This window comes from Malaclemys terrapin, chromosome 11 (genome assembly GCF_027887155.1).
Source record: "Malaclemys terrapin pileata isolate rMalTer1 chromosome 11, rMalTer1.hap1, whole genome shotgun sequence".
Classification (NCBI taxonomy): Eukaryota; Metazoa; Chordata; order Testudines; family Emydidae; genus Malaclemys; species Malaclemys terrapin.
Window position 1 is genome coordinate 3,057,285 of NC_071515.1, and position 288,358 is coordinate 3,345,642.

At 47.8% G+C, this 288,358-nt stretch overlaps 1 protein-coding gene across 1 annotated transcript; it reads right to left on the reverse strand.

Moving 5' to 3' along the window:
• Positions 1-74,377: 74,377 nt before the first annotated feature.
• On the reverse strand, positions 74,378-185,625 carry PCBP3 (poly(rC) binding protein 3). The gene is made up of 14 exons (XM_054044196.1): positions 185,550-185,625; positions 142,086-142,232; positions 138,584-138,607; positions 137,344-137,376; positions 136,604-136,720; positions 123,103-123,234; positions 122,433-122,561; positions 119,570-119,713; positions 110,762-110,803; positions 95,976-96,054; positions 95,002-95,061; positions 89,923-89,975; positions 77,723-77,892; positions 74,378-74,541 (listed from the first exon to the last, which is right to left on the reverse strand). Exons 2-14 carry the CDS (start codon positions 142,152-142,154, stop codon positions 74,505-74,507), a joined length of 1,089 nt encoding a protein of 362 aa, XP_053900171.1. The 5' UTR covers positions 142,155-142,232; positions 185,550-185,625; the 3' UTR covers positions 74,378-74,504.
• Between the last annotated feature and the right edge of the window lie 102,733 nt (positions 185,626-288,358).

Below are 288,358 nucleotides of genomic sequence, written 5' to 3' on the forward strand. Positions count from 1 at the left end.
GCCAGCACACTGTGAAGGGTTCATGGTAATGGTCCATCGGCGAAAACAATGGGCCATGGGAAAAGGTCATCCTCACCTGATGGGCTCTCCTGTGGAGACTTCAGCCAGTGATAAGTGAGGGCTGCTATGACTCATCAAAGGATGCAAGGGCGTGAGACTAGATCATGTGATACTGGACTCCATCTTGTGCCTGTACTTTTCCACAAACTGTGCTGGGGGCTTTGCCTGAAACAAAAGTTCCTTCCACATGGAAGAAGCTATAAAATGGGGAAGTGACATCACCAATTGGCCTCACTCTCCCTACAACACAACACCCGGAAACACCTTAGAAAAAAGACTGAAGTGGGGAAGGGGGTCCCAGGCAGGAAAGAAGGAATCCCAGCCTGTGTATGAAAGATCTGTAAACTGCTGTACCATCAGGTTGAGACACTGCTTGATTCAAATCCTCTCTAGTGTATACAACTTAGATTGTGATTTTGTTTATTTCTTAGGTAACCAACTTAGATTTTAAGTAGGGCTGTCAATTAATCACAGTTAACTCACGCGATTAACTGAAAAAACTTAATCACGATTAAAAAAATTAATTGCGATTAATCACACTTATAACAATAGAATACCAATTGTGACAAAGTTCCTCCTCTATCTTGGTGGGTCCTGCGCTTATTGGCGGATTTTCTTGCCTCAGAGATTCTCCATGTGGGTGGGGGAACAGCCCAGAGACCTTCCCCTCTGGAAGAACCCACAGTCCAGGTCAGTTGGGAGGTTTGGGGGGAACCCGGGCCCACCCTCTACTCCGAGTTCCAGCCCAGGGCCCTGTGGACTGCAGCTGTCTATAGTGCCTCCTGTAACAGCTGCATGACAGCTACAACTCCCTGGGCTACTTCCCCATGGCCTCCTCCAAACACCTTCCTTATTCTCACCACAGGACCTTCCTCCTGGTGTCTGATAACGCTTGTGCTCCTCAGTCCTCCAGCAGCACACCCTCTCCCTCTCAGCTCCTTGCGCCTCTTGCTCCCAGCTCCTCACACTCTCGCCACAAACTGAAGTGAGCTCCTTTTAAAACCCAGGTGCCCTGATTAGCCTGCCTTAACTGATTCTAGCAACTTCTTCTTAATTGGCTCCAGGTGTCCTAATTAGCCTGCCTGCCTTAACTGGTTCTAGCAGGTTCCTGATTACTCTAGTGCAGCCCCTGCTCTGGTCACTCAGGGAACAGAAAACTACTCATCCAGTGACCAGTATATTTGCCCTCTACCAGACTCCTGTACCCCACTGGTCTGGATCTGTCACACAATTGAAATGTATTAAATATTTTTAGATTTTTTCTATATTTTCCATATTGATTTCAATTACAAGACAGAATACAAAGTGCACAGAGCTCACTTTACATTATTATTTTTATTACAAATATATGCCCTTTAAAAATAATAAACAAAATGCAATAGTATTTTTCAATTCACTTCATACAAGTACTGTAGAGCAATCTCTTTATCATGAAAGTGCAACTTACAAATGCAAGGTTTTTTTGGTTACATAACTGCACTCAAAACCAGAACAGTGTAAAACCTTAGAGCCTACAAGTCCACTCAGTCCTAATTCTTGTTCAGCTAATCGCTAAGAGAAACAAGTTTGTTTACATTGATGGGAGATACTGCTGCCTGCTTCTTATTTACAATGGCACCTGAAAGTGCGTACTGGTGTTCGCATGGCAAGGTATTTACATGCCAGTGTTGCAAGGTATTTACATGCCAGACATGCTAAACATTCATATACTCCTTCCATGCTTCGGCCACCATTCCAGAGGAGATGCTTCCATGCTGATGATGCTCGTTAAAAAAAGAATGTGTCAATTACATTTCTGACAGTACTTCTTGGGGGGGAGAATTGTATGTCCCTGCTCTATTTTACCCGCATTCTGCATATATTTCATGTTATAGCAGTCTCGGATGATGACCCAGCACATGTTCATTTTAAGAACACTTTCACAGCAGATTTGACAAAACGCAAAGAAGGTGAGATTTCTAAAAATAGCTACAGCTTACAGGTTTAAGAATCTGAAGTGCTGTCCAAAATCTGAGAGGGACGAGGTGTGGAGCGTGCTTTCAGAAGTCTTAAAAGAACAACAATCTGAGCAGAAACTACAAAACCCAAACCACCAAAAAAGAAAATCAGCCTTCTGCTGGTGGCATCTGACTCAGATGATAAAAATGAACATGCGTCAGTCCGCACTGCTTTGGATCGTTATCAAGCAGAACCCATCATCAGCATGGCAGCATGTCCTGTGGAATGGAGGTTGAAGCGTGACATATGAATCTTTAGTGCATCTGGCACGTTAATATCTGGCAACGCTATCTACAGCAGTACCATGCGAATGCCTGTTCTCACTTTCAGGTGACATTGTAAACAAGAAGCGGGCAGCAGTATCTCCTGCAAATTGTAACCAACCTTGTTTGTCTGAGTGATTGGCTGACCAAGAAGTAGGACTGAGTGGACTTGTAGGCTCTAAAGTTTTATATTGTTTTATTTTTGAATGCAGTATTTTTTACATAATTCTACATTTCTAAGTTCAACTTTCATGATAAAGAGATTGCACTAGAATACTTCTATGAGGTGAATTGAAAAATACATCTTTGTTTTGTTTTTTACAGTGCAAATATTTATAATAAAAAGTGAGCACTGTACACTTCGTATTCTGTGTTGTAATTGAAATTAATATATTTGAAAATGTAGTAAACATCCAAAAATATTTAAAATAAATGGTATTTTAATCGCTAGACAGCCCTAATTTTAAGTGATTATAAATGATAGCATACAGATCAATCTTTCTGTAGTTAATAAATCTGTTTTATATTTTTTTACCTAAAAGTGTGTGGTGTTTCAAGTGCAAAGGGAAATCTACTCAGGCACAGGGACTGGTGCATTGTTCTCTCCCCACTGAGAGTGGGGCGGACTGGGAAATAACTTACATTGTGAGGCTTTGACCAGGGCAGGACAGAGAGAGACTGGCTGAAGCCTCTCTATTGTTAGTTAATGAATGGCTGAGAAGCATTCACGTAACTGCAGCTGGGTATGTCTCTGCCAGTGTAAATGTTTTTGTGAGTGCAGAACCAGGAGAGGTCTGCAGCTTGTCACAGCCCAGGCTGGTGAGACAGAGGGCTCAGCGATACCCCAGTTCCAGGTTGCACCCCAGGGAAAGCTGTCACACTTGGTCCCATTTATTCTCTGCCTGTGGCACATGACAGTCTAGTCTCCTGGGCGCTGTAATACTTTGGTTTAATTTCAATTGTTGGATTTGGTGTGAGGGTGCTGGGTGGTGTTGGAGGCCTGTGATATGCAGGAGGGTAGACTAGTGATTTGGTGGTATCTTCTGGCCTGCAACTCTATGACAACTTTGAGATATGGAGCAGAAACATGGCCGAGGAGCGCTGAGAGGAAACTAAACAGTTTTCAGTGTCAAAACTCACGGTGTATTTTTAATCTCCACTGGTTTGATTTCATCACAGAAAAGGAGTTACTCGGACGACCCTGGCAATTTGCAGTCCTGCAGTGGTGGGGTCATACCCAACGTGCAGAAGAAGGTATGCTTCTATATGTTTATAGAGCTGAGGTCAAAGGAAGCAGACTATGAGGCTGACCATGAATGAAGTTGGAAAATGCAATTTTAAGGGTTTTAAAAAGCCTGCATCTTCCCACACTGACTGTTGCCAAAGGTAGAAGACTTGCAAGGAATCATTCATGATGGAAGTCCATTCTGTGCACCACCATCATAGCCATATGAATCCACTGCTGCACTCTATCTGTGTACAGCACCTAGCATAACCGGGCTGTATTTTGGTGCTACTGAGACATAAATAAAGAGAAAACTAACCAGCCAGAAATCACCCAAATCTGACAGACTGCTGTAAACACCTCCCTTGTGCTACAGCCCTCAGAACTCCCCAGCCATATGGGCCACCTCCAGTGCTGACGTCCTTCCCACCCAGACATTGTGTGCCCTTTTATTTATAACAATGGTAAATGACCATTGTTGTTCGTGTGGGGAGAAGGTGAAGGGAGCTATACTTTCTGCAAGAGATGAGGAAAGCAGGGGGCTGGTATTGAGGTCTATGGCTAAGTGGAGTGACAGCAGAGGGTGCTGGGTGCAGAGATGGCCATGTTTTTTGTGGGTCGCTCGCTGGCATGTTCTAAGAGCAGTAGACAGAGAAAGTGGTTTGCAGCTGAACAGAATGCAGGAGTGAGAGGATGGAGAGGTTACTCAGCATGATCCTAATAACTGAGGGGCCTTCCTCTTTATAAGGCAATAGCCAGACCCAGGGCCTTTGGCACCAGGGCGTGACTATAGGAGGAAGGGACTTTCCAAAGGGGTGTAACCGAGCAGACAGAGGTAACTCGGAAGGAGTGTATCGGCGAAGAGAGAGCTGTTTCGATAAACAGCCATCTTTGGGAGCTTTTGAAAATTTGATTAGCAGCCCTCCATAAGCAATGCAAGTTCAAGGGCTCAGGGGGAGTTTGGTTTGGCTCGAAATTTTTAGATAAATCTCAGCCATCCTTGTTTCCTCCTACCAGGGTCATCTGGAGTGGCCTGTCAATCATGCTGCAGCAGGGGGCTCTCATCCGCTGCAAGGCGGTCCTGGTTTGCAGACACGCTGGCCCAGACAGCACAGTGGTGGGAAGACATGACAGTTTCACTCCTTCACTTTCCCATTCGGTACAGAGCATCCATGCAGCAGGGAGGCCACGACATGCCGTGCAGCCAGCGCATTCATCTGACTAAGCTGTGGGCTGCGGGTGAACTCTAACACACTATTGGTTTTGGATGGGTTAATATTTTTCCAGTTACCTCATGTTGGCCCCTGGTTCTATGGAAAAACAAACATCTGGTACTAATATTTCTTATAGCTGTCTGAGTCGGTGGGAAAGTTTGGCTTAAGTTCTTAAAAAATACGAACAGATTTCCTTTGAAAAGGCATGTTAGAGGCAGAGCAGGAGGCTCCGAACCCTGGGAGTGTTGTAGCGAGGAGCAGGAGGATAGCAGATGTAATGATCTCGATATTCCTTCTTCTAGATTTGTTCTTAAAGGGCAAGGACCACGCAACTCAGGCAGGCTCCTTTCTCTGCAGCGCACCAGGGGGCCCTGCTCTGTCTCCGCACTAAGGGGGCCTGTGCACAGACTCGTCAGCTGTACCGTGGTTCAGCCCGTCTAGACGCAGACCGACTTGAAATGCCTTTAATGTGGGGAAGGGGGGCAAGTGTCCCCCAGGGAGCCCTGGGTTCAAATCCCAGGGTAGGCCGTGTGTTGGACTGCAGCTGGGGGCTCACCGCTAGTTGCAAATCCACCCGATATTCACTCAGAAGCCACCAACGTGTAGTACAGCAGGAGAGGTTTAAAATCCGCTCCCTGAAGCCGAAGTGAGGTGAAGCCCCAACCCGGCTCTAGGCAGCAGATCTCCAGCGGGGGGGATGGCCAGGGCCGCAGCAGTTACGCTCCAAATCCTCTGCACCATCAGCTGGCCGGCCGGCATCCTCTCACACACCCAAAACCCCTGCTGGGCAGGAAGTGCTGCAGCCCACGACAAGGGAGAAGCACCCGCCCTGGTTCTAACTAAACTAAGAGCTCAGGGAGACATAGGGATCCCTGGGGTCTTGGGAGCTGCCCTAGGGACTAGACAGACTGTAATGGCGCAGATGAGAGGCACCACCCTGTGCTCAGTTCTGGGAGTGCCAGGGTGGAGAGGGAGAGGTGACAGTTTAGGGGTCACCCAGACCAGCAGAGGGTTCTCTCCTCACCTGCCTTGTAACCTTGAGCGCCTCACAGCTGTACTGCCATAGCTCCAAGCCCTGTGACCAGCAGCCAGCCCACCAGCACAAAGCTCTCAAACCAGCCCCCCCCCCCGCCTACTTACTCCTTGTAGGGTGATCCCAACAATCCCTCCATCCCGGGCCTCCCAAATGCATCTCCCTGAGTTCCTAGCTACCAGCAGCTGGGAGAAGCCTTTGCCCCTCCTTGTCTCGGCCCACTCCCTTAGGGAGGCTAGCACTGCAGAGGCCAAGAGCTGTCATTGCAGCTAGACCCTTGGCAGGGGCAAATCTGTGTGTGTGTTTGGGGGAGGAGCGGGAGCGTGGCTCTATGTCCCTCCCCCCTCCTCCCCACCCCCCTACACACACACATACCCCATGCACGGCCTGGTGGAGCAGACACGTGCCAGCCCCATGCTGGGAGGAAGCTCCAGGCTGGATTACAGATTGAACCTCTCCTTCAGCAGGAGAGCAGGGCGTGTGCTGCTCCCCACATGGGCTGCTCCTCAGAACTGGACGGAACTTGCAACTTCCATCCCATGGGAACTGCCGACATTTTGCAAACGTTTTCATTCCAATGCCGAATCAAAATGAGAAATGGCCAAGGAAAGGAGATTCTCAGGACTTTTCATTTAGGTAAAATCAAAACATTTCCACTCGGTTTTCCAAAATGAAACAGAATAGCCAGGTGCTGGAGAGTCTGGGGGCTCCTTGCACCACCCCAAGAGCTGGGGGGGTTGGGGGGGGCTCCCTTCTCCACAGTCTGCCCACAGCCTCTCTCACAGCCTCAGAAGCCGTAGCATCCTCTTTGTGGCTCGGCCCAGCGGCCAGATCACGGTCCGTGTTCTCCCCTTCCAAGGCAGGTTTAGCTCCTCAGCAGTCCGGCCACTTCCCCACCGGCGACTGCAGACAATTGTCCTGCCATTTCCTCAGTTGCAAGTGGGGGGACCCAGGCCTACCCACTACTCTGGGTCCCAGCCCAGAGATCCTCCAAAGCACAGTCACTTACTGCGTTCCTTTGCCTCTACCATCGCTGCATATCCCTGGGCCACTTCCCCATGGCCACAGCACCCTGATCAATCTCAGCAGCCCGGCCAGAGCTCCTCCTTTTCTCCCCGGGTTCCTGCCTGCACTGGTCTGTTCAAGGTGCTACAGGGTTGCAGCCCACTCCAGACACAGTACTCCCTCCTCAAGCTCCAGGCAGGTACTGACTGCTCTGCCCTAAGGCTCCTTTTATATGGGCCTGCTGGGCCCCGGTTGGCCACTCCTCACAGCCCCTCTTATTGGCTGCTTTTCACGCAGCCTCCCTAGGGCTCTCTTAACCCCTCACTGACCAGTGCCCAAAGGGGCTGGATGGAACCAATCCATCCCATGGAGCACAGCCAGGAGCTCCTCTTCTGAGCACCTCCCCTGCCTGTGTCTGTCAAGGCTCTGTTAGCAAATGCTCCGGGCAGCTGGCTGTGCATCAGTGCTGCTCCTAAGACCCTTCTGGGACATCCCCTGTAGTTCTAGCTGCTCTGCGGGGGTGTACAAAGTTAGGACTGGTCCCTCGCTTATCACTTCCTTTACTCTTTCCAGTGACTGCTCTTGGGTCTCTGACCGTTCCCACGCTGCCTTGTTGTGTTGTTTCCCACTTCTGACCTGAGAAGATAGCTGAAGTTCAGTTTCCTATTTGTTTCCACTAGAAGAAGAAATTGATGCTAGAGTCAGGTATTTTCTCTGGTGCAATCTTGTTCATTTATGAAGACAGTACCTAAAGTCCTGTTTCCCTAAACATAGTAGGAATCAACCAGCAGGAGACGGTTCCTTTGCTCACTGTTCCACACCTGCCTTTTCAGCCAGCATGCTGCCCCAAATCTCTCTTAGCATTCCCTCAAAGCCCCATTACCAGTGCTTCTGTTACCGCTTGCTTGGCTTTCTGGCCTCTTCTGTCTCTCTCAGTCCCTCCTCTCTCCCACAGATGGACAGAAACAGTTCCACCAACCCAAGTCCCAGCCCCTGCATTTGAAACTCCTTGGGCCACGTGTTTCAGTTTCTACTCGGCTTTTCCATGTGCCTGTCTTTTGGATGCTATTGTTTCAGCCGCTTCTGTACGTTTACCCTGAATGAAAGCGACAGTTGTGGGGACGGGATCCTGGTGTGCTGGTTGAGCTGGTGCCATTGTCGCGGGCATAGTGTACCTGTTACCATTGAACAGAGGCACTAGTACCCTGCTTCATCGACAGTAACCCTGCCCGAACGCCTTCGTCCCCAAACCAACCCAGTGGCCTCTCTTCATGAAGAGCACTGAGGTCTGCAGAATCAGCAACCTGCACTCCCTGCTAGTGCAGAGAACCCTGGAGCGCCAAGAACCGCAGCACTGACAACTCTGCAGTGCCAGCACCACTAAAAACACAAGTGACCCAACCGCTGATTTGGTAAATGGTGAGCTGCTCGCTCTAGGGTTCACAACCTGAGATGGCAGAAAGCTCCAAGCTAGCCAATCCTCCCATCCCCCAGCTACAGATCCCCCCAGAGCGTGATCAGGTTGGGGCATTTGTTCAGCACAACGGCTGCTGTCACGTTTTCGGGAGCTGTATTTCCTGCAGAGCCCTGGCGATGATTGCAGGGACAATGCCTACGGGGCTGGTGTCATTTAAAATGGGAGCACACTGCGGTTCTCAGAGTAGGTTTCACAGTCAGACCCACCCCTGCTCAGTTCAGTGTGTTTATAGCCACCTGGTTTCCCAGCAGGGGCAAACCGTTCTCTACATTTGGTCTATATCCTTTTTGGGTAACGATGTGAAAACCTGCTTTACATGGACAAAAAAACTAATCTGCAGCGTGACAGTCCAGTGGGCTATCAAAAGCTAAATTTGGACAGTGCATTTTTAAACGTTGATGCCAGCTGCTTGCCCTCTGTAGGGCCTGGGCCTGCATTTTTTGTACCCCAAGAACCAAAGAACTTGGTGTTTTGGATGCACGGGGAATGAAGGCTCTGGCCCTGTAGCCATCACTGCTGGGACATGGAGTGAAGCACGAATAGTTTCCTTGATGCCATAATCAAACGGTTAAGCCTGATTCTCCCATGTGACTGGCCTCTCTTGGGGGCTTTTCAGCAACTACAGGATGAAAACCGCTTGGAAAAATGAACTGTTGAGCAGTTGGACAGAGACAATTTCCCAGGTCTCTGCACTAACAGTTGACACTTGGGCGATTCCCATCCAGTGGCAGGTGCTCCCTTGCGGCAGGCACGCCTTCCGTGGGGGGCAGGGTCGGGGGGAGAAGAATGAGACATTCTAGGAGCAGGGAAAGGCCATCCAGCCCCAATATCATCCTTTAAAATCCAGCTCCTCCATCCGGCGCTCCTCCTCGCGCTCTCCTCTGAAAATCAGTGGAGGTGTGACTGCCCTGAGAACTTTCCTCCTGGGCCAGCGTGGCTCTCAGTGCTGGAGCCCAGCTTTGGAAAGGTACCAGATTCTCTCCGTTCTGTGAACCAACGCTCCAGGAAGGGACGATTTCCTCCCGTGTTGGATCTTGGACACACAAACCCATCGGTGTGGGAATTTGGAAGAACAATGGGAACTTGGGGTTACAAATGGAAGGGCACCACCGTGGTGACTCCGAGTGGATGGTGTTTCACATTGCAGTAGAGATCCGCAATCAGGCAGAGGTGCAGAGATCTCGATTAGTCTATGACAAACATTAAAGAATATATCCTCTCTCCCTGGGGGGGGGGGCAGCAGCTCAGCAGGGAACTGTGGCACAGAGAGACCAGTGACTTGCCCAAGGTCACATGGAAAGTCAGTGGTAGAGTCCAGGTATTGAACTAAGAACAGAACTAACCTTTTGTGTCTTAGTCCAGGGCCATAGTCATGAGACCACACAGTCCCACCAGGCTGAGGTACATACAGCCAGGTCCTAGATCCTCCTGCCACCAGCAATTCATATAAACCTTGCCAGCCCCCAACAGCTCCATCAACTCTCGTTCCCTGGGGACCAATCTCTGTTTGGTGACCACTGACTGAGAGGTCAGAGTTCATATTTGTTCCCCTCCCCCCCACACTCCGTACACTTTCCTGTCCCTGTTTCCCAACTGTCCATCCACCATGGAACCATCCGGCTTATTCCCTCCGCCTGTGGGTGCTGCAAGAAGAGGGAGAGCTGGGAGCCTCTCCCAGCACACGTGTGAAACAAACCTCCCAGGTGGTGCTGGAAAGGGCTCTGGAAAGACAGATGGATGCCCTTTGGTGCCCTCAGGCAGCAAGGTCAAGGTCAACTGCAGGGCTGGAGATGCTCTGAAGGGTGAGATGGTGGCAGCCACTTGTGACTCATTCATTGAATCACTCACCCTGTTAGGAGTGTCTATCCGGGGATCCATACTTATCCGGTATGAAGAGCAGCTCAGGCTCCGTAGTGTAGTAGTTAAAAAAGAAGTGGCTGAACTAACCTAACCTCTATCTTCCCCACCTGAGAAGTGGGGAAGCGCCATTTACCCTCGCCTCCAGTACTGACGCCTGATGCCCCTGGAGGGTCTGCTTGTCCAGCCATTCAGTCTCACCCCTAGATTTTTCACCCTCTATCGATTTTCCTCTGTCAACCTCTTTCATCCCTCTGAAAACGTTTGTCTCCTGACAGTCCCCGTGTGGCCCATGTGAATGAGCCCAGGGGAACCACCTTCACAATGCAGGTGCCTCAGACCCGCTGGACCCTATTAGACAATAGTTGCCTCCCTCCAATGGCCTGTCCGCACACACTGTTATAGGTGCAAGGGAACGATTCCCTCTGAAGTGACAGCCTTGGCTCTGCTGTACTAGGTGCTGTCGCTGTATGAAGACAGCCTGATTCCAATTGCTTGAGTGCAGCTGCTCACTGGGTGGATGAGTTCAATAATTTCCATTCCGTGCCCCTGCCTGGCCTCCGGAATAGCTTACTTCCTTCTATACTGAACGTCATTGTCCTTCTGCGGGCCCAGTCATATAAGGAATCCCAATCCTTGTCCATATGCCTTCCTGATGGCTGTCCAGTTTAAGTACCCACTGAAACCAGTTTGGCAGTGATCTTTCAGTTACAGGCCGTGTCTCCTGCCCCAGCTTTGTCCAATGGAGCTGGGTTGTGTCGGAGACCGCCGCCATCTTGGCTGCCTGCAGGGACCACTTGACCCAGAAGCATGAGTCTGTATAGCTTGAGCTAAAGGAGCCAGCCTCTGTAACAGACTCACATCCTCTGTGGATCGAGCACAGGATGGGGGACATGGAACATGCTGACCAGCGGGTTTCACATGGTCTATGAACAATAGGGGGCCTGTTTGTACAGCGCCCAGGGCTGATGAAAGGGGGGGAAGCCGGTACAAATTACTGGGGCCCGGCTTCCCCCCTCTCTCGTCACCTTACCGGGGCCCAGCGGTCCGGAAGGGGGCCCGGGTTCCGGCTTCCCCGCCCCTCTTCGGCCCTGTTTAGCCAGTCCGCCCTTGCTGGGGGGCCCGAAAAAATTTTTCACCAGGGCCCGAACCCGCTCTCGGCGGTCCTGACAGCACCCAGTGGAGTGCAGTCCTGGTTCATGACTAGGGCTCTTAGATGCTACTGTAATGCAAACAATAATCAAGAGCAATCTGTTTTCCTATACTTGATATGTCTTACATTTATCTTTCTGGGCACTTTTCTATTTGTGTCACAGCCTTAACATTTCTGTAACTTGCCTCTGTGTGTGCGTGTTCCCAGGAATACACACTGTTTGCAGCTGATCTTTCATTCCATTCTTTAGCGCCTTCCTAGAAGTGGTAAGTGAGTTAACACCCCTCTCTGGAAATGGGACATTCCCAACCCAGTCTGAGCAATGCTTGTCCTTGGCTCTGGGACAGACCCTGGTGCAGCTGGGGTAAGTTCTTCCATGTCACTGCCCTGCTGCTGGAAAACACGACCGAGCTGTCGCCCCCGGAGTTGGTATGCCTTTGGAAAGAGCAGCAGCAAGTGGAGCGTGAGGTAAGCAGGCAGCACGTCCAGCACTGGGGGATGCTCCTGAGAAGTTGTGTGTAGGCAGCTCGTTTCTGTGGCCAGCGTCCATCAGATGCCTGCCAGCACAAGGGCTCTCCAGGCAGAGGCGCTGGAACAATTTGTACAGTGTGGGGGTTGAGAGCCACTGAACCAAACTGTAAACCCTGGACATGGGGGAAACCAGGCTCCCCCCCCCCCCCAGTCCTCCTCGTTCCAGCACTTCTGTCTCCATGCAGAGATATATAACTTGTTATTGAAACAGTTTAGAAGGTTGGCTCTCCTCCCTGCCATGGCCTTGTTGTCTAAGTGAGCAACAAGATCACATTCCTGCAGTTCAGGGGCGCTATAAATAACAGCGGAAATGTGGAAAGAATAAAGTGTTCGCAGAACTCCGGAGTGGCACCGAGTGACCATCTCTTGTGTTAGTACGAGAGCTCCTCCTAGAGGCGGTCCTGTGGCATTGCAAGTTGTTTAACGAGCACCGCCTTATAAAGCAAGTTTCAGAGTAACAGCCGTGTTAGTCTGTATCCGCAAAAAGAAGAACAGGAGTACTTGTGGCACCTTAGAGACTAACACATTTATTAGAGCATAAGCTTTCGTGGACTACAGCCCACTTCTATATGCATCCGAAGAAGTGGGCTGTAGTCCACGAAAGCTTATGCTCTAATAAATGTGTTAGTCTCTAAGGTGCCACAAGTACTCCTGTTCTTCTTATTATAAAGCAAGGCTCCAGCAAGACTTTCCTCACATCTCTCAGGGTACGTCTATACTTACCCGCTGGTTCGGTGGCCAGCAATCGATCTTCTGGGATCGATTTATCGCGTCTTGTCTAGACGTGATAAATCGATCCCGGAAGTGCTCACCGTCGACGCCGGTACTCCTGCTCTGCGAGAGGAGTAGGCGGAGTCGACGGGGGAGCCTGCCTGCTGCGTGTGGACCCGCGGTAAGTACCTTTAAGTTCGAACTAAGATACGTTGACTGAATAACGTAGCTGAAGTTGCGTATCTTAGTTCGAACTGGGGGCTTAGTGTGGACCAGCCCTCAGGGTACATCTTCACTACCCACCATAACGGCGGGTAGCAATCGATTTATCCGGGATTGATATATCGCGTCTCGTTAAGATGCGATATTTTGATTCCTGAAAGCGCTCACCGTCGACTCCGGAACTCCACCGGAGTGAGCGGCCGTAGCGCAGTCGATGGGGGAGCCGGGGCCATCGATCCCGCGCCGTCTGGACCCCACGCAATTGGATCCAAGAAACTTTGACTTCAGCTACGCTATTCGCATATTCGCGTAGCTGAAGTTGCGTATCTTGGATTGATCCCCCCTCCCCAGTGTAGACCAGCCCTTAGGCTGTCTGTTACGCCCAGGACAGCCTTCCTGTCCTGAGCTGCCATCCACAGGCCTCTGTCCTCAAGCCCTTCCTTCAGCCACCTTCCTTCCTTCCCTCTTCCCATCATAAATACCCACCCCTGCAGCCTGCATTTGATTAGTTCAGTGGCTCTCAAACTTTTGTACTGGTGACCCCTTTCACATAGCAAGCCTCTGAGTATGACCCCCCCTTATACATTAAAAACACTTTTTTATATATTTAACACCATTATAAATGCTGGAGGCAAAGCAGGGTTTGGGTGGAGGCTGACAGCTCGTGACCCCCTCATGTAAAAACCTCGCAACTCCTTGAGGGGTCCCGACCCCTAGTTTGAGAACCCCTGGATTAGTTGGACTAGCAGCCGTTTGGGGGCAGGGGCTGTGTCTTTGTTCACTGAGCTCCTTGTGTCGTTCTTTTGGGGGTTAATGCATCGCATTTACAGCACCGCCGGAAGAGAGAGATGGGTCAGAATATTGAAGTCTCTGATGACATTAAATCAACAGTGTGTTGGCGTGTGTCCAAACGCCCACACTGTTCAAGGGAAGAGTTTAGTGTTCCAACAAAACCCAACAAAAAAACTGCCTTCATGGTTTGTTTGTTTCCTGCATGCAAAGCAGTGAAGAGCTATGACCGTGATCTCTCTGAGAGCCAAGCATGGCGCATTTCATTTGCATATGTCCCACAGATCCAGCTCTCCCAGGGCTCTCACACACAGACCGTGTTGTATGAATATCGCAATCTGCTCTTGTACATAAAGCTAAATATCTCCATGCTGCAGGACAATATTGCACATCTTAACCTCTTTTTGATGAAAAGTGTCTTCTTCAAAACCAGAAACTTTTACAAAAAGCTTTTCAGTTTTTTTCTGTTTGTTTTGTTTTGGACAAAGCCTGGGACTTCCAATTTGACTAGTTAAAATGTCAGTTTCTGCCACAGTGCAATAGAATGAGCGTTGTCTGGGGCAGGAAGGGGGTTCTTTCACTTTTTCATTCTTCTTCCTTTTTTTTTTAATGTTTCCTTTGCTACTCTGCAACTTTTCAAAACTATCTCAGCATTAGGAAAATGACAGAGTGACAAAGGGATAATTGGGAAAAATCCCCTAATGAAAAAGTGGAAAACACCAAAGCCAACCGCCAAGCCTCATTCATTCTAGTGCTTTTCGTGACGAGAGAAGAGAACTGAAAAAAAATGAAATTTCAAAATGGTGAAATCTCAGTTCTGACTGGTTTTATTTGTGCCATTTCAGAATGAGAATTGCTCTGAATTAATCACCAAACTGTCCCCGTCCCTTGAACCACTCTCTCCAGCAGGGCCCTGGAAATTTTTAGGCCTGGTTTAATCGCAGATTGCTCCCACCAGCATCTTTCTGAAGCTCGATTCCAAGCAAGAGGAGTAGCATGGAGCTGGCCAAGGAGCACGGGGATCCTACTGAGGACAGCAGTGGTGTTACTTTCTGTCAGTGTCCTCAAAATGCCCATCGAGGAGCAGGGGATCCTGAGAAACAAGAGTCCCTATCTGCTGTTAGATGAGTTACCGGGTCAGACTCCTGCAATCCAGGCACGGATGGGACCCTCCATGCACAGATTTTTCCCTGCTTCTGGACGAAAGGGCTGGAGGCGGGGGGGGGGGACACGATCGTTCCCCTTCCCCTCAGACCCCACCCAGGGCATTCCCTGCATCTGGGCTTTGTGGGGTGGAGTCTAGCAGGCTGGGGACCGGAGCTGGGAGCTCTATGGAGATTCTCTGAGAAAGGTAACAGTTCTGTCTTTTACAAGTGGCTTGGCCAGGGACAGCCTCTAGTAGCGTGGCTCCAACACAGCTAGACTGCAGGGGGCAGAGGCAGTGCCAAGCACACAGCTTCCATGCAGACGGCCATAGGTCCCAGGGGCCCACCAGTTTTGTGGCCAGGCCCCACATCTTTTCTGAATGGGGGCAAACTCCCCTCCAATCCCCCTGTGCAACATGGGAAATTCTTGGCCATTTCCACTTGTAAGCAGAATCAGGATGAGCTCTACCCTGACATCTGGTGGTGAATTATGGTGAGTGTGGAAAAGAACTCCAGGGGCTGATCTTGTTTGCATAGGCACACCCACCCGCCTGGCATGAAACAACAGCAACTCAAAGTGGTTACTTTGGCTGGTGTGGGATCCCCCGTTTTCTCTGTTATTGGGGCAGGAAGAATAAAGTTTGTTACCCTGATTCTGTGAATCAAGGCCAGTGGAACTGTTGTATGACAGAAGGACTGAGGGAGTCCTTCACCATTACCTAAGTAGCACTTGCTTGACAAGGGGCATGGGTTACAACGCCCAGTGAATGGAGAGAGGATGGGGATAGGTATTTGTACCTGATGTTTAGAGCCCACTCTCTTCTCTCTCCCTCCAAGGGCTTGAAACACCAATTACACCCCTTCCTGTCTCCACTGTTGGATGTTAGAGCTAACTTTGATTCTATTAGGAGTCTATTTACAGGCTGCTGAGCTGAATTCACTTTGGGCCAATGGTGCACGAGCACTGGGGCTCCCCTACTATGAGCTGAAATCACAAAAGAGCTAAAGTTATTAAGAGCTGAGATCACTGAGGCTGTGTTAACTAGTGGGGGAGCCTGAAGCTATATTGCTAAGCAGATGGCGGAGCAATTTGTGGGGACGACTGGAGGAGCAGCGAGCGGCATGGAGTCTTGCGGGGATGGTCGGAGAGGCCCAAGGAACGGTGAGCGGAGCTGTTTGCGGGGATGGCTGGAGTGGCTCGCAGGTCAGTGAGCGGAGCAGTTCGTGGGACAGCAGGAATTGGACTGGCTTGTGGTGAAGGCTGCGGCGGAACCTCACGGAGAGATGGCCGGCCAGCCTTGGATCACGTAAGGTGCCCCTTAACACCCTGCGTGCCCCCCTTTTACTCTGGGGCTGCACTGACCAGGGACAGAGACTTTGGGGGGTTGCTGGACCCAAGAGACTTTGGGGATGTTGGACTTTGGGGACTCTGGGTGATTTTTGGGTTGCTGGATTCAAGAACCAAAGGGAAAGGACACAGCCCAATTTGCTGGGGTGGGTCTTTTGCTCATGGTTTGTGTTAGGAATCCTGTTTGTGGTGTTTTTTCCAATTTAATGCTGATGTCGTTTACCTCATGTTATTAAACATTTTCTGCTACACTCAGACTCCGTGCTTGCGAGAGGGGAAGTATTGCCTCCTAGAGGCGCCCGGGGGGGTGGTATGTAATTGTCCCAGGTCACTGGGTGGGGGCTCGAGCCGGTTTTGCATTGCGTTATTGAAACGGAACCCCTAGATACAGAACCCGGCCCTTGTTGCTGCCAAATTAGATGGGCAGAAGGATTACACACGTGTCACAAAGAAAGGAAGGGATCAGCTGGCTGCCACCTGACCTCGCTCGCCCGCTCCATGGGTGGGTGGTTTGCGGGGGAGAGGGCAGGAATTAAACAGTGGGGAGGGAAGCCTGCCCGGTGCAGTGTTTCAGGCATTCTGTCCTGTCCGCACTGGTACATGCCTGTTACCCTCGCAAAGCCGCTCCAGAATGGCCAGACCGACCGGGCTCTTCTCTTCTCAGGGCTTTGTGTTTGTGCCTCAAACAACCGGGTTTGGCTTGTTGAGCTGTGCATGTCCCGTGGCACTAGCGAGGCTGCTGGGCAGATGTGATGGATCAGTGCCTGCCTTAGACTAGCCCAGGAAAGTGCAGCCCCCTGCAGGACTTCCATCGGAGCCGCGCAGGATCCTAGGGCCAGAGGGACATTTCTTAGGAGCTGTCACCAGATATATCCTGGTTGCGATCTCACCAGGGAACAGGCTCGGGGGAACAGTTATGCTGCAAGTACCCTGGTTTTACCCAGTGCGTTCTCGCATGCAGGGTTGCTCTGTACACAGCCATCAGACCTGAAGGATCCCATGGGAGCAACAGGGTTTAAAGAGCCATGCTTACTGACTCTGCACAGTACAGAACACCTAGCTCCACACATGGCTGCTTGGGCTGAGTGCCACTAGAGGGCTCACAGACTCTTTAAAGGGAGGCTACCCATGTCCTGTACAGCTACTCTTGTAGCAAAACCTCAGACTTTAGCCCCCACGTGAGTTATTTACATTGCTAGCGACTGCAGGGGCTGTGCAAGGCTCATCTTTCCCCGGGTGTTTGGAAATGGGGGCTCACTAGAGGGGCAGAGGAATTTGATTGTTTGTTCTCCTGCCCTGCAGTTGTACTTTTCAGGGGTATCACGGATGCCTAGAGCATATGGATAGAGGAGCAATTGGAAAGTCATGTCTACCACAGGGTGACAGACAACCTTGATTCTAGAAGTTGAGTTAGGCTGTGTCTAAGGCAGGGGTCGGCAACCTATGGCACGCGAGATGATTTTCCGTGGCACTCGCACTGCCCGGGTCCTGGCTACCGGTCCGGGGGACTTTGTATTTTAATTTAATTTTAAATAAAGCTTCTTAAACATTTTAAAAACCTTATTTACTTTATATACAACAATAGTTTAGTTATATCTTATAGTCTTATAGAAAGAGACCTTCTAAAAACATTAAAATGTATGACTGGCACGCGAAACCTTAAATCAGAGTGAATAAATGAAGACTTGGCACACTACTTCTGAAAGGTTGCCGACCCCTGGTCTAAGGGCTTGTCTACACCACAATCTTGCCCACACAGGTTGTGTCAGCATACAGCCACCGCCGTTAGTACATCACTTGTGCGGGTGCGTACTTGGCACCTTGTGTTGGCGCTGTGCATACTCACCAGGAGTGCTTGAGTCGATGCACAGGGTGGTGCACCATGGGCAGGTATCCTAGTGTGGGTCCCGCACACGGTCTTTGGGGAAGTTTTGGCAATGCATGGTGGGGCAGAAACGAGTCCCACAGGGGTGACTGGGAGCAAGGGGTTAAATTCCCATCATGCAACTTTCTCCACTCCTACAATGCCATCTCTATCTCATCATTTTCACACCTATTTTGAAAATCCCTCGCACAGGACTTGCCACTGCCCACATCTGTGACAGAAGCACAGCCCTGCACTATTTTCATGAGTCTTGCAAGCACAGGATGCACAATCCTCCAGTATTTGCAGAGACTTGCTTTCTCAACCAGTGGATTACCATGGGCGATGCTGAAATGCCATTCGTGATCCTGGGGGTCCTGCCCTTCCTCCCCTGGTTCCTGAAGCCACACACTGGCCACCTCGAGAGCACCAAGGAGAGATTCAGCTCCAGGCGCAGCAGGGCAGAATGACAGGTGAATGTGCTTTTGGTAGATTGAAAGGGCCCTGGCCTTGTTTACTCACCAGATTGGATCTCAGTGTGAAAAATATCCCAACGGTTATAGCTGCCTGTTGTGTCCTGCGTGAGATCTGTGAAGCAAAGGGGAGAGGACAGAGGTCTGCTGAGTTGGAACTGCCAGACACAAGGGCTATCAGAGGAGCTCAGTGAGGAGCTACGGCTTAGGGAGGTTTTGAAAGAGCACTTCCACGGCGAGCCACAGGAATGTGCCGTGGTGCACTATGCTCAGCCCGGCGCTGCCGTTTGGGGGCCTGTCAGGAACTGTGTGGTGCTTGCTGCACATGTCTGACCAGAGCACTGACATCACACCTATGGCTTGTGTGCTGCTTGTTACACTCTTTGTCACTGACCCTGCGAGTCGTGTCGCAGTACACAACAACAGTAAGTGGGCGCCTTCCACACCACCAGCCATTCTGCAGCATAGGCAGGAAGTAATAAAGCAGAATTATTATCCAAACAATAGAGTTTTATTGAGTAACAAAAACACTTATCATAAATTCTCTGCAAATTAAAAGCAAATATATCAAAACCTTAATAAATTACTGGACTAGACCTTAAAAAGGGGACAGAACATTCATGTCCATTTTAGCTACACATGCATTGACCGTGTAGGGTCTCGCGGAACATGTCATCCCAAGTTCTCTTCTTCCTTACCTGGCTCGGCGTTCCGCGGTTGTGGGGGAGCCCTCAAGGCTGCAAGGGCAGCAGCTACAGGTTAAATCCACGGAGGTACCGTAGGCACCATAGTCACAGCAGAAAGTGAAAGTTAAGATTCAAAACTCCCCTTTCCCTTGCTCCCCTAGAGTGTTAAACAAGACCTGCTGATTGCCACGCCTGCTCTGGAGTGCCAGCGCTGGTGAGTGTGGCCCGCCAGGGGTGAGGGAAATGAGGAGGGAATCGCTTGGTTGCATGAAACCATGAGTGTAGGGCACTGGCCCTGAATACTGGGGGTTTCTTGTGTACCGTGGTCTGCAGGGTTCCATTGTCGAAACTGAGTGTGGAGTCCAGGAAGCTGCCGCTGGTCCGGGAGTGTTCCTGAGAGAGTCTGATGATGGGTGGTGATGGTGGGTTTCAGCCGTCTGTCCCGAGGATGAAAATTTTGTTGATGTATCTCAGGTATGTCACTGGTTTACTGGTGCATTTGTCCAGAAATCCTTCCTCAAGGTAGTCCATGCTGCAGTGAGGTGATACTGTGACCTCCTGGAGGGGCCTCTTTGTTGCCAGGATGCTCATGGGGGATAGATACAGAGCTGGCAGTGGCAGTGCTGTGTCAGCTCTAAACTACCAGAGGACCTGTCTGTACTCACGTGGGTGTGCTGGACACATCTGATCTAACCTCAGAGCAACTCATGGAAAAACTCTGCGTCTCAGCTGTGTAAGAAATGATGGCAGACAAAGCAGCCCCGCACACTAGGGTAGCTCCGGGACCCCTCAGAAGTCTTGGGATATATTGCATAACAGCCTTTTACTGCAGGTGCAAAGAGTTTCTGGAGCACAATACAGTGACACCAAATGCCTGTCCCTTGGTGGCCAGTGTGGTACTAAGCAGCTGTCCCAGCTGGGTACTGCAGTGAGCATGGCTTCCTCCTCCTTCTGGCATGGCGCATTTCTCCCATATACTATCATAGATGCTGGCATGGATCTGCTCGCTGTCCTGGATGACTGCCCGCAGTGCTATGATCTCTCCGGATAGGGCATATATGGGGTCCCATCCCAGAACCATGTGGTCCTTGCACTTATCATAGTCCGGAACAAAGAATGATAAAGAGAGGAGTAACAGGAGATGCAGATAGGCTGTGAGGACAAGGTCTGTTGTCTTCTCAATGGCAGCAAAGGTATTTGTATCCTGGGCCTCTCCAAGAAATATCATGGGCATTCCCCTGTGCCAGGGGAACCTGCCACCAAGATCCAGGAAGAGGTCACTTTGTCTTATCTCCCAGCCCTGTATGCAAAACAGGCTTGTGTTTCTTTTACCTTTTCCTCCAGGTACCACCTTGGTCTGCTTCATACCCTGTTGTACCTTCTAGGCCTAGGCTGAGATCCCGTGCAGTGCCTGGTGGAGGCGCCGCAGCCCAGGGGCAGCGGGCTATGGTTACTTTAAGCCACAGCTCCATGCTCCCAACCCTGGAAAGCTCTGGGGGTTGGACGGGCCCCTAGTGTAACTTAGGCTGGCCCCCAGGAGTGTCTTAGTTTGAGGAGCCTCTCCTGGCTGCCCCATGGAATCTCTGCAGTGCTGCATTCTGCAGCCCCACCCCAGCACGTCCCTTTGGCTGCAACTTGCAGGAGGTCCTTGGAGGGCAGGCTTATGGCTGTCTCTGCAGTGCCGACACTCAGGGAATTCTCCCCCGGCTGGATGAGGGCTTGAAGGGCCCCTTTCTGTAGCTCTCACCCCCTCACCTGGGATAGCGATTGGAGCAGAAGTGTTGATCTCACCCTAGCCTGGGCTGTCTGGTGCCGGGCGACAGTGCCCTGCACAATGGGGTCAGGCGCCCTGCCTGTGGCCCCTGGGCATCGCCAGCATACAAACAAGAGCCAGCAACGTGACAGAGTGTGTCTTGCAATGGCTCCTTTGCTCGACTCAGCACACTGTGTTCTCAGTCCCCACTGACGAGGAGTTGACACACGCAGCTGCGGCTGCTGCTTGCCAGCTGTTTTCACCATTTCCTCTTGGCTCCCCGGCTCTCTGGCCCTAGGAGACTCTGACCACGCAACAGCCATCTGAAGCACTGACTTCTTTGGAAAGCGGCTTGCACTGTGCCTCGCCCTGCCTCAGGCTGTGCAGGGGGCGAATCCCCGCTGGGATCCTGGCTGTGGCCATGGCTGCACCCTTCTCCTCTCCAGACCAGCAGGTCAGTCCCTGTGCTCTCCAGTCAGCTGTGGCTGGCGACTGGCGGCAGACTGCAAGAGCTGGGTGTGTTAGCTGCTGCTTTCCCATAATGCACCTTGGGAGAGTGAGTGATGAAGTGCAGGAGCAACGGAAGGTCCCTCAAAGTGAGGGGGGGGCACAGGTGCCCAAACCATGGCCCCACCCCCCATGCTGTACCTTTCCCTCACGGCCCCATTCGCACGCCACCCCTTCCGCCCAAGACCCCAGCCCTCCCTCGTCACAAACCCTTTCACCCAGTAAAAAACGGGGGGCATGCCCCCTGGCCCCCCTCTTTTGGCCCCCCTGATGAGGTGCCAGTGAAACGCCAAAGCCACAGACACCCCAGAGAGCTGGCCAGACCCCATGCCAGTGTGAGCGGGCACCGTTATCCTGGCTTCAAGGGAGCAATGCTCATTGATACAAGCTGAGGGCATGACTCTGTGCCCCTGGATGAGTGCTGAAGGATGGGGGCTCGCGTTAAATGGTGGGTACATTAGGAAACCCTCAGGCCTCTGGGAGGGTCACGAGGCCTGCTGCCAGCCTGGGGAGCGCAGTCAGCTCTGCACCCAGGGAGGGCGGGCCTAGAGACCAGGGCAGAAGCCTGATTGGCTCTGGTTTTACAATGGGGGAGCGGGGGGACCAGCAGGTATTGTCCGTGTGACTCTGGGGTAGGCGACAAAGCTGTGGATGGTGCAGGGCTGATGAGCTCGTTAGGGACAAGCTGCTCCTCCCGCATGGCTCCTGCATGGCTGTCACAGGAGGTGCATGGGTACACGCTGACAGCACAGGCACGCGCGCTGGGGGCAGGACTCACCGACGCTGCCCTACCTGACCCCTCCATTCCCCAGCCTGCCCCCTAGGGTTGCCAACTTATTAATTGCACAAAAATGAATACCACTGCTCCACCCCTTTCCCCGAGGCTCCATCCCTTCTCTGAGGCCCCACCCCCACTCACTCCATCCCCCCCCTTCATTGCTTGCTCTCCCCCACCCTCATTCACTTTCACTGGGCTGGGCAAGGGGTTGGGGTGCAGGAGGGGTGAGGTCTCCAGCTGGGGCTGTGGGCTCTGGGGTAGCTCCAGAAATGAGGGGTTCAGGTTGTTCAGCTCTGGGCTGGGGCTGGGGGTTGAGGTGCGGGACAGGATGCAGGCTCCGGCTGGTTGTGTGGGCTTTCGGTAGGGTTGCCAGGTGTCCAGTTTTCTACCAGAACACCTGGTCGAAAAGGGACCCTGGCGGCTCCGGTCGGCAACACCAACCAGGCCGTTAAAAGTCAGATTGGCGCCGCAGCGGGAGCCCAGAGCTAAACAGGAGTGGCGCCAGGGTTTTTGCCGCCCTAGGCAGCAGCGCTCCTCCTCTGAGCATTCGGCGATGGGGGTCCTTCCGCTCCATGTCTTTGGGGCACTTTGGCGGCGGGTCCCAGAGCAAGTGAAGGATCCGCCGCCAAATTTCCGCCAAAGACCCGGAACGGAAGGACCCCCCCGCCACCAAATTTGCACTGAGGACGGCAAAAAGCCGCCCCCCAAATCCTGCCTGCCCTAGCTCCATGTGGCTCCTGGAAGCGGCCGCCAGGTCCTGGCGGCCCCTAGGCACATGGGTAGCCAGGGAGGCTCCGTGTGTTGCCCCCGCCCCTAGTGCTGGCTCTGCAGCTCCCATTGGCCAGGAACCGTGACCAATGGGAGCTGCGGGAGCGGTGCCTGTGGAAACGAGGGCAGCACACAAGCCTCACTGGCTGCCCATGCACCTAGGGGTTGCACTGCGGGGACCTGGTGGCAACTTCCTGGGAGCCGCTGCCTGAACCACACACACCGATCCCTCTCCCACGCCCCAGCCCCCTGCCCCAGCCCAGAGTCCCCTCCCGCACCCAAACTCCTTCCTGGAGCCCGCACCCCCACAAACCCCCACCACCCCAATGCCCGGCTGCAGCCCTGAGCCCCCTCCTGCTCCCCAAACCCTTCATCCCAGGCCCACCCCAGAGCCCACACCCCCAGCCAGAGCCCACACACACTCCCGTACTCCGAACCCCTCCGGGGTGAGGACTCAGGCTGGGGATGCAGCTCTGGGATGGTGCTGGGTATGAGGAATTTGGGGTGCAGGAGGGGGCTCCAGTCGTGGGGCAAGGGGTTTGGAGTGCAGGAGGGGGCTCAGGGCTGGGGTAGGTTATTGGGGTGCAGGAGGGGATGTGGGCTCTGGGAGGAAGTTTGGGTGCGGGAGGGTGTTCCGACCTGTGGCAGGGGGTTGCAGTGCAGGCTCTGGCCATATGGCACTTACCTCGGGCAGCTCCCGGCCAGTGGTGCAGTGGGGCTAAGGCACACGCCCTGCCTGCCCTGGCTCCGCACTGCTCCCAGAAGTGGGAGCTATGCCTGGCCTCTAGGCGGAGGCACAGCCAGGCACCCACAGACACTGCCCCCAGAACTCCCATTGGCCGGGGCTCCCGGCCAATGGGAACTGCGGAGCCAGCGCCGGGGGTGGGGGCAGCGCGCCACATTTCCCTGATTGCCCCCGCGCCTAAGGGCCGCAGGGACATGCTGGCTGCTTCCGGGAAGCTGCGCAGAGTCAGGGCAGGCAGGGAGCCTGCCTTAGCCCCACTGACTGGACTTTTAATGGCCCAGTCAGCAGTGCTGACCGGAGCCACCAGGGTCCCTTTTCGACCAGGCGTTGTGGTTGAAAACCGGACGCCTGGCAACCCTGCTGCCCCTCGGTCTCTGACACCGGCTGCCTCAGTGTTTGCCAGGGAGGGAGCGGGCGGGGGGGGGGGGGCAGTCTGAGTTACAGTGTGGTAGGGTGCCCTCCAGCAAGGGGTGCCGAGGTGCTGCATGGAATCGGCTCAGGTGCCTTGTCTACACCATTTCCTCGTGCAGCACCAGCCGCTGCTTTCTGCACCATGGCCTTCTCCCCAGTAGGGTCCAGTGCCAGGGCCAATCCTGACTGACGCTGGCCCATGCAGTGTGAGGAGGCTGTCCAGGCACCTTCCCCCTCATAGCCGAGATGGATACTCGCTCCGGAAAATACCGGCCCACGCCTGTCTTCCCAGCCGGACCAGCTTGATCAAGGTGTTGTGGTCGCAGGTCTTCACTAGAGGTACAGCTCTGGGCGGGTCGCCCAGGCTAATGCCTTTCACACTCCGAGCTCCATCCTGCAGATGGAACATGAGTCAATGCAGCACATTCATTATGTCCCTTTTCTTTAACTGTACCCAGCTAGCCTGTGAGCAAAGCCTGCTTCACTTCGCACATGAGGGCCCATAGGCGGTGCGTGAACTGCAGACTCGGGGAAGCTAGCCCCCAGCCCTGCCCCTTCTGCCCGAGACCCCACCCCTTCCATGCACCCCCTCCCTGCTGGAGCCCAGAGCCCCTCCCCACCACAGCCACCGTCCCCTGCCCCAGGATAGCCCCCCAGCTCCGGAGCCGGGCCGCCACACGGGGACTGGAACTACACACCGCAGTGCAGGCAGGAAGGGGGGAGCCTGGGGGCGGAGCATGGGTGGGGCCACGCCCGGCTGTTTAAGGAGGCACAGCCTCCCCCAGCCTATGGTACCCGCCGCTAATGTTAGGGCCCCACCAATAAACGCCAATGGACGCCTGAAAGGATAGGGCCTCCCTTTCCCCTTCATTCGCCTCTCTCCTTCCTGCTCTCACACGCTGTGCTTCCCCACTCTCAGAGCCGTTTGCTTATGGTAATAGGGCTAATCCCCTTGCAACAGAGCCAGTCTGTTCTGGGCTACACACCACACTGCCTGCCGCAGGCCAGGGGGCAGCTTGGGAAGAAATTCCTGGTTCTTGTTTGGCCAGCACTCAGCACAGGGGGCCCCCGATCCCTGACTGGGGCCCCGGGTGCTGCTGTAAGGGAAATAATCCAGCATTATTCAGAACTGCATCCCTTCCTCTTTATTGTCTATGGTATCTTCGCAAGTCGTTCAGTCACGTTATTGTGAGAAGACTGAAGCAAAGTAGGCATTAAGCTAGGGTTACCATTCGTCCGGATTTTCCCAGACATGTCTGGCTTTTTGGGTTAAAAATAGCGTCCGGGGGGAATTTGTAAATAGCTACAAATGTCCGGGATTTCCCCCCCATGCAGAGCGCGGCAGGGCTGCAGGAAATTCAGCCGCTCGCATGGGGCTTCCCCCACCACTTCAGATCAGCTGCCGGAGTCCAGCCCGGCCAATGTAGAGCTACTCCCTTCCCCTCCCTCCCTGAATTCTCAGATCGCCAGTCGGCCGGGCCATTCGCATCGGGCCTCGGCAGCTCCTCCTCCCCCCCTTCTCCTCCTCCCCTGCTCCCCGTCCCCTGCTGCCCAGCGCCCCGCTCCGGCAGCACTGTGCGGGGGCAGGGACCAGGTTGTGTGTTGTGCTGGGGAGCGCAGCCACGTGTCGGGCTCTGTGCGGAGCCCGACATGCTGTTCTGAGTGGCAGGATAAGGAGGCCAGGAGGCTGGAGAAGGGGCAGGGGGTTCTGGAGGGGGCAGTCAAGGGACAGAGAGTAGGGGGGATCGGATGGGTCAGGGGTTCTGGGGGTCCTGTCAGGGGGCAGGGAACAGTTGGATAGGGCGTGGGAGTCCCGGGGGTCTGTCTGGGGGCGGGGGTGTGGATATGGGGTGGGGCAGTCAGGGGACAGGTAGGGTCCTGGGGGGCAGTTAGGGTGGGGGGTTCTCAGGAGGGGGCACTCAGGGGACAAGAAGAAGGGAGGCTTAGCTAGGGGGTGGGATCCTAGGGGGCAGTTAGTGGCAGGGGTCCCAGGATGGGGCAGTCAGGGGACAAGGAGCAGGGGGAGGTTGGGGGTTCTGAGGGGGGCAGTCAGGGGATGGGAAGTGGGAGGGAGTGGATGGGGGCGGGGTGGGGTGGGGGTGGGGCTAGAGCAGGGCTCCCCCCCAGTGTCCTCTTTTTTGATTGTCGAAATACGGTAACCCTAATAAAGCAGCTCTGCCTTGGTATCATCTTCCATTATCAGCTCACCTTCTCCACTGAGCAGCACACATACCATCCCTGATCTTCCTTTTTTGTCTGACATATCTGAAGAACCCCTCCGAATTGTCTCCAACATTTTCTACCAGCTGTCACTCATTCTTTGCCTTGGCTTGCCTGATTTTGTCCTACACTCTCATGCTGTATACTTCCTTTTCATTTCCTGTAGCACAGGCACCAGCTTTCCAATGTGCCAGGGGGGTGATCGACCCCCCGCTCTGCTCCAGGCCCCATCCCCACCCTACCCCTTCCCCCAAGGCCCCGCCCCTGCTCTGCCTCTTCCCACCCCACCCCTGCTCCCAAGCCCCCGCCCATCCCACCTCTTCCCGACCTTGCTCCACCCCCATTCCGCCTCTTCCCACTTCGTTCCACCCCCTCCCCCGAGCATGCCACACCCTCGCTCCTCCCTCCTCCCCCCCCTCATAGACTTCTGCACATGGTGAAACAGCTGATAGCAGCAGGCAGGAGGCGCTGGGGGGAAGAGGGGAGCTGATAGGGGGATTGCCAGTGGGTGCTCAGCACCCACCACTTTTTCCCTGTGGGTGCTCCAGGCCCGGAGCACCCATGGAGTCAGCACCTGTGTCCTGTATGGATCCCTTTGGGGTTTTAGATCGCTAAAAAGCTCCGTGTGCAGCCACATTAACCTCTTGTGGCTCTTCTTATCTTTCCTTGGCATTGGAATAGCTTGATGTTGAGCCTCTAGTATTACATCTTTTAAGAACTGCCAGTCCCCTTTACTCCTTTTCTTCCTAACTGTTTTTACCACGGGAGCTTGCCTACCATTTCTCTTAGTCAACTGAAATCTCCCTTGCTGAAGTCCAGTATCCGTGTTTTGCTGTTCTCATGTCCTCCTTCCCTTAGGGTCTTAAATTCTGTCAGATCATAGAATCATAGCCTCATAGATTCATACGACTGGAGGGGACCTCGAGAGGTCATCTAGTCCAGTCCCCTGCACTCATGGCAGGACTAAGTATTATCTAGACCATCCCTGATAGGTGTTTGTCTAACCTGCTCTTAAAAATCTCCAATGATGGAGATTCCACAACCTCCCTAGGCAATTTATTCCAGTGCTTAACCATCCTGACAGTTAGGAAATTTTTCCTAATGTCCAGTCTAAACTGCCCTTGCTGCAATTTAAGCCCATTGCTTCTTGTCCTATCCTCAGAGGTTCACAAGAACGATTTTTCTCCGTCCTTCTTGTAACAATCTTTTATGTACTTGAAAACTGTTATCATATCCCCTCTTAGTCTTCTCTTTCCAGACTAAACAAACCCATTTTTTTCAACATTCCCTCACAGGTCATGTTTTCTATACATTTTATCATTTTTGTTGCCCTTCTCTGGACTTTCTCCAGTTTGTCCACATCTTTCCTGAAATGTGACACCAGAACTGAACACAGTACTACAGTTGGGGCCTAATCAGCGAGGAGTAGAGCCACCATGGTAGCATTTAATTTCAGAAAGAGCACCTGCACAAAAATGAGAAAGTTAAACAGAAATTAAAGGGGACAGCGCCAAAAGTGAAATCCCTGCAAGGGGCATGGAAACTTTTTAAAGACATCATAATAGAGGCTCAATTTAAATGTACACCCCAAATTTAAAAAACAAGTAAGAGAACCAAAAATGTACCGCTGTGGCTAAACAACAAAGTAAAAGAAGCAGTGAGAGGCAAAAAGGCATCCTTTAAAAAGTGGAAGTTAAATCCCATTGAGGAAAATAGAAAGGAGCATAAACTCTGGCAAGTGAAGTGTAATGTGACATTGCAGTCTATATGATTCTATAAAAATATGCTAATCGGTGAATATAATGTAACTGGAATATGCTTCATGCAAAAGGTCTCTTGTAAGGTATCATTACAAAGCTTATAATCTACTGAGTGTGATCATCCTATTTGTATAAATGTACCACTCTTGTATCTAAAACTAGAAATATGAAATATAAGTCTGAGGGCCTATTGTAATTATGCAAAGTGTGGGCCATTAATGGTGGTTTGGAATCTTGATGACTCCCATTAACCAGGACCATTGTCTGCAGATGGCTTTGTTTACCTGTGAGTCTTTCTGTATACGTGTGTGCTGGCAAGTGGGCAATAAAGTCTTGCAGTGACATGTGATCATGTCACCTGAACTGGAATCCATCTTTAACCTGGTGTCTTTCCATTGAGAAGGAGGGGGTGGGAACCAGAGAGGGACAAAGGGTTCCCGCCTTATGCAAAAGAGATATAAATGGGTGGAACAGAACAAAGGGCAGCCATCATGAGGAATCCCCTAGCTACCACCTGAGCTGGATCAAGGGCTCTACCAGGGGAAAGAATTGTGCCCAGGCCTGGAAGGTGTCCAGTCTGAGAAAAAAAAACTTACTGAAGCATCTCTGAGGGTGAGATTATCTGTATTCAGTTTGATTAGACATAGATTTGCGTGTTTTATTTTATTTTGCTTGGTGACTTACTTTGTTCTGTCTGTTACTACTTGAAACCACTTAACTCCTACTTTCTGTATTTAATAAAATCACTTTTTACTTATTAATTAACTCAGAGTATGTGTTAATACTTGGGTGGGCAAACAGCTGTGCATATCACTCTATCGGTGTTATAGAGGGTGAAAAATTTATGAGTTTACCCTGCATAAGCTTTATACAGGGTAAAATGGATTTATTTGGGTTTAGACCCCATTGGGAGTTGAGCATCTGAGTGTTAAAGACAAGAACACTTCTGTTAGCTGCTTTCAGTCAAGCCTACAGCAGTTAGGGGACGTGATCCAGACCTGGGTCTGGGTTTGCAGCAGGCTAGCAAGTCTGGCTCAAACAAGGCAGGGCACTGAAGTCCTAAGCTGACAGGGCAGGAAAGCAAGGGCAGAAGTAGTCTGGGCACATCAGGTGGCAGCTCCCAGGGGGTTTCTGTCATCCAACCCGTCACAAAATCCCATTGAGGAAAATAGAAAGGAGCATAAACTCTGGCAACTGAAGTGTAAAAATATAATTAGGAAGGCCAAAAAAGAATTTGAAGAACAGCTAGCCAAAGACTCAAAAGCAAAAGCTTTTTTAAGTACATCAGGAGCAGAAAGCCTGCTAAACAACCAGTAGGGCCACTGGACAATTGAGATGCTAAAGGAGCACTCAAGGACGATAAGGCCATTGCAGAGAAAATAAATGAATTTTTTGCATTGGTCTTCATGGTTGAGGATGTGAGGGAGCCATTCTTTTTAGGTGACAAGTCTAAGGAACTGTCCCAGACTGAGGTGTCATTAGAGGAGGTTTTGGAACAAATTAATAAACTGAACAGTAATAAGTCACCAGGAGCATATGGTATTCACCCAAGAGTTCTGAAGAAACTCAAATGTGAAATTGCAGAACTACTAACTGTGGTATGTAACCTATCACTTAAATCAGCCTCTGTACCAGATAACTGGAGGATAACTAATGAGACATTTTTTTAGAAAGGCTCCAGAGATGATCCTGGCACTTACAGGCTGGTAAGCCTAACTTCAGTACCCTGCTAATTGGTTGAAACTATAGTAAAGAACATAATTATCAGACACATAGATGAACACAATTTGTTGAGGAAGAGTCAACATGGCTTTTGTAAAGGGAAATCATGCCTCACCAATCTACTAGAATTCTTTGAGGGGGTCATCAAGCATGTGGACAACGGTGATCCAGTGGATATAGTGTACTTAGATTTTCAGAAAGCATTTGACATGGTCTCTCACCAAAGGCTCTTAAACAAAGAAAGCTGTCATGGGATAAGAGGGAAGGTCCTCTCATGGATCAGTAACGGGTTAAAAGATAGGAAGATAGGAAGTAACGGGTTAAAATATATTCTTATCGTAAGAATAAATGGTCCGTTTTCAGAATGGAGAGAGGTAAATAGTGGTGTCCCCCTGGGTCTGTATTGGGACCAGTCCTATTCAACATGTTAATAAATGATCTGGACAAAGGGGAAAACAGTGAAGTGGCAAAATTTGCAAATGATATAAAGCTACTCAAGATAGTTAAGTACAAACCAGACTGCAAAGAGTTACAAAGGGATCTCACAAAACTGGGTGACGGGGCAATAAATGCGGATTAAATTCAATGTTGATAAATGCAAAGTAATGTACATTGGAAAACATAATCCCAACTATACATATAAAATAATTGGGTTTAAATTAGCTGACTCAAGAAAGAGATCTTGGAGTCATTGTGGGTAGTTCTCTGAAAACATCCACTCAATGTCCCGAGGCAGTCAAAAAAGCTAACAGAATGCTGGGAATCATTAAGAAAGGGATAAGTAATAAGACAGAAAATATCATATTGTCTCTATATAAATCCATGGTACGCCCACATCTTGAATCCTGCGTGCGGATGTGGTCACCACATCTCAAAAAAGATATATTGGGATTGGAAAAGCTTCAGAAAAGGGCAACAAAAATGAGTATGGGTATGGAACAGCTTCCATATGAGGAGAGATTAATAAGACTGAGACTTTTCAGCTTGGAAAAGAGACAACTAAGATAGAAGTCTATAAAATCATGACTGATGTGGAGAAAGTAAATAAGGAAGTGTTATTTACTCCTTCTCATAACACAAGAACTAGGGGTCACCAAATAAAATTAATAAGCAACAGGCTTAAAACAAACTAATGGAAGTATTTCTTTACACAATGCCCAGTTAATCTGTGGAATTCTTTGCAAGAGGATGTTGTGAAGGCCAAGACTATAACAGTGTTCAAAAAAGAACTAGATAAGTTTCTGGAGAATAAGTCCATCAATGGCTATTAGCCAGGATGGGCAGGGATGGTGTCCCTAGCCTCTGTTTGCCAGAAGCTGGGAATGGGCGATAGGGGATGGATCACTGAATGATTATCTGTCTGTTCATTCCCTCTGAAGCACCAGGCCCTGATCACTGTCGGAAGACGGGATACTGAGCTAGATGGACCTTTGGTCTCACCCAGTATGGCTGGCCATATGTTCTTAGGAATTACTTCTGGTACTGTATCTTGCTTACAACATGTAAATAATTAACAGTAATTCAGATTACTCACAGTTTAATCACGTCCTCCCAAGTTCCTGACCACCTTCACATTCACAACTAATTCATCCCTGTTGGTCAAAACCAGGTCCAAAATGGATGACTTCCAAGTTTTGCTGCAACGTTCTTCCAAAAGATATCAGAGAAGTTAAAATCCTCCATTAAGGCCTGGTCTACACCATGAGTTTAGGTCGAATTTAGCAGCGTTAAATCGAATTAACTCTGCACCCAATCACACAAGGAAGCCATTTACTTCGATATAAAGGGCTCTTAAAATCGATTTCTGTACTCCTCCCCGACGAGGGGAGTAACGCTGACATCTACATTGCCGGTTTGAATTAGGGTTAGTGTGGACGCAATTCAACGGTATTGGCCTCCGGGAGCTATCCCACAGTGTACCATTGTGACCTCTCTGGACAGCAATCTGAACTCGGATGCACTGGCCAGGTAGACAGGAAAAGTCCCGCGAACTTTTGAATTTCATTTTCTGTTTGCCCAGCATGGAGCGCTGATCAGCACAGGTGACCATGCAGAGCTCATCAGCACAGGTAACCATGCAGGCCGAGAATCGAAAAAGAGCTCCAGCATGGACCATGCGGGAGGTACTGGATTTGATCGCTGTATGGGGAGAGGATTCCGTGCTAGCAGAACTACGTTCCAAAAGACGAAATCCCAAAACATTTGAAAAAAACTCCAAGGGCATGATGGAGAGAGGCCACAATAGGGATTCACTACAGTGCCACGTGAAAGTTAAGGAGCTCAGACAAGCATACCAGAACACCAAAGAAGCAAACTTATGCTCTGGGGCAGAGCTGCAGACATGCCGCTCCTACGCTGAGCTGCATACAATTCTAGGGCCCGCGCTTTGAGAGAATTCTGTGTCCATGTCCTCATCACTCTTGTCGCCGCACTGAGGCGCCGCCTCCTCCTCGCCCGGTTTTGCAGGTTCTGGTTCAGCATAAACTGCATGATAATGCGCGAGGTGTTTATAATGTTCATGACTGCTGCGTTGGGCTGAGCAGGCTCCATGCTTGCCGTGGTATGGCGTCTGCAGTGTTCACCCAGGAAAAAAGGCGCGAAACGGTTGTCTGCCGTTGCTTTCACGGGGGGGGGGGGAGAGGGGGGCCTGAAGACATGTACCCAGAACCACCTGCGACAATATTTTTTGCCCCACCAGGCATTGGGATCTCAACCCAGAATTCCAATGGGCAGGGGAGACTGCAGGAACTATGGGTTAGCTATGGGATAGCTACCCACAGTGCAATGCTCCGGAAGTTGACGCTAGCCTCGGTACTATGGACGCACACCGCCGAATTAATGTGCTTAATGCACTCGACTTTATACAATCTGTTGCCAAAAATCAAATTCTGTAAAATCGGAGTAATCCCATAGTGTAGACATACCCTAAGAGTAGCTCATGTGTGTTAACTGATTTTGTTACCTGCTTGTCGAATGACTACGAATGACTAAATGACTAAATGCTTGGAGAATGACTTTCTCTTCTTGATTTAGTGTCTATAATAGATCCCCAACACAACATCGCTACTGTTCTTTTCCCTTGTTATGCTCACCCAGAGACTCTCAGTAGGTCTGTTGCTCACTTCCTCTTGGACCTCGGAGCAAGTGTATACATTCTTGATGTATATCGCAACACCTTCTCCTTTTTTCCCATACCTATCCTTTCAGAACAAGCTGTGTCCCTCGGTGCTGGTACTGCAATCATGGGAGTTGTCCCACCAAGTCTCTGATGCCAGTTAAGTCACAATTTTCTTCATATACCATCACTTTGTGTGTGTGTGTGTGTGTGTGCGCGCGTGACAGAGTACAAAATGTTTGTTCAGTAAACAGATTTCAGTTTATAATTTCCAGAAGAAGATGAACAAAATGAGTAAAATATCTTTAAACGCTAACAACTGTCGCAAGCAGGCAGGATTTAACATTCCTTCACATAGCCACTGTTCCTATGACAACCAATTGACTCCAGATTCTCCTAGCAGCCAGTAGCGCTGCCTGCGCTTGCAAAAATACAACTTTCAAACTGACTTTTACTTTGCCCTGAGTTCCAGGAGAATCCAGCCTGACTGCTTTAGCAACAATCAAAACAGACACCCAAATTCTCATTTACAAAAAGCCTCAAAGCCAAATTGGCATAGCCGCCACTACGATGGTTTACAGGGAAAATAGGGCAGGCTTTCAGCTCCAGGCCTGAATGGATCAGACTGGGTCAATATTCTGGAGAGAGAATGGGGGAAAGTGTCAGTGTGTATGCTCTCAATGTAAGGCTTGATTCTCCTCAATAGAGTAATCTGCCATGTAAAGAAATTGCCAAAGAAAATGCCCAAACTGACACACTGCCATCATCACCCTATAAAACAAAAGTCTTCAGTGTGCTGGGTATGCTGGGTTCTTTAACGACCTCACTGCGTGGCATGAGACCCCCCAGCTGGGCCTGTGCAAAAACACACTCGCTGTCCCCCACCCTCACTCACTTTCACCAGGCTGGGGCAGGGGGTTGGGGTGTGGGAGGGGGTGAGGGGTGCAGGCTCCGGGAGGGAGTTTGGGTGCGGGAGGGGGCTCAGGGGTGGGGCAGGTGGTTGGGGTGTGGGAGGGGGCTCAGGGCTGGGGCAGAGGGGTGGGGTGCGGAAGGGGATGTGGGGTGTGGGCTCTGGGAGGGTGTTTGGGTGCAGGAGGGGCTCAGGGATGGGGCAGGGGTTGGGGTGTGGGAGATGGTGTGGGGTGCAGACTCCTGGAGGGAGTTTGGGTGCGGGAGGGGGCTCAGATCTGAGGAAGGAGGAGGAGGTGTGGGTGGGGCTCCAAAAGGGAGTTTGGGTACGGGAGGGGGCTCAGGGCTTGGGCAGAGGGTTAGGGTGTGGGAGGGGGCTCAGGGCTGGGGCAGAGGGGTGGGGTGCGAAAGGGGGCATGGCGTGTGGGCTCTGGGAGGGTGTTTGGGTGTAGGAGGGGGATCAGGGCTGGGGCAGGGGCTGGGGTGTGGAAGGAGGTTCAGGGTGAAAGCTCCGGCCGGGCAGCGTTTACCTCAGGCAGCTCCCAGAAGTGGTGGCATGTCCAGCAGTGGCCCCTAGGCTCAGTGGTGGCGAGGCAGCTCTGCGCACTGCCCCTGCCTGCAGGCACCGCCCCTGCAGCTCCCATTGACCGCGGTTCCCAGCTAAGGGGAGCTGCGGAGCTGGCGCTCAGGGCGGGGGCAGCACGCAGAGACCCCCTGGACACCCCTCAGCCTAGGAGCCGCTGTTGGACATGCCGGCCACTTCCAGGAGCAGCGTGGAGCCAGGACAGGCAGGGAGCCTGCCTTAGCCTCGCTGCACCGCTGGATTTTTAGTGGCCAAAAATCTCCCGGATTGGCTTCAGTAGCCTCTGGGAGATCAAGCCCAGTTCCGGGAGACTCCCAGCCAAATCGGGAGGGTTGGCAACCCTAGTTGTGATTAGGTATGGCTGGATTGTGAGGTGTGGCAGGGCTGTGAAGTGTGATTGGGTATGGCTGGATTGTGAGGTGTGGCAGGGCTGTGAGGTGTGATTGGGTATGGCTGGACTGTGAGGTGTGGCAGGGCTGTGAGATGTATTTGGGTATGGCTGGATTGTGAAGTGCGGCAGGGCTGTGAGGTGTGATTGGGTATGGCTGGATTGTGAGGTGCGGCAGAGCTGTGAGGTGTGATTGGGTATGGCTGGATTGTGAGGTGTGGCAGGGCTGTGAGGTGTATTTGGGTATGGCTGGATTGTGAGGTGTGGCAGGGCTGTGAGGTGTGTTTGGGTATGGCTGGATTGTGAGGTGCGGCAGAGCTGTGAGGTGTGATTGGGTATGGCTGGATTGTGAGGTGTGGCAGGGCTGTGAGGTGTATTTGGGTATGGCTGGATTGTGAGGTGTGGCAGGGCTGTGAGGTGTGTTTGGGTATGGCTGGATTGTGAGGTGTGGCAGCAGGGCTGTGAGGTGTATTTGGGTATGGCTGGATTGTGAGGTGTGGCAGGGCTGTAAGGTGTATTTGGGTATGGCTGGATTGTGAGGCGTGGCAGGGCTGTGAGGTGTATTTGGGTATGGCTGGATTGTGAGGTGTGGCAGGGCTGTGAGGTGTGATTGGGTATGGCGGGATTGTGAGGTGTGGCAGCAGGGCTCTGAGGTGTATTTGGGTATGGCTGGATTGTGAGGTGTGGCAGGGCTGTGAGATGTATTTGGGTATGGCTGGATTGTGAGGTGTGGCAGCAGGGCTCTGAGGTGTATTTGGGTATGGCTGGATTGTGAAGTGTGGCAGGGCTGTGAGGTGTGATTGGCTATGGCTGGATTGTGAGGTGTGGCAGGGCTGTGAGATGTATTTGGGTATGGCTGGATTGTGAGGTGTGGCAGGGCTGTGAGGTGTGTTTGGGTATGGCTGGATTGTGAGGTGTGGCAGGGCTGTGAGATGTATTTGGGTATGGCTGGATTGTGAGGTGTGGCAGGGCTGTGAGATGTATTTGGGTATGGCTGGATTGTGAGGTGTGGCAGGGCTGTGAGGTGTGTTTGGGTATGGCTGGATTGTGAAGTGTGGCAGGGCTGTGAGGTGTGATTGGCTATGGCTGGATTGTGAGGTGTGGCAGGGCTGTGAGATGTATTTGGGTATGGCTGGATTGTGAGGTGTGGCAGGGCTGTGAGGTGTGTTTGGGTATGGCTGGATTGTGAGGTGTGGCAGGGCTGTGAGATGTATTTGGGTATGGCTGGATTGTGAGGTGTGGCAGGGCTGTGAGGTGTATTTGGGTATGGCTGGATTGTGAGGTGTGGCAGGGCTGTGAGGTGTGTTTGGGTATGGCTGGATTGTGTGGTGTGGCAGGGCTGTGAGATGTATTTGGCTATGCAGGGCCGGCTTTAGGCCGATTCCCCCGATTCCCCCAAATCGGGCCTCACGCTTAAGAGGGCCCCGCACCTAAGAGAGCCCCGCGCCCAGTGGCCTTTTTAATTTTTACTCACCCGGCGGCACTCCAGGTCTTTGGCAGCACTTCGGCGGCAGGTCCTTCACTCGCTCCAGGTCTGTGAAGGACCTGCCGCCAAAGTGCCGCCGAAGACTCAGAGCACTGCCTGGTGAGTACAAGCCCCACGAATCGGGCCCTGCACTTCCTAAAGCTGGCCCTGGGGTATGGTTGGATTTTGAGGTGTCGTTGGGTGTGGCTAGGTTGTGAGGTGTGGTTCGATGTGGTGGGGTTGTGAGGCGTGTTTGGGTGTGGCTGGATTGTGAGGTGTGGCAAGGTTGTGAGGCATGTTTGGTATAGCTGTATTGTGAGGAGTGATTCAGTGAGGCGGGACTGTGAGGTGTGACTGTATGTGGCGGGATTGTGAGGTGCGTTTGTGCGCTGAGCAGCTCTGATGTGCATTTGGGTTGGTAGCACCGTTTTTTAGCAGTAATTCAGATTACTCACCATTTAATTCCCGTCACATATATTGCTGTGTAGAGTAGGGCACAGTCCCAGCAGGAGAGGGCCTCCCATCCCAGCTCCTCTGGCTCTGAAGGGTGGTTTCAGTGCACTGAGTCACATCTCTACGTGGACTCATTTTGCTCAGTAAAAAGAGAGTTTCCTGGGTGAAATGCATTCTACAACAGATTGGTTACTTAGACGGCAATAGCCTATAGCTCCTGGGGGCTGTCCTCGGCACTGGGGAACGGAGCTGCAGGAGAAGGGTACATTGACTGGGTCTTTTTGAGAGCTACCGTTGTATCACACAGTTCGGGCTGAGTTGGGGACTGGAGTGACTTGTCTCTTGCCCGCCTCCTGGAGCTGCCTGTGTCCCAGTTGTGGGGTGGCTGGAGGGCGTTCTACCCTGTGGCCCGGCTGGGACTCCCAGTGCTATAAACACAGCCTCCTGTTGGATAATGAATCCAGGCCCTGCCAGCTGGGCTGCCATGTGGAAAACCTTTTGATTTGCTTTTGATGCTTTCCCCCTCCCTCTTTGCCTTCTGGCGGCTCCGCTCCTGCATTCTATCATTTCCTGACACAAACCAGAGCCAGGAAGCTGAGGTCCTTTTTCCAACAGGCCATTTATAGGCTCCAGTTTATTCCAAGGCGCTCATAGGCCAAGTTTCAATGTTAACCCTTCTCGGGTCATTTGCACACATGTAAAGTCAGTGGGATGTTATTTTTCCCAGCCTCGGGAATACCCTGCAGCATTAGCTCCTGCTGGGACTTTATGAGCACAGCTTCCCATTTTCAATGGTTATTTGAGATTTCTCCTCCACCTCCCCACAAAATCCATGGCTTGGGGAGGATGGGATGGCATGGCTCGTTGCTGGATGCACAAAGCCGTGTTTTCTAGGCTAGTTTTACTCGTTCCGTAACATCACTCCCTTTATCTCGGCAGGATCGACACAGGACTGACATGATGCGGGAGCATGAGGCTCAGTGCTAGCAGCATCCAACGTCGGACCCTCTGCACCCGGCCCAGGAACTGGCAGCTTTTCCTCGGCAGCCCTCCCGGTTTCCGCTCCGTCCCCCAGAGAGCTGCTGAGACACCCGTGCTTGGAGTCAGCCCAGGATAAGGCCTCTGCCCTCCAATGAGCAGAGCCAGCTGGCGAAAGGTTCACTACTCTGTGTCAGCACCTCCTCCGAGGCCTGACAAACTCAGTACACCTAGCACGCCGCTTTCCGAGTATTTATCCATAGCGAATATGATGGAAGGTGTCTAACAGCAACTTACGTCATATTGCTTGTCATAATCACTGCAAAGGGTCTGTACAGCTGGGAGTTAAGAATGGCCTGAGTGTAAGTACTGGTAAGGTACGGTGGACAGACAGGTTTTGCCAGACAAAGGGCTGTATAGTCACCAGTCTGCCTAGGGTCAGATGGAGATTAAGCATTGTAAGATGAACAATGGAAGCTCCATTCACATACAGGAGGGTGGGAAGGCAGCAGGAAGAGAACAGCAGGGCAGCTTTGCCTAGCGGGGCACTTCAAAGGGTTATTGGACTGTTAACTGAGGACAGGGACTGTGATCGACCACTGAGGGAGCAAAATGAAAAGCACTTTTTGCATCCATGAAGGGTGGGTCCCAGCCATGTGGTTTGGTGACTCTGGGAGTTTGCTTCAAGTGAAAAATCACTTTAGACAAGGATTTGAGCCTGTTAAAGTTAAGTTTAGGCTCTAAGAAGTGTGTTATACTTTTTGTTTTATACGTGTGACCTTTCTGTTTCCACTTGTTAGCCTCCCTCACAAGCTCTTAAACTTCACTTTGATAATAAACTTTGATTGTTTCACTGTGACTAGATCTGTGCTGTGTTGTTCTGAAGGCCTGATCCTGAGCTGTGCCAGTCAAGCTGTGCGCACACTGTCTCTTCGGGGACAGCTCACCTGGTCATTTCTGAGCGTGGCAGTGACGGGCTGCATGCTGCAGGGAGCGCACTGAGGACTCAGGGCTTGCTGTGTGTCTGTCACTAGCCGCAACAGAGGGGGTGAGTCTGCAGAGACCTGGAAGTCAGTGCTGAGGGGTCCAGAGGCTGTTGGTTTCAGGGAGCAGAGCTACACAGGCACAGACAAGACTGTTGTAGGAAACCCTACAACAGATGCTCTACACTGGCATCTCTAGCAGACCTTGCCTCCAGCCCTCCCTCTCCCCGCCCTTCACCCCACAGGCGGTATGTGGGAATTCTAGCCTCAGTCCCCATCCTCTCACCTCTTCTAAATAGGATTTTTAAAGCTGGGCCCAATCCTGAGCCCCCTCCCTAAAATCTGACTTGATGCAGTCACTGAATATATCCTGTAACCGGGCACCTTCCATACACAGCGCCATTGCTACAGTAGATCCAGGGACAATGGCCATCGAACTGACTTCTTATCATCTTAGCTTGAGAGAGATTGCCCTGTGCACAGTAAGAGGCAGCATCTTGTCAGCAGGGCCACAGGAAAGCTACCCCACGCTCGCTAGGGAAACAGACAGCTGCATACTTAGTCCTCCCACATAAGGAGACCCCCTGACACATCAGGCAGTCCTTGGGGTTTCTGTTTCAAGGAGAAGGTGAATGCAGCCCCCATGTGTAACTAAATCTCACTTTTGCCTTTCTGGACTGTGCGGAAAGGGCTTTTTAAATAATTAATACTTTAGTGTATTTCCACAAATAAACAGACATAGCCATTAAAATACAATAGAAAGCCTAAGTACAGCGAGGAGTGTAATGCTAATAAAATGGAGCCCATGGCACAAAAGGGCAATGACCCCTCTCCTTACAGACCCCTGTGCACTAGGAAGAGATGCCCCGTTTGCTAGGGTAAGGACGAAATGCTACACCAGAGCTCCAGCTCTAGCTCCAGGCAAAGACACTAGAATCCGCATCTGCAAAAGCTGTCACTGCTGACCACAAATGACTACATATGAGCAGGGGTGAAAGTAATATTAAATTCTTACTGGTATGGGGGCCCGGCTCTGGGCCCCCGGAAGGGGTGGGGCCTCAGGTGGAAGGGGCGGGGCCTCGGGCAGAAGGGGCGGGGCTGGGGGGGTCAGCCTCCTCCAGACTGCCCATCCATGCTCCTGGCCCTTGCCGCCTGGGGCTCCGGCGGCAATTTAAATGGGCCTGGGCCTGCCGACGGGTCGGGGGGAGGGGCAGCGACATTAAAGTGCTGCCAGCTGCATACTGGCCGGTACCAGCTTCTTACCGTTACGCCGTACCAGCTTGTACCAGCCCACTTCCATCCCTGCATATGAGTCACTTGAAGAGTTCCCTCCCCCCTCAAAATTTCAGTCCCACAGGAGTCCATCCAGGCATCTCGAAGGGAGTCTGCTTACACTAGAAAACGATAAGCAAAGCTTTAACCTGTAGATCTAGGCAAACGAAAGAATGGTTTCGTCCTGGTTCCAGTTCTGCAGTGTGAAAGCTCGTTTGTACTGACCGGAGTTATACTAGTTATACTCCATTTGCATCTTCAGAAGACGCTCCGATTTACTCAGCCAGTACCATGTGTTTGCGGCGAAGCTCCAGGTATGCAGGGAATGTTTTGCTCACATGGGGCCCTGGATCCAGAGAACTGAAAGGAGAGGAAACAATTTCAAGCGACAGGGGTAACCTCAGCCACCTGGCCAGCACTGCTTTTCAGCGAACCAGCTTCCATACTTGTGCCAGAACCCTCCTGGCTGGTCCCAGAGTCCTCTCCAGGCAGTGGACGGTCAAGTCGTCTCACGAGCTCTAGTGAGCCCAGAATGGCAGCTGTATCTACCAGCACACTGTGGCTGACATGTCCAAATACAGATACCTGATGTTAGGTGGCTAGATCCAGACTCCAGCCTTGCTACACTGGCATTTTCCTGGCATGGCTGGTGCAGCGAAACTCTCCTAGCGTTGACGCAGTTACTCCAGCATAAAGGGTGCTTTGGTTGCTCTAGCTGCTACTGGTTCGGTGTGCAAAATCATCTCTGCCGCACAAGCCCTGCTTTGCAGCTACACTAGGGCTTGGCCTGCGCAGCTATCTAGTCACTGCTCCCCCGTCCCACACAGAGAGCATCGCCTAATAGTGGGAGTCCCAGGGCACACCCAGGGGAAGGAAATAGGAATTGCCAGACTGGATCAGACATCTAATCCAGCCTCCGACAGCGGCAGAACCAGATGCTGCAGATAGGGGCTCTCCTGGAGATTGGCCCACTCTCTGCTTCTATATCAACTCTGACCAAAGGGCTCCACCTTCCAAAGCTCTGAATTACATTTTTAATATTTACTATTATAACACTAGAATGTCTTGCTCATATCAGAGTCTACTACTGCTAAGTGTTGGGCCTCAATGACATCCGGTGGCAATGAGTTCCACAGGTTCTGTTCTCTCTGTCTCCTAACACAAGAACAAAGGGAGGTTCTGTGAAATTCAGAATTGACCAAAGGAAATATTTTTGTGGAGAGAACATAAAAATATTTCCTTTGGTCAATTCTGAATTTCACAGAACCTCCCTTTGTTCTTGTGTTAGGAGACAGGAAGAACAGAAACTCCACCTTATCTTCTTATCTGAAGATGCAAGTGTGATTTGGCCTTCCTGATTTCACTCCTGCATGCCTGAGCAATATTTTTATACTCCCCCCTGGTCATTTGTCCAATCTTCCACTTCTGGTAAGCTTCTTTTTTGCGTTTAAGATCAGCAAGGATTTCACTGTTTAGCCAACCTGGTCGCCTGCCATATTTACTATTCTTTCTACACATCGGGATGGTTTGTTCCTGCAACCGCAATAAGGATTCTTTAAAATACAGCCAGCTCTCCTGGACTTCGTTCCCCCTCATGTTATTCTCCCAGGGCATCCTGCCCATCAGTTCCCTGAGGGAGTCAAAGTCTGCTTTTCTGAAGTCCAGGGTCTGTATTTTCCTGCTCTCCTTTCTTCCTTGTGTCAGGATCCTGAACTCGACCATCTCATGGTCACTGCCTCCCAAGTTCCCATCCACTTTTGCTTCCCCTACTAATTCTTCCCTGTTTGTGAGCAGCAGGTCTAGAAGAGCTCTGCCCCTAGTTGGTTCCTCCAGCACTTGCACCAGGAAATTGTCCCCTACACTTTCCAAAAACTTCCTGGATTGTCTGTGCACCGCTGTATTGCTCTCCCAGCAGATATCAGGGTGATTGACGTTTCCCATGAGAACCAGGCCCTGTGATCTAGTAATTTCTGTTAGTTGCCGGAAGAAAGTCTCATCCACCTCATCCCCCTGGTCTGGTGGTCTATAGTAGACTCCCACCACAACATCACCCTGGTTGCTCACACTTCTTAACTTAATCCAGAGACTCTCAGGTTTTTCTGCAGTTTCATAGGAGCTCTGAGCAGTCACACTGCTCTCTTACATACAATGCAACTCCCCCACCTTTTCTGCCCTGCCTGTCCTTCCTGAACAGTTTATATCCATCCATGACAGTACTCCAGTCATGTGAGTTATCCCACCAAGTCTCTGTTATTCCAATCACATCATAGTTCCTTGACTGTGCCAGGACTTCCAGTTCTCCCTGCTTGTTTCCCAGGCTTCTTGCATTTGGGTATAGGCACTTAAGATAACTCGCTGATCACCCTGCTTTCTCAGTATGAGGCAGGAGTCCTCCCCACCTGCACTCTCCTGCTTGTGCTTCCTCCCAGCATCCCACTTTCCCACTTACCTCAGGGCTTTGGTCTCCTTCCCCCGGTAAACCTAGTTTAAAGCCCTCCTCACTAGGTTAGCCAGCCTGTTTGCGAAGATGTGCTTCCCTCTCTTCGTTAGGTGGAGCCCGTCTCTGCCTAGCACTCCTTCTTGGAACACCATCCCATGGTCAAAAAATCCAAAGCCTTCTCTCCGACACCACCTGCATAGCCATTCGTTGACTTCCACGATTTGACGGTAATCTGGATCACCTGGTAAACTGGGTGCAAGCAAACATCATGCATTTTAATTTGGCTCAATGTAAATGTACACATCTAGGAACAAAGAATGTGGGCCATACTTACAGGACGGAGGACTCCATCCTGGGAAGCAGGGACTCTGAAAAAGATTTGGGGGTCATGGTGGATAACCAGCTGAACATGGAGACTCGCTCACAACACAGGAATCATCACTCCCTCTGTAGGTTTGGAAAAGGTCCAGGGAATCGTAATGGCCACAGATAGATAAAAATATTCTCAAAATAATCTCATCCCAAAGGCAGCACTTCCAGTGCCTCATATAAACGTGCTGAGGTACTGGGTGAATGTAGGCTCCAAGCAAAGAGTGCCTGAAATACCTGGCTTTTCTTTGGAGGTCTCTTATGCAAGTAATGGTCAGAACCAACCCTGCTTAGCTAATAGATTCACAGATTCAATAGACTCCAAGGCCAGAAGGGACCACTGTGATCATATAGGGTGACCACCTGGTACAGCACAGGCCATAAAACCCCACCAAAGTAATTCCTAGAGCAGGTCTTTTAGAAAGACATCCAAAGTTGATTTAAAAATGGTCAGTGATGGAGAATCCCCCATGACCCTTGAGGAAATTGTTCCAGTGGTTAATTACTGTCACTTTTTAAAACATACACATTTTTTCCTGTCTGAATTTGTCTGGCTTCAACTTCCAGCCATTGGAACATGTGAGACCTTTCTCTGCTAGACTGAAGAGCCCATAGTAAATACTTGTTCCCCCTAAGGCAGGTTTTCCAATCCTTTCATCATTCTTGTGGCTCCTCTCTGACCCCTCTCCACTTTATCAACATCCTTCTTGAATTGTGGGCACCAGCACTGGACACAGGATTCCAGTAGCAGTCACACCAGTGCTAAATAACAAAAGTAAAATAATCTCTCTGCTCTTGAGATTCCCCTGTTTATGCATCCCAGGGTCGCATTAGCCCTTTCGGCCACAGCGTCTCACAGGAAGTTCATGTTCAGCTGATTATCCACCATGACCCCCAAAGTGTTTTCAGAGTCACTGCTTTCCAGAATAGAGTCCTGTAAGTATGGCCGACATTCTTTGTTCTTAGATCCATACGTTTATATTTAGCCATATTAAAATGTATATTGTTTGCTTATTCGCTGCTTGCCACGTGATCCAGATCGCTCTGAATTGGTGACCAGTCCTCATCATTATTTACCACTCCCCAATTTTTGTGCCATCTGCAAACTTCATCAGTGATAATTTTAGGTTTACTTTCAGGTCGTTGATAAAAATGTTAAATAGCATAGAGCCAAGAACCGATCCCTGCGGTACTCCATTGGAAATAGACCCACTCGATGATGATTCCCGATTTATAGTTACATTTTTTAGACCCATCAGGTAGTCAGCTTTTAATCCATGTAATGTGTTCCATGTTAATTTGATATCATTCTACTTTTTTAATCAAACTATTGTGCGGTAGCAAATCAAATGCCTTAGGGAAGTTTAAGTATATGATATCTTATTTGATATATATATATATATATATATATTATGGTCTCCCAATGGTGAGAAGCCAGATGAATTCGAGTCTGGTATTTCCCAGGTTCTCCTGGAGTTGGAGATGAACTCTGACTGAAAAGCTCAGCTGAGAGAGTTGAACATCACAGCAGCTAAGGAAATTGAAGTAGGGGGTGGTAGAAAAGCAATCATAATCTTTGTACCAGTTCCTCAGCTGAAATCTTTCCAGAAGCTCCAGGTCCGACTAGTTCGTGAGCTGGAGAAAAAAATTCAGCGGCAAGCATGTGGTGTTCATTGCTTAGAGCAGGATTTTGCCCAAACCAACAAGGAAAAGCCGTACAAAAAACAAGCAAAAATGTCCCAGTACACTTACTGCAGTGCATGATGCCATTCTCGAAGATCTGGTCTTCCCTAGTGAAATTGTGGGCAAGAGAATCCGCATGAAACTAGACTATATCAACACTATTACCTTTGTCAACCAAACTCAGAAAAAGATATCAAGTTAGTTAGTTAGACACTGGATTTATGGCTCATTACAACAATCTATAACCCACTAACAACCCCCTACCCACTGCCTTCCTCCTTCCATTTCCCCCCTATGACTGGAGGGGTGTTAATGGGCCACTTCACCTTGAATGGTCCTTTGAAATGTGTGTTAACTGCTTATGCTAACAATCAGTTATACCTTATGTTTAGCTGTGATGCACTGAGTACATTGCCCAGACCCGAAGAAGAGCTCTGTGTCAGCTTGCAAGCTTCTCTCTCTCCCCAACAGAAGTTGGTCCAATAAAAGACAAGGTGGGTGAGGTAATATCTATCCAGTTAGTTTGACAAGATTTATTTTCCATTAGCCCATGTAGAGTTGCCTTAATTCCGTGACCTTCCTTTAGTTCTTTATTAATCGAGTTCCGTATCAGTCTCTCCATTACCTTGGCCATGGTCAATGTCAGGCTGACAGGCCTGTTATTACTCAGGTCATCCCGTTTACTCGTTTTAAATATTGGCACAACGTTAGCTTTCTTCCAGTCTCCTGGAACTTCCCCAGAGCTCAGCGACTTATTGAAAATCCACTCTAACGGTCCAGCGAGCTCCTCAGCCAACTCAGAGAGTCCCTGTGAGGATGTCTATGCAACAGCTTCTGCTAGCACTGCGTTCTGTGCTTGGACTTTGTTCCGCACCCAGCCCGCACTTCCAGCAACACGGGAGCCCACGGAGCCGTTCTGGGAGGGACACCGCAGGAGTCCTGGCTCAGCAGGGAAAGTGACATGCACTGAATTAACAGCACCACTGCCTGAAACTCCTGGTTCCCCTTTGGAGTGTTCCTTTCCAGCAAATGCTCAGAGTCGGGCGGGCTGCTTAGCTTGGGAGCTCCCAAGCGCTCAGGTGAAGGAGTGTGACTTGGTAGAAAGGGACATTCCTTCCTGTTCCCTGCAGGGATTGCACCTCCTTACCCACCTGCCCCTCTCCCTGACAGCGTTACTTCCCGAGGACGCTGGGGGAGATTGGCAAGGGCAGTTGAGCAGCCAGCTCCCTTGGACAGTCAATGACATTTAGCTGCGTTTGGTGCCTTTGAAAATCTCCCTCAGGCTTTAGCAGGAGCAATTGTGGTGATTGGGGTCTCATGGCTCTTTTATAACCTTAGCTCCACAGGTGCAGGGCCAGTAGAGGGTGCTCATGTGCATCCTCTGAAGTGCCACCATACTGAGGGATCTGCAGAGGCAAGACACTTGCCGAGCTACAGTGACTGGTGACTTTCAAACCCTTTCACTGCTTGGTCCCTATCCCTGTGTCACTGCAGGAGTGACACACCTGGAAAACAGGTGACTCCCCTCCCCTCCCCGGGCTTGGGTCTGAAAGTGAAAGTCACCTGTGCTCAGTGAGGGGCTTGCTGTGGTGCTGGGAAACTCTGGATGAGCCTTGGGATGTTTGGGGTCTAGCTAGGATCCGTCCTCCCCACATGCACTGTCACCCCATTGCAGGAGGGTGAGGAGTAGAGCAGAGCAAAATGTGGAATTTCCTTCCCGCGGGAAACTGACATTTCAACATTTGTTTTCGTTGTGAAACAGGACAAAAGCTTGACAAAGCCCTGGCTGGGATGATTTAGTTGGGGATTGGTCCTGCTTTGAGCCGGGGGTCGGACTAGGTGACCTTCTGAGGTCCCTTCCAACCCTGATATTCTATGATTCTATGATTCTACTCTGTATTAGTGACTGGTCCTTATCATTTTTACCACTCCCCCAATTTGTGTGTCAGCTGTAGACTTTATCAGTGATGATTGTATGTTCTTTTCCAGCTCATTGATAAAAATGTTAAATAGTGTAGGCTCAAGAACTGATCTCGGTGGGAACCCACTAGAGACACACCTGCTGGCGGGAGTGGAAAGTGGACAGTGACTGTGACTTGCCAGTGCTGTCTTGTGTGGGCATAATAGCTCTCTTCCAATATGCAGAAGAGAGGGGAATATAAAATAGTTCCTGCACTGTCCTTTACCCAAAAGAATCCCTAAGCCCTTGACACACACACACATTACAGTTACCTGTTGAAATCCATCAGCCAGCTTTTCATCCATTTAATGTGTGTGTATTGGGGTGAACTCACCATGTACTGGACGGGGAAGGGTTAACTCCTCACTTGGGGGGAGGAAGCTACGCCCCCACATCTTACTGGGCATGCTCCAGGTGTAGCACCAGTATAAGAGGGAGGAGCCCAGGTCAGTATGGGCTGACTGCCGGAGAGGAAGGACACTCCTTGCCGGCTCCTGCCCAGAAACAACTGAAGCCCCAGACCATGGAAGCCAGAGGCCCTGAGACCCAAGCAGATGCCTGGCTACCTGCGGATGCCTCAGGGAGATCTGAGCTACAGGGAGTTGCACTGGCCGAGGAACCCAGAGACTACAAAGATGCACAGACCGCCACCATGAGTCTCACAGTAGAAAGTAGCCCGGGGGGGAACTAGCCATTGTCCCGATGATGGTCAGCGTGTTGTGGACGGATCCCCACTGACCCAGTGGTGGACACACATGCCACTGACAGGGCCCTGGGTTGGGACCCAGTGGAGCAGAGCTGGCCCAGGTCCCCCTACCCTGGCAGCCACCCGCCCCCTCGGTTGGTGGTCCACACACCCCAACCGGCCAGTAGACCATACAACCCCACCCTGAAGGGCTATACTATTGACTCTGGCCACTAGGCCACACTGCTCTGCGAACCTGGACATCTCTATTGACCCAGGCCACCAAGCCTTATTGCCCTGCGAACCCAGGGTATCTCTATTTACTCTGGCTGCAAGGCCACAGTGCTCTGTGAGCCCAGAGTAACTCTAGTAACACTGGACACCAGGCCTCGCTGCCCTGTAAACCAGGGTAAATCTATGGACTCCAACTGTTAGGCCCCGCTGCCTGCGGAGAAGGGCTACCTCACTGACTTGAGCCACCAGGCCCTACTTCCCTGTGGATCAGGGTGACTATATAGACTCCAGCCACTAGACCTTACAGCCCTGCAGATCAGGGCAACTTAATTGACTTTAACCCTTAGGTCTCACTGCCTCGGGACTGATGACAACTCAAAGGATGGGGTGAACTCACCCCGCACTGGACAGGGTCCCCGACCCCGTCACAGTGTGCCATGTCATGATAGTGTGCTAGCTTTTTTAATCAAAATGTTGTGTGGTACCAAGTCAAATGCCAACCCACTTCAATACAGAACCATCGACCACACAGTGACTCTAGGCACGCTACACACTAATACACTCATAACTGTAGAAAATATTCCTTGTAAGCTATTATAGGGAAGCTAATAACACATGGGTTAATAAAATAATTGTAAAACACGTGTTAACGGCACATGTGAAGTTATGAATTTCCTCTGTATGATGTGACTAGAACATGTTTAAGAGCGGACAACCTCGCCCAAGGAAAAGTATAAACAAATCTGTTCCACACAAAGGAATGTGGGTTTATCTCAATTTACATATTAGCCATAAACAAATCCATTGAGCTAAACCAAGAGGGGGGGGAGGGGTATCCTGAGCCTCAACACAAGAGACAGAGAATTCACATGGTTCCTGTAGCCCAGAGAGACACAGACGACTGAATCCCTGGGCGGTCTTCCTGACTTGTAAGACAAACACAGTCCCTTTGGGAATATAAGAAACAGAGAGACTCCATCTTTATCCTTCACCGGGGAAGAGAAAGGAACCAAGTGATTTGATTTCTGTGATGGTCCTGGCCAGGCCAGCCAGTGAAAAGCTAGAAAGGGGGCTTTGGGTGAGAGAAACCATCTTGAACAAAGACTGTATCTTGCTAGATGAAGTTGTAGTCTTTTAGATGCATCTTTTCACTTTTATTTGCTTGTAGCCATCTCTGTTTTTATCCTTTTACTTGGTGTCACTTAATCCTGGCTCGTTTGTTCCTAAACTTGTTTTACTCTAACCCAAGTCAATGTTGTGCTGGAAGGGAAGGGTGTATTTATCCCAGATAAATCAATCAGCTGTGATGTATTGACTCTTCATCAGAGCAGTGAATGTAACCTCCTCTGTGAATGGACAGGGGTAGTGGCTGTGCACCGCAGAAAAACATCTCTGAGGGGGTTGGGGGCTGGAGTTCGCTGTTACCTGCTTGGCGAGGTTTGGGCCGGGAGAGCCTTGAGGAGGTTGCTGGTGAGGAAGACAGACGGGGCTGACAGGGAGCTGACATAGGGTCTAGTCTCTCACAAAGCTCACTCTTGCTGAGGAAGAGAGGTATCAGTGGCTCACAGCTCCGGGTGTCCCCAGCTGTGTGCTACATCTTCAATACGGAACACTCCCCTCTGACCGCACACTCCTACTTGTCACCTACCACCCCACACTCCCACTCATACGGGGATGTCAACCCATTTTCTGGCCTTCATACAACCCCCCAGCCTCACCAAGCGCGTCATCAGAAGGACGCTCCCCACAGACCAGGACACACCAACTCAAAGTGGCACCAGATTCTGCCAGAACAGATGCAAAACCCACAGGCACATCTTCACTGCTATGATGTTCAATACCACCACAACTCACCCTTCAAAATCCTACACATGCCTATCACAACACCTGGTGTACCTCATTCAGTGCATCAAATGCCCCAACAACAGCTATGTAGGTGAAACCAGACAATCGTGATGCTCTCGAATGAACTCACACAGGAAAATGATAAAAGACAAAAACACCCTGTCACCTGTGGGTGAGCACTCTTTACAAAGCGATCGCTTCATATCTGATCTCTCAGTCCTCAGCCTCAAAGGAAACCTGCACAGCACTTTCCAAAGACAAGCCTGGGTGCTTCAATTCATAACTCCACGAGACACTAAAAATCATGGACTCAATAGGGATACTGGACTTTATGTCACTTTCCATAGGGCTATGTCTACACTGATCATTTTACAGCAGTGCAGCTACCCCAATGCAGCTGTGCCATTGTAGCACTTCTGGTGAAGACGCTCTAAGCTGACAGGAGAGAGCTCTCCTGTCAGCTGAATAACTCCTGCCTCTATGAGAGACCGTAGCTATATCAGCAGTCTACACCGGCGCCTAGGTAGTTATCATTTACATAGCTCAGGGGTGTGGATTATTCACACCCCCGAGCGACATAAATTATACTGAAGTAATTTGTAATGTAGATGTAGCCTAAATCTGAAACCCACTAACTCACCTTTGTCCAATGACTGCAGAAGTGTAAACAGGCCACTTCATTTTCAGTGGCCCCTTGCAATGTGTTTACTCCTTTGCTTAACAATCTGTTCCACCTGGTATTTAGCTGTGACACTCGGAGTACCTTTTCTATACCCAACGAGCAATGTGTAGCTCAAAAGCCTGTCTCGGTCTCTTCCACCAACAGAATCTGGTCCAGTAAAAGATATTATCTCACCTACCTTGTGTCTCTCATATCCTAGGGTCTTCACTCTTACAATAACATCACAGAAGGCTAAGCATATTACATCAATACAATTACCTTTCATCATCCAAACTTGTAATCTCATCAAAAATAGATAGCAAGTTAATATGACAGCATCTATTTTTCACAAACCCAGGTTGATTGCCATTAATTGTACTACCCTCATTTAATTCTTTATTAAGCAAGTCCTATATCAGCTGTTCCATTATCTTGCCTGAGATTAATGTCAGGTTGACAGGCTTACAATTCTCTGGGTCATTCCATTTACTCTTATTCTTAATGTCCTTAACTTGTGGGCTACAGCGTTCTCCTGGTGTCCCTTTGCTTCCCTTATCAGTTTTCTACAATTCCTAGCTTCTGAATTATATTCATTATTATCAAATTCCCATTTCTTCCTTTTATGTGTGTGTATGTATACAATCTTGTATAGCTGTCTTCACTTCCCCTCTAAAGCTGGTTTTATTTTTGGGTTGTTTTTTTAAACAGTACAGCCTTCTTTCTCAATTCTGGCATTTCAGGCAACTACGAAAGTATTCTAAACAATTTCCAATTATCATTTCACATTTTTCTGATTAAATTCTTCTTCCCAGATCTGATTTTGCTCATAATTGTTTGCAGCTTTGTAGAATTGGCCCTTTTAAAGCACGGTGTGTGTGTGTGTGTATAAATGGTCTGCACTTTATTCTGTTTGCACATTATAAATGTGAGCAAGTCACAATCACTTGTTGCCATTCTTTTTTAGTTCTGTGATCAGTTCCTCCTTATCTGTCAAGATGAAGTCTAATATAGAATATAGAATATAGAATTTCCCCATGTTGGATGCAACACTTTTTGAGTTATGAAATTGTCATTAAAAATGTTTCGAAATTGTGAGGATGTTTTCGTCCTGGCAGCATGAGCCCTACAGCGCGTGTCACTCAGACTGAAGGCCCCTGTGATCACACAGCTTTTTTCCCGACACATTGCAAAGCGGTGCATATGGAAGTGGTCATCCTGTTCCTAGTGTGATTTGGAGGGCTCTAGCAGACACTAACGAGCACCCCATCTTGTGCTTTATCTGTTAGGACATTGATCCATTAGCATTCTAGGTCATTTTCTTCTGTGTTATCAGTGACTTAGAAACATTTCATTTTTGGCAGAGTGCCACTCCCTCCCCCAGCCCTTTGCCTACCCAAATCTTTCCTAAATAGGTGATAAGACTTGACAAACACTCAGCCAAGCATGGGACATCCACCAGACCACCTATAAGCAGTCAGCTTCCCGGTTTAATTACTGTAGTGTCGAATGGTGATAGGGAGAGGAACATTTCCAAGTTCAGAATACAGCCGGTATGCAAGTGTCTTATCTTTCATTGAAATATCTGTCCTAAAATACAGTAAAATTAATTTATAAACGGTGGCTTTATTTCACTTGTTTCTAAATTATTTTATTTCAGACTGAATCACATTGAGGGGAAATGCACTTTCTGAAAGGAACGGAAAGCACAGGAAGGATTATTCGGGAGTCACCAGAGATGCACTGGGCATAAATCAATTCAGAGCAAGACCTCGTAATTTATTAACACACAAACACATTTCCCTGGGCAATTCACAGAATCATAGAATCATAGAATATCAGGGTTGGAAGGGACCTCAGGAGGTATCTAGTCCAACCCCCTGCTCAAAGCAGGACCAATCCCCAACTAAATCATCCCAGCCAGGGCTTTGTCAAGCTTGACCTTAAAAACCTCTAAGGTATCATAAATTATGAAGTGAGTTCAGAATACGTAATGTAACTGCACGTTTACACTACATTTGCTAACAGTTTCCACTGGGCTTGATGCTGCAGTCTTTGTGCACCCAGAACTGACTTCCCTGGAAAACTGCAAGGACTGCTGGTGCTATGTGATATGGCCCTGCCACTCTAGTATGTGTACGTCTCACAATCCTGGAGACATTTGATCCTTACGACCTTCTGTAAGGCAAGGAGCTGTTCATTTTCTCAGTAGACTGCACTAACAATATCAGGGCCCAACCCTCCCTCCTTTGCTCAGATGACCTGTTCATTCTCACTTGTGCACCCCCAAGTAAATTAATTTGCCGATGTGGATGAGTAAAGGTGGCAGGTGCATAAGGAGGTTGTGGAAGCTTCTTCCCTGTAGGTTTTCAAGAGAAGGCTGGATGGCCATCTGTCTTGGATGGTGTAGACACAACAAATCCTGCTCAACCTCCGGCACCCCAACCTTGCCAGACAGCTGTGTGCCGGCAGTGGCAGTACCGACAGTATCTGGGGCCTGTCGGAGGATTCTTCTCTTCCTGTGCTCAGCCCTGCAGCAGCTCTGCTAATGGTGGCAAGATTTCAGCCTTCCCTGTGCCAATGACCTCTTACCTGCTAGTCAGAACTTGCTCCGTAGAATGCACAAGCCAGTAATTGCCCTAAACGGCTACCCACAAACCCAATTTTAGGCCCTAGGTTGAGAGAGTTCTCGACAGTTTCTCCCTGAGACTCGTTCCTGACAGGGAAAACTTTTGGTATCAGTGTTACAATGGTCCTTCCCTTAGAGGTCTACTAGAGCATTTCAAATCCAAGGGCCAATTCTTCCTTGGAGTAACACTTTCAAAATCCAGGGAGTGGTGCACACGGATGGTTCTGGGTCCAGTTGCCAAAAGTCTGCATTCAGATTAGCTCCTTCTTTGGTCACTACTATTAGATTTCCATTTACACATGGATGTTCTCTTCCTCCAGGAACAATTCAGCTTCTCCAAGGTCCTTAGCTGAACAGAAGGTAACTCCATCTTTCCAACTGATCCTGTCAAATACAGATGTCCCTCAGGCCCATCACAAAAGTGTCTATGCTCCTCAAGACCTGCATAGACAGTCCGCCATCAACCTTCTGTCTAACACTTCTATAATGACCTCTTTGAGATATGCCTCAATCTGCCGTCCCTGAACAAGCTCTGGTTATTCTGGAGATGGCCTTCCACTAAGAGATCAAAGTCGTTCATTCTAGAAACATCATGTGTGGGAAGTTCAGCCAGCCTAAGCAGTGTGATACAAAACTTCAAATCATACTTAGTCCAGAGACAGTTAATTTTCACATTAACTACAGTGAGCTTTCATCTTTACTAATTCCTCTTTGAGAGAGATATATTGCTAAATTGTTTGGTCAACTACATTTGCTCTCCAGGTAGGGAAACAACAAAATTACAAACTTCTGAGAACAAATATACATCTGTGGTGAAGTTGAATAAGCTGTGGTGTGGGAATTTGTATACATGTGAGCTGTTTTTTAAACAGTCAAGCAGACAGAGTTAATGTGCTGGATTTTTTTTGAATGATTATGCCTCTCTCTGTACTACTGTTTCTCTTTGCAGGACCACAGCAGAGGGGAAGCAGATGCTACTAATACCACCAAAGGAATTGCACAAGGCACTGCCTGCCATGTTATCCTGTGATGAGCGCCCTTGGATGGTGCTATCATGCTTGATACATAACACAGTGGATTATGAAACAGTACAGTATTTTTGAGAAAAGAAAACAATTGCATGGAGCAAAGCATTTGTCCCCCTCATCTGTAGGGCAAGGAGCAGGAACAGATGGGCCGTGTCACTGACCTTTTGTGTGAATAGCTCCGTACTAAGCTCTACGGCTGTACTTGTGTCAACCACAACTATTCCCAAAGTGAAACATCTGAGAGCACAATATGAGGCCAAAGGCGGTTGGGTGGAGAGACAGTCCCTCCCCTGAGGGGAAGAGCTGCTGGGGAGCACAGGCTCTGGGTTGGGCTATGCCTCGGCACCACCAGCAGCTCCAGGGACCGTTGTGCCTGAAGGAGGCCCCATACTTCCCAGAGCTCCACAGAGCACACCCACTGTCCCACGCTGGCGAGAGGCTGTCGTGTCTGCTCCCCTCTGAGACCAACAGGCTCTGCTGGCCGCGGCATGGGCCATGGACAGGCTACCACCACCACCAGCACTAGCTTTGCACTAGCTTGGTGGGTTCAAGGGCCATAAGGTCGGAGGTCCTGCACCAGTGTGCAAGTAAACAAGGCTCTACATGCCCAATCCCCATCCTTGTGCACCTGCACAGAGTTGGCCACGTGCTAACTAGACCACGGCTTCCTTCAGGGTGTCATTTCAGACAGTGGGGGGCAGACCTGTGACAGCAGGTAGAACATTATACGTGATTATATTGTATCCTGCCAAGACGGGCGAGATAGGGAGAGGGCAAAAAGTGGAAGACATACTGGAGCATAGAGCCTGCGGGAGGGCAAATGCTTCCTTGCCCATAGCAAATGATGCCCCTGGCTTCCCTTAGCAGTGCTGATTAAGAGTTAACGAGACAGACCGCTGGCCAGTGCCCGGCAAATATATTGATTTTCAAAGCAGGAGCACTGGGGCCTGTGATTATTATATGCTATTTATTAAGGTACCTGCATTTCTGTTGTTATGGGGCTTATGCAGCTGTCCCAGTGCAGGCAGCAACTCGGTCGCCCTTTTAAGCCCTGATTTCAGCCCTCCCCCCCACTAAAACCTGCAGTTAAAGATCTGGGGGAGGGGCACCTCATGGCCCAGGCAGAATTTTTGTAGCAAGTTTCATGAGAATGGAAAGGGGGGAAATCGGGAGTTTTGGATCCCCAAGCCCAGCAGGTGTTGAGAGTCTGCGTCTTGTCACTCTTCACTGTTGCCAAGCACACGCCCCTGGGCCAGCACTAGCGCCTGGCAGCAGTTCCTGAAGCACCCCAAGGAGAGGGCGGGACATGCGTTTTCTTGTTCCAGAAAAGAGGGCTCTTAGATTGCCAGCTGTGCTGAGCCACCCTTCAACCAACACTACGATGCCTCCTCTGGCTCGTCCCTCCTGCTGCTGACCCACAGCAAGATCCTGGCTTTGGGGCAAGCCAAAGCACAACCAGCCACTCTCCCCTTTGGCCTAGCAGCTCTGGGCTGGGAGACAGGTGACCATGAGTTCTGGTTCATGGTACCCAGAGGAATGCAGCTCCATGGGAACAGTGCTGTCATGGAGGGGAGGGAGGGCTTGGAGGGGCTGCATGAATGATGCTGACCTTTGCCCAGTTCCATGGGACCTTCCACAGGCTGAACCTCCTCCCCTTCCATCACCCCACAGAAATGCTGGGGATGCCTACAGAGGACGGTAACAGCCACAGAGCTTACAACAGTCCAGGAGCTCTTGGTGCAGCTCCCAAAGGGTCACATGTCTCAGAGTAACAGCCCCAGAAGTTTCCCGTCAGCCCTAGCAACAATGGCTGGTGCAGGAGCCACTGCTGAGGAGATTGGTCGGCTTCTACGGAAGCTTTGGAAGAACTGGGTTTCGTCCAATTCCCCTTCAGCATTCTGGAAAGAATTCTTCTCTGGCTTAAGAGCCAGGATGAGACATTTTAGACAAACAGGAATTTTCAGAATGTTGGAGACAGAGGATTAAAATGAGGCATATAATGGAAGCTGTCTCCCAACCTTCGTTACAGAGCCATGGCTGCGGCCCCACGGTTATATAGAGAGTGAGTGTGGGTGCACATACTCAGCTCAGTGTCCTGAAAGGTTTTAAAGGATACCGTGTCTGCCAAACAAGCAACACAACACAACACACTGCTGTGTGTCATGAATCTTCAGAGGCGAGGACATTAAAGCCAGCCCTTAACACCTGCTGGCTTGGGCCCCCCTCCAGAGCCCAGTGAAGTCAAGGGGAGTCTTTCCATGGACTTCAGTGGCTTTGGGTCAGGCCCCCAGTGTCCCCACTGCCCATGGGGGGTCCATGGGAGCTACAAATGTTTGGTACTTTGGGAAGAAGCACTTATCAACTCGCAGGATCGGGCCCTTACGTCAGCGAGCCCCTTCTCGCTGATTGCATGCCAGCTCGCCAGCCCAATCAGTGTACATGCCAATGACAATGGCTGTCTCTAGCTGAGGCCAGGTCTATTGCCCCGTCACTGCAGCCCCTGCGTTGTGGGCATGAGCACTTCACGGGGTCCAGCACAGGGGACACTGCATTTTGCAGTGAGCCACCAGAGGGCTCGTCTCTCACCGTCCCTCGAATGCAGGGTGTGAACGCGAGGCTGCTCTCTGTAATAGGAGCACACGGGCTGCACAGCACCCACCCCACTGCTGTGGGATTCTGCCCGGGGGAGGGACAAGGGGGCCATTGCTGACGCAAGGAGCTGTTTAAAACACAGTCAGAGAGTGACATCTGGTGGCCAGCCTGGGTATTAATACTTACAACCTTGGCAATAGGGAAAAGGGACAGAGGAGTAAGGAGGGGGTTATTACCCTCCAGCCCTGCTGTCAGAATCCTAACGCACATGTTAAAACTTACCAGAAGGATTATGCCTATAACAAAACCATCCCCAAAATGAGAAGGACCCGATTCCGTATTTATTCAGGCCGCTTGGCAGCCTCTTCGACGTCAATACCAATCTGAGAGTCAATTTAGCGTGACAAGGCCCGATTTTGCCACCCTTACTGAGTAACACCTTCTGCCATGAGTACCCCATACAGCCAACAGCTGTACTTGTCAGTGAAGTACAGCTCGTGAGTGAGAGTGGTAGCATCTGGCACCAGGCCTGATCCAACTCTGCTGAAGAGACTGAGGATCTTTCTATTGACTTCAATCCATTTTTAAGCACTTGGAGGAGAGGAAGGTGATCAGGAACAGGCAACATGAATTCACCAAGGGCAAGTCATGCCTGACCAACCTGATTGTCTCCTATGCTGAGATAACTGGCTCTGTGGATATGGGGAAAGCAGTGGACATGATATACCTTGACTTTAGCAAAGCTTTTGATACGGTCTCCCATAGTATTCTTGCCAGCAAGTTAAAGAAGTATGGGCTGGATGAATGGACTATAAGGTGGAGAGAAACCTGGCTAGATCGTCAGGCTCAATGGGTAGTGATCAATGGCTCCATGTCTAGTTGGCAGCTGGTATCAAGCACAGTGGCCCAGGGATCGATCCTCGGGCTGGTTTTGTTCAACATCTTCATTAATGATCTGGATGATTGGATTAATTGCACCCTCAGCAAGTTCGTCGATGACACTAAACTGGGGGGAGAGGTAGATATGCTGGAGGGTAGGAACAGGGTCCAGAGTGACCTAGACAAATTGGAGGATTGGGCAAAAAGAAATCTGATGAGGTTCAACAAGGACAAGTGCAGAGTCCTGCACTTAGGAAGGAAGAATCCCATGCATCGCTACAGGCTGGGGACTGACTGGCTAAGCAGCAGTTTTGCAGAAAAGGGCCTCGGGATTACAGTGGACAAGAAGCTGGATATGAGTCAACAGTTTGCCCTTGCCAGCAGATTGAGGGAAGTGATTATTCCCCACTATTTGACACTGGTGAGGCCACATCTGGAGTATTGTGTCCAGTTTTCATCCCCACACTACAAGAAGGATGTGGAAAAATTGGAAAGAGTCCAGCGGAGGGCAACAAAAATGATTAGGGGGCTGAGGCCCATGCCTTATGTTATAAGGAGAGGCTGAGGGAACTGGGGTTATTTAGTCTGCAGAAGAGAAGAGTGAGGGGGGATTTGATAGCAGCCTTCAACTACCTGAAGGGGGTTCCAAAGAGGATGGAACTACAGGGCCGGCTCCAGGCACCACCCCACCAAGCTTGTGCTTGGGGCGGCACCTGGATGGGGGCGGCGCGGTGCTCCGGCTCCGGCCGCCGGGGAGAGCGGGGCCACTCCCGGGGCTCACCGCCCTCCCCCCGGCACTCTGGCCGCCGGGGACAGCGGAGCCCCGGGCAGGCTCGCCGCCCTCCCCCCGGCGCTCTGGCCGCCGGGGACAGCGGAGCCGCGGCGGGCTCGCCGCCCTCCTGCCGGCGCTCTGGCTGCCGGGGAGAGCGGAGCCGCGGCGGGCTCGCCGCCTTCCCCCCGGCGCTCTGGCCGCCGGGGAGAGCGGAGCCCCGGCCGGGGCTCGCCGCCCTCCCCCTGGCGCTCTGGCTGCCGGGGACAGCGGAGCCGCGGCCGGGGCTCGCCGCCCTCCTGCCGGCGCACTGGTCGCCAGGGACAGCGGAGCCGCGGCGGGCTCGCCACCCTCCCCCCAGGGCTCCGGCCGCCCTCCCCTGCCGTGCTGGGGGGGGGCGCAGCCGGAGGCTTTTTTGCCTGGGGCGGCAAAAAAGCCAGAGCCGGCCCTGTGGAACTAGGTTGTTCTCAGTGGTGGCAGATGACAGAACAAGGAGCAATGGTCTCAAGTTGCAGTGGGGGAGGTCTAGGATGGATATTAGGAAAAACTATTTCAGTAGGAGGGTGGTGAAGCACTGGAATGGATTACCTGGGTGGGGGGAGGGTGCAATCTCTGTCCTTTGAGGATTTTAAGGCCCAGCTTGACAAAGCCCTGGCTGGGATGATTTAGTTGGGGATTGGTCCTGCTTTGAGCAGGGGGCTGGACTAGATGACCTCCTTTGGTCTCTTCCAACCCTAATCTTCTATGATTCAAAGGGGCCTGGCTCTGGTCCTAAGAATGTCGGGGTGACTAGTGCCAGCTGGAGAGGATGCAAAGAGGTGAATGGTTCTGTGACATTGTGCAGTCTATATGGTTTTATAAAAAACTTGATAATAAGTCAATATAATGTAACTGAGATAGTTTTAGAGAAAATACGGTAATAAGTGAATGTAAGTAACTGGGATATGCCTCATGCAAAAGGTCTCTTGTAAGGTATCATTCCAAAGCTTATAATCTACTGAGTGTGATCATCTGATTTGTATAAATGTACCACTCTTGTATCTAAAACTAGAAATATAAAATGTAACTCTGAGGGCCTATTGTAATTGTGTAAAGTGTGGACCATTAATGATGGTTTGGAATCTTGATGACTCCCATTGTCTGCAAATGGCTGTGTTTACCTGTGAGTCTTCCTGTATATGTGTGTGCTGGCAAGTGAGTAATGAAGTCTTGCAGTGACATGTGATCATGTCACCTGAACTGGAATCCATCTTTAACCTGGTGCTTTTCCAGTGAGGGGGGGTGGAAACCCAGAGAGACAAAGAGTTCCCGCCTTATGCAAAAGATATATAAAGGGGGGAAGAGAACAGAGAAGGGGAGGAGCCATCATGAAGAATCCCCTAGCTACCACCTGAGCTGCAACAAGAGCTGTACCAGGGGAAAGGATTGTGCCCAGGCCTGGAAGATGTCCAGTCTGAGAAAAACTTACTGAAGCATCTCTGAGGGTGAGATTATCTGTATTTAGTTTGATTAGGCATAGATTTGCGCATTTTATTTTATTTTGCTTGGTGACTTACTTTGTTCTGTCTGTCACTACTTTGAACCACTTAAATCCTACTGTCTGTATTTAATAAAATCACTTTTTATTTAGTAATTTACTCAGAGTATGTATTAATACCTGGGGGAGCAAACAACTGTGCATATCTCTCTATCAGTGTTATAGAGGGCGAACAATTTATGAGTTTGCCCTGCATAAGCTTTATACAGGGTAAAACGGATTTATCTGGGTTTAGACCCCACTGGGAGTTGGGCATCTGAGTGCTAAAGACAAGCACGCTACTGCGAGCTGTTTTCAGGTAAACTTGCAGCTTTGGGACAAGTGATTCAGACCCTGGGTCTGTGTCTGGAGCCAGACGGGAGTGTCTGGCTCAGCAAGACAGGGTGCTGGAGTCCTGAGCTGGCAGGGAAAACAGGAGCAGGGGTAGTCTTTGCACATCGGGTGGCAGCTCCCAAGGGGGTTTCTGTGATCCAACCCGTCACAGGTTCCCTCTCCTAATCTGCTAATTCACCTCAGTCCTGATCTGCTAAATCCACCATCAGGCCAAATGCACAAGTCTGTAAAACAGGCCCACATCAGTCTTCATTTGTTCTGGGCTTCATTTGAACCAAGGCTATTAGCATTGGCAAACCGCGCACTAGTTTTGTGATGGGGATAAGTAGGAAGAGCCCACCAACCAGTTTTCATTTGTGACCCAAACCAGGACTAAAATTCAGGTCTTATCATATATAAAGCCAGCATGCTAAACCACTGAGCCAGCTAACCCCAGGGCTGAGCCCTGCCACTGGAAAAGGGAGGGTTATATTTCTTTTGGAATTTAACTGATCCATGGAATAGGTGTCTGGAAATAGACTCGACGACAGCTATAACTGATAAGTAGGAGGTGGACTTCTCAGGTTCCATTTCTTGCAAATGCAATGAGAAAAGCTGTCAAAAATAGTTTATACAGATCAAAACCCATCCTTCCACCTCTGTGACTCTATCTATCCCACATCTCCATGTGCAGAGGAATCCTGCAGCCCTAATTCCAGAGGCACTGCGGGTGGGGGGGAATTACACTTTCTAATGGACTCCATGTTTGAAAATTAGAATAATTAAAAGTGACTAGTGTGAATACACAAAAAGCTGAATTACAGCTAAAGCAGAAGCATTTAAATGAAAAATGTCTCACTGGTGAAAGTCACTTTCCCGTAGGGAAAATTATCTCTTTTTCCAAACCCATTACCAGTTATATACTGTGTTTGCTAAAGTATATTGTACATGCAGGATAGGAAAATATATGTAACAATACATGAAATACTTGGCCTAATTTTTGTTTAGTACCCAACGTAAAAGCCAGAAGCACATTTTCCACTTACTGTCAATTTCAAGATATGGAGTTTTCTTTAGTTAAGTGCTTTAAATAGCCAAGGTTTTACCTCTTCCTGTCTCTTCTTAAACTCCTCAAACCAAAGGAGAACGCTTTCCCAAGAAAGCAGAGATTGCCAGTCCAGCCTCAGACCAAAATGGTCAGCGAGTCATTCAGCGATATTATAGGGTGGACTCAAGTGGCAGATTCCTTCACTGACGGAGGAACACCGGTGTGAGTTCAGGTCTTCACGGCTAAGCAAGAAAGGGTTCCAACAGTGCGCCAACTCTAGATACACAGCTGGTTGGAGACACACCAATGGCACGTTTACTGGGGTCATCCCCTAAACACTGGGGTTGGCTTTGGGGTGTGTCAAGCCATTAAGATTTACACTAAAGAAACCTGCTGATTCTTTTCACACATGAAAAGTCCAGCCACTGGATAAAATTAACGTTCTCTCAGACCCGCGGACATGCAGATGGGGTCATCTGCCCCCCAGAGCAGAGGCTGCTCATGGCAGCTGGAAATGGGACACAGCCTTGTGCCTCGTAGGAGCGCTCTGGGGCAGGCCACTGACCTGTCATTCTGTACCACCTTGCAGGGTTCTTGCTCCTCCGGCAGAGCTGCCCAGCAGGACACGGCTGGAACTCCCCCGGCCAGGCAGCAGTAGCAGGGCAGAGCATGGACCAGGCCAGGCACAAAAGCTGCCCTGCAAATATTTGTTTGACTGCACAGAGGGGGACGCTCCCAGAAAACAAAGCCAGCTCCGGATAGCTAACAGAAGCTCAACGCCTCTCCTGAGAGACAGCACTGGGACACCAGAGCTGGGGGAAAGCACCCGTGCATGGGGGATGGCGCGTCCTGCCAAGCCACGGCTACAGAGCTGCAGAATTACAGTTCAAATAGTCCCGCCTCTGCAGACAGCAGCAGCTCAAGGGGAATCCCAAAGGAACAGGAGAGGGAAGCTGCAAGGAGCAGCAACAAGGCTGGCGTCCGCTGTGAGACTAGGGAGGTTTCTCTGGGCGCACAAAAGGCACGCTTTCTCACGGGCAGTGTGGGGACATAGCCCACGGGATCCTCTGAGGTGGGGCTTTTTCTCAAGCACCCTGCGGGGGGGGGGCAGCTGGGGGAGCTATGCAGTCCCTCTCCATTACCTGGTTGGAACAGAGACAAGGGCCAGCAACCCTGTTGCCTGCAGCACACCTGGGTTATGGCCCCGACAAGTTCCTGGAATGGCTGTCACTCAAACTCAGCTGCCCTGGCCACGTTCTGGCTAGCCTCAGGGGGTGCACAGTGTTACCTCTGTTCCCCTAAAAACCAACCCGGGGTCACACTTGTATTAGTTTTATTACAATGCCGCTGTTAGGTCAGATAGAAAAGAGATGGAGCTTATTCATACACGCACACATTCACTGCATTCAGACCCTCATGCACCCACACACTTACACAGGCAGAGAGTTACCGGAGACAGCATGGAGGCCGAGAAGCCGAAGCGTGGGAGATCTGCTGTGTCTGTCTGTGGTCACGAATCCAGGCTGCTGAGAGGGTCAAGAAGCAGGGGCTTGTGTGCATGCCTTCTTCCTCTTATTTTGGAACTGGCCAGCTCCCGTCACGTACACTGAGTTTCCTTTCTGTGTCCATCACCGAGAAGCATTCCCAGACCAGTTCCTTTCATGCATACCAAGTTCTTCTTTTCTTTACAGCACTTCATGACTGCCTTCTCAAGGCAGATTATATCAGACACACCTGGCTCCTGGCTCCGGGCTCCTCTCTCCTTGCAGTTCCTCTCCACCCAGTCCCACATACACTCCCTTGTTCACACTCCCTCGTTCACACTCTCTCTGAGGGATGGGATATTACAAAGCTTGGAAGTTCATACAAGTGGCAACCTGAAAAGGCCACAGAGCTTGCAAAGGTTACAAGACTTAAAAGGCTATGCTAACAATAACTGAAGTTACAAAGTCTGCGAAAAGGTTGCAGAACTTAATGATACAAGTTACAGATCTTACAATTGCATTTGAGCGGGGGCTTTACATAACACACAGCAGCCAGCTCTGGTCCAAAATGATCACAAGTGACACATTCCAGTGAGATGTTCCAATTTTGACAAAGCTGCATTCTGCAGTGGAAACCTGTTCCACTGAATTGTCTTGGCCAGCTCTACTTCAAAACCTGGTGATGATGTAGGCGGGGGTGTGCTGCAGTCACTCCAAACGGTTTGGTTTTCCGTTTTTCTTTGTGAAATAACCTAGGAAATTGCATACAAAAAGCTAAGTGAAAACAACATGATTAATGTTACAAAGTCAGAAGTTAGGAGGTGACACAATTAAGACTACCTAAACCATTTAATGGGCCCTGTGGTGGGGCGACGACTCATCGGCACGGCGCCTCCTGCTGGTTGTCCAGGGAATTAGCACTCCAGCCTCCAGAGCGCCCTCTGCAGGCCGGCTGATGTCTTGCCTGCCACTGGCCCCCGTGTCCCTCCCTGCCCCCATGCCCTTTCTCTCGGGGTTCTGCCTTCTGCAGTACCCCCGCAGTCTCTGGGTCTCCCCACCCAAGGGAACCCCCAACCCCCTATCCCCACCTTGCCTATGTGGAAAGGTTAGAAAAAATGGAAGAAATACGTATGTCTCTGGGTGTTAGTAATACAACCATGGAGCCTTAAAACTCCACCAGCCCTGCAGGAGAGGAATGCCTTTCTTAACAGAAAATCAGTGCTGTTCAGGGAATTCAACCTGAAGGCAGGGAACGCCTTGGGGACAGGGAGAAATTAGTGTCTCTAAGGGTACGTCCAGACTACCTGCCGAATCGGCGGGTACTAATCAATCTATCGGGGATGAATATATCATGTCTTGTCTAGACGCGATATATCGATCCCCGAACGCGCTCCCGTCGACTCTGGAACTCCACCAGGAGGAGCAGCGGTAGCGGAGTCGACGGGGGAGCCGCGGCCGTCGATCCTGCGCCGTGAGGACCCGAGGTAAGTCAAAATAAGATACGTCGACTTCAGCTATGCTATTCCCGTAGCTGAAGTTGCATATCTTACATCGACCCCCCACCCCTCCCAGTGTAGACCAGACCTAAGACTCTGCCGTAATACACCATATGTTTGGCTCCCGAAATAAGCCAAATGATATTATTATTGGTTTACCACTTGTATGTCCATTAGGTGGCTACGAACGTGAGTGTCTCATAGCTCTGGTCTAGCCCCTGGCCCAGGGCAAATGGGTACTGTGCAAGCTTCTGCTGTCGTACCTCCCGCCGCAGCGCCCACTCGTTGGTCCTGCCCTGGACTTCTTGTGAGCAGAGGCTGCCCACCATACTGGCTGAGGAGTCTCTGGTATGGCACTCAGTGGGATGAGGCCACCAGCCCCGTTTTCAGTGAAGGGTTGATTTTGAAGGTAGGTCCCCAGAAGCAGAGCATTCATTTATAGCCGCTAAAGGGGCTGGGTTCACTAAAGGGGAAATGAGGTATTTTATCCTGGATCAGTTTTAACAAATAAGTGGCCTTCTTAGTTGTAGTTGATAATAATAATACTAGAGCATATAGCGGCTAGTTTAAAATCTAATTGTTTAAATTGTCCAAAATCTCATTATTTCCTTATGCTCCCTCATCTGTCTGTATCCAGCTGCTGTCTCTTATACCCAGCCGGTAAGCTATTGGGAGGCAGGGACCGTCTTTTTGCTCTGTTTATACAGCACCTAGCACAAAGGGCTCCTGTCCATGGAGGGGGCTCGTAGGCCCCACAATACAAACAATAATAACAATAACTAAATACACAACCTTACACTAGTTCTGTAAATCTGGCAATGTATGAATAGCAAATGTCTAAACATCAGCAGACATATACTCATCTGCTAACACCAGACATTCGCTTGCTTGCTAGCAAGCACCGGCAGTGTGGCCTAGTGGCTCGCACAATGGCCTGGAACCCAAGAAACCTGGGTTCTTTTCCTGGCTCTGTCATTGGCCTGCCAGGTGCAGTCATGCCCCTCCACTGTGCCTCAGTTTCACCATCTGTGAAATGAGGCAATGCTATTGACCTCCTTTGTAAAGCACTTTGAGGTCTAGGTAATGGTATTATTTACTGGCTGCCAAACATTTCCAGATAGGAACCCTGGTCTCAGTCAATTCCAAAGGAGAACCATACCACACCATTATTTTGTGATGAATTTGTCCCATTATGACTGTACAGTTTGGATGGGCTTCACACCCCTTCTCATTGCTACAACAGTCAAATCTGGGTGACTTGGCCTTTCTTACAGCCATTTACCCCTGTGCAGAGGGTCTGCCGGGTCCTCCAGCCCCCTATAGATGGTGAAATCCGCCTCTGTGCAGATCCACACAGGGTCTGTTCACCACATCAACCCCAACAGGGTCCTGCACAAGGATGAATGCCACCCTGAGGGCTCTGATGTTTCATGGGCCCTTGTACGGACCCTCTACACTGGCACACCCTCCTTCCATTGGTCGCAGCTGAGCGATTAACACCCATTGTGGTCCTGTGAAAGAAACAGCCAGGATAAGAGCGGAAAACCAAGAAGCGGGAGTGCTGTTTTACTAGAGTCTGTGAGCAGAGCAGAGACCCACAGCACCTAACATTCATCGTTAGCGTGGTTAATCGTGGCTATTGCGATAGTGCCCGAGGCCCAGCTAAGGATGGGGCCCCGGGCACTGTGCAAACAGCAGATGCCCCCTGCCCTGAGGAGCTGGCAGTGGAACTAGACCAGCCGAAGGCAGGGTGGGGGACGGGTAGAACACACCAGCAGAGTGACCAGTGAACGGCATGTTAGTGCCCCGATGTATTGACTTGGGGTGGGTTTAGCTACATGGAAAGACAAGGGGCGAGGAGGTGGGGCGGGGCAGGAGGAAGGGGGCAGGTACAGAGTAAAGCTGAGTGAAGCACCAGTGGGAGCCCTGGAGCAAACAGCCAATGAGCACAGGGCAGAGACTGTAGAAAGCTCTCCAAATGTCCCGGCCTGCCTGGGGCAGTGGGGGGCTTCCCCCTGCAGCTCCGCACTGGGCTCTGTTCTGCTGGCTCCTGGCATCAACTGCCGCCACAGGGTCCTAGCACCCCCCAACCATTAATGCCAGGACAGACTAACCCTGCCTCTGCCCTTCCGCCTCGGACAGACGGACCCTTCCCTTTTCTGGCAGGGCCCTGCACCAGCACAGCCCCCCCCCACCCACAGTCACCGCTCCTGCCCCACACTGGGCAAGGGGCAGCCCCATCCCCCACCCCTGGTGAGGCTGCCATGAGGGGCAGCAGCAGGGGAGGAGGCGCACACGTGATGGCAGCCGGGAGCTCCCTCGCACCCATCCCAGGGGAGGTGAGGGGGCTTCCTGGACCTGAGAGGGGCCCTAGCACGTGCAGTGACAGTGCTGCGAGGTGAGTGTGTTTCTGGGGGGGGGCTCCCCCATAGGGTGACCAGATGTCCCAATTTTATAGGGACAGTCCTGATTTTTGGGGTTTTTTCTTATACAGGCTCCTATTACCCTCCACCCCCTGTCCCGATTTTTCACATTTGCTGTCTGGTCATCCTACTCCCCCGGAGCTCACTCTGTGTAAGCTGGAAAGCTTGTCTGTTTCATCAAAGTAACTGATCCAATGAAAGATCTGACCCCTCCCCTCCCCTCCCCCGCCTTGTCTCTCTAAGGGGCACTAGCAATATTTTATAGAATCATAGAACTGGAAGGGACCTGGTGAAGTCATCTAGTCCAGTCCCCTGCACTCAAGGCAGGACTAAGTATTATCTAGACCATCCCTGACAGGTGTTTGTCCAACCTGCTCTTAAAAATCCCCAATGATGGAGATTCCACAACCTCCCTAGGCAAATGCTTAACCACTCTTCCAGTTAGGAAGATTTTCCTAATGTCCAACCTAAACCTCCCTTGCTGCAATTTAAGCCCATTGCTACGTCTCCTATCCTCAGAGGTTAAGAAGAACAATTCTTCTCCTTCCCCCTCGTAACAACCTGTTATGTAATTGAAAACTGTTCTCATGTCCCCTCTCAGTCTTCTCTTCTCCAGACTAAACAAACCCAATTTTTTCAATCTTCCCTCATAGGTCATGTTTTCTAGGCCTTTCATCATTTTTGTTGCTCTTTTCCGGACTGTCTCCAATTTGTTCACATCTTTCCTGAAATGTGGTGCCCAGAACTGGACACAATACTCGAGTTGAGGCCTAAACAGCGCGGAGTAGAGCAGAAGAATTACTTCTCGTGTCTTGCTTACAACACTCCTGTTAATACATCCCAGAATGATGTTCACTTTTTTTGCAATAGTGTTACACTGTTGACTCATATTATGGCAGGTTCTCGACTCTATTTCATTCCCTTTGTGCCTCTCATGCAGCAGAAGCCTCCCTCAAGTCTCCAGCTAGAGCAGGGCTGGGATCGCTGGTTCCTGTGCCCTCCTTTACCCTGTGGTGCAGGGGGCATGTTAGCTATGAGGACAGGGCATGGCTGCTGATGGGGCAGAGAATCAGGCAGTGGTCCTCCTTCTCTCCCTCCAGGGTGGCAGGGCCGACCCACAACATTTTGGCACCAGAGGTGGGGAGCTCACATGATGCCCCCATGCCCCCTCGCTTGGGTCAAAACTTTGAAAGGTCTTGGCAACTGTTACAGGAAGTGTTAGAAGTATGCACAGAGCAGCAAAGGCATTTGGAAAGAGGGTGGTCATCTTATTTCTGCACATATATTCCCGAACAGCCTTTGGAGTTGATCCTGCTGAAATGTATCTTGAAAGGTCTCTCAATTCATCACCTAAATCACTCGCATCAATATCGCACATGTCATCATGTGTCAACACTGTCTCTAGTGCCCTGCATTGCTGGTGTAGGTCTTCTTCAGGTATAGTGAGGAGTTTTGGAATATCATACAACATCCCAAATATACTGCTGTGTTCCTTGAGCTGCATGAAACGTTCTTCAACTGACTGTATTGCACAATCTAGCACCTGGTTAAAGAATTAAACTTTGAATTGTTGTTTGGGGTCTCTTATGGGATTATCCCGTGCCTCAATCAAAATGTCTTCTTCTTCGGTGACTCTTGTATTCTTGAATGGGTGGGAAAATAGCTTCAGTGTGAAGTTCCTCTGCCAGCTTCTGTGCACTCTTCAGAACGTTTTGAAATCCCTCATCTGACCGGTAAGGCTGTAGGTATGACTTTGCTTTGTCCAGTTGTTCCATTGCTCCAGATATAGCAAGGTCAACACCTTGGAGTCTCTTGCTTACAACATTTATTTCAAACAGTAGGTCATGCCACAACACTAAGCCACACAGAAATTTGAAGTTATGTACGTTTCTGGTGATTCCATTTCCCTCTGCCACTGTTCTCCCACAAACAGATCCTGTCATAGCATTATCCTCCATAATGGCAACTATGGCATCATCTATCTTCCCAATCTGGTGTTTGATAGGCTTTATCGCCTCCACTCGACTTTCCCATCATGTGGCACCCAGTGGTTTCAATGTCAAAGAGGATGTTCCCAGAGGTTGCTTCAAAATTTGCCATCGATGAGTTGATGCAGAGAAAAATACATAGATGCTTTGAATTGCATTGAAAAATTCAGCAGCCTCACTAGAAGCTGATGTTGCATCACTGACCAACAAGTTCGATGAATGAGAACTGCATGGGACAAAAAAAGCTCAAGGGTTTAACTCTCGGATCCGTGTCTGCACTTCCTCTGGTCTTTCCTCTCATGTTGGCACCATTATCATAGCCCTGTCAGCTATCGCAATTCCCGTATCTTCCAGCTTTTTAAGAAGCACATTTGTCATACCAGCTCCTGGAGTATCATCAATGTCAATAAATTCTAGAAAATGCTCTCTGACAGTCACCATTGCAGGGACATTTTCACTAGGTTCTGTTGTTGTTACAAAACGCACCAGTAAAGTCATTTGTTCTGTAGGGCTGATGTCAGGTGTGCAGTCCAGAATAACAGGGTAATATCTTGCTGACTTCAGATCTCCCACAATCTTCTGTTTGACTTTTGTTGCCAGTAACTGTGTGATCTCATTTTGGATTGTTTTTCCAAGGTAGTGGTGTGTGTACATTTCTTGGGTGGTGACTCTTCTTAGATGCTCCTGGAGTACAGCATCAAACTCAGCCATCAGCTCCACAATTTTAAGGAAGTTTCCATTGTTTGGCACATACAGCTGATCTGAAGTGCCACGCAGAGCTAGGTTTCGGGAAGCAAGCATTCTCACAATGGCAATGAGCCTTTTGAGAACATTTTGCCAATAAAGAGACTCTGATGCAATCTTCTCTTGATGCTGATCATCTATGGTGCCCTTTAACCTTAGTCTCATCTCAAGCTCTTTCCACCTATGGAATGCTCTCTGGTGATTTGCTGCCTTCTCATGACATGCCAGATTTCTAGCCAGATTTTTCCAGTCCTTTGTTCCTGCAGAACCCAATGTGGCTGGAACATTAGACTGGAAGAGTTTGCCACAAAAACAGTATTCAGCATTCTGGGTTTTTGAGTACATAAGCCATGGCCTCTCTACTTTTTCACCATTGGGGATTTCACGCCAGTAATGTGTTGGATGGAAACTTCTATTTTTATTGTCTTTGGGAAACATGAAGTTTTTCACTGCTGTGGCCCATGCAGTACAAGGAAGTCCCTCAGACTACTTCTTAAGTGGGTCCACAGTCCTGGATCATCTAGACTTAAGGAACTAAACTCAGCAGCAGCTGTTTCTTGTGCCTCTACCACACTCTTCTCTGATCTACACTGTTCTTCAGGAATGTGCAGGGTTACATCCCTTTGAGATGGAGATATGGATGCTGCAGTCGCTGCCAGGTCATTGCACTCTGACTAACTGGAAGATCAGGCATCTCCTCACCACTCACATCCTCACTGGGGCCGGAAGGCTCACGGTGAACATTTGTGTCTGTGTATCTCAGGAGAGCTCCTTCCTGCTTAGATAGAAAAGCTTCTTTTGCTTGCTTTCTTTTTCTGAATGCTGCCCCAGAGGGGCATTTTCTTCTTTCACTCATGACTGCTGTTCTGTGCCAGCTAGAGTGGCTCTCAACACTCAATTGAAGGGGACAAATAAGCAGGCTGGTAGCAGGGCCTGAGTGAGGGAAGGTATCAGCATCCTAAGGGCCTAACTGGCTCCTACTACTTCAGTTGACTGCCTGTTCTCCTCAAGGGGGTTCAGGGAAGCAGCAGGAAACAGGAAGCCCCCTGAGAAGCTGGTGTTAACCAGTCCAGGCTCCTGGGGGTGCTGGAGAGGTACATAAGAGGCTCCTCCTCCTCTCTCTCCCTGCAGCTCCTGCTGCTTTCTGTTATTCCCTCTCACCTTTTCTCTTGCCTGCCTGTGATGTCTCTTGTGCCCTCCTTCCTCCAGCCCAGCACTCCACCATCTCTGTGCATCTAGAGCAGAGAGAATACAGATGCACCAGCAGCAGACACTATTTTCTACACTCTGGGTCCTAGTGGCACCCCCCAGAGTCTGGCACCTGAGTTCACCTCATGGTAAGGCCAGCCCTGCAGGGCGGCCCTGGGCCGTTCTCGGGGCTCACAAAAAGCTAGTCAAGCTCCTACCAACATGAGCTAACCATTCCTAGCAATTAACATACTTGATTAATGCCACTCGGTTGTCTCTCGGCAGAGCTTATGGTGCTGGTTTTGACCTACAAAGCCTGGGAGCTGGAGAAAACCCTCTCTCCCCATGCTACACTACTGCCGCTGAGATCAGCCAAGTGGAGGGGCACCACCATGGCCTTTGTCGCTGGGAGAAAGGTTTGCTGGTGGGGCCTTCTCCACAAAGACCCCTTGGCTCTGGAACTTTCTCCCCATACCTCTGACCTCCAGAGCATGGTTTCAAACCCGAGGTGAGAAGGGTGTTCTGGGTGCAAAGTGATGGGGGATATTTTGCTGCTCTTCTTACTGGCTGGTGTGTTAGTGTACGCTGGTGTGAAACACTGCTGGGTTCTTCCATGGGCCATATGTTGGTTTGTTGTTAGGGCACCTAGGGCTCATGTACAGGCACTTCTTGTCATTGAAATCAGAAGACCCAATACAAATGCCGAGCTCAGTTAGAAATGTGAAGGCTCCAAGGAGTTCTGGTACTGGAGGTGCCGGTCTTCGGCTAAGCTATTCAACCGAAATGTGGTTTGCGCTATGGAGTGAAATGGAAAGCCCGCCCGACAGGTGTTTGGTCTGTGTTTAAATGAGGAGACAGCTGTCACCCAGGTGCCTGCACTCATGGATTCTTTTGCCCAGATATCAGCACAGATGGACCTGCAATCACTGTCTCCTGGTCATGTGGCTGCTGGCCCTGTTTGGAGCACGCAGCCACCCCGCTACCTGTATGTAATGAGATGCTTTGTAGTGCGCTTGGGTGCCGGATCATGTGCACGGAGCCAGGGAAATACAAACGGGCGTGGCTACCAAGTCACTCTGGCAGCAAGGTGGGAACGGAACAATGCATTTGAAGGCGTTTGATGCTCGTTTAAACATTTGGCCTTGAAATTCCTCAGTGAACTCAAAACGCTTGAGGCTAGAGTTACAAAAGGACTTAGGCGCTTAACTGCCACTTTAGGTGCACAAAACCCTGCTCAGCTGCCACCAAACCTGTCGGTGCCCACACTCACTCGGCACCTACATCTCTGTAGTACAAATCCTAGGCGCCTCTGATCTCACGTGCAGCAGCCCCATGCCGGGTGTCCAGGTGCCTGAGTCCCAGAGCACTGCATGAACTGGCATGTCTAACTCGCCTGCGCAGCCCAATCCAGCCTGTGGGCTCAGAGCTTGCCCTATAGGTGAGCTTACATTGAAGGGTAGGAGGAGAAGGCTCACCCTCATAACCATTAGCCTAGTGGTTAGGGTACTCACCTGAGATGGGGGAGACCCTGGTTCAAGTCCCTGCTCTGCTTGAGGGGACAAGGGGATTTGAACAGGAGTTTTCTAGCTCTCAGGTGAGAGTGCTCATCAGTGGGCTATGGGGTATTCTGATGTGGGACTCCTTCCGTCTTGCCTGCAGAAGTGTGGATAAATAACTAGCGAAGTCACTGGGAACAGGCAGGATCTCCCAGGTGAGTGCTCTAAGTACCAGGCTACGGCATCACGCACGTGATGGCGCTCTCTTTGGTCCAATGGTTCTCTGAGACCAGCCTGTCTCCCTTAGGGGGCAGGGCCTATTACACCCTTCTCTCGTCAGCATCTCCCAGTCAGGTTGGGTGAGTCCACACGCTGGCTTTTGTGGATCCCATTCTAAGGTGCCTCTCCCACCCTGGTCAGTGACCTGGGAGCCCAAGCGCTCAGCTCAGCCTTTGTGAATCCCAGGGCGTTTGGAGGCCCCCTAAAGTTCGGTGGTGTGATGCTCAGTGCTGCCATTTCTTTGGGAATCTAGCCCCGGAGGTTCAGACTCTTTTATGGGATAGATTCCAGTGCAAGGGACGGGGGAAGGCGCAGGGACCTCTGCCTGTTTTGCACACTTTTCCAGGAGGCAGCCAGAATCCTGCTGCTTGCCTGCTCACAGCACAAGGTGTGAGGTAATGTTACTGTACTAGCAGTGCTGTGCACCAAATGGAGATGTGATGGGAGGGGCTGGGCCACTGCCCCACCCTCTTCCTGCTCATAGATTGAGGCCAGTGCTGGAAGAAGCACCTACTGCATCCCTTCAACTAATGAGTGTAGCTCCGGCATGAACCTCCTCACCAACCCACAGGCATCGCACCTGTGTCTGTTATGTGTCGGAGGAATACCTCTAGCAACTGCCACTCTCTGCAGAGCACATGCACACACACACCTGACTACAGCGGTGGCTTAAATAGCTAGACCATGAGGTGTTATAGCTGCTGTAGAATCAGAAATACCTACATGTGCATTCCTCCCCAACTGAGCGTATCAAATTGCAGTGGGTGCCGTGTGCAGCACTACAGGAGAAAACATGGACACATCTGCCTAACACATTTGTGGCATCAGGAGCAATGCTGACCACACCCGCTAAGCTCAGCTCGGACGGGAGCATTACAAGCAGACTGGTTGAACAGTAGGTGCTAGCCCAGTAGCACGGTTCCTGAGGAAGAATAAAGGAAACCTGGCACGTGTGTGTTTATAGATGTGCGTTTGTGAGAGACAGAGAGAGAGTGGGGAAGAGCAGGAGCTCATATGGAAAAGTAATATATTTCCCATGTGTTACAATGCAAACATGAATTGCAGAGATATTGTAGCTGGTTTTTATCCTGGTATTTTATACACATGTAATATATTAAATATGTGCTATACATTTTGTAAAGTATAAAGTTGTTATTTATGGAAAATATATAATTTTCCCCACATGGGAAATAGGATAGCGATACAAAGACAAAATTGTGAAAGCAGAAAGCAGGGCTGGCAGGGCCGCCTGGGGGGGGGAAGGCAAGTGGGGCAATTTGCCCCAGGCTCTGGGCCCCACAGGGGCCCCCATGAGAGTTTTTCGGGCCCCTGGAGTGGGGTCCTTCACTCACTCCAGGGGCCCCGGAAAACTCTCGTGGGGCCCAGGCTCCCGGAGCTTCTTCCGCTCCGGGTCTTCAGCGGCAATTCAGTGGCGGGGGGTCCTTCCGCTCCAGGACCCACAGCCGAAGTTCCCCGAAGACCCGTGGTGGGGGGGTCCTTCCGCCCTGGAACCTACCGCCGAAGTGCCGGGTCTTCGGCGGCAATTCGGCAGCGGGGGCCCAGGCTCCCTGAATCCTCTGGGTGGCCCTGAGGGCTGGACCTGAAGAACAATAGGTAAGAACCCAGGACCCACCCATGGCAGATTTGTCCAGAAAAGTGGGCTGGAGATGTATGGGTTTTTTCATATTACAAGAGGTAAATTAATCTTAGGGAGAAATGGAATCATTTTGCAACAGGAATACCTTCCGTTTATAAAAAGCATTGGGGAATTCAAAACCTCTCAAGCAATGCATCAATCAATGGGGATCTGTAAACAAAACAGATCAGAAGGTTTTGTGGACGATCCCAGATTTTTCAGACACAATGGAAAGAGCGGAAGGGGATGAAAAGCCCAGGATTAGCCCAGAAGCTCATCCGGGGAACCCGGGGAGAAAAACAGAGTCAGAAGTCAGAGCTCGTTGGTAGCAGAGCTGCACAGATATTTATTGAATACAAACAATGGCAAACACAGCAGGCTCACAGAGCTTTGAGCTTCCTGAGCTAAGTCCAAAATTCACTATGGGCTATTGTCTTAAGAATACTTGTAGAGGTCCCTGTGGCTTTGAATTGGATATCACTATATCCCCCACCCACCCCACTCCCAATTACTTCTGAGTTAAAAAATAAGACTGGATTTTTTTTTCTTCTTTCGTTAGTAATAAAAAGGGCTTGTTTGGACCCTGCCATGTTGGAAAGAATATATTGTGTGGGGGAACCAATGGGGACTCATGGGTGTATTCATTGGCTCCTGCACATCCTGCTTCCAAAATTACATGGGGTAAACCATGCCACATTCTCTGGACATGGATTCGAGGTTTAAAAGGTGAGCCGGGACAAGCAAAATGAAAAATGGACATTTCAATGGGATAATTGTGAGCAGAGTATTTCAAAGCAAGCACAGCTCTAGCTGGCATCATAAATCATACACTACAGTAAATGCTGTTAAAATGTCAAAATAAAACATTAAAATAGCTAAGCTAAACTGACACCAGAGACCAAGCCTTCTTCTGAAGTCTCACCAATGGAAACCCCCCAAAAGGTAGTCAAAGTAATTAACACTGGACTTTGAAAACATGGACAGGCCTGGGACCATAAATAAAGAGATCAGGAGCACAGTATGGAATATATAAAGAAACTGTGTGTGTGTGTGTGTGTGTGTGTGTGTGTGTGTGTGTGTGTGTGTGTGTGTGTGTGTGTGTGTGTGTGTGTTAGTAAAGAAAAAGTATCTATGGAGGTAAATGGGAAGGCAGTAAAAATACAGATTGTACAAGCCAGGTGAAGTGTCATTGGCTCGAGAGGGTCAGGTGATGCAGAATGAAGGATGATGGGTAGAAATTAGAGTGCGCCCATTCCAGTGACCTCAGACGTCAGCCTAGAATAGACAAAGGGGAAAGGGGAGAGATAAAAACAAACAGCAGGATTAGAAAAGAAAATGAAGATTTTGTGGCATACTCACAAGTCCTCTTTTCCGCTGTCTCCTACTCACTCTTCCCTTTCTGCAAGTGCAACCTGCCAGCTAAAGTGTTCATTCACCAGCCTGGGAGTGACACCTCAGTCAAGACTGCATTTTAAAATGGGTCTAAACTGGAAGCAATAATATCTGCTGGTCTCCAAGAGCAGGTGGCCAATCAGTGAAATTTCCCACAAGGTTAGTTTTATGCCCATTGAAATGTCAAGGTAGCCTCTTTGGTTTCTTTCCATAAACTTTTAGTGGAAAGTCTCTGAACTGGGACTCCAGATGGCTGCTTTCCTTGGCACCCCTGCTTTCATTGTTGACCAACATCTCTTAAAAAAGATGGTCAATCTACACAAAGTGCAGTAGAAAGGTGACCCTTGAGATCTCGTCCAGTGTGTGTGTGGGGGGGGGGGTCAAAAAAAAAGAGAGAGAGGTTGGACTAGGGTGATTTTTCGACATAATTCACATAATGAATTGAAGTTTATGGCACTGTGCATACAAGCCTGATATATATGATCCTGGGCACATGCAAGCCTGATTAGTTGGTGAGGAGGGACCTTGAGATCACCCAGGCCTGACTGATTGGCTGGGCACACAAAAATCATTTCCTGTCGGGAATTATCAGTGATTATCCTACAGTGCACGAGAACTCATGCACAGATGCTGACAGATAAAATATTTTCCTTCAGCAGCTGCACTTGTACTGTCACAAAGGTCTGCATCCCCCACACCTATGAACCATTACAAACCTTGGAAATGAACGCACACCGACTCCATTGTGAAGCAGCAAGGGTTGCTACCCACACAGCACACTTGACATAAGCCCACAACAACATGGAGATGAAAAGTTAAGCCACCTAACAGTACATACCCTCTACTCCGAGGTGCGTACTTTGCCACTATCATATCTCTTGTACACCACAGACCCCACAACCTTAACTCTGCCCCCCTGGATGCTAGCCTTCCAGCACCCCCTTTTGCATATGACCCTTTGCCAAACTACCCTCTCACAACACAAACAACTACCATGCCCAAAAACCTCCACCCACAACTACTAGTGTTGGGGGGGGAAATAATCTGGTAAAGAGTGTGTGTAGAAGGACATAAGAAGGGGGCAGAATTAAGGTTGCACTATGTGTCCTGTGATGTACAGATCCATTAAGTGGCTTAACTTTTCATTTCCTTGCTTTTGTGAGTTTGTGTCCAGGTGTAGTGTGTTCGTAGCAACCCTAACTGCATCATAACAAAGGAGTTTATATATTACATTTCCTTTTGGTCTTTTCACATTGCCATAGATTTTAAAAAGTTGGGAGAAAATGATTTATTAACAATTTTGCTACATCCCAACTCCATCTCTTTCTCTGTGCTATTTGCAGCTGGAATTCAGATTGCCTAATAGTTATTATTAATAACAGCCCCACCTGCAAAGAAAGGAGAGTTTGTTTAAAGAGGCACTTAAAGTTAAAAGAAAGTTCTATGCCAGCAACTCAGACATGGTTTTCAAATGTGGCTTTGCAGCTAGGGAAGGACAGACATTTCATAGGAGGCTTTAGGCAGTGTGCTAGTCTCTGCTCAAGGGAGACCTGGGACTTGACCAACAGAGGTGCTACAGGTCAGAATGCAGGTGCTGCAGCACAGCAGAGTGGGAAGGAGGGTTTAGGACAGAAGGGCAGAGGTTGGGACAGGTCAGAACTGAGGTTAGTTGGCACAGCCTCCATTATGGCAAGAATGCTCCACAGACCCTGCTTGCACTATACCTGAACTAGCCAGTGCGATCAGTCCCTCGCCTGGATGAGCACCAAAGTCATGAAGTTACTAAGAGAAGAGCACTTCTCGGGGGGCATTCTTACTGCAGGTTCATCCTGACAGTGTGATGGGGCAGGTGGAGAAGGTAATAAATGTGACGGGTAAATGCTAAAATCCCAATGACCTCTCATGATTGGCTGGCATGATACAGACTCTGCCCTGTGTGGAAAGATTTGATAGTTAACCTAGCTGTATGAACTCCTTCTGCAACTGGTCCCTTTCTAATGTTAATGTGATGCATTGTTCAAGGAGCTCCTAAATAGAAAACTATCACATTTCCTGTGAGGTCCGGTCTACTCTCGCCACCTGTGCATTTGTACGCAGACACAAAAAGTCTGACTAAATCCAGCCCCCTCCCCTTTTCCTCCTCGAGACTCAGTTACAGCTTGCACTCTGGGATAAACTCAACCAACCACACCCAATTACAGCCCTCTTAAAAAACATGTTTTACTCAATGGTCCATACTTGCACGTTCACGTTTGCACGACTAGGCTTTGCTCAGTGCATCCTTGCCCCCCAGTGAACCATAGACACTGTTATGACTCCAGTTTGGGTCAATGTTAATAGTGAACATTCACCATCAGTTCAGCTACTAATTATCTTCATGAAATCTTCGGTCTCAAATGTATCGCATGTGTGCTATTATTACAAGAAAATAAACAGGCGGTTTCATTTTTTTTATTTATTGGTCTAATTTGTTTGAAAGAGGAAGACATTTCTGAGTCTTGGAAACACATAAAAGAGGCACCTGGGACTTAACATTTAGCATTTGTTGTTCTTTATATTTTTGTCACGTGGACAAAGGGGCTAAATGAACTGTTTTCGAATTACGCCCTCTCCCCCAAAACAGATAACTTCCCTCGCCCTGGCTGAGAACTCGCCATGCTTTTGAGGGAAAATAATATTACACCCTAATTATAAACTCCTGCCAATGAGGGTACAACTATAGAGATGTTAACAGCCCCATAACTAGAGCAACACATAAGCTGTGGCCCTGAGTTCTAACACTGAGAAAATGGCTGAGTTGTCATTAGGAAGGTTTTCCTGGGAGAAAGGCCCAAATCGATGATATAATATTCCCACTCACTTTGAATATCATCAAACAATAAAATCACCAGTGTGTTCACTTCATGCAGTGCCCTGAAACCTAATGAAATCACTCCCATGAAAGTAATGCTTGGAGTATACGTTACTGTCTGAGTTTTGTATGACTTATTCTATTGGCCTCTCTCTTTACAGGGAGGTCATGAGACTGCGGTGGATGAATGTGGCCTTGATTCGCACATCTCACCTGGCGTTGATGAGGTACTGGGCAAGGCTGATGTTAGCTGGGGTTCCTGTGATGGTAATTTGACGTTCCGATGAGCCTTCTGTGGCATTGGCGATTTTGATCTGCGCTCCAGACATCTGTCGAATTTCATTGATTTTGGTCCCTTGGCGTCCGATTATGCAGCCTATTAGCTAGAAAAAAGTATGGAGGGAATTTCTTAAAGCAGATCCTGAGGCAGGAACTTGCAGGATGCAAGCATGATCACACGGTGAGGTTCATAGGGGTTGTCAGACAACTCATCATGTCTGCTAAAGGATGTGAGTGACTTTAATGCTCATGAAGGCAAGAGACTAAAAGCACTGGTTTAAGCCATAGGTAATATGAGCAATTTCCTGCCCAAAGCTCTGCCATTGTGAGTTCATCCCGACCTGCAATAGCCTGGTGCTATTTCAGTCCTTTGGTTCTTTTGAGCAGAGACTGCTAGTTGTACTGTGATTATGCCAACTAGTGCTGAGGGCTAAGATACAGACATATAGCACTAAGTCACCAAACTCATTTTCAGTGGTGTCCTCAGCTGGTTGGAACGTACCAGAGGTGAAAGGCTATCTATCTGCATTGTGATTTTAATGTGTGGGAGAGTTACGGAGTTTAAAATGATGGGTTACTGAACTTCTGCCAAATCACCAAAGACATCATCTGCTTCTGCCTTCTCCTTCACTTTCTTTTAATGAGAGTAGCTACCCTTCGAATCAGCATGAACGGGTCTCTCCTGTCCCTGACACCTTCCTGGGTCAGTCTGCCTCTCCACATTGAGTCAATCCCATGATAAGCAGATCCTAGAGGTCTCGATCTAAACAGGTCTGAAGTGGCCTGAGCTCACAAAGGTGAATGTCAGAGAGAAGGTGGCGGTATTTATTTTTGTGCTAGTGAAAGATAGCAGGTTGACAGCACTAGAGCCTGACATTCTCTATTCCCAGAGAAGATACATTACAGACATATGCTTCACACAGTTCCTCAGCCCTTTTCTGGAAAGGTCAGCTATAGGGATGAGAAGGTCGGTCAGGTCTCCATTCCCATGCACTTGATAATGTCTCACATCAGACTGCCCTCAACGGTTAGGTGTTTACAGAAGGAATACCAGTCTACTTATGACAGCAGTGAGATCACAAACTTCCTTTGCATAGGCCCCCAAGGGAGAAATTTATCAACAGTAAGAGGAAAGAATAGATAAACAAAATGAGGGGGAAAACTGAGAACCAGGAAAGTGAGAGGAGGATTTCTGAATGTTGCTGGGTTATTTTTCAAGAAAATCAAAACACTGCCAGAGTGGTTACTTTAAGGTACAGAAGTAAGGAAAGCGTGTCTATCTCCAGAGCTGCACCACTGTGTTCGAAGCAATCAAAGAGAGCTAACTAACTTTGGGCCTGAGAAGTGGTGGTGAGGTATGCCAAGGAGATTTGCAGTGACCTGGTCACATTAAATATTCAGTTTTTCTGCCTTTCATCAATGGCATTCCCTCAGACTTGGTGAATGACATGAGAAACAGACAGAGGGCAAGATTAGGAAACTCAAAATGGTGACACTTTACTGAAGCTCTGCTCACATTCCTGCAGTACCTGAATTTCATTGTTTCAGTGCTGAACATTGTAGCAGAAACAGTTAATGGCCTCATTGGGCTTCAGAGCTAATGCATCATTGAGCTAACTAGGCATTGTTCACACCTGGTAAAGTGACTGCTGTAGCCTACCTGTAGATTTCACAGGACAACACTGTGTATATTCATTAGAGCTCTCAAGCGATTAAAAACATTAATTGCGATTAATCACACTTTTAAACAATAATAGAATACCATTTATGTAAATCATTTTGGATGTTTTCTACATTTTCAAATATATTGATTTCAATTACAACACAGGATACAAATTGTACAGTGCTCACTTTATATTTATTTTTGATTGCAAATATTTGCACTGTAAAAAATGAAAAGAAATTGTATTTTTCAATTCACCTAATTCAAGTACTGTAGTGCAATCTCTTTATCATGAAAGTTGAACTTAGAAATGTAGAATTATGTACAAAAAAACTGCACTCAAAAATAAAACAATGTAAAACTTTAGAGCCTACAAGTCCACTCAGTCCTACTTCTTGTTCAGCCAATTGTTCAGACAAACAAGTTTGATTACAATTTGCAAGCGATAATGCTGTCCGCTTCTTGTTTACAATGTCCCCGGAAAGTGAGAACAGGCATTCCCATGGCACTGTTGTAGCCGGCGTTGCAAGATATTTATGTGCCAGATGCGCTAAAGATTCATATCTCTTCATGCATCAACCACCATTCCAGAAGATGTGTCTATGCTGATGACAGATTCTGCTTGATAACGATCCAAAGCAGTACATATAGACACATGTTCATTTTCATAATCTGAGTCAGATGCCACCAGCAGATGGCTGATTTTCTTTTTTGGTGGTTCGGTTTCTGTAGTTTCTGCATTGGAGTGTTGCTCTTTTAAGACTTCTGAAAGCATGCTCCACACCTCGTCCCTCTCAGATTTTGGACAGCACATCAGATTCTTAAACCTTGGAGTGAGTGCTGTAGCTGTTTTTAGAAATCTCACATTGGTATCTTCTTTGCCTTTTGTCAAATCTGCAGTGAAAGTTCTTGAAACAAACATGTACTGGGTCATCATCCGAGACTGCTATAACATGAAATATATGGCAGAATGCAGGTAAAACAGAGCAGAAGACATACAATTTTCCCCCAAGGAGTTCAGTCACAAATTTAATTGAGCATTATCAGCATGGAAGCATGTCCTCTGGAATGGTGATCATGAAGAGGCATACAAATGTTTAACATATCTGGCACATAAATACCTTGCAATGCCGGCTACAAAAGTGCCATGCCAATACCTGTTCTCACTTTCAGGTGACATTGTAAACAAGAAGCGGGCAGCATTATCTCCTGTAAACGTAAACAAACTTGTTTGTCTAAGTGATTGGCTGAACAAGAAGTAGGACTGAGTGGACGTGTAGGCTGTAAAGTTTTACATTGTTCCATTTTTGAGTGCAGTTACATAACCAAAAACAATTCTACATTTGTAAGTTGCACTTTCATGATAAAGTGATTGCACTACAGTACTTGTATGAGATGAATTGAAAAATACTATTTCTTTTATCATTTTTACAGTGCAAATAATAATATAAAGTGAGCACTGTACACTTTGTATTCTGTGCTGTAATTGAAATCAATCTATTTGAAAATGTAGAAAAAATCTAAAAAGATTTAATAAATTTCAATTGGTATTCTATTGTTTAATGATGCGATTAATTTTTTTGAGTTAATTACGTGAGTTAACTGTGATTAACAGACGGCCCTAATATTCATATTTCGAAAGTTAACCTTACAACCATGAGGACTGAACACTTTTTAAAGCTGAAGTGCTGGTATAGTATTTCACTGTCTCAGCTCCACCCGAACTCTGAATGCAAACACTGAATCATTCATTGACAGCAAAGTTAATTCTAGCCTGCAGGTGGTTCACTGAGATCAGCAGTTGAGGTATAGGTTGCACGGCTTTCCACAGAATGCAAGGATTTTCCTTACAATATAACCCCACTCTGGCATTTTGATCTAGTCCTGTATAAAGAATCCAGGACTGGATGCAACTACCAGGTCAGTCACAAAGTTATGAACACAAAGCTTCGATGTGTTATGATGCAGCTTGGAATTTGCAGTATTTGAAGAAAACTGCAAATATTCCCCTCATAGTCACCTGGGAGTGCAGGGTCTGGCTCATTTCCAGCTGAATGGCACTAATACATTTCTCACTAACACCACCCACATTTTTTCCTATTGGAAATTTGTAGTCAAATTCAGAGTCAATTGCCTCAGGTGTGGAGTCCAGTAAGTTCAGAGGTAAGAGAAGTCCCCTGTTACTGCGTGGGTATGCTGCTGTTCTAAATGTTATCAGTTCTCAGTCCAGGAGTATTTGCTCAAAGCACGTTCAACCCCTGAACCTCTTCAGGACCAACACTGATAATTGTGCTGAAGATGTCAATAGTGTGTATACTTGGTAAAATGAGTCTTGATCAACTAATGGAGGAACAAAGTTCTCCCACCTCATTCCAGTTAGGACCTGAAATTAGAATTGAACGGAGCTCCTGGATTTTATCCACTCACAGCGTCCCTCCATACCCAGCCAAGCTGAAACTGCTCAGCGGAGTCATACAATTAGAAGAAAACAGGTAGGTCACTTACCACTGGAGTCCTTTCCCCTCCTCAGGAGGCTCCTTAGGACAAGTGTCCCATCAGGAGGTGAGGTGACACATTTTCAGTAGTTCTCAATAATTACTCCTACCCCCCTGCCCCAATTCCTCTCTCTCGCTCTCGCTCTATCTGTATGGGGATCAGAAACAGCCTATGACACTGAGCAACCCAATAGACTCTCCACTACAATTCTCAAGAAATATGGGGCTAGAGCCTCAGCTGGTGTAAACTGACCTAGCTTCACTGCTTTCAACAGGACTTAAGTTAAGCTTGAGCTTCCGTCCTTTGCTGACTTGGGGTCAAAGTAGACAACAAAGTTGTTATAGGGAAACAGTATCTGTTTAAAAATACGCTTATCTTAAAGATTAAGAAATCAGATTTTACCTTATACCAATTTTTAAGCCTCAATTTTCCGAATGGGCCCAACAAGGGCCTCTAAGATTTGCACTCCCTACAGAGGTGAAAGTGGTCCGGTATGGGCCGGTACGGCGTACCAGTAAGAAGTGGCTGCCGGTACAGGCCCGTACACAGCTGATGTTAAAGCGCTGCCCCTTTTGCCCCTCCCTCTCCCACAGGGCCACCAAAGGGGGAGGGGGGCAAAAGGGGCAGCTGCCCCGGGGCCCAGCGATTTAAAATCGCCACCGGAGCCCTGGGCGGCGCGGGCCAGCTAGTGCAGAAGGGCTGGCCAGAGGAGGTTGACCCCAAACCCCACCCCTTCCACCTAGGCCCCGCCCCTTCCACCCGAGGCCGGGCCCCTGTATCAGTAAGCCTTTTATGTTACTTTCTCCCTGACTCCCTGTCAATTGTGTGTGCAAATTATAGTATTTGCAAGAGCCAACAGGATTTGTGTGTACAATCAATTAGCTGTCTAACTCCTTGATTCGATGTATGTCAGTCTCATTTGTGTGTGCACATTCTATTTGGGCATGCAAATTTAAGTTCACTTTCAAGAAATTTGCCTTGAAATTCTGTAGTTCATTCAAATGGCAGCTGTGCTCCCTCTGTCACAATCTGTATAACTGGTGACAGCTTCTTAGAAGAATGTTTATTCTTCTTTTATCACATTGAAGACACGGTAATAGATCTTACAATGATTTGCTCCACTTTGCAATTAGATTTAGTATACGAATGCCGCTTCTATTACAGTGCAGATTTCCTCTTATTGCCGACTCCTCAGTAAGTGGAGGAGAATGGCTGCTGAGGGGGGATGATTAGGAAAGGGAATCCTCACTGGTAACCTATGTTATGTCTCCTTCCTCTTCTGTGGCCCTATAGTACATAATACTAGCATTACCAATGGAGCAATATGAAGTGGGGGTAAGTGAAGAAGGTGAACAGAGTTATCCCGGTGAGAGAAGGTGGCACAGAGAACATTAGGTCACTAGAATTCCTCTTTAAAATCTCACAGGAGGCTCCTCCACCAACGAAATGCTTCTTAGCTCGGAACACTAGGAGCCAACCATAGAGATAATTATAACATCACTTCATACAACATCATTCATCTAACAGGATGGGGCACCATATCCTGGAATGCAGAGACTCTGAAAAGGACATGGGGTCCTGGTGGAAAACCTGCTGATGTGGAAAACCTGTGTGATGCTGCAAAAAGGGCAAACATGATTCTAAGATGTATAAGCAGAAGACCATCGGACAGCAGTACGCAGTTGAGACTATTACTGGATATTGTGTCCAGTTCTGGTGTCCACACTTCAGAAAGAATGTTGACCAATTAGAAATGGTTCAGAAAGAATACAAGAATGATGTGAGGTCTGGAAAAGCTGCCTTATCGTGAGTGACTAAAGGAGCTCAATCTATTTCGTTCATCCAAGAGAATATAAGTACATCCATGAGGAGAAGGATCTGACCATAGAGGGCTCTTTAATCTACTAAGAGACGAAGGCATAACAATGGCTGGAAACCAATTCAGACTAGGGACAAGGGAATACTTTTCAACAGTGAGGGTAATTGCCACTGGAACAATGTACCAATGGATGTGATGCATTGTCCATCATTTGAAGTATTTAAATTGAGATTGGATGTCTCTCTAAAGGATCTGTTCTAGATCAACCACAAGCTACTAGGTCTTATGCAGGAATCACAGGGTGACTTTCTCTGGCCTGTGTTACACAGGAGCTCAGACTTGGTGATCCTGACAGTCCTCTCTGGCCTTAAAATAAAAATCTATGAATCTGCTAATCTCCAAGCATTACTGGAGAACATCTTACTACATACCCCCAAAAGGCCCAATCCCACAACTGAGAAGGAAGACTGTGCTGGGTAAAAAAAAATGACCTAGTTTAGAGGAGAAGTGAAGGCAGCTATAAAAAATTAAAAAAATAATATATAACAAATGGAAGAAAGGGGAACTTGATAGTAATGAATATAAATCAGCAGTTATAAATTTTCTACAACTCCTAAGGGAAGCAAAGGAACACAAGGAAAAGTCTATGGCCAGCATAGTTCAGGCCAATAAGAAAGAGTTTTTCAAATAGGAACAAAAAGAATCCTAACAATGGTATTGGTCCTTTACCAGATGGAAATGGTAGAATTGTCAGTAGTAATGCAGATAAGGCAGAGGTTCAATCAATATTTCTGTTCCTTATTTGGAGAAAAAACAGATTATAAAGTCTGATCATATGGTGATGATAACACTCTTTCCATTCCATTAGTATCCCTGGAGGATGTTAAACAGAACTACTAAAGTTAGACATTTTTAAATCAGCAGGTACATATAACTTGCACCCATGAGTTTTAACAGAGCTGGCCAAGGAGCTGCTGGACCATTGATATTGATTTTCAATAAGTCTTGGATCACCAGAAGACTGGAAGAAAGCTAATGTCGTGCCAATATTTAAAAAGGGTGAATGGGGTGGTCCAGGTAATTATAGGCCTGTCAGCCTGACATCAATTGTGTGAGAGATAATGGAGTGGCTGATATGGGACTTGGTTAATAAAGAATTAAAGGAGGAGACTGTAATTAATGCAAATCAACATGGTTTTATGGAAAATAGATCCTGTCAGACTAACCTCATATCTTTTCTTATGAGATTACAAGTTTGGTTGATAAAGGTAATAGTGTTAATGTAAGATATTCTGGCTTCTGTCAGGCATTTGGCTTGGTATCACATGACATTTTGATTGGTATAAAACTAATATGGTATGCATTAAATGGATTTAAAAGCTGGTCACTATAAATGAGAAATAGTCATTGAGCGGGTCTGTTTCCGGTGGGATACCACACAGATCAGTTCTTGGCCCTGTGCTATTTACCCTCTTTATCAAACAACTGGAAGAAAACATAGAATCATCACTGATAAAGTTTGCAGATGACACAAAGATTGGGGGAGGGGTAAATAACGAAGAGGACAGGTCACTGACACAGAGCGATCTGGATCGCTTGGTAAGCTGGGCACAAGCAAACACTATGTGTTTTAATATGGCTAAATGTCAATGTGTACATCTGGGAACAAAGAATGTAGGACACAGTTACAGGATGGGAGACGATCCTGGGAAGCAGAGACTCTGAAAAGGATATGGGGGTCATGGTAGATAATCAGCTGGACATGAGCTTCCAATGTGATGCTGTGGCCAAAGGGACTAATGCAATCCTTGGATGCATAAACAAGGGAATCTCGAGTAGATATAGAGAGGATACTTTACCTCTGTATTGGCACTGGTGCGACCACCGCTGCCATACTGTGTCCAGTGCTGGTGTCCACAATTCAACAAGGATGATGATAAATTGGAGAGGATTCAGAGAAGCGCCACAAGAATGATGTAAATTTAAGAAACATTCCTTTTAGTGACAAATTCCAGGAGCTCAATCTATTTAGCTTAACAAAGAGAAGGTTAAGGGGTGACTTGATCACGGTCTACACGTATCTACATGGGGGAAAATATTTAATAATGGGCTCTTCAATCTAGCAGAGAAAAGGTCTAACACGATCCAATGGCTGGAAGCTGAAGCCAGACAAATTCAGACTGCAAATAAAGCATAAAGTTTTGACTGTGAGGCTAATTAACCATTGGAACATCTTACCGAGGATCGTGGTGGATTCTCAGTCACAGGCCATTTTAAAATCAAGATTGACTGTTTTTCTCAAAGGTCTGTCCGAGGAATTGGGGAAATTCTCTGGCCTGTGCTATACACGAGGTCAGACTAGATGATAATAACAGTCCCTTCTGGCCTTGGAATCTATGAATGATGCAAATATTAACAACAGTTATGAATCATCCCTGTGAGGTAGGTCTTGTGTCTTGCACTGCCCAGTTTGCTTAGACTGCCATTGTGTTATCTGTTTTATAGGCATGGTTTTGTTCACCAGATGTTCACCATATGAACGTCTACAATTCCTGTGATAATTTCCCTATATCTGAACTATTGGTGATGAAACTTCCCAAACTGGAAATGGAGATTTATCTGCTGGGGCTCAAGTGATGGTTTTGGTGTCCCTCAGGAATACCTTAAAGGTGTTCTGCTCCTCCAGGATATTTGTCAAGACCCTTGAAGGTTCTGTCTCCCTCCTGACTGGAGACGGATGCTACATATCCAAAAGAAATGCAGGATTGGCCTCATCTACATGTGCTACAGGAACAAAGAACCCTAATTTAGAGACCAAGTTTCAGGGCTGATATTTTAAGCTTGTGAAGTTGAAGTGTGCATGAAAGAGGTCTTTTGCATATGTGGCTGCAAAGTGTAGCTTGCTTTCATATTAGAACAGTTATCAGCTAGCCATAAAGCACCAAGGACAATGGTGTTTCTTTCATTCAGGTCTGGTATATTAATCGCTTTTGCAAAAACCCAGGAGGTGATGGGGAATGTTTGTTGACTGCTTCTGGACTCTCTGTTCTGCCACAACTCAAGATTTCCTGTTTTTCACCTGAAAAGAATCAAATTGAGATGGAAGCCTCCTGATTTGGGGATTTTGTTTTGATTTTAAAATAATGTTTTGATAAGCAGAGCAGTTCTGAAATTAACCTTCTTCTAGGATCAAAGAAAATACTTCGCTCCCTTGCACTTCCTTGACTCTCCCCACCCTGCCTAACACAACTGACAAGGAGTGCCCATGAGTGTATTGAATTATCATTAGTCAAACAGAATTTCCAAACCCTAGGGCATGGATCCCTTGACTTCTGGCACTGATTTCTTCTGTAATACAAGGAAAGCTATTCAACATCTGCTAAAAAGAGTTGTTAGGCTATTTGCCTTACGCTATGGAAGGGCATGTGAGCCCTTTTTCTCCGGGTGAAGATAAATTAAGGGATTTGAAAGCTTTCCAAACAGACTTCTCTATTTTCTTGGTCAAAATTATTTTGGACACCAAGAGGTAAAAAAAAAAAGATATTTTAGCATACTGGAGGAGAAAGCAGCTGTAGAGATTCAGCAGGCTGTCAATGTCTGACAAAAGCTGTGTGAGAACAAGTTTAGTTTCCAGCGATTGCAAGTCCCAAGTCATTGAAGTACTATATAGTAGTTTGTACATCGCCTTCACAGAGAGCAATAATTTATCAGAGACTAGATCCTTCTGCAAATAGTTGCTCCAATCTTCACAAAAATGCTTTAACAATCTCTACATTCACGTTTCCAATACCGAGACGACCCAACTATCTGAACCTTTGGGAATCAAGGCACAGGAAAGCACCTAATTTCCCAAGAGGATTTTTCTAAGAACATAAGAACGGCCATATTGGGTCCATCTAGCCCAGTAGCCTGTCTTCTGACAGTGGCCAATGCCAGGTGCTTCAGAGGGAATGAACAAAATAGGAAATTATTTGGTGATCTATTCCCTGTAATCCAGTTCCAGCTTCTGGCCGTCGGAAGTTTAGGGACACTCAGAGCATGGGGTTGCGTCCCAGACCATCTTGGCTAATAGCCATCGATGGACCCATCCTCCAGGAACTTATCCAGTTCTTTTTTTAACCCAGTTATTTGGCCTTCACAACATCCCCTGACAACTAGCTCCACAGGTTGACTGTGCGTTGTGTGAAGTACTGCCTTATGTTAGTGTTAATCCCTCTGCCTATTAATTTAATTTGTGTGTTATGTGAAGAGGTAAATAACATTTCCCTGTTCACTTCCGCCCTACCATTCACAATTTTGTAGACTTTGACCATATCCCTCCTTAGTTGTCTCTTTTCTAAGATTAAAAAGACTCAGATGGTTTATCTCCCCTTATAGGGAAGCTGTTCCATACCCCTAAATCATTTTGTTGCTCTTCTCTGTACCTTTTCCATTTCTAATGTATCCTTTTTGAGATGGTGTGACCAGAACTGCATGCAATATTCAAGGTATGGGTGCACCATAGATTTATATAGTGGCATTATATATTATCTGACTTATCTATCCCTTTCCTAATGGAACCTAACGTTCTGTTAGGTTTTTTTGACTGCCACTGCACACTGAGTGGATGTTTTCAGAGAACGATCAACAGTGACTTCAAGATCTTTTTCTTGAGTGGTAACAGCTAATTTAGACCCCATCATTTTATATGTATAGTTGGGATTATGTTTTCCAATGTGCATTACTATTCATAGATTATAGGACTGGAAGGGACCTCGAGAGGTCATCGAGTCCAGTCCCCTGCCCGCATGGCAGGACCAAATACTGTCTAGACCTATGCACTTATCAACACTGAATTTCATGTGCCATTTTATCGTTCAGTCACCAGTTTTGTGAGATCCCTTTGTAACTCTTCATAGTCTGCTTTGGACTTCACTATCTAGAATAATTTTGTATCATCTGCAAATTTGCCACATCACTCTTTGCCCCTTTCTCCAGAGGTGAACCAGAGGAATAAGTGTCCTGTGACTAGCTATGTCATCTATGCTACCCTCCATCCTACTCACAGCGAAAGCTTGTCAAGGTGCAAAAAGCTTTGAGAATTTTTGGCTTCCCTGACCCTGGGCTGCCTGGGGACCAAAATGCCCTGGACGGCATGTAGAGCAGCCTCAGGGCTGCTTTAAAATATGCTGCCTGCAGTGGTCCTACAGAAACCAGTGTGACAATCCAGGATCCATTAAGTGCCATGTGCTCTCCCTCTTTCATCCCTGTCCCTAACACTCTTCAACTTTTCGGGTGGGAGGAGCCAGTAGCATATTGCTGGCTATGCCCATGGAGCTCCACCTGAGAATTCCCCTTGGAATCCTTGGGTTTTCCATTGGCACAGCTTTGTGCCTCAGCTGGGGCAGAGTCTAGCCCTTAAATGCTTCATTTCTGTCAATATTTGAGCATGTGAGTTTGACATTTACTTTATACTAACATACCAGTAACACATGACAGCTCAGATGCTGTCAGAACAACCCTGGGTACGTGCATCCATAGACAATCTGCATGAATATTTATAAAAATATACATTCTATTTCCCTGCACCTGCTGAGGAACTTCGATCGTCTCATACTCTTCCTCCACACACCGGCCAATTTTTTCCTAAATTGGGATTTCCCTTTCTCTGTATAATCAAGATTAAATTATAGTTAATCCCTTTCCAGATCTTCTTACAATAAATTAAACAGATTAAACTGGCACTCAGCAGAGAGAACAAGGATTGAGTGGGCAGCTACGTCACAGAGGTCCACATGGCTAAGGCGCATTGGTGGGACAATGAAAAGAGTCTACTCCTGCTGTACTGGTCATGGAATATTAGACGACTTCATTCTCTAGGGCTGTCAACCAGGCATATTTCATGAGCATTAAATTCACTTTAAAGAAAAGACATAGTCATAGATTTTAAACTAGCAAAGACCAAAAAAAGGGGAGAGCCAGATTGACCCATTCTTAACTTTCTTTGTTTTATTCTGTGCATTAAGTCTCGTAATCATACTAAATGTTTTTGACACAATACTGTCAAACCACATGGCTGGGCTCAAAGAACCGGCTGCTATAAAGCTATTTAACTGATTTATTTGTAGCTTTCGTATATATCCTGGTACAGAGAGAGTTCAAAGATGCTATACTCACATCATTGGGAATGGTGAGTTCATGAGTACTGGCCGGGGGACTGGCATCCAAACCTGAGCATATGCAAGGGAAAATGATTATAGCTTGCAGAGAAAGCACTGTGTATTGTCTGGTATTTTACCAAAATAGCAGACGTTACAAATGTTCCGTACTCCTTCAGGGTCAGGAGGGTAAGCGGACAACACATTCTGGTATAATGACAAGGAACAAAATTACTAACAACACTCCTGCAACTGGTTACCACTGTTCTTCTGGGACCCTGAAACCTCCGAGTTGGTTCTCATTAGGAGGTTCACAGCTTCCAGTCTAAAAGCCCGTGACTGTAGGTGCCTTCCCATCACTTTGTCTTCCTTCCAAAAAAAAGGAGGAAGAGCTCCTTGCTATTGCCAGCTGGTCCGTGCTTCCTTTCCTTTATTTTAACACTTGAACAATCCCTAGATTACTGCAAACCACTGTGCAAAATTACAGACCCACCTGGGAAATGCTGAAATAGGTTAAGCAAGCAACATTCTGTATTGCTTGAAGTCTGCCAATGAGAAATAAGAGATGCATTTTGTGTGGGGAAGTCTGTAAGTAAGCACTGGATAGTGAGAAATCACATGGCCCATAGCGTATTAGAGGTAGTAAATGCCTTGTAGGATGAATGCTTTATCATCATGGTGATGACATCAAGGGGTAAGTAGTATACACACTACAAACCTCTCTGATCACATGATACAGCAGAATATGCTTAAGGAAACAGTCATGGAGAAGAGGTACAAGATAGAGGTACAAGAATGGTCTTTGTTAGGACATGTGGCAGTGCTACATCACATGATATCATATGTCTGCATGTCCTTCTGGCAGCAGTCTTCACCAGTGGTTTACGAATGATATTGAAAGTGGAATACTGTGTCACAATGCATCAGATAATACAGGCTGAGAGTGGAAGTTCTTCATGTGTACTCGTTTGTGGTCCGCAATGCAATTCCGGGAGTCCAAGCACCACAGATTTACACTCAAAGACCCAAAATATGAAACATGAACTGACTCACTGACTTCAATACCCATCGTGCTCTTCCACCATAGGAAAAGCAAGACATCCAGTTTTAGAGCCTGCATCATTATTCAACCAGATAGAAACATGTGGTATCTAGTGAGCGATATGTATAGAGACATATCTTTCCTTTCAGTTTCCCTAAAGAGATAAAGAACACTTTCCATTAATATGGAAAGTGGAGGAGTCAGGGGACAAATCTATGCAGCTTGAAATGTAATCAATCAGCATTTCATAATGTTCTCAGTACAGGACCAAGCATATGTCACCAATAGTTTCTCTAAATAAGATGATTACATCTTCACTCACTGCTGAAATAGTGACATTCATATCCCTATTTGCAGCACTGGGAGAGTGAAGCTGTCTGGTAGCCAATGTGAATTTACAGTTACTCACAAAAACTGTAATCATTATACAGAATAAACTACCAGGGAAAGAATTTAAGGCAAAGAATATAAATGAGACACCCAGGTTTGTGTCTGGAGAAATAGGGGATTAAGAGCATGAAGAAAAAGCACACGGAATATAGGATTAAAATGAAACAAAAGAAAAGGCAGGTATGTTAAGGCCAGATGGCCTTCACTGTTGCTAAAATGCCTCATGTTTTATCATTTCCCCCAATTAACAGCAATGAATCCAGTTGCTTACAGTGTCACTATGAAAAAACACAGCAGCATTATTGAACTCTATCCCGCAAGTCACAAAATGAAATTACCCCAGAATTGCTGCTGCATGTCCTGTGGTATTTTGAAGTTGCTCCAAAAGGAATATATAAACAATACAAGTAATGTTCTAGCGTTGCTATCCTTCAGTTCCACCAACGTTTTCTGTACTGCTAAAGAGAATTTCCCATCTAATTTTGCTGATAACAACAGAGTACATTTAGAAAATGAATGACTCAATTATAGATGCTGGAACTAGGGGTCCGGGGGGGAGAGGGGGACTGCCACACCACCTGGCTTGAAGTGGTTTCCATTATATATAGGGTCTACAGTTTGGTTCAATGGCTCTCAGCACCCCACTATACAAATTGCTCCACCACCCCTGGAACCAACAAGCTACATTTCTGTTGGTATCATTGTGTTTTAAGAATTCAAAACAGAACAATCATAGTTTACAGTATTAAGTCCATAACAAAGATTGACGTTGCATTAATAATACAATGAAGAGTGAATATATGGAAAATTTCTTAAAAGAAATGTGATGTGTTGCCATTTTCCTTAGCATGCCAGAGTTGACATGATGCAAAGTACTTCTCACCAAGACCGAAATCTATGAACATATTACAAAATAAAGCTTTAAGTTTAAATAAGCATTTCGGAGACTACTCCTGGAAATAACTATATCAAATTGCTTTGCTTTGCTAGAAGATATAGCACTTCCCATATATTACTGAATATAGCCTCACGACCACCCCAGGAGGCCAGGTAAGTGTTGTACCCATCTCCCAGAAGAAGAAACTGAAGGAAGGGTAAGGCCACAATTTTCAAACTTGGCTGCTTGAGGTTAGACACCAAAGGGTCCAGATTTTCACAGAACTGATGAGCTCTCACGAGTCCCAGAAATTTCCAAGGGATTTGTTAAGAACCTCTGAGAATCTGAGCACTTATTTAAATATCTAAATATAGACTTAGTTGCCTAACCTTAGGCCCCCAAGTTTGAGTATTTTGGCTGAAAGGACTAGTCTAAGGACACAAGATGGGAGGGGCAGAGCTGGGAATACAAGCCAGGTCTTCCAATTGCCAATCACGTGCCTTAACCACGAGAACACCCATCCTGCCCTCTGTTGTGGGCACAAAGCAGCATAACCCTTGGCTGGAACACCAGCGCAAGAGACTGTCACCACTAGCTCTCCCCTGGGTTTAATATTGGTTTTACAGCAGAGTAAGGACTTTACTGGTCAGCAGTAGGCTCCTAAATGCCAAGACTTAGTGAAAAGCACTTCTCACCAGGCAGGCTTGCAGAGTAGTAACACACTCACTGAAATAGATGCAGCCTTCTTTTATATTACTCCATATTGTCACTTTTACTCCCTTTCTGGGTTAACAAATCCACCCCCGCAGTCTTAATGGGAAGGGCAAATCATAGAGGCGAAATAATAGCTGATCCTAACATTTGCCCATAATCAAATGGGACTGGAGCCTCTGCCCAAGTCTGGACAAATTCCCTCTTCTCCACCATTCCATCTCCCAGTTCTGATCCACTCCTGACCCCATGGATCCCTCTTCACTATGCCTATCTAGAACCTACTCCTCATTCACCTTGATGCTCCCATCTCTACATCCTCTCCCACATTGAACATTGTAAGGTCCAGTAGGTCTTCTGGCTTCCTTGCTGGGTGCCACCCTAACTCTCACATCCCATATGCTGGAGTCTGGGTTGTCCCTGTTACTTGCACCTTAGAGTGCACCACACAGCAGTGATGGAAAATCCCAGAGTGCATTACCTTGAACTCTCTCAGGGGGTTCTCACATGCATTATGAGGTTCAATTTAGTAACCATTGGAATTCCACAGGAGACATTTTCTAAATCAATATGTTACACAGTTACAAAATGTATAGTGGGGGTGAGGCGAGGGGACGCTATGTCAGTATCCATGTCTGTCATGGAAGTTGTGGAAGTCACGGATTCCACAATTTTCCGTGACCTCCGTGACTTCTTCAGGGGCCAGTGTGGCTGACCCCAGGGCTGCCCAAGCAGCTGGCAACGGGGCCAGCTGCTCAGGTGGCCCCCAGGACAGCCACACCAGCCACTGCTGGAGTGGCCCGGGGCATAGACACACCAGCCCCTTCTCCGGCAGCCCCAGGCAGCCAGTCAGCTGGAGCAGCCGCAGTTCGTTGGCTGGACAGCTGGTGCCACTGGCCCCGGATGCCCCCCCATGGAATCCCCCCCCGACACCCTCCCAGACACCCTCCCAGAAGTGGGCCCAGTGCAACCCCAGCCTCCCCCCCAGGATTTAATCACATATATTTTTAATGTAAGTCATGGACAGGTCATGGGCCGTAAATTTTTGTTTATTGCCTGTGACCTGTCCATGACTTTTACTAAAAATACCCGTGACTATACGTAAGGCTACGATTTAAACATACGGCCAGATCTTCAGCTGACATAAATAGACGTGACTCCATTGGCTTCATTGGAGCTAAGCTGATTTACATGGGCTGAGGATATAGCCCATAAAATATACCCAGACTGCTTCAATAAGATGTACTTCCATTCCCCAACAAGAGATATTATAGTACCATAAAATCCCCCAAATTCCTTTCATTGGCATGAAGAATAAAATATTCACCGGAAAATACATTAACTTATTAGCACTAGGCCATATTATGAAACGATTGTTTTGCAAATGTATGTTTAAATTAAAGGTATGTCAAGTTATGTGAATGTCAACAGTATTTTTCAAGTGGTTAATTTCTTCTATCTTTTACTCTCAAGTGCTAAAACACCCTGTTCTGACTGCATTTAAGATATAAACAATTATTATTAAAGGAAGTCTGTGCTGGCATGTGTTAGCTTCTTAGCCAATTGTCAGTGCAGAAAATTTGAAATAGGAATGTATCAAAATGACAACTTTACTCAGATACATTAACGCATTGCATAGCTTAGAAAGCTATCTTACTTTGGATGGATTAATAAAGCTTCACTAACAGAGCAATGCGGTCTCATGCCTCCCATGGGTATTCTTCTGTTATCTCATGGAGAACTTTATAAAAATCAAATACAATAATATAGGTCATAATTCTGTTATTCTCTTGACCATGCATAATTCCCATTAGCATGAATGATACACACATATCAAGAGACTATTAGTGGACTATTGAAGTACAGTACAATACGGGCAAATTTATTCACTTCCTTGGACATACTGTAGAAAGAAAATGGCAGGTACTGTCCTACACCATCAGTTCTTGCCCATTGGAAGTCGTACTGTCTTGTCAACACAATAAGACAATTTATGTATGATTACAGCAACGATAGGGTCCTATTCAAGAAATATCGCAACAGAAGCCTACTAGATTTCCCTGTAGCTTTTATTTTACCTGATGATTGGCCCATCAGATTTTGAGCTTCTTCGGAGGAATGTAAGGGCAGCTTTTCTCCTGAAGAGCAAAGAAGAAACAGATTTAATGCTTTTGCCTTCAAGGAGATAAGCAATGTCACTTCATCTAGGAAGCTCAAAATATGATGGACAAAATGGCAGAAAAGGAATTTCCAGTTGGCATTTTGACCATCGAGTGAAATGAAGGTATTTTAAGTATTTTAATTCCCTACTCTATAGCTGCCACCCTAGTTCACAATGAAAAATTTAAACTGTATGATCAATTCTGCTAGCAAAGTTTGAGACATATAGCCCTAACTAGAGTTCTGGGGGTCCTCCATTGTAGCATACTTCTTCAAAGGCCTCCTTCACCAGAGGACAGGATTTCCCCCTAAAACTATGGCTAATTCCCACCACTTCTCATGAAGCACAAACCAAAGAGGCTTCATGTACGATACGTTTCTGTCAACATTCTACAGATACTTTGTGCATATGAAGAGAACATCCCGGACAGTGATTGAGATCAATCGGAAGAGCTGAAAGGAACTTACACAGCCTTTACAGATTTTTGAATCTGCAGACAATGCTCAACAAATGAAGCACTGTCAGAGTGCATGGATGTCTCCCAAAGGACATACCAGCCCATGGCAGTGAATACCCACTCCTCTGTGCTAGAACGGGCCCATAAGCATTAGTTTTATCCCCAGGTTGATTAACCTCTATTCAAGCTAGCAAAGCAGGAAGCAGATAAACATGGCTTCCCAAGAGCAGACTGTACAATCACAATTACAATGAGCTGAGCCATAAGGAAAACCACTTTGAAATACTAATCTTTGTTAACTTTTCACCATTGACATTTGCAACTTCACTTTACTTGTCCTATTTATTTCCATTAAATAAAACAAGCTTAGAAAGAGAGAGAAACTCTACAGGTAAGAAGAGAAGGAAATCTGTAAAGGGCATCTGGGTACGTACCAGGGAAAGCGGGGGTGGTCTGTCCAAGGGGAGTAAAGGGGGTTTGCTGCATAGCCAACTGGTGGAGCTTGGTCAACTGCTGAGGGGTAGGAGGGACATTAGAACTAAGAAGGTTATTGTTATAGAATACAACAAGTCACACCAAAAAAATTAAGAACAAAATTATAATAAAAAAACCAAAGCAGGACGCCATGTTAAGACATGGCAAACACGACATTAACAGAAGGACTTGGCCTGGGTAGATACAGTAAAGCCCAAATCTTTAGCAGAAGTGCTTGATCAGGGTCTGAAGTACAATACCAGCAGCAAGCCCAGTTTTGGTCTCTAACTGAAATAGTTTAATTTTGTCAGTGCAGATCTCTCCTGATCCTGCCAGCCCACAGATAGCATCACATGCCCGGACGGAACAGGGAGCTGTCAACACAGGTAGAAGGGTGTCAAAGCAAAGCAATTCCAACTGCAACTTGGCTGATCAGACTTTGTAACTCCCTGTGACTGACTGCTGCTAGCTAAGAATGGTTGTAAAAATATCTGAGCAGTGTCAAATATGCTGCCAGGTCCATAACAATCAAATTCCAATATTTAAAAAGCATGGATAGTTCCTGGGATACCTCTCAAAAATGTACAGTAATTGGCCATTTTGGTTCATTACCCACTGGATGTTCCCCTTGCTTGACTTGGATACTGCACATTTAAAGGAAAATTTATCTAGCTGCCAAACCAATTGTAGCTCTTAAAGTAGTCTCTTTTTCAATACAAACCACCCAGCAGTTGGCAAAACATGGGCTTCAGCCAAAACAGGTAAGTATTTCAGAGCCTGTACATCCCTTGTTGTGCTCGGAGTCTTTTCCTGGCCCCTTAAAAAGAGACCTTGGAAGAATATGTTTGGAATACATTTTGTGCTCTGTTTTATTGCTTCAAATTTAAGAAAATTGAAGAGAGAGAAATTCCATCCTGATAAGGCCCCCTTTGAGATTTTGCTGTCAATGCAGGAAGGAGTGCCCTGTATCACTCCCCCTTCAATAATCTTCTAGAGCTTGGGTGGCCTGGGAAGTTTAACAGAATCATAGACATCAAAAATGGAAAAGACCTATTAGATCAATTCGTCCAGTCCTCCGCAGGTAAGTGGGGGAATTGCCATTTAAATTTGCATGTGAAACAACATCCTAAAGTCCTGGCTCCTGCAGCACATCTGAGGGAGGGAGTGCAGGGGAGTCTGACATCAGCAGTGGTGAGGGTGAAGCACTGAAGGCAGAAGAAAACAGGTGGGAAGGCGGAGAGGAGTTTTGGAAATGGTATCTATCAGTCAGTTACCAGAGAGCTGGCAAGTAAGAACATCAGAAGCATTTGGCATGCAAACTGTCAACTTTTAAACAAACCAGTGGAAAAGAGCATCATAGAATCATAGAGTACCATAGGAAGGGACCTCAGGAGGTATCTAGTCCAACCCCCTGCTCAAAGCAGGACCAATCCCCAAATAAATCATCCCAGCCAGGGCTTTGTCAAGTCTGACCTTAAAAACCTCCAAGGAAGGAGACTCCACCACCTCCCTAGGTAACCCATTCCAGTGCTTCACCACCCTCCTAGTGAAAAAGTTTTTCCTAATATCCAACCTAAACCTCCCCCACTGCAACTTGAGACCATTACTCCTTGTTCTGTCATCCGCCACCACTGACAACAGCCGAGCTCCATCCTCTTTGGAACCCCCCTTCAGGTAGTTGAAGGCTGCTATCAAATCCCCCCTCACTCTTCTCTTCTGCAGACTACATGAGCCCAGTTCCCTCAGCCTCTCCTCATAAGTCATGTGCCCCAGCCCCCTAATCATTTTTGTTGCCCTCCGCTGGACTCTTTCCAATTTGTTCACATCCCTTCTGTAGAGGGGGGAGAAAAACTGGACGCAATACTCCGGGTGTGGCCTCACCAGTGCTGAATAGAGGGGAATAATCACTTCTCTCGATCTGCTGGCAATGCTCCTACTTATACAGTCCAATATGCTGTTGGCCTTCATGGCAACGAGGGCACACTGCTGACTTATATCCAGTTTCTCGTCCACTGTATTTTCCAGGACCTTTTCTGCAGAACTGATGCCTAGCCATTCGGTCCCTACTCTGTAGCAGTGCATGGGATTCTTCCGTCCTAAGTGCAGGACTCTGCACATGTCCTTGTTGAACCTCATTGGATTTCTTTTGGCCCAATCCTCTAATTTGTCTAGGTCCCTCTATATCCGATCCCTACCCTCTAGTGTATCTACCACTCCTCCCAGTTTAGTGTCATCAACAAACTTGCTGAGGGTGCAATCCTTGCCATCCTCCAGATCATTAATGAAGATATTGAACAAAACCGGCCCCAGGACTGACCCTTGGGGCACTCCGCTTGATACCGACTGCCAACTAGACATGGAGCCATTGATCACTACCCGTTGAGCCCGACAATTTAGACAGCTTTCTATCCACCTTATAGTCCATTCATCCAGCCCATACTTCTTTAACTTGCTGGCAAGAATACCGTGGGAGACCATATCAAAAGCTTTGCTAAAGTTAAGGAATAATAGGCCAGATTCTAACCAACCCAAGAGGGCGAGCTTGCATCAGGTGTTCTAGTGCAACAACAGACATGAAGTATCAGCTTTTAAACTCTCTCAAGGCTTTACTGATCGAGGGGGCACAGTGTCATGTCAGTGTAAAGAGAGTTTTGTGTATAAGTCCCAATGAATCAAAAGGAGAATAACCCCTAAGGTCACATGCAGTATGATTCCAGCAAACCAACATGGAAACCCGGGAAAAAGACATGTTAGTTTACTGGGCAGACAACTCTCTAACTCAAGGGTGGGCAAACATTTTGGCCCGAGGGCCACATCTGGGTATGGAAATTGTATGGTGGGCCATGAATGCTCACGAAATTGGGATTGGGGTGCAGGAGCAGGTGAGGGGGAGGACTCCAGCTGGAGGTGCGGCCTCTGGGGTGGGGCTGGGGATACAGAATTTGGGTGTAGGAGGGTGCTCCAGGCTTGGACCAAGGAGTTCGGTGGGAGGGGGATCAGGGATGGAGCAGAGGATTGGGGCATGGGGGAGGGTGAGCTCTGGCTGGGGGTGCAGGCCTTGGGGTGGGGCCAGAAATGAGGAGTTCAGGGTGTGGGAGGGGGCTCCGGGCTGGGGCAGGGAGTTAGGGTGTGGGAGAGGGATCAGGGCTGAGGCAGGGGGTTGGGGCATGGGAGGAGGTCAGGGGTGCAGGCTCTGGTCGGCGTTTACATGATGCAGCTCCTGGAAACAGCGACATGTCCCCCCTTTGGCTCCTAAGCGGAGGTGTGGCCAAGCTGTTCTGCACACTGCTCCATCCGCAGGTGCCACCCCTACAGTTCCCATTAGCTGCAGTTCCTGGCCAATGGGAGCTGTGGGGCTGGCGCTTGGGGCGAAGGCAACGCACGCAGCCCCCTGGCTGCCCCTAAGCATAGGAGCCAGAGGGGGAACATGCTGAGAGCCTCGCCTGCGCGCGTGGAGCGGCCTCCAACCCCACTCTCCGACTGGAGTGTGGGAGCAGGGCAAGCCCCAGACCCCGCTTCCCAGCAGGAACTCGAGGGCCAGATTTTCACCCCTGCTCTAACTGAAACAAAAAAAGAACAGGATTATTTTCTAAAAAACAGACCTGATCCTGCTTTACACTAAAATGGAGATCAAAACAAATCTCTTTGGATTCATTTTCAATGGTTTTTTACCCCCTTCACTTTCCTCTTTTAAAATTAGCATCTCCATGCTGAAGCCTCTCATCACTGCCGTCCAAGGACAGCTGCTGTGCAGTACCTTACAAGAGCTGTTTCCTCACTGCCGCCATTACCAGACTAGCTTTCCCATTCTTCCTGCCCTGAACGACACATCTCCTGCCCACTGCTATTGGGGCTGTGAAACGGAAACCGGAGTAAAGCCAATCAGATTGCTCATTGACCTGAGCATTCCGAACTACACCAGTGTGAAGAGACGATGTTTGGCCCAATGGAATGACTTCAGGAGCCACAGACCATTCATTGGAGCTGCTCAGGGCCAGGGAAAATAGTGAAACCCTTTCTGTCTCTGTTATTGAATGAAAATACTTTTCATATGGATATGGAACAAACGCACCTGAGTGTAATAAAAAACTCAAAAGACATCGGGAACTCCGCATCCAGGCAGTAGGGTAAAGCAGCTGTTTAAACTAATGCCTAAACGGCTTTCAACGTGTCCTATATTTCTAATTTCTGTATTCTGAAGAGCTGTGAGGAAAGTGTTGTGAGCCAGCATTTCATAGAATCATAGAATCATAGAGGATTAGGGTTGGAAGAGACCAAAGGAAGTCATCTAGTCCTACCACCTTCTCAAAGTGGGACCAACCCCAGCTAATCATCCCAGCCAGGGCTTTGTCAAGCCGGGCCTTAAAAACCTCTAAGGATGGAGATTCTACCACCTCCCCAGGGAACCCATTCCAGTGCTTCACCACCCTCCTAGTGAAATAGTGTTTCCTAATATCCAACCTAGACCTCCCCCACTGCAACTTGAGACCATTGCTCCCTGTTCTGTCATCTGCCACCACTGAGAACAGCCGAGCTCCATCCTCTTTGGAACCCCCCTTCAGGTAGTTGAAGGCTGCTATCAAATCCCCCCTCATTCTTCTCTTCTGCAGACTACATGAGCCCAGTTCCCTCAGCCTCTCCTCATAAGTCATGTGCCCCAGCCCCCTAATCATTTTTGTTGCCCTCCGCTGGACTCTTTCCAATTTGTCCACATCCCTTCTGTAAATGGGGGAGAAAAACTGGACGCAATACTCCGGGTGTGGCCTCACCAGTGCCGAATAGAGGGGAATAATCACTTCTCTTGATCTGCTGGCAATGCTCCTACTTATACAGTCCAATATGCCGTTGGCCTTCTTGGCAACGAGGGCACACTGCTGACTCATATCCAGCTTCTTGTCCACTGTAATTTCCAGGACCTTTTCTGCAGAACTGCTGCTTAGCCAGTCAGTCTCCAACCTGTAGCGGTGCATGGGATTCTTCCGTCCTAAGTGCAGGACTCTGCACTTGTCCTTGTTGAACCTCATCAGATTTAGTTTGGTCCAATCCTCCAATTTGTCTAGGTCACTCTGGACCCTATCCCTACCCTCCAGCGTATCTACCACTCCTCCCAGTTTAGTGTCATCCACGAACTTGCTGAGGGTGCAATTAATCCCATCATCCAGATCATTGATAAAGATGTTGAACAAAACCAGCTCCAGGACCCACCCCTGGGGCACTCCACTTGATACCGGCTGCCCACTAGCAATCATGCAGTTGATCACTACCCGTTGAGCCCGATGATCTAGCCAGCTTTCTATCCACCTTATAGTCCATTCATCCAATCCATACTTTTTTTACTTGTCAAAAATACTGTGGGAGACTGTATCAAAAGCTTTGCTAAAGTCAAGATATATCACATCCATCACTTTCCCCTCATCCACAGAGCCAGTTATCTCATCATAGAAAGCAATCAGGTTGGTCAGGCATGACTTGCCCTTGGTGAATCCATGCTGACTGTTTCTGATCACCTTCCTCTCCTCCAAGTGCTTCTAAATGGATTCCTTGAGAATCTGCTCCATGATTTTGCTGGGGACTGAGCTGACCGTTCTGTAGTTTACGGGGTTCTCTTTCTTCCCTTTTTAAAATATGGGCACTATATTTGCCTTTTTCCAATCGTCCGGGACCTCCCCCGATTGCCACGAATTTTCAAAGATAATGGCCAACGGCTCTGCAATCACATCAGCCAACTCCCTCAGCATCCTTGGATGCATTAGATCTGGACCCATGGACTTGTGCACTTTAGCTTTTCTAAATAGTCCTTAACCTGTTCTTTCACCACTGAGGGCTGCTCACCTCCTCCCCATACTGTGTTGCACAGTGCAGCAATGTGGGACCTGACCTTGTCTGTGAAGACCGAGGCAAAAAAAGCATTGAGTACTTCAGCTTTTTCCACATCATCTGTCACTGGATTGCCTCCCCCATTCACTAAGGATCCCACACTTTCCCTGACCTTCTTGTTGCTAACATACCAGTAGAAACCCTTCTTGTTACCTTTCACATCCCTTGCTAGCTGCAACTCCAGTTGTGTTTTGGCCTTCCTCATTACACCCCTGCATGCTCTAGCAATATATTTATACTCCTCCCTAGTCATCTGTCCAAATTTCCACTTCTTACAAGCTTCCTTTTTGAGTTTAACCTCACCAATGATTTCACTGTTAAGCCAAGCTGGTCGCCTGCCATATTTGCTATTCTTTCTGTGGTGGTGGTGATGCCACCATCCCGCGGTGAACCTAGTTTAAAGCCCTCCTCACTAGGTTAGCAAGCCTGCCTGCGAAGATGCTCTTCCCTCTCTTCATTAGGTGGATCCCATCTCTTCCTAGCAATCCTTCTTCCCGGAACAACATCCCGTGGTCAAAGAATCCAAAGCCCTCTCTCTGACATCACCTGCGTAACCACGCATTTATCTCCACAATTCGATGGTCCCTACCTGGGCCTTTTCCTTCAACAGGGAGGATGGACGAGAACACGACTTGCGCCTCAAACTCCTTTATCCTTCTTCCCAGAGCCACGTAGTCTGCAGTGATCCACTCAAGGTCATTCTTGGCAGTATCATTGGTGCCCACATGGAGAAGTAGGAAGGGGTAGCAGCCCAAGGGCTTGATCAGTCTCTGCAGACACTCCGTCACATCCTGAATTCTAGCTTCTGACAAGCAGCACACTTCTCGAGTGTCCCGGTCTGGATGGCAGATGGATGACTCCATCCCCCTTAGGAGGGAGTCCCCAACCACCACCACCCATCTCCTCCTTCCCTTTACTGATACCAGACTCCTCTGTGTTCTTGGGGAACCAGGGTGCAGTATCCAGCCTGACTCATGAAAGACACCCTCCCCCCCCCCCCCCCCCCAGCCTCTGCTTAAACCAAAACCCATCAGAGGAAAAAACTTGCAGAGAGCAGTGAAGGGCATTGGGAGATACACCTAGACCCCTCCTGACAAGGGTGACAAAAGTAAGACATCTCCATTAGTATACAGAATGGACAGCAGAGACAACTCCCCTAGCCTCATCTGCATGAAAGATGGGACAGGAAGACATCTCAATTTACATACAGAATGGAGAACAGAGAACCACACTGAATTCTGGGACCAGAAAAAGCAGGGAAGCACTGCATCATGGGAATCTCTGCTCCTGATGCTACTGAACCTATGTCTGCACACACCCAGCTCAGCAATTATCAGACCAATTCTAGTCATGAATCCTTAATTGATATCCAAATACTGAAGCAGCCTAGTTGCATTGTGAGCTCCCTGGAAGAAAACACCACCCATAGCCAAGAGTGATCAGCTCCTATTGTCTAGTCTAAAGAAAACCCTTGAGTCATCAGCTTACCTAGAAACAAATCTAGTGTTCTCCCTTCAACCATTGTATTTTCTCTCCAAAAATCCCTACTCACCCTCTGGTCAGGGTTCTGATGCTTAGATCCACACTATGCATCAGTTCCACTGGAACTCCATCTTCTCCTGACTGATCGTGCTGGGGGCTCTGCCTGTCTCCAGCATTCAGGACCCTCAGCTACCACCATCATCTGGGAACCCCGACCAGTTCAAGCCTCATGGAGTGGATGAGATCCCCCCTCTTTCTCTCTCATGGTTTTCCTTTCTACCTTAGGTATTAACCTTTAATCATGTATGTTATGTTGGTTTAGCCCTCCTTGTGTAGTTATCATTATTATTCAATAAATAACTTTTATGGTTAACTTGGTTGTTTCTCTTTCTCTTGCTGAACTTTACTCTTTTGTGTTTTTAGCTTCCCCCATTCACTCTGCAGCAACGCTTCTTTTACCTAAGCTAAAGATCCCTGCAGCGCCCAAAATACTGTGGGGTTTGCTCATCAAGTAGGTTACTGCCAGTACAATTGTGTTGTGAGATTGGGGATAGGGACGTGCTGAATCTGGGACACATAAGGGTAACAGCTTGAAAGTGCTGCTTGACCCAGTCCATGGAGCCCAGGAGCATATAAGGAGAGGCAGCTTGAAAATGCTGCTTCCTCCAGCCCAGTGAGTCCAGAGACATATAAGGGGTCAGCTTGACAGTGCTGATTGACCCGGTCTGCTCAGACTTGCTCTGTTAATGTATGTGTGGGTGGGTGGGTGTTTATCTGATTCTGGGGCTGCAGTAACCCAGCCCTAGGAACCTAGGTCCTGCAGGATAGCTTCATTGGGAGGGGACTTGCAGAAGGGAGAAGTAGAGCTCCATATGAACACACAAGCAGTATATTGATAGGATTACAGAATCCCCTTCCCCAGAAGAGTAACCCGAATAAATGAGCATACCCCAAAGTAATGGGCACATCTGGTAACATTACTCAGATTCACAGAATAGAACTATCAGGGGGTAGCCGTGTTAGTCTGTATCTACAAAAACAACAAGGAGTCTGGTGGCACCTTAAAGACTATCTGTTAGTCTTTAAGGTGCCACCAAACTCCTTGTTGTTAGTATAGAACTATGATGACATATCCTGGTAACCAAGCTGCCATGATGGGAAAGCATCACTAAGTACTGGCAAAATGTCTGCTTATACCCTATTAAGGGTAACTGGGCAATCGGGTGCATGGCTCAGGACACACAGTATCAGGTCCCACTATGCTAAAACAGTTCCTGTGCTCATCATACCCCAAAAATCCCTAGCCTCCCAGTCACCACTGGCTTCCCTTCCATTGCAAATTCCAAATAGAGACTACCTTTCTCAATCTGTACATGAATGCCCAAGGGCCACCCTGAAGTCCTTACTGAGACAAAACTCCCATTCACTCGAGTGATCAATTTATCCATGGAAAACTGAGAAAGGAATGCGGGGTTTGGCCCAGGATGTATGTATTCATTCATTCCTTACAGATAGTTACAAATCCCCAGGATAACAACGTTGCTGCAGTATCAATAAAAAGGGAAAGATCAAAGACAAATGTGTGTTGCAGCAAGTGAAAGAGAAAATTACCTAGTAAAATTGTTTTCATATTTCCATTAACTAAATAATTGAGCATTGTTTTAAATACTAAAGCCTTGAAAGAGATACAAATACAGACCCAAATTACTCAGGCACTGAATGAGGTCTCTGTAAATTCTGCAGGATTTGGCCACAGAGTATTGAACAAATCACAAACATTATTTGCCTATCACTGACCAGAGCACAAATGCGTCCACAATACAGCATATACCATAAAATGTTTTGTTCCTCTGTCAGAGAGCAACATCATAACAATAAGAAATACAGTCTGAGTCAATGCTGGGGTGTATTGAGAAGGACAATTAGGAGAAAGGGCATGTTGATCTGACTAGCAAAGTATACTCATAATTATTCACAGTCTATTTAAGGAGAGAAATTGAAATATATACAATAAAAACTTCCTAGAAAATATATACAATGCTATGTTAAAAGGGGTATATTGGAAACAAACAAATGGGTAACACTGATCTCTGTTATACTCGACTAAAACAGTGCCTCTAACAGAATTTGGCCCAGTCTGTGTGTTATTACCACTACATTTGGCTGCATAGTAAACATCATTTCAGTAGTTTCCATTTTCAGAAGCTTTGATTTGTACGTTGTTATGCAAGAAGTAGTCTGTTAGACATTATTGATTATTGAACAACATGAGATTATTGAACAACATGAGATTTGCAATGGGTTGTGCAATAGCAGATTGCACCATACAGAGTGATGGGGGTTACAGTTAAGATTTTCAGAGGGGTCCAGGAGAATTAGGTGCCCACATCTCATTGATGCCCATTGGGAGTTGGGCACCTAATTCCCTTCGGCTCCTTTGCCAACAGCGTCTGCCAATGGTTCACACAGGGTGCTGTCAAGAGGTTACCGTTGTTTGCCCTCATGCTGAACTGAGAGGCCACCGTGGCATATTTTGTCTTTGACATCTGTTGCATACGTGATATGAAGTGCTACGCACGTGTGTCACAGGCATGGGGCGATACAGACCGACATGTCACATATCCTAGAGTTGTATGATCGTGTTATAAGAGGTGCTGTTGTGAAGCATAAGTGAAGGGGACACAACTGAAGTTGCCCAGGGAACCTTAACCCTGAATGCCCTGGGTCAGACAGCCCACTGAAGCAATGCCAGGTTACATCAGGGGAGCATCTGGCTTCCTGGCAGCATGCAATTAAATCTCTGTCTTCATGTTGCAGTAAAGCAGCCTCTTGCATCTTACTTCTTTGATGTTTATAAAAAAGGACAAAACATGTAAAATAAATCATGTTTTCTATTTTTATCAGTATTTTGTCAAAAAAATACATCCCAATATTCATCTGTATACTTGCTCCTCAAAAATCTTCTGTATTCTCTTCATCCCCAACACCACTCCAAAATAATAAAAGCCACAACAAATGTGAATACTGGCAAGAATGAATAAAAATTGCAAAACTAGATGTGGACAGTATAGGCTTACGCAAAATATCCACGCAGCTATCTGTCAAATAAAGGATTGTCTTTATTTGTGATGAACACATTCCAGGGAGATAGTAAATCAAAACCAATAAGGTTACCTATCAAACAAAAGGAGACTCTGGTATCCTGTTAGTAGCTAGCAAGAGCTGAGGTCAGTCAGCGTCTGCCTGGTACACAAGGGATACATGTATTCCACAGACCTCACCTTGCCCTGGTCTCCCATCTAAGTACTAACCAGGCCCATATCTGCTTAGCATTTAAATACAAGCATCAAGACAAGCAAGCATATTAGTAGCAACGCAGCTCCTTTCTATCACTCATCCAGTCACTGGCTCTTCAATCAACACACTCTACAAATTTCATAAAATGATTGCCAACTATAGAGAAAGCGACCACTTCACTCACCACTGAAATGCAACCACCTCTAAGTAGAAGTTGTCAGCCTTCAATCTGCACACAGAAAAAATATACAACAAAGGAGGCCAGGAAGGAAAGAATATCATAACCAATGCCACAGATTTTGGGGAGTAGAGTTTCACCATGGCACTCATTTTTGTGGAAAGTGCAAAGGCATTTCTACTGAACACAACTGATCAGGACCTCAACTTTACATTTTATCTAAAAGTCGGGGTTCTAGCAGCACAGAGCTACTAACCCCATATGAAGTTCTACCTCAGTACTGCCTCAGAGGGAAGAGCTCCACCTACTGAATCTCCAGTATTACTTTCTAAAGCACCTGCAGGTATATGTCATAGCTGGAAGACTCACATCCAAGTACTGATTATGGCCAACCTTCATAGCGTAAAAGATCTGACAAAATCACATCACAAGGCCCACAGAATGCATTTGCAAATAGACTAACAGAATATGAGCTTAATATTCCATTAAATCACTAGGATCAGTATTCATGACCCTCATGGGTTTGTCATATCCTAGATTGTTTGGGAGGCTGTGCATGCAAACAGACACAATGGAGCTGACCTTAGGCAACAGCCTGACCATTGTCGGCAGAGGAATATGCCTTCATCATGGTCTAATCACCACTTTCTGCAGGAGGGTCCTTCCACTATGCTAATGCAGCAAAGGACCCAGCTCGAAGAGCCTGGTCTCCGCGACTCATAGACTTTAAGGCCAGAAGGGACCATCTCACCCACCCCATCCAAGCAGGACCAGTGTTAGACTTGCTGGGGCCCAGGGCAGAAAGCCAGAGTCCCATTGCATGGGGTTGAAGCCCAGGGCCCTGAGCTCCGCCACCTGGGGCTGAAGCAGAAGTCTGAGCGACGTAGCTTCACGGTGCCCCCTGTGGCATGGGGCCCTAGGCAATTGACCAGTTTGCTACCCCTTAGTGGCGGCCCTGGCTTTTATATCCAGAAAACCAGTTCTTGGGGTACAGGTGGGCCGTGGAATTTTTATAGCATGTCGGGGCAGGGGTGGGGCTGAATTATTTAAGTCTTCAAATTATTGTTTAAAGTCTTCAAGTTACAGAGAATCCACAATTTACACTAGTTCAAACCAGCAAGTGACCTGTTCCCCATGCTGCAGAGAAGGTGAAAATCCCCCAGAGTCTCTGCCAATCTGACCTGGGGGAAAATTCCTTCCCGACTGCAAATACGATGATCAGTTGAACATTGAGCACATGGGCGAGATCCTCTAGCCAGATATCTGGGAAAGAATTCTCTGTAGTAACTCAGAGCCCTCCCCATCTACTGTCCCATCCCCAGCCACTGGGGATCTTTGCTACTAGCAGTCACAGATGAGCCACATGCCATTGTAGGTAATCGTATCATACCATCCCTTCCATAAATTTATCAAGCTCAGTCTTGAAACAAGTTAGTTTTTTGCCCCCACTGCTCCCCTTGGGAGGCTGTTCCAGGACTTCACTCCTCTGATGGTTAGAAAACTTGTTAATGGTCAGTTTATATCCATTTGTTCATGTGTCAACATTGGCGCTTAACTTAAATAACGGCTCTCCCTCCTTGGTGTTTATCCCTCTGATGTATTTAGAGAGAGCAATACACCCATGTTTCTCTCTTCCTTTCTCCTCCTTTGTCACTTCCAATTGATAAGTTCCCAGCTTATACCAAAAATTCTTGTTGTTTTGTTCATTACTAAGTGAATGACCTTGCACTTTGCACTATTTTAGTTTTTATGTTTTCCCCTTTTCTTCCCTTCCTTTTTGCCTCTGAAATAGGAGGTGGTAAAAACGGTAAAAAATGAAATAATGAAAAAATTCCATTTTTGGTTTCAAAAAAGCAAAAAAAAGAGGGGGGTGGATTTCAGGGGTCATTTTTTGAAAAATCTGAAAATTGTGCATTTTTTCATGAAAATTTTGGAGAAAATTTAACTGTGTGAAAAACACACAGTGTCCTCCACCAAATAAAGAAACAAATTCACAAACACAAAATAAAGGGGGAATTCCTTTTCCTTTCCCCCTCTCTGGAGGGGTGTTGGCCCAGGGTGCAGTCACTTTGGTTGTTTCCGCTGTACAGATGAGAGCAGCCTCTCACCCTGGAGAAGCCTATCTCCCTACTGCCCTGCAGCAGCCCTGAGGAGGGGTTTTCAAAGGCCTCAGGCAGCCCTTAACTGGACTCAGGTGTCCCTAGTTGACCTGAGGTAACCCCTTCTCAGCTTATAGGGCAGGGGTCGGCAACCTTCTGTACACGGCCCATCAAGGTAATCTGCTGGCAGGCCATGAGACATTTTGTTTACATTTACCGTCTGCAGGCACGGCCTCCCACAGCTCCCAGTGGCTGCAGTTCACTGTTCCCAAGAGCCGAGTATCTGGGAGGTCTTCCTTCCACCTATGGAAGGCTAAGAGACTGCCTCTTTTCACCTCACCTCAGTGCACTTGCCCTAGTTCATACCCACCATTATAAAACATATGGTTTGGCCTTCTTCCCTGCTTCTCCTCACACTAAGGAGGGAATGCCTCAAAATGACAGAACGGGTCAGCAAGGGAAGATACGGAACAGGCCTATACCACAGGAGAGAGTTGCCTCCTGGAGATGGTGGCGTCTGTATCCCTCCTGCCTTCCCTTGGGGGACCTGTCGAGGAGGATCATTTTAATTTATGCTGGGTGCTGCACACGACCCACACAGGTGAAAGCTACAGAGGGGATGTCTTTACTCCCAGCTCATCTGAGCCCAGGTATTTCTAACTAGAAATAAGCATTAATCAGGAATGAATTTGGCACAGAGACTCCTTTTCTTTCTTTCCTCTCTATGTCGCCTCTCCCCACGACTAACGTTAAGATCAACAGAAAAAAATCCACAACCTTACCAGAAAAGACAGAGAGCACCAAGGGCCTTCCTCTACAGTCTTGACTAGGAATTGAACTCAACACAGAAACCTGTGTGACCATTCATTTCTAGGGGTCTTTTGGGTGTTGCTTGTAAGCCAGGCTGAAGAGAGTGGTTGGGACTTTTGTTCCCTTCCACCAAAACATGAGGAACGTGTGCATCTATGTTTAGGCTACTGAACAGTTTGACTGTAAACCAATCATAGAATATCAGGTTTGGAAGGGACCCCCTATTCAAAACAGGACCAATTCCCCAGGCAAATTTTTGCCACAGATCCCTAAATGGCCCCCTCAAGGATTGAATTCACAACCCTGGGTTTAGCAAGCCCATGCTCAAACCACTGAGCTATCCCTCCCCCCATAGTAATCACCCAATGTGAGCTCAAACCCACAACCCTTAGATTAAGAGTCACACTCTACTAACTGATCCAGCCAGGCTCTAAAAGCTAGCTGGGCTCAATCTAAAATAATCGCTGGAAAGTGGGGAGCGAAATCAGCAGCACCAGACACCCAGACTTCCTTTGCAATACGACCGAGAACATACCCAAAGACAGACCACGCTGTGGGAAGGTACAGCTTTTAGAAAGCAAAGTCTATGAGACAAGCAGAACGCTCTAAGCTTTCAAACGTAGCTACCCCCTCACAAGAGCCCCGGAATAAGCCATTGTGTTTCATTAGCATCACTTTATGGAGAGGGGGACACAGAGGGAAAAGACTATTTTTGACCATTCTCTGAGGCACAAAATGCATATAGGGTTTATGTCTTAGTGAAGGGATAGCACTGAACAATACAAATAATTTAACATCAGGCCAAGTCCTCAATATGAATAAAGTTTAGTGCTAATAGGTTAAAAGGCTATTCAAGGTATTACAGATACTACACACAGACTGTTACTTTGCGAATATGCTATTAATATTATTGTCTAATATTAATATTAGTAATAATTAACAGTATCATGCAGGTGACGTAAAAGAGTAAAATGGGTATAAGAAAAATTAGGGTAAAACTCACATCCGGGTGTGGAATTGCATATTGTCCCTGAATTGTATAGGCCTGCAAGAGGAAAAGATATGTCATTAGACTTGGATGTAGTGTCCATTTAAGCCCTATGCCTCAGCTGTAACTTTTATACAAACTCCTTCCCCCTGTAATAGCCAATCGGGGAAGGGAGAGAAGCCCCTTACGATTTTTGGAAAAGTATTTTTTATGTATAAATGAAGCCAGACAAGGCATCCACCCCCTCCCCATAAAGAACCCTATCATCACTGTTAAAACCGCGCCACTCACAACTCTTGTCAGCATTGGTTTTTTGGACTGCCACTATAAAGCACTCAGCACCCCAGACTGCTGGCACACTGCTGACCTTCGCGTTACACAATGAGCATGCCTCTCTGCTTGAAATGATTTCTGTCACAGGGAGCAGCGCTGCCCACCAAGCAACTCCAGAGCCGTCACTTAACAACACACAATTATAGCGAATGTACGTATGAGTTCCCAAGCACCTCTCTTTGGATTCCAGGGTCCTCATTTAGAGGTCAGCACTGGGATGTCACTGCAGAATTGCTGCACAGTCCTTACACCCAATGCACAAATTGCCCTGACGGTTTTTGATCAGTGGTACGCTTGGGAAGCTGGATAAATACATAGCAGCAGCTGGCTAGCTTGGAAAATCCCTTGTCATGTGACCACCTCCAATCTCTCCAGTGTGAATCTGATTAAATAACTCTACAGTTATGAGTAGGGCCCTACCACATTCACAGTCCATTTTGATCAATTTCACAACCAGGGGCTTTTTTGATTGGTCAATTTTATGTTTTTAGCTGTTTACATCTGAAATTTCACAATGTCGTAATCATGGGGGTCCCAACCCACAAGGTACCAGGAAGTGGGTCTGATCCTGCCATTCCAGAGCTTCCATGCAAGGCAAGTCCTGACCCTTCCCAGCCTAGCAGGGACTCACAGCTAGGACCCACCCCAGCTGGGGTGTTCCCAGGAGCAGGGGGATATTGGACCCATCTCCACAAGCCTCCTCCAGCTGCAGGAACCTCTGGGACTACAGCTTCCTGCAGGAGGGGGAGGCACTCCAAGGTGGGTCTGATCTCCCCCTGAGAACGAGAGGGGCCATGCAGGGGAAAGACAAGTCCTCTCCCTCCCCAGCCCAGCCAGGACTTGCAGCTAGGAGCCCCCTGACTGAGGCGCTCCCAGCAGCAAGGGGGAGATCAGATTTCATGGGGAAGGGTTTATTTCATGGTCTGTGACACATTTTTCAGGGCCGTGAAATTGGTAGGACCCTAGTTCTGAGGTTGCACGAAAGGGCGCCATGTTGGGTGATCAGAATGCTGCTGTGTTTGTACTGAAGAGGTTCTATGTAGTCGGCATCACCGTACCACAGGCACCGAGACTGAGGTCTGGTCTACACTTACGGCGCTGCAGCTGTGCCACTGCAGCGCTTAGTCATGACGCTACCTATGCTGATGGGAGAGTTTCTCCGTCGGTGCAAGTACTCCACCTCCGGGAGAGGCAGTAGCCGGGTCACTGGGAGTTAGGACAGTGGTTTCCAAACCCCTGAGCGATGTTGTTATACCGACATACGTTTGCATTGTAGACCAGGGCTGGGAGGTCACAACTATAGAAACATTTGAGTGGAAAGCAAATTAATGTATTCTTCCCTGGATTCCATGCTATGCCATGAAACGCATATCACATGTGGTTCTTAGGGGTTACGCTGTCCATCTGTTCCATGTGTGTATCATAGAAGTGCCTTCTAGGAGTTGATGGGCATTCTACATGCTGTGGAACTGAGACCATTACAAGTCAGGCAGGGAGGCATTTAGGCCACATCTATGCTGCAATCGTGGAGGGGGAAGGTAGACATACCCGCGCTAGCTTTAATGTAGCTAGCTCACTAAAAATAGCAGTAAAGACAAGGCAGCGTGGGCTGTACAAGCCCGCTTGGCCACCCTGGGTACGTATCGTCATTGCTAACCTCCAATGAAGCCCCCATCACGGCGTCCTTTTTAGCTTGCTAGCCAGATGAAAGCTAGTGCAGGTACTTCTGCCCAAGCCGTAAATCATACCATGCTGCAGAGACCGATCCTTAGAGAGAGGGTGGGCTGCGGGTTTGAATTTATTTCTGAGAACTTTTTTCCTTTTATCTAGAGACCATCCTTTCATGATAGTCCAACTTGAATTTAGAAGTTGCACAGCTGAACAGATAACGCAACTGCAAGCCTGAGTCATCTCTCGCGACCGGCCTGATCCCTCAGGGACCGGCCATCCGACAGGAGCTCAGCAACCACAAGTTAGGGCTGGGCCCTAGCTCTCTAATAGCTTGAACCATAATTGATAGAGCTAAATGGCTTTGTACTGGGGGTGTGCAAAGTGACATCCTACAAACATCACCATCACTTAATATACAGCAGATATTTGGGAAGCCAGTATTAACCAGGGCTCTGAATTTGCCAGCGTGCTGCTACACTTATGGCCAGAGCATGAGATGTGCGCAGAATATACCAACTATAAACGGCACCAACTACTTCCCTTTTCCCCCTGTCCATGGCCTATACTCCCACCCAGAATTGATCATTCTGAAATAGCGTTCTTCCTCCAGACAGAATTTCCATCTGTCAGTGGGAGTTTAGCCAAAGGAAGGTTTCCACTGGCAGAACTGAATCCTTTAGTCATATTCATCTACCCATCAAAACATTATGGCTGGGATTTGCAAAGCCACGTAAGAGATTTGGACATCCAATTTCTCTTACAGTTAGCGGGAACTGGACATCCAAACCCCACGTGTGGCGTTGAAAATCTCAGCCCATAGACATGCTAACACTACAAAGCAGGGTATTTACAGAAAGAAAAATAATTCAGTCCAGGATCTGTGGCTGGTGTAGGGAAAAGGGGGCTAAGGAAATGTCTCTGTCCTTGGTACTGACTTCAACAGACAGCGATTTCCCCCTCCTGGCCACTACAGATGAATTGTCTCTATCCACTGTCCAAAAGGAACATAGCAACAGTCACCGAAACAGCACCTTTGTGCAGAGTGAGTGTGATTTGCTTCTCAGGTCTCACAAAGGGTTTGCTGAGCCCTGCAGCTCAGCATCTTGGAAGAGTTTGTTTAGAAAGAAACACTCAAGTCAGTGACAGAATGGCCTGTAATGTGTAGAATGAGCAACGAAAGGCCCAATTCTGTTTTACATCATTGATGGTGTAAGTGAGCCCAGAATCAGACCCTAAACCCTTCAGTTATTTAGGTGTTTGTGATGTCATCATTAGCTTTCGCAGGGGTAACGCAAAATCCTGCTCTCGGGTCTTAGAAAGTGAGAAATATTTTGTTTACAATTATAAAATGTCCAGTATTTATACACTTTTAATCTGTACATACATTATGTTACTACATTAGGGTGAAATGTACCCCGGGCAGAGATGCAGCAAAAGTCCAGTGTGCCGTTTATGTCTCACTTATGCCCTCAAAATAGAGCATAAGTGGCATTTAAGTGGCATGTAGGCCTTGTGGTGGCTCTCTACATTGTGGTGAATTTCACCCGCTGTAATTCAGGGTTTGGTGTTTTCTAGGTATCTTGTCTCTTCAGCAAAGTTTTGCAACAATCCTTTAACATACTCTTTTTAACACTTTGAAAATAAGCATTATTGTCTGCCAACAGCTGTAAAGTAGATGTCCCAGTGCTAAGGAGTTTATTGGGTAGTAATACACAGCTGATTCATTAAAACATTTTTCAGATGATTCCAAAATAAATGGCATAAAGGATGGATAACACTTTGTAAAGGGAGAGTAAAGACAGCAAAGAAGAGGAAAGTCTAGTAATCTTTGAAAAGTTACATCCCTCTTTGCAAACAACAAGCTGTTTGGCTCAGTCATATCCTCAGGTTGGTGGGGTGAAGATCAATAACAAGTGTAGAGAAATCGGACACAAAAGCCAATTCAGTGTTTTCTTGCCATCAACAATTCTATTCTCTGATTCTTAGAACATTGACAAAGATAAGGTGGGTGAGGTAATATCTTTTACTCGCATTATACATGTCCAGTCTCCAAAGGGTTAAATTCCCATTGCCAAATCTTTCACTCCCTGGGCTGTATTCACACACGGTATAGTAATAGAAAGGAAAACAGATTGAGGATGTTCTCTAAATTGTTCAATTTTTCCTTTAAATTTCCATTTGATGTTTTGCTTTAATTTTTTTTAAATGGTCAGGCTCTGAACATAGTTCATTGGTGGACACGCTTGTCAGCTCCTAATTACAAATCAGGTCCAAAAGGATCAGTAATATACATACTTATTTCTAATGGGGACTCGATAACTAGAGATGTCGAAATGAAAAGTGGTGCAATAAGCATAACCTTAAATAATGTCCAAAATAAACAGCCCAACCTCTCGAGGCTATTCTGTGATACCTTTCGATGATTACATCCAGAATAAGCCACAGATAGGACGGTGTCTTGGACAGATGCAAATCAACTTTCTTAAAAAATAAACTGGATACAGTAGTTGTTTTTAAAAGGTCAACATTTCCCAACAGAGACTTTAGAGATATTGCCAATCCAAAGCACATGGAAAAACCACAGAGTGCTAATTGTAAGAAAACACTGATATTTTAATGGGAACCACTGTAAATATATTTGAAAATACTGGAGTTTTACTACAAGTCAAAATGCACCTTCAGTTGATCTACATGCCAATTCCCATCGCCCATGGACCTGGTCCACACTGTAGTTTTCTCAAACACCTCCCTTCTGCTGCCATGTGGCATACCAGTGACCCAAAGGGACACACTGCTTGGAGCCCTCCATTGCTTTGACGCTGGAGGTCTCATGCAATCAGTCAGGTGTGGGGCCTTCCCTCCCCTGGAGAGACAGGGGGTATGGCCTAAACTGTGCCATCTGCACAGAGGGCTGGGATCTGTGTGTGGCTCCTGAAAGAGCCACGTTGCCAGGGCTCAGAGGTGGGGGTGGCTCTTGGAAGCATGGAGGGGGAAGCTGTGCATTAGTTGCTGAAGGTGCAGTGTGCACTAACCTGTACTACCTGAGTGCTGGGGAGCAGTGGAATCTACAGGGCCCAGCCAGCCCCTAGCCCTGCTCCCTGCTAACCCATAGAGCCTTCCTTTGCACAGTCCCTACAGAGGGGCTCCCAAAGGATCTGGAGCATGTTGTGGAAGCGGCACTCCCTTCTTCCCCTTCTCCCCATCCAGGATCAGAGCTACCAAGTTCTGCTCAACTCCATGGGTGACATCTCACCAGGAATGGTCACTGACTCCCCTCAGGGTGCCCCAGGGCCCAGGGCCGCTCTGGCAAGGAGGCAGGAGCACTCCCTCTCTGCACAGGAAGTTGGGTTGGGCAGATGCATGAGCAGCTGGGGAATGGGAATTCAGAAGTGACTGGGGAGCCTGGAAAAGTCAGTGGGGTCCAGAGCATTTCAGGGAATCAGGGTCAGAGTGTGGCAGACTGGGTTCACTGAGTCATTGCGAGTGGGGTGGAGAGAAAGCACTGGTGGAGCCTGAGGCTGGTGGGGGTTCCTGGTGGAATGGGAGAGCCTGAGACTGTTGGGGGATGTTGGGGATAGAACAGCCTGAAGTGGAGAGGGGGGAGAGCCTCAGCAGTTGGTGGGATTGCTGGTGGGTGGCAGCCTGAGGCTGTTGGAGGATTGTTGGGGGGATGGAACTGCCTGAGGTGAGTGGGGTGTGACAGAGCCTCAGGCAGGTGGAGGGTTGTTGGGGGGATGAAACAGCCTGAGGTGAGTGGGGTGTGATAGAGCCTCAGGCAGTTGGAGGGTTGTTGGGGGGATGGAACAGCCTGAGGTAGGTGGGGTGTGGCAGAGCCTGAGGCTGTTGGACGGTTGTTGGGGGGATGGAACAGCCTGAGGTGAGTGGGGTGTGATAGAGCCTCAGGCAGTTGGAGGGTTGTTGGGGGGATGGAACAGCCTGAGGTAGGTGGGGTGTGGCAGAGCCTGAGGCTGTTGGAGGGTTGTTGGGGGGAGGGAACAGCCTGAGATGGGTGGGGTGTGGCAGAGCCTCAGGCAGTTGGGGGGATTGTTGGGGAAGCGATGGGGGGCAGTACCTGTGCCAGGAACTGTAGCTGGGGATGATGAACTGGAAACTGCCTGCGGGGGTGAGGTTACGTGGGAGTGTGGCACTGAACGCCTGACACCCCTCAACTCTGCTGTATACATGGGGAGATCTGAGGCAGCTGGGGGCATTTTCCCCTGTACATTTGTTCTTCCAGTCCCAGGACAGGGCACTTGCCCCTTTCTGAGGCAGAGCCCTTACAACTAATGGCATCTTATGCAGAGTAGCTAAGGAGTTTTTTTTATACAGCCAATGAGGATTTCCGACCTCTAGCGCCCCACTTCTTTCCTTGAAATAAACCTCTGCTCAAGACACCAGAAATTTAACAGCAGGGGGAAGTTCCTTCCATCTTACTCTCCCTTTTGAGAAGATACAGTTCACTCCACAGCTGGACTCAAAGCTCTTCTGCAGGACTGCTGCTCAGAGGACAGTGATACACTCGATTTAGCAAGCTTTTGGTGACTGGTTAAAAAGTCAGATGCTAAGTCTGCATTCTGCTGTGTGTCCTTACCATGTGCTCCCATACTTGGTTTGCATTTCTGCTACCAATTATGGGCTGGGGGAACAACATGCTTTAAACAGGGTTGTCTTGGAAGGCACATAGATGTTTAGCTACCACAAAGATATAAATTGGCTACTAATGCCCATTTTTCCAAGGGCACACATTGGAGTGGCTCCATTTTTGAGCATCTAAATGGAGAGAACTGGGGCCTGACTTCCAGGACTCCCCTGGAAGTCAATGGCACTTGCAGGTGCTCATCCCTTCTGAAAATCAGGCTTGAGTGTTTCAAATTGGGCACTCACTCACTCAGGCACCCAAAAGGATGTTTTGGGAATTTTTGGCCACATATTTTTCTGTTTGCTATCATTGTGGTTTTGAAGGGAAATTACTGGAGACTGGGAGAATTCCTATCCTAATTTGCTTCTTAGATACAACAATGATGAATCCTATAGAAAACAGAGATTTTATTGGAGACAATTAGATTAGACAGATGACATAAGTGTAATGAATGTCATTGCAAGCTGGACCCCGAACTTCAGAATAGGGCTACCTACACATCTGGAAATGCCCTGAGCACTTAAGCCCTCTCTCTACAGAGTTGCTAGGGTTTAATTCAGATTGGTTTTATAAGGCAGTTGCAAACCAATTTCAGGGTTTCCATCCAGAGGTTTGTACTGGTTTAACTAAACTGATTTTTTAAATGACTTCAGCTAAACTGGTGCAACGAGGTGTTTAGAGCAGCCCCCTCAAGTCAGCTCCAGCCCTAAGGAATGATGTGTAATAAATATGGCAATGTAGGTCTCACAGGGGCCTCGCTGACAGTCACTTCCACGCTTGAGGAGTAATGAGAAATCACAATGCTAGAGGAGAGATGGGGACGCTAACATTTACTTCACATTTTATATCAGTTTTTAAAATTCATGTAATGCTTGATCTATGTTTGATTTTAAAAAATGTGCATTGATTATCTTAAGCAAAAAGCAGTGCCAGCAACCAAGAATTCAGACTCTGCAAATCTCCGGCAAGCCAATGTGGGTGAGTGCCACGAAAGGCACTAGTCACTACGGAAAAGAAAGTGCGGCTTCACTTTCAAAGGATTATTATAAACACATTCAAAGTTCCTTAATTGTGGGCCAGACTCTGCCCTGATTTACAGGCAGTAAAGCCAGTGCAATACTGCCTGTTATTTTTCAGTCCCTCCATTAAAAGCAATGGTGATTGTGTAGTAACAAACATTACTGGTACAGCATTATCCTCCGCTAACGGTGTTAAAAATGTGCAACACCTCCCTGGATTGTGGGCTTTAATAAAAGGCCCAACTCAGGCAAAACTTTAATGAGAGGGCTGTGTAAATAAGGACTTAGTATCCAAGGGGCTGAGTTTTCTCTGGGAAGCGCTGAGCCCCCTAGCTCCAAGTCCAGTCCTACTGCTACCAAAGTGATGGTTAATTAGAGCTGTGGGAAACTTTCTGAGTGAAAGTGAAACTACTAGAAGTGAGAAAGCTTTTGGATTTCTCTGAGAAAATATTAACTGGCCTATCATCATATGAAAAGCTAATTTTCACTAGAAAATAGGAAAATATCAGTGAAAAAGTCTTCATTTTTATGCATCTAAAGGTGAAATGTTGCTCAAAACTGAGCAGAATATAAGAAAAATAAAGCTAAAGTTCCAGCAAAGATGGGGCTGCAGCAAAAACATGCCAACGTGTGATGTTTTACATCACAAGTGGTATTTTAACTGTGGGTAAGCATCCCAAACAAACTAGTGAAAAGCGTTCCCATTCCTCACAGCACGAAGGGATCGATCCGGCAAGGTGCTCAGTTCTCCGAGACAAACCCAGCACAGCACTTCAGCATGTGTTGAATATCTACGGGTTAAGGTTCTTTCTTGGATCAGGACTAGAGCGCCCAGCACCTTACCTTGCAGACTCAAGCCCCAAATGTGGGGAGGAGCACGTTCCAAACTGAGTGCTGCCTGCCTGCTAAGAATGTTCAGTGGTTTCCGAGAATGCAAGACAGCATGTAAGTGGATTGTAAAATTCACTTCTATTCCCAGCAGTTTGGCTGGAGGAAGAATTTTTCATACTCTCCTCCCATGGATGGAGCAACTAAGCCAGGTATTCAGGAAAATGAACCAAGAGCAGTTTAGCAAAGAGCTTTCAGTCCAGCTGCTTTGGCACAATATGAATGGGATGAAACCATGCAAGTGAGAAGGCGAGAAAACCTGAGTGCACTAACAGGCAGCGGCTGGTGCTGCAGTAAAAGGCTGAGGTTGGCAGTGGAGGCCGCAAGCGGGTCGGCTCTTACCTGACCACCTGCAAAAATGACAGGGGTGGAGGCGGGCTTTGGGCGATAGGGAATGGTGGCACCTTTCGGTGGGGACTAGGAAAAGGGACAAGGAGAGGGAGAGAGAACATTAGAACAGCTTTCCTGAAACAGCAGTAAAAAGAAAGTTAGAAAGCAACCAACCCAACACAGGTCATGGACACCACAAGGCACATGAATTCTATTAGATTGTCCTTGTCCCGCAGAGATTCCTTCAATAACTTTAACAGAAACGTTGGGACTGGGCGAATATCGTTTCCAAATGATAGGAGACAAGGGAAATAGTCCTATGAACTGGGGAGAAAGTCCTTAAATTAAATGAGATGAGGCTTTTCAGCAATTCCCTTTCCTATGGGCTTTACTCCAATGAACCTTCTCAACTTAATCTATTTCACTCTCCTACACTCATCACCATACACACTGTAGATACTTACTTTTCTGCTAATCTACATTCATAATTTACCAGGCTTTTGTGCATGAGAGAACATCCTAGCAGTACCACCCTCAAACTCTCATTGAAGACCCATGTATCCAGAGACAAGTGGCAATAGCAGGATGTGCTGGCTATGGGATATGCAGTGGGGTTGCTAGGGAGATAACTTGTTAGGAATACATATAGAGAAGTTTTCTTCATATCGTAGCCTTTGTTACCATCATCAAGCTATGTTGGACATATCAACAGCTGATTACAGCATCGCATCGGTGGTGGCAGGTGTTGGATGTGATGCTGAGGCACTATTGTAGAGCACAACACACTATAGGTGTGTTGGAGGGAAATTAGAAAGAGTGAGAAGATTGTACAACCGATTGACCATCTTTGTCTTCTCCACTTAAAAAAATGCAGATAGGCCACCAGTGCTGCTGATCCCACTTTTAATCTTACGAGCCTTGCAACCATTGCAATGTCTTTGGGGCGGTGACTGCCTGGTCACTATATATCTACACAGGGCAGTGCAGGGCTGTAGTGGAATGGGGTCTGCTATGTGGTGCAATAGTAGCAATAATAATAATAAAGAGCTGGTGAATGTAATATACAAACCCAGGGCAGCTTACAAACTATTGTCACACAAAGGCTTGGAAATGACCCTGCCTCTCCACTGAGCTCTATATCTTAGAAGAAAAGCTACCTGCAAATCAGAAATGATGTTTATTACACTCAGTGGTAAGTGATTTCCTTGTTTCCTGGTTTAGAAAGGAAATGGCATACAGCTATTGTGCCCCCTTTCCGTGAGGTTACTGTACTTCTGAAAGGGATCACGCTGGGGGCATGGGAGATTCAAGTCCTTTGCTTATCCACAGAATAGGGACAGCCCAAGCAGCAATTATGCAAGTTGCACACACAGGAACTCCAACAATGTGCTGGTGGAACAGCCACCATGTAGCCATATGCCGTTGGGAGGGTTCTCCCCACACACCCCCTTTGCCACAAGTCAATGCCATTGGCCAATTCAGTCTCCTGCTTCAGCCTGACCTGCCTGTTGTGAAGGCCATGCAAGAGCTGTATTCTGTGACTATTGCTCTTAACAGTGTTTGTGAGAGGTGTGTGCGGAGTTCTGTCGGAGAACCAAATCATTGTTAATGCATGAAAGAAATCTTGCGGAAGCCTCTTCCTATGAGTTTTCAGACCGAAATGTTTGGATCTGTATCCCTTATTGTTTATATTATATACAATACGCATTGTAACTACACACACAACTACTCTCCGCAGAACGCACGGCATATACAATCAGTATGAGTATCAAGAACCTCCCAATAAATATTAACACAGAGAAGAACTGTGTGATCAAATCCCCCAAATGAACTACAGTATTTCAAGGCTCTATATTCACAAGTCTGCTTTCTCTCGTACTGCATTAACAACACGGGAAAAATGAGAATGTCACTGGTTAAGTAACAGAAAGGTGACAGGATTGTAGTGAAAGTCATTGTAAAGCTTTACAATAATTATCGATACTTCGGCTCAGAGACCTATCTCCCATTTTGACCCAGGCTTCCCATTTGCCTCTACTGCCATAATGGGCACTGAATTCTGCATCTCCAAACAGGTACCTGGTGTTGCAAACCTGCCCATCACTGGTGCAGCCCTGCCTGTGATTACTGCTGCTCCAAACCCACCTCTGCCAAAATCCTTCTCCCAACCTCCTTCCTCTCCCAACTTCCCTTGCTAAGAACTCCCCAGACTCCAGTGTGCAGAAGGCTGATTCCTGCCTTCTCTCACATACTAAATACAGTGACCATATCGCTCCGGTCCTCAGACAATACCGCTGCCCCATTCATTTCAGGATCCAGTTCAAAATGATCTTCCTAGTTTTTCAAACGCTCCACGGTCTTACTCCAGCTCATGTCACAGATCTTATTTCTCTCTATGCCCTTCCCACTCCCCTTGCTTTTCTAGCACTGAGCCATCTGTGTCCCACCGCACAAGCTCTTCAGCCTAAGGGAGAGAGCCTACGGCCTCCTAATTTCGAAAGCAACCTTCTTGTGACTCTACCGCTGACTGCCCCTCCATCTCATTTCAAATCTCAAGAGAAAATATCATATTTCACTTATCAGTTAAGTTAGAGTTCAGCCCCAGACTCCATAACTAGTAAATGAACAGAGTGCAGGGCTGGCCAAGAACACATACGAGGGTTTTAAAATAAAGGTACCAGGAAACATCTATGATCCAGTAACTGAGGGTGAACAATAACATCAATAGCTATTCCAGGGTTTTGACTGTAGTTTGGTTGTTGATAGCTTTTCCTATATACTTTACCCCCATTGTTACAGACTGTACCTCCAGCATCACCACACAGATCTGTTTGACACACTGGATAATTGCATCGGGGGTTCCCGAAATTGTCACTGCCCGCTCTGTGGAGTTGGGCAGCATGTCCCCCGCCACTTGAACCTGAGCACCTGTTGACTGGAGAAAGCAGGAAGGGAGAGAGAGAGAGAGAGAGAGAGAGAGAGAGAGAGAGAGGAAGAATAGCAAAGTTGAATGCACAGCAGCTGTAACAATGAAAACACTTAATCGTCCCTTCCTTTGTAGTCAGCTGCAACTTCAATGTGCTCGTTTTTTGGTGCGTTAGACCCTGGTTAAGAATTGCTTGCTTTGCAAACATTACATGACAATCACCCTCCCTCCTCTTGCCACGCCATGTACACAGGGAATATGTCAGTCTTCAAGGCCTGTAGAAGTCAAATGTAATGCCGTGTCAGTGCTGGCAGGAGCCCGTGTCAGTAACATGCTGGGATCCTTAGGAAATCAAAAGTCCCCGTTTAACATTTCTGAGTCAGCTGCCGGTGGCAGGCATTTTGCTGGAGGTGACACCATTTGTGAAGCTGGCTGCATGTGGATACCCACTGCAGAGGCTGCAAAGTCAGTTTCCCATTCTCACTTGAGTTAAATGTAGCTTTTAAACGGTGCACTTACAACTGAGGTTTAAGAAAAGGGTCTGCCTTACCTCCCTGATTTCCTTAATCTTGGAGCCTCCTTTGCCAATCAGTGACCCACACTGGCTAGCAGGCACGACCAACCTCAATGTTACTGGCGGTTTACTGGTAGCAGTGCTGTTACTCATTGAGTTGATTATGTCCTTGGGAAGGGGAAAAATAAAACTGGCTTTATTATTCTGCCATACACACCCTATCCCAACTGGTGAAAATATACAAGGAAGGGGACAGCTTAATTTTCCCTTAAATTGCACATAGGACCATATCGTGCTGTCAGAAACCAAAAGCACTGTCAGTCAACTATTTCCATAGCTCATAATTATCTATCTTAGGTGTCTGTCTGGTTCCAGTCACTGCTCTACACCCGTAGCTGTCCACAGACTATACCTCCCAGTTTGGTGGAGCCATCTGTGATACCTTCTTGACTAATATCTAAGGCATCTCTATTTCTGATGGATTAATCTGGTGCTCGTGAAAATGAGGAAAACATAGCATTGATATTATTCATGTAAATCATAGAATCATTGGACTGGAAGGGATCTTGAGAGTTCACCCAGTCCAGTCCCCTGCACTCATGGCAGGACTAAGTATTATCCAGGGGTGGGCAAACTTTTTGGCCCGAGGTCCACATCTGGGTATGGAAATTGTATGGTGGGCCATGAATGCTCACAAAATTGGGGGTTGGACTCTGGGATGGGGCCAGAAATGAGAAGTTCAGGGTGTGGGAGGGGGCTCTGGGCTGGGGCGGGGGGTTGGGGTGCAGGTGGGGAGGGGTGAGGCTCCAGCTGGGGGTGCAGGTTCGGGGTGCAGGAGGAGGCTGGGACCAAGGGGTTTGGAGGGCAGGATGGGGGATCAGGGCTGGGGCAGGGGTTCGGGGCACAGGAAGGGGTTGGGGTGCAGGCTCCAGGCAGCGCTTACCTCAAGCAGCTCCTAGAAGCAGCAGCATGTCCCCCCTCCAGCTCCTACACAGAGGTGCGGCCAGGTGGCACTCTGCGCTGCCCCATCTGCAAGCACCGCCCCTGCAGCTCCCATTGGCCGTGGTTGCTGGCCAATTTGAGCTGTGGGAGCCGCACGGAGCCATGGCATGCATGGAACGGGGCAGGCCCCTGACCCCACTCCTCGGCTGGAGCACCAAAGTGGGGCAAGCCCCGGACGCCGCTCCCCGGCAGGAGCTCGAGGGCCTGATTAAAATATCTGAAGGGCCAGATGCGGTCCCCGGGCCGTAGTTTGTCCACCCCTGATCTACAAAAACAACAAGGAGTCTGGTGGCACCTTAAAGACTAACAGATTTATTTGGGCATAAGCTTTCATAGGTAAAAATGCATAGCATCTGAAGAAGTGAGGTTTTTACCCACGAAAGCTTATGCCCAAATAAATCTGTTAGTCTTTAAGGTGCCACCAGACTCCTTGTTGTTTTTGTAGATACAGACTAACACGGCTACCCCTTGATACTTGCCACCCCTGATCTAGACCATCCCTGACAGGTGTTTGTCCAACCTGCTCTTAAAAACCTCCACTGATGGAGATTCCACAACCTTCCCAGGCAATTTATTCCAGTGCTTAACCACCCTGACAGTTAGGAAGTTTTTTCCTAATGTCCAACCTAAACCGCCCTTGCCGCAATTTAAATCCATTGCTTCTTGTCCTATCCTCAGAGGTTAAGAAGAACAATTTTTCTCCCTCCTCATTGTAACAACTTTTATGTACTTGAAAACTGTTATCAGGTCCCTCCTCAGTCTTCTCTTTTCCAGACTAAACAAACCCAATTTTTTCAATCTTCCCTCATAAGTCATGTTTTCTAGACCTTTTATCATTTTTGTTCCTCTTCTCTGGACTTTCTCCAATTTGTCCACATCTTTCCTGAAATGTGACGCCCAGAACTGGACACAATACTCCACTTGAGGCCTAATCAGCGCAGAGTAGAGCAGAAGAATTACTGCTCGTGTCTTGCTTATAACACTCTTGCTAATACATCCCAGAATGATGTTCACTTTTTTTGCAACAATGTTCCACGGTTGACTCATATTTAGCTAGTGATCCAGTAAGACCCCCCCGGATTCCTTTCCACAGTACTCCTTTGTAGGCAGTCATTTCCCATTTTGTATGTGTGCAACTGATCGTTCCTTCGTAAGTGGAGTACTTTGCATTTGTCCTCATTGGATTGCAACCTATTTACTTCAGACCATTTCTCCAGTTTGTCCAGATCATTTTGAATTTTAATTCTGTCCTCCAAAGCATTTGCAACCCCTCCCCGCTTGGTATCATCCACAAACTTTATAAGTGTACTCTCTATGCCATTATCTAAATCACGGGTGGGCAAACTTTTTGGCCTGAGGGCCACATCGGGGTTGTGAAATGGTATGGAGGGCCGGGTAGGGAAGGCTGTGCCTCCCCAAACAGCCTGGCCCCCGCCCCCTATACACTCCCTCCCACTTCCCACCCCGACTGCCTCCCTCAGAGCCCCCAACCCATCCAACTCCCTGCTCCTTGTCCCCTGACCGTCCCCTCCTGAGACCGCCCCCCCAGGACCTCACCCCCTATCCAACCCACCCCACTCCGTGTCCCCTGACTGCCCTAACCCCTATCCACACCCCCACCCCCTGGCAGGCACCCCGGGACTGCCACGCCTATCCAAGCCCCCCACTCCCTGTCTCTGACCACCCCACCCAGAACCTCCACCTCATCCAACCACCCCCTGTCCCCTATCCCCTGACCGCCTCCCGGGACTCCCCATCCTTAACCGCCCCCTGGAACTCCACCCCCTATCCAACTGCCCCCTGCTCTCTGTCCCCTGACTGCCCCACACGACCCCCTGCCTCTTATCCAACCCCTCCGCTCCCCGCCCCCTTACCATGCCGCTCAGAGCAGCAGGATTGGCTTATTGGAAAGCCTGGGAGGTGGGCGGGCACAAGCCGTGCAGCCCGGCAGGAGTGGCGGGCCAGAGTGCTCCCCACGTGGCAGCGTGGCTGCGGGGGAGGGGCCGGGGGTTAGCCTCCCTGGCCGGGAGCTCAGGATGTGGTCCGCGGGCCGTAGTTTGCCCACCTCTGATCTAAATCATTGATGAAGATATTGAACAGAACTGGACCCAGAACTGATCCCTGCGGACCCCACTTGTTATGCCCTTCCGGCATGACTGTGAAGCACTGATAACTACTCTCCGGGAATGGTTTTCCTACAGTTTTGCACCCACCTTATGATAGCTTCATCCAGGTTGCATTTCCCTAGTTTGTTTATGAGCAGGTCATGTGAGACAGTATCAAAAGCTTTACTAAAGTCAAGATACGCCACATCTACCGCTTTCCCCCTATCCACAAGGCTTGTTATCCTGTCAAAGAAAGCTATCAGGTTGGTTTGACATGATTTGGTTTTTACAAATCCATGCTGGGATTGTTACTTATCACCTTATTATCTTCTAGATGTTTGCAAATTGATTGCTTAATTATTTGCTCCATTATCTTTCCGGGTACAGAAGTTAAGCTGACTGGTCTGTAATTCCCCAGGTTGTTCTTATTTCCCTTTTTATAGATTGGCACTATATTTGCCCTTTTCCAGTCTTCTGGAGTCTCTCCTGTCTCCCATGACTTTTCAAAGATAATCACTAGTGGCTCTGACATCTCCTCAGTCAGCTCCTTGAGTATTCTAGGATGCATTTCCTCAGGCCCTGGTGACTTGAAGACATCTAATTTGTCTAAGTAATTTTTAACTTGTTCTTTCCCTATTTTAGCCTCTTACCCGACCTGATTTTCATTGGCATTCACTATGTTAGATGTCCAATCACCACCAACCTTCTTCATGAAAACCGAAAATGCTCTAGAAGTTCCCTCAACACAGCTCTGACCCAGCACCTCAATCCCTATCCGGAGCACTCGCAGAGCTGCTTTGGGAAATCGTGGGGCCATTTCGCTCACTCCCCGCGAATTGTAGTGCTCAAATATCATGTGAGCTGACTCCTTTTTCAAGTGTGTGAAAAGTCCATGCAAGTTTGAAAATATTCCAATGAATGGAAGTGCGGTGTCCACACAGACTGAAAAGCCACCTGCATGACGATGAACTAAGTGACTTTGGAACAAATTCACAAATTCCAAACCCAGAAGAGACCATTGTCATCATCGGGTCTGATCTCCTGTATAACACAGGCCACAGACATGCCCCAAAATAATTCCTTTTGTACTAGAGTAGATCTTTTAAATATTTAAAATTGCCAGTGATGAAGCATTCAGCACAGACCTTGGTAAATTGTTCCAATGGTTAATTACTATTACTGTTACAAATATACAACTTATTTCCAGTCTGAATTTGTCTAGCTTCAACGTCCAGCCATTGGGTTATTTTATAACTTTGTCTACTAGATTGAAGAGCCCATTTTCAAATATTTCTTCCCCATGTAGATACCTATAAACCATGATAAAGTCAACCCTTACCCTCCTCTTTGTTAAAGTAAATAGACAGAGCTCCTTGAGTCTATCACTATAAGACACATTCTACAATCCTTTAATCATTCTTATGGCTCTTCTCGGACCTCTCTCCAATTTACCAACATCCTTCCTGAATTGTGGGCACTAGAACTGGGCACAGGATTCCAGCAGCGGTTGCACTAGTGCCAAATGCAGAGGTAAAATAACCTCTCTCCCCCTACTCAAGATTCCCCTGTTTATGCATTCAAGGATTGCTTTAGTCCTTTTGGCCACAGCATCACACTGAGAGCTCATGTTCAGCTGATTATCTACCAATCTTTTTCAGAGTCTCTGCTTCCCAGGATAGAGTCTTTCCTCGTGTAAGACTCGTGTGACTCTATGATTTTTGTTGTTAGATGTATATGCACTTATTCCTGTGTATTTAGGCCACATTTTCTCAAACTCACCCTGTGTCTCATAAAAATAAAGTGCAGGATCTTCCAGGGCCAGGAGATGAAACTCAACTCTTTCCTAGCTAGAGATGTAAATATTGAGTGGAAGGTTTTCTGTTGAACACTAGAAGAGATTTTGAATGCCATACAGTGTTGGGAGTGAAGGCATATGTAGGCCTGATAGAAGCCTGAGGTAGATTTTAAGAGTCTGCTCTGATAACATTTAAGTATAAGCATAAGTAGAATAATCATCTTTGTGAGAACAAGAAAAGATAAAGTAACGAAAAATCGAGAAAAGATCGGTTTGAACTAGCACGATGCCTGTACTGATAGGGGAGGAGAGTTAACATGGAAATAAGAGATTAATACATATAAGAAAAGGTAACAAAAAATTATAAATAAGTTTGTGTAACGAAGGGAGGTTGAAGCTGTATAGTCTGGTACTGGAGGCAACTGTCATGAGATCATTCTAATGAACTTCCCCCTTGTAAGTAACTGATCACTACTTGCTGAGTGTTTTGCCTTAATAAATATTTGTTAGATCAGTCTGTTGAGCAAGTGAACCTCAATCCACATTCTGGTGAGCCAGCGCGTTTGCAGCTTGGCTAACAGCCAATATCCCAGGGACCGCGACCTACAGGTACTCAGGGGTTTAAGGCATTTGTAAGGGACAATGGAGTCACTGGGGGGATATGTAGATAAGTATCTAGCCAGACATGGTGGGGTCCCCTTAAGGAGGTGGTCATCCTCACAAGCCAGAATCCGTGTCAAGTGGGGGCTAATCTGGTGGAAAGCAACTTTTTTGGCAACAAGTTTGCTAAGACAAGGGGAAAAACCCTAGTTGTTCAGGGTTTGATCATAGTAGCCAGAGCTTTTGTGAAACAAAACGAAGCATTGAAACAAGAAAGCAGAAAATATAAAACTCAGCTCAAGGATGTGCAGGAGGGGACAGACAAGAACAGAGAGACAAGGTCCCTGAGCTACGGGCACAGTGTGCTACACGTTCCAAGGCTTTCACTGAGACAGCCCAGGAATGAGTCTCCTAAGAAGCAGAATGGAGTTCTGCAAGCACAGCTAGCAGCAATGCAACTGGAGAATACAGACCGGGCAGGCGCTTTTCATCTGATAGGGAAACTTTTGGAAGGAGAAAGCATTGATGTGGACAGTGCTGTACTGTCTCAGGAGTATCCACCTCCTCATAATCCACTTTTTGCTTCCTTGAGCAATCTGGATTCTAAAGCCCCCTACAGCTCTTGTCCCTGTGGAACCTCTAATCACAGCCACAGCCCAAAACAATCAGGGTGATACATGTACAGAGGTGAAGGCTAAAAACCTTTCACCACCAGAGATATCAGCCATAATAAAAAAAAATGGGTCCTTCTCCCAGGAGCAGGGCACAGAGGCAGTGTTAAAAGTGGCTTATGAAAACTAGTGAGCAGGTTGAATGTTGTGATCTGGCTAGAGGGGATTGGGAGAGAATTGTGCAGAAGGCAGTCAGCACTGGGGATTGGCTACGTATAGAGCTATGGGACAGTAGGAGTTCAGAGATTATCTGAGTTGTATTCAGGTCTGACGCAGCCATCACCACTGTCGGTGCTGAAAAATAGAAACCTGCAGAATATGATGGCTATAAATTGGCCATCAACAAGTTTAGGCTTGAAATTAGATGAAGGTTTCTAACCATCAGAGGAGTGACGTTCTGGCACAGCCTCCGAAGGGGAGCAGTGGAGGCAAAAAACCTGGCAGTGGGGGCAAAAATACTAATTGGCTTCAAGACTGAGCTTGATAAGTTTGTGGGAGGGAAGGTATGATGGGACTGCCTGCAATGGTGGACTGGCCTCCTTCTGGCGCTGACAGGGAGGAGCCACTCAAAGCCCCCTACCCATATTCATTTACACCAGCAACAGGGAGGACCACTTGCTGGCGCTCAGGGAGGTACTTACACGTTTGCTGGAGACTGGTTTAAAGGTTAACCCCGGTAAACTCCAATTGGTGCAACAAAGGGTTAAGTTTTGGGTGTCACCCTGGAGCAGGAGGTAGGTCCCTAGACCAGGATGAAGTTAGGGTAATACTGTCCCTAGCTATCGCTGCTGAGGAGACGGCTCTGCATTCTGCATTCTGTTTTAGGCCTGATTAAGGCCGGGAATGTCTCCAGCATGGGAGTATCCAGATGGATGGCATCCCTCTTGGGGGATAGCCTAGAGTGGTTCCAACTGCATAATCCAGCCCCCCTTGTAGAAAGGTTTCCAATCCCAGGAGAGTGTGAGGAGAGTGTACCAAGCCCCAACACAGAGACAATCTGACTGGGATTTTTCTAGCAAAGACCGATGCTGTCTTGGGTCCTGATGGCACTTGGGATTACCCCTCCACATACACTGATGGTTCCTCCTACTATGTAGCAGAAAAGCCGGTTACAGGTTTAGCCTTGATTTATACCAGACAGGGCCAACACAAACTGTTTTCATGCCAGGCTCCCTCAACTCAGTGTGCTGAAATTGCTGCAGTGGTTCAGGCTATAGGAGGCCTGACGGTGGGGAGTGCTGGTGGCCGGGGAATTATATGCTCAGATTCAAACTGTGTGTGTAAGGCACTTAATGCTTTTCTTCCGTTCTGGAAAAGGAATGACTGGAAAAGCAGTGACGGCAGGAGCATTAGCATGCAAGCTTGTGGAAGTCGTTGGATCGGGTGATGCAGGACAAGGGATTGACGGAGGTTTGGGTAGTGAAGGTTAAGACACATGCCAAGAGTGGAAAAACTAAAAGATGGAATTGTCTTAGCACGTGACCAGCATTCATCACCAAATTTGGTCTGCTGGTTGGATCATTAGCTTCCCCAGCCCTGGTATTGACGGGGAGTGCGATGTGAACACTTATCCATGCAGATAGGACAGCAAAGGAAGTGGCCAAAAATGGAATTACATGGCCAGGAGAGATGTCCTCCACTGTGCTAGAGGCAGTATCAACCAGGGCCATTAAACAGAGACAGGAAAAAGATTTTGATCCACTGACACTACAAAAGGAAGATGCGGAAATACAAGAAATCTTAAAATCATTAAGTAGGGGAAGTGGTGTACTAACTAGGTGGGAACTGAGAGATGGGAATGGACTGCTTGTGGCTCGGACATCAGGAGATGACCCCTGGGTGTGGGTGGTCCCGGATGGATTAAGTGAGGAGTTCATGAGAACAGTTCATGACACACCGGCAGGTGGACATTTAAATGAACTTAGCACTAAAGAGCAAGTGTTTGCAGTGGAATGGTAGCCCACAGCAGAAAAAGATATACAGGAGTACATGGCAGCATATCTAACCCGTGCCAGAAATAACCTGGTGGGGAGGAAAAGAAGGGAACTGTTAAGGTCACAGGCTCCGAAGGGCCCTTGGGAAGGAATACAACTGGACGATACTGGAGAATTACCTACAGCCGCTAGAGGGAACAAGTATATTTTGGTAATTGTAGATGCTTTCATTAGGTGAACAGAAGCTATCCCGACTCAACGCTGTACAGCCACCCCGACAGCTAAGGTGCTAACAGAGCAGGTGTTCTCTAGGTCTTCCGAAGGCTGTGGATAGTGATAGTGGTCCAGGATTTGTGGGAAAGGTGATGAGGGAGATTTGTGAGCTACTAGAACTTGATCAGAAATTCCATATACAATACCACCTGCAGCTCTGGGGATTGGTGGAATGAGCCAACTGGACTGATAAAACCTTGTTGAAGAAGGTGTTTTAATGCCATAAAGGAAGTGTGATGAAGGCTACGGGGGTTGCTCCTTTTAGGCTATCACTGGAAGAGAGATGAGACTCTGGGAACACTTATTCATTACCCCAGTGGCAGATGTAATGCAGTAGGTCATTGTAACAGATCAGTGGGCCAAGGAATTGGTATGGCATATACAAGATAGACATAAGATGGTGGCAGGAAACCTAGGGGAAGCCCATTGAAAAATGAAAAGATATTCTGGTGACCAAGCGTCTGGTGAGGAGTATGAAGTGCGAGATCAGGTACTTGTGCAGCATGTCTCAGGTAAAAGGCTATTTCCAAAAGCCAGTTGGGAGGGTCACTGCTATGTAATGGACAAGACTAGTCCATCAGGTAAAGGGTGGTGTATCGATGGTTGCATGCTATGCAGCTGAAACTGTACAGAGAGCAGGACAGAAGGGAATCCACTGATGCAAAAAGAGGGAAGTGAGAATAATTGTTTTCTTTTTCAGGTGTTGACCATCGTGAGAGGTATAACATGCCCTGCCTGGGGGTCTGTGGAATTCGTGATCCAGCAGAGGAACAAGGTGATACCAATGCACGAGGGGAGAATGCCACTTTAGCCTTCTGGCTCCTGGGTAATCATGCAGGAAAGTCTGCACTGTTCTGGTTCAGACTGGACCACAGCCAAGGTGGCGGAAGCTGCAGCACAAACAACTCTCGGGAGCAGGTACTTGGACTGGCGGACCTAGATGGGGCAGTGCGTTACATGGGATGGTAATGGATAACCTAACCATTTATAGGGCACAGTTAACACACATGGGACATATTACAGTGACTTCAGCAGATCGTTGAAGTACCACCTATATCGTGCCAGCAAAGTGACTGAGACTTTGACCTTCTCTCGGAATGTGAGGAAGGACTGGCAGAGTACCATCACCACTCCTGAACACACTGGAGTAACAATGCTTCCTACTCCAGAATTGAAGCAAGGTGATGAAACATGCCTGAAAGAGAAGTGGGACCCGACAATGGACTAGTGATAAATCCTGAACATCAGATTATGTATAATAATGTACAGTACCAAAAGATACCTGTAGTATTGAATTTAACCATTTTTACATTAGCACAGAAGCTCTGTCATGCAAAATATGTGCATTTCTATATGCAAATACTAGCAAAAGTGGTGCCAAATTTCAGACAATCAATGGATGGGGTGGAAGAGGAGGAAATTTGGTGGCCTGAGAAAGATGAAGAAAGATAAAAGAGATATAGGAACAGTATTAGGAGTTGGGGTGTGGGAACTTCCACATGGAATCATATAGATATCACAGTATTGTGGGAGGAAAACCTGAAAATGAGACTTAAATTACAAAACCTGTTAACAAAGTTACATAAACAACAGAATGGGGGTATAGGGGAGGATTTAAAGGCTGTTCGGGATGCTAGGATAACAGGACAGCTGTTATGGGAAGTGGAAGCAGCAATCAACTAAATGGGAAAAATCATGAACCATCCTCATGTATCCAAGGCATGATATAGTATGGCTCAAGGTATGGCAGTTTCCTAATACTGGAGCTACAGGTAGGACTAAAGGAAACTTGAGGTGGGGAAGTGCCTGGGTTCAGAACAAATAAGATGCTAGACAGAAATAAAGGGAGTAGATTGGTGCAAGGTTAGGTGCTACTCAAGGGTCTGTTATGCTGAGAAAAGGTGAAAGCTTGATGAACCATGGATCCTTCCTCTGGTACTAGCAGTGCCAGTGGCCACAGGACCAAGTGAGGCATTAAGAGTGTATAGTGTCCAGTCCATAGGTACGTTGGAACCTTCCGTGACAGATTACATCTCAAAGGAACATGTATCAGAGGGGTGGCCATGTTAGTCTGGATCTGTAAAAAGCAACAAAGAGTCCTGTGGCACCTTATAGACTAACAGATGTATTGGAGCATAAGCTTTCTGGGTGAATACCCACTTCGTCTCATGCGTCTGACGAAGTGGGTATTCACCCACGAAAGCTTATGCTCCAATACATCTGTTAGTCTTAAACGTGCCACAGGACTCTTTGTTGCTTTTCAAAGGAACATGTCACACATCCTCAGACACCGGAAAGGATGGGTGGGGGAGTCTGGAAAGCCCCAGATACTTCACATTGTTCCAAGAGGCATGGTACCTGGTTGTGTTGTTGTGATGTACTGCAGAGTGCATTGCTGGCATGGGGGTTCATCTTGGATGAAGAAACCTGGAATTGCACAGTATGGCTGAGGCAAGGAGGACAAGGTCAGCCAAGGTTGCAAGGGCTGGAGAAAGCAAATATTGTATAAGCTCTTGGGCCGGACACTTCCAGTATGGGACACAAACATGCTGTTATGACTGGCCAATCTTCTGCCAAGAAATTTTACCTGAATAGGAGATAAGATAATTTTTCCAGTTCCCCAGCATGAGATCCACAGTGTATCAGCTGATGCTCGTCTGATTGGTGCTGCCCTAGACTGCATGATAAAGCTAAGCTGAGTCATACCACCACTGCACTGAAATGCGCAGGCTTTAACGAGCAGATGCCCAGAACATTTGTTGACCTTAAGACAAGAGTTGAAATATTCAGAGCAACTTAGATACACTGGGAAATGCTCCATGGTGGGAGTTAGTATATAATATTGGGGAACATCCACGGATACGTATGATATCAATGGACTTCACAGTTGCACAAGCCATACTAGTAGGGGTGTTAATTGCATTGATCTGGAAGGTTAAGAGGCAGTTGGGAAAGAGAAGAGATGTATATGAAATACAGGCTTAGATGAAGCCTTAGAAAGGATTCTATGGCTTCACTGGGGGGAGTGTTGGGAGCGAAGGCATATGTAGGCCTGACGGAAGCCTGCTGGGGATTTTAAGAGTCTGTGCTTATAACGTTGAACGGCATAAGCATAAGTAGAGCCGTGTATGTGTGAGAAATTGCAGAGCAATCATGTTTGTGAGAACAAGAAAAGATAAAATCACTAAAAAGCTAGAAAAAATTGGTTTGAACTAACACAACACCTGTACCGATGCGGGAGGAGAGCTGACATGGAAATGAGAGACTGATACATATGTATAAGACAAGATAACAAAAAGTTATAAATAATTTGCATAACAAAGGGAGGTGGAAGCTGTATTGTCCGGTGCTGGCGGCGACTGTGATGAGATCGTCCTAATGAGCTTCCTACTTGTAAGTAATTGATCACTACTTGCTGAGTATTTTCCCTTAATAAATATGTGTTAGATCTATCTGTTGAGTAAGTGAACCTCAATGGAACAATCTGTATCGAGTGTACAGATACCTCCTTCCTATTCCCATCAGCATGAGAAGGGCTGTCTTGAGGAGCTGTAACCAGGAAGCACGAGGGCACTGATTCAGGGGCGGAATTTGCCTCTATTCCCACAAGACTACATGGGAATCCTTACACTTGACAGAAAGACAATGGGCAAAGACTGAATTAAACGTGAGGCAAAACCTGAAGGAGATCACCTGCTGACAAAGTTAGAGACAGCGACCGTGTAATATACAGAGATGGTATCTCCTCCAGCACACACCACCTGTGAACTCTATCTCCTCTCAGCAGTTTTACCAAGGAGTAACGCTTTTGCTTTTCTCACCCTCCCCGGAAGAGACCACTCCTTGTGCCATCAACGCTCACAACTCTGTGTAATGCACAAAGCCCTCTATTGCAGAGGGATTTCTGTGGCTGTATTTTTCATCGGTTGAGCACAAATGTAGTGAAGGAGTGTGGTCTAGTGGATAGTGCCGTGCCCTGGGATACCTAGCCCTCGCTCTGCCACTGGCTGACTTTGGGCAAGTCACTGTACTGCCCCATGCCTCCGTTTCCCCATCTGTAGAGTGGGGATAATGATACTGATCTCCTTTGTAAAGTGCTGTGAGATCTACCAATGACAAGTGCTGGGTATTCTGAAAAGTACTGTACTGTGAGGTGCAGAAAAGGACTTTTCCCACTCAGGAACAGGTTCAGGCCTATCCCATGCCACCTCATCCAGCCAGCTCAACCTTGGCCAGGAGGGACAAGCTCTACAAATAAGTACTTCTGTTTCTAATCCTGCCCTTTTCGGTTCTTGGCCTCTCTGCTAAGACTACCTGAAACGATGCCAGTTGGTAACCTTCACCTTGCACGAGGGCTACCCCCTTCTCCACTAAGAAATGGGCGGATCTCACTCTCAGGACTGGAATGAATCTGTTGCCAGGATGTCAGGCTCCAAAACAAGAACGGAAGCAGGGCCACTCTGTATCTCCCAGCATGAGGTGGCTCTGCATGGACTCGTTCACTCCAGCTCCTGACCAGTGGATCGCCTTGTCAATGGATTTTGGCATCCCTCGGTGATTTTCCTCCCTCCCGCCCTGCTCCACCACCCCTGTTCCCCACACACACACACACACATACATGCACATACACGCACGCTCCCCCCAGCTCTCCCCTTCCCCTCTCTGCCTCACCTTTCCATCTCCCCTGCTTCCCAAGCTCCCTGGCCCTCTTACCAGGTCCGTCTGGTAGTATTCCCTGATACAGCACCGCCACCGACCGTACAGCCCATTGGCTCCTCACAGCAGCAGCCAGAGGGTGCACAGCAAGAGACTGCAGCGGCAACCTCAGAAAACTTTCCCGCCCCTGTCTCCCTACTTGATGCTCAGGCCTAGAAACTTTGTCCTGTGGTCCTCATCCCCAGCCTGAGGTGACAGCTGTGTCCTGACATTACATCGCAGCCTGGTAACACTGCGCCATGACAATGTCATGTAATGCTACATCATAATAGTGAGCTGTAGGCACGGCAGCATGATAAACTTGTGTGCACTGACCCACAATTATTTCCACCAGACTTTAGTGGTCTTGGCAGCATTAGGGATGGTCCCCCAGCTTTGGAACTTTGTCAAAAATCAGCTCACCAGTTCTCCTTCTGCAAAGGACCACGCGTGTTTCCTTACCTCCTCAAATTTGTAAGCTATCATGGCAAAAGCCTTGAAGATGGCATCAGTGGGGCCTGTGATGGTCACAATTCTTTCCGGACAGTTTCCCTCAGAGATGTTGATTCTTGCTCCACTCTAGAAAGAAAAGAAAAACATCTTCTCAGCCCTTTAAAAAGCCCATCACTGAACCATAGCTGGCTACTGACCTAGAGAAACAGGCTAGAGGTTCACCAATGACCTTAGCTCCTGCAATCTGACCAGTGTGTAGGCAGAGCCCTGCACCCATGTGGACTGCTGGTGGTTCCCCTCCAATGTAAAGGCACGCTGGCAGGGGTCAGGTTCATTTAAAAAACAAACAAACCTTTTATACGGATGTGACAACCAATCAGTACATAAAAGCACAAAGTGCTCGGACAATGAACTTGTAAGGCAAATTAATGGTTCGGGTGAATCTCCACTGAAGTTAATGGGAGCTTTCCTGAGTACGGCATGAATAAAATCTGACAAAGGGTCTCTGGCCGTAGCCTACATTTTTATTTTATGCAGCTTGCTTAAATTTCTTGAATAACGGGTCAATGGTCTTTAGTACTGAGTATGTAACTAATTGCATGTTTTCTCATAGATACAATCAAATATCTGCAGAGCTTTAGGCAACTCTACACTGAAACTCCCACAAACTGGGCCGGAGGAGCAAGGCCTTTCCATTAGTCTCCATGTCGCTTTCATTAGAAATCATTTCAAATGTCTGGGTAGCTCACCTCCTCACGCATCTTTTTCACGGTCTCTCCTTTCTGAAATCGGATGCAGAAACACAACCATTAGAATATCATCAAGAGCTTCATCCAAACACCCTATCCCGATACTGAAACTTCGTAAAGTTTCTAATACGTTTTCATAAAATACAAATACATAAAATACAGTTTAGAAAGCTGGGAGAAGAGTCCACCCCCTGTTCCCCCTCCCCAATCCTGCTAGAGCTTTGAAGTGTATTTGTATTCTGAGAATAGCCTATTAACAATTTCCTTTTCATACTCTACAGATTTTATCCCTGCGTGAATTGGAATCATGTCTGCTCACTTAACTGACAAAACAGCATTCAGATCATTCTCATAGCGATTCACAGTGAGTTTCTTCCTTTCTAATTGTCCTTCGCCATGGAAGAAGCTCAAAGACATTCATACCCATAAAAAAGTTGACTAAACAATCTGAGTGTGATAAGAAAATAATGGAAAAAACAAGGGCCACGTGTGGAGGGACAAGTATCCTCCCTCTTACCAGTCGTTGTAATGACCCCTTCTTCTACCGACCTACCAATCTGTCAAAACACTTCAGCCTTCTCCAGTAACGGTCCTCCACAATGCTGTAGTAACATCACTGCAAGCATTGTTCTTTGGGGGCAGTGCCATAGAATATCATGGCACTTTTCATAAAGGTCCAGTGGGGCAAATGATATTCTATGTTCTTTACTGTAAGTGCCATCCAATTTTGAATTTTAACACATAAGCACCTGTCCATTTTTCAGGAAGGTTATAATTGTAATTGGAGCAGTTGTGTAAACAGGTCACTTATAACTGAGTACTCTGCTATAGAAGAATTGTAGGAATTTCTTTGTTGTTATGCTAATTTGCCAAGGTCATGAAACCAATGTATTTACTGACATTTTGCTACTCTTGTGATGAGATTCATCTTTTTCCTTAATGTATCAGTGGGAACAAAATTATCATCATCCCAGAATGAACATATATATTAGTAGCCAGAGTGACACAGCAATAGTGATAGACTAGAAAAATAACAGTATTTTAGATGCATTTTGTAAGGAGAACATTCTTTGATTTCTTCTTCAGTTACATGAATAATCTATCATGCAATCAGAACAATAGATCCACATAACGATAATTTTCAGAGGTGTGTCATGCAATAATTAACAGCTGTAAAAATACAGGTTATAACTACCATACAACTAACATATACAATGATGGAATCTGAAGAAATATTTACCTTCCCAATAATGCTTCCAACTTCCTATAAAAGACCCAAACACAAAGACAGAAATTACAGAATTTAAGAAACGCCAATAAAATCTCATAGGGATATACAGGAGTTGGTGCACTCACTGAATTCAATGAATTATGAACCACACAGAGCAATTTTCAAACAGCCACAAAAAACACGGAGCAGAAAGGGAATTACTTCTTTATTTCAGAGGGGTGCTCACTTGTGTTTCCAAAGGTACATGGTGCTCTGCCCTGAGGAGGGTATAAACTCTGTTTGCTTTCTGAGGTGCCTCATAGACAGTGTTGGTTCTGAACTATGGCCCCGGTTCAGGAGATCACGTAAGTACATGCTTTCCTGAATGGGGCCTGGATGTCTGCAAAGTGAAGCCCAGTGGCTGCATGATCTCCTGGACAAGCTGGTTGCGAGGCAGCCTAGAACAGAGCTATAGCACTCTCATGGCATCATGTGCAAAAAAACAGTATCTATGTAATAAAAGGGGTTTTAATTTTTATTTAAGAAAATATGTCTCCTAACCATGGAACTATGACTCTCAGAACAGAGCAATCAGTTGTGTTTCAGTTCCATGGTACGTGGCCCTCCTTCAGCACATGAGCATGCATGTCTTCTGGCATGTTCAGCCAGTCAAGCAAAACGACAGGCTGTACATTCCCAGGTAGGCTGTATTACACTACATGACTTCACAACGAGTTCAGAAGTGGTTTGTGTTGCGGTTGATTAGCACAGCCATTCCCACAGTGAGCAAGTGAGAGGAATGTCTGTCACGCAGAGCACTACTGACACATTAGGGGGAGGCACACACCTTCCCAAATGCCATCAGTTGGAGAATTGGACTTTCCTCTAGAGCCTCGTTTCTCAGCTGGAGGATTGTGACCCCTGGGGGGTTATGAGAGGCCAACGGGGGGGGAAGGGTTGTGAGGTGTTGAAACTTTTATTACAGTCTAAAGCAAAGGAAATCTCATTCCCCCACTCCCCATAAACTCTTCCATTTCAAGATCAAGTATTCTCTGTCAGCCTCTTGAAACACACCCACAAATCAATGATACAGGCTTATCACTGAAACGTATTTTGCTCTTACTCTTTTAATAAATGGAAGGGGACGACAAACAGCTTTGACTTTAAATACTAAGTCAATGCCAACCTGAGAAGGTGAGAAACACTGCTCTAAAGCTGTGGAATGGTGCTAAATTCATGTGACTTCAATGTATAATAATGCTCCATCAGGTCTCATCCTTCACTAAGCTCTGCAAAGAGCTCCTTGCCTTTAAAAGTGGGAAATGAAGAGGAAGAGTCTTGATATCATCTCCTTGGTACACAGACTTCTATTGTCTGGTATTTTTGATCAGTTCTCCCAGTATTCCCCAGCAGCCCCAGAGTTTTCAAAGGCATGAGGTGGGTAGGCACCAAGGCTGCAGGGCACCAGTCTGACTCACGCTTTTGAAAGCTTGGGATGGGCAGAGCTGTGGCTTTGAAACCACAAGGTGCCATTTGCCTGAGCAGGCTGCTTGGGCTGACTCCTGCAGTGAAGGCTCTTGGGGGGAAGCAGTCCCTTGTTCACATGGCACATGAGGGCTGCACCGATACAGCCACGGTCACAGCTGTCGACTGCTGGCACCCGAGGAGTCTGACAGGGCACACAGAGTGGGGGGCCTGGCTGACAGAGACACTGTCTCTCATCACAGCAGGGCACTGGGTGGCTCCATCTGTGACTGTAACGCCTTGGATCACGATGGTGACCAGGAAATGGCAGTGAATGTGGCTCAATGTGGCTGGAGATCCGAGTGCAGCCAGAGAGCTTGCGGGGAGGGAAATTCGGAAAGGAATCTATGGAGTCTGTGCAAAGTCTATGCAAATGACCCATGTTCATGGCCCTGCGGGTCTGCACCCATCTGCGTCTCCCTAGCATGTGGAAACCATTCATTACATTGTGCACTCAGGGAGCAGCTGGAAGAAGTGGAACATGGTCAGAGAGGTGCTTGGTGTCCCAGTGCACAGCCCAGCACAGGCCTGGGAGATGCTGAAAAGAAACCTGAGCATGGGAACGCATCCCCAGGGAGGGCACGGCTGGTCCTGGTGATGGGCCGTGGAGGGATGCACTGTCTGGGAGAGGACAAGCTAAGCTTCTGCCCTCACATAGAAATACTGCGCTCCAGGGTCCCACGCTCACCAGTGCTGAGCTGTCAGGCAGCCCCAGAGCAAGAAGAACAAGCATTCTTTGCAATGCTGGGCTAAAGACAATGGCTAGCCCCCGTCGGAGGGGGTGCTGAAGGGTGGGCTCTGGCCCCAGAGGCTGCTATCCCCAGCGTCCAGAATATCAGACTCCCCATCTCCCCACTCCTGCACTCCCCTGGGCTCGCTGCCCCGTCCCTCACTCCAGTAGCTGCCATGGGTAGAGATGTGCGCTCCTGTCTGCTCTCTCCCATCGTCTGCCTCTGGCGGATTCACCTGCCTGCACGAAGGGCTGCACATGTTGCACCAGAGAGCACCCCTAGGCCCTGTTCCTGCTGTGCCCTCACACACAAGGGCACCAGAAAGTGGGCCAGGTGTGTTCCCCCCAGCCCTGCCTGACCATCCTCTGGGGCTGGTGGGCTGGGGCCCGGAACACCCTCAAGCATATTACTGCATACTATGGGTATGGGGGGGTTACATTAACACAAGCACTGCCCTCTGTCCCCCCAGCCGTCCCATGCCACAGACCAGTGGCTTTCTCCTTGTCTCCCTCTCAGTGTGGCCCATCCCTGGCAGGGGGGCATCTTCCAAGCCCCTCCATGCTGCCTTGTGCCTTTGCCTCAAGGCGCCTCCCGCGCTTTTTCCAGCAGAGCCCTGAAATGGTGGAAGGCTGGTGGCTTGTGGTGGAGAATGGGGAGAGAGACAGTGCCTGGACCCTGGTCTGTGTTTGCTATCTCAGCCCTTGGGATGGCTGGAGAGGGCCCTCCAGCTGGTGCCAGTTCCTGTGATAACATGGGGCCAGTGTGGGGGGAGGGCTCTGTGTGCGTGTGAGCACATGTGTGAGGGTGTGGCAGGGAGTCCCCCTCACTCTGTGTCTGTCTAATGGATTGTTCCCACGGCTCTGCCTGGGGAGCCGCAGCAGGGCTGAGCCAAAGCCATGCATGTCCTGCCTCCTGGGCCCTTAGCCCAGCCCTGCCCAGAAGATGGCAAGCAGAGGGGGAGTCTATCTGCTCCTGCTGAGTTTGTCATGCGAAAGCAGGTGGAGCCGGGACATCGCTCAACCTGTGCAATGGGGGAAGTCAGCTCACTCCTGTCAGGGCTGGCCCAAGCAGGGAGCAGGAATTGCACCCCTCAGAGTCACAGTTCCCTCCCAGGCTTCTCCTGGAGCAGCGCAGTGACACGGCGCCCCTTGCTCGGGGTGGGGCCGACCAGCTCGATCTAGCATTTCACCTTCCTCCATTTGGTAAACACTGATTACTTCATTGTTCCGGGCAATGGAGCTGAAATGAAGACAACAAAATGTGCATCCACCCCTTACCTTTCCATGCATGAGCAGCCGGATGGTGAGAGTAACATTCAGGCCACCTTCCGAGACTTTTGATTCCATTTCCTACCGAGTGCGGGAGATGTGTGGTAAGGAACAGGAAGGCCCCAAGGAAGCACAAGACAGCCCTAAAACAATCACCTGTAAGGAGACAGAGGAAAAGCTGCTTAGTGCTCCCTGCTTTATGAATCAGTGGAGTCTACCAGCTGAGTTCACTCTTTCCACAACACCTGCTGCCAATGGCCGGGGACTTGGACAGGGCCTTCCGTGGAACATGAGCCAGCTTGGAGACAAGGGACATTTGGAAGGTTCTGTTCACTGACTGATGGGGAGATGCTTTGCTCTGCCCTTGCCCTGCTCAGCTAGGCATGCAGCTCCCATGGTCAGGGCTCCTGAATACTCATGGGTTTGCTTTGTTTTTGTTACAGTAAAAGGATGTGACACGCAGTGTGACGTGGCAAGAGCTCACTGCATGGGGCACATCAAAAACAGAAGAGTGAGGTAGGGGCTCACCCCCATCTGGGACAGACAAAGGGTATGTCTGCACTGCGGCTGGCCCGTGCAGGGTCCTAGATCCCAGGCTCCAGCCCAAATCTGAACGTCCACACTGCAATTAGACAACCCTGGAACCCAAGCCCGAGTCAGTTGGCACAGGCCAGCGGTGGGGTTTTAATCACAGTGTAAACACACCCAATGAGTGCAGCCAGTCTTTGTAATACAGATTTTTCATCTTGCTTATAACCAAGGGTAGAACCTACCCAGCCAGCTTTTCTTCCCAGAGCGAGGTGCTAGCTCTGCTCACGTGCTGCTGAACTTTTATTTGTGGTTTTCTCTTTGGGTCAGCTCCTCGGCTTGCAGATCTCCAGCTTCACGAGCTGCATAGGAATTCTGCAAGGGGAATCCCTGCTTATCGAGAGCCAGCTCAGTGCTACCCCCACCTCAGGCAAAGTGGCGGGAATGGGGAAGAGGGAAGTGTGCCTTGGGGCATAGGGAGCCTGACGTGCACCAGGGGCCAAAGCATTCTCTGGATGACCCAAGGATCAGAGAAACACAAAGGTGGCATGTGCTAATTCCCTCTGGTCCTGTGCCAAGCACACCTGGGTGTGCCAGAGAACCTGGGCCAGATGTTTATTGTCTACAACTGCAGCTGAAACCAAACGCATCCAGTGGGCTGTTATACTCACTAGCAGCCACAAGCAATGACGCTTTTTCCGATTGGTTACATGTGAGCTATAGACATTCATGGATACATGGCGAGAAGGGACCATCAGATCAACTAATCTGACCACCTGTGTAGCACGGCCCATTACAATTCACCCAGTTACCCTGTCCTCAGCCCAGGCATTTGTGTTTGTATAGGCATATCTTCCAGAAAGGCATCCAGTCTGAAGACATCACGAGATGGAGAATGCACCACTCCCAGGGAGGTTGGCTCCAATGGATAATTCGCCTTCACTGTTAACAATCCACACCTGACTTCTAATTTGAATTTGTCTGGCTTCAGCTTCCAGCCACTGGTGCTTGTTACATTTTTCTCCACTAGATTAAAGAGCCCTGTAGTATCTGGTATTTTTCTTCTTGTGAAGGTCCTTACACATCTCAGTTCCTTCCATTTGACTTAACGTACCAATCATTTCATCCATCTAACCTGCCAAAACAAATGCCCTTAAGGCAATGGAAAACCTTCCCTCTCTCCACTGGACCAGTGAGTTGCCCTGTGGGACCATGACAGCCAGCAGAAGACCACTGTACTACACTCATTACAGCCATCTGCAATTGCTCTTGGTTTCCACATGGCAATGTTCCATGGTGGAAGAAACAGGGCCAGCCCACAACATTTTGGCACCTGAGGCCGGGAGCTCAAATCTGAATGGAAAGGTCTCAATTCTGCCCTCTTCCTGTTCTACTCCTCTCATGGTACTGCTCAGCTGCCTACCCCAATAAAGAACTAACAACTTAAAATGCCTTGTTCAAAAATTTTAAGTAACACTTAACTTTCAAACGCCTGAACAGCAAACGTAACTTTTTCTTGTCTGCATAGTAAACACTGGCATTTTTATCTGTTTGAATAATCAAAGTGGTGCTTTCCGTGCTGCCTTGGTTGCAAAGATTTGAATTGCTTCCTGCTGAAGGTCCACAGTCTGGGCCAGCTCATACTCTATTGAGATGGTTGCAAGGCCGACCGGCCTCTCCTGTGTCATTGTGGAGCGGAGATGTGTTTTTATTAACTTCAGCTTGGAGAAGCTGCGTTCTCCACTGGCAACTGTTACAGGAAGTGTTAGAAGTATGCGCAGAGCAACAAAAGCATTTGGAAAGAGGGTGGTCAGCTTATTTGTGCACATATACTCCAGAACAGCCTTTGGAGTTGATCCTGCTGAAATGCATCTTGAAAGGGCTCTCAATTAATCACCTAAATCACTCACATCAATATCTGTGCATCTAGAGCAGAGAGAATACAGATGCACCAGCAGCAGACACAATTTTCTACACGCTGGGTCCTAGTGGCGCCCCCCAGAGTCTGGCACCTGAGGCGGCTGCCTCAGTTCGCCTCATGGTAAAGCCAGCCCTGGGAAAAATGTCCCTGGCACATAGTCCTATGGTAGAAGGAGCTTCCCTTGGGGAGAGAGGAGATGGGAGAAAGCCGCACATCATTAGGGTGCATGGCTGATTAAGCTAGGGTTGGGAGAGACTGGAATGACCAAACTCCATCAGTAACATTTCACATTCAGGAGGTCACCATTCAACGATTATTTGTATTGTAGCAGCCCTGGCAGCACCATGCCTCATGGATCATGGCCCTTCTGTGTGTCCCCCTCTTTCCTTCTCCTTCCCCATCACTTTCTTCTCCTCCATTCTTGTCACTGATGGAGCTGTCTCCCCACTCTCTTCCTGTAACCTCTCCATTCACCCCAGCAACCCCATCCCATATTGTTTCATGACCTCCCTTATACCCACTCTCTTCCTGTTTTCACTTCTCTCTTACACTTTTCACTGCCTATCACTCTCATCTACTTTCTTCCCCTCACAATATAAGCATTGTCTCCCAACCATAAAACCCCACAGAGTCATAGAAATGTAGGACTGGAAGAGACCTCGAGAAGTCATCTAGTCCAGTTCCCTGCGCTAAGGCAGGACTATGTATTATCTAGACCAGGGGTCAGCAACCTTTCAGAAGTGGTGTGCCGAGTCTTCATTTATTCACTCTGATTTAAGGTTTCGCGTGCCAGTAATACATTTTAATGTTTTTAGAAGGTCTCTTTCTATAAGTTTATAATATATAACTAAACTATTGTTGTATGTAAAGTAAATAAGGTTTTTAAAATGTTTAAGAAGCTTCATTTAAAATTAAATTAAAATGCAGAGCCCCCGGACCGGTGGCCAGGACCTGGGCAGTGTGAGTGCCACTGAAAATCAACTCGCGTGCCACCTTTGGCACACGTGCCATAGGTTGCCTACCCCTGATCTAGACCATCCTTGACAGGTGTTTGTCTAACCTGCTCCTAAATACTCCAGTGGTGGATATTCCACAACTTCTTAAGAGAATTTGTTCCAGTGCTTAATCACCCTGACCATTAGGAAGTTTTCCTAATATCCAACCTAAATCTCTGTTGCTGCAGTTTAAGCCCATTGCTTCTTGTCCTATCCTCAGAGGTTAAGGAGAACAATTTATACTTCTCCTATTTATGTACCTTTTATGTACTTGAAGATTGTTATCATGTCCCCCCTCAGTCTTCTCTCCCGACTAAGCAAACCCAATTTTTTCAAATCTTTCCTCACAAGTCATGTTTTCTAGACCTTTAATCATTTTGTTGCTCTCTTCTGGACTTTCGACTTTCTCTAATTAGTCCACGTCTTTCCCTACGTGTGGTGCCCAGTACTGAACACATTATTCCAGGTGAGGCCTTATCAGCACTGAAGAATTATTTCTCACGTCTTGCTTACAACACTCCTGCTAATACATCCCAGAGTGATGTTTGATTGTTTTGTGACAGTGTTACACTGTTGACCCATATTTAGCTTGTGATCCACTAAAACTCCCAGATCCCTTTCCGCAGTACTCCTTCCTAGTCAGTCATTTCCATTTTGCATTTGTGCAATTGATTGTTCCTTCCTAAGTGGAGTACTTTGCATTTGTCCTTATTGAATTTCACCCTATTTACTTCAGACCATTTCTCCAGTTTGTCCAGATCACTTTGAATTTTAATTCTGTCCTCCAAAGCACTTGCAACGCCTCCCAGCTTGGTATCATCTGCAAACTTTATCAGTGTACTCTCTATGCCATTATCTAAATCACTGATGAAGATATTGAATAGAACCAGACCCAGGACAGATTCTTCCAGTTTGGCTGTGAGCCATTGATAACTAATCTCTGAGTGTGGTTAGAACCATAAAATACCAGGGTTGGAAGGGACCTCAGGAGGTCATCTAGTCCAACCCCCTGCTCAAAGGGGGACTAATCCCCAGACAGATTTTTGCTCCAGATCCCTAAATGGCCCCCTCAAGGATTGAACTCACAACCCTGGGTTTAGCAGGCCAACACTTAAACATCTAAGCTATCCCTCCCCCCAAAAAACTGGTTCTCCAACCAGTTCCAACCATCTTTGACCCTTGATCCTGCCTTACTCTCCTATTACCTCCCTGTGACCCATGACCCTGCCTCACTCTCCTACCACCTCCCCATCTCCTTTTATCTCTAAACACATCAACTGTACTATCTACTAGAGTCACCTTCCCCATAGCCCTTCCGCTCTGGTTGCCATCCTCTCCAGCCCACTGCACCCATCAGGGTGTCTAATGCTCTAAGCCATCTTTGCACCTCCCCTATTCTTAGGGTTGCTGAGAGGCAGAAACAATTGCCACCACACACACACACACCCACTAGCCTGACTCTCCTCTTCCCCTCCCAGGAGTCCCCCTCACTGGCCTGACCTCCTGCCCCCTCCCTGGACCCTTCCTGGGGTAACCCTGGGGCAATTTCTACCTCTTTATGTTACCAGGGAGGAATGGAAAATGAATCCCATTGTTCTAACCCGTCCCCAGGTTCTCCATCACCACTGGCAAAGTGTTTCAATCACGTTGTCTAGTCTAGGTGTGTTCTGTTGAACAACATCCTCCATTTCAGACCGTGCTGAAATACCTACTGGGATGGAAAGTGGTGACATTGCATCTGCCACCCTCTCACACCATTTATCACTCTCCTGAACTCAGTCCAGCAGAGAAAATAAGGCATGTCACAACCTGCACAGCCACGCCACAATTTACACAGAAACGGCAACAGCGAAGACGCTCAGACCCTTTCATCCTCTGCATTAGGCGTGTGCAGGGATTGCAGCACTCATGGGAGGTCCAAGGGGATGGCTTGAGGGGCAGTTAATGGGGGATCATTTCTGTAAGAGTTGATTATCCAGCAGTCTGTAGGGTGCAGTTGTGCCCTGGGCAGTTCAGGAGGAAGGTGGGCTCTGCTAGCTAGTCACAGAGTATTTCAGGCAGCTTACAAGCCTCTGTTAGGCATCATTTATTTTTACAAGTCTAATGATAACCAACCATTAAAGACCAGTCTGATGGCTGTGGGCAGGAGTATAGATGTGATGGAGAGAGCGGGGGGGAGGGAGGGTGAATCAGTAATTAGTAGTGTGTTTTGCTTGCTCACTGCAGGTCACAGCTTGAAACAGGTCCCCAGTCAGTCGGGTCTCTCCCTCGCGGAATGAAAACTAAAGCTCTATTTACCCTCCGAAGGCAAAATCCATCCGAGCCGATTTCTGGGGCTGCCTAATCCCTGCCTGTTTAATGCACTTTATAAATGACTCTATTCCTGTCCCTAAATTAACAGGGGAAAGGCTCTCGTTGGTGGATCCTGATTCTTTCCAAACTCATAGCAGTCGCCTTCCCCAACCTGACGGTGCAGAGCCCCAGGGCTCCTGGCATGCTGTCAAGAGTGCCCTCAATTACCTGCCAGCTCTGCCAGTCCTGCAGTAATGGGGCCACAGGGTCTCTCTGCCCCAGGCTGTAGGGCATCTTAGCCACAACTGCTGCACACAGAGAAAATACATTTCCAGGAGGGACAGTCCTAATTAGGACAGCTCAGCCCCCCGGGGCAGGGAGCTCTGGCCTCTCTGAAGGGAGCTGCACCCGCCCCCCACCCAGACTGTGGGGTCAGCATGACACTGAGCCTTCCAGAGCAGTAGGAAAAGGAGACAAAGGGACACGAGTGCTCAAGGATCCAGGAGGGGGAGTCAAGGATGTCAAGGAGAAAAGCATTGTTCGGGGGGCTGAGGGGAGAAGGCAGGCAGTTCCTGGCTGGTATGTTCTTGGTGCAGCCATTGGAGGGAAAAACCTGGGGTCAGCCCAAGGGTTCAGCTGCCCTTATTTTATGAGTGCAAGTGGGATCAAAGTGGCAGTGTGGTAGTGCCATAGTCTAGCAGCTTCAGTCAATAAATAGTTCGCCACCCCTCCCTCCTCCCACCTAACAATGAACCCCCGAAGGGGCAGGTTGGCGCCAGCGCCCTGCATTAAGAACATCAGGAAAGAGACTAGAAAAGAGTATAAACAATGAAGCACAAGCAATTGCAGCTACTTCATAGCCTGACCAGGGAACATATCGCTTCTCCCTGCACCGATGGCCCTGTGGCGCCGATCCTGGCCCTCTTACTGGAATCAATGGGATGGCCTGCAGAGCTCCAGCAGTAATGGTGGCAGAGCCTGGCGCCCCCAGAGCACATCCTAGCGGCTCAGGCAGTGCAGCAGAGCGGGGTCGTGGGGGAAACGCATTGCACACACAGCCTGAGAAAACACCTCACACGGCGTAGGACAGCTTTCCGATACTACAAATAGCCAAGACGTCCCAGCATGCTGGGCCACGCTCTTCAGGCTATCTTGGGAGGTGGGCTACACAAAAGAGATTGCGAGGCCTCCCCAGCCCGTGGCTCAAGGCATGCAGGGACAAAGCAGGTGGGCAGGAGGGGTGGGGAGAGGGTACACCTTTGGCTCCACCCCTACAATGCAACAGCCAGTAGAAAGGACCTGGCATGGAGGGCTCAGCAGACAAATACCCCTACAACGACAGGAAACACCAATGTGCTGACCCTTGCACACGGCAAGAGGGAAAACACAATGTAGCCCTGAATGTCCGGTTCACAACTCACATTTAAAGGTCTGATCGAATTTGCCATCTTTCAGTTACATGATGTACACCATCATGTATGAAATGCATATGCAAGGAATGGTTTAGCAAATCCTTATGGGAGATACTTATCTGAGCTGTAACCGATTTGAGGGGTTTGTTTCTGTGAACTGTGTGTTTTTATTCCTTCCTCCGTATCCAACAAATGCAGAACCCTGAATCAGTCAGTTATGTAAATGTTTCCAATTGATTGAAAAAGTGGGTCATGTGTTAGCCAAATGCTCCTGGCTTTAAGATTTATCAGCGTTATTAAATTAAACACGCTTCATGCTTCAATGAGCAGCAAAGCTACATTGGCCTTTTCTTAATCATACTGGTGAAAGGTAAGTCTTTTATATTTGAGTTCATAAACTGCCTGAAAAACGTGAGGGATAGTACAGCCAAGGCATTGACTTTAGCTATGTGCCTTTCGCCATTTGGTAATTACCCACAGAGACAAAGGGCTTAAAAACAATGTTCCCAACACGTTATTTTGTGTGTTTCAGAACAATGCGTTCTATGTCCTGCCCAAAAATAGCGAGAGGCCATTTAAAGCTTCTCCTCTTCAGAGGCCATCATCTTCTGCTTATTTCAGAGAAGCCTTGAAATTGCTTCTTTGTCTTTCTCCTTGAAGGCCCCACAGATACCATTATGTCTAGTCCAATGGATCCAAAATATAAGGGGCCAGATTCAGACCTGGGTAAGTAGGTGCACCTCCACTGACGTCAATGGCATTGCATCAGCTTCCAGAGGGGCAAAACCTGGCCCAAAGACTGAAGAGCTGTAGCGAGCTGAAGTTTTCCTCTGCTGTAGATTGGCTATGAAAGGTCAGTGGGCCCATCAGAACAGGAGCCAGATATACTGTTGGAGGCGCTGTTCCATAGCTCCTTGGCACACTGAACCACCTAATTCCCCAATAAAAGAATCTCTGAGTATGCTGGGAATGGCACTGGGAATGAGCTCCTTCCTCCAATGGCCCCGCTGACTGAGAACATTGGGCACCAGAGAGGGCTCTCTTGGGGCAAGCATCCAGCATCCAGTGATGAGAATATGGATGGAGTCCCTCTGAGCACTCCTATGGGGAGGAGGGAAGGGCCTTGGCAGTACCCAGTGAGCAGGGAAGGAAAGCCCATTGCTCCTGTACTATAGGCAGGACACCAGCCCACCTGTCCATCCCCCCTTGCCTGTGCAGGAGTTACTTTAGCCACAGGACGTACAATACAAACACGCCCCTGTCCTGCTGGAGGACAACTGGCGGCGGTGGTTGGGTCCGGTGTGAGCCACAATCCATCGCTGTGGGGCAGGGATGCTGGAAGCAATCTGGGGCAATGCTTTCACACACACAAGGAGCCCTTACTTCCACCAGAGTGCTGCATGCGGGAGCATCATTACTAAAAATGATCACACAACCTCGCAGTCCAGGGCGTGGTTCCTCCCTCTGCCAATGACACAGACAAAACATAAGGAACCTTTTCATGCATGTTAAAATAAAGCCACATCTTTGTTTTTTGCTTTTTTTGGCATATTCCCAGCATGCATTTCTCTAGTGAGTAGCAAATATGGCCCCTGGCAGAGAACTGGGCACAATTTTCTTCTTGATGTTTAAAATCCATTTCCTGTTTTTCAAATAGAAAAATTGCCAAAAGGAAGTGTTCTTTAAAAACCTATACAGAAAACCACCCTGTAAACAGCTGATCAGCAAAGTGACATAGCAGAAGGAAAAGAGGGGAGAACAGATTAAACCAAACAATGAAAGCATTTCCCCTCCCCCTTCTCTCTGCACTTTCATCACAATTTTGGATTGACTGGCTTAATGAGAGGTGGAATTTCTTTGGGTGTTTTTTTTTTTTTAATTTTTGATTATTTCAAAATTTCAAAAAATCATGTTTGGAAATAAAACACGATAAACAAAAATATTCTATTAAAAGAATTAGAAATATCAGTAAATTAAATTAAAAATCAGTTGAAATGAAAGTGAAAACCTAGTCTGATATAAAACCAAACGAACGTTCAGGATTTTCCCCCAACCTCTCCATTAGGAAGACACGGGAGACAGAAGGGGGCATGAAATGAAGCATTTTGATCTGGGCTCCACAAAACATCCTTCAGGTTGGTTCACATGTCAGACGTGCAACAAAGCTACAATGTCTAGAACAGGAGCCAGATATACATTGGAAGGGAGCAGAGGGTGTCTGATCGGTACAATTTCCCCCCTAATTTGAAGAAGTAGTTTCCTACTGGGCACAGATGAGTCTATTTGCATAGTCAGCTGACTGGCAAAGTGAAGGCAGGGTTCAGACTCATGCTACGGGTGCATGAATCTGCATTTGTCACTGCCTGGGTTTAACTTTAGCCTGCATTGAACACCGTCTTTATTTTGGAGCACAAAGGCTCGACAGCAACTTGACTTGAAAAGGGTGTTGCCTATTTTAACTACAGCTGGTTGCAAATTTCTCCCTGAAAAGGTTTTAACGATTTTTGGATTGTTAATTTTAAAAAATGCCTGTTAGAACCAAATGATTTTTTTATGAAAAATGTTTGTCTGGTTCAAAATTTTCCAAATTTTGTTAAAATAATTCAGGACCATTTTTATGTGTTGGCTCCAACTCATTTAAATGAAAATTGGGAAATTCTGCACACACACAAAATCAAATGAAATGAAAATCGTTTTGTTTCCTTCAAAATTGTGAAAGCAAATGGCCATTCTGTGTTACCAGCTCTAATTTTAAGTGCATCTCTATTGAAGTAAAGGAGATTATTAGTGACTCCAGCTGGCTTTCGATCAGGCCCTTAAGCTGGGACCATCCCTGCAGTCTGTGACCCTTCTACCACAGGAAATTACAGTAGTCCAGAGGGCTATTCATGTGAGCAAGGCTCTGCAGGACTGGGCACTGTGTTTGAGGCTCGCCTCTATTGCTCCAGTCTCTTGCCTACCAAAATCCGAGTAAAAGCCGCACTTCCTGCATTCAGAGTGCCGCCTCTAGGAGACAGCGGAGAGCCCTCTAGGCTGGCAGGTCTTGCTCTTGTGTTTGCTCTTTTGTCAAGCACTTATAAAGGCCCTGCATGGAAGTGCTGAACGGATCCAGTATCCACCAGCACCCTCCCATGCTCCCTATAGGTATAACAGTGCCAACTCAGCTGCTTTGAGGCCCTGGGTGCATTAGTCGCACGCTAGCAAATCTTCGGACATCTCAGGCCTTAAAAATGAAATGAACCACACAACGTAAGTCAGGACATAATCAGTCCTCAGGCTTCAAACACAGCTGAACCAATTTGGAAACCTGTTGTACTCTCGAGATACCCTACAGAATGTGGTCCTCTATACACCAATGATAGTGGAGTTCGGTGCAGGCTGCTGTAGCCAGCCCCCTGCCCCAGAAGCACAGAGTGTGCTAACACCACACAGAAGGTAAACACACAGTGCAGAGCAGGCCTGGACCTCAGCCTACATCACTACGCTACTGAAGAGAGAGGTGCTGGCTGCCATCAGTTCCCACACAGCTTTGGGAGAAAGGCGGTCATTTAGTCTTTCAGAATTAGAGCAATTTTAACCTGTTATTACAGCAGACGGTGGCTTTGTGTATATAACACAAATATCCGCCTTCCCCCTCCCCCCCCCCGCCCGACATCCCCACTCCCTCCTCCACCCACACGTTGTCATGTTTCGGCCATACCCCTAGCCACAATTTGCAGGCAGCATTCCCTCTCCATGCACACTGCTCCGTCTGGTACTGCAGTTCCTGGGCATGGTCCCCACACTGCCTGCCAAGACTCTTCCTTCCACTCCCAGCCCCAGGTAGGGCACCCAGCCCTGATTCCTAGCCACCCCACTCATGCACAGCGCAGGCTCTCGTTGGCCTTTCCCTGCCCCATGGTGCCAGGCCCCACTCACGTCCTGAAGCCATGACTTCTACTTATCGCCCTCAGTCCTAGCCTTACCCCACACCTGCTGTGGCTCCAGCTCCCACGTCTCTGTCCCTGTAAGCCACAGACCTAGCCCCGTCCCCTGGCCATCCCCAGGCCATCCCCATCCCCAGGCCTATGTTTAAAACTTTACCCAGGCACCAGGCCTATCCCAGGCCTTGGTGTGCACTGTTGTTAGCGTTGGGTAAGAACACTACCCCCAAGCTCTGACAGGGCCCCTTGGACAAAGATGGGTAGGTCCCCCGTGACATACCAAGGTACAGGTTTATCACAGCACTCATTAGTCTGGATTGTATTCCAGTAAGTCACATATCTCCATCGCTGCCTTGGCCAGCTCTCTTTCAAAAGCCCTCCACAGGGTCCCAAGAAAGGGGGGAGTGCCGACCCAGGAGGGAACTAGCTTCACCACCACTATTTCTAGATGGGAACGGGAGACCTGTGCATGGACCACCAACCCGTATATGAGCCCTGAGATCAGAAGTAGGCCCCGTCAATTTGTGCTGGTACGACTGTGCAGGACTTGGCCTGTATTTTCCTTTCCACCTACGTGCAGCCCCCATTAAGTCACAGAGGCGTCACATTCTACAGAAGAATAGAGTCACCATCCTGCTCCCACGGGCACATTTAAGTGGCCTGAAGGGGGACATAGCGGGGGGGTGAGGAACAGAACGTGGGAGAGGATGGCAAGAGGCCCGATAGAGAGACACAGTCAGTTTATGTAGGCCCATAGAACCGAACCCCAGGAAGGGAGGGAGCTGACTTATCAGACCATCGATAAGGCACTGCAACGCAGCACTGCACAGCAGTCTGGAAGCACCTTCCTGCTGAGGGGGACCTGCCTGCTCCATTGGAACCAGGAAGCTGGAAGAAGAGCATGGACCCCAGAGCTGAGGCAGCGGCACGGAGGCTCTGCATGTTTGGGCCTTTATCTGCTCTATGTCGGGGAGCTGTGGGTCTTAGGGTCTGAACCTCTGCTCCTTCTTTGGTGGGACAACCCCTTGCCCCAATGGAATAATTTGGAGAAAACATGACAATAGGAATCTCATGGAGTTTTCCTCCGCCCGGGCCCCTGCCACAGGAGGCTACAATCTGCCCCAGAGCTGTGAGAAGCAGAAGACAGAAGTCCGGAACCCTTCTTGCCCACACTTACCATGGGACGACACTCCCTCCTGGAACACGCATGGTCCATTGATTCATTCAAATACAGAGTCTGAGGAGTTTATATTGAAAGCACACACTGATCTGAATTAAATAGGTCTGACGGTCCTTGTCAGGGTGCATTGTCGTGGTGAAACCAGTGAGGTGAAAAGAATCCCTCAGCATTACCACTCCCTTCTCGTCGGCAAGCAGAGCTGAGAAACGTTTCTTTCCTAGGATCCTTCTTTGTGGGAATAAGATCATCCACTATGGTGCAGAGATTTGTGAAAATATTAATAAAGATCCAACTTCATTACCATTGCAGTGAGCTGACAACATTTTTCAGTCCTGTACAGTGCTCAAAATCTCGCTCATTTCCTCAGATCCAAAGCAGATCTCATGATAAAACTAGAGTGGGTCAGAAAATGGAAGGTTTTGATGTGGAAAATTTCAGGTTCTTGGCAAAAAAATACAAAATGAATTTTTTTGGAAGAAAACCAAACAATATTGGCTAAAATTAAAAAATTCCATTCAGAAATGCTATGAAAGTTGCACTTAGAATATCAGAGTTGGAGGGGCCTCAGGAGGTCATCTAGTCCAACCCCCTGCTCAAAGCAGGACCAATCCCCAGACAGATTTTTGCCCCAGATCCCCAAACTGCTCCCTCAAGGATTGAGCTCACAACTGTGGGGTTAGCAGGCCAATGCTCAAACCACTGAGCTATCCCTCCACCTCATCCCAGCCAGGGCTTTGTCAAGCCTGACCTTAAAAACCTCTAAGGAAGGAGATTCCACCACCTCCCTAGGTAACCCATTCCAGTGCTTCACCACCCTCCTAGTGAAAAAGTTTTTCCTAATATCCAACCTAAACCTCCCCCACTGCAACTTGAGAGCATTACTCCTTGTTCGTCATCCGCCACCACTGAGAACAGTCTAGATCCATCCTCTTTGGAACCCCCTTTCAGGCAGTTGAAAGCAGCTATCAAATCCCCCCTCACTCTTCTCTTCTGCAGACAAAATAATTCCACTTCCCTCAGCCTCTCCTCATAAGTCATGTGCCCCAGCCCCCTAATCATTTTTGTTGCCCTCGGCTGGACTCTTTCCAATTTTTCCACATCCTTCTTGTAGTGTAGAGCCCCAAACTGGACACAGTACTCCAGATGAGGCCTCACCAATGTCACGTCCCTCGATCTACTGGCAATGCTCCTACTTATACAGCCCAAAATGCCGTTAGCCTTCTTGGCAACAAGGGCACCCTGTTGACTCATATCCAGCTTTTCGTCCACTGTAACCCCTAGGTCCTTTTCTGCAGAACTGCTACCTAGCCACTCGGTCCCTAGCCTGTAGCAGTGCATGGGATTCTTCCGTCCTAAGTGCAGGACTCTGCACTTGTCCTTGTTGAATTTCATCAGATTTCTTTTGGCCCAATCCTCCAATTTATCTAGGTCCCTCTGTATCCTATCCCTACCTTCCAGCATATCTACCACTCCTCCCAGTTTAGTGTCATCTGCAATATTGCTGAGGGTGCAATCCACGCCATCCTCTGGAAGATATTGAACAAAACCAGCCCCAGGACCGACCCTTGGGGCACTCCGCTTGATACCGGCTGCCAACTAGACATGGAGCCATTGATCACTACCTGTTGAGCCCGATGATCTAGCCAGCTTTCTATCCACCTTATAGTCCATTCATCCAGCCCATATTCACTTTTGATGCCACATGTCTCCATTCTCCTCTTTGGCCTGGAGTCTCTGGCTGGACGACATCTCCCATAATGCACTATCGTCCCTCCTTGCAGAGCTGTCATCATGGGAGTCCCCAGCTGCAGTGCATCATGGGAGCTGTAGTCCAGCCAGGGCACCCAGCCTATAGAGGGGAAGGGGTCATGAGAGGAATCTGAAGTATAAGCCATTGTGATGGCATTTCTAAATTTTAAAAAAATTGATTTTCAGTCAAGTGTTTTCAGGTTTTAATCAAAATTTTTCATTTTCAGATGAATTTTTTTTAGTTTTTCAGATGGAATTTTCTGTAGAAAGCAGACACATTTCATGCAGAAATTTTGTTTAGTTAAAAACTTAATTTTCCATAACAAAAAGTTTTGATGGAAAATTTTCAACCAGCCCTAAGTCAAACTTTACCAGGAAGAAGTGGTCTCCTCACATCCGCCACAACATGATAAATGTTGGTAGCTTTTATCAATCCTAAAGAAAACTTAAACTGCAATTTCCTGAGTGCATCTTAAAAAGGTTCCCAAAACCAAAACCCCATGAAAACATTTTGTAAACTTCATAGGCTCCTCAGTATTTCAGGACCGTGGAGTTAAGCCATGAACAGTGGACACAATGGGCCCAATCCTTGGCCAAAACCAATGGCAAAATTCCTATGTACTTCAACAGACCAGGATTCAGTACTACAGGCCAAAAATATCAAACTTGGTTACTTAAAATTAGACCTTTAACCTCGAGCTGGGCAAAATTTTCATCCAAAACCTTTTTTCACTAAAAAAATGCAGATTCAGGTCAACCAAAACATTTTGCAAAATTATGTCAATTTCAGAAAATTGTTGCAGTTGAATAAAAAAGAATAAATATTTTGGAAATATCAAAATGAATCATTTCAATATTTCCAGCTAGATTCATAAGGGGACTTATGCACCATGCACAAAACTGAGGAGGGTGGGGGTTTTGCCTGCCATACCCAAAAGCCCCACAGTTAGTGCACTCATGTGGGAGGCCTGGGTTGAAATCCCCACTATGGGGCAGGCAAGTTTGAAAATGCCGGCCAATAGCTTCCTCTGGATGAGCGTGCTAGACTCCCACTGCCTCAGCCATTCTGTGCACCACAATGTACTTGGCAGGGCTGGCTGCAAACTGTCTCTCTGTTTCATTAGGCGGGAATAGTCTCACGCCAGGCAAATTCACTGCTCAAGATTGCATTTTTGGTGGTGAGGGAGAAAGGCAGGAAAGAAGGTTTAAATACCTCCAATTATTTAGCACATCCTCAATGTTATTAAGACCAACAGCTTGATACCTCCCAGAGACTCAGAGTCATAGATTCCGAGGCCAGAAGGGACCATTGTGATAATCTAGTCTGACCTGCTGTATAGCACAGGCCAGAGAACTTCCCCAAAATAATTCCTAGAGCAGATCTTTTAGAAAAAATCCTGTCTTGATTTAAACATTGCCAGTGGTAGAGAATCCACCATGATCTATGGTAAATTGTTCCAATGGTTAGTTACCCTCACTGTTAAAAAATTACACCTTATTTCCAGTCTGAATTTGTTTAGCTTCAACTTCCAGCCATTGGATTACTTTATACTTTTGCCTGCTAGGTTTAAGAGCCCATTATCAAATATTTCTTCCCCATGTACGTACTTACAGACTGCGATAAAGTCATCCCTGAACCTTCTCTTTGTTAAACTAAATAGACAGAACTCCTCGGGTCTATCACTATAAGACATTTTCTAATCCTTTAATCATTCTTATGGTTCTTCTCTGACTCCTCTCCAATTTATCAACATCCTCTTGAATTTTGGGCACCACAACTGGACACAGTATGCCAGCAGTGATCACAACAGTGCCAATACAGATGTAAAATAATCTCTCTACTCCTACTTGAGATTCCCCTGTTTATGCATACAAGGATTGCATTAGCTCCTTTGGCTACAGCATCGTACTGGGAACTCATGTTCAGATGATTATCCACCATGACCCCCAAATCTTTTCAGAGTCACTGCTTCCCAGGGTAGAGTCCCTGATTGTATAAGTGTGGCCTACGTTTTTCGTTCTTAGATGTTCCTTGTTTGAAAAAATAACTGATTTTTTAGATTTGGGAAGAACAGTAGATCTAAAATACTTGGACTTCAGTGACACTATAGCATATGGGAAATTATTAGTAAAATTAGGGAAGATGGGGATCAGTACAAGAATTGTAAGAAGCTGGCTAAAGGGGAGAAGGCAACATGTGCAGAAAGGTGAATTATTGGATTAGAGGGAGGTTACTAGTGGAGTTCCTCAAGGATCAGTCTTGGGACCAATCTTATTTAGTACTTTTATTAATGGCCTTGGCACAAAAAGTAGGAGTGTGGTAATGGAATTTGCTGATGATATGAATTTGGAAGACATCATCAATACAGAGAAGTATCAAAATATTACATAAAAAGATTTAAATGAGGGTGAAGAGTGATTTAAGAAAAAGGACAATGTTGGCACATAAACAGATGGATATAAACTGGCCGTGAACAAATTCAGGCTGGACATTAGAAGTAGATTTTTAACCATGAGATGGGTGTGGTTCTGGAACAGCCTCTGAATAGGAGTTCTGGGGACAAATAACCAAATTAGTTTTAAAAGAGAGGTGGACACATTTATGAGTGGAATTGTATGATGGTTTTGCTCATGATGGCAGGGGGTAGGGCTTAACAGTCCTGGGGCTCTGTGGTGGGGTGGCTGCCCCACCCCCATGAGAGAGGGGGCTAGAGTAAGCCAGAGCGGCTGCACAGGCCGGCAGCCAATTAGGGCTAGGCTAGACCCTATATAAAGGCGGCCCAGGAAGGCGCAGGCAGTCTGTCTCAGACCTTCATGGGGGAGGGTCTATCTCCAGAGCAGGAGACTAGCACCTCGGACAGAGCAGTGCTGGGCAGGCTTGGGGGGAGCATACTAGGGCTCCGGCCCAATACCTGCCAGACTGCAGGCCCTGATAGAAAGGGCCTAGAGGGTGCGAGGGGCCAGAGGGGAAGTGGCCCAGGGACAGTTGGACAAGGGGAGAGAAGGAGGGCAGGGAGGCTGCCACAGAGGGTGCCTGGGTCAGGACCCAGAGTAGTGGGTGGGCCTGGGTCCCCCCCTTCCCCCTTGTACCTCACCTGGTGGTGGAGAAGCGGTCAGAGCAGGCTGCAACCAGCCTTTGAGCCAGGGGCTAGACTGTGAGGTTTGGGGTGGCCACTGCAATTAACCCCCCCTCCCCCAGAAGGGGGTGAGGGTGGACTAAGGGGCACTGCCGGAGGGCAGTGTCCTGAAGAGGACGCCGACGAGTGGGGAGCAACGCGGGTCCAGACACCGATGGAGGACAAGAGACGGATGGGACACCACCAGCAGAGGGTGCTCCAGGACTATTGAGAGCTAATTCCCGGACTGAACAGAAGGAGGCGCTGCGGTGGTGAGTCCCAACGCCACGACAGGCTCACTTCCGGTTTATGTCTTATGTTCCTAAAGCTTCAGCCAGCCACCTGCAGGGGTCAGGAAGGGATCTCCCACCCCCTCCATGTATTCTGGGTTTGTTTGTTTGTTTTTTAATTTCCTTCCTTTGAAGCATCAAGGCTGGCCATGGCTGGAGATGGGACACTGGATGGGGAGGGCCAGGGCTCTGAGGTGGCATTCTCTCAGGGGCTTGTCTAGCTGGTTCTTTGGTGCATGCTCAGGGTCTCACTGGTCGCCATAGGTGGGGTGGGAAGGAGTTTTCCCCCAGGCCAGACTGGCAGGGACCTTGGGTTTTTTTTGCCTTTTTCTAAACTTTAAATGTGGGGAGTGAGTCACTTGCCAAGATTATCTGGGTTTATCTCAATCATTTCCCTGCTGTTGCGGGGGCCTGGGCTACCGGCGCACCTTGGTCCCTCCTAGTCTCTGCCTGTGGCAAAGCACAGTCTAGTCTCCTTTGGGCTGTGATACTTTGGTCTCATTTCAGTTGTTGGGTTTAGTGCTGTTGGTGGCCTGTGCTATACAATTGGGTGATCCAGATTAGACAATTGGGTGATCCCTTCTGGTCTTACACCCTATGACACTTTACATTTACATTTAGCCATATTAAAACACATTGTTTTAAATGAAAAATAAGGTGGAAAGAGGATAGCTTTTGTTTTTTCTGTATTTTACATACTCCAGATCTCCTCTTGACTGGGGTTTTTTTTTTTTTTTTTTTTTGGTTTAAGTAAGAGCTTTCTCCTCATTTCTCACTGCAGCTTGATCCTACTATTAAGACTTAATCCTGTAATTTTCAGCAATGCATGTTAGCAGCTGGAAAGGACTAGGATGCAGAAATTTCAGGATTATGACGTCAATACAGAATATCATGATCAGGCTGGAGATGGAAGGAGCAGGAAGAAAGATTGTTGTGACAAAAGATAAACAGCGATGAGCAAAAAGGTGCAGTGGTTTTCAAGAAAAATAGGTTATTTTACCAATGTTAATCTTGCTTATTTTTTTTAAGAGCTCTTCATCACTACGGTTTGGAGCAAAAACACAGGAACATACTTGTTCCCTCAGCTCCAGTCTTTCTAGCTCCATTATTCTCTCCTTACAAATCCTTATTCTAATGCTTACCCTATTGCCTTCCTCTCTTCCCGTCTCAGATCTCAGAATAGGCTGTTCACTGGTCTGATTCCATCCTCCATCACTTGGTGGCCTGAGCCTTTCAAACCCATGGTTCACTCAGGTCATTCACACAGCCCTCACTACAGTTATTAAAGACATCATGGAGCAAAATCCAAAGGCCTCACGTCTCTCCATTTTGTTGCTTGGCCCATCAGCCACTGTGGCATTCATTACAACCCACCTCTTCATTGCCTCAGCACACACAATGTTTTTCTGGGTTCTGCATGCCGGTGAGTTTCCTGCTTCTCATCTGATTGATCATTTAAAGTATCCTGCAATCAGAATCTTCCTTGCTCCTCTGGGTGGGTGTCTCCTAGAGCTCTCTTCTCAGTCACCTACTCTTGTGTCTTTGACCTTCCCCCTTGGCACTGTATCTCTGCTCATGACCGACAATATAATTGGTTCACTGCTGACAAGCAATTATGTCCCACCTTTCCTCCCTCATTCTTGTATAGCCGTAATGCTGTTTCAGCCTATCTCATCTCCATGTCCTTTTGGATGAAAGCCAATTACTTCAATTTCTACAATGGCGATCTGAAATCCTCTCTTCGGACACTTCAGTCTGAAATTCATGCAGCGTGCCTAATACTGGCTCTCCTTCGCAGTTTGCATTTCTCTCCATCCCTTCCCCCCCATCATCACCCCCACACCTTCTTTTCTTCACTTCACCGGCTTCTTATCCAACTGCACTTGATGTTTAATGCCATCATCTGAACCAGTCCTCTCTACCTTTCCCCTCTTACCACTACTCTCCCACTCTCCTGTTTGCTCCCTTTGTTCCTGGTCTTAAAATCTTTTTATCCTTTTTCTCTTGCTCTCCTTTAACATTATGCTGTCTCCTTGCTAGTCCCAACTATTGGGAACTCTCTTTTTTTCTTTATTTTCTTAGGGCCAAATAATATATTCCTACAGATACTCAAAGTTGACCTCACTTTATTATCCAGTCCCAGAAATAGGTTTTCTATCTATCTCAGGGGTCGGCAACCTACGGCCCGCGGGCCAAACACGGCACGCCAGCCGATTCTGAGTGGCACGCTGCCTGCCCGGTGAGGGGGGGGGCCGAAAAGCGCCACGCTGGGGGAAGAAGTGGGGGAGGAGGGAAGCTTGGCTGCCGCAGGACCAAGTTTCTGCCTCCTGCCCCTGCAGGGGAGAGCGGTGGGGGGGGGTCCTGGCCCCCCGCCCCACTCAGCCCCCCGCCCACCGCTCTCCCTTGCGGGAGCAGAAGCTTGGTCCTGTGGCAGCCAAGCTCCCCCCCTCCCCCGTTTCTTCCCACAACGTGGTGCATTCCGGCCCCCCCCCTCCTCCTCCTCCCCCTCCCTCTCCCTGCCGGCGATGGCCCTTGCGAGGGGCAGGGGGAGCGGAGCAGAGCCGAGCGGCAGCCTGCTCGCTGCTCCGTAGAGGAGGCAGAGAGAGGTAGGGATGGGCCTGGGGGAAGGGGGTGGAACAGGGCATATCCCTCCCAGCCCCCTGCCCTGAGCCGCTCAGGGTTGGGAGCACCCCCACGAGCCGAGCACCCCATCCCTCTGCCCTGCACCCCCCCACCCCAACACACGCCCATCCCTCTGCCCTGCACCCCCCCAGCCCAACACACACCCAGCCCTCTGCCCTGCACCTCCTCAGCCCAACACACACCCATCCCTCTGCCCTGAACCCCGCCACACCCAGCCCTCTGCCCTGCACCCCCCACACCCAGCCCTCTGCCCTGCACCCCCCCAGCCCAACACACACCCAGCCTTCTGCCCTGCACCCCCCACACCCAGCCTTCTGCCCTGTATCTCCCCCCCAGACCCCAGCCCTCTGCCCTGACCTCCCCCAACACCCAGCCTTCTGCCCTGCACCCCCATTCCCCCCCCCGAGCCTTCTGCCTTGCACCTCCCCCCAACACCCAGCCCTCTGCCCTGCACCCCCCACACACCCCCAGCCCTCTGCCCTGACCTCGACTTGCCCCCAACACCCAGCCTTCTGCCCTGCACCCCCACAGACCTCCAGCCCTCTGCCCTGACCTCCCCCAACACCCAGCCTTCTGCCCTGCACCCCCACACCTCCCCCAGCCCTCTGCCCTGACCCCCCCAACACCCAACCTCCTGCCCTGCACCTCCACACACCCCCTGCCCTCTGCCCTGACCTCGAGTCCCCCCAACACCCAGCCTTCTGCCCTGCACCTCCACACACACCCCAGACTTATAGAGAGAGACCTTCTAAAAAACGTTAACGTGTATTACCGGCACGCGAAACCTTAAATTAAAGTGAATAAATGAAGACTTGGCACACCACTTCTGAAAGGTTGCTTACCCCGATCTATCTTATATAGCCCCCTTATTATTTTGTTAGCCTGACCTAAAGCAGTAAGTTCTGGAAATCACATAAAAAACCCGCTTCCTGTAAGATTTTTGCTCTATCTGGCAGCTACACTTTCAGGTTTCTTTATAAACCAGATCTCTGAACCTTTTGTGGTTCACCTGTCTTTAGTCTGACTACATTCTGAGAACAAGAGTCTGTCCTGTGATCAAGACCTTTGTAGTACAGGAGCACGAGGAGGCCACCAGGGGCCAGTTATAACTCCCTCATTCTGTGGGTCAGTCTTCACAGGCCCTGGCCCTGACACGATTTAAAAGGCTGCTCTAACTTATGTCAGCTGAGGCTGGCAGAGTGGAGCTCTGCCCTGCTCCCTCCTAGCCCTGACACCCCCCTACATTGATGTAGGGGGTGGGAAGTTGGGGCAGACGCTGGCACTACCAGCTTTAAGGCAGCTGAAAGTTCCCTTGACTGAGGTATATTTGGAGCAGGGAGTGGGGAAGAGGATAGTAGGGGGAGCACTTATAATGGAAATCGGGCCGCCAAAGCTAACTCAGACATTCACATCTGGGATAAAGCTTTGCCCTTCCATGTAGGCCATCTTCAGCTGTTTTCACTGGGTGTTTTGTGTGTACATCTGGGGACTGAATTTGGTCCACTGATGTTTTTCCCAGAAGACTATAATGTGCAATCATCAGTTGGTTTGAGCAATTCACAACCCTTCTTTTGGGATCTTCACCTTTTTTTTTTTTTTTTTGCAGTAACCTTTATTCTAAATTTCATACGTTTCAAATAGCCCCTCCCTGCTTTTGTAACTTGAATGTAGCCTGATCTATGAAGTCTGAAGCGAGGGGCAGAAATACAATTTTGTGTGCCTTCCCCAAGGAAACTCATGTAAATAATGACAGATTTCACCTCTCGAGATCAGAAATGATAGGAGGCAACACAACCTTCCACTTGCTGTCGTGAACAGTGAAGATACACGGGGGGGCCAAGCAACAATCTCAGCTCAGCTACAGGGAGCCGTACAGCTGTAGAAAATCCTAGCTAGCCATCCCCAACTGTGGTACCATGCCTCGAATACTGCACAATGGTATGTGCTACCATCTGAAATACACTGATTACCATAGCAATTGGGACAGCAGAATATAACCGACTATGTGTAGCTAAAGGAATGGAAGCATTTCCTAGCAGATGGATAGATAGTACTTATGCCATGTGCTTTACTGGCCTCCATTACCCCAGATCCTTTGGGTCTATTTGCTGTGATGACATTGTCTAGTCTAGGGGACAACAGTATTGGAAGTGATCCTGAAAAATGCTGAAGTTACAGTCATCATTTTCCAAGTAAATGCTCCCTGCCAGCTATCGATGGCTTTCTACCAGCACGGAGGTTTGCCCAATACTGGGCCTGATTCTGATGAGAAATGTTAAACCAGTGCCAATGAAATCATAATCCAGCCCGCTATGTCACCTGGTATTTTTTTTAAGAGCTCTTCATCACTACGGTTTGGAGCAAAAACACAGGGACATACTTGTTCCCTCAGTTCCAGTCCTTCTAGCTCCATTATTCTCTCCTTGCAAATCTTTATTCTAATACTTACCCTGTTGCCTTCCTCTCTTCCCTTCTCAGATCTCAGAATAGTCAGGTCATTCACACAGCCCTCACTACAGTTATTAAAGACATCATGGAGCAATAGCCCCTTTTATCAAAAACAGCCCAAAGTGTGACCGGAACATCCAACTGAGTTAAAATAATTGTCCCATGGTAGTGATCTTTCATGCTAACGAATCTGAATGGAGCTGCAACTATCCATGCTAATTATTGGAAGGATAATGTAATTAGGGCAGAACAATAATTTAATCTGACTAAAAGAGTAAACTGCAAGAAGCATAATTTTTTTCCATTCATTTTTCCAGTTTTCTCGTGTGTGTTAGAAGCTGGGGAATACTGAGAATTCTACCATTTTCAGGAATATCATTTTATTAATTTAGAGAGTTCTTCTTCAGGTCTGTGTGGCTTGAATGCTTGTTCCTCTCACCAACGGAAGTTGGTCCAATAAAAGATATTACCTCACCCTCCTCGTCTCTCTAATATCCTGGGACTGGCATGGCTACAACTACTCCACGTATCTTAATAACTTGGTTTACAAGCAACCGCCCTATGTACTGCTAAGTGGTTAGGAAGGTATGACTGGACACATCCAGCATATCACAGAGCTCCAGTCATTCATTAAATCCGCTGCCAAATTTTAAGCAGTGCCCAGTCACACAACAATGAATGCATTTAAGCCCTCCTTAGTAGATGATTTATTAAAACTATGAAGAAATGTTTCTTTACGCATTAAGATTTTGGAGGATTGATTGCGAGTATCTCACACGCAGACACCACTAGGAACAAAATGCCAGATTCTGATCTCTCTTTCACTGGAATTTGCACGAGTTTAAATAGATCAGTTCCAAACAGTTAAGCACATGCACAAGAATTTGCACATTCAGGGCCTTAGCAATCAGGCTTACTAGAAGCAAGTGTCAATACTGACATATTGGAACTCCTGCACGGTCATGTGAGTGATCTCAGTTCCAGAGACTTCTCAGGGAACTGACAGCATTCAGCATGGGACAGAGGCACTTCAGAATTCATACACTCAGGCAAGAGGAGAAGAGCAGCAATGGTGGCTTCCCTGTAACTTGGGGGAAAGCTGTGCCATCTCCCTAACAATGCCAATTGGAAAACAAGACAGTAGGAAACAACTCTAAGAACGGCCATACTGGGTCAGCTAGACCAGTATCCTGCCTTCCGACAGTGGCAATGTCAGGTGCCCCAGAGGGAATGAACAGAACAGGGAATCATCAAGGGATCCGTTCCCTGTCGCTCATTCCCAGCTTCCGGCAAACAGAGGCTAGGGACACCATCCGTGCCCATCCTGGCTAAAAGCATCATCACGCCCTCAGGAAGCACACCAAATTTCAAAGTAATCTGAATAACCGTCAGAGTTTAGAATGTCACAGTTCAGGGCAACAGCACCCGTACTCCCCCTCATGGTCCACCAAGGGCACATACCTAAAGGTTTCCGCCTCCTCCACCATCACCTCTCTTGGGCAGAGACTTGCATATCTCTCCCTCCTGATGCATGGTTTTCTGGGCTGCACAGTTCCCTACCTACATTGTGATATTCCCAGCAAGTTAGATTGCCTACAATGCCAGCATCTACACTTTGCTTTCTCTCCGGTGGCTATGAACAGCATGACTGCCCGCAGTTATAAGTTACCACACAGCTCTTTATAAGCAAGCACATTTACTCTTAAAGTGAAAGCATTACAGAGAAAACAAAACACAAGAACAGAACCAACACGCATGCTACAAAGCTTACCAGAGGTCACCCCCAACTCCAAACTTGGGCTCTGGTAGGAGTCAGTCCTTCAAAACCCACAACTGGGGTTTGCCTCATGGTTACAAGTTCATAAGTGACTCGTATTCAGAACCAACAACTACAATTAGTTCAGTCTTTCCTATTCAACTTGGGCCTTTGATTTTGGCTTCATGTAACAGGTGATCAGCAGACAATGGCCCTCTCCTCAAAGCATAGCTTCAAAAAGGCTGGGTTTTGGCATAACCCCAGGTGGAGAATTTGCATTTGACTTGTCCCTAGATATTCCCCAGGAAAACCATTTCCCACATCTTGTTCAAAGAGTCCATTCTTGTCTGGCATAATGTTCAGTATAGTCCTTTGAACTCCCAGGTCTCACATCTGTCACATAACATCTCCCCCTTCCAGAGTTACACACAATCCCAGCCCCCAATAACACAAACAATTCATTTAATACAGTGGACCAAAAGATACTTAAACTTAATTCAGTAAATTCTCCCAAGGATATTGCCGGAAATTGCCATCTCTGTCACACACAGCACAAAGAGCATATAAAATGGTGGGACTGGAAATCTTCTAGCTATTTTTCTATATTGGCATATTTACAATGTAAAAATGTACATTTTCTGACATACCATTCTCAGGTTGGGTCTCCCAAAGATTTAATGGGTGCCATGCACTACCTTGAGTAAAACTCAACTGATTGAGACCATCTGGAAATGCATCATAACAACAGTTTGATCTCCGTCTCTTCACCAAAAAAAAAAGAGCACCCCACCTAGAACCTTTTTTAAAAATGGCTTGTATCTCCAGAGGTCTTGGCCCAGATGACTCCACATTTGGCTCACTGACCCAACCCGGCGCCCTCATGAGGCGTAAATCATTTCAAAGAAATCCCCAAAACATGTCAATTGTAGAGGACTTAGAAAAGTTAGCATTCAAACAGATGGCTTGATCCAACCTTAACTCTAGCAGTGCTGGTGCCCCAGAGGACAGTGCATGAGAGAGAGGAGGAGAAGGGAGGGAGGCAGGCAGATCCGCCGTCCTTATTTTGTTTTGATGTAACATTCATTTAATCAAGAAAGTGACCAGCCCTGGAACTGGCCTGTTGGCCCCCACTAGGGTATGCTGTGTGCAGTGCAGAGGGAGGAGCCTCATGGAACTGGAGGTTTTACGAGCCTTTCCCATTAGCTTTTGAGTATCCTGGGGGTTGTAAAATGAATGGGCTCTGGGTGAAGTGCGACGTTTGTGCTGAGAGCTGTGGAGTAAGGCTTGGCCTGTCAGGGATAGGGGAAGAGCTCGCTCTGTAGCCAGGGCAATGAGAAGGGGGAGTGGCTGTGCACCCCCTCTTACATGTGATGTCTTCCTGGGGAGCCCAGTGGCCCAGTGGGTTCCCTTCTGGGGCAGAGGAGACTGTCCTTCCCTCTTGCAGGGGGCTCAAGAGGGGGCCGGGCATTATTCCCCAAAGTCAGGGAGAGGCAGCTCGGGGCCCTCTGGGGATGCCTGCTGGGGAAGGCAGGGGACAGGAACAGCTCTATCCCTCCCCGGCAGGGGAGGTGAGGAGAGGCTCTGCTCCCTTCCTGCTGGGGTCTAAGGGCTCTCCTCACCCTGTCCTGATGGGGGCACAAAGCAGGAGGGCCTGGTGAGACCTTGCTGCACCACAATTGGGGGCTGGTGTAGGTTGAGGAGAAGGGGCTCAGGTCAGCTCAGGGGCAGAGGGAACAGAACCAGGGCGCAGCAGGACGCTGCTCCAAGGGGCAGCTGCTCTAGATTAGGTCTATTCTAGAGGACAGCAAGGCCCCTCTCAGCAGCAGCCCAGCAATGGTGACTTGCCAGGTTGAAAGACGTTTGAGTTGTGGGGTCAGAGTTAAGAAAAGGTGCCTGCATGAACCACTGCCTAAACCCCACAGGAGATGGGCAAACCACTGATGCCAGAGGACACTGACCACATAAACCCAGTATCTCTCAGTATGGACCAGCTATCGGCCTCCACACAGAATCTTCCTGTATCACTGGGGGAATAAAATCCAAACAGCTGTAGGGCCTAGGGCTGAGATAGCCCCCAACGCATGCTTCCCGCAGGCCCTATGGCTCCAGTCTCCTTTCCATGCCCATCCCTCAGAATCTAGGGTTAGGGTCACCTCTCCATACGCATCCTGCAGGGCCTAAGGCCACTGTCTCCTCTCCACATCCATATCTCAGAACCTAGGGCCAGGGTCACACATTTCTTATAGGGTTTTCCATTAAGGGAAAGGCATTATGCCACTCCCGCTTTGTGAGCCAGAATGTGGCCCTGCTGAGCTATCCCAAGTGGTCCTGGTCTGCCTAATGCCAATGCCACGTGGCTATGCTGTACTCTGTTCAGACGTTCTTGTTGCCTTAGTTCAATGGACACACATAATCCTGAGCTGCCTAGTGCGGCAGTCACCAGCATGAGTCGCCACGGAGCAGCGCACACTGGCGGGGAACAAAGAGATTTTTCACACAAACAAGAGGATGCTAAAGTCCAGTTATCATAAAAACATTCATTATGTGCTGGATTCCCCTGGCCTTTATGGCACTGTGAAGTGAGAACAATGGATTATGGCCCCTGTGCTCAAGGGACTACCCCCTGCTGCTCCCTGGGGTGCAAGCCCCCTTAAGAGGGTGGGGGAGATGCCCAGGGAGGGAGTGGCCCTGCCTCCCCCTGCACCGACCACAAGGGAGGATCTATCTGCAGGGGCAGCAGGCTGTCCATGTGTGCCAGAGCGTCCTGCCCCTCCGAGCTCCTGAAGTATAGTGCAGTGCCACACCACCTCTTCCCATATGTGGGGCCTCAACAGCACACCCCAGTGTGCCACTAGTGAATGGAGCTGAACCTGGTCACATCTGCTGCGTCTCCTGGCTGAAAGAACTTGGCATGCTCTCTAGCACAGCAAAGCCACCACCGCTACGGAGAGGTGTGTGGCACATCCAGCAGCAGAGAATTGCAAACTCCATTCACATGGCAGAACCCTGGTCGCTGGTGACGGTGTGCCAGCCATGGGGATACAGGTAAGCTGCGGATCCCAGGCTGGTTTTGCAGGGCCAGGAATGAAAAAAATGCTTTTCGTTTCCCTGGAGAGGAAGTCACTGAGGGGCAAACATGGAGCCCTACAATGCCATTGTCACAAGTCACTTTTCAGGAGATGCCCTTTAGCAACAAATTCACACACACACACACACACATGGCCAGGGCAGCTGGATGGCTGCAGGATCACAGAGGGACAGCCTGGGGTCAGACTAGAGGCCCCCGCTGGCCCTAACACCTATGAAAACACTATTGCCGGAGCACTGCACACGCTCCCTGATATCCGAAGTGACACTGGGCCCCCCAAAAGAAGTAAACAAAAAGAACTGGGGGGTGGTCAGCACTATAAGAAATGCAGGGAAGGAAAAGCCTCATGTCCTTGCAATGTGAAATGGACAAGGTCCATTGGAGAAGCAATGGTCTAGAACTTTAGAAATTAAAATATATTAAAAGCTATTTAAGAAAATACGTTCCTGGTGTCCTTTTAAAGGATGGGACTGAGCGAGGACAATACCAGTCTGATAGGGCTGTTTGGGTGCGGTGAGGCTGGTGCAGGAGCCCTGCAGTGCTGTCATTATCTATGCTTCTGCCCCAATGGCACAACACCCCCACAGTGGATTCCAGCTTGAGTGACAGGCGCGCTTCATGAATCTCCTTTCAGTTGCACTCCTGTCAGAGACGGCACTGTGGCAGCAGAGAGGTCCAGCTGATGCTGACGCTGCCTCACCAAATGTAACCATCCGGGGAAAGGCTTGGGAAGGGAGACTGCCACTTTGACATATTGTGTTTAACAGCTCAGTACCCACATCGGCTAGTGTGTGGGCCAGGCTAGCAGAAACTGACAGAGTTTATTAGAGGTGTATTTGCCTACAGGACCTTGCAATAAATTGTATCCTCAGGGGACAACTCCAAGCTCAACGCTGTGAGCAAGGCACAGTCCTTCGTTAAAAGGACCGAGTGGGTTTCACCAGTACAAAACTCTAGCCCATCTCCGTTATACATGTGCACAGCCTAGCGTCACACCTTGCCTTAAGACCTTCTTTGGGGTTTAGCTTCAACAGACACTAAATCCTGAAGTACTTTGCCTTCTCCACTCACTGGATCCAGCCATTTTCCCAGAACACTGACTCCCATCCCATGCTGCATTGACTGACCAGCCCTCTTTGCTTTTCTCCATCTCGTCCTGGCAGGCCGTGTTCCCTTGCAGAGACTCTTGAACGCGAAGCCCAGCTGTGTAAAGCAGTGTAAATCTACTGCCATCCTCAGTGGAGCATAGTCCAAAACAGAGCATCCATTTGATAAAGGCAGAGTTACCGTATTTCTGTGGTCCCAGCCGGGAATGCCATTTTGTGTAAAATCAGAGTAGGATTTCGGTGTGTGCATTTAGAAAGGGGTCCCAGTGCTCAGCCTGGCTTGCAAGGCCTGCGTTTTGTGGCTTCACAACTCAGTGTTTGATTGGGTAGTGGTGCCCGGCCATCAGCTCCAATTCACAGTCAATAGAAATGGGCTAGGTCCGGGCCCAGGCTGAGGTTGGAGAGATGCCCATTCACATTATAAAAGCTGTTTTCATGGGCCAAAACCTGGCCCAAGGAAGTCAGTAACAAAACTGACACTGACTTCAATGGAACTGAGATCTGGCCCACTGGATGCCCACTGTCTGACCAGCCCTAGCCCCAGTGCTATGCTTTATCCCCATCCTCTCTTGTCCAGGCTGTTCCTGCAATGACACACATTATCTGCATGGGGGGGGGGAGAAGGAGGGCAGGATGTATGTAGGTTACAATGCAGGTGCATGGACTACACCCTGACCCATAAACCCCAGCCTGGAGTTATAGGGGACATGGTGCTGTGGTTTCTCTATGGGTTTGCGAGGAACCAGAGGTGGGGACAGAACACAGCCACCCCATGTTCACCTGCTGGGGCAGGGCTTTTGACAGTTCAGCGAGTGTGTAGCTTGCCTCTACAAGGCTTGTATATTGTGCCTAATGTAGAGATAATTCCTTGGGATGGTATTTGCCTTTTCAGTCCCACAAGCAGCCCTGGAAACAGTACTGCAAGGGACAAAATACCACCCAGGTTAAAAAGGGAGAGTGAATTCTGCAGGGAATCTGTCTAGAGGAAAACAATAGTTTTATAATCAGTATTCAGGGTGCTAGGAAAATAAGCAGCATGCCTGTACACACTGTGAGGGTGCTGACGCACTGGAATGGGTTCCCTAGGGAGGTGGTGGACTCTCCTTCCTTACAGGTTTTTAAGGCCCGGCTTGACGAAGCCCTGGCTGGGATGATTTAGTTGGGAATTGGTCCTGCTTTGAGCAGGGGGTTGGACTAGATACCTCCTGAGGTCCCTTCCAACCCTGAGATTCTATGATTTACATGATCCGTGGGGATCTATCCCATCCCTTCCTCCTCCCCACCAGGATGACTAACCTGAGGCCCATTGGGGGCCTATTTCCAAATCCCCATGCTCAATTCATTTGGAAGGTTTGAAAAAATGAAACACTAGCCATCTTCATGCTGCAAAGACGGTTTCCAGCTATCATTCCCACTTCTGCGAATCCCTCCCCACAGCACCTATCTCCATAGGATCTCAGTGCTCCCCAGGAACTTACAGTTGCACTGAGAGTGGAACTGGGAGAAAATTTTCCATCCAGATTTTTTTTTCTGATGGAAAATTGGGGGTTTGCCTAAATGAAATTTTTCCATTAAAATTTATGAAAACAAACATTTGCTATTGCCCAACTGAAGTCAGGCCATGGAACAGTATTGTATAAGGGATATTCCTAGAATAATACTGGGCTGTTTGTCACCTTGTGCCAAGAAAAGGGAGAAGGCAGGAAAACCCTTCCTGGAAGCTGGGAATTCCCTAGAACCACCGAAGCAGGAGCGGTCCTGCGTGGCTGGTGTCTTCTGCATAGCTCCACTTCCCTTCCCTCGACACTTGCAGGAGCTGTGTAGCCATAGGCTGGGTTACATGCTAACTGTGCAGCAGAAACATGGAGGGAACCCAGAGGGAGCTAACAGCTCTCCACGTGGTTCTGCAAGAGATGATTCCATGGACCATGGCTAATTCGCTGATGCACCAGATACCCCAGCCTCAGATCTCACCCAGCACGATGCTGTGGCCCTCCAGCTCCAACACACTAGCAGGGATAGCAGGATCTTCAGAGAGCTCCATCCCAAGAAGGTGTCCTGTGCTCGAGTCATGGAGGGGACACAATGCCCACATTGGCTGACAATTATTAATACCATGGAAGGTGACGGGCCCCCCCTGAGCTGGATGCAGACCATAACCACATTTTAAGTGCATTGCTGGTTTTGCACTTTTAAAAATCTTTGCTACACTTAGCAGAGTCCCTCCATATGCAGCTCACTTGCTGTCTTCCTCTCGCTAATGCCCATCGTAGGCATACACCAAATCTTCCTCTAACCAACAAGCCTGAGTTTCTGGAAGGCTGTTACTGCTCCTACATCAACCAGGAAACTAGCACAAGAACCAAACAAAGCCTGACCTTACCAAACTCTGCCTGCCAAGAGCTCTGAGCTGGTGCTGAGACCACATCTGCCACCCTTTCTCATGCCGGATTGTACAAGGAGCCCCACTGGAACCTGTGGGATTAGCCATAGAGGCAGGGCCTGCCCCAGGCAAACAATGGTGGCACAATCACACCCAGAAGACAGTGCACGTCGAGTTGGATCTTCTCATTTTATCTCCCCCAGGAGAACAAACCTTTGTGGAATATTAAGGGACAGTGAAACTTCCAAAAAGAAAATGTACATGGTTGAGCCAGAAAATGGGGATTGTGGGGAGGGGTTTCTGGCGCTTTGGGGAATTTAGGAAAATAAAAGAAGACGACAGTCGACAGCTCCCGCAACAGGTTCCATAGCAGGAAACTGATTGTGTGGAAGGTGCTCACCTGCCCTTAGCTAGAGATGTCTGAAACACAATGAAAAACTATTGCAAACCTGTGCTGAGACTCAGTGTTATGGGGTTTGAAAGGGGCCGATCTCTCCACATGAAAAGTTCCATAAGAGAAATTCATTTTCCACTGGATCCTAGGAATTGACAGATAGGATCAGAGCTGAGGTCCATATAATCTCTGACAGTGGTCAGGACCCAGGCCCTCAGAGGAACATGTAAGAACTTGCAGCAGCACATTAGCCCCCACATTCGCCCTCATCCTGGTCTCTACTGTTAGGCATCGGCTTAAACCCTGAAGCACAAGGTTTTTATCCCTTCCCAACTTCTCTTTCTTAGTATTAACTGTGATAATTCTGGATACTTTTGTTATTTAATGTAGCAATCCAGCTTTTTCATTTCTCTTCATAGGAGAGTTTTTCCAGGCCCCATTGCCCTTCTCTGAACCCCTCTAGTTCTGTCCTATCCTTTGCGAGATGGGGTGACCAGAATGCCAGACGAGGCTGCACCACTGCGCTATACAATGCTATGGTAATATTCTCCATATTATTCACCATCCCATTCCTCATGCAGCCGAACATCTTGCAACGGTTGCCAAAGTACTATTTATTCACTTGACAAGTCAAGGTTTATATCTGTGTCCCCAGTCTGGGTCTTGGAAAGCCATGTTGTATTTCAGCCTCCATTTTGAATGCAGCTTAGATGATGACCTTCATTATATCCTGTAAGTGCCATGCAGGATTGTAACATCCCTCTGGTGTTAGGGGGCCTGGGATCTGGGTATCTGCCCCAACGGAGAATGCCGTCAAGGGGCCATCACATTTGAACAACTCTTCCCTATGGGAACAATGGTTTAGCTAGAGAGTGACCAGAAACTGGTTCTCCCAATCCATCTCCAAGAGGTGAGAGTCTTTAGCCACCTGACCGGGACTCTAAAGCCTGTCGATGAATCGTATGAGAGAGGGAACAGACTCCAGTCTCTCTATCTCACCAGCCAAGCATCACTAGGAAACAGGAGGACTGCAGGAGGCAGAGCGGCCTACCTGCTGACACGTGGCCTGGGCCTCGGGGCTCAGCAGAGGGGTGAGCACAGACTAGGGAGGGGAGAGTCACTCATCTACGCTCTGAGTGTAAAGGTTACTGTGGGTTTAGAAACCACTGTGCAGAGTCTGCATGCTCCTTACTTCACCTGCCATATGGTTAAACTATAAACCATTGGGGTGACACTCAGGGGAGGGGATGTATCAGTGTCTGGGGGAGTTGGGGGCGGGGTCAGCACTGGTGTCAGGGCCTAGGACAGTTGGATGGCAGAGTTCCACATCCCAAGGAAAGGTGCCAGATGGCGGATCTGCACCCAGGAGTGTGAGCGGCCAGATCTAGTGACTGGATGTGGCCCAGACCAGCTGGCTTGGAATCACGTGCGATACAAAGGCTGGGTCTAATATAGCAGAGTGGTGACCATCCCCAAGGGGGACTCAGCCAGGGCTGTGTGGGCCCATCTGTACTAAGCTCTGGTACAGTGAAGTCTGCCAGGAATTCCAAGTGTCTCTGCTTTACAACTACCCACTCACAGACCTACTTGTCTCCTCAAGACCAGTCTCCTCCTGTCCAAACTAAAATCTCAGTGCTCCCAGGGACACTGGCCCTTCCAGAGGGACCAAGGCCAGTGCACTGAGCTGCAGCCTAGGCACCTGGACCTGGGGAAGGAGGAGGATCCCATGAGTCAGAGCTGGGAAGTTGCAGGCAGCAGGAGCAGCAGAGCTCCCACGGGCGGGGAGGCAGTGAGAACCTGAGAGGAACTGTTCTGAAAAGGGGCCGCCGGGGAGACAAGCCCTGGGTGGCAGTGCTCTGGGAACAGGCACAGGAGCAGTGGGACTGCCACAATCCCCTGGGAGGGGAAGGCAGTCAGAACCGGAAAGGTCAAGGGGGTCATAGCGCAGGGTGAGCTGAAGAATGGCTTTGTTTAGGTTTGGACAATAAAACTGCCTACAACAGACTGTGAACATGGCAGGAGATTCTTTGCAAGTGTGGGGTGAAGCCTGCCTTGTTCCACTTGCCCTGTCTCTCTGACATCTCCTCATGGATATCTAGCTGTCAGCCCAAGCTCAACATGGCTAAAACAGCTGCACATCCACTCCATCCCACCCCGGAGCCCTCCCAGCTCCCTGTTTTCTCAAGCACCGTGGACAATCACAACACCACCATCAAACCCGTCACTCGGGCCATGACCCGGACATCATCTTGGACTCAGACCTCTCTCTAGGGCCTCCTATCCAGGATATGTCTAAATCTTGCTGATTCTAAGACACGGCCTTTCCTATCCATCCACACAACTAAAATTCCCGTCCAAGCTTTCATCATCTCGTGTCTCAATTACTGCAACATCCATTGCTCCTCTCTTTGAATCCCTCCACTGGCCCCCCCCTTCTCTAGTGCATCAAATGTAAGCTGCTTGTCTTCAATCTGAAGGCCCTTCACTGTCAGTCCCGCCCCACACACCTACTATCTCTCATTCCGTACTGAGCTGTCGATGCTCACCTCTGATCAGCCCATGACACCAGCCTCCAGAGTAAAGTACTGCTGCACATGAACGAGGGGGGCAGTGCAGGGAATCAGCTGCATGTTCCATTGACTCCATCGACAGATTTGCAAACTCTTCACTGAGAGCACAGTTGGTCAGAAAATGGAAAATCAATGTTGTGAACTATTTCAAAATTTCAAATTTGTTTCTATTGGAACTATTTTTGGGGGGGTCAACATTTTAAATGAATTTTAAAAATATATATATTTATAATTCTAAATTTTTTTCTTTCACCCTTTTTTCTTTTTTACCCCTGAGTGCAATAGAATGAATAACTGTTTTCTTTTTTCCCCTACTCTAACTTTTGAAAATATCGCCGATTTTGGAAAAGTGACAGAGTGACAAAAGGAAAAACAAAACTCTGTAACCTCCATCATGCAACCTTTCCAAACAGTGTGAAAAGCTATATTCTACCCAAAATAATAGAATCACAGAAATGTAGGACTAGAAGGGGCCTCGAGAAGTCATCAAGTCCAGTCCCCTGTACTGTGGCAGGATCAAGTAAACCTAGACCATCCCTGACAGATGTTTGTCCGACCTATTTTTTAAATCTTCCAATGATGGGGATTCCACAACCTCCCTTGGAAGCTATTCCAGAGTTTAACTATCCTTATAGTTAGAAAGTTTATCCTAATAACCCCAAGCACTGAGGAGTTACATGATACGAGCTGTTGTTTTAGTCCTGGATTCACATTGGCTGCATCTCCAAATGCAAGATCACATCAGTGATCTCAATATACAGCTAATCTGTAGTCTCTCCCCTCTGCACCGAGGAGTGATCTCCTTTCTAGCATGTGTGTAGACCCACCTACACCTTGAACTTCCTCAGTCCTCACTCATCTCTGCTCCCTACATGCTGAGCTGTCCAGATGGAATCATTTCATTTCCCATTTCGACTCTACTGATAGTGGTGCTGCTTGATAAGTATCGGGAGCTCTGGGGAACTCACAAGGCCCTGACAATTCTGGCATGAGCTCTGTAATATTTCAGCAATGATTTGGCAATCCTGCCCGCTGGCCAAATTCAGTTCCCTGCTCAAAAGGAGGGAGGGTGCTAAAGCCTCTAACATAATAATACTAATAAAAACTTACGACCGTTTTGTTAATATGAGCAAAACAAAAAAATGGAGTTTTTTTCATAATCTGGTTCTCTGAAACAGCTGAAGCGTTCCCCAGGCAGGTCAGCCTGAAGCAGAGGCCCTGGGTGGAACGTTTCAGTCGGGACGGTTAAAGTTGGGCAAAGTTCGAAGCAACTGAACACAGGGCCTTATCCTGGGAAGTTCCCCGGAGCCCGTGGCGGGAGGGGATGAAGGGAGCTCTGAGGCTAGTGGCAGGGGAGGACAGGAGATAGGTGGGGCTGAACTGAGACTGTGGCGATACACACCTTGTACACAGTAGTCACCGTTCAATACCAATCTGTCGCTGGTCGATTGTGCACAGCCGTAGGCCCAGGTTGGTGCATCCGCAGCACCGCCCCAGGAGTCGCTCTTACTCAGACATCCCTCTGAGTCACAATCCCTACCTGCTTCCTCCTTACTGCTGTGGGGAGCGGGGAATCATTTGCTACTGGCCTCTAACAAGAAATAACACAAAGAGCACCCCACATTCCTCCTGATCCCCCTGAAAAAGAACGCCTTCACCCCCATCTCGCCATCGTCAGCAGGCGTCTGCTTGCATTGCCACCTGCCTGAGGGGCTGTTCTCCGGTGGGGAAGCCTGAGGTCAGAGCTTTGTGTTATACTGTGATGGCAAGTCCCGGATATGCTGGCGGGGGGGGGGGGGGGGATAAGACTTATTTCCACACAGCGGGATGGGTCTGTGGACATGCTGACTCTACTGTATAGGGTTTCAGGTAGGTCCCAGAGCCATCCCTTCCCTGGACACTGCCTTGCTTTAAGGGTTTGCCTGCATGGCCAATCCGTCCTCTTCAGCAACGAAGATGTTTCTTTGCGGAAATGTCCTTTGTTTTAAGCTCTCCGCAGACTGCCTGGTAGGAGCAGCTCTAGGCCAGGAGGCTGGGGCTCACCATGGGATGTGAGTTCTTGCTTCGTCCGTACACCACGCCCTCTGTAGGAGCTGGCCAGAGTGAGCCCTGCACAAAGGCCTCAGAATCTGGCCCTGCGCTGGCAGAGTGGCAGTCGGTCCTGCCCCCTCTGCAAGTCCCGCTCAGGGCTCTGGAGCCGCACTTCACACCATCCGTCTTGCCAAGTCCAATTTTAAAATGTTTTTAAAATACGTTCAATTTCGCTTCCACTGATGAGCTCTCCTCAGTGCTGTGCAGTGCACCCCCTCCCCCACGCTGCCAGAGAGGGTGAGGAGCCAGCCCTTGTGAGCTTGGACACAAAACAGCCACCCGGCGACCTCCCCATCTGGGACTCCCCCATCATTTCACTCTGCTGGAGCCTATTCACCGTTCTCATTTTAATCCATAGGCAACATCATCCCAATAATCTTCCTTGGCTCTCAATCCACTGAGCGAGCGATGTTCCTCAAATCCTCTCATCCGGAGAGCAAAGCAATCTTCACTACCTCATTTCATCTCGCTTTGTTTTTAATCCCTGGCAACATGGACCAGGTCTGAACGCATGTGCCGCTTTAGCTACAGAAATCTGGAGAAGATGGGCAAGGGCTAAGCCCTGCATCCCCGTCCTCGGGATGTAAAGCAGCGTTTCTGAATGTGACCCTGGCAGCTTTGCAGTCTGCCCTCTCCAGCCCGGGCAGGTGTTGTACTCTCGGTTGAGGAGGGAATGCCTCTATTTCCATCCCAGCAGATACGGGAGATGCTGGACCTTGGACCGGTCACTCATTCAGGACTCAATGCCACCTCTCCTGAGATCAGACTGGTGTAATATTTTTAGGGAGGGGAGGGGAGGAATAATTCTCTATTGGGGTGGGGGCAATTCTCTGGTATCCTGGGCGTTTAATTGTTTCAAGGTGCTCTGAGATTTGGAAGGTTAGACGTGTCCCTGGCAGAGACAGACTAGTGGGCAGAATGCAGGGGAGAAAGCCAAAAGGGCCTGAAAATACCATTTCAAAATCCAACAGTGGTGACGATGATGACAAAGGTGATGATCTTTGACATGTTCGCTCCCCTTAACTATACCTGCCCTGAGGAGCAATTAGTCTGACACGCTGGATTCCAGTGATGCACACACCCATTCTGTGTTTGTGCATGTGTGCACTCACGCACACACACACGCACACACACACACACACGCACGCTTCCATAACAGAGGGATTGTCAGGCTGCTTTCCTGTGTGCTCTCCCCTGGCAAGCCCAGCCAAAGGGAGCTGTGGAGCGGCAGTACTGGTTCTCCAGGGAGCCATTGGAGGCCTGGCTCACTCTCACCACTGCAGATACAACCAGAGGGGCAAGATTCTAATGAGGCCCTGGGAGCTCCTCGGTCATTCTTTGTGTGCACCATGCATGAGCCTCTCAAAGTGCCGGAGCCCTGACTGCATTTGGGAGGGGCTCTCTGCAGCTGGCTTGATGTCTGTGCTGCCCCCTGCACCCCACTGTAGAACTCTAGGGCAGGATCAAGCTAACCCTCTTTTGGGGACTGCAAGTGAAGGGTCTTTGGGAAGCAGATGCTGAAGCCATTTCCCATATTGGAGGTGCAATGAGGGAGGGAACCAAAGGGGATGTTGTTACTCCCCTCTTACATCTCCAGCACATGAGCCAAGTGCTGTCTGGACTCAGAGAGCAACTACCCCATGGAGTCACGTTAGCTGCTCACCCGGCTGGCTGCAGTCCAGATCATTAACAGCCCGGCTCTTTCCTTCCGGCTGACTGTGACCCTTTCTATTACAACAAGGGCAAGCGCAGGGGCATTTTATTTCTTTACGTTGTAGATCTCGGGGCACAAGAGCATGTGCTCTCCCTTACCCTCTACACTTGGTCTGGCAGGAGACAGCGCTAAGACCCTGTGCTACAAGCACATCACCAGCAGCTCTGCAGGCCACCAGGCATTACCACATTATCCCAGCAACACCACACCGTGCTATGGAATTTAAACCCGATTCCCGGCACAATGGGAGGGATGGGCGCCCCCCCAGCCACCCCCACAAGGCAGGTCACACCGGATGGGAGCAGGATCTCACTAAGATGCAGAGATTAAAAACAAAGAGAGACCTGTTTGCTGGCAACTCTTGCGTGCAGAGCTCCAGAGGGGAAACTCCTCTTCTCCTTGGGAGGGACCCTGACCATACAGCAGCCCTGTTAGCCTGACGCTGTGTGAGTGCTGGGCCCAGCTGTGGAGGATCGTCAGCGCTTCTTTCCTTGGGCCACCCTACTCCTACACCCTACTGCCCCCCCATGTACCCCCACAGAACAGTGCTTCAGGAGTTTCTATCGGTGTCAGGGTACAGAGAAACTCGGGGCAGGAGGCCAGCGGGGTTAGCTGTGGAGCCATGAATATGGACTAACGCAATCACAGAGCCCTAGACTGAAAAGGTATGATACAGTGACCATCCACTACCACTGAGTGACTGCCAGACAGCATGGGAACTGGTACAACACCCACTCGGCTCAGCTGCCACAGCGGACAGAACCTCTGTGAGTTCTAAGGGTCAGATTCTTACCTGCATCAAGATCTGATCACTGCAGAGGGTGAATGTCAGGAAATTGGTTACAGTTCCCTGATCTCTAGCTGCCCCAGCCCAGGCCCCAGGGTGAGTTAGAGCAGCCTGGAAGTTGCTCTAATTTATGGCAGCTAGCTACAGTCCCTGAGGGACCATATGGCAGCTGAGAACTGCTGTAGAGAGCTCTGCTTTCCACCCCGGCATGCCCCCTTCTTTCCCCCGACCCATGCCCTGTGTCTGGGGTGAGGGCAAAGTTAGTGTAGGAGGCAGGTCCGGCTGATAATTCCCCTCCATCTGGGGAGTTCTCAACTGGCCATCTGCAGCCAGACTACATCCTCTTCACACTGCTCAGGCACTGCAGAGAGGACAGATCGAGTGCTGAGAATCTGACCTGATATAGGCAGAAGAGCGGCAGAAAAGAATACAGTGGTGAGGGTCTGTTTACTACATTCCTACCGTTAAACACTCAGCACAACTGGCTTTGTATAAATGAACCTCTGGCTGATATAGGATATAGCAGGTATCTGCAATGAAACGCTGCTGGAAAAATAAGGGTTTAGAGAAATCAGTTGACCCAAACTTCACTGCAGCACAGAGCTAAGCAGCCTGCACTGCAGAAAACCCTATTTTAAAAAGAGATATCACCGGGGGGCTGGACCAATTTGTACAGCGGGCTTGCTGAGAGCCATTGAACCAAACTGTAAACCCTGGTTATGATGGAAACCACCTTCGAGTCAGGGGCTGCGGCCGCACCCTCAACACCCCTCGTTCCAGCATCTATGGACACCACTTCCTATCGGTTTGTCCCGGCTAGGCATTTTGGCAAAAGCAGAATGCAAGGGACACTGACTACAACAAATTAATCTGATCCTTCCGTGGTGTAGGCAGCCCTTACGTAGGTTTGTTAGTAACTCCTAGGGCTAGGACTGCATATACCAGAGACTAAATTGGTAGCACACACTGAATTTTTAAGACAAAGGTCATAAAGCAGGGCGATGCAGAGCCATCTAAGCAGTGGTAGCTCACTGGGACACCATCATGTCTGTATTTTGCTGGCAAGGACAATGTATCTGGGAAATCATTATGCACCCCTCAGCTGCTGAGGGTGCATGCGCCGAGCACGCTCGAGTCAGACCCTGACAGCAGGCTCTAAAACTGTCACTGCAGATCTGTTTTCACTTCAGCTAAATCTCAGCCTAGATTAAAATCAAGAGAAGATTTTGTTTTCCTCTTTCCTTTTTCCTGTAGTGGGTCCTGTCTACCCCCGGGTCTAAGCAGTGGGCAAAATACACCAACGACTAATTGATCTGTTTGCAAAATCAGCTTCACCCCAATCTAGTGGGAGCCAAAGCCACTCTCACCTACTCAATGGTCCATTGGGCAGGGAGGTTACCAGGATGGCTAATTAGTAATGCTGTATATTCCTTAAGGATCAGCCAAGTAAAGTGAGTGGGTTACTCGCATGAGTAAGGGTTTCAGGATCAAGCCCTTGGCTATTAATTAGAAAGGGTGCAATGCTGCCAATGCTGCAGCCTTTGTATTTCTTTGCTCATGCGAGGAGTCCCTCTGACTGAAAGGGGATTACTCATGTGAGTAAAATTGCAGATGTGTTTAAGTGTTTGCAGGATCAGGGCCGCAGATAGTGCTTGGTCCTTAGGCAAGTGTGGGGGAAGGAAGCCCAGCAGTGTAAGGGCCGTGCACAAGACAATCCCTGCACCGACTGCTCCCTCCCTTCGGCCCTGCAGCCCAAAGACCCAAACAGGGAGGGGAGGAGGTGAAGCTGGGCATCTGATAGCATGTCCCTAATGCATAAGCGCTGCGTGTAATGATCCATTTTCTGAATATTAAGACATTTACAAATGGAATCTGTGTGTGACCTGTTCACACAAGATGAAAACGTGGTGAAAGGGGATATATAGACAGCTGGGAGACATTTTTATACCGAAGTTTTTTCCGGTGAAAAAGGCAGATTTGAGTCAAACAGAAACATTTCACGAATATGTGCTGATTTTTGCAAATTGTTTTGGTTGAAAAACAAACCAAAAAACTCTCCTTAAAAGTTGAAATGTTTTGTTTTGACATTTTTTAAACGAAGCACGTCAGCTGCTCGATTGGCACAACTTTTCATTTTGAAATTACCTTTTTTTTAAGTTTTAGAAGGGGAAAAAGCTCAACATCAAAACACAACTTTTTTCCCTACTTTTTGATTCACCAATAATTTTAAAAAAATAGTCTTCAGTTTGACGTGAAACTATTTTTTAATTGCCTATGAACCAAAAAATCACTTATGCACATAACCCTCTCTCTATATATTATGGTAAAGGCAGGACAGAAGGAAATAAGGGATGTGACATTCCTGGTAGGCGCCCCAAACAGACACAGCTTTCATATTGGGATGCTGAAATTAATTCAATCAAACTATTTTTCCTTTTCAGCTTTTAAAAGGAGTATAGGTGGTAATTTGTAAATTCAAGTCATTCATGCTGCAACATGCCATTGTAAACTGATCGCATGTACGCACGCACACCTCCAAGATATGCTATGTTCCTTCAGCAGCTCCTTATTCCCTTTTCACCCTTGATGTTGGTGCGACAACATATCCATTTAGCCAGTAGGCACAATCCTAAATATTTTGTTGAGAAATAATCCGTTGTGCTGTTAACTGTTAAGGAACTGGACAGTAAAACACATCAGCAGAATCAACAGCGTATGCATGCAAAACATCCTTCTGCACTCTCCACAGCAAAAGCAACACAAAAAACCTCATCCACTAATGACATTCTATACCCAACAAATTTGAATGGTTTTAAATTAATAATCCAGAAGAGAATATACATTTTGGTTCATCACATATTGCTCCATTTATAAAGTAATAAACTTAGGCATATGGGTCATGGAAAATGGAAAGATCTAATAGCTAGAACAGCGATGAGGAAGCAATGCATACTCCATTCTAGCAATTAATGGGTTGTCAACATTTCATGTTATTTCAGCAAACAATTCTCACGATTTGGGAGATGTGAATCATCCGGGGCAGTAGGGCGCTATATTTTTCTAGCAGAAGACAAACACCATCTCATTCTGATGCATTTTTATTTCTAGCAAAATGGGATGCCATATTTTTAAACTCAAAACCAAAGATCACATCACTCTAGAAAGAGCTACAGTTTAATTTTTCCACCAGGAGACACATAAACTACCACTGATAACACAGTAATTCTTGTTTTAACGTAGGAAACATTTTGCAATTTAAGAAATATTGTGTCTTTTTGCACTGACATATAGGTTTTTTAACCTTCCATCAGTAAACTCAGCTTCCAACATTTCAAAATACACTTTGTTAATGTGCATTCTGTATCATGAGTTATATTGTGCTCGTAATTTGTGACAGTTTGTGCTTCAAAATTAGTCTGTTGGTACAGAAATATGGGGGAATGAGGGAATTTACACACCCACCACAAATACAAACTTTTAAACGGTCTTCAATCCATTTTAGAGGATTTTTTCTTTTTATTTTGATGAAAGGAGGTCACAATGAAACTAATATTTTAAAATATCTAACCAGAGTAGGAAAACATTTATCATAACATTCAGGACAAAGAAATAAAAAACTAGTTTTAAATCAAAGAATGTTAAAAAATGTTCAGAAAAAGAAAATTCAAAACAGGGAAAAATCTGAGATTCGGGACTTTTTAAAAAAATAATTACTGCACAACATTGAAATTGTGTAGTCATAAATATAACACAAAATATTTCCCTAAAGTTACAACTTTTCAGGATTTTTCAATTTGGAAATGCAGGAAAATGTCCATCTTTGAGATATCTGTCTATAAAATCATTGACCTTCATTGTATCTTAGTTGCAGTGCTGAAGAGTCATTGTTTCTGAGTTATTTTCACATGACTTTTGAGTGACAGAAAATTGTATTATAGTCCAGTCAAGTTAAAATTAAATGACATACTGTAGAAGATTTGAAGTACAGAAAAAATATTTCTGCAAGCAATTGTCTAAAGATCTCTGGAATTCAAGGGTGATATTTTAGGATTTCTGAACAACTGACCTATGCAACACTATTTAAAAAATAAATATTTGACTTTCTGAAATTTTAACATTAGACTTAAACTTAACTTGTTATAACAATATATAATAGGAACATGTTGGAATCAGAAACAATTTATCTAAGGTACAACTTAATCTTAAAGCAAAAGACCCTTTCGTAACATACTTTAACTTTAAGGAAAAGAGAATGCTATCAATAAAATGCATTCTTTTTCCAAAATCTAGTTAAATATATTCCCTCATTGTTTGAAAGGAATTACAGACACTGACATAAAGATGGTAAATATCAGACAATTGTATGCATGCATTTCAGAATGATGAACCAAAGGTTTTTAATTCACAAGCGATAAAAGTCTCTTATTATACGTTTTAATTTTTATTATCTTGTCATACCAAAATTAATCATTTCCTTTTTACCATTTCCAGATGCAATACATTAATATTGCCGGTTCTGTTTTCATACTATTTGTGCTCCATAGGTGCATATTATCGACAATATACGAAGGATGTACTGTAAATTATATTTAATAGGCATATTTAGCCTTTTCTAATTTAATACTTGGGACGGGTCATATTAATACCCTATTACATTATCTTTATTATATCAAAATATTTGCTAAAACAGTAGGTTATGGAAATAAATTCTACATCATACCAAGGTAAAAACAATTACTATTTTCACTATCCCACTTGGTTATAAAAAAGAGTAAAAGAATAGCTATTAAGATATGTAAATTGTTCAAGTCGTTGACTTTCTATTCATTTTGTTCTCTTTAAAACTGTAACCATTTCTAAATCTATACTACCATGGCTGTCTTATCATAGATTTTTAAATATGTCTAAAGAAACCTTCTTAAGAGGTTCACTTAAGAAGCCTCTTTTAAAAGACTTCAAAGTTCTTTTATCCCATTTGGTATAGAAAACTACCTTTATATTTCATGCTTCTGACTAATTTTTATTTGTAGGAGAAGTTATTTAACAGCAGTGGTTTTCCACCAATACGATCTTTTAAATCTTCTTACCTCCGAAGAACAGCTGCTTTAGAAATGATTTGGTTTGATGCGGGTTTCAGACAGATGGTCGCCCTTTTCACGTTTGGAAAAGATGAAAAATGCTAAGAGAAAAAAATTACAGTGATATTTTGTTCTAAAGCACAGAGGGTTCTAAACCTCATTGGCCTCAGGATGGGAATCACGTGACATGGGACAAAGACCATGTGACCTATTTTCTCCCAGAGCCCTTGGTCTCCCTTGAAACAGGGATGCACCAACACTGATGTTGTCATTTCAATGGCTTAAAAAAAAAAAAAAAAAAAAAAAGGCCACTGAGCAAATCAGGTTGCCTTGAGGCCATGGGGATGAACCAGCCAGGACTTTCAACATGAACAGGAAAAGAGCTCCAATATTAATCAGACGGGATCCTTCCTGAGCATATGTCTCTGCTGCAATTAGACACCCGTGGTTGGGCGTCTCAGTCTCGCGGGGCTCGGGCTAAGGGGCTGTTTACTTCTGATGTACACGTTTGGGCTCACGTTGGGCTCCAGATCCAGCTCTGGGACCTTCCCACCTTGCAGGGCCCCAGAGCCCAGGCTCCAGTCCAAGTCCCAACACTTAAACAGACCCTTACCCTGAGCCCCTTAGCCCAAGTCTGGCACAGGCCAGCCATGGGTTTCTAATTACAGTGTAGACACACGAAAGAGCGGGAATTTTCTGCTGTATGTGGCAAATGTGAAATTTGAACAAACTTCTCCAGTAGATTCCCCTCTACAGATCACACAGAGAGCTGGCATGTGAACAAGACAAAGGGAGCAGGTAAAGCCTCGACGCTCGGAAGCCCAGGAAAATGTTTCTCATCAGGAGGCCATAAAACACTGAAAATATTCTTATAATCAAAAGCAAGGAGAATCTGGCTCCCCCACTCCCCTGCACATCCTTCCCTTTCAAGGTCCAGTATTCCCCATCAACTGCCCGAAACACACAAATCCATTGAATTGGCTTGTCCTTATCACTGAGGCATGGTTTACTCTTACTTGAATAATAAATATAAGGGGGGTCGTGAAAAATTTTGACTTTGAACAAGAGGTTGCTACCCTGCAAAGGTTGAGAAACACTGTCCCATGAGAAGGGCCTTGAGAATGGCAGACAAAATGGGGAACAATCCCAGTTGGACCAAATCTGCTTTCATGGCAGGACCCAGGCATGATTACAAGAGGTCCATCCCCCACCGTATGGCACATTAGGTTTTAGTATTGCCAATCCCAAATGTTCGTGAGTCAGGCACTAAACATAATGAGATGGCTTAAAAATCATGAGATTTAAAAAATGCAATTTAGGGGAGGGGTTTGTGGGGCGGCGGGAGGACGTCTGGCTTTAGAGCCTCTAGGGGTCACTGTTTCAAGCTTTTCTCCACAATCATGAGGGCTAGAGATTAACCTGTTTAAAAAAGGAAAGTGGGAGTGAGGCATGTGGGAGCAAAACAGCCTGTGGGGAGCCAGGGGGCGAGAACAAAGGCTGAGCAGTGGGGGTGGGGATGAGAGGGATGGGTTTGGGGGCACTGAGTGGAGCAGTGACTGCCTTTCACTGAGCAGATGTGCTCTGGCTCTCTGGGAAGGGCAGGTCACTGGGCTCTAAACCACAGCCCAAGCACTGCGCCAGCTCTCCTCCTCCTGCAGCCAAAGCGGCTCCTGACTCTGCACCTACCAGACAGTGCCAGGGACACAGCTGGCTCACTGGGCTGGTGGCTGAGGTGTGACGACACCTATTGTGGATCTGGCATCTCCAGCTGGGAAAGCCGTTCCAGTGTAAGGTGTAGGTTGGTGTTTTCTCAGCGCCTGGCTCCTGCATGGAGTTGTGGGCTTAAATATAAATAAATAAATGGAGATATCCTATCTCCTAGAACTGGAAGGGACCAAACGGTCATTGAGTCCAGCCCCCTGCCTTCGCTAGCAGGACCAAGTACTGATTTTTGCCCCAGATCCCTAAATGGTCCCTGCAAGGATTGAACTCACAACCCTGGGTTTAAGCAGGCCAATGCTCAAACCACTGAGCTGTCCCTCCCCCCTTATTTGAGTCAGGGCTGCTGTAACCCCTAAGTCTCCAAAGCTCATGAGGCAACATTCCCTAAAAAAGGCCCTTTTCTCTGTTGAACTCTTGCAGCCCCATGCAAGGAGGCTCAACGCAGGTTCCCTCCATTAATCACACCCCAACGTTAAGTTATTCCTTATTCCTCAGGATTGGTCACAGGGGCAGAAATCCTTTCATCTGGGGCCTCTGCTATAACGCAATGCAAGTAGAAGCCAGTAACATTCTACATTTCCTTCCTGGAGAGATTTTTCCAAGAAAGATTAACTCCATTTCTGCAAGTGATGTCGGACATTTTTAACACACACTGTCTACTACAGTCACATTCACCACTGGGAGGGGGGAATGCTGGAAATGAGTGAACATTTTTGCCACCAAAGCCCCTCAAATTTGGTCACCAGTTTTGTTCGTATGGTTTTAAAACCCGAACATTTCACTTTCAGTAACCCTCCAATGACCGGAGACACCTGTACAGATCAGTTTGTGAAACACTCTGCTGGCTTCAAATTCTGTCTTGTGAGATTCCAGGCAGGGGTGCCACAACAGCCAGTCATAGAATCATAGGATATCAGGATTGGAAGGGACCTCAGGAGGTATCTAGTCTAAACCCCTGCTCAAAGCAGGACCAATTCCCAGACCCCTAAACAGCCCCCTCAAGGATTGAGCTCACAACCCCAGGGTTTAGCACGCCAATGCTCAAACCACTGAGCTAGTCCTAACAATGCCATCATACAAAGGGGATGTAGGATGGAGAAAGTAACACACACACAGCATGTAGTATCTACATGGACACACTTACACAGGTGGGGACAGAAGAGATGAGACACATCTCATAGGTGCTCCAGCTCCAACTTCAAAGACGCATGGGAACCTGTACCCGTGCCTGTGCTTCCCAAATCAGTGATGATTTTATGTTTTCTTCCAGATCCTTGATAAAGAAGTTAAATAGCATAGGACCAAGAACTGATCCCTGTGGGATCCCACTGGAAACAGACCCGTTCAATAATGATTCCCCATTTGCAGTTACATTTTGAGACCTATCAGTAAGCCAGTTTTTAATCCATTTAATGTGTCACTTAATTTTATATTGTTCTAGTTTTTTAATTAAAATGTCATACACCATATAGAAGTTGAAGTATATGATGTGAGCACTATTACCTTTATCAACCAAACTTGTAAACTCATTAAAAATAGATATTGAGTTAGTTTGACAGAATCTATTTTCCATAAACCCCTGTGGATTTGCATGTTATTTTAACCTTTTAGTTATTTATTAATCGAGTCCCATATCAGCCACTCTATTGTCTTGCCCCGGATCGATGTCAGGCTGACAGGCCTATAATTACCCAGCTCATCCCATTCACCCATTTGAAAAACTGGCACAACATTAGCTTTCTTCCAGACTTCTGGAACTTCCCCAGTGTTCCAAAACTTATTGGAAATCAACATTAATGGTCTAGTGAGCTCCCTTGCTTCGTCTTTTAAAACTCTTGGAAGCAAGTTATCTGAATTTGCTGATTTAAAAATGTCTGACTTTATTAGATTCTGTTTAACATCCTCTAGAGATACTAGTGGAATGGAAAGAGTGTTATCACTACCATATGATGAGACTATATCATCTGTTTTTCCCCAAATACAGAACAGACATATTTATTGAATACTTCTGCCTTTTTTGTATTGTTAATAATAATTCTACCATTTCCATCTAGTAATGGACCAATACCATTGTCAGGATTCTTTTTGTTCCTAATATATTTTAAAAACTCCTTATTGTCCTTAACTCTGATTGTCATAGATTTCTTCCTGTGTCCCTTTGCTTCCGTTACCCATTTTCTATAATTCCTAGCTTCTGATTTATATTCACTATTATCAACTTCCCCTTTCTTCCATTTGTTATATAATTTTTTTTATTTTTTACAGCTTCCTTCACTTACCCTTTAAACCAATCTGGTTTTTTAACCAGCATAGCGTTCTTCCTCAGAAGAGGGATTGTGTCTTTTTGGGCATCTAGTACAATGTTCTTAAATGATTCCCAATTATCATTCACTTTTTTTGCTGATTAAATTCTTCTTCCCAGTTGATTTGGCTCATAATTGTTTTCAGCTTTGTGAAATTGGCCTTATTGAAGCACCAAATACATATATTTCTGGTCTGGACTTTATTCTGCTTGCACATTATAAATGTGATCAAGTCATGAAGTAATGACTCAGTGATGAAGAAATGTCGTCCACCAAAATCCATCTGATCAGTTTAGCACTGCCTGACTGACTCTAGGAACATAGATAGCATCAGTGACATATACAAGACTTAACATCATTGCAAATAGGTACTGCCTGGTCTTTTTTCAAGACAGTTCCCACCCACTGGGTCATCAAGGCTCTTCCCAGAGGTGGCACCCCCACCCAACCTCAGGCCACCCTTGTGGACATGTACTGTGATTGCTTCAAGTCCTATTTTCACATCAAGCTGATGTGCTGAATGTTGTCTGTCAGCTGCCCTAAATTCTGCGATATCACCGTGTCAGAGCAACACTTCTTTGTAACGATCACAATGCTCTTTTCCTGCTCTGCAATTTGAGCCCTACAACAGAAAAAGTGGAGACCTGTCCCCAGAGTAAAAATCATACGTTTTAAGGCTTGAAAGTGGAATGCAAAATATCCACCTTTCTTACAACAACATCATCACAACACATTGCAAACATGCTGACTCTTTTACTCCTACTCTGCAATGCCCTCATTTCCCAGGTACCCAGGAACCCTACCAGTGTCTGGTGCTGCCGTTCTAGCTCAGAGTTCTTTAGCTTTTCTATTATTAAAGAGCCACATTGAGTGGGTTCCCAGGTAGAACACGAAGAGCCCTTGGTGTTTGGTGAATACAGCGGATAACCCTGGAAGCTTAGACAACATTGCCTCAACAAAACAAGTTCTGTCTGGGAACTATTGCTGGGCACACTGGCTGTCTCTTTTGACTACACCAGTTGTACCCTCCCAGGAATGCACACAACCCCAGCAATTAGCAGTGAAAAGGGGTTTGTCCAGGATAACTCCCATTTCCCAATCACTTCCTTACCTCTAACACGTCCGTACATAACCATTGTAAGTGCCAGCTCTATCTAGAGAGAGATATAAGCTGTAAAAGAGCAGGAAAGAACTGAGCCAGTTTTTGCTCATCTGCAGCTTCATTATATTTTATAAAAATATCGCTACTGTATCATTCAAAATACACCCCCGAGGAATCCTTTTTAAAAGATTGTGAATAAATGTAACTGCTTGTGACAGTGAAAGCACTAACATGGCAAAGTCCCCACACTGCTGTGCAAAGTCTCTCCTCCACACCTCCACACCAGCCTGCTAGCCCTGGCATTTTCCAGAGCCTGGACTCTATTGAGTCCTCAGCTAGAGGTCGTTAGTCAGGTCAACCTGTCTGGCTGTTTAACAAAATGGAGAAGACCACACTGTGTAACCCGTGCCAGAACTGGAACTCCCTCTTCCGAGGCAAAAAGCAGGTGGTCCAAATCAGCTTGCTATCTAAGGGCCAATCCCGCTCTCACTGACCCAGCAAACTCCCATTGACTTTGATGGAAACAGAATGGGGCCCTAATCCCTTCTCCAGCCTCTTTTTAACATCATCATCATGTCCAAGTCTGCTGCATGCTCTTAACATTTTTCAAAATCCTACACCTGCATCTGATGGAAAGGACTCCGTACTCTGACACAATGTGTCAAAGGCTGGTGTATAATCAACACTTCACCTGCTGTCTGGTTTTGAGTTTTTCCAACATCCTGTCATGAACCAAAAAAATTAAACAATGTAATTGCCATGTTATCAGCTTTGTTGGCGGGAGAACACAGGAGCAGTGGAAATGGCTTGTATATTAGACAACAGTAGTTATTTAGAATAATATATGGGGTCTGATCCTGCATTCATGTTGAAGCAACTCCAGTTAACTCTGTGATAGCTGTGGTGTTACAAGGGACATGGATTCTAAGAGCAATGGCAGAAGTGCTATACCACTGGTGCTCTGAACCCCACAGTAGGCACCCTCAGTGTCGCAATTATGCCAGGACTCAGAGGCACTCAGTCCTAGCAGCCCCAACCACAGCCTATATCACGACGGGTGGTGGAGACTCAGGAATTCTGAGCAGAAGTGGGTGGAGCCCCTGATTTCGGGAGCTGCATTCTACCATGGGGCGGGGGGTGCGTAGTGAAAAGGGGAGCCCGCAATCTAGAATGTAAGTATATATTTGAATGTCTTTGTTTTGCGATACATGATTGCAAATAGAGTTTTCAATGGGTCTAAGAAAGTTCTGAACAACACCAATGTTAAGGATGATACACTTTTATCTCAAGCAGTGATAGCTATGCTAACTCACTATTACAAAAACTCCAAACCATGCAGCAAACACAAATCCAGCCCATCAAGTCCAACCCAGCTCTTCCCTTCATTCTTACTTGGCTTGGAAACACCCTCATGCTACCAATTACATTCAAACAGGAAGAAAAAGGGGAAATGCACCTGCTTCCAGCATCACCATCCTCACTCTTCCACTCCAAATCAACACTATCCATCACTTAAGCACACTCATCTAAATCTGGCTGCAAGTAATCTTCTTAATAATTATATGACACAGACAGACAAAAATGATGTTAGGTTTCTCCCTCAGCAGAAAGCAAGTGGGATTAAAGGATCAGAACAAGCACTGCTGAGATTAAAATGGTTGACTATTTTCAAGAACAGAGACTCACTTTCAATAAAAGCAATGAAGACGTTGGGGGAGGGGATTTATGCCAGACTTTATTGGCCTCAAATTTAGAAAAATCTTAGTCTAGAGAAAATCACACACACACACACACACAGAGGCACATTAAATCAGCTTCTGGATTTCAAACCTGTGTTCATGTTTTGTCTGTTATGTTCCCTGGCTGGTCGAAGGAAATTTGTCTCTCAGATCATATGGAATTTCTTTACATCTAAATGGTTCTCAAGTTTTAATTGTCAAAGTGGCAAGCAAATTAATCTGTACAGTAGCCAAAGAGAAATAACAGAACATCAGCACCAACACAGTGTTTGCCTTCAAAATGTACATGCACAAATTGACAAGTCAATACATTACAGTAAGCAAATGCCAGGCTTACCAGAGCAGGAGGAACTTCAGTGGATGGGAGGTGGGACCACTACCCATGGAACACAATGGACACACTAATATTTCCATCTCTTTGCACTTCCCTATATGTTAACTTCCCCATAGCCCCCAGCAAGGTTACCCATGTTCACACAGTGTGGGGTGCTGCAGTAGGTCAGGCTCTCTGACTAATTGCTTCGGAAGGGCGTGAAGGGGAAGCAGGAAACAATGGTGAGAAAGGGAACAAATGTGCAGGGTTTCTGTTTCCCCTCAGGGCAGGGCAATGCACAAATAATCCACTTCCTGGATCAATGCAATTAACTTTACTGGTTCCCCTTCAAACTCACATTAAGCAGAAGGGTCAAATTATGGAAACATGTGGTGTCAACACAATGTTCCCTCTTCCCTCCACTCTGCAGAGTATTAACACATTCAGCTATATATCTGCTTCTATTTTTTTCCATGAAAATGTTCTCCCTTCAGATCACAAAGCCTTGCACTTCGAATCTGGCACTTTACCAGTTTCCATTGGCACCAGATCCAAAGCAAGACGGGGCGGAAGCAATTTGCCAGTGGAATAGGATATAAAACTAGTCTCAAAACGAGGAACCATTTACTACTTTGAGGCCCTCACTTTCCATCTGCCCTTTAAAAACGCGTTGCAGTTTTATGTTGAAGTAACTCCCATGCAGCATTCTTTTTAACCGGCCTGTAGACTCTACTCTCAATCCCTAATAGGACAAACAATTCTCTGTCTACTCGCTTTTCAGAAATCACTGGCTTTCAGGAGGTAAAATGCAGGGTTTTTTCCCCTGGTGGATGCTGATATATATGGGTCAGTAGGTTCAGAAACCACAATGCTGTAAACTTGGGATGATTTGAGCTACGTTCAACCAAGTCTGAACAAACAAATGGGGAGTTTGTAGAGAACCTGGAGCTCACGGGGACAAATACCATGCAGATCTCTTATCTGCACTGCAGATCTCTGTGGCATGTCCTGCCCTCTGGTTCCATATGGAGAGAGATATGCAGCACAAAGCAGAGAATTTTTCCTCACTGTTTTTTGTTTGTTTGTTTTGGAAGGTGGGAGGTCATCTTGAATCATTGTGATGCTTTTCCTAACATTCAAGATATATTTTAATACTATGTTCTGAGACCTGTAGAGCTAGGAAGATTTAAACAACTATATAATTGAGAGTGGTGTTTATGTTAAACAATCTCGGTTCTACCTTGTATTGACACTCCGAATACCTTTCCCAGACCTTAAGAGGAGCGCTGTGTGGCTCAAAAGCTTGTCTCGTTTGCCAACAGAAGCTGGTCATGAGAACATAATAAAGGCCACACTGGGTCAGACTAAAGCTCCATCTAGGCCAGTATCCTGTCTTCTGACAGTGGCCAATGCCAGATGATTCAGAGGGAATGAATAGAACAGGTAATTATCAAGTGATCCAGCCCCTGTTGCCCATTCCCAGCTTTTGGCAAACAGAGGTCCATCCCTGCCCATCCTGGCTAATAGCCATTGATAGACCGATCCTCCATGAATTTACCTAGTTCTTTTATGAATCCTGTTATAGTCTTGGCCTTCACAACATCCTCTGGCAAGGAGTTCCACAGGTTGACAGTATGTTGTGTGAAAAAATACTACCTTTTCTTTGTTTTAAACCTCCTGCCTATTAATTTCATTTTGTGGCCCCTAGTTCTTGTGTTATGAGAAGGAGTAAATAACACTTCCTTATGTATGTTCTCCACACCCATCATGATTTTCTAGACCTCTATCATATCCCCCATGTAGGAGAACTTCCTTTATTTTTCAATTTTTACAGTTATCCTCACATAGCCATCTTGGATTTCCCTTAATTGTTGTTGGGGCTGCATGTTCCCCACCCTTTGGTGCTCTTTTTGCTAACGGCGGGAAAAGAGACAGGCCGTGTGACTGGTAATCTGCCTAGTAACAAGGCAGTATAAAAGTCCAGCCCTCCAGTCACACCGGGCTGCCCATCTGAGAGGCAGACAGACACCACGCTAAGGGTTGCTGGAGTAGGGTACATACCCGCATGTGAGGATAGCCGTCCATCTGCTGTCCTTTGGTTCCAGTTCACACACGCACACATGACGGCACAGGGAGGAAGGCATGTGAAGAGAAGAACAGAGTTGTCAGCTTACCTGTCTGGCAGTCCCGTCCTCAGGAGACTGCTATCACCACCTGCGTCTAGTGCTCTCTCCTGTCATGTTGGTGGGCGTCTGTAACCAAGCTGCAAGATATGGTAAAGAGACATCTAGACTCTGATCACCTGTCCTTTATATAGTTCTGGGTCAGGGCTTTAAGCCCCTGGTTGTTACAGCTGAAGCTGGGTTTGTATTTGGTCCTTCATAAGTATAGTTTGGAAGTCCTTAGTGTTTATCCTCTTTGTTACTGTTTTAACTGTTGAGTTATAAATAAAACTGTTATTTTATGTTAACCTTATACGTTTTTTTTGGGGCTAATCACCCAATGACAGATGCGGGATAGGGAGGTGAATCTAGGCTGGTTTCCTGGCCAGATCAAAAATCAGTCAACCCCTTAGTCATCTCTTATCCAAGCTGAAGAGTCCCAGTCTTATTAATCTCTCCTCATACAGAAGCCGTTCCATACCCCTAATCATTTTTGTTGCCCTTTTCTGAACCATTTCCAATTTCTATATATCTTTTTTGAGATGGGTTGTTCCATGGATTTATATAGAGGCAATATGATGTTTTCTGTCTTATTATCTATCGCTTTCTTAACGATTCCCAACATTCTGTTTGCTTTTTTGACTGCCGCTGCACAGTGAGTGGATGTTTTCAGAGAACTATCCACAGTGACTCCAAGATCTCTTTCTTGAGTGGTAACGGCTAATTTAGACCCCATCATTTTATCTGTATAGTTGGGATTATGTTTTCCAATGTGCATTACTTTGCATTGATCAACATTGAATTTCATCTGCCATTTTGTTGTTCAGTCACCCAGTTTTGTGAGATCCCTTGGTAACTTTTCGCAGTCTGCTTTGGACTTAACTATCTTGAATAGTTTTGTATCATCTGCAAATTTTGCCACTTCACTGTTTATCCCTTTTTCCAGATCATTTACGAATATGTTGAACAGCTCTAGTCCCAGTACAGACACTGCTATTTACCTCTCTCCATCCAAAACTGACCATTTATTCCTACCCTCAGTTTCCTATCTTTTAACCAGTTACTGATCCAGGAGAGGACCTTCCCTCTTATCCCAAGACAGCTTACTTTGCTTAAGAGCTTTGGTGAGGGACCTTGTCAAAGGCTTTCTGAAAATCTAAGTACACTGTATCCACTGGATCCCCCTTGTCCACATGCTTGTTGACCCCCTCAAAGAATTCTAGTAAAGTGGTGAGGCATGATTTCCATTTACTAAAACCATGTTGACTCTTCCTCAACAAATTATGTTCATCTATATGTCTGACAATATTGTTCTTTATTATAGTTTCAACCAGTTTGCCCGGTACTGAAGTCAGGCTTACAGGCCTGGAATTGCTGGGACCACCTCTGGAGCCTTTTTAAAAAATTAGTGTCACATTAGCTACCCTCCAGTTATCTGTTACAGATGCTGATTCAATGACAGGTTACATACAACAGTTAGCAGTTCTGCAATTTCACATTTGAGTTCCTTCAAAACTCTTGGCTGAATCCCATCTGATCCTGGTGACTTATTACTGTTTAGTTTATCAATTTGTTCCAAAACCTCCTCCAATAACACCTTAATCTGGGACAGTTCCTCAGATTAGTCACCTAAAAAGAATGGCTCAAGTTTGGGAATCTCCTTCACATCCTCAGTCATGAAGACCGATGCAAAGATTCATTTAGTTTCTCCACAATGGCCTCATTTAACATCTTGATTGTCCAGTGGCCCCACTGGTTGTTTAGCTTCTGATGTACTTTAAAAAAAAATTGCTATTACGTTTTGAGTCTTTGACTAGCTGTTCTTCAAATTCTTTTTTGGCCTTTCTAATTATATTTTTACACTTCATTTGCAAGAGTTTATGCTCCTTTCTATTTTCCTCAATGGGATTTAACTTCTACGTTTTAAAGGATGCCTTTTTGCCTCTCACTGCTTCTTTTACTTTGTTGTTTAGCCACGGTGGCACTTTTTTGGTTCATAGAATCATAGAAGATTAGGGTTGGAAGAGACCTCAGGAGGTCATCTAGTCCAACCCCCTGCTCAAAGCAGGACCAATTCCCAACTAAATCATCCCAGCCAGGGGCTTTGTCAAGCCAAGCCTTAAAAACCTCTAAGGATGGAGATTCCACCACGTCCCTAGGTAACCCATTCCACTACTTCACCATCCTCCCAGTGAAATAGATTTTCCTAATATCCAACCTAGATCTCCCCTACTGCAACTTGAGACCATTACTCCTTGTTCTGTCATCTGCCACCACTGAGAACAGCCGAGCTCCATCCCCTTTGGAACCCCCCCTCAGGTAGTTGAAGGCTGCTCTCAAATCCCCCCTCACTCTTCTCTTCTGCAGACTTCTCAGCCTCTCCTCGTAAGTCATGTGCCCCAACCCCCTAATCATTTTCGTTGCCCTCTGCTGAACTCTCTCCAATTTGTCCACATCCTTTCTGTAGTGGGGGGCTCAAAACTGGACACAGTACTCCAGATGTGGCCTCACCAGTGCCAAATAGAGGGGAATAATCACTTCCCTCGATCTGCTGGCAAACTCTGAAACCCAATATGCCGTTAGCCTTCTTGGCAACAAGGGCACACTGCTGACTCATAACCAGCTTCTCATCCACTGTAATCCCCAGGTCCTTTTCTGCAGAATTGCTGCTTAGCCAGTCAGTCCCCAGTCTGTAGCGGTGCATGGGATTCTTCCTTCCTAAGTGCAGGACTCTGCACTTGTCTTTGTTGAACCTCATCAGATTTCTTTTGGCCCAATACTCCAATTTGTCGAAGTCACTCTGGACCCTATCCCTACACTCCAGTGTATCTACCTCTCCCCGCAGATTAGTGTCATGCGTGAACTTGCTGAGGGTGAAATCCATCCCATCATCCAGATCATTAATGAAGATGTTGAACAAAACCGGCCCCAGGACCGACCCCTGGGGCACTCCGCTTGATTGTGCATGATTTATGCTTGTATTTGCAAAGCTAAAGTTGACTTTGGATAATGTTCTCAGTACGATGGAATTCCATCCAAGATCTGTTTGCCCAGCTCCCTTTTTGATCATGAATGGGCAATTAATGATGACTACACGTCTTGAGCATTTCAACCAATTTCCACCGTGTGTTTTTTAACAACAGTACTACTGCTTATTTGTTGTAGGAGGCTGAGTAATAACGTGTGCGGTATCTGGTACTCTGCAGTCTCTTTTTCCATTTATGGGTGTTTTCTATGAGCAGTGTTAACCAAAAGAAGTTACAAGGCTTCACCTTCCAGACTACGTTCTTATTAACTACCCCAGCTCTTGCATGTTCATCCAAAGCTAAAATCACCAGGTTTCACATATCATATGTATGTAGTTATTTTTTGTAAAGCACCTTCCGGTGAGTTATAACAGCTGCTGCCAACTCTCATGATTTTCTCGAGAGTCTCAGGAGATCTGGCGTGTTTCTTAAAGCCCTCGCCCCAGGAGGCATGCGATAGGCTGAGAGTCTCTGCTTTCATTTTTTAAAAAGGAAGTTTGTTGTCCTCCTAGTTGCAGAGAAAAGCTCGGGAATGTGACGCTAGTGTGAGCCTACCAGAAGGCAAAGAAAGAGAACTCAACTTTAAAAAAAAAAAATTCCCATGATTTTTTGGGTCTGCCTCATGATTTTTAAAGGCAGGATGATTCCTGAAGGGTAGATTCATGGAGTCCAAGGCCAGAAGGGACCACTGTGATCATCCAGGCTACCCATCTACCGGCCAGAGACCAGGGTGCTGGAACAATTTATATAGTTGGGGCGGGGTGGCGGGGGAGCGGGGTGCTGAGAGCCAGAACCAAAACTGTAAACCCTGCATATAATGGAATCCACTTCCAGCCAGGTGGGCTGTGCTCCTAGCAACCTGCCATGCTCCACGCTAGGAGAACCAGGATCAGAGAGAACAAAACAAAACACAGAGTACCTCACCCTAAAGCCAACCCTTTGGGGCCAGGTTTTACCTTCCGTTAGATCCAGGCAACACCCTCTCCCCTCGCCCCCCGCCCCGTAGTCAATCTCTGAGGGCAGAAACGGACCTTCGATGTTCAGGTGGGTTTACATCAGGGCACCCACATCAGGAAGAAGAGCCAAGGCCACTAAGCTGCGTCATTTCGAGCTTGTTTCTAAACTCCCTGCTGCTGTTTTACACCTGGGCAGATCTGGCAGCTCCAGTGCGGTTAGTATGTGACAGGGACGAATCAGCCCCGAAGAGAAGTTACAGGGCTGAAATGTTCTTTAAAAAAACAGCAGTCCAGGAATCCAATTGTTAAGAGGGTGGGGGAACAATGGGCTTGTTGCTGCCTCTTTATGCGGAGTGAAGAAAGCCTGAGTAGGTTTTTTATAGTGAGGGGAGGGAGTGGTGGGTTTCTGCTTGTTTCTTAACATTAAAGATTCGTATTTTTGGATGACTAGAGGATCAGGACGATCACAACATCACAGATACCACACATGTGAGCCCGGATTAACTGAGAGGGGAAGTGATGTCACGGACTTCAAATTCTTGAGGTTTGTTAGCACCGTATTTAACTCTAGCACCTGACAAACAGCAAGAAAAGAGCTCTTCCTTAGAGATTTGACACCTCTTTCTCTCCAAGTCAGGGCTAGGAAAGCTCTAATCCACCTTGCTACAAACTGAGACCACCAGCAGCCATGTGAGAGACACGGCTTTCTATTATTTTCATTTTGAAGAGAATTAGAGAATTCGAAATAAAACAAACTCTCAGGCCTCCCATCGTAAGGAACAGAACATGGCCATAAACCCAATTTTCCCCCACATCAGCTCCCTTTTAAAACCTTTCCTGATTCATTAATTAGTAGCGCTGCACTTCAGCAGCAAGAAAGGTTTCAATGATGTGTATGAAGATGTTGTAGCCACACCATTCATAAAGACGCAGTGCTAATCCGTGGGATTAGCTCTATAAACATAGCTAGTGTGCACGCTTTCAATTACTAACATGTATGAAGACCAAAATTGTTAAACTCTCCTCAACCAATCACCTTTAAAAAGATACTTAGACAGATACAAAATGTATGTAAATAATTACTGCATGAAAAAAATCATCTGAACACGGGTGGTCACAAACCTGAACTCCCCATATCTGCAGACTGAGTCCATGTTGACTGCCTGAAGTATGGTGTGGAGGTTGTATGAAGTTTATTCAAAGACATTTCAAGATCGGCAGCATTGTTAGAGGAAAGAGAGTATTCTCGAAGGTTAGAAAATAAAACGCACATGTCAGACTCAGAAGAGAATTGTCAAAATGTATCTGTTCTTCTGTTTAAGAAACAGTTCTCAAAGGGTCAGCTCTACAGACCTTTCTATGGGTGCATCTACACTGGAGCTGTGAGGTATAATTTCCCACACTAGCTCTGACTGAGCTAACACACTAAAAATAGACTGGAGCTGCAGGAGATGTTGGCCACCCCGAGTGTGATCCAGTCTGAGACCCTTGGCACATATTTGGGGCAGCAAGACCCTCCCACTGCTCGCGCCACCATGGCTACATTTCAGTGTTTAGCATGCTAGGTCACTCAGCGCTAGTGCGGGTGTGTCTACTGGTGCTGCCAATTACAACGCCAGCTCGAAGTGTAGCCAGACCCTATGCTCTAGAAGCCCCACCGGCATTCTTCTAAAGGTTCTAGTGCTGGAAACAACTGTACCATGTGTTTTTCATTATCCTCATTTCTCCCTGGAATTTTATGAACTCAGAGCTAAAAGCAGGTCACTAGGGGAGGCCACTGTCCCCGAAAAAGAAGATCTGTAGAAAAACGTATTTGTAAAAGTGACTGTATGTAGCATAAAAAAGAAATAGATTGCGATGGCAGAATCTGGTGCTCTCCTCAATGCTATCCAGAGTGTGTGGATATCCAAGCCTTGAGCATCTGGTGTTCCACAGACATTGCAAAGACTCTGGAGTCATGCAAAGCCCCTGAGCATGGAGCTAGCACATGCAGTAGATAGTATTGGCTGTGTCACTGCCTGCCTGCATCTCATTGCTGTGCGGCTATGTATTTGCTGAAGATCTCCTTATTCTCAGCCAGAACCTAAGTTAGAACATGAGCTCTGTAACTCCTAGCACACAGGCAGCCTGGTGATCCAAGCTAAGGCTCGAAGCCTGGAAAGACAATCCAAGGGCAGCTATATTGCTTTGGTGTCTGCTGGGAGTTTGGAGAGAACTCTTTATTGATGGGCAGACATCAGGTTTGCAGAAGGACTGGAGGGTCCTAGAGCTCAGGCTGCAGCCCAAGCCCCAGCATCTACACTGCAATGAAACAGCCTCTTAGCCCGAGCCCTGCAAGCCCGAGTCAGCTGGCACAGGCCAGCCGTGGGTGTCCAAGTGCCATGTTGACATATTCTAGTGGGTCTTCTGCATCTGGGTCAAAAGACAAGAGTGTGACTAGTTTCACTGATGGGGCGTGGGGCAGGGTGTGCACATAGTACTACATACAAGCCCTCAGTCCAGAGCAGCACTTCCTGGTGATGTTAATGGGAGGTTTGGACAGAGATCAAAGGGAGACTGTGCCCTTTATGTAATAACTAAACCTTTGTTATTAGTCATGTGTTCAGTACCTAGCTGTCATGTTAACAGGCTAGTCTGCTGCCCCTGTCCTTTGTTCGGCTTCCCTCCATACCCTCTTCTCTCTTTTTCACTCCAGATCCCTATCTGTGTCTCTCCTCCTTTGACCAGTCTACACTACAGACCTATATCAGTATAACTACATCACTCAGGGGTGTCCAACATCCACATCCTGAGTAACGTAGTTATACCAACCTAACCCCCTTGTAGACAGCGCGATATTGGCAGGAGAGCTTCTCCCATCAGCGTAGGACATCTTCACTAAAGCACTACATCAGTGCGGCTGTGCCAATGCAGCATTTTCAATGTAGACCTGCCCTTTCCCACTGCATGTCCTTGCTGCAGCGACGTGCCGTTCTCCCCACCCGTCAGCGCACAGCTGGCCCTCTTCTTTTACAGGGCTCAATGGGACAGAAGTGAAATGGAGGCTTTGTGCTGACTCTCGGCACCAGGGTCAATTCCACCCCACGTGCGTGAATGTCCTGCCTTCGTGCGTCAGAGTGATTAGTTACTGGTGAGAGCAGCAAGAGGCTCTATTCCGGCACCATAAACCATGGATTAATGCACCAGCGGCAGTGGCCTCCCAACATGTTTCCCAGATGGTACTACAACATAACCACATGCCATATCCGTACCGGGGTGGGGTGGGGGAATGAATTCAGCACTGCCATCACCCCAGCAGAGAGACTAAGCAGCTAGGTAGCACGGTGCCCAGCAGTTTTCAGAACTGCCATACAAGCGCTGACTGCCTCCTGGGGAGGGAGGCAAGTGCCGTCTCGGTTTTGCAGATGGGGAACTGAAGCACAAAAAGGTTAAGTGACCCAATGGCCAAGTCAACGCCAGAGCTGGGCTGAGAACTCAGGAGTCCTAGGCTCCCAGCCTGAGCCCTGTCCCACATTGCTTTTCTAGAGAGTCCTGCCCCTACTCCTCCCTTTCAGTGCCAAGATGGACGTCCAAGAAAGGCCATACAAGGAACCCTCCAAATAGGAGGTTAACACAGGGACTGTGGTCAGAGCTGCCCCCCTGGGAGCACATCCAGCTGGGGACAGCATCACTACTAATATCCGGGGGATGGGGACAACAGAGAGCACTGGGGGCAAAGTGAGGACGTGACCCGAGGGCCACAGCACTTGGAACGTGTCAGAGAGCAAATGACCAGCAAGGGCAACAGTCACGCAAACCCTGCAATGGGAGGAAAAGCGGTTAGAACTTGAGAGCAGAACCACCCCCCACCCAGCTGCGGTGGGGACTCCGGGACCACGTCCTCTCAGAAACAGCAGCTCCAGCCAGCGCAGCAGACACTGCACCAGGCCAAGCCTCCCCTTCGAGGAGACTGTCACTTTAGGAACCAGGCAAAGAGTTCCTTTCTCTACCATCCTTGCCCTGGTAGTGCCCCTGGATTACAGACCCCGTCCCAAACCCGGTAAAGTGGTCAACGCTTTAAGCAAAACGCCCTGTGTCTGAGTGCAGTATACACCGCAGACAGCAAGTCTTGGGCATATCCAGCCTTTCCCAATGTAAGCCTCACCATCTCTCCTCTGCTCATCAGCAAACAACAGCAGAATGTTGCCTCAACCCATGAGCATCGAAGGCTTGTGTATCACCTTCAGCTGTGGAAGTTACTGCCAGCCAAATTCTGTTATATTGGGTTTCAGCTGGAGGTGCCTGGTTACTTTAAAGACATGACAGTAAATCCTCTTAAAATATTACCCCTTATGTAAAATGTGTCTTCCATTCCTGTATACAGAGAGTCAGTGTTTTCCCCAGGAATTGAAATTAGGGGGGGGGATGTTTGAATTTACGGGGGGGGGGGGTTCAGGGCCGATGAGGGGTGAGACCATAAGGGTGAAGGTGGACTGTATGTCACCATAGTAAAATCTGAAAAATGTTTCATGGCCATTTTATTAGATTTAACTCATATTTTAAAATCAATCACAGAAATTAAAGTTGGCTACTCAAGCCTTCTATGAAGCATTACATCTACATCATTCTTGGTTTCTTGTTATAATTTTGCACAACTCTGTTAATGAACTTCTTGAATGCAATGCATTCATCTTTGGTGGCTTCTCGTGTGTCCAGTACTTCCATTCCTTCAGTTGATATGCTCATTAGTTCATTCACAAGATCAGGCAGAAGGCGACGTCTTTCAGAACCCAAAATTCTATTCAATGATGAAAAGAACACTCAGTTGTAGCTGTTGTGACTGGGAGGAGCAAGAGATGAATTCCTACTTCTTTCATCCCAGGAAACAGAACACAAAGATTGGGTCGAGCCACTAGTGATGATAAAGAAGTTGAAGTCAAATCTTCATTCATTCATCGTATGATAGTCCACTCTGTGTTCAAATTCTCTATTCTGTCCTGCGTACATGGCAGCCCCATTGCTGGTAGTGCCTCACTCCGCTCAACTGTCGGTGTTTTATAGGACAGGGATCTGTAAAAGCTATGCAGAGGTTGAGTAGAATCTAGAAGTCGCTGTTGTAGATTTTTAAGAATCAAGTCTGTGTACTTTTTCAGTTGTCTTAACAAACACTTCTTGTCCTCTTCACTTAAGGATTCAATATAAATGCCTTCATTAGTCAACTTCTGGACGGAAGTCTTTGCTTCTTCCAGTACTTTTTCAGTGGATAGCTCTCTGATTGATCCAAATGTAGCTTCTATTGCTGGACAAAGATCTACTACTGTTGTAGCAGATGCCTGGACGGGATTGTTTAATGACCCAACTGGTTTCAGCAGTAGACTTACAAGAGAGAGAATGGCAATAGTCTTCTCTGAACATAGTAGCAAAAGTAATCCACCAGTCTCACTACTTAGGTCCATCCCATCTTGGTAGATACTGTCGGAGAATAACAGAGTTCTCACTTTTTGTTTGGGTACAGCAAGTCAGATGCTTTATTTTCTCTCTATCAATTGCATAGATTTCCAAAGCCAGTAATAATGGCTGGAGCAATTTCACGACAACAGCCAAGGATCGCTCATGAGAAAGCCAGAGGGTTTTTCCAGGTTGGACTAATTTGAACTTCAGTCCCAGCGGATCTTCTATATTTTCCAAGATATTCAGTCTTTTTGGACTCTTGCTGAAAAAAGAATATAATGAAGACATTAAATGTATAGCATTTTAATGTCTTTTGAAGAGTCTGCAGCTCGTACTAGCGCTAGTTGGAGTAGATGGCTTCTGCAGTGTGTATAGGAGAGATTAGGGTTACACTTTTCTCTGAGCAAAGCTTGTACTCCACCATGTCTTCCAGAGAAGTTTGAAGCTCCATCAAATGCACAAGCAGCCATCTGTTTGGGGTCCAGTTGACAAGCATTTAACTCTTCTAAGATGTGGGTTGTCACAGATGCAGCCGATGTGTCTTCTATAACTTGAACATCTAGAAATGCATCTACTGGCCTACCACTGACATCAAGATAACGTACACAATGACTTAATACTTGATGCTCATTTGCATTAATGCATTCATCAGCCATGTATGCATATTTTTTGAATGTGGTGAGAGAGTTCTTCACTTTTTCAACTGTTGAGTCTTTCACTGTTGCACCACATGCTTCTAGCCAGTCAGTTGAGTTTCTTGCAGAAAGATAGTGAGCATTTGCTGGTCTTGTTTGGAACTAGTGTTCAACTTCAGGATGAACAAGTGACAATGCACTGAACATTGGTCTCCAGTTTGTCGTGTGTGGTATCTCTTGCTTAAATAGAAAGTATGATGCCACAGCCATGTTTGTTTGCATGAACTGTGTTGTGTCTCCAGCATTCTTAGAAGCCTCATTAACACTCACCGCTGTTATCCTTTGTCAGTGGAGACTCAGAGTTCAGAGGTGCTTTCACATGAGTTCACCTCCCAGGTGGAGGGCAAGAAGGCACCTTGCTCGTTCCTCCAGCTGCTCACTGTTCACTCTGGCCACTGTTGTTCATTGTGCCACCGTTCACTCCATCACTCTGTTGCCAATGGCCCTGCGCTGCCACCTTCTGCTGCCACCTGCCACTGTGACCTCTGCGAGTTGGTCTCTTGAGGTTCCACCAGCTCTCAGTGATTTCAGCTGAGCTCTCAGTGGGGGAACCTCACTGCTAGTGCAGACTGGGCTGCCTCTTCCACAGACACACTGTCCCACAGCAGGTCTAAGCACTTAGACCTGATTATCAGTGATTTCAGCTGCAGTGGTCACTTAACAAAACAAAAGACTATCTATGGCAGGGGTGGGAAAACTGTTTGGCCCGAGGGCCACGTATGGGTATGGAAATTGTATGGTGGGCCATGAATGCTCACAAAATTGGGGGTTGGGGTGCAGGAGGGAGTGAGGGCTCTGGCTGGGGGTACGGGCTCTGGGGTGGGGCCAGAAATTAGGAGTTCAGGGTGTGAGACGGGGCTCCGGGCTGGGGCAGCGGGTTGGGGTGCGGGTGGTAGGTGAGCACTCTGGGTTGCAGGAGGGTGGGACCGAGGGGTTTGGAGGACAGGAGGGGGATCAGGGCTGGGGCAGGGGGTGGGGTGCGGGGGGACTCAGGGGTACAGGCTCCAGGCAGCACTTACCTCAAGGAGCTCCTGGAAGCAGCGGCATGTCCCCCCTCCAGCTCCTACATGAAGGCGCAGCCAGGTGGCTCTGCATACTGCCCCATCCACAGGCACCGCCCCTGCACCTCCCATTGGCCCAGTTTTCTGGCCAATGGGAGCTGTGGGGGCAGCACTTGTGGAGGGAGCAGCGTGTAGAGCCCCCTGGCTGTCCCTACGCGTAGGAGCTGGAGGGTGGATGTGCCACTGCTTCCAGGAGCTGTGCAGAGCAAGCCCCCGACCCCGCTCCCTGGCAGGAGCTTGAGGGCCGAATTAAAATGTCTGAAGGGCTGGATGTGGCCCCCGGGCCATAGTTTGCCCACCCCGATCTATGGAGCCTAATCACCTCTGTCTTTAAACAATGGAGAGGGGTTGGTCAAATAGTACTTGTGACTCAGCAGACCATCAAGCAAAACTCCTGTCCCCATCCTCTCTCGATGTCCTCAATCAGCACAGGCTAAGTACAATTCTACTGCCCTTTACTCATACAAGAAGAACAACAACATTTCATTACCCCCCCCTCCCGCATTCAAGTGATTTGTAACCCAACCCCAGCCCAAATCTATCACTTGGGCAACACAGCTCTGTTTGCTGGATACCTAGGGAGATTAGGTGTGAATGTAAATCCAATCTGGTCCTGAAGCCTTTCCCCGCAGCTCATCACCGGCTGTCAGGGAGAGTCATTTAGACTTTGCTTACAAATCATCATTTGAAATGATTAGGTTGGCCAACGTCACCGAAATGAATGCACTGACATTGTCATAAAAAACAACATCTGTATAAGGAAGCTAGTCTATTCTCGTACTTTTCAAATCTATTATACTTTTTTCAGATACACGTATTTTATGATACACTTTATATGCTTTTAAAGTGTGTATTAATGTTTCAATTTCAATTCAAATTTCCAAACAATCACTAAATTGGCAACACTGCATGTAACTAGTTCACAAAACTGGGGAGGGGGGAGGGTGTTGGGGAAATTCGGGGGGGGGGTGTGTAGGGAAATCCCTGCAGAGAGTCATTCTGTCACAGAGTTGTGAGTAACATTTATCTGAGAACAGGGTCCTCCTGGTCAATTCTGTCCTATGGCTGACATTATGGAGTGTGGCTTATCAACAGAAAAGGAGGGAGAGAGAAGTTGATTTGTCTGGACTTGTTTCATTTCTGCTTCACAGAGCTCTCTCGCCCTTTTGGAAAAGCGAGCAGGCCATGCTCCCACCTCCCACTCACTAATGGAAAATTTTGCCCCGCTGCCCATTTGTGGCTGTCAATAACTTGGACAATAGAATGGCCTGAAGCCAAAACTGATCTCCCGCTCTAGTAACAGAAGCAGCACGACGGATGAGAATGACCCCCAGCCTGCCTGCCCCAGCTTGGCTTTTTATCATCTCATAATGGACTCCTCTGATGGACATGGTGGAAGGCGCACAGCGTGGGCGAGACAAGAACAGAGATGAGAGAAACACAAAATCCAGGAGGATATTTTGCCACTGGCCAACATTTCCAAAGAATAGACACATGATTAAAACTAAACCTAAAAGCCTGAGGGCTGTGTAACTACTTACTGAATGCTCGGCCAAACAGAGAGAGAGCTACACTCCACCCTGCGTGCAATATAAACAAACACACCTTTATTTTCCTCAGGGCCACAGCACCCAGTTCTTCCACAGTGTGACGGCTCACATCAAACTCAAGCCCCAGCAAACGTTTTGCTGGTTCATCCAAACTCAGCACAGAACCACTCTGAGCCTGGAGCCAACATACAGCAACAGACTAGCTTTGGAGGGTGCCTGGCTTCTCCATGCCATCGCATGCCCTGTTCATAGCTGTTTTTCAATCTCCTTGGGTAGCCAACAGAAGACAAGATAATCTCAGACTGTTTAAAGACACAATATTATTGATGCGGGGCAAAGCTTACGTTCCCCCTGTAGGCCGGCCTCCGGCTCCAGAGAAGTTCTGTGAAGACCATGGCATCACCAGAATGGGGCATGCTGAGGTGTTGCACTGAACAGAACCCAGCAATCCGCAGCACAACTGGATAGTGTGGAGCTGAAAAAACAAGCCAAGGGGCAGGTTTGACATGCTCAACTTGCATAGTGGATGGGCAGTTCAGTGGACAGGCTGCTAGCCTAGGGGGTGCCGGTTCAATTTCTTGCTCCACCTCTGACTTCCTGCGTGACATGGGGAAAGTCACTTGTGTTTCCTAAAGCTACATAGGCCACTCATGGGCTTCTCAAAAGGACCCAGGCACCTCATGTGACAGATTTATGTTACCAATTTGCCTGGGGCTTTAGGTGATTAGGCTGAGGCCGCAGGATCTTTAGGTGAGGAGATGAAGGAGCACACCAAGTGACTGGTTTTAAAGCTTTATTATTTAAATACAAGCGGTGAGTGCTGGGTGCACCCAACGTTACTTGGAGGAAGGAAGAAAGCATTAGTGCCCTAACCCACTTTCATACTCACACACGCACAACCCAAGGCTGGCCAAGCCTGGGTGTAAGGTAAGAAGAAGACGGGGAAGGGTAGACGAGAGTTTTGTTCTGTGCACAGGCCGTTTAGGGTTTGCTGTTGATTTTCAACTTGCTCTAGGTCTTGGGAGGGTTTTAAGCCCTGGGTTTTTTGGGGGGCATTTTTGTTTAGGGACCTTCACCCCCCGTGCTCTTGGTACCAGTTCAAACCGGCCTTCTGCGGCTTTCTTAGGTTCACCAAAACACACCAGCTTCAGGGTCGCAAGGCTGTTGTTTTTTAACTTACTGGCCTTTGCAATTTGTTTAGTTTTGCAACCTTGCTAGATTTGTTTGGCTTAATTTTTCTTTTTTACGAGCTTTAGCCTGTTTGTGTGCATTGTTTTTGGGCTGCAGTTTTGCTTTTTATTTTTGAGCCTGGCCTTCCTCCCGCTCGGCCTCTTGCAACCTGCAAAGGAATCTTTCACTCCACACTCACACCTTCAACCCTTCCCAAGATTCTTTCCCATGCATATATAAACGTTAGCAATATATAATGCTGGTGCTTACCCAGGGGACCCCAGGGGGGAGCAATGTTTATTGTGACACTCATCCCCATTGAAATCAATCAGTTTCAGGGGCTTTTTGGAATAACCCTCTCAATGCCTAAATACCTTTAAAAATCTGGCCTTAGTCTGTCTGTGCCTCACTCCTCTGTGTTGTGAGGATAACTACATTAATGATTGTGAGCTGCTATAGCGAGGGGGGACGGATAAGAACCTACCAAAGACAGAATGTCCCTCTGATCAGATCATTGGGGCACACAATTCAAAAACGATTACACTGCAAAATACACTTCCAGGTTTCCTGCAAAACCCTGGAAGATGGAGTTCTAGTTAGACGATGCCTGACCGACCAATGGGGATTGCACTGACATGGGGAAAAGGCTGGACCACGGTAAAAGGGCTGGATCCCACTTCTTTTCAATCTGGCACAGGACGATATGACAATATCACTGGACAACTTGACTAGCAAGGATCAGCACCTAGAGAGAAATACAGTTTCTTCTAGCTGGCAACTCATGGGAGAAGCTGGAGGGACAGGTGGAGCGTACCAATGTTAGAGTGAAAGGTTGAGGACTTCCTGTGGTCAGTGAGCTCAAAACCAAGCAGTAATGTATTCTGAAAAGATATATTTAATGAGAAAATGCCACGAATGCCCCACATGGCCCTGCTAACAGTGCTGTAGGGACCTTAACTTCTGTAGTGCCTGAATTTTTTAAATGATAATGGTGCAATTTTAACATTTCTTTATTGCAATGCCTTACTTTCATTTCCTACTTTTGAAATAGAGACCATAAAAAAAAAAAAAAGAAAAAGAAAACCACGAGTAGTGAGAGGCCTTTCAGCTCAGAGCTGCAGGCCTCCCTCTATGACTATCCCCAACAATACCCTGGGGGGTTAAGAAAAATACATTTCAAAGAAGCATTGGGCAGAACAGATGCCTCCCAGAAACCCAAAATGCTTGCTGGTCTGGATTCATAGTTGCTATGGCTGAGGAGATGAAAGCTCTATTTGCCTCATCCACAGTCACAACATAAGGAACCCAAAAAGATGGCCTTCATGAGTACCCTGCTGTGTTTTCCTCTTTGGGTATAAACTCTTCTACTCACTCCCCACATTTCTTACTGCAGGGTGAGCTTTAAAGCTTAGTTTTGATGCATTTTTAACTTTACCCACTCCAGGCATCTTGCCCAAGACAAAAATACCAAGTGCTAATCATTGTAACGAAGTACAATGGAACATGTAGAAGAGACTTCCTTATAAGGCAACTTCCTGTCTTAAAAGACCACTTCAAGCTATCTCTTATCATTCCCAGTATAATTCTACTCTCCCTTTATAAGATCATTTCTGTTCAGACACAGAGGAGAAATCTTCTCACCTTTGAAGTCAATGGGGACTTTGCCATTGACTTCAGGGTAGTCAGGATTTCACCCTAACTTTGTTGGTTCTTTGAGTGGTCACTTCTTAAGGCAGATTTCATTGCAATATAATATTCATGGCTCACCCTCAATTTGTAATATATCGCTCTGTTTTGTAAAGTCAATTACTCTGCATGAAAATGTACAGATTTGAGAACCACTTGGCAAAATGTGCCCATCCATCACAGAGTAGAATTCAGGGATTATTGCTGTTTAACTACTGAACCAAGTTAAAGTAAAAAAAAGAAATGTTTCTAGCAGTATACTACCAGATTGCATCTTATCAATTATTGGTAGCTTCCCACATACATATATTGGTTATCTGTAAAGATAGAATTATTTAGAACTCCGCTTTCCCAGTTACTTAAGACGTTTCTCTCTGTACAGTCTCCATTGATATCCCAATAAAATGAGTAACAATAGAAGAGTACAGAGTGTCAATTTAATCCAGATGTTTTTCATCATACAAGCGTGAAAACCTCCATTTTTTCAGTTTACAAGTTTCTGTTGACCCTGCCTATGTGTCTGCTGACTATAAAAAGAACGTTAGGAGTAGAGGTTGGCACTTGAAGGGTTATTATTACTATAATGCTTCTGAGTCAGACTACCAGTGATACTAATGTTGGTCTTTCTACATATATCCCTCTGCAAAGGGAACTAGATGGGCACGTGAATGAAGGTCTGTTGGGTGCAGAAATCTAATTATGGAGATGACAGAACCAATCAAGCACAACTCAGTTATGTCTGTGGTGGGGTGGGGTTATTTTTTGTTGTTGTTGTTTTATTTTTGCTGCTCTCTCAGTAAGTTAACTGGGGCATGCACAGCCCATCAATACAATCAATAGAGCAGCCGGAGCAGTTAATAAGCTGAGTGCTAGAGGGCAGAAAAAATGCTTTTTACACAGCATATACCCTAGTTCTTAAGACAAAAAATGAATGCTACAGTCCAGGCCTGTTCACCCTCACTGGCCTGACTTGGAACTGGGAGCTACTGGTATTTAAAAAACATTGGCACTTTGTGTGTTACTAACTGAGGCCCTTCAGTTTTCTGGGAACCAGTAGTGGCAAACACTGAAGTACCATCCAAGGCACACTGCAGAACCTGTCCCTAGACACAGCAAACTTAAAAGTTAGAGAACATCAAACACCCATCAGAAAGAGCACAAGCGGAGGAAGTCAGAGGGGGATGGGAAGAAAGAAAGATAGCCCCCACTCTTCCAAATAACGTAGAATCATAGAAGATCAGGGTTGGAAGGGACCTCAGGAGGTATCTAGTCCAACCCCCGGCTCAAAGCAGGACCAATCCCCAACTAAATCATCCCAGCCAGGGCTTTGTCAAGCCTGACCTTAAAAACCTCTAAGGAAGGAGATTCCACCACCTCCCTAGGTAACCCATGAAATGAAATGGCAGTCACTTCACCCTCCTCCAGGCACCCTGAAGCCAACACTGCAGGAGGCTTAGGGAGTGCAGCATCTTTTACAACCTGTAGTAGCATGTTCCTGGCATGCTTCCCCAGCATCCGCAGAGGCATTCCGCCTGCCTCCATCTTCCACAAACAGAAAGCATCAGGGACCTGCTGCCAGCACCGAGCGTCTCTGTGTGCACGCACACAAAATGCACACTGCTTATACAGCTGTAGTTTTAAAAGCCAAAGTAGGGGGAACTCACTCAGACTTGAGGCACATGGAAGGAAAGGGGAAGGCTGTCCCAGGAGACTGGTTTCTTTAACTTCGTGAGCACTCTTTATGCTTTCGTGATTCAGCATTTCCCATGTGCACTATGTACAATAATAAAAATTAATCCACAACTGTCTCCGTGGAGACAGAAGATAAAAAGGATCTAAACTCAGGGGCACCCCTGAGAGAGAAACATTTATTTTAAGCAGAATAGAGTAGCGAGTAGTTGAGTTCTGTAATATCACTGAAGAAATCACACACTGGCTTATTATTCCCAGACAAAAATCATATGAATCTGAAAAATCATTAGAAACATAGATAGCTGGGTTTGTGATGACTGGGAGAACCGCATGGTGACTTGCCTGCCTGGTGCGAAGGTTGCAGATCTCTTGAAACAACTAGATAGACTTGCGTGTAGTGCTGGGGAGGAGCAGGTGGTCGTGGTACCTGTAGGTACCAATGACATTGGGAAGGATGGAGAGAGGTCCTGGAGGCCACATTTAGGCTGCTAGGTAAGAGACTGAAGTCCAGGACCTCTAAAGTAGCATTCTCTGAAATGCTTCCAGTTCTACGCGCAGGGCCAGTTAGACAGGCAGCACTGCAGGGTCTCAATGCATGGATGAGATGATGGTGTAGGGAGGAGGGGTTTAGATTTATTAGGAACTGGGGAAACTTTTGGGAAAGGGGGAGCCAATACAAGGAGGATGGGCTCCACCTAAACCAAAATGGAACCAGATTGCTGGCGCTTAAAATTAAAAAGACTGTAGGGCAGTTTTTAAACTAAGGGCTGGGGAAAGCCGACAGGTGCGGAGGAGCATGTGGTTCGGAGAGCGATATCCCTTAGGGGAGGATCTATTAATGGAGATTCTCCATGTCCTAGTAAGGAGGAGAGGATGGAAGATGATAAAATATGGATAGGATCTGATGAGAAACAGTCAGATGAAAAAAAGTCCCATTCAATTACATCATGTAATGGCAGACAGCTAAAAAGTGACAAGTTTTTAAAGTGCTTATATACCAATGCTAGGAGTCTAAATAATAAGATGGGTGAACTAGAGTGCCTCGTATTAAATGAGGATGTTGATATAATAGGCATCACAGAAACTTGGTGGAGTGAGAATAATCAATGGGACACAGTAATACCAGGGTACGAAATATATTGGAAGCACAGACCAGGTCATGCTGGTGAGGTTGGGGGAGTGGCACTATATGTGAAAGAAAGCATAGTCAAATGAAGTAAAAATGTTAAATGAACCAAACTGTACCATAGAATCTCTATGGATAGTAATTCCATGCTCGAATAATAAGAATAAAGCGGTAGGGATATATTACCAACCGCCTGACCAGGATGGTGATAGTGACTGTGAAATGCTCAGGGAGATTAGAGAGGTTATTAAAATATAAAACTCAATAATAATGGGGGATTTCAACTATCCCCATATTGACTGGGTGCATGTCACTTCAGGACGTGATGCAGAGATAAAGTTTCTTGACACCTTAAACGACTGCTTCTTGGAGCAGCTGGTCCTGGAACCCACAAGAGGAGAGGCAATTCTTGATTTAGTCCTAAGTGGACACAGGATCAGGTCCAAGAGGTGAATATATCTGGACCGCTTGGTAATAGTGACCATAATATAATTAAATTTAACATTCCCGTGGCAGGGAAAACACCACAGGATTCCAACACTGTAGCATTTAATTTCAGAAAGGGGAACTACACAAAAATGAGGAGTTAAACAGAAATTAAAAGGTTCCGCACCAAAAGTGAAATCCCTGCAAGCTTCATGGAAACTTTTTAAAGACACCATAATAGAGGCTCAACTTAAATGTATACCCCAAATTAAAAAACACAGTAAGAGAACCAAAAAAGAGACACCATGGCTAAATAACAAAGTAAAGTAAACAGTGAGAGGCAAAAAGGCATCCTTTAAAAAGTGGAAGTTAAATCCTAGTGAGGAAAATAGAAAGGAGCATAAAGTCTGAAAAGCTAAGTGTAAACATATAATTAGGAAGGCCAAAACAGAATTTGAAGTACAGCTAGCCAAAGACTCAAAAAGTAATAGCAAAAAAAAATGTAAGTACATCAGAAGCGGGAAGCCTGCTAAATAACCAGTGGGGCCACTGGACAATCGAGGTGCTAAAGGAGCACTCAAGGACGATAAAGCCATTGCGGAGAAACTAAATGAATTCTTTGCATCGGTCTTCACAGTTGCAGATGTGAGGGAGATTCCAAAACCTGAGCCATTCTGTTTAGGTGACAAATCTGAGGAACTGTTCCAGTTTGAGGTATTATTAGAGGAGGTTTTGGAATAAATTGATAAACTAAACAGTAACAAGTCATCAGGAGCAGACAGGATTCACCCAAGAGTTCTGAAGGAACTCAAATGTGAAATTGCAGAACTACTAACTGTCATCTGTAACCTATCATTTAAATCAGCTTCTGTACCAAATGACTGGAGGATAGCTAAAAAGGGCTCCAGAGATGATCCCGGCAATTACTGGCCGGTAAGCCTGACTTCAGTACTGAGCAAACTGGTTGAAACTGTAGTAAAGATCAAAATTGTCAGACACATAGATGAACATAATTTGTTGGGGAACCGTCAACATGGTTTTTGTAAAGGGAAATCATGCCTCACCAATCTACTAGAATTCTTTGAGGGGGTCAACAAGCATGTGGACAAAGGCGATCCAGTGGATATAGTGTATTTAGATTTTCAGAAAGCCTTTGACAAGGTCCCTCACCAAAGGCTCTTAAGCAAAATAAGCAGTCATGGGATAAGAGGGAAGGTTCTCTCATACATTGATAACTGGTTAAAAGATAGGAAACAAAGGGTAGGAATAAATGATCTGTTTTCAGAATGAAGAGAGGTAAATAGTGGTGTCCCCCAGGGGTCTGTACTGGGCTCAGTCCTATTTAACATATTCATAAATGATCTGGGAAAAGGGATAAACAGTGAGGTTGCAAAATTTGCAGATGATACAAAACTACTTAAAATAGTTAAGTTCCAGGCAGACTGCGAATAGCCACAAAAGCATCTCTCAAAACTGGGTGACTGGGCAACAAAATGGCAGATGAAATTCAACGTTGATAAATGCAAAGTAATGCACATTGGAAAACATAATCCCAACTATACATATAAAATGATGGGGTCTAAATTAGCTGACTCAAGAAAGAGATCTTGGAGTCATTGTGGATAGTTCTCTGAAAACAACCACTCAATGTGCAGCGGCAGTCAAAAAAAACAAACAGAATGTTGGGAATCATTAAGAAAGGGATAGATAATAAGACAGAAAATATCATATTGCTTCTATATAAATCCATGGTACACCCACATCTTAAATATTGCATGCAGATGTGGTCACCCGATCTCAAAAAAGATATATTGGAATTGGAAAAGGTTCACAAAAGGGCAACAAAGATGATTAGGGGTATGGAACGGCTGCCGTAGGAGGAGAAATTAATAAGACTGGAACTTTTCAGCTTGGAAAAAGAGACAACTGAGGGGGGATATGATAGAGGTCTATAAAATCATGACTGGTGTAGAGAAAGTAAATAAGGAAGTGTTATTTACTCCTTCTCATAACACAAGAACTAGGGGCCACCAAATGAAATTAATAGACAGCAGGTTTAAAACAAACAAAAGGAAATATTTTTTCACACAATGCATAGTCAACCTGTGGAACTCCTTGCCAGAGGATGTTTTGAAGGCCAAGACTATCACAGGTTCAAAAAAGAACTAGATAAATTCATGGCGGATAGGTCCATCAATGGCTATGTGGCAGAAGAGGGGTTAAAGCAGCCCCAGGGAGACTGCACAGGAGGCAGACAATTAGGAAAGGGCTTGTAGAGACAGCGAATTGGGAGAAGATTTTAGAGAGAGAGTCAATCAGGGCCAGGCTGCGCCATATAAGAAGGGCTGCTGAACAGAGCAGCTTCAGTCACTCCCCGGAGTTTGAGGAGGGAGAACTGGCTGCCCTGAAGGAGGGGAAAGAGACAGCATCATGGTCAAAGCAGTGCTGGGCGGGGTCAGGGGAGCATGAGTGAGTTCCTGGCTAACCGCTGCCAGACTGAACCCCTGATACAAGGGCAGAGAGAGTGCTAGGGCTGCGGGGAAGTGGCAAGTGGATCACTTGATAATTACCTGTTCTGTCCATTCCCTCTGGACCACCTGCCTTTGGCCACTGTCGGAAGACAGGATGCTGGGCTTGATGGACCTTTAGTCAGACCCAGTATGGCCATTCTTATGCTCTTATATGAAGATCCAGTTAAGGCTGAGAGTACATATTGAGAAAATATACTACAGGGATGTCATAATTAGCTCAGAAACATGCATTATAAACCCAAGAAAGAGTTAAGGTGAATCCAAACCTGCTGTGATATGGAAAGGCACAGCTAGCGAACAATATGTGATATGGATAATATCCCGCAATAGTCTCCAACCACCTTAACTCTGCCCTGTAGTAACCACACACAGTAGTTTTGGCTGGCTCCCACATGGTGCTGGAGCCAGCCCATGACTACTGGCCCCAGTTTAGGAAAGAACTTGAGTATGTGCTTAACCTAACGCATGTGAATAGTCCCCTGGGCTACAGTGGGGCTGTTCGCATGCTTGAAGTCAAGCATGTGCGTCAGTGCTTTCCTGGACCACACCTGAATGCTTAGCCCCTTTTAGGATCAAGCTCCATCTGACTAGGACATCATCTGTGGTCCCATATGGGATTAATCTGATGCTTAAAGACACATGAGATTTGTTTTCATTATGGTATCACTCCAGGGCAGAGTTAACATTATATAGGTGCCCTGTGTTATTTCTACACCTTAGCTTACAAGGGAAATGACCAATAATCTTAAAAATATTTATTCAAATGTAGTCTCTGCTGAAGATTTCAGTGACTTTTAAAATACGGGAAGTTTGAAGAATGCATTATATCATTATTAAGATCATTACGGACAAAAATTTCTTAAAGGACCGATTAATTAATTTTAACTCATAAATGAATGAATCCATTTACTTGTAAATTCTCGGAAAATTCATTGTGCCCAGAGAGTAAGTGCTGCAATTTTGGGGCCGATACAGTGTATTTCTTTTACCTAACAAGGAGGTGAAAGCCCTATTTTATGTGCAAAACTCAAATCAGATTTCACTATGAAGCCACAATTGGCATCTCTATGCTAAATGCTATGAGAATGTTCAGCCGTTCTCACATGGGCATGTCTGTGAGAAGAATAATTTAGTATTGTGCTAATAGTCTTTTTGCATAAAGGTGTGTAGCACCTTTTTCCACAAAATAAATGCACAAGAAAAATATTGCATTCTATATTGAAGTGAACCTACGTGTTAGGGCAAGTTTGGTGTGATCGTCCCCCTGATTTGATTTTAGCTGGAATAGAGGCAGGAGTGCAGGCATTTCAGCACCTGGAAGGTAGAGGTATATTTGTTTGTGTGATAATGGAAGTGTTTTTTTTTGTTTTTTTTTTTTTTAAAACCTCCTTGAAGCCCAGATCCCTCAGGGTAAATGATGTGTGTAGATCCTATACCTCCACAAACCCTCACTGACTTCATATGGATTGGTGGCAGGTAGGAAATAAGGAGATCTTAGGAGGTGTGTGCTTGAAATAAATGTATATGTGCAAAGAAGGAGATTTCTTCTACAAAAGAACTGGAACTACATGGGGAATACATGCAGGAGTCAGGAAGCGAGCTAAGTCTCTGAAAGGCCGGCAGAATTGGCTCATCCGGCAGTTTTCTTTGCTAAATGCTGTGATTCAGTATGATCGGGTAATTTAGATGTGGACTGAAGCACAGTTCGAACTTTTCTGTAGGCACTTTGAAAATGACACACTCTGGTGTCATCTCACAGAAAGAAGGTGGGAGTAACTGGGCAGCTTTTCTCACCTCTGGTAGCAAAATTCACCGGTTTCCTGAAGGGGTTAAAATCCCAGCACAGAACAACATCACACAAGCCCATCAATAAGTGTTGCCCTTTTCCTATTCCAGCAGTAACTCAGAACATACATGGCCTCCCCGCAGCTTGAGAAGGCCAAGTAGGGCTGTTTCTACACTCTCTTTGAGAAGGCCTTCTAGCTGGCTACACGTTTCTTCCATGAACTGGTGTGACAGTGCCTATGTTTGGGAATGGGATGATCCTGCCCCCTTTAAGTAGGAGCTCTGATTGTTCTCTCCCCTGCTCAGATGGCTGCGTCCTGTCTCCTAGTTCTGCTTCTGCCATAATCATCAGGAGCTGATAATCAGCCCTCACAATAAACCACTCATCTCCCATTGATCATTAGAAAACTCTGGGCCTTCTCCTAGGGCCCGGCAGCCAATGATCAGCCAGTTCTTGCCTCACACTTGCTTTTCTGTTTTTCTTTCTATCAAACCAAATATTTGTGTTCACACATTTTTTCGGGGATTTCAGGCCCTCAGTCACCAGCCACTCTTGCTTCTCTTTTGCACAAAAATAACGGGGTTGATCTGGGCCATATTCTGATCACAGTCTAGGACTTTAAACAGGAGACCCACTTTCCTCGTCCTTCAGTCTTTGCCTCCTTCACTCCACACCTTCCAATTTCTGCAGCAAATAAGGCAGGGGCCTACAGACACCAGCCTACTTCACTGCACAACCCTGATTCCTCCTCCACACAGATCCATCCTGGGCACTCAACACTGCTGACCGGAGCTGCCAGGGTGCCTTTTCAACCGGGTGTTCCAGTTGAAAACCAGACACCTGGTAATCCTAATGTTAACCTGGTAACCCTATGCCTTTGGGATCTTCATGGCATGCAGAAATAAGACCACTCGTGGGTCACCTGTCTCATCCATCATAGGTCTCCAAAAGGGATAGTGTGAGTATACGAATGATCTGACGAGAGACGTTTGGACCATTTTGTATGATCTCTGCCTTCTTTGCTGGATTGGAGTGGTTGTTAATTTGCTAACTGTGCTAATGAAAATATTACAAGGTCAAAAGGCCTTTCCTAAATGGGAGTGTCTCTCCCATGCACAATCGGGGTTCTCATCATAGTAACAACTCTAATCATTCTGGGTCTGATCTTAACCCAGGACCCTGCCAAACCGCAGAATGCTAACTGGGAATCAATACATAATCAATAGATTAGGCAACTGTATCGTGTTGTGTGTGTGTGTATCTATCTATAAACACTGCAGTGATTTCTCAAATTCTAAAATCATATGTAGCATCTAATTGTACCCCCGTGTGGTAGCTCCAATTAAGATGATGTAGAGGAGTTATTATTGCGTTCTAAGTGGTTTGGGGGTTTTTAATGACACTGTGCATTGCAAAGAAGAGAGAACAATTCTTTCCTGACCTGGCTCCCCATCACTCCACTTACTGTATGTTTTACACAGACAGAGGCAATGATTTTAATGTCCCAGTGAACATGCCATCAGAACAGATCAGCTTCAAAGGGCAGCCTTCAATGATGTCGCATCCCCTCCTAGGCACAGCTTAGGCAAGAAAAAACTATTCAGCTGCTACGCGCACATACACTCACACACACACACACACACTCACGCCACTTGTGCCCATTATTTTTCACCCTTTTAATGAAACTTCCTCAGAGAACTCGAACACAAGTCAAAAGGAGGCAAAGTTCTATGTGTAGGAAGCCGAAAGATGCTGCATGCAGCCGAGCTGTTCTGCAGACAAGTCCACGGTAAGGCAGCCAGACAGGGCACCCTCTCATGGAGAAGCAAATGACATAATAGGAAATGAGCGGGCTGAAGCCATCACCGTCTCCGCAGAGATAAGCTGAGAAAAGCCATGAGTCTGCATGAGCCAAACTGACATCTCCCCCCTGGGTGGGCACCTAATGAACAGAGACATTGTCCATTTGGGGAGAGGAAGGCAAGCTAAAAGATTTCCAAGCTGACACCTTGCTGTCTCCATTGGTATCCCAGTCAAAACCAGCACTGGGAAGAGAATGGAGGTGGAAAAATCAACCCCAGCCTCGCCATAAAACTTTGCAGGTGGTGGATAAAGAAGTGACGGAGCAGCTAGGCAGGACGGTTGCCGTGCTGGTGTGGGGAGCCCAGCCTCCTTAGCGCCACGTCCATGCCCGACTCGCGGACCTGTTCCTCTCTTTGCTATTTTCTGCCACGCACACCAAGCTGGAGGAGGAACGGGTACGTCGTCACAGCTTCCCCAGGAGCGCATTAGAAACCATTCTCCTGGGGCACCGGGGGGTCAGAGGAGGCTGCATGCTTCACACTCAGACCCCAAAGAGGCATTTACACCACGGGTGAATGTTCACATAGGGCCCGATCCTGATAATGGGTCAAATCCTGGCTCCAGTGACCTTGAGGGAGTTTTCCCACTGACTTCAATGGAGCAGGATTTGAAAAGTGCACTATCTGGCCCATAAGCCACCAGTGTCTAAATATCAATCGGTTTGCTAGCTTCCCGGAATCCCCCATTTCCAGATTTCCCAGGAGTCAACACATTGATGTGCATAAACATGTTGGTCAATTCTTGCCCAGTGTTATGTGGCCCTGTACTGAAGAATGCATAAGCACAAAGGGACAGAACTGGTTTGGAGTTTTAAACAACCCTCAGAAAATCACTGCAAAAGTTATATCCAGGCAGTGTTAAATTGGAGATTTTAGAGAAAGCAGAATTCTCTCATCTGCTTGTGCAGTTTCAATTAAACCCAGTTCAGTCAGTCTGTATAAACTCACTCTTCAGAAACCCAGTTGTACTTTAGTTTTCTAATTTAAACTCCAGCCTCTCTATTAGCGATTACTTTGAACATGATGAGATGGCATTGACAGTACAGAGCAGGGGTAGGCAACCTATGGCACGTGTGCCAAAGGCGACACGTAAGCTGATTTTCAGTGGCACTCACGCTACCCAGGTCCTAGCCACCGGTCCGGGGGGCTCTGCATTTTAATTTAATTTTAAATGAAGCTTCTTAAACATTTTAAAAACCTTATTTACTTTACATACAACAATAGTTTAGTTATATATTATGGACTTATAGAAAGCAACAGGGGAGGGATAGCTCAGTGGTTTGCGCATTGGCCTGTTAAACCCAGGGTTGTGAGCTCAATCCTTGAGAGGGCCATTTAGGGATCTGGGGTAAAAATCTGCCTGGGGATTGGCCCTGCTTTGAGCAGAGAGTTGGACTAGATGACCTCCTGAGGTCCCTTCTGACAAAAAACAAAACAAAACATTAAAATGTATTACTGGCCTACAAAACCTTAAAACAGAGTGAATAACTGAAGACTCAGCACAGCACTTCTGAAAGGTTACCAACCCCTGGTATAGCGTGTCTAGGAATAGGGCAGTGTCCCTTATCACCTGTTTCAGAAGAAGCTCGGGCAAACACAGTAGTGAAAACATTTGTGCCTATTCATCCAACAGAACCTACTCCTCCTCTTCCACAGCACGCATGACCTTTGGCAGTTGTATTTGTTCACAAGAATGCTAGTGGAAAAGGAAGGTGTCACAGATACTTGTCTGAATGGGTGTTTGCACAAGTATGGACACCAGGAGTGTTCGCATGGCCATCTTGAAAGTTCTTTTGGGTGTTATCCAGTGCAGCAAGAGAAGCAGCACCATGCCATTAGAGTGACCATTTTCACAGTGCAAACAGTGACCACTCAAAGCCACAGCAACTACCTTGTGAGAAACCCATAAGCTGAAATGTGTGTGTGTGTGTGTGTATATATATAAACTATTCTGCACATAATCACCAAGGCTGTTGACAGATATTTGCTAAAAGGGGCTTATGGGTCAAAAATCTGGTCATGCAAATAATCTGCTCAATTTGGCCCAGCAGGGAGACTGGGTTGAACCCAAGGAATACGTACAACAGAATCTACCTGCTATCCACACAGGGGAACATAAGAAAGAGGAGAGCCAGGCAATTCTTTTCAGCAAGTAGCTTAGTTGCTGAAAATTGCCGTTTTGGTTGACCTGAAACTATTCGCAAATTGATGTTTCGTTCACCACATCGGTTTGGCTGGACCAAAACCCTGAAATATTTTGAAAATGGCAAAATGAAACATTTCACTTCCCGTTGGGCATTTCGACAAATGTGTCAGAGGACTAGATTCAAAATAGGCCGGGGTGGGGGAAGACTCCCTTATCACCTGCAGCCCAGTGCTAAGGCACTGACCCACAATATGGGAGACTCTGGCTCAGTTCCCCCCAATGAGAAGGGATTTGGGCAGGGGTTTTTCATCTCTCATGCTCTTCCCCTGGCCCTAGGACGATTCATTGTCATTATGAATGATTATAAATTGCCACTAAGTGACAATGATTTATCATGGGGCCAGAGAATGCTCCTCTGAGGAATTGGGTTCTGCCTATGTTACAGACTTCCTATGTGATGCTGGGCACCATACTGGGTGATGACTATTTGTGTGTTCTTCATTTTTTGAGCACCCAACGTTGAGGCTCTGGGGTCTGATTAGCAGAAGTGCCGAGCATACACAGCTGCAACTGAAGTTAATGGGAGCTGTGCTTGAACATATACAGTGCTGGGTAATGCTAAGCACTCTGAAAAGCAGGTCCTAAGCATCTCAAATTGGGCACCCAGAATTACTGGACACTTGTGATCTTAATTTCTCTGTGCCTCAGGTCCCCATGTATAAAATGGGGATACCACCAGCCCCTCACCTCACAAGGGTGTTTTGAAGATAAATTCATGATTTACAAAGCTCTCAAGGACTATAGTGGTGAAACCCCAGGAGGATGTTAATCATTCTGTCTTCAGCACGGCTCATCAAAACCTGAACTTTCCATTCTATGCGAAATTCTGACATGTCAAAACTTCCTTTCACCCCAAAATGGAATGAAATGTTGAAATTCTCAAAACTTGCTGTGAAATGAAATTTCCCAAAGACGTTTCAGAACTAGCAAAACAACCTTCTCTGAATATTTTGTTTCAATAATGCCAAAGTGCTTCATTTTGGCCTTATTGTCTGGACTATTCATTATAGTGTATTATAGACAATTTATACTATGCCTGACTTCAGCTTCCAGCGTTTGGTTCTTGTTATTCCTTTCTATGGTAGATTAAAGAGCCCTTTGCTACCCGGTGTTTTTTCCTCATGAAGACACTTAAACACCCTAGTCAAGTCACCTCTTGATTTTTTTGATAGGCGAAACAGATTGAGCTCTTTAAGTGTCTCGCTGTAGGGCATTTTCCAGCCTTCGAATAATTTTTGCAGCTCTTTTCTGCACCCTCTCCAGTTTTTCCAACATCTTGTTTAAAATGAGGACCGCAGAACTGGTAGGTCTGGCCTGGCCATGCACCTTTGTTTCTGGATGTTGACCTTGCTCTGAGCTGCATAAAAATGAATTTTGTTTGAATGGGCCCAGCTTACCGAGTGATCCAGATCACTCTGTATGATTGTCCTGTCCTCATTATTTATCACTCTGCCAATCTTTGTGTCATCTTCAAATTTTAGCAGCAGCAATTTCGTATTTACTTCCAGACAGGGCCGGCTCCAGGCACCAGCCTGGGAAGCAGGTGCTTGGGGCGGCCCCTCCGGAGAGGGGCGGCACGTCCAGGTATTCGGCGGCAATTCGGCGGACGGTCCCTCACTCCTGCTCGGCGCAAAGGACCTCCCGCCGAATTGCCGCCGCAGATCGCAATCGCGGCTTGTTTTGTTTTGTTTTGTTTGGGCTGCTTGGGGCAGCCAAAACCCTGGAGCCAGCCCTGCTTCCAGATAATTTATAAAGATTTGAATAGCATCTGGACTCGGGCAAGTCTCTGCAGAACACAACTAAAACCACCCACAATCAATCAATGAGATTTTTGAGATCTGTCAGTTAGCCAGTTCTGAATGCAGTTGGCCCGTGCTTTATTGATGTTGCATAGTGCTAGCGATATCTGTGTTACATTCTGTACTGTTTTTAATGGCTGACAAGGATATTGCATTTGTCACCATGAGACAAACACCCGCATGTATCCAGCAAGCAAGAGAGCATCTTCAAGGGCAAAGAGGCACATAATGTTGTTTACAGACTGAGGGTAAAGATGTAAGTGCACTCGCACACTAACACTGCGTGCACACACCCAGCGCTAGCACACACTGACAGGGGAGCTCGTGGACAATGGGAGGCAGAGTGGACACTGTATCTGTGGCAAAGGCAAGTAGTAGGAGTGAGAGTCAATATCCCACGGAGATGGAAGCAGGTAACGCTGCAGGTGGACTCTGTTTGCTGGTCCAAGCTCCTGATTTATGACCGTGCTAAGCTGGTTTATCTGCGTGCACAGGGCCCAGAGCTGAGGTGCAATGGGGAAGTGCGGCTGAGCAGAGCTCAGAATGCAGGTCCCGGATCACAGCCTCTCAGACAGGTACACAGAGGCCTCCTCCAGGTGGGCCCCCAGTGCCCACCCAGCCAAGGAAGCACCCAAGTACCTGGGGAAACTCCATGAAATCCCAGCTGGTGCTTGTCACGTGTAGGAGCTGCAGTCGAAACCCAGACAAGCCTTTCGGTGCTCACCTGAAATAGATTCAGGCTGCAGTCCTCCTCCTCAGAGCTCGCGGTCCCTCACTCTGGGCAAGTCCTCTGCTTGTCACTTCCATTTGCTTCTGGCTCATGAGCCATCATTCCTTTGGCTCGGTTTGGATTCCAGGCTGTGCTACCAGCTTGCATCCAGGCCAACAGCTGATGGGGCTGGCTGCTGGTATGGCCCAGCCCAACACAAGGCAGTGTGGGAAACCCCATCTGCAGGAGGCAGCCGTGGCTGGCATCCTCTGGATGAGCAAGGAACGAAGGAAGAGAGTGTGAGGGAGGCAGAAGGGGTGCTCGGGGAGTGGGACTGCAGGCAGTCCCTTCCTTGTCACTCTGTAAAGAGGCCCTTTGAATGAGGACAGAGATGCCTGCAGAGCCTCGTGCAAACTGCAGGGAAGAGCGTTGCTGCAGAGGTGACCCAAGGAGCATGACCCTTGTGCGAAGGATTCCTCACCTCCTTCCAAACCTCTAGCCAGAGCAGCATGCATGCTGCAGCCTTAGGGGAAGGGCTTGCTTTCCCAGACGATCTGTGCGGTGGGCACAAAGCCGGCTCCGTCCTTGGGACCGCGCCCTCAGACAGTGCTGGGAGTGGCACTGGGCCTGGCAGAGTCCAAGGGGTGCTCAGTGCCGATCTCACAGACAAGGAAGGACTTCTGAAGAACCCATGTGTTCAGTGTGGTCAGTTTCTGCCCCTTCCCTCCCAGCCTGATCCACTCACACCAATCTGAGGAAGTAACTGCAGGTCCGTGACTAGGCTCCACTTCTGCCCTTCACTGCTGTACCTTGAAATGTGCTTCCCGTTACCTTCCCACCGCCAGCAGGGCATTGGACGGGGCTGAAAATGAAACGGCTGTGCTAACTGCTGCACTCATTTATTGATAATACAGCAAATGTGTTATGTCACATTGGCATGCACAAGGGACGGTACCACGTCCAGGTCTCAGCATTAATTGCCATAGTAGGTGAGAACAGAGGAGGCCATATCCTGCTCTCACATCAGTGTAAACCAGGTGTAACCCCAGTGCAGACAGCGCACTTGCACAGGGGTAAAAGTGGCATGCTGTAGTGAGATCTTAGTCTCGTAATGTGTACTCATCTCCCTTAGGCCAGGCCTATTGTGGATGCTGCTTTGCTGTGAGGGTGCAGAACACCAAATCTAATTCTCAGTTATAGCTTTGAGCCCAGCAGATGGAGAGGCCTCCAGCCCTGCTGTTAAGCTAGGAGAGGGTGAAATAATCTTTTAAAGGACAAACCAACCGTACAGGGACACAGTCAAAGTTGAGATGCTCAGCATTTGGCTTCCCTTCCTCCTGTGTTCAAAGTCCACGTGATTCTTCAGGGTGTGTTATGGTGCTTTTCTACAAAGTAATATCAAAGCCAGGAACTCAGCTCCCCAAACAATCCTGCCAGAACAAATCACTGTGCGTGTGACACCGGTAAAGTGCAAACGTCCCCCAAAATATTAAAGTTATTCCTATATAAAAACAAAATAATAGATTCTATATCTAACTGACCTGGAATTCCAGAATCGGTCTTAGGCTACATTAAAGTTTCATCTGCAGATGCCCCTGAAGCCAAGAATACAGTGATCAGAATTTAACTCTTGATTATGTTAATTTTGTTTCTCTGGAAGACAGAAGAGAAAAGTATGGTTGGAATCAGTCAAGTGACTTAAAACATTGATTGGGGGCTTTCTATATTTATTGTCTCGTATTTGTCCAGTTTACATGTCAAAAGATTTCTGTAAGAGCTGGCCCTGAAAACTCATCCTGCAATCAGAAAATTAACCTGTGCCCTTTCTCCTCGACCACTCCATTATCCAAGTTATGAACGAAAACATTGAATAGGACCAGACCCAGGGCTGACCCCTGCGGGACCCCAGAAGATACATCCTCCCAATTTGACAGCACACCTCTGATAACTACTTCTGTCAGCCAGTTGTGCCCCCACCTGTTAGAATTTCATCTAGACCATATCGTCCTAGTTTTCTTATGAGACTGTCATGTGGGGCTGTGTCAAAAGCCTCACTAAAATCAAGATATTGATTGTACCTTACCATGTGGTTGAGCTGACTTAGATTAATGCAAAAATTGCAAAGATAGGCCCAGTCCGGCAAAGACTTATGCATGTGCTTAACTTAATTGGCTGGGAATTTCTCGGGTAATAGAGTGAAGCACATGCATAAGTCTCTGGAGGATTGGAGCCTTTACTTGCACTATTTTTCATATCTTGCTGTCTACAAAGAAAGGCTGCCTTAGTTACCATGGACAGCCAGGAGAAAAGGTCCAACTGTGCAGTCTTCAGAGGAAGAGAAATTATTAGTTTTCAAACAGTTATTTTTTGGAGGTGAGCAGAGGCGACTATTAAAAGAAATAGTCATACAGAAATAAATATGAAAAATACACAAACTTGAAATACAAAGAACATGTTGCTTGAAAATTACTATTCAAATAAAGACAGACTGAAGTTATAGCAAAGCACCACAATTTCTGAATCAAAGGACAATAGAGTTTCTGGATTCCAGACATAGATATAGTAGCCCACAATAAAAGGTGCCGTGATTGCAAGATAACATGGATGCTTTAATTCTTTATGCAGAGAAAAATAACACGTTTTCAAAACTTCTAAATAATTACCTAAAATAACTCTCCTATGCAGAATAATGAAGCACTTTTACCATATCAGGCATGGCTCTGGTCTGGACTTACTAGGGGACTCCTTAGAAGACCCTGACAGCACTAAGAATAGCCCATGGGAGAAAACGTATGGTATAGAAAGGAAGGGCAATAGCAGGAGCAAGGATTAGCTGCATTAGAACAGGCACTTTTGAGTCATCATGAGGCGGGACAACGACTCACCAGCGCGGCGCCTCCTGCTGGTCGTCCAGGGAATTAGCTCTTTTCCAGCTCCGGAGCGCCCTCTGCTGGCTGATGTCTCGCCTGCCCCGGCCCCGTGTCCCTCCCGGACTCCGGTGCCCTTTGCCATGGGGTTGTGCCCACCACCGTACCCCCCTCTGTCTGGGTCTCCCCAACCAGGGGAACCCCCACCCCCTATCCCCACCTTGCCTCAGTGGGTGCTGCCAGTGTCCACTTAGCCCCCGCTCCCTGGGGCAGACGCAGTCTGTAAACCCCTCATCATCGGCAAGGGGGGTTGGACCAGCTGTCTCTGCCTATCTCTGGGCTTCCCCTCTGCAGCCCTAGTACCCTTTTGTGGGCCCTTAACTCAGCCTGCAGCCTGGGGCTTTGCTAGACTGGAGCTCCCGAGCTCCCTCTGCCCTTCCCCAGCACTGCGCCACCCTAGGTACCCTCCTCAGCTCCCAGGCAGCCAGGTCCTGCTCTCTCTAGAAAGCTAGAGAGTGTGTGTCCTCTTGAGCTCCTGGCTCACAGCCCTTTTATAGGGCCAGCTGTGGCCTGATTGGGCCGTGGCCTCAGCTGTGGCTGCTTCCCCAATCAGCCACAGCCCTCTCCGGGGCTGCTTTTAACCCCTCCAGGCAGGAGCGGGGTGACCACCCTGCTACCCATCGGAAGGGGATTTAGAAACTGTAACCAGAGAGACACAATTTCACTCTTCCTGAAACTATTTTAAATGGATTGGAAACATTTCATTCTGTCATACGTAAGAACTAAAATCAAACAGTCAAGCCAACAAAGAGGAATTTATTTCCCCAGTGTTCCAGTGTTGCAATATATCAAAAGTGCTTTGCAGTGTTTTAAACAGACATCAGGTCAAGTTCTGAACCTCACCATGCAGCAGCACCTACCAGAAAGCCAGTGGCAAACCAAAGGGTTGGAAGGAAGGTGTCTGCCATTATCCCAGCACCCCCAGCTCTGAGGTGAGTCTGCTGTGCTGGAGCCCTGGAGGCATTCTGGGATGGGCTCTAACAGTCAACAAGCATACATTTACAGGCCCCATCAGCACTAGTGATGCAGGAATGGCTGCTAGCAGGAATTGTCGACGTGGCAGGAAGGTTCTGCAGTGCGTGAGGATCCTTAGAGCTAGCATGCAGGCACAGACAAGCCCTGGCCAGAGCGTCTCAAACTTTTCCACATTGTGAACCACACATTAATAACAATATGTCTCATGGCTCTAACTGGGGGTCTGGGCTCCGGGGTGGGGCCAGAAATGAGGGGTTCATGGTGTGGGAGGCGGCTCTGGGCTGGGGCAGGGGTGTGGGAGGGGGTAGGGGCCAGGGGTGCAGGCTCTGGGGTGGCGCTGGCGATAAGAGCTTTGGGATGCAGGAGGGGGCACTGAGTTTGGGGGCACTCAGGGCTGGCGCAGGGGGTTGGGGTTCGGAGTTGGGGTGTGGGCTTATTTCTGGCGGCTCCAGGTCAGTGGCTCAGCATGGGGGCTAAGGCAGACTTCCTGCCTGTCCTGACTCTGCGCTGCACCCAGAAGCGGCCAGCAGCAGGTCCGGCTCCTAGGCAGAGGCACAGCATGCAGATCTGCGTGAGGGGGCTCTCGCCCACAGGCACCAAACCCCCCCCCCCAGCTCCAATAGGCCACAGTTCCTAGCCAATGAGAGTGCAGAGCTGGTGCTTGGGGCGGGGAGAGTGCGCAGAGCCCCATGCCCGCCCCCGCCCCGCCTAGGAGCTGGGACCTGCTGGCCGCTTCCCAGGCACAGCGTGGAGCCAGGACAGGTAGGGACTAGCCTGCCTTAGCCCCACAGCACCGCCAACTGGACTTTTAACAGGCCGGTCAGCAGTGCTGACCGGAGCCACCAGGGTCCCTTTACGACCGGGTGTTCCGGTTGAAAACCGGACACCTGGTCACCCTACAATTACCCCCACTGCTTACAGGGGAAGGTAAAAATGCAGACAGCTTTTCTTAGTATGAACTGTTTCCTTTAGAGCGATTAAGCATGGCAATGTGGAGAGCCAGCTCTGTGTGACCCGACAGGGTTTGCAAACCGCCAGCAAGCGCTCTGCAGACATCCCTTTCCAGACTGGGTATGAGCCCGTTTAGGGGAGCGACTCGGTTGTCCCACGGCCAACTAGAGTGTTATCTACTAGATAAAAGAAAAAGGAGTAACTAGTAGCCTGCCTGTGATGCCTGTGCATAGCACTAACCTGCTCAGAGCGTTGGCCACGCCTCTCTGTGACAGGAGCACCGAGCAGTGGACTCATAGGGGGACCACAACACTAATCCTGCTGGAACAGCAAGTGCTCATAGCCGGCGTGGCTAGTCGCCATGGCACGGGGGCAGAGCAGCGGCTGGTTACGGAGAGAGGCGAGGAATTTGATCCTTATTCCTGAACAAAAAATGGTTGCTTTAGGAGACTGTTATGAGTGATGTTTCTGAAATGGGAATTAAAGCTCACCCCTCTCCTCCAGGATTAAAAGCAATGTCTATTTATAGCTCTCTCCAGCCTCTTGGTGCTAGTCCCTCCGCTGCTGACCTGCTTTTCATTTTTAATACCATGTTGGTCCATGGGCTGGCAAAGCCCTGCTCCCCACGCTGCAGCCACAACAGCGTCAGCAGCTCTGGTGGACCAGCGTCTGGAGAATGGATGCAGCCAGACCTCTTTGCGTGTCTACCTTGCAAATTAACTGAAAACAAATGAGCACAGAGATCAGATCACCACAGAAAAGGGCACATAAATACACAACACAGGCATAGCTCCTGTTAAGAACTGGAGAGAAAGTACAACTGAGCTGTGCACTCACATTCTCTGAAAAGTCACCAAGGAAAAAACTATTCAGTAAATGTGCTGGGCCATTTGCACAATCTAACCCCCCACCTGCCTCTTGTATTAATCGAGAGCAGGAGCCCCAAATACAAGGATTTACTCAGCTCCACACACTGTTATGTCTTGAAAACAAAGGCTGATTACTGTTTCGGGGGGCCCTGGGCCACAGCAAGTGTGGGGGCCCAGGTCCCACCCCAGCGCTCCTGCCAGGGACATAGGGTGGGGTGTAGGGGCTTGCCCTGCCCCCCACACACTCCTGCCAGGGAGAGGGGTCGGCGCATGGGGGCTTGTCCCGCTCCACCCACCCACCCGGTGTGGCTGCCAGGGAGCAGGAAAAGCCTCCATACCCTGACCCACTCCCCGTCAGGAGTGCTGGGAGGCAGGCGGAGCGGGGCACAAGGACACCTGTTTTTCTGGGGGCCCCCCAATTGGCCAGGGCCCCTGGGCACAGGCCCCATTGGCCCCGTGGCTATCTGCCACTGCTTTCTCCTACCCCTTCCATCACCTACAAAGCTGCCACCTACATTCTTATTCTGGAATCTTTTACTGTTAAAAACGGTGCGATTTCACGATACGTGTGTGGTTCTCCCGTTCCTGCCGACTGGTACAGAAATCCTGCTTTGACTTATACACTGAACATACTTGATATGGAGCCACTGAGGGGGAATAAATATGGACCAACAAGATGTCATTGTTACAGATTCCAGTCTGACTAGAGGGACACACATTCCAGTGAGGGGATAGTAGTATGCACTGGGCAGTGCTCTACAGCGGAACACATGCAGCAGAAGCCAGATGCAGAATGGATGGGGCTGAGTTAATGAGCAGCTGTTCAATGTTTTGTTTTCTCTTCACTGTTCAAGGAGTGGCACCTGGCCTTATTTACTGCCCCCTTGTCAAACTCTGCTTCAAAGACAGAACTATTCATTTCCTCCTGGGCTTTTCTGTGGCACTCATCGCTACAGTGCCTGAGCGCTTCACAAACAGTAAGGAATTTATCCCCCCAGTACCTGGGAGGCCAGGGCTGGTATTATCCCCATTTTACATGTGGGGAACGGAGACACAGACCGATTAAGGTCAAAACTTTCTACTAATTTTGGATGCCCAATTTGAGACAACCAGGGCCTGATTCTTCAGAGGACTTCGCACTGTATAGCACTTCATATGTTCGAAGCCCAGCTCTGACTGTTCATTTCAATTGCAGCTGTGAGTACTCAGCACTTCTGCAAATCACAATTACTGACCACCTATGAAAAGTTTGGTTTAAGTGACTTGCCCAGTATCACATGGGAACACTGTGGCAGAGGCAGGGACAGAATCCCGTTCTTCAGGGCAGCATTCAACTGACTTACGCATGAGCCCATCCTTGCTCTTCCTGCCAGCCACTCATTCACCACAGTTTCCGACTTTTGCAATAGAGGGAGGGTCCTACAGACCCCAGCCTCCTTCACTACATACACAACCTTGCTCCACCCCTACAGCAGGTCCATCCCATGCACTCTGTGAGGCAGGGGGAAAACAGTGTGTAATTATGTAATTAAAACTGCATCATAATGCATACACCCAAAGGGTGCGAATTAAGGTCACCCAGCGATCTTCATTGTGACATTTCCTAACTTTAGAGGTCTTTGCCATCAGAATAATGTTCATTTCTACAATAAGAACAGGAGTACTTGTGGCACCTTAGAGACTAACAAATCTTTTCTACAATGTTTGTTTGTGTGAAAAACAGCACACAAAGGGACTGATTAGTTGCTAATTTCTGATTAATGACAAGCACTTGTAATTTCATAGGGTGGCCGATATCAAGGTATCGCTCCTAATTAGCGAGGTTGATCATGTGTCTGTGGTCCAAATCAGGTAGCTACTGCTGTTGGATGCTTCCCATTGCTGTCCCAGCACACAGATTTGTAACTTATCACTAGTTTTGTCTGGCCCAGGAAAGCCAAGCTTAAAATTGTTGTATAGCTCACCTGCAGGTGGGCGACTCTCTTCGCCATATCTCAAAGCATACAATCACGCTGCCCAGTTAAGGTACAAATGGAACGAGGTCTGTGGAAAATTTCCTGCTGCTTCTATGGGTCTCTGGCAGGGCCCGCTCGCTCCTGCCCCTGCTCAAGTCCACAAACAGCTCAGACACCTGATGCTGGTGAAACACCCAGTGCAGTTTATTTACGAGGTTGGTTCCCAACACCCTTGTATACTATATAGCCTTACACCTACAGTCCTAGGGAGGGAAGAACAATCTCCCTCTCTCTGTCTACTTCCTTCCTAGGCCTTTTGTACCATCTGCCTCATGGCTTAATTAGCTTCTCAGTTCTCCTTAGCCCACCATTTAGGCAGAGCTCTCCTTAACGAGGTCTGCTCTGGAATAATTAATTAGAACTGCAGTGACTTGCTGGTTGTGTTCTGGCTCAGCGGCTGTTGCCCAGTTGTCTATATTGAGCTGGAAAACATAAGACTGTGTCACCTGTCTCCCTCCCTCAGCTGTAGCCGTGACACTTCCTTCAGGGAGATGTGTATGTAGCAAATTTAAAGTCAACAATCATTTTCCCCCTTTACACTCACTTGGTCAGCACTGCTTTGTCCTTCCTAACTTTAGGAGGTAGGAAAAACAGAATGGAGTTTAATTATTTGATTTTTTTTTTAGATAGAATCCTGTCCCTTGCAGAGTTTAGGCATAAACGGAATATGCAAGATTTCCTGGATTCCTCTATGTCAGGTTAGGCTGGGATTTTCTTACCCAGCCCAATGTGAAAGCTGACAATATTTTTTTCTAAAGCCCCAGCTCCTGGATTCATATGATTCTGAGTATCTCAGTTTTCATTTTTTTTTTAAAGTTAAGTTTGTAACCTCTAGCTTGCAGAGAAAATCTTGAAAAAATGAGCCCTGAAGACTCCACCATCAACAAGAAAATCAAAACTATTTAAAAATATATGTTTTTAAAGCCAATCTCATGAATTTTGAAGCTTGGAGTTGGAACGTCTGAACTCTTAGGACTGTGGCATGGAGAACTGAATGTCAACCCAACATTTGCTGCAGGCTACTTAATCCATTATTTGTAAGAGATGCAAAAGCCTGGCTCTCCCTCCCTGCTGGAATGGGCCCATAGGCCTGGAACATTGCGACTCAACAGATCAGCACAGCTACTCTCTTAGAAAGAAGACAAGTTTGTGCAAATATGCCATGCCTCAGCAAATTATTTGAACAAAAAACTACCACAAAAGACTAGAATGTTCACTGAGAGGAAAACTACAGTAGAGGGAATTTGGTGAATTTACCGCTCTCCTTTGTTTTCTCCCTATTTCGTTCTTTTTTCTATCTTCTCTTTCTCATTTCCTTTCCTACCTTGCTTAACTGTGGATGACACTATAACTGACAGTTTGACAGAGAAAAACCTCTCGCTGTGTTTTGTCAGTTTTATTCATGAAGCTTTGTATCATTTTACAGCACTATAGGTAACATTAGAAAAAGACAAACAAAATGTTCCCAGTACACATTATTTTCTTACATAAATATTAAAAAAGAGGGTGGCAAATACAAATAATAATAGAAAGAACCAGAACTGAAACAGTTCTGTTATGAACTACAGTCCTTATACATATTAGTTTTACAAAAGTTATATAAATATTGTTTTAAAAATTACTTGGGCCTGATTTTTTAAAGGACCTCAAATAGCCTCCCAGTTTTGATGGACCAATTATGCACCCACAACTAGCCGAAACCATAGGGAGGGCACAGTTAAAAGTACTTGAACTTCTACCCATCTGATGTGCAGATGTACTAATTAGAGACATCTAAATACCTGATTGCAATGAATTGTGACAATTATGTGGAGCTGCAAAGTCAGGCACTCACAACCATAACATTCAAACTTGACTTGAGTTTACGTCTGAAACAGATCTACAAATCAAGTTTGAAGAAATTCAATGGAATAGTTTTAGAGGGCGATATATTGATCCCACATACTCTGGGGTAAATCCAGAGTAACCCAATTTAAATCAGTCATTTCAATTCAATTACTGTGGACTTACATTAGTGTAGCAGAGATACGAATGTGGACCACAGATATGAACTCTTCAAATTGAACAGCCATCACTCTGAGACAATCCTGAGTTTGATATAATCTCAATATCTAGATGGTTTCCAGTCTGAGATGTCTCTATGTTCTAAGACAGCAGTTCAATCCAGCTACAATTAATGAAACAGTTTGTAATTGGTAGCCTTCAGGGCCAGACTGCCAGCAGGATAAACTGGTGTCTCTCCATTGAAGTCAATGGGCCAGGTCCACAGCTGGTGTGGATGCGACCTTTTCCTAGGTCAGCTGGAACTCAAAAGCCTCTTCATCATAGACAAGACTTTGCATTGACTGGTGTTAACAATGGGCACGTCTAAAGGACCTGCTTCTGCTCTTATTGCAGTCCGTGGCAACATGGGGGAAGAATGAAACTCACATCTGAGATTCTCAGCACCATTAACTGAGCAATGCCATTGAGAGGTAGGTAAGTCCTGTCCCTATTTTACAGATGGAAAAGCCAAGCACAAAGGACCAGATTAGCAAGGTGTTTAGGTACCTACAGATGCAGATAGGCACCGAGGTGCTTTTGAAAATGTCACTAGGCGCCTGTCTGCATCTGTAGGTGTTAAATACCTTCCAAAATCTGGTCGAAAGTGTCCACTAATTCTGGGAGGCCTCCATTTTAAAGCACCCAATCTGAAACACCAAGGAGGTTTTAGAGGTGCTTATCATTCAGAGCTCCCTCTGAATCGCTGCTTTGTGTTGGGTACCTGTAAAAAGTGGGACCCACCAGTAGCAGACATTTTGGGAAAGGTGAGCATAAGTAATGTATGTAGGGTCCCACAGGAAGCTTTGCCATAACCAGGAATGAACCCACCCTTCCAGCTCTCAATCCCATGCCCTACCCACAAAGCCTCCATTTTTCTTTCAGTTCTGTGTTTCTCTGAAAGGGACCAGTGAAACAGCAGCGCACTCCCAGCCCTGCACAGCACTCTGGGTTTGAGTCGACTGTAAAAAACGGAAACCAACATTTTAATTTAAAAACTCTAGCTACACATGGATGTCCCTGGCTCATGGTTTTCTAATGTCCCACTGGCGTCAAAATGGAAACCGCAAGCATTGTGATGAGTGGATTTCAAGGTCAGCTAATTTCATATAGCAAGGCCCTCTTCAGGGATTCCCAGTGGCTCCTACAGACCCCGTGTCACAAGAGACCCCAGCACACAGATTCTTCATTTCAGTCAGGCCATTTGAAGAAACCTAGACCTAAAGAAGATGCCAAATATCTGGTAGGCAACCTAGGCACATAACTACAGCTGTTTATCAGGGAGGCCCCTGGTCAGCACTCTGCCTAGCCCCCTCTCCTGTGTCTGCAGTCAGTTAGAATTATCTGAGGGGAACAAATAGCCCCTTCCATGATTCCAGGGCAATCATTTGTAAAGAGCAACATGCAAACTATTTTTCAGGAACTAAAGAGATCATTTCAGTGCAGTGGTTAGCAAACTGCTGTTGACAAACCCGAGGGAATATTATGGAATTAATAAAGACAGCTGTCTGCTGTGCCATTCCTGCTTTATGGATAAATAAAAGGCCACTGGTTCCTTTCCAATCCTTGGGGACCCTCTTGCACAGAATAAGAACCACAGAGACAGCTAAGAAGCAGGAAGATTGAAATCAGAACACTGAAATTATTGCAAATCAACATTTCCTGCCAAGTAGCTGAGCCTAATATGGGGATAGATGTATCAAGGGGGAGGGACTCGGTGATACTAGAGACTATATTTGTCTTAGGGGAAAACATAGAAGCCCTGAAGCAAAACTTTGTACCAGATTTGTTTGGCCAGCACTGCATGCTAAGTACATTTCCCCACCCTCTCTGGAGTCTCCTTTAACAACTTCCTCCTAATCAAAGCGTCTCCAACAGCACCCGGCTTCAGAGCAGATCTCACCCTGACGTACAAGGCTTCAGTTATACAACTCGTACTAAGTGTTAATGGAACTGGGATGCGACCTGGCTAAAGGTCCACACTTCAAGGAGAGAATATGGCCCCTTTCTGTTAGCTCTTCTAGCCACAGTGCTTAGCTCTGTCTGCAATCGGCCCCAGACAAGAAGGAATGTTTGAAATAGTAAATATAGGTCACCACTTCAGGGGAAAGAGGAGGAGGAAGCCCAGCTGTAGTTTAGCTGGAAATTCAACTAGAGCTTGGCACAGACATGCAGGCAGCCTCCTGCCACAGCTCAATGTCATTTGTGTGACATCAGGGGAATTAGCATTCCCCACCAAGAGAGATGATTAACATTCAAGGGACCACTGGAATTCTAGACCAACCTCGCTTCTCTCACTACTATCCGGATCTTCCCCAGTCCCCGCAGAAACCCACCACCACCTGGCTTCTGATAGAAACCAGAGATGAAAATGAAACATAAAACCAAACCCAGCGAAGGATGAGAAGGAAGGAAAGCCGCCTTGCCTCTTTACACTTCGATTCATTGGACATTCACTGTGGATACAAAACTAGTCATGCACCTGGGATCTCAGCCTTCTGATTTTGCCAGGTGCCCAGTAATACCTCCTGCAATTCCCTGTATTTTAGAAGATTTTAAGGTAATTTATATTCTCTCTGTCTCTATCCATTTCACACCAACCCACACCCACGCCAGCTCCACTTATCTGACACACTCCTGAGCCCACAGTATTTCACACACACATTCATGATGGCACTCTCTCTCCCGCATGCCCAGACTGGAACGTTAGCTAGCCGGTCACGTTGCTCTCTCATACACTTTGGATCTCAGCCTTCTAATTGCACTTGTTCGTTTGACAAAACTGCCCAGCCAGCATAGAATAAATCAGAACGCCTGGGTTCTATTCCTGTCTCTGTGAGAGGAGTGTTCTCTAGTGGACAGAACAGTGGTTGCAGGCAGCATAGCCAAGCACAGCGTTCTGGCAGAGTTACATCTTACAGGCAATGTAGCTGAGTGGATGAGATTTGGCTCTGTTATATTATCTGCTAGAAGTGATTGATAGATTCCATGGCCAGCTTGGACCATCGTGCTCATCTAGTCTGAGCTCCTGTATAGCACAGGCCAGAGACTTGCCCCACAATAATTCCTAGAGCAGATCACTTGGAAAAACATCCAATCTTGATTTTAAAAATTGTCAGTGATGGAGAATCCACCCTGACCCTTGGTAAGCTGTTCCAATGGTTAATTACCCTCACTGATAAAAATTTATACCTTCCTTCTAGTTTGAATTTGGCTGGCTTCAACTTCCAGCCAGTGGACCTCTTTATACATTTCTCTGCTAGATTGAAGAGCCCACTATTAAATATTTGTTCCTGTGTAGCTACTTGTAGACTGCGATCAAGTCACCCCTGAACCTTCTCTTTGTTATGCTAAATAGATAGACTCATGGAGCTCAATCACTCTAAGGCAGGTTTTCTAGTCCTTTATTAATTCTTATGGCTCTTCTCTGAACCCTCTCTAATTTATCAACATCCCTCTTGAATTGTGAGCACCAGAATCAGACACACAGTATTCCAGCAGCGGTTGCACCAGTGCCAAATACAGAGGTAAAATAACTTCTTTACTCCGACTCGAGATTCCTCTGTTTATGCATCCAAGGATTGCATTCGCCTTTGAACTACAGCGTCACACTGGGAACCCGTGTTCAGCTGATTATCCACCACACCTCCCAAATGTTTTTCAGAGTCTCTGCTTCCCAGGCTAGAGTCTCCATCCTCTAAGTGTGACCTACATTCTTTGTTCCCAGATGTACACATTTACATTTAGCCATACTGAAACACATATTATTTGCTTGCCCCCCGCTTACTAAGTGATCCAGAGGTAATATATTTTATTGGACCAACTTCTGTTGGTGAGAGAAAGGTAGAAAGCCAGACATTCCAAACCCGTGAAAAAAAATGCAGAAATTGGGCTTGTTTTTTTGCTTAATTGGCTTGGTGAGTTGCTTATTAGAAACATAGAACATCAGGGTTGGAAGGGACCTCAGGAGGTCATCTAGTCCAACCCCCTGCTCAAAGCAGGACCAATCCCCAGATAGATTTTTGCCCCAGATCCCTAAGTGGCCCCCTCAAGGATTGAGCTCACAACCCTGGATTTAGCAGGCCAATGCTCAAACCACTGAGGTTTTGGCTTGTTTGGCTTGTAGCTTGTTGCTCCTTTTTTTTGATTGGCTCCCGGCAAGCAGGGGTGCACAGTGGGCCCACCACAGTCCCAGACTGCACGCCGAAGGGATCTAGTCACATAGCGTGTTGGGGTTCTTAGGGATTGGCTTGTTTTGGCCTTGTTTTGAAATGGGAAATTGATAGCTAACCATTTCAGCACAGGCCTCAGTTCACCAGAGACAGTCTCTGTCTTTCACACCCGAACATGGCAGTCAAGCCTGGCCTTAAAAATCTATGGATCAGTCTGGTACAACTGTATTATTTCACTTTTTCCAATTTACAACACATAAAATCATTCCTTTTCTGCATGGTTTTGGTATGGTGCACTGGGTCCCATAGGTCCATGACAATGTCTGAACACTCCAGGCACCAATTTCACATTTGCCACCAACACACAGGATACCAGAATGGCTCTTTTGCAAGATTTCATTGGTCATTTTCGCCTCCGTGGCAGAGAAACGTTTGGCCATTTCAGCTATAGGGACAATTGACAGATTGTCCAAGGTGGTCGGTGTCGGTATAAACAACCTCACGATGCAGACGTTCCAACCGCAGAGGGCGTTGCTGATTTGCAGCGTGGTTTCCTATCTCCACAGGAGTTCAGCAGGGCTGTGGTCTGTCACCCTCATTGTTCAGTATCAGCACTGATGGGGTGATGGATAAGCATGAACAGGCAGCTGTTGGGTGTGTTGGACTGAACACCATTCTGCTCTGAGGTCCTGAATAAATATGCCAATGACTTTGCTTTTTGGCTCAGTTTGATGAAATGCTGCGGCTGATGGCTGATCTGGTCAGGCCCATTGGTCTGGTTATAAATCTGGAAAAAGAAAGCCTGTTTGATGGTAATGGCCAGGGACTCCTTCTCCAGATTTACAAACAGCTCAGTATTAACCTGTCTGGGCGGACATGGAGCAGGTGGAAACTGTCAACTATTTGGGCAGCACCATAGAGAGTGCTTGAGGATGCCTGAAAAAGAGGTGGCCACTCATATAGCAACAGCCGTTGCCAGGTTTTGTGCCCTTCAGTGGCCTCTCTGGGGACATCATGACATCAAGCTTGCCACAAAGCTTTGGCCCCACAGAACCACAGTGATACCAATTTTATTGCATGGACGTGAAACACGGCCATTGAGGAAGGCTGAAAAACACCAGACTCACATTTTAAATTCTTGTCATCTCCGTCAGCTGTTCCATTATCAAGTGGCAGGACAAGATCAGAAACAAGGGTATTCAAAACCGCATCCAGCCACCACCCCTCTCCGCACGGGTTCAGTTTCAGCAGCTTTCTTGGTATAGACATATTATTAGAATGGAAGACCAACAAATTCCAAAATGTCTACCAAGGAATGCCGCTGCATGGTTGGCAATCAAATGAATGTCAAAAGCTTTAGTGGCATGATAAGATTGCCAGTGATGGACATAAGGTGGTCTAATTGTATATTCAGTTTAAGTGCCTTGCCAGAGATTATTCTGGGGGGTGCTCAATTTTCAAGTGTCACGGCCAGGTCATGGGCAGCCAAACCTAGTAGTCAGAGCCAGAGTCCACAGTCATGAGCAAGGAGTCAAGAGTTAGCTGGGCCAGGATTGTCAAAAGTAAGAGACACACTGGCGGTCAGGAACCAACAATCAGATGCACGAGTCACGCAGGGTCGGGATCCCAGGAAGTCAAGCCAGGGGATCAGGAAGCACAAGGCACACAGTGCAGAGCAGGGTGGAGCCCAGTAGTTCAGACAGCTCCCTATTCCTGCTGCTGGCTTAAATAGGGCCAGCCGGCCAATCAGACACTCTGGGACTCCACCAATCAGACCTCAGGGGCAAAGCCTCACACTGGGGCTGGGCTTCATGGGTCTCAGGTAAGTGATTGCCAGCTGGCTGCTAGGTGGAGGGTTGGAGCGTGGCTGGTCCCATGAAATCTGCACGCCCAAGTTCAAGGCCTGTGGGTCATGACTAAGGCTATATTTTAGTCACGGGTATTTTTAGAAAAATCATGGACAGGTCACAGGCAGTAAACAAAAATTCATGGCCCATGGCCTGTCCATGACTTGTACTGTATACCCCTAACTGAAACTTGGGCCAGGGGTGCTCTGGGGAGACAGCCCCAGGGGGTGCCGCAGGTGCTGGGGGGGCAGGTGGCGGCGTGTGGCCCAGGACCCCCGCTGGTGCTGGGAGGTGGGGGCGGCAGGGCTGGCAGGCTCCTTATCCGGCTCTGCATGGCTCCTCAGAAACAGACCTGTCCCTGCAGCTCCTGGGGGGAGGGGTGGCCAGGGGGCTCCGTGCACTGTCCCCACTATGAGCACCGGCTCCGCAGCTTACATTGGCCGGGAGCTGCAGCCAATGGGAGCTGCAGGGGCAGTGCCTGCAGGCAGGGCAGCATGCAGAGCCCACGGGCCCCTCCGCCTAGGACATGCCAGCTGCTTCTGGGGATCTCCCCCCAAGGTAAACACTGGCACAGGAGAATATTGTGTAACTGCTGAGGAAGACAGTGCTGTGGATTGGCAAAGTTGGCAATGATCAGTCTTCATCGGTGCCGGTGGATCCCAGGGTTTGGGAGGTGCCGAGAATGACAGTACTGACAGATTGTGGTCCAGTACCCACATAGCCCAATGCTTATGGACTTTCTTGCCTTGCCTCTGGGACATAGGACACACTAATTCCTCACAGGTCAAACTGATGGGGTTGCTCAGAGACGAATCAGACTTCTATGAAGTGGATTTAGAGGAAGACTTAGCCTCATGCCAAAAAGATCTCACTGGGGGTCTGTGGGCATAGACTCTCTTGCACCAGAATCAGACTTTGTAGCCGGAGATGCACTCCTTGCTGAATCAGGCCAGTGTACAAGAAGGGTTCCCCAGCCTGGGTCCAATTGAGGCTTCATCACCTTCTCCATGAAGTGTTTATAGAGATGAAGTTCCCGCCCTTCTCGGCTATGGCTGGGGAACAACCAGTAGATACTGCACCTCACCGCAATGTGGGCTTCCCCAAGGCAGTACAGGCAGTGCTGATGGTCATTGCTGACCGAGAAGGATTGCAGTCAGGAAGCGCAGAGTCTGACGTCTCGAGTCCTGGACATAGTCTGGTACTCAAACGGAGTATGGCGGGGGCTCCCACTGAAGTGACTATATCTACACATTAAGAGATTTATAAAAACATTAAACTGTCAAAACTTACAAGCTGTTAAAACTATTTACAAAGCTAAATCGAAATCTTATCTTGTTGTAGGGCAAAACCAAAACTACCGACACTGGTGGCTGCAACCTGGACCATGAGGCGATGAGAAGGAACTGGAGAGACGGTCAGTCCGCCCCACCCTTTATCCCCTTGGTCAGAGGCAAGAAGTGAGCCAAGGTGCATGTGCGGACCAACGGACACTACTTTCTAATTCTCCAGCTCCAGGCGCATGGTGTGCATGGGTAATCCGCAATGGAATATAATAGAGACCATCGCTTGAAGAAGTGCTTCTTTTCTCTCAAGGCACAGGCCGGTCGGTTCCCCTCCACTCTGCCTGGACCAGCTTGTTTTCCTGAGCTCTTCGGCATTCGTACTGGGCAGGCAGAGATGGCATGGCCAGGCTCATCACAGTAGAAGCACAGGTGGTGCTAATGGGGCCATTCCTCTTCCTCAAGGATGAGTTGTTGATTAGCCAGATGAGCTTGCATAGATTCGGCGAGTGATACAGAAGCTGAGGTCACAGTACAGGGGAGCTGCAGGGAACCTCTTTTCTCCTTCCATTCTCACAGCCAATTAGCTATGTGGGTGGTAAGGTCCACAAAGGCATCTGAGGCCTGTACAAGCCTCTACACCAGTCAGTTCACCTTTGACTTCTTCTCACAAGCCCTCTCAGAACTGGTACAACTGCACTGCTCCTTCCACTCTATATTCACTGTGGGGTGGTGGCCTCTGTGCCTTGTCCTTGCCGGAGTCCCCTCAGGGTGGTCTTAGCCATCCAAGCTCAGTGCGGGTCATCAAAGATGGTTCACATCTTTCATAACTATAAAGGGAAGGGTAACAGCCCTCCTGTGTACAATACTGTAGAATCCCTCCTGGCCAGAGACTCCCAAGTTCTTTTGCCTGTAAAGGGTTAAGAAGCTCAGGTCACCTTGCTGACACCTGACCCAAAGGACCAATAAGGGGACAAGATACTTTCAAATCTTGGAGGGGGGAAGGCTTTTGTTTGTGCTCTTTGTTTTGGGGGTTGTTCGCTCTTGGGAATGAGAGGGACCAGACATCAATCCAGGTTCTCCACATCTTTCTGAACAAGTCTCTCATATTTCAAACTTGTAAGTACAGCTAGGCAAGGCGTGTTAGTTTTATCTTTGTTTTCTCACCTTTTAAATGTACCTTTTGCTAGAGTGTTTATCTCTGTTTGCTGTAGCTTTGAACTTAAGGCTAGAGGGGGTTCCTCTGGGCTCTTTGAATCTGATTACCCAGTAAAGTTATTTTCCTTCCTGATTTTACAGAGTTGATTTTTACCTCTTTCTTTAATTAAGAGCCTTCTTTTTAAGAATCTGATTGATTTTTCCTTGTTTTAAGATCCAAGGGGTTTGGATCAGTGTTCACCAGGGAATTGGTGGAAGAGTCTCTCAAGACTAACCAGGGAGGGAAAGGTTTTTTGGGGGGGGAAGACAGAGTTTCCCAAATAACTCAAATCATTTGGGTGATGGCAGCAAAAGCAGATCTAAGCTGGTAGAGAAGCTTAGAAGTTTTCATGCAGGCCCCCACATCTGTACCCTACAGTTCAGAGTGGGGAAGGAACCTTGACAACATCAGTTGGAGAAAGGCATCCCAGTTTAACAACTGGACTATGGCCTGTTCCTGAAGCGGGAAGGCCCGGTCTAACGTGTCTGCCGTCAGCAGGCTGATTACCAAGCCCACCTTGGCCTGGTGAGAGGCACGGATTTAGAGACGCATCAGGAGCAGAAGGCGGCATTGGTTCGTGAAGACCCAGAACCATCAGTGGTTCCCATCAAACTGCTCAGGCAAGGGTATCGCAGATCCCGGTTTGGGGCCAGGCACCGCAGGCCGTGTTTGCAGCGTGATATTCTCAGTGCTGAGCTGTCTCACTTGCTCTGGCAGCCGCGGGTTGTCCAAGGTCAGCTGTGCTTCTTGGGCCTGCAAAGTTTGATTACGAACGAGACGAAGGCCTGTTTGGGTGAGTCTGATGCTTCTGGTGGCTGTGGTAGGGCAGCTGGGTCCATCCTTCTCATACCAGGCTCATCCCCGTAGGGTTCCTGTGGTCCAAACAAGCTGTCACAGCTGGGTCGTGGGCGGCCAGACCTAGTAGTAGTTAGAACCAGAATCCACAGTCACAAGACAGAAGTCAAGAGTCGACTGGGTCAGGATATCAAGGGGACAGAGGCAGGAGCCATGCTGGAGGTCAGGAACCACAGTCAGATGCCAGGAGTCACGCTGGGTTGGGATGCCAGGAAGTCAAGCCGAGGGAGCAGGAGCAGGAAGCACAAGGCATCCAGTCCATAGGTGCCGACTCCGTGGGTGCTCCGGGGCTGGAGCACCCACAGAAAAAAATTGGTGGGTGCTCAGCACCCACCGGCAGCTCCTCGTGGCCCCGCCCTGCCCCCCTGCTCCAGCTCACCTCCATCCCTGCGTCCGCACCGCCGCATCCTGCTTTTGCCCCCTCCCTCCCAGCTCTTGCGCCGTGAAACAGTTGATTCGCAGGGCAGGGAGGGAGGGGGAAGGAGGGGGAACGCAGCGCGCTGGGGGAAGAGGCGGGGACGGGGCGGGGATTTGGGGAAGGGATCCAATAGGGGCAGGGAGGGGGCGGAGTTAGAGCAGGGACTTTGGGGATGGGGTTGGAATTGGGGCGGGGCCAGGGGCGGGGATGGGGTAGAGTCGGGGCAGGGCCAGGGGCAGGGAAAGGGCCGGGGAGCGCTGGCACCCACCGGCACCAGAGAAAGTTGGCGACTATGATCCAGTCCAGAGCAGGCTGGAGCCCAGCTGTTCAGACAGCTTCCTGTTCCTGCCACTGGCTTAAATAGGGCCAGCCGGCCAATCAGACACTCTGGGACTCCACCAATTGGACTTCAGGGGTGGATCCACATCCCGGGGCTGGGCTTCCTAAGTCCCAGGTCAGTAATTGTCAGCAGGCTGCCAGATGGAAGATTGGCGCGTGGCTGCTCCCACGAACCTGGCAGACCTGTGTTCAGGACCGTGGGTCATGACAGCAAGGAGGCCACATCCCTTTCTATTTGAAAAGGAGGAGAAGGCAGCACCTGTCCCACAAGGGCTTTCCATAGGCAGGTCCCTCCTCCACGTTATTTCCTTATCTCTTAAAAAAAAATCAGACTTATTCAAACTATGAAAACCTGGTATTCTGGGATTGCTGCACCTTCAGAACCTCTTCTGTCATTAAATTTCCACCACAACCCCTACCCCGGACCCAATCCCAGGTGCTAAATTTTAGGCTGCTCTGACTGCTCTTGTGGATTTTAGAGGGGGATGCAAAATTCAGTTTTAAACGGAAACTTTTCTGCAACTTTGTTACGGGAGGCCATGGGCTATGCTATGAAGAAGTCTGAGATCCCCTGTATTAGACTATGCTATAGTCTCCCAGGGGAACATTAAAAGTCTGAATGAGCACAGTACTAGAAGCACTCCTGTGCTGGCAGGGAGATGGGTGAGATGCCCAGTACAGCAATGTGCTTGCCAACTCCCATAATCCTCTGTTCCTTTCTATATCAGGTCTTATACTGCGCCCATTGTATCTGAGCGCTTTCCAGTAGTGTAGTGTGCAATGTGACTAACAGCAGTCATATGTTGCTTGTCCTCTCATCCTCCCTCCGCACAGGAAGAGTGTGAAGTGGAGTGTCTTGGTTTGTAGGGCTGGGGGAGGGAGGGGGCGTTAATATACATGTAGCATTGGGCCTGGCACTTGGAGCAGAAGTTGGGATAGTCCTTCGTTCTGGGGGAGTTCATTCCATGGTCTGGGATCGGTCCCGGGAAAGCTCTGTTTCCCACACAGATGAGTTTTCCTCATGCAATAGAGAGTTCCATTGCCCAGAGGAGTGGAGTTGTCAACCATGGTCTACATCCCAGAGCTCTAGGCTCCTTGAGCTGCCCTGGGGTGATTTACTAAATACCCTCCTCACAATTTACTGTCATTTCAGGGAGGGTCCCTTTGGGGATTGGAGTTTTCACTCCCTCTTTTCTCCCATCACCACGTCCCCCTACCTCATTACTCCACATCTTCTCTTCTCTCATCACTGCATCCCTCTTCCCCACACCCTCCCTCCTTTCTTCTAGTGCTATGGTGCTCTGCCCATAGCCTCCTTCTGCATCCACCCTCACACTCCTCCAGCCCCCTTTTCTTCCTGCCCCTCACTGCACTGACCCCCTGCACCCTCTCTTCTCACTCCACACCCTCCACAGGGACCCCTCCTCCCCACCTTTCTGCCCCCAGACAGAATGCCCCCAAAGTAGCTTTCTTTGAACAGGACCCAAGCGAACTCTCAGTGAGCAGGAGCCCGGCTCCTGTCACACAGCAGCACTGCTGTCATAGAATCATAGAATCTCAGGGTTGGAAGGGACCTCAGGAGGTATCTAGTCCAACCCCCGGCTCAAAGCAGGACCAATCCCCAACTAAATCATCCCAGCCAGGGCTTTGTCAAGCCTGACCTTAAAAACCTCTCAGGATGGAGATTCCACCACCTCCCTAGGTAACGCATTCCAGTGCTTCACCAACCTCCTAATATCCAATCTAAACCGCCCCCACTGCAACTTGAGACCATTGCTCCTTGTTCTGTCATCTGGTACCACTGAGAACAGTCTAGCTCCATCCTCTTTGGAACCCCCCTTCAGGTAGTTGAAAGCAGCTATCAAATCTCCCCTCACTCTTCTCTTCTGCAGACTAATGGCTGGGGAGTACTGTACTAAAGGCCAAATGTTTGTCCCCAAGCTTCCCCTGCTGTGAACTGGGACCAACACAAATGGCAGAACATGCCCTTTGTTTGCCTGGCTGTGGCGCAGGAGACAAAAACACCCATCTTTCAGCAACCATCCTCACATAGATGAGAATAGTAACTAATCAATAAATCACCAGATTCCCTCCAACTGCAGCACCTTTCCCTTAACTAAGGCTGGATGTCGATCCTCTCCTGCTTCTGTGCCTAATGATTCTGTCCTAGTAGCTTTGCTTCGCCTGCTTTCTGTATTCTTGCTGTGCTCGCGTGTCCCCACTAGACGGCGCCGGAGATCTGTGAGTTTGCCCATTCTTCCTGTACAGAGGAGCGTGTTTGGTAAGATCATGTCTGCTCACCTGGAGGACATCTCCCACATTAACGCCCCACGAGCAATTATCCCCTATAGACCAGAAAAACATGTTTGCCGAGAAAGGAAATCCCCTGTCCCCCTCCTCTCCCTGAGGGACCCCACTTTTCATTTCTCTTCTCCCCAGGGCCCACATTAGGATCACAGGTTTCAGACCTGTTCATGCTCTCTGTATGTGTGTATATATATCTTCTCAATACATGTTTCACTCTATATGCATCCGAAGAAGTGGGCTGTAGTCCACGAAAGCTTATGCTCTAATAAATTTGTTAGTCTCTAAGGTGCCACAAGTACTCCTGTTCTTATTAGGATCACAGTGTCACCAAGGCAAGTGTTCAAAACATCACGCGTCAGGCCACCCAGATCATGGGATTTCTGAAGTCCAGACATTCAGCATTTGTATCTGCTTCTGCCTTTAGGGTCTTTGGGGGCCACCTTTTCAAACTTTTCTTCACAGCCAGGAGGGCTAGAAACTTACTTCTAAATACTGCAGGACTCCCTTTGGAGGCCATCTGCAAATCTCTCTAATCAGCCACAGGGGGTTGCTTCTCAGCAATGGAGGAGAGAGCTCCAGCCCTAGGCTACATGCCCTCCCTCTGCAGCAAGGCCCCCACTCTCCTTTCCTGTAATGTTAGCACAGCTGACACCACAGGTTAAATTGCAGGCTGCCCTTTAGTTTTCCAGCTAAGCCTCCTTGCACAGGCTTTTTAGATGTTACCCACAGACCTGGCTAAGGGCGAGGGATCCAACAGAAGCTGTGCCTTGAAAGAGATATTGTTCATGAACCCCAAAGCTTCCTCCCTGAGTTGGTTTAAGCTGTTAGGCGAGGGCACAAACCGTGCTTACACCAAAGAGGATGTGGTTACTGATCTGAAGGTCAGGCTGCATTTCCCCAGTTAAATAAACCTGTGGCTATGTTCAGACCATGCTAATTGTGCATCTCTGGTGTCAACATTTGCATGTCTGGCTGTAATAGCACAGGTGCTGCATCAGAACTGGGTGTTGTGCCCATCAATGAAAGAACATTGTCTGTCACACTCCCCAACCACTCTCTCACTCACACACACACACACACACACACACACAGTCTCTCTCACACTCCCCCAACACACACTCCGTCTCTCTCTCACACACACAGTCTCTCTCACACTCCCCCAACACACACTCCGTCTCTCTCTTGCTTTCTCTCACACACACACTTCCCCAACACACACTTGTTTTATTGTTGTTGTTACTTCTTGATACTTCCTGTTTAAATGCACCATGCATTTTAATTCTTTCAAAGTAATGTAATTTTATTCTTTCGAAGTTTGTTAAGGATTACAGTACTGTTATTTTAGTTTTTTGACTGGTTTGTGCATTTCATAATTTTATTTCTCTCATGCTTAAATTTAATTCTTTGAGTAGTGAGTTCTGAAACGCCTAACCTGTCCTGGCTGGAGTAATGATCATTATTACTTTTATTACCATATTGTGCTTTGTGATTCATTATTTAAAGTGGTACAATCAAATAATAGTATCCTTCTAGAATGTAAATTTAGCGTGTACTCATCTTAGCAACACCAGTTTAAAAAAAATTACCTAAACACAACTTTAGACACTGGGCAGATGAAGATCTTTTATTTTCAAATTGTAATTTTAGTTATATCTGTAAAATATTTCATAAAATTGTATGAAAATAAATGCGGAGCCAAGTATGATACCAGTAGCACTGATGGAGTCAAATGTTAGTGAGTCACATACATGACTGTGATCGGTAAACAAATGCCAAAATAATTAGAAAAATAAATTCCCTTTTTTAATAAAAGAGAAAAATACCTTAATCACGTACATTAAAATTAAGTAAATACATTTTTAGGGGAGTGAAAAACAATTGACTAAAATAGCGTAGATAATGATAGTAACACAGAGGCTGTCTGTTCGAGACCGCAAGCAGATTTTAGTTATTTTTATTTGTCTCTACTAAAGCTAGTGTACAAAGTGTCAAATGTGTGTTTCTGAGATCTGTGTTAAAGTTCCAGAACTGATAGCTCAAGGCTTGGGAGTGGGAATATCTTGCTGCATTAGCTCCTGATAGTTCTAAATTTACATATGAACTTAAAATGTGGTTTTAATTGGTGTTTGTATATATTTTCTATAGGAATTAGATACAGAGCTCCTGTCAGCTAATTCCTAAGTTATTATCTGCAATAAACACACAGACACACACACACACGAGTCCCAGTCTTAGGTTTAAAAAACTGCAGAAGCTGCTGTAATAGGCAAGCTCTATATGTCCTTTAGGGATAACCCAAGCTAACCAGCTGGGGATCTCTTGCTTATGCTTACAAGTCTGGCCCTCTCCCTGCAGTCCAAACAACAGATGTTCTTATAACTATACTAGCTATTTGAACAATGCTAACACACAGGTGAGCTGGACTGGTTTCCAGCTGTGCATTTGTCAGTGGTCAGTGAGACCTAGGAGCCTTGGCATGAGCTGGCACCTGGTCTGCCAGTGTCACAGTAAAGAGACACATTTTATACATGTCATCACATCAGAGGATGCACACCTGATTCACTTCATATTTATTTTCTAATGATCTAGCTCCCAAACTGCTTTTTCTCAGCACTGCTCCCAGCCACCAGAGAGAGCTTCCCCTCTTCTCTCTTCCAGCTGGGATCCCTTGACTGCAGGAGCTCCCAGATGCCCTAGCTCTCCTCTTTCCCTTACATCCTTCACTTCTCTGGCCATTTGTTTATTGCATCTCTGAGTCCTTTCTCTCTATGCCCTGGCTCCAGCAGCTAGTAACCCAGGCTACACTCCCATTGCCATCCGTGGGGTGGGGGGTATCCTGGGCTATGTGGGATGCAGGTTTTGGCCCATGGTCAATGCAGGCATTACAGCTGCCACACACCTACATGATGATTCCTGCTGCACATCCCCAAACTGCGGGGCCATATTCTGCAGGGTGGCCTCCCTGGCTGAGAATCTGGGAGCAGAGAAACCCTGGGTTAGAGAAGGAAAATGACCCCACCGGAACACTCTGTAAATGGCTCCCAGAGACATCCCAGTGACACCCGACTGTGCAGCTCTGGGGTTCTCTTGCAGGAGTTCTCCTGCTCCTTCATTGTCACTGCGGGCAACAGTGTGGCAATGGGAATGGAGAGGGGGTGTCTGCCAGCAGAGCCTTCTGTTAGAGAGCTTTCCCTTCACCCCCGCCCCTGGTTCTTGTCACGCAGACAAAAAGCAAAAGACCAGAAGTCTGAAGTGCAGGCAATGTGAAGTTCATTGGGGTTAGTTCCAAGCAAGCAATTCCAGAGCTCTACACACCAGCAGAGTTTGTTTCCCAGTGTTCCGTTCCTAGCTCTGACGCCGCAGAGCGTTTGCCCCACATCCCCCTTCCCAGCTCTGACGCCGCAGAGCGTTTGCCCCGCGTCCCCCTTCCCAGCTCTGACGCCGCAGAGCGTTTGCCCCGCGTCCCCCTTCCCAGCTCTGACGCCGCAGAGCGTTTGCCCCGCGTCCCCCTTCCCAGCTCTGACGCCGCAGAGCCTTGCCTGTTTCCCCGTTCCCCACTCCCCCTTCCCATTTCCCACCTCCTCCTTCTTAGCAGGCCCAAATATACCTGCAGTGCATGCCCTCCAACCCACCCCTTACCACTTATGGTCATGTTCCGTTTTGAAGGGTTGTGAGTCTAGGGTCTTCGTCCCACCTCTTTTGTATCCCATGGGAGGGGTGAGGAGTGAGGTTGTGCTACAGTCAGGGACAGGCATTTCTTTGGACTTTTAGTGTTTCATACCTTCCCCCACAACCCCTCCTTACCCCTCCCAACCGGTTGCTTGGCCTTGGCTTGAGAGAAGAGCCACGTAGCCTTCCACTGTATGCTCATATAATTACACTCCCACCATACCCTGTAACACTTTAGCTCTATCCCTTATCTTTTCTCATTGTACTAAAAGACCTATCTGGTTATGGGAAATGCAACACATGGTGTCTTTGTTCATTGTTCTTCACACATATTAGTATAAGCTATAAGAGTATCAAAAAGTCAAACCCAAAATTCTATCTCAGGCTGACAAACAAGCCTATGTGCTAACACCTTCCATGGCTTTCTGAATGGGAGCCTGACAGAGCTTGTGCCCATGGTGGTGAAGGACCCAGATTCAATCCCCACCCGTGCCTATGGGGTCTTTGTGTGGCCATGGGTTCCCTTACCCATTGGTGCAGGCTGTTTAGGAGGTAAAGGAGAACTTGACCGTGGAGGAGGAGGTGGCTCTGGGCCTGGGGGAGTCGGGAAGGAGACTCTGGTACCTGAGGTTGCACACGGTGACCATGGAGCTGGAAAGGACAGAGCTGGACCTGAGGCAGCTTCTCAGTTAGATCCTGGGAAACCCAAAGGAGACAAAGGAGAGTGTGTGATTCAGGCCCCACAGACCCCGGGTGCTTCCCAGAGAAAAGGCTGTCCAGTGCCCAGACACAGCCAGCAGGATCCCCCCAACACAGCTGGGTCCTGTCCTCCCAATTCCTTCCTTCCCCTCAAACTTGGCCCACCCTCCAGCCTCTACCAGCTGCCCCCTACCTCTCTAACCCCAGTCTCAGCTTACCCTCTAGTCCCTCAATTCCCAACCTGTCCCCTATCACTTACGCCCCAAATTTCCCCTTGGCTGCTGCCTAGTCCTCAGCCCCAGGAACCCCTGCTCTCTGCTGCCCCCCTGATCTCTCCCCCAGCCCAGGTAAGGCCCCTGCTCATCTCAGGTCTCCTGCCCTCCCCACAGGTATCTGGACCCATGTCTCACTCACCATGACCCTTTTCTCCAGGCCGCTTTAGAACGGGACATCTCCAGGATATCCTGCTGGCTCTTCTGTGCTGCGAAGTGCATGGGGAATGATGTGCAGAAAGTGGATCTGCTCACCCATGTCCTGAACCCTGCGCGATGGGAGGGGGACATAGAGAGTCTGATAGCCAGGGACACCCATGCCATTCAAACCGGCTCCGGGTCTCATGCCTACCATGGGGGAGGTCAGGAAAGGGCCCCCCTTTCCTAAAACCAACACCTCCTCCAGCAGAGGCAGGGACAGGAGCTGGGACATGGCCTGTGTGAAGAGGGGACCCTGGATTGTGTGGAACAAATGTCCCTTTCTAAGGAGTTCCAGATCCTAGCAGATAAGTGTCCCCATTAGGAGGCTGTGGATCATTCGGGACGAGACCCCACCGGGAGCAGGGATGGGATGAGGGGCAGGATGGACTCTGTTCTCACTCAGGGCTCCACCCAGGAAATGCTCCATGACAACCTTCTGGGCAGCATCCTCCATGGCCAGATACTCCTCCTTCTCCTCTCCTTCCATGGCCAGGTCCTCTTCCTCTTCATCCTACTCAGTGGTCAATTCCTCCTCTTCCTCCACCTCCTTTGTGAACAGGTCCTCTTCCTCCTCCTGCATGGCCATGTTGTCTTCCTCCTCCTCTCTAGCTGGGTTCTCCTTCTTTTCTGTGGCAAGCTCCTCCTTCTCCACTGGAGACAGATCCTCCCCCTTCTCCTGTTCTCTGTCATAGCCAGGACCTCATCATCAACATCCTTCTCCATAGCCAGCGCCTCCTCCTCTTCCTCTGTGGTCCTGCTTCTCATCTTCTCCACCTTCTATGTTGGCAAGTCCTCCTCCCCCTCTTCCTCTTCCACCATGGTCAGGTCCTTCTACTCTGTGGCTGGGTCCTCATCAGTATCCTCCTCCTGCATGGACAGATCCTTCTCCTTCTCCTCCTCCTCCTCTGACAGGTCACTCAGATTGTCTGTATCGGGGAGAGAAGGGCAGAGGGTAAATACTGCTGCGGGGAGGAAGGTGAAGGACAGGGGCTCAGAAAGAAGAGTTCATGTTCCCACATAAGGGCCCACACTGCCCCTCCCACAGACCCCTCAGCCCCAGAGCCCCATGGCAGAGAGATCCCCACACTGCCCCTCCCACAGACCCCTCAGCCCCAGGCCCCATGGCAGAGAGATCCCCACACTGCCCCTCCCACAGACCCCCTCAGCCCCAGGCCCCATGGCAGAGAGATCCCCCTCTGCCCCTCCCACAGACCCCTCAGCCCCAGAGCCCCATGGCAGAGAGATCCCCACACTGCCCCTCCCACAGACCCCTCAGCCCCAGGGCCCTATGGCAGAGAGATCCCCACACTACCCCTCCCACAGACCCCTCAGCCCCAGAGCCCCATGGCAGAGAGATCCCCACACTACCCCTCCCACAGACCCCTCAGCCCCAGGGCCCTATGGCAGAGAGATCCCCACACTGCCCCTCTCACAGACCCCTCAGCCCTAGGGCCCCATGGCAGAGAGATCCCCACACTGCCCCTCCCAGACACCCCTCAGCCCCAGGGCCCTGTGGCAGAGAGATCCCCACACTGCCCCTCCCACAGACCCCCTCAGCCCCAGGGCACCATGGCAGAGAGATCCCCACACTACCCCTCCCACAGACCCCTCAGCCCCAGGGCCCCATGGCAGAGAGATCCCCACACGGCCCCATGGCAGAGAGATCCCCACACTACCCCTCCTACAGATCCCACAGCCCCATGACAGAGAGACCCTCCACTGTCCCCCCACAGACCCCCTCAGCCCCAGGGCCCCATGGCAGAGAGACTCCCACAGCGCCACTCCCACAAACCCCCTCAGCCCCAGGGCCCCATGGCAGAGAGACTCCCACAGCGCCACTCCCACAGACCCCTCAGCCCCATGGCAGAGAGATCCTCACACTGTCCCCCCACAGACCCCCTCAGCCCCAGGGCTCCATGGCAGAGAGATCCCCACACTGCCCCTCTCACAGAGCCCTCAGCCCCATGACAGATGGGGCCCTTCACTGTCCCATCCTCCCTGGGAGTTGCCTGCCCACAGAGCATCAGGGACCCACTTCCCAGCAGCTCCCCCCACGCTCCGCTGCAGGGGGTGGCTCTGTGACTCCCGCTGACGTCATTGGGCTCACGTGGCTCAGGCCAGACCCCTGGGCTGGGATCCCCCCAATGACTCTGACAGAGTGACTGGGTGTTAATGGCCCCTTGCTCCTCCCCATGCCCAGGGGGTCTCCTCACCTGCAGGGGAGGAGCAGTCGGCCTCCATGCTCCAGGGAGCAGCCGCTCTCCCCTTGGGAGCAGGCCAAGCTGCTGGTGCTGGGGCAGGGATCCCCCATCTCCTACCCTGGGGAGGCAGGGAGGACTCCAGGGAGTGGGCCAGGCAATGCCTCCTGCTGGGCCACAGGGCTGGGCTCCTGGGGGCTCACAGCGTGCCCACTCTTGGGGTCTCTCAGGAGTTGTCTGCAGGGCAAGGCGCTTCCTCTGCACAAGCTGAGTTTGGTTCCCAAGATGGCGGGGTGGGGCGTGGAGCAAACAGAGCTGGGGCTCCATGGTGCAACTGGCAACGAACCAGGGCCTGCTCCTGCAAAGTGCCTCCACCACAGAGCTTCCCCCAACAGGTAACGCCTCTAGGGCTTCTGGCATTTGCACGACATGTGCCAGAGCCACGCCCTATACACGCAGCCACAGCACCCCCAGGCGTTAGTGCTTCCAAATCCCAGGCAAGTTTTTGGTTTCCCTCCTTCGCGTCCCGGTGTATGTCCGTTCCCCGGCTTCGCCACATCCACTCACAGCACTGCCTTCAGCTCCACAGAGAGCTGCCCCAAAGCAGCCATTTCCTACAAGCCAGAGAGATTCACAGGTCAGAGTGCAGGTGCACATGTGACGGGTCCTTCCTGCAGAGTGGAACACATTGTTCCAGCCAGGTCTGGGAAGATGGAAGAGCATGCAACAGTCAACGCTCTCATCTCACAACCCTGCAGGGGAAGAGCCTGTGTTTCAGAGATTATTCATCTCCCAGCTAGATGGAGCCTTGTTAACCTGCAATGTTTAGGAAAACACTGGTGATACCCAGGCCAAAAGCCTGAGCAGTGGAGCATTGAGGACGTAAATGACTTAGGGTTGCCAACTTTCTACTGGCACAAAACCGAACACCCTTGCCCCACCCCCTGCCCCGCCCCTTCTCCGAGGCCCCACCCCCTATTCACTCCATCCCCCCCTCTCTCTGTCACTCGCTCTCCCCACCCTCCCTCACTCATTTTCACCGGGCTGGGGCAGGGAGCTGGGGTGCGGGAGAGGATAAGGACTCCAGCTGGGGGTGCGGGCTCCTGAGTAGGGCCAGAAATGAGGAATTCAGAGTGCGGGAGGGGGCTCCAGGCTGGGGCAGGGGAGTTGTGATGCAAGAGGGGGTGAGGGCTCCAGCTGGGGGTGCGGGCTCTGATGTGGGGCCGGGGAAGAGGGATTTGAGGTGCAGGAGGGGGCTCTGGGCTGGGACAGGGGGTTGGGGCGTGAGGGCTCCGGCTGGAGGTGTGGGCTCTGGGGAAGAGGGTTTGGAGTGCAGGAGGGTGCTCTGGGCTGGGATCAAGGAGTTTGGAGAGTGGGAGGGAGATCAGGGCTGGGGGTGAGGCATGGGGGGGGCTCAGAGGTGCAGGCTCTGGGAGGTGCTTGTCCCCCCCTCCGGCTCCTATGTGGAGGCATGGCTAGGCAGCTCTGCACACTGCAGGCACCGCCCTTGCAGCTCCTATTGGCCGTGGTTCCTGGCCAATGGGAGCTGCGGAGGCAGCGCTTGGGACGGGGGCAGGGTGCAGAGCCCCCTGGCTGCCCCTACGCATAGGAGCCAGAGAGGGGACGTACCGTCTGCTTCCCGGGAGCCGTACAGCGTGGAGGCTAGCAGGGAGCCTGCCAGACAGTCAACAGCCCAGTCAGCGGTGCTGACCAAAGTGGGTGTTCCGATCGAAAACCGGACACCTGCTCACCCTAAAATGACTGGGAATCACTTGACAATAACATTACTACAGCCCTGTTTCCTGGCAGATAAAGAGAGAAGGAGAGAGCTGCACATTTGGCAGTGAGGAAACCCATAGTGAAGACTCCACAAACAACCTCAACTCCACCTTCCCACCCAGCCTTGTTCTAGAAAGAAGGCAACTTTGCCCACCCACCTGCCCTATGTTCCTTTCCAGTGTGGGCCAGAAATCCTCACAGCCTGTGGCTTCCCTTCCCGATGCAGCTCACAGACTCTCCTCCAGGCCACCGGCTCAAACTGGGCCTGTGGCACCTAGATCCTCAGCGGCCCCATCCCAATTCCCCTCTACACTCAAGAGGTGTCCGTGTGTCTCACCTTCCTCTCCATGTCAGTCCTCTCCAGAGTCCTGCAGCAGGACCCGCTGCCGTAATAGCCGGAGCAGGTAAAATGTACTTTGTTGCAGGCGGGATTGGGTGGGCAAAAAAACCAGATTGTGGTAATTTGCGGGAAAACAAAATGCAGCTGTGAGCAGTTTTTCCATGAAATGTTTTTCAGAAAGCAATAATGATCCTGGCACATAAAGAACTTGACTGGTATGTTTTAAAGTTCTAAAATGGAGCATTCCCTCAACCAGGTGGTGGCTGAGACGGTGCAGGGTAGCCCAGGTGGGGGCTCAGACATCCCCACATATTAAACTCAGCCATGTCAGAGCAGTCATGGTGGTACCAGTGCAGGGTTACAGCCATGAGCTAAATGCTACCTCATAATGCACCGTGCTGCTACCTGTCCACCTGTCCTCCTGGGCCAAGGGGTCCCACCCGCCGGTAGCTACATACCAGTCCATCTCGGCCAGCCCAGGGCCCCAGCCCCATTGTGGGCGGATTCCATGTTGGACATTTCTCTTCTCGCACGGTCCTGGATTCCAGCACAAGGCTCTGAGAGGCTCTGTGGTAGGAGCTCTCCTCTCTGCCAGGGTCTCCCAAACTCTCACTGCCTTGGGGAAGCAGGATTTCACCCAGGAATCGCTACACACACATATATCACTAGCACATACCAAAGCTGTTCTCGCCCCATGAGCTGGGGTGAACAGAGGTGCACCAGCACAATTGCATTTGTTTGTAGACACTTCCATATGTCTCTCTTTTCCACGGAGCAGGTCAGAATATTTCAGTCAACCAAAAAACCTCAAAATGTGGCTGTGTTTTGAAAACAGGTTTGGGACCCCCCTTTTCCAGGCTCAGCCTAAATGACAGAGACCAGGTGGAGGTGGAACAGAGCAGCTGGGGGAGGGGAGACTCAGGAGGACCTGTTTAGGTGCTGGGTGGTGTTATGATAACTGGGTCTTCACATTTACTCGAAGTGTGAGCTCCCTTGTAAAAAGGACATGAGAGCTCACGAAACGTTACAATAGCAACAAATGTTAGTGAAAAGTCAGTCAAGTTGCTTTCAGTGATGAATGTTATGAACAGGTGCAAAAGAACCAGACAGAGACTAAATTAGTCCAAACAAAAAGGGCTGCTGATATGATTCAAAGACTATTGAAAGCATGTGGAACCAGAAGTGAATGGACCAAAATTGGTGTGACGGATAGTGGGCCTAACTGGTGGACAAAATAATGAGGGAGAGGAACTATGCAGCCCACTTTCCCCCTTTTGGGGTTTCTTAAAAAAGAGACTCCAAAAGCTGACTGTATTTTCTATTCATTTCCTGTCCCATCTGGCATCTTGCCTCATCTCATCTTCCCTGACCCCAGGGAGAAGGAGCAGACCAGACTGAAAGGCTTTCTTCCCGGAGGAAGGCCAGCAGGTCTTGCTCTTGTTCTAGGACCTTTGTTTTTCACCTGGGTGTCCTGAAAGTCACCATCACATCCAGTCCTCAGCCCATCAGTGGGGACACCTAATTGCCAGCATCAGAGACATGTAAGATCCTGTTCTGTCTCCCTTCCCTTCTGCGTTACTTTCTGCCCCCTATTTCCTTCCTCCTATCCTCGCTCTCACTCTGGACTTTTCATCAAGTCCTGCAATCAATGGCACTGCATCGGCACATTGAGATGAGATGGCCACAGTCCTGTCCTGCCTAAGGAAAGAAGGCCCAGCCAGACGACATCCCTGAAAGTGAACCAGGTCCAAGCAACAGGTGCCGTGGTTGACCTGCCAGCCAAAGCGTCAGCTGTCCCGTGCTCCAAAGACATCAGCCAAAGCCGTATTTTCCCCACCTTTTGTATCCTATCTTTCCTCCACCTTGTGTCTGTCTGTTAGAAACAGGAGAAGCAAATACCCTTTACACAACAGGACTGAAAGTCAAATTAACCCTTTCCTTTTCATCAGAGACAGGTTGTTCTGGAAATAAGAGACTCTGATGTTTTGTCTCCAAAAGGAGAGAGACTTTAAAGGTTTTGAGTAAGCTGGTTTACATGATCCCTCGATTTCAGTGTCAGTATAACTGCTCGTTTTAATTGCTTGGTCTTTCTTGTGTTTGAGCAATAAACTTTGAATTTTAGAATGAGTGAGTTTGGGAGTTTGCCAAGGAACCGAGGACACCACAGTCTCTGTAGAACCGCCCCTCTCCAAACCCTTATAACTCCGTTGAATGTCAGACCGGGGAAGAGTTTATCCACTTCTTTAACTCTTTTGACCTGGGAGAGCAATACAATAGTGGCTGGGGAGGTGTGGCCTTTCTCAGGCTACCCGGCCCCGCAGGTACTGGCCAGGGGAGCAGCACAGTGTGCGCTGCACCACGGACCCTGCCAGCATCCCCTGTGAACCCAGCATGGACCACAGGACGGACCACACTCCCTGGAAGGCACTGGGGGTCAGTGTGAGCTGTAAGACCCAGCCTGAAGGGCAGCAGCTGTGACTCAGAGGGTGCAGTTCCTGCCCTGCTCCCTGCCCTCTCCTGCAGACAAGCAACTGACTGAAACTTGGCACTGGCTGCCCTGTGCTGGCCAGTGCGGATGGGCACAGCTCTGGACCTCTAGGCCCATGGAAGCCCCAGGTGCCTCCCGCCACCACGGTGTCCCTACCACTCTGCGGAGTCGTGACTGAGACACCAAAGGAAGCGAAGGCAGAGCCATGACCTAACGGGGCTCACGGGCCTGGGGACAGCAGGCCCAAGCACCAGTCAGGGCCACACATCAGCTGCTCTGAGCTACAGTACAGAGTCCTCGGTGGGCAGATAACATGGTCTGGGAAGCTTTCACTGGCTACAGAGAGATTCCTGTGCGCTGCCGAACCAGTCCCAAGTCTCTGAACGACCCCGACTCTGAAGTGTGCACTTCAACCGTGTATGCAGCCAACCGATGAGTGAGTTGGTGTGGATGATTGCCCACAAGGAGCCTCTGTTTCCTCTTCTCCAATTCTAGTGCGTCTCTTGCTCTCTGAGGCAAGCTGTGTTCTTGTTTCCCTGCATGTTCATAGGCTAGCGATCTGTACAGACCAGACACACAGGAAGCAGAGACAGCCCTGCTAAACTGATGGGCCTAGCTACACCAAGGATGATTTTAACGGAGCTGGACAAATCCTTCAGGAGAGGTGTGCTGCAAGACGGCCGTGCACCACTACAGGGTGCCAAGGGACCTGTTTGTTTCCCCAGAACTTTACAATAAGAATAAAGAGCAGTGCCATGTGAGTGAAAACACCAGCCCAGTCTAGACTGCCAAACAACTCCTGCCAGCCTCTTCCCTGCACGTCTGACATGGGTGGGTGCTCCCGTTGGATAGTGGCACTGGCTTGCCGTCTAGAACAGCCCACATCTCCCACCACCATGTACTGGCTGCTAGCATTCACCTGTCAGCTGCAACAAGGCCCTTCCTGAATTCCAGGGGAGTTCAGAGAAGTGGCACAGTTGGGATTACACTGAGCCGCAAAATTTATGCGTCTTGTTCCTATAGTCCCAGATTTCTAGTTAGTCAACCAAAGAGGCAAACACCTAAAACATCTCTTGAGAGGGACTTCCTTTCTTCAGCCTGTCCAGGTAAGGTATGTGCACCCGCAGTGAAACCAAAACCACCAGCTTTGTGAGTATTATTGTAGGCTGCAAAACTCTCCAGCAAAGAGAAACATCAACAATAGCAAGAAATGCTGAAGACAAGCCCGGCAGCTCCTCTGGGAAAGAGGACGAAAGGAAACGGATGAAAGGTTGTGTCTGGACTGTTCTCCACGTTCGTTTTATTTTTTATTTCACACCCCACTCGCAGCACCCAGACCAGTGCCCACTCCAGGCTGCAACAGGCAGCTCCCTGGGAATTTCAGCCGGCCAGCCACATCCTGTCTCCAGACACACTGATAGTCCTGGATCCTGAGGCTATATCTCCACTAGCATTTATGTCAGCAAAGTTTTCGTCACTCGGGGATGTGAAAAAACACCCCCCTCCCAAGTGACATAACTTTTGCCGGCGTAAGTGCTGATGTGCACAGCGCTGTCGGCGGGAGACGCTCGTTGAGCTGGTTTTGTTATGTCGACGGGAGAGCTCTCTCTCTCGTTGGCATAACGCGGCTACAGGCGCAGGTGTATCAGTCCAGCTGCACCATTGTACATTTGTAAGTAGAGACATGGCCTGAGAGATTGCTGTTACCTACACCAGCCCCAGGGAAGTGCAAAACCGCTCTGCAGCCCTTTCCCCACAAACCCTGTGCTGCGGAAAGGCAGAGGGCACCTTTTACTGGAAATTAATGTTCTGTCAATCCTGGTTTACTTTAGGTCATTCTGAAAGATCAAAGACTACAAAAAAAAAAAATCAAGCTTGCGTGCTAAGGAGGAGACAAAGCTGCACTTAGCTCTTCCTTCCCACAACACCCAGAGCTCTTCACCCCCGTGGGAGTCGGTACATTATTGTCCCTGAACCTCACACAGGGGTGTTTTCCAACACAGAGCCAGATCCTCCCCCTGCTCGCCTCCCTTCCTCCTGCTTTGTGCCGCCTGGCTGTATACAGCAGGTAGGACACTGTCTGCACAGGCCCCTGGGGGATTCCTCACCACAGGGCTGTGTGATCAGAGCGCTGCTGTGCTCCAAACAGGGCCGGCTCTAACCTTTTTGCCACCCCAACGCCTCGCCGGGCACCTCGCCGCACCGCCCAAACCCCCACACCTCCCCGGAGCACCACCCAAACCCCCAGAGCGCCGCGCCGCCCTCCACCGAGAACCACGCCGGGCCGGGTCGCCCAAACCCACTCAAACCCCTGCCCCCCGAGCACCAGGTCACACCACCGAAACCCCCACGCCCCCCCCCCCCCCAGCGCCACGCCACCGAAACACCCCCACACTGCCCAGCCAAAACAAAAAACAAACAAACAAAAAACCCTTGAGCACCGCCCCACCGAACAACAACAACAAAAAACACCGTGCGCGCCCCCTGCCACTCCAACATTGGCCGCCCCAAGCACGTGCTTGGTCGGCTGGTGCCTGGAGCCAGCCCTGGCTCCAACCATCCCCATCCGGTGCAATGTTTTGCTTTTTGAAAGCTCCTCAGCGCTGATTCTCAAAGTCAAACAGCAATGACCCCGTCCTCCAGCTCAATCCACACCCATCACCAGGCTCTCCACGGCTCCCTCTGATTGCCTTGCCCTTCACCACCACTGGAATGGCAGAGCAGCGAGCCCTGGCACTCCCTCCCCACTCACTCTGGCACGCTCTCCAGGGGGCTGTGGGAGAGGAGAGCTCACCCAATCCCACATTGCAGATGGATGGGAGGAAACCCTGTGCCCCAGAATGGCCCTCTGCTGGAATACCTGCCAAAGGGACCCACCAACCCTGCACTGGCTGTGGGAGCACGGAGACCCACCAGGCCTGCCAGCTGTAAGTCTAGGAATTTGTTTTTGGCTGGAGACCACTTTGTTATGCTTATAAGAAGCACACCAAATCTTTTAAAAGGGGATAAGGCAATACGCCAGGTTTATTGAGAGTACAATTTAAGCATTAAAATCAGCGTATGCTTCCATTCACACACACACACACACACATCCCAGAAGGTTCTGCAGCTCGATCTTATAGTTACCAGTCCTTAGAGTTGGTCGGTCAGTTCCAGTGGGCAGCTGACACTGCACACGAGGGAGGGGAGTTGGGTCTCTGTCGAATGCATTCGAAGCGCCGATGTTGATGCAGAACGAACCCAAAGTCCCATGGCAATACACCCTTCTTTTATAGTAATACGTTCCCATAGAAATCTATGGACCTTGCTGTGTTGCCATAGGGCATTCCTCAGAATCTCTAGTGAGGCATTCAGGATCAATTATTAACTGCATCGGTTGCCTCAACAAAATTTGGCATGGCTGGATTTTTGTTCTCAGCCTGGCACTGCTGCGGATGGCAGCCAGGATCAAGGGCAGCTTTTCAGGCCAGTTCTTACCAGTTGTGACAAAGTTCCTCCTCTATCTTGGTGGGTCCTGCACTTATTGGTGGATTTTCTTGCCTCAGAGATTCTCCATGTGGGTTGGGGAACAGCCCAGAGACCTTCCCCTCTGGGAGAACCCACAGTCCAGGTCATTTGGGGGGAACCTGGGCCCATCCTCTACTCCGGGTTCCAGCCCAGGGCCCTGTGCACTGCAGCTGTCTATAGTGCCTCCTGTAACAGCTGCATGACAGCTACAACTCCCTGGACTACATCCCCGTGGCCTCCTCCAAACACCTTCTTTATCCTCACCACAGGACCTTCCTCCTGGTGTCTGGTAACACTTGTGCTCCTCAGTCCTCCAGCAGCACACCCTCTCACTGTCAGCTCCTTGCACCTCTTGCTCCCAGCTCCTCATACTCACCCCACAAACTGAAGTGAGCTCCTTTTTAAAACCCAGGTGCCCTGATTAGCCTGCCTTAATTGATTCTAGCAGCTTCATAATTGGCCCCAGGTGTCCTAATTAGCCTGCCTGCCTGAACTGGTTCTAGCAGGTTCCTGATTACTCTAGTGCAGCCCCTGCTCTGGTCACTCAGGGAACAGAAAACTACTCATCCAGTGACCAGTATATTTGCCCTCTACGAGACTCCTGTACCCCACTGCTCTGGGTCTGTCACACAGTGTAGTCTACTACTTTCTGCAGTGCTTCCTTAATGGTGCAATTTATTCCCTCCACCAGTCCTGAGAATTGAGTTCGGTATGGGATGTGAAACTTTTGCTTAATTCCTAAGGCATGCATCATCATGGTAAAGATTTTCCCCAGAAATGCACCCCCATTGTCTGCATCTATAACCTTGGGGGTCTCCATACCCGCATACCACTTTGGTATCCTTTCCATTAGCTGCTTTCCACCCATTTCTTTGCCAGTCACACATCCAATAGTGTATCCAATAGTGTATCCCCTTCACACAAAATCACTATCTGCATAGATATACACAGGGTTGGGGGGAGCCTTCATACTGTTTTAAATCTTGGTATCTAGCATGAAGTTGAGCATAAGCCAAATGTCCCTGAATAACCTCCTCTTCTAGGTTAATAGTGGCATATTTAATCCATCTTTTCCCTTTGATTACCATTGTACTCCCATCAATAAACCAAACGTGTTTTTCCTGGCCTGCAGTATCCAATTCCTCAAGAGGGGGTGCTTGCACTAAAGCAATCCCCTGTTCCAGAGTGATCTCTGGGCACTCATGTTTATTTCCTTTTTCAATTAAAGCATGCGTCAGCATGTCTGGTTTGGACACTGTTTCAGTAGCGACTCCTCTGTTAACTAGAACGAGGGTCCACTGGGCGATGCGGGTATTAGAAACCTTACCTCCCATCAGTGTGCGTGACAGCATATATTTAAGGGGAGTGTGAGTACTTTGAATAGTAATGGGCGCTGTGCCTGTGAGGGGCTCAAAGGACTGTACTGCCCAGATAGCTGCTAGACATTCATGTTCACAGGGATCAAAATTTCATTCTGCGCCTTGCCGTTTCCTTGATTCATAGGCTACTGGCCCCAGTTTTCTTTCTTCATTATTTTGCAGTAGAGTAGCTGCTCGTGCTATGTCATTAGCAGCCAGACGGATAACAAATGGCCTTGACTCCTCAGGAAAGTGCAAAGCTGGAGTTGCAGCTGCTTTTTGCTTTAAAGTGCTGAGGGCGGAATCCTGTTCTAGCCACTGAGTCTTTTTCTTCAACAGTTTCCGGAAAGGAAGTGAAGTGTAATCTCAGCATACTTGTAAATATGTGGCCGCTGGAAATTGAATCCGCCCAAGGAGACTCGTAAGGAGAGTGCCGCTGTGGGGGCTGGCATTTCTAGCAGTGCCTTTTCGCTGGTCTATTGCCTGCCCTCTCTCCTGATTACTATATCTAGGTACACGTAGCAGCGCTTGGAGGCTGGAAGTTGATTAAGATTTGCCAATTATTACTGATTTTTTTTTTCCAGTAATCAATGTTTTTACATAACGTTCCTTTCCTTTGTCATTTTATGTTGTGCTTAAAATTTATGTGAATTATTTTTTTTCCTAATGCAGTATTGTAGAATCATGAATCAAAGACTATCAGGGTTGGAAGAGACCTCAGGAGGTCATCTAGTCCAATCCCCTGCTCAAAGCAGGACCAACACCAACTAAATCATCCCAGCCAGGGCTTTGTCAAGTCGGGCCTTAAAAACCTCTAAGGAAGGAGACTCCACCACCTCCCTAGGTAACCCATTCCAGTGCTTCACCACCCTCCTAGTGAAATAGTTTTCCCTAATATTCAATCTAGATCTCCCCCACTGCACTTAAGACCATTGCTTCTTGTTCTGTCATCTGCCACCACTGAGAACAGCCGAGCTCCATCCGCTTTGGAACCCCCCTTCAGATAATGGAAGGCTGCTATCAAATCCCCCCTCACTCTTCTCTTCTGCAGACTAAATAACCCCAGTTCCCTCAGCCTCTCCTCGTACGTCATGTGCCCCAGCCCCATAATCATTTTCGTTGCCCTCCGCTGGACTCTCTCCAATTTGTCCACATCCCTTCTGTAGTGGGGGAATGCAATACTCTTTGGACGCAATACTCCAGGTGTGGCCTCACCAGGGCCGAATAGAGGGGAATAATCACTTCCCTCAATCTCCTGGCAATGCTCCTACTAATACATACTAATACTAATAATACTTCCCTCAATCTGCTGGTAATGCTCCTACTAATGCAGCCCAATATGCCGTTGGCCTTCTTGGCAACAAGGGCACACTGCTGACTCATGTCCAGCTTCACATCCACTGTGATTCCTAGACCCTTTTCCACAGAACTGCTGCTTAGCCAGTCGGTCCCCAGCCTGTAGCAGTGCATGGGATTCTTCCATCCTAAGTGCAGGGCTCTGCACTTGTCCTTGATGAACCTCATTAGATTTCTTTTGGTCCAATCTTCCAATTTGTCTAGATCACTCTGGACCCTATCCCTATCCTCCAGCCTATCTAGCACTCCCCCCAGCTTAGTGTCATCTGCAAACTTGCTGAGGGTGCAGTCCATCCCATCATCCAGATCATTAATAAAGATGTTGAACAAAACCGGCCCCAGGACTGACACCTGGGGCACTCCGCTTGATACTGGCTGCCAACTAGACATCGAACCGTTGATCACTACCCGTTGAGACCAACAATCTAGCCAGATTTCTATCCACCTTATAGTCCATTCATCCAATCCATGCTTTTTTAACTTGCTGGCAAGAATACTGTGGGAGACCGTATCAAAAGCTTTGCTAAAGTCAAGATATATCATGTCCACCGCTCTCCCCATATCCACAGAGCCAGTTATCTCATCATAGAAGGCAATCAGGTTGGTCAGGCATGACTTGCCCTTGATAAATCCATGTTCACTGTTCTTGACCACCTTCCTCTCCGCCAAGTGCTTCAAAATGGTTTCTTTGAGGACCTGCTCCATGATTTTTCCAGGGACTGAGGTGAGGCTGACCAGTCTGTAGTTACCCGGATTCTCCTTCTTCCATTTTTAAAAGACGGGCACTATATTTGCCTTTTTCCAATCGTCCGGGACCTCCCCCGATCGCCACAAATTTTCAAAGATAATGGCCAATGACTCTGCAATCACATCAGCCAACTCCCTCAGCACCCTCAGATGCATTTGTGCATGTCCAGATTTTCTAAATAGTCCTTAATCTGTTCTTTCACCACTGAGGGCTGCTCACCTCCTCCCCATACTGTGTTGCCCAGGACAGCAGTCTGGGAGCTGACCTTGTCTGTGAAGACCAAGGCAAAAAAAAGGCATTGAGTACTTCAGCTTTTTCCTCATCATCTGTCACTAGGTTGCCTACCCCATTCATTAAGGGTCCCACTCTTTCCCTGACCTTCTTCTTGTTGCTAACATACCTGTAGAAATCCTTCTTGTTATCCCTCACATTCCTTGCTAGCTGCAACTCCAATTGCGCTTTGGCCTTCCTGATTACACCCCTCTATCATCAAGCAATATTTTTATACTCCTCCCTAGTCATCTGTCCAAGTTTCCACTTCTTGTAAGCTTCCTTTTTGTGTTTAAGCTCACTGAAGATTTCACTGTTAAGCCAAGCTGGTCGCCTGCCATATTTGCTATTCTTTCTGCACATCGGGATGATTTGTTCCTGGTATTCTCTCTCTTTTTTTTTTTTAAACACAATACACAACAATGCAGGCAACAAGACAAACAACACAAAACATAATTTTTGTTGCAACAGTAGATCCATAGTATTCTGAGTTGCTCCTCAGTTGGTACCATTTTTTTCTGAAGTTCTGAAAGACAAGAAAAACATTTTTCTACCCCCTTGTTGGGAGGCGGCAGTTTATTGCTTAAAATACTTATTTTTTACAAATTTCCTTGCTGATTGCAGGCAAAACAGAGGAATTACCCCCCATACTTGCCTGCGTTTTTGTTAATGGGTAGGCCATGTTTCAATGGCTTCTACCTTTTAAGTGTTTAAGGTGAATTATCCCACTGTGCAGTTATGAGGTGATGTACCTCAGTTTTCCTTTTTATACAGCAGATCAGGTTTGTAATCGTTTTTCTGCTGTGCTAAGCTTTAAGTTTATTTACAGGCAATAGCTGAGATGCATTATTACTATAATGCCTTGTTTTTGTGCTCACAGAGTTTTCATGTACTTGTATTAAAGTGACAGTGACAGTGTCAGTTAAGGCTCAGTGTTTCTAACCGTGATTCTTTGTGCACCTTTCCCCTGCTGTTGCTCCAGAGGGCACTGTCTTCTTCCCTTTTTTATTTTTTTTTTTAACTGCAGCTTTGGCTGCTCCTTATTACATCCATGACTTTGGTCTTTATTTAAAAACATATTAAACTTTATAAAGCATTGTGGTACCTTAAGGGTTAAATGCTAAATACCAAAGTCAAACAACGTTAATTACACTGGTCGACAATTTTTGAGAAGTCGTCTGCTTCAGAGATAAAATGTGCTATTTATTATGTATTTTGATGTGCTGAATTCAAATATGACAATTAAAACAACTGATTGGCTACTGTTTCTAAGATATCTAAGTTTTTACATTTTAGGTCTATGTATATTGTGTAGATAGTAGAGTTTTAATCATAAATTGTAAACCTAGGTCTTTTCATGTGTTTCTGGTTGCTTTACATGATAATATTTCACCTGTCCTGTTTATGTAACACTTTAAAAATCAGCAAAAGGGTTATATAAATAAAATGTATTATGAAACAAAAGGCAAAAAACTATTATGTACATAGTTTAGTCCTATTCAGTGTCTACTCGGCGCTTCTTGGCTTGTCTCTTGTATTCATTAAATGGAGCATCTCTTGTCACTGTCCAGCAATAGTCTGCAAGCATTGATGGGCTCCATTTGCCCTGATAGCGTTTCTCCATTGTTGCAATGTCCTGGTGAAATCGCGCGCCGTGCTCGTTGCTCACTGCTCCGCAGTTCAGTGGAAAAAAATCTTAGAGGAGAGTGCAAAAAATGTATCTTTAGCGACATGTTGCAACCAAGGCTTTTGTATGCCTTGAGGAGGTTTTCCACCAATAACCTGTAGTTGTCTGCCTTGTTTCCGAGAAAATTTATTGCCACTAACTGGAAGGCTTTCCATGCCGTCTTTTCCTTGCCACGCAGTGCATGGTGAAATGCATCATCTCGAAGAAGTTCACGAATCTGAGGACCAACAAAGACACCTTCCTTTATCTTAGCTTCACTTAACCTTGGAAATTTTCCACGGAGGTACTTGAAAGCTGCTTAAACAACAAAGAGTCTGGTGGCACCTTAAAGACTAACAGATTTATTTGGGCATAAGCTTTCGTGAGTAAAAACCTCACTTCTTCGGATGCATAGAGTGATACTTGAAAGCTGCTTGTGTTTTGTCAATGGCCTTGACAAAGTTCTTCATCAGACCCAGGTTGATATGTAAGGGTGGTAACAAAATCTTCCTTGATTCAAGAAGTGGTGGATGCTGAACACTTTTCCTCCCAGGCTCCAATGACTGTCGGAGTGGCCAATCTTTCTTGATGTAGTGGCAATCTCTTGCACGACTATCCCATTCGCAGAGAAAACAGCAGTACTTTGTGTATCCAGTCTGCAGACCAAGCAAGAGAGCAACAACCTTCAAATCGCCACAAAGCTGCCGCTGATGTTGGTCATAGTTTATGCACCTCAAAAGTTGTTTCATGTTGTCATAGGTTTCCTTCATATGGACTGCATGACCAACTGGAATTGATGGCAAAACATTGCCATTATGCAGTAAAACAGCTTTAAGACTCATCTTCAATGAATCAATGAACAGTTTCCACTCATCTGGATCGTGAACGATGTTGAGGGCTGCCATCACACCGTCGATGTTGTTGCAGGCTACAAGATCACCTTCCATGAAGAAGAATGGGACAAGATCCTTTTGACGGTCACGGAACATGGAAACCCTAACATCACCTGCCAGGAGATTCCACTGCTGTAGTCTGGAGCCCAACAGCTCTGCCTTACTCTTGGGTAGTTCCAAATCCCTGACAAGGTCATTCAGTTCACCTTGTGTTATGAGGTGTGGTTCAGAGGAGGAGGATGGGAGAAAATGTGGGTCCTGTGACATTGATGGTTCAGGACCAGAAGTTTTCATCCTCTTCCTCTTCCTCGTCTGACTCAAGTGAGAATGATTCTGGTGCATCAGGAACCGGCAGTCCTTCTCCGTGGGGTACTGGGCGTATAGCTGATGGAATGTTTGGATAATGCACAGTCCACATTTTCTTCTTTGACACACCTTTCCCAACTGGAGGCACCCTGCAGAAGTAACAATTGCTGGTATGATCTGTTGCTCTCTCCAAATCATTGGCACTGCAAAAGGCATAGATTTCCTTTTCCTGTTCAACCACTGGCGAAGATTTGTTGCACAAGTGTTGCAGCATATGTGTGGGGCCCACCTCTTGTCCTGATCTCCAATTTTGCAGCCAAAATAAAGGTGATGGCTTTCTTAACCATAGTGGTTATACTGCGCTTTTGTGATGCAAAAGTCACTTCACCACAAACATAGCAGAAGTTATCTGCACTGTTCACACAAGTACGAGGCATCTCTGCTCACTTTGGCTAAACAGAAATGTGTCCCTTTGCAAAATTAAACACTGACAAATAAGAGAGCACGACACTGTATGATTTCTAGAGCCGATATAGGGCAATTTGTTCAGCAGAGTGATGTAAGCTTCGTTATGATTGCATCATCCATGACTTCTAGGAATAACATGATGCAATTCATATCATGTATGACGCAATACCAGCTTCCGATTGCATCATTCATTGTTTTGCCTAAAAAGCAAGTACTGTCCAAACCCAGTCATAGATTTATTCATAGATCCAGTCAAAGATGTATTTTAGTCATTTCTGGTTTAAATTGAAATCCCTTCCCTTTATAACTCACTTATCCTCCGCCATTCCCAAGTCAAGAGTCGTATATACTGACCCAATAGCATATCTTGAAAACTAGAGCCAATCAACCATTTTAAGCATCATTTTCGTTCTCAGTGACCCAGAATTAGTAAAGTTTGACTCCATTTATTTCAGAAGCATTTTGGCTGTAGAGCAGTGTGACCTGTGTCTGGCAAAAAAGTGTCTGTCAATTTTGCAACTTTAAATGAAAAATTCAAAAGGATTTTTAGCGGCATTATTTAAAAACAAAACAAAACCAATTCACCTTCAACCTACCAAACGGGGTTTTACAAACCAGGAGTTTTTGTTTGGGTTCTTAAAATTTTACATTTTTTGTTAACATCCATTGCACTGCTTTAATTATTTTACCCAGCTGTGCAGAGATTACACTCCCTTTTATACATCTGGGGGGCAGTTTTCTCCTTAAATCACTTGCTTAGCTCCCAAAATGACGCCTTCGTCAGCTCAGATACCACCATTTCAAGTATTGTCCCAGGGATCTGAATTCCCCAGGCCTGGACTTACTGCTTCCCTTACTCTTGCCACTCTGCCCCTCGGGGCTCCCAGCCAATTTTCCAATCTCTGTATCTGTTGCCTGCCTGCTTGTCTGGACCCGATCCTGCTTTCCTCGCTGAACCGTCCCTTTTCATGGACACAGGCTTTGTTGCACTACCAATTTAGCAAGGAGGGTGGGCTCCTCAACTAGCTCCCACCCCTCCTGGTCCCTTTTCTTAAACATCTCTCAAAATTGTGAAATCACAACAATATCACTCACAAAAAATACTACACTGCCCAAACTCCTATATCCTTCAGAGTTTGGTTTAACACAGAAAATACCACCTAAAACTCGTATATCCTTCAGCGTTTATTCCACTTCAACAGAGAGCAAGAAACTCCACGTTCTTCTCTGACACAAAATAGTATTTGCCCAAAACTCCTATATCCTTCAGAGTTGGGTCTCACATAGAAAATACCGCCTGAAACTCCTATATCCTTCAGAATTTACTCCGGTGCTCAGCTTAGAGCAAGAAACTCTAAGTTCTCCTCCTATTTTACTAAGCTCACTACGACCGAGGGTGAGCACACCAAATTATATAATGATCAATCAACTTTGTTTCATGCAGACTCTTACAATAAGCATGGTGTCTTACCTTGTTCCCCAAAAATGTTATGCTTACAAGAAGCACACGGAATCTTTTAAAAGAGATAAGGCAATACGCCGCATTTATTGAGAGTACAATTTAAGCATTAAAATCAGCGTTTGCTTCCATTCACACACACACACATGCACACACACACACACACACACACAAAGATTCTGCAACTGGATCTTGTAGTTACCAGTCCTTAGTGTTGCTCGGTCAGTTCCAGTGGGCAGCTGAAACTGCACACGAGGGAGGGGAGTTGGGTCTCTGTCGAATGCATTCGAAGCTCCGATGTTGATGCAGAATGAACCCAAAGTCCCATGGCAATACACCCTTCTTTTATAGTAATACGTTCCCATAGAAGTCTATAGACCTTGCTGTGTCACACCGGAGCTGTCAGTCACAAGGTATTCAAGGTTGCTCTTAATTAGCATTATTTTGAGTTGTTACCGGGAGGATTCGCAGCTGTTTCTTATGTCGGCCCTCTGGCTCCACTCCTTATCTTGTTCTTGGGGTGTATGCCTTTGCTTTAGGGTCATCCATCTGCCATCCGGGTGATTCTGATAATAAAGTTGGTGCTTCTGGAGTTCTCCACTTGACCATCCGGCCCAGCTGTCTTTTCTCCGTTAATTAGTACGCCATACATTCTTCACTCACATACCAAACAGTAAGTAAGGCAATAATTACAGCCATAAAACTTCCGTCCTTCTAAGAACAATCATTAACACAATCAGCAAAGAATAAACTTAGAACATTTTTTTCTTATTAATTCAAGGCTACAATTTCTTCTTACTAATTCAAAGCTAGCAAAATGGAGTATAAAGCAAAATAAAGTACAATTTACTCGAGACAATTTCTCCCCATTAGGCTTTTGGCCCACAACTGCCTCCCACCACCTGGGTTTCTCCAAGGGCTAGCTCTCCAATGATGGCTACTCCCCTTACACTGGACAGTGGGAGGCATGCGTGTGTCTCTGGGGAGGTGCAAGTCAGCCGTTGTGATCTGCTTAATGTCGTAAGGCAGCACAGCTCTATTGGCTTCATTTTACACCCCAGAGAAGCTGTGAATCACCACCAGCCAAGGAAGCTGGAGATTTAAGAGTATTTAGGGCCCGCAGAGCAGCACGGTGACCTTGGCAAAGCCTGGGTGACAGTCTAATTCCAGCCAGGAATGCTCTACTGTAGGGCAAGCAGCCGCCCTGTTAAGCTGCCGTTTAACAACTTTGGTTTCAAGCATCTCTCTTGTGTGCTGGTATCACTGAGTCCTGTTTGGCATATCTCTTTTGCTAGATAACTATTATGTCCTTGATAAAATTGGTCCTGCTTTGAGCAGGGGGTTGGACTAGATACCTCTTGAGGTCCCTTCCAACTCTGATATTCTATGATTCTATGATTCTATAATAGCTCTGAAAATCTAACAGGTTTTAAAATAACCAGAATTAATCTAGTTAGAAAGTGGGTCCCTTCCTGCATCAGACAAGAACTGTCGAGTGCTCTGCACTGGAAAGGGGCTGTTAAAGTGGGGCCGTGGTGCACAGCAGAGCTGCTCCCTGTGGCAGGACTGGCAGGTCAAATAACCAGCCCTTTACTTGTAAACTGAGCCCGTTTGACTGGCAGTCACGGAGAGAAAATAAACACAGCGCCCCTGTGGGCCATCTTTAAGAGTCACCTTTCAAAAGGAAATTGCACTTTAAGATTCCATAGGTCAAATTTAGACCTAAAAACCTCCTCATGAGAGTGTGTAAATGAAATCAAGACCATCTGGGCTAGCAATCCGAGAATGAAATCCCATTCTGGGGCACATGGACAGGACTTGCGGAAATTCTCCTGAGTAAACAGATACAAACTGGAAAGGCTGGGCTCTGTCACTTTTCATTCCAGATCCTGTCTTGCACATCTTGGGGGTGAGTTCTCCCACTCCAACAGATCCTCAGAAGCAAAACAGGATATAACATATATCGCCCAGCAGGAAGCACACCTGCCTGATTCGTGTGTCTGAAAGCAAACCAGCCAAACAAACAATGCTTTAGCAGGAGCTCTCTGAACTCACTCTCCTTTCTAGTCTCTCAGGAGCACATCCAAAACCTTCTGAAGATTTCAGTGACACAGACTGCAGCTCCTTTGGGAAGTTACCATGTGAGAGATGTTTGACCTGCATGGAAATGAAATAAATGCGTGACAATGAGGTTTCTTCCTGGTTTCTCACACATCATGCAAAGTTTTCTCCTCATTATATCATGGTCTGTAAGAACCTGCACAGGGAGATGGTTGGCTGGGCAGTGAAGTTAGACAAATTCAAATTGGACAAAATGGTGACTTCCCAGTGAGGGGCCTGTGGGATGATTTGTGACGGGCGTGGAGATGCGCTATGATAGTCTAGGAATGCTGAGCTGTAATAAGTGTATGTGACCTGGTCAGTGAGGGAAGTTATTGTCTGTTGGGTTACAAACCTTCCTGCAGTGTATTGATCAATGGACTGAGCTAGTGGGACTGTGAGGAAAACACGCTGGGAAACAAACAGTGGAAGGCAACTACAGGGACAATGCCCCGCTGCCAGCCTCCAGGCCAAAGGGACACAGATGTGTTGCCAGGCTGGAACCTGCCACGCCACGGGTCTATACATGGTTAAAAAGCTCCTCTCCAGAGAGATGGGAGGTGGTCAATGGTCAGGTGCTGACCCTGGAGAAACCAGGCTGGATGGAAGAGAGACACAGGTCCCGAGGGAGCGTCAGAAAGCAGCTGAGGCCTTCCCCAGCTCGAGTGGATAGTAAGCTTTAGGGATAGGCAGGCCTACGTATGGACCAGATCGTTGTTTCAGTCCAATAAATAATACACGCTCGAAGGCGGCAGCCCTTCACCGCTTATAGTGTCATTGCTCCTGAGGGGACAGAACGGCAGGTGCTGTCTGAAGGCCCGTCAGGCCTGCTGGGGTAACCCAGGACTAGGACTGCAGCCAGAGCTGGCCGGGCGTGGGAGACTCCTGTGATTCCACCCTGCGGCAGGGGACCACTCAAGCCAGCCGGGGTGCACTCAGCAAGAGCAGGAGGGGTCGGGGACGGCTAGTCCGGGCAGCGTGACACAGCCGAGCTAGTGGAAGAGCCTGTACACTGAGATTGTGTGTTTCTGGGAGATCGGCTCTAGCTCCATGGTGGCACGTGCATAGTGGGGGAGAGTAACTCCCCCCAGTGCAGGACCCACTGGGTGAAATGCTGCGGCCTGCGCTCGGCAGGTCAGATTCATCCAGCGCACTCCCTGCTGGCGTTAACATCTCTGGGTACATCTGCACTACAAAACACCCACGGCAGCACGTCTCCGAGCACCGGCCCACTGGGGCAGGCTCGCAGGGCTCTTGTTGCAGGGCTGGGAATAGCCGTGTCGACCTTCCCCCGTGGGCTGGAGCCCGACACTAACTAGGAAGGAGGAAACGCACTCCTTGCAGATGTTTAAACATAACAAAAATACCCAGCGCCCCCATGGATGGGGAGTAGAGCTCTTGCCAGGATGCAACTGCAGGGGGAGGCCGCAGCTGCCAACTGAATTCCTGGGGAGCCGGGTATTCAGAGCTGTGGTAAGATGAATTCTCTGGTTGGTGTTTATTATTATATATCTTAGTGGGGAGTTAAGCAGCAGTGTAATGATCCCTCACTCTCCCGCTTGGAGGCCACTCGGGCTGGTCCTGTCTGGTCAGGACCAGAGCCTGCGAGCCAAGTGTCCACAATAGGGCTGGGCAATGAATAGTCCCTGTCAGGCTTTGGCCTGGGTTTGGGCAGCTCAAGCAGTCAACCCTTAAACAGAGCCTGTGGAGCCCTAAGCATAGTTGGGGGAGACTCCTCATTGCTCCATGGGATTGAGGGGGAGATTCCCCCACAGAGGGAAATAGGAGACATCCGCCAGGAGAAGGTCACCTTGCTGGGTCCTTGCTCAGTGCCTGTCCACGCCCTGGGTCTTCTCTCTGGGCAGGCTCACAGATCCACCTTCTTTCCGCTTTCATTGCTATTGTTCTTTAAGGTGAACCACAAATGCAATCGCTGTGTTAGCACCTTGCCCACCTGGCAAAGTGGTGTGGAGCGGGTGCAGTACATCCTGTCAAGGTCCATGCCTGATGCATTTGGGATCCATGCCCTGGTGTGTGTCCACCACTGCCTGGAGACATAACAGCACAGGCTAACTCTGAGGGCTTGTCCACAGCAGGCCTGCTGCGCCTCTGCAGTGCTTAGTGAAGACACTACCTGCACTGATGAGAGAGCTTCTCCCAGCAGTGTAGTTACGCCACCTCCCCGAGAGGCGGAAGCCCTTCCGTCAACATAGCACTGTATACACTGGCGGTTAGGCGGGTGTGACTACATCACTCAGGGATGTGGATTTACCACATCCTTGAGCTACATAGTTGTCCCGACACAAGTTCCTGAGAAGAGTCACAAAGGCAAGGGTTCTCTCAGCTCGTATGCACGGCTTCAGATAGGAACAAATCAAACTGAATGAATTCTATTATCAAACAAACTGGGGAGACCCAACTTGTAGGTAGGAAGGGGCGAGAACAACATTTCTCCGTAGTGAAATGGCTCCAAAGCAGATGGGATTAAACTGGATGTGAGACATGTCCGGGTCCACGAGGCAGATAGCCAGCGCAGCTGTAGCTGTTTGAATACTGCTCCCACCTCCCTCCGAGCACTTTCCCTGCAAGAACTGGCATCTTACTATGATCCAGAAGCATTTCACCGTTTGTCAAGGAAAGTAAACAAGGGGCATTGACAGCTCCTGGGTGATCTTGGTCATTTCTAGCATAGAAACTCTTTTGCTGTTGCTGGAGGCTGGATGCACAGGAGGGCGCTGTGGAGACAGAGAGTCTGGATCTGAAATATATGGATGGGAACTGCTCCGCACTAACACATCAGCCCCGAACACAAGAAATACCACAGATAAGGAAGCAAACCAAACTGCAGTCGCAGCATCAATGCTCATAAATAACAGTGAATCTTTGGCCTGGGTACCAGGGAAAGCACTCACAAGATAAACTGGCTTAGTTTAAGATGTGGGAGTTGATTTCCTCTTGATGTCTGAGGGGTACATTCCATTTCAAGTCTGGCTAACGTTTGGGGGAGTGAGTGGGTGCAAAGGTAAGTTGGTTTGCGTGTGAGAGAGTGATCACACAGAATGGGCTCTGGTGCCAGAAATGCTAAATGAGATCTGATTGGTTTGGCTTGCTCATTCTGCTTTGATGTACCAGAATTATATCTACTAGCACGTGATGAGGAGGCGGTTCCCCTGCTAGAATACACTGCTCAACTTACTTGTTTTGGAACTTACATCATTTGGTTTTGGTAACAGCATCAACGCTTTAAAAAGGGCCTTCTCAGCATAGTTTTCAAACCTTTGGTTATTCACCATTGAGTACAATCAACAGCCCCTTTGCTTGAGGTTGAATTATATTCCTTAGACTCAGATCCCCTCTTTTGCACGTACACATTAGTTTGGGTTGGGCTGTTTATGACGGAGGCCCTTGGAAAATAGTGGGAGAAATGACAGAAGAGTCAGGGAATGGTCCTGATTGTGGTGGCAAATGTTCACTAGTGCTGGTTGGGAATTTTCCATCCCAGGGATTTTGCCTTTTCACAAAATCGAAAGTTTCTGTGGGGAAATTTTAATATTGCCAGAAAAATTCAATTTTCCATCAGGAAAATCAAAATGAGGGCTCAGCAGCTGCCCACCTGGAGAGCTCTTGTCAATTTCACTCCGGGAGAAAGAGAAATTGACAAGAACCTTTCAGGGGAACAGGTGAAAAATTGTTTCAGCTCTTCTGAATGGAATTTTCCTGAAAATCCCTTCCAAAGAGAAATGTGGTATTTTTGACTTTCTTTCTTTTTTTTTTTTTTTTCCAAATTTTCCATGGGCAGGGATTTCCATTTTCCAGCCAGCTCCAACGTTAACCTTTTGCCGTATACGGCCAGGCTGCCGTCAGACTGGCTCACTGGGACTAACCATTTCACAGCCGTATCGTTCTCTTTCCAAAATGGCAAGAGCAGTCAAGGTGCACTAGGTTAAAAATCGGCTCAGCAAAACAGCACCCAGGGCACAAACTTTCCTCTGCCGAGAGCTCCACTAGCATCCAAGTGAGCTGTAGGGGAGGGAGAGCTCAGTGGTTTGAGCGTTGGCCTGCTAAACCCAGAGTTGTGAGCTCAATCTTTGAGAGGGCCACTTAGGGATCTGAGGCAAAATCAGTACTTGGTCCTGCTAGTAAAGGCAGGGGGCTAGGCTCAATGACCTTTCAAGGTCCCTTCCAGTTCCAAATCTCCATTAATTTAATAGCATGAGCAATGCACTAGAGTCCAAGTAAAGTAGTGTGAGCAGCTAACTAGAATCCAAGGGATGCAGTGAGAGTGTCCAGCCCCCTGCAGGATTAGAGGGGCCTGTCAGGTTATCAGCCTAATCGGTTGGGAGAGACAGTTTAAACCAAAAAAAAAGTGAATGATAATTGGGAATTATTTAAGAACATTTCTTGTCCAAAAAGTCACAGTTGAGAAAGAAGGTCAGAAAATGAACCCGGCTTAGAGATTAAGTGAAAGCAGCTATCAAAAATAATATATAATGAATGAGAGAATGGGGAACTTGATAATAATGAATATAAATCAGAAGCTGGACATTGTAGAAAATTGATAAGGGAAGCAAAAGGAAGCAAGAAGCAGTATGTGGCCAGAGAAGTTAAGCATAATAAGATTTTTATGTATATTGGGAACAAAAAAGAATCCTGGAAGTGTTATTGATCCACTACTAAATCATAGAATTATAGAATATCAGGGTTGGAAGGGACCTCAGGAGGTCATCTAGTCCAACCCCTGCTCAGAGCAGGACCTAATCCCAACTAAATCATCCCAGCCAGGGCTTTGTCAAGCCTGACCTTAAAAACCTCTAAGGAAGGAGATTCCACCACCTCCCTAGGTAACCCATTCCAGGGCTTCCCCACCCTCCTAGTGAAAAAGTTTTTCCTAATATCCAACCTAAACCTCCCTCACTGCAACTTGAGACCATTACTCCTTGTTCTGTCATCTGGTACCACTAAGAACAGTCTAGATCCATCCTCTTTGGAACCCCCTTTCAGGTAGTTGAAAGTAGCTATCAAATCCCCCCTCATTCTTCTCTTCTGCAGACTAAACAATCCCAGTTCCCTCAGCCTCTCTTCATAACTCATGTGCTCCAGCCCCCTAATCATTTTTGTTGCCCTCCACTGGACTGTTTCCAATTTTTCCACATCCTTCTTGTAGTGTGGGGCCCAAAACTGGGCACAGTACTCCAGGTGAGGCCTCAACAATGTTGAATAGAGGGGAATGATCACGTCCCTCGATCTGCTGGCAATGCCTCTACTTATACAGCCCAAAATGCCGTTAGCCTTCTTGGCAACAAGGGCACACTGTTCACTCATATCCAGCTTCTCGTCCACTGTAACCCCTAGGTCCTTTTCTGCAGAACTGCTGCCTAGCCACTCGGTCCCTAGGCTGTAACAGTGAATGGGATTTTTCCGTCCTAAGTGCAGGACTCTGCACTTGTCTTTGTTGAACATCATCAGGTTTCTTTTGGCCCAATCCTCTAATTTGTCTAGGTCCCTCTGTATCCTATCCCTACCCTCCAGCATATCTACCATTCCTCCCAGTTTAGTGTCATCTGCAAACTTGCTGAGAGTGCAGTCCACGCCATCCTCCAGATCATTAATGAAGATATTGAACAAAACCGGACCCAGGACCGACCCTTGGGGCACTCCACTTGAATCCGGCTGCCAACTAGACATGGAGCCGTTGATCACTACCCGTTGAGCCCGACAATCTAGCCAGCTTTCTATCCACCTTATAGTCCATTTATCCAGCCCATACTTCTTTAACTTCCTGGCAAGAATACTGTGGGAGACGGTATCAAAAGCTTTGCTAAAGTCAAACACATCCACTGCTTTCCCCTCATCCACAGACCCAGTTATCTCCTCATAGAAGGCAATTAGGTTAGTCAGACATGACTTGCCCTTGGTGAATCCATGCTGACTGTTCCTGATCACTTTCCTTTCCTCTAAGTGCTTCAGAATTGATTCCTTGAGGACCTGCTCCACAATTTTTCCAGGGACTGAGGTGAGGCTGGCTGGCCTGTAGTTCCCAGGATCCTCCTTCTTCCCTTTTTTAAAGATGGGCACTACATTAGCCTTTTTCCAGTCATCCAGGACCTCCCCCGATCGCCATGAGTTTTCAAGGATAATGGCCAATGGCTCTGCAATCTCATCCACCAACTCCTATTCACCCACTCCTTTAGCACCCTTGGATGCAGCGCATCCAGCCCCATGGACTTGTGCTCATCCAGTTTTTCTAAATAGTCCCGAACCACTTCTTTCTCCACAAAGGGCTGGTCACCTTCTCCCCATACTATGCTGCCCAGTGCAGCAGTCTGGGAGCTGACCTTGTTCGTGAAGACAGAGGCAAAAAAAGCATTGAGTACATTAGCTTTTTCCACATCCTCTGTCACTAGGTTGCCTCCTTCATTCAGTAAGGGGCCCACACTTTCCTTGACTTTCTTCTTGTTGCTAACATACCTGAAGAAACCCTTCTTGTTACTCTTAACATCTCTTGCTAGCTGCAACTCCAAGTGTGATTTGGCCTTCCTGATTTCACTCCTGCATACCTGAGCAATATTTTTATACTCTTCCCTGATCATTTGTCCAATCTTCCACTTCTTGTAAGCTTCTTTTTTGCGTTTAAGATCAGCAAGGATTTCACTCTTTAGCCAAGCTGGTCACCTGCCATATTTAATATTCTTTCTACACATCGGGATGGTTTGTTCCTGCAACCTCAATAAGGATTCTTTAAAATACAGTCAGCTCTCCTGGACTCCTTCCCCCGTCATGTTGTTCTCCCAGGGGATCCTGCCCATCAGTTCACTGAGGGAGTTAAAGTCTGCTTTTCTGAAGTCCAGGGTCTGTATTCTGCTGCTCTCCTTTCTTCCTTGTGTCAGGATCCTGAACTCGACCACCTCATGGTCACTGCCTCCCAGGTTCCCATCCACTTTTGCTTCCCCTACTAATTCGTTCCCATTTGTGAGCAGCAGGTCAAGAAGAGCTCTGCCCCTAGTTGGTTCCTCCAGCACTTGCACCAGGAAATTGTCTGTCCCCTACACTTTCCAAAAACTTCCTGGATAGAATAGAAATGGTAGAATTGTCAATAATAATGCAGAAAAGGTAGACATATTCAATAACTATTTCTGTTTTATATTTGGGAAAAACAAATAATGTAGTTATTATCATGCAATGATGATGATGGAAACACTTTCCATTCCAATAATAACTCATCAGGATATTAGACGCAGCTACTAAAATTAGACATTTTTAAATCAGCTGTCAGAATAACTTGCAACCAAGAGTTTGAAAAAAGCCGGCCAAGGAGCTTGCTGCACCATGGATGTTGCATAGATCGTGGAACATAAGGGAAGTCCCAGAAGACAGGAAGAAAGCTGATGTTGTGCCAATGTGTAAAAAGGATAAATGGGATGACTTGGGCAATTACAGACCTGACATGAATCCCAGGCATAGTAATGCAGCAGCTGATACAGGACTCGATTAATAAAGAATTAAAGGACAGTAATACAGCCTGCTGACTCCTTCGACCAGTCACGTGGTGTAGTCAATCAGAGCCCTTGTCTCCAGGCCAGCTGTGCTCATTGCTGGCTCTGCTGCAGGCGAGGCCCCGGCACATTAGAAGCTTGGCTGATAAAGGGAGTAGTGCTGATGGAAAATACTTGGCCAGATCAAAGGCTTTTGACTTGGTACCTCAGAACGCCTTGATAAAGAAACTAGAATGATATCAAATGAACATGGCATACATTAAATGGATTAAAAACTGGCTAACTGGTCGTTCTCAAAAAGTAATTGTAAGTGTAGAATGGTCCCTGTGAGAGCGTATTTCCAGTGGGGTCCTACAGGGATTGAGTTGTTGGCCCTATGCTATTTAATATTTCATCACTGACAAAGTTTGCAGATAACATAAAAATTGAGGGAGGGGTACATAATGAGGAAAGGTCACTGACACAGAGCGATCTAGATCACTTGGTACGCTGGGCACAAGCAAACAATATGTGTTTTAATATGGCTATATGTAAATGTACAAAACTAGGAACAAAAAATGTGGGCCATACTTACAGGATGGGAGACTCTATCCTGGGAAGCAGGGACTCAGGAATAGATTTGTAGGTCACGGTGGATAATCAGCTGAACTTGAGCTCCCATTGCAACGCTGTGGCCAAAAGGGCTAATGGAATCCCAAGCAAGAATATTTGTATTTGGCCCTGGTGTGACTTGCTGCTGGAATCCTGCATCCCGTTCTGGTGCCCATAATTCAGGAAGGATGTCGATAAAGTGGAGAGGGGTCAGAGAAGAGCCACAAGAATGATGAAAGGGTTAGAAAATCTGCCTTCGAGTGATAGACTCAAGGAACTCAATCTATGTAGCTTACCAAAGAGAAGATTAAGGGGTGACCCGATCACAATCTATAAGTACCTACATGGGGAACAAATATTTCATAATGGGCTATTCGGTCTAACACAGAAAGGTCTAACACAATTCAATGGCTGGAAGATGAAGCCAGACACATTCAGACTGGAAACCCATTGGAACAATTTCCCCAGGGTGACGGTGGATTCTCCGTCGCTGACAATGTTTAAATCCAGACGGGATCTTTTTCTAACAGCTCTGCTCTAGGAATGATTTGAGGGCAGGTCTCTGACCTGGGCTGTACAAGAAGTCAGACTGGATGATCACAAAGCTCCCTTCTGGCCTATGAATCTCTGAAACAACAACCACCCCAGCCCCTCTCAGCTCACTCCCTGGCTTTCCCCGGAAAGGCCAGCTATTGCTACGCTACCTTTAATATCAGCTACAAAATAGGGAAACGAGGGGTTTTTCTTTATAAAAACTCTACAGCGAAAGGGCAAGTGAAGTTGTTAGAATGAAAGCTGCACTTAATACTTTACATATCAAATATTTTAACCTTTTCCCTTCTTTTCTGTATCTTTAATAAAAGGTTAAAAGGATTTTAATGGTGTGTTTGCCTTGGGATTAAGCAGGCTGAGGTCTCTGGATACCAAACCCCAAGCCTTGTTTAACAGTTTAATGCTGGCCAGTGACAGGGTCATGTTACCACCTCTAACTCTTTGGGCCCATATATTCCATTTAAATAAATACAACATTGTCTCTGGAAAACGGAAGTGAAGACAAACTCCCGAATGTCAAAGCACAAGCAAGTACAACTATGGGGTCAGAATTTGCCCTGCTTCTAACAGTTCCTTTGAGATCTGAGCCTAGCCCAGGGACAAATAGATCTCAGCTACTTCTGCATGCTGGCTTGTGGGAAGGAACACATTGGGGCCTCATTATCCTGCTATGGGTATCCAGGACAGTGCAACAGACTGGGCTGAGAACCCTGAGCAGTGCGTGAGAGTAGATGCCAATGCAGAGAAGCCTTGTCTGCTCAGATTCTGCTTGTTTATAGAACGGGCTTGTCAGCTGCAGCGCTGAGCGAAACTGACATTCTCTCCCTGAGGGGTTTGAAAGGTTCCACTTGGCTTATTCCCTGAGGAGGGGATTTGGGATAACTCAGACCATTAGATCTCCTTGGAACCATCCCACCTGCCCCTTAAAGAAACATTCCAGGCATAGTTTTGCCATGAAGAAAGAGCCTGACAAATTCTTGTGTGTTTGTTAAGCTAGTGAAAAAGGTCCAAAGGCAGCCAGCAAATGCCTGGGAAAGGTTTCTGTTGTTGTTCTTGTGATAAACCTCTGATAATCTCAGCATTAGGGTTTTTGCATTAGACGCTCCTACCACTAGGCTTCCTTCAAAGCAGAAAGGCCACACCCACATGCTGAATTGTTTAATCTTCTCTTTATTCCATTTTCATAGAACCATGGAAACAAGACAGGGATTGTGGGTAAGCAAGCATCAACCTACACAAAATGGAGTCAGACTGTTAGAATAAATAGCCCCCAAAAGCAAACAGAGTTAGAGAAAGAAACAGGATTTTCCAAGGATGCAATGTCAATGCTTAACTGAAACTTACCTCCGACTTCCTTATGTTAGCTAGATATTAATTATTAGTAGGGCCCTACCAAATTCACAGCCGTGAAAAACACGTCGCGGACCATGAAATCTGGCAATCGGAGGGGGGCCACAGTATAGCCACCCTTACTTCTGCGCTGCCTTCAGAGCTGGGCGGTCAGAAAGCCCCCCACAACCCCCCTTTTGGGTCAGGACTCCTACAGTTAGAACACCGTGAAATTTCAGATTTAAATATCTAAAGCTGTGAAATTTAAGATTTTTTAAATCCTATGACTATGAAATTTACCAAAATGGACCAAGAATTTGGTAGGGCCCTAATTATTATTAATAATTAGCCATGGGGATGTGTGAGATACAGGGTAGTTGGTGGTTCTTTCATCAACAGACAATGAATCCATGGAACTCATTGGTGCATGATATTGAGGCAAATAGCTTGGTACACGAAAAGAAAGGGATTAGATGTTTATATGCATACAGAGAGCCTTCTGAATTGGACTAACAAGGAAAAATACAAGAGCTATCCATTTTTCTTTTTCACAACGTAAGTTGAACAGGAAACTTTACTTCATAGTATGATATCACATAGCTATGTGTATTACAGGGTTTTGAGCTTCCCTCTGATGGTGCAATTAGTCCTTGGGATGAACAGGATACTGGTCTGGGTGAATCATTGGTCTGTTCCAGGTGACCGTTCCCATGCTGATGCATGTGCGTGTGGGAGAGAATTGCTTGCTGTGCGAGGAGTGATGGCCCCACTTCTTTCTAAACATTTAGTTGATTTAGTTGGGGATTGGTCTTGCTTTGAGCAGGGGGTTGGACTAGATGACCTCCTGAGGTCCCTTCCAACCCTGATATTCTATGATTCTATGATTATATGTTCATTTCTGAGTGCCCAAAAGTATGCTAGGTACTTCACAGAAACAAGACAAGAGTCCCAAAGAGTGTACAAATGGGCTTTGGCCTGACAGAACAGGAGGACATCACAAACCCAGGGACAGGCGGGGAGAGGAAGGAGTCCAAAGTCTTGTGGTAAGGCATGTGCAAATCTTAGTGGTCATTGGTGGGATGGAGAAGGCAGGGGAAATGCAGAAAAGTGTGTGTGTATGCGTGCATGCACACACACACTGGCAGCACAGTGTGTCTGCCTTTGGCTAAGTTTTGGGGGGAAAACAACTATTTCAATGTATGAGATAAGAGGAATCTACATTATTTTGTCCATGTTCAAATAATTCTTACACCTGTTTCATTGAGAAGCTTGAAATTGGTGGGGAGCTAGTGGGGAGGGAAGGGGTCACTCTGAGATCAGCCTTTCGCTGTTCCTGTGAAAAACCACCCCCATTTGGCAAAGTGATGAGCTTTTGAAAAATGCCAGTTTGCACCGGCCCAGGAGAGCCGTGTTAGAGTTTGGCAGCTAACCTGCTCCAGCCCCTCAGCTCCCAACGTGCAACTGTAACCCCCTGGGGGTTTAGAGAGCATGGCCCCTGTAAACCCTTGTCCTGAGCGGGAGGAAGAGCTGGTGAGTCCAGCCGCCTGGGAAGAAGGAGAGCAAGGGGGTGAGGTGGGTGTGTCTGGAGCTCCAGACAAGAGGCCTGCAACAGGCAGGGCCTCAGTGAAACAGCCAAGAACCTGCCTGAAGCCTGGGAAGGGCAAGGCAGCCGATCGAGGACAACCCAGGAGGAGCACTGTGCCAGGGAGGAATCGCCCGAGAAGGACAAACTGGAGCTGGACCCAGTATCACTGCTGCCCAGAGCTGTATGGGGCCGTGAGAACTGCGGCTGGTGACTTTGCATTGGGAATAAGGAGGGAGGCTGTCGCTAGTTAAGTGGGAAGTTGTCGCTCTGGCCTGGTCCACACTAACCCCCCACTTCGAACTAAGGTATGCAAATTCAGCTACGTTAATAATGTAGCTGAATTCGAAGTACCTTAGTCCGAACTTACCGCGGGTCCAGGACTCCTGAACTCTGTGTGCAGACACATTGCTCGGTGTCTGCCCTTCCAGACTGTGCTACCACTGGGCCTGGGAGGCCTCGTGTTGGCTGTAACCCTGTTTTATTGCTCCCTCCCCCTATATTCCCCCCTGTTATTTTTCTCATCTCATCTCTCTGTGAATAAATATTCCCTTTCCGAGATTCACTGTACTATTCTGGTGTGTGTGTCACTCCGGGGGGTTGAAACCAGTGCCTCTGGGGTGAAAGGGACTTTCCCTGCTGCGGTTCTCTGCCAGAGCCGACTCCCTCTTGGCCACGAGGGTGCTACAGTCACACAACATTTGGCTAATATAGAGGACAGCCGGAGCGAGAATGCAGCCTGCAGCCTGCAGGGGGCTGAGAAAGAAGCGATTGCTGCTGGGAATGGGATCTCCTGACCCGAAGCCCCCTGCGCGTTGTGGTGCTGAAGCAGGAAAGTGGTGCATTTTACCAAAAAATGGTAAGTGAGGTTTCCCAAAGAGTGGGCGGGTCAGGAATGCCACCTTGGAAGTACTTTGGTTTGATCTCGGGCACTGCTGGCATAGGCTGGAGTTCTCAATGGGTCTTGCAGGAGTTAGAGGTTCTCCTAGTGAAAGCCAATCAAAGCTGGGCCCCTAACTCCCAGAGGCCTCTGGAAAATCCCCACCAGAATTTCTCAGCCTAGCTGCTTTGTGGGTCTTTTTTCCCTTCAGGTGCTCTAACGCAGGGGGGTCTGAATTGGAAGGAAGCCAGTGGCCCAGCCTTTCTGAGCAGCAGTGCAGGAAGGAGGGTGGGTGCAGGCAGGGACAGAGAAATCAAACCGATTTCATATTTCCCCTTCCCAGGAGAAGGTCAGAATCATTTACATGACCCTGGAGGATCCACAAGCACTTTACCAGCTCTGGGCCTGACCCTGAGGTCTGAGCACCCTAACTCCCAAGCCCTGCTCTGAATGCAGCTCGTTGGGCCCTGCAATTCTGAGCCAGCCAGGCTCCTGCACCAAGCACGGGAAGAACAACTTTGGGAATGGATGGTCCTGCCAGTGCTCAATCACTGCCCAGGAAGGGTGCAGTCCAGAGCCGGGGAGGGATCCGGAAGCTTTCTTCTACTGAGTTGTGTGACTGCAGATTTGGGGCTGTCTCCCTGGAGCTGGTAAGCTACACTGCCCTGACTCCATCGTAGAAATCAGGAAGGCCCCAGGGAAGGATCCTGTGGCACCCAGAGAAGGACATTTTCTGCAGTGACTCATCTAATGTGTGTCTAGTCAAGAGTTCTGTGCCCTGCAGCCGCTTCCCCCAGGAGCCTGTCTGGCTCTCTAATGGGCTCCCCTGGGGGGATGTTTCTGAGGGCACTGAGGTTGCTTTTGCTTCTCCGCAGCTCCATGCTGCCCCCCCATGCTGACGGTGCCAAGTGGGTGGTCATCCGTCAAAATGGTGGTGCAGAAAAGGCAGAAGTGTTCAATAAATATTTCTGTTATGTATCTGGGGGAAAAACAGATGATGTAGGACGAAGCACTTTCTATTCCACTGGTATCTCAGGAGGAAGTTAAACAGCAGCTACTAATATTAGACCATTTTAAATCAGCAGGTCTGGAGAACTTGCATCCAAGAGTTTTAAAAGAACTGGCTGAGGAGCTCACTGGACCTTTAATATTGATTTTTCACTAAGGCTTGGTGTACCAGGGAAGCTCCAGAAGATGGAAGAAAACTTTGTGCCCATCTTTTAAAAGTGTAATGGGATGGTCTGATGTGATGGGGCGCCTACCCCACACCAGGCCTGAGTGGGTAAAAAGAGCCAATACCCGTGGCAGGCTGCACCTGGAGGAGAGTCAGGGCGGAGAGGCTTTATCTGATGATGAAGCCCAGCTGGGCAGGGACAGGGACAGGCAGAGCTGAGGGAAAACCAGGCAGAGGAGAGTGAGAGGTGGCTGGGGGAAGGAGCTTGCTGTCACCACCTGGAGAGAAGGGGAGTTGGTACCAGACAAGGAGGAGTTCTGGGGAGGGGTAAGCCCCAGGATCCTGCCTGAGAATACAGAACTCAAGAGAGGGTGAAGTAGCCACAGGGAGCAGCAGGAGACTCCAGTGGTAACCTGGGGTGGGCCAGAAGACAGGCCTGGTCTATGGTACAGAGTTAGATCAACATAAGCTGCCTTGCGTTGAGCTAGTTGTGCACATGTCTACACTTACATTTGTAGGTGCCCCGTTACCCTGACATAGTAACACCAGCTCCCCGAGTGGCGTTGAGCCATGGACAATGTAAAGAGGTCGATGCAGCAGGAGTGTAGACGAGTGGTCTCCAACCTTTTTACGCCCAGGATCACTTTTTGAATTTAAGGGTAAACCAGGATCTACCCTGCCCCTTCCCCGAGGCCCCGCCCCACTCACTCCATCCCCGCCTCCGTTGCTCGTGCTCCCCCACCCTCACTCACTTTCACCAGGCTGGGGTAGGCGGTAGGGTTCGGGGGGGGCAGGATCTGGGCTGGGGCTGAGGGATTCGCAGTGTGAGAGGGGGCTCTGGGATGAGCCTGGAGCAGGGGGTTGGGGTGCAGGAGGGGGTGAGGGGTGCAAGCTCTGGGAGAGAGTTTGGGTGCAAGAGGGGGCTCCAGGCTGGGGCAGAGTGTTGGGGTGCAGGAGGGGGTGCAGGGTGCTGGCTATAGGAGGAGGGGTCAGTGCTGGGGCAGAGTGTTGGGGTGCAGGAGGGGGTGCAGGGTGTTGGCTTTAGGAGGAGGGATCAGTGCTGGGGCATGGGGTTGGGGTGCAGGAGGGGGTACAGGTTGCTGGCTCTGGGAGGGGGCTCAGGGCTGGGGCTTGGGGTGCAGGAGGGGGCTCGGGGTACAGGAGGGGTTATGGGATGCTGGCTCCAGGATGGGGCTCAGGACTGGGGGTTGGGGTGCGGCCTCCCACCAGGCAGCACTTACCTCTGGCGGCTCCTGATTGGCAGTTCAGCGTGGCTGCTGCTAAGGCAGGCTCCCTGCTTACCCCATCCCCATGCCACTCCCGGAAATGGCCAACGTGCCCCTGTGGCCCCTGGGGGCAGGGCGGGGGGCACGTGGATCCACGCACTGCCCCTCTCTGCAAGCACTGCCCTCGCAGCTTCCATTGGCCACAGCTCTCCATTCCCAGCCAATGGGAGCTGCAGGGGTGGTGCTTGCAGGCAGGAGCAACACGCGGAGGGAGACTGTTGCCCTCTCGCCCCTGGGGCCGTGGTGGCCACTTCCAGGAGCAGCAACCCCGCTACACCACCAGAGATCACAATCGACTGGGAGATCCTCTAGGATCGCAATAGACCGGTTGCAATCAACCAGTTGGTGACCACTGGTGTAGATCCTGCGTTATTTATGTCAACCATAACAGTCCTCCAGCCTCTGTCCCACAATGCCCGACACTGACTGTTCTGGTCACAATAGTTAACTCCACTGCCCAGGGGTCACATAGACCGGAGGACACCCCCAGCCCCTCTTTAAAACCCCTGTGAATTTTTGAAATGCTTTTTTCTGGTTGTCCAGCGTGGCGAGCACATCTCTATCTCCTCTCCATTGTTGTGCGCAACTGCCCCAGTGGCCGTGGGGTCTACGTGCTCCAGACACACTCCTACCTGGAGTAGACAGGAGACATTGGATCTCCTGCGCCTGTGGGGAGAAGCGGCTGTGCAAACACAGCTCTGAACCAGCCGTAGTAACGTTGACATCTATGAGCAGATTGCTGGGGGGATGCAGGAGAAGGGCTACGACCGGGACCAGCAGCAGTGCCACGTGACAGCAAGGAGCTGCAGCGGGCACACTACAAGGCCAGGGAGGCCAACAATCATACCGGTGCCAAGTCACAGACCTACCATTTTTACAAAGAGCTTCACGCCATACTTGGCGGAGACC

Bases quoted from the DNA above. Each gene is read 5' to 3' on its own strand.
- PCBP3 (XM_054044196.1), bottom strand. From the start codon at position 142,154: ATGGAATCAAAAGTCTCGGAAGGTGGCCTGAATGTTACTCTCACCATC. The intron at 138,608-142,085 runs GTAAGGGGTGGA...GGTCTTTTATAG, and splicing joins GGCTGCTCATGCATGGAAAG to GAAGTTGGAAGCATTATTGG. The intron at 136,721-137,343 runs GTGAGCTACCCA...TTTTCTTTCTAG, and splicing joins TGAAAAAGATGCGTGAGGAG to AGTGGAGCAAGAATCAACAT.